Source organism: Onychomys torridus, chromosome 11 (assembly GCF_903995425.1).
Source record: "Onychomys torridus chromosome 11, mOncTor1.1, whole genome shotgun sequence".
Lineage (NCBI taxonomy): Eukaryota > Metazoa > Chordata > Mammalia > Rodentia > Cricetidae > Onychomys > Onychomys torridus.
Genome location: NC_050453.1, coordinates 16,487,986 through 16,710,459, shown reverse-complemented (window position 1 = coordinate 16,710,459; position 222,474 = coordinate 16,487,986). Strand labels below are relative to the sequence as shown.

General features: G+C 45.7%; 1 protein-coding gene across 1 annotated transcript; it reads right to left on the bottom strand.

Moving 5' to 3' along the window:
- Nucleotides 1–11,174: 11,174 nt before the first annotated feature.
- On the bottom strand, nt 11,175–149,423 carry LOC118593387 (histone-lysine N-methyltransferase SMYD3). The gene is made up of 7 exons (XM_036202815.1): nt 149,353–149,423; nt 147,796–147,898; nt 140,477–140,587; nt 102,938–103,025; nt 97,265–97,439; nt 26,114–26,222; nt 11,175–11,625 (listed from the first exon to the last, which is right to left on the bottom strand). Exons 1-7 carry the CDS (start codon nt 149,382–149,384, stop codon nt 11,524–11,526), a joined length of 720 nt encoding a protein of 239 aa, XP_036058708.1. The 5' UTR covers nt 149,385–149,423; the 3' UTR covers nt 11,175–11,523.
- Between the last annotated feature and the right edge of the window lie 73,051 nt (nt 149,424–222,474).

Sequence of the window (222,474 nt, the reverse complement as noted above, 5' to 3'; positions counted from 1 at the left end):
CCAGAAAACCAAAGAGCTGGTATTATTTCATCTTTAAGGTTAATTAAAAAGTCATGCCCTGCATGGAGGAAATGAATCCACAGCGAAGTCTCATGACTGTGCGCATGTAATGCATTTTTTTTTTTTTTTTGTTAGTCTTCTTTGCTTTTACTTTGCTTTTTCCCCTTTCTTTTCTGTTTCTCTGTTTGCTTTGGGAGGCTTCTAGTTTATTTTGTCCTGCTTGCTGGGCGTGCTGAGTCAGTGTTCCTCAAACTACCCTAAGAACCCAGCCATCCCATGGTATAGAATATAATAAAGTGCAGGCCCCCAAACCCAGGCTTATGATGAGCGGAGCATAGTAGGGCAACTCTCAGGTCTCTCATCCCATCCATAGTTCCCGGAGATGGAATTCAGGACAGGCTTAAGTGGCAAGCAACTCCACCCAGCGAGCCATCTCTCTAGCCCAGACTCTAACATTAGTGTCTTGGGTATGTTGCCCTGCACAGGACCATTCAAATCCTGACATCTCTTAGGGGAGTTTTTGCTGGGCAGACTTGCTATGTTCACAGGTTTTACGTAGGCAACACCCAGCCAGGCTCCCCCTCCCACCTCACCCCCTACGCCAGGGCTGGAGGCACTGGCTCCTATGTTGACAAAGTAAACCGCCCAGGACCGCCTAGAGCATAAACAAAGCGATCAGAGTGGTTGATCCTTAGGAAAAGTCATTCCAATTCACTGGTGGTGGGTCATGCTTCTTAACTCAGCCACAGGGAAATCCCAATTCAAGCAAAAATAATTCTGTCTTCATTATTCTGTAATCCGGTGGGTGTCTATGGTAATGCGAACATCCCTCTTTGAAAGGAGAAGACGTTGCACACGTCTTAATAACACATTCCTGTCTGTTTCTTCCTGAAATGCTACATTAGCAACTGCATTTCATTGCACTGGAACCCGGCTCAGGCCCCCTGCTGATGCTCTTACGGCCCATTATTAATGCGGATCCCTTTGGGGGTTGTACTTTGGGACTCAATTTGCCATAAAAATTGTCCTAAGTGTCACCTTCGTAATCGGAGATCATGTGACCCATGAAACACATTGAACTGAAAGATGGAAACGCATGTCAAATAGTTCCCCACTGTAAAAAGGCACTAGCCATCATGTACGATGTGGGTTTCACTGTGTCCTTAGAGATGGTGAGGGGTGAAGATGTCTCCTTCTCACATCCATGAGCGGCAGCTGTGGGGCTTCAGAGCTCAAGAGCTCAGCCTTCCCAGTGAATATAAGAACAGCCAGCAGGACGGTAGCTCAGCAATCATCCCCCACTGGATTTTTGTTTTTTTGAAACCCAGTCTCTCTCTCTTGTCCAGGCTGGCTTTAAAGTCCTAGACTCAAGCAATCCTTATAGCTCAGACTTCTGTAGCTGGACTACAGGCACATGTGCCCCTATTGGTTTTTGATGGTTCTTATCTTTTGAAACAAAAATTCCTAAGTATCCTAGAAAAATATTTTATGCTAACTCCAGATTTTTTAAAAAAAGGTTAGATGTCAAGTATAGCTAATCATTATGGAAATCAAATTCACGATAAATTCTATTTTACATCCATTAGGGTGGTTACGATTGAATAAACACAAGAAAACAAGATCCTGGAAAACAATAAGCCCTGTGTGGTAGGTGGCATATATCTACAATCTTAACTTGGGAAGTGGGGGAGGCATAGTTATGTGGTGATATTGTGTTCCCCAAAATATTGTGCTCCCTAATAAATTTATCTGGGGTCAGAGAACAGACAGCCACTAGATACAGAGCCAGAAATGGTGGCTAGAAAATGGGTCAGAGCAAGCCATAGCAGAAGCTGGGCGGTGGTGGTGCACACCTTTAATCCCAGCACTTGGGAGGCAGAGCCAGGCAGACTCTGTGAGTTCAAGGCCACATTGGAAACAGCCAGGCATGGTGACACACGCCTTTAATCCCAGGGAGTGGGGGCAGAAAGAGAAAGGTATATAAGGTGTGAAGACCAGAAACTAGAAGCATTTGGCTGGTTAAGCTTTTAGGCTTCGGAGCAGCACAGTTCAGCTGAGATTCATTTGGATGAGGACTCAGAAGCTTGCAGTCTGAGGAAACAAGACCAGCTGAGGAACTGGTGAGGTGAGGAAGCTATGGTTTGTTCTGTCTCTTTGATCTTCCAGTATTCACCCCAATAACTGGCCTCGGGTTTGATTTTGTTAATAAGACTCTATGATTCCTGCTACATAGTTAGACCCCTGCTTCAGCAAAGCAAAGGAAACAGCAAGTATTGGCAACGCTGTGGAGAAGTGGGAACTCTTGTACCTTGCTGGAACACATCTAAAATGGTTCAACTGCTGTCCAAAGCAGCTTGGAGATTCATCCAAAAATTAAACATGGCTTGACCACACAACCCAGCCATTCTAGCTCTGAGCATGCAAGCAAAAGAACTTGCAGAATGCTTGGAAGTGTACAGGAAGCAGAGACTTTCCTGGGATACCTGCTTATGTGCTCTTCATAACAGTCCAAAGTCAGAGGCAGCTCCAAAGTCCACTGACAGGTGAATGGACTTGGGAAATGTGACGGGTACATACACGTGATATTCAGTCCACAAATGAAACTCTGCCATGTGATACAGCATGGCTGAACCCCAAAGACATGTGCTAAGTGAAAATAGGGCAAACACGGGAAGATGAGTTTCCCATGGCTCCACTTTGTATGAAATACAGAGTCCTTAGTACACGAAGAAACAGAAAGTGCCGTCATGGATACTTTGGTTCAGCATGGTGGACATTTACTGTCTATCAGGCTCACCCTGGAAAGACGAAAGTATGTTGCTAACATGGATGGGAACAACGTAAATCATCTATTTAGGAGTACTTTCTGTCTATGCTTTGAAAGTTTCACACACACGTGCAAGTTAATTATATCCCCCAACTTTCCCCTCCACATTCTCTCACTGTTCCAACACATCTCCCTCCCAACGTTAGGCCCCTATTATTATTATTATTATTATTATTATTATTATTATTATTATTAACCTGCGGAGTCCAATTAGTGCTGCCTACACGCACAGGGCCATAGGATTATCCATTGGGGGAATGAGTCACTTGCCAGTAGACACACCCCAAAGAAAGAGACCCTCCCTCCCTCCCCCAGCAGCTACCAACTACCAGTAGCCCCTCAATTGGGGATGGGGCCTCCATAACCCCTTCCCCATTCACACTGGAATTTTAAATTCCCTATGCTAAAGTACATTCTGGAAAACAGCAGGGGCACCGAACACTAGGAGAGTAGAAAGACCAAGAAGTCAACCCAGGGCTGCAGAGATGGTTCAGTGGTTAAGTGCTTGCTTTTATGGAGGACCTGAGTTCAGTTCCCAGCAGCCATACCAGGCAGCTCACAACCACCTATAACTCCAGCTCAAAATATTCTAATGTATTCTCCTGACCTCCGTGGCACTCGCATGCATATGGTGCACATACAGACAAGCACACACATACATATAAATAAAAATAATCTCTTAACTGGAAAATAATCCACAATTTAGCAACAACAGAAAGAATCATTTGTAGAAACCGGAGCCACCAAGGTCAGGAGCCTCTGCATGGCTTGGAGTGCCAGCGCTGGTTGCCTTCTTCTGCGTGTCCTCTTACAATACCGAGCTCTCATCCATGGTTCCTTTCTTTCCCACCAGGTGATGGTGTGCACTTTTGGGTGGTATGTACTGCGTGGTGAGGATGAAGCCTCCCCATGCTAGGGGAGCCCTCTACCACTGAGCTACATTCCCAGGCCTGGCACACCTCCCTCCCCAGGTTATGGTCTGTGACTCATAACTCCTCTTGAGTTTGTGTTCTATGCGCTCATTCTCCTGCAATTCCTGAAAGACAGTTTTGTTGGGTATCATATTCCAGGAACCAGTTCTTCTTCATTATCTAAAAACACTGCTCCTTTTGACAGATGGAGGTTAATCTATGAACCACTGCCTGGCAACACTTGAAAGTGAACTGTCCTTTTTTCTTCTTAAAAATCTTTAAGATTTTCTGTTTTTTTCTAGCTTTTGTCTAAATCATAATGATGTTTCTGTTGTGATTTTTTTCTCTGTTTTGCTAATTGTGCTCTGAATTTGATCTTAATGCTCCTATTAGAGGAATTCATGACCTTGTGTGCTCAGGTTAGAGGAATTCATGATTTTGTGTGCTCAGGTTGGAGGAATTCATGATTTTGTGTGCTCAGGTTAGAGGAATTCATGATTTTGTGTGCTCAGGTTAGAGGAATTCATGATTTTGTGTGCTCAGGTTAGAGGAATTCATGATTTTGTGTGCTCAGGTTAGAGGAATTCATGATTTTGTGTGCTCAGGTTAGAGGAATTCATGACCTTGTGTGCTCAGGTTAGAGGAATTCATGATTTTGTGTGCTCAGGTTGGAGGAATTCATGACCTTGTGTGCTCAGGTTGGAGGAATTCATGACCTTGTGTGCTCAGGTTGGCCCCTGTATCTCGCTCTTCCTTCTTCGTGGTTCTTCCATCCAGATACGGTGGATCTTGTCTGTCTAACTCCCACATCGGGTGTCTCCTAGACTTCCCATGTGTTCCTCCCTCTGAACCGCGTAAGGGACAACTTCTAAACGTCTCCCAGCCCACACGTGCTTCCTTTTCTTTCCACTGTGACCCATCTTCTGACAAGGACATCCATTGCCACTTTGATTTCAGAAACTAGTTTCCACCTCTAGGCTCTGTGTGGTTCTGTTCAAATATAGAACGCCACTTTAAAAATGTCAATTTTATTAATTCTTTGAGAGTTCCATGCGTGCACATGATGCATTGATCATATTCACATACCCCACTTCTCTGCTTAACTCCCCACACACCCACCTGTGCCGCCTCCCCATTTGTCCCTACATTAAGCCTCCTTCCCACTGAGTCTAATTTGTGCTGCCCATATACTTGGGTGTGGCACCATCTGGGGCACGGTAGACCTAACTGGAACCATGTCCTTAAAGAACACCAGCTCTCTCCCCCTGCCCAGCGGACATTAATTGTCAATAGTTCATCAACTGGGTGGGTGCTCATGAACCCCCCCTCTCCCCACTTTTATGATATGAAGTTGGTCTCTAGTTTCTCTGGGTTCTAATTCAAGTTGCTTTGGATCTCAAGTTGCTGATTACCATGGGCAAGGTCATTTGCTGACCTTGAATGATGACTTCGGGGCTTCCTGAGGCCTGGGTGGTGTTGGGCTTGTTCCTGAGGCTGTCTATGGATTTCTCCCAGAGCCCTGGGAAGCCTGCTGCTTGGAGACAGCTTGGAATCAGTTTGAAGTGAGATGTCTCCTGCTCAACCCGGCTCTGCCTGCCTAGACTGATGCTTATACAGGTGCTGGTGGTACAGGAGGCCTTTGCCACCCCCTCCTTCCGTTTATCATGCATGCACACATCACAGCATGGCTGTTTCTCCTTACAGTAACTGCTCAGCCCACATGGCAGCCATGTGGGGTCTCAGTGCAATGCGGACAGGCTCTCCTCTATGTCTGCCCAGCTCAGGGAGGTTAGGAACCATAGCTACTGACCCTTTCCCAGGAAAGCTTCTGATGTCCGAGTCTATGGCACTGACAAACACCTTTGGGGACTCTGCCATCTACCTATCCCTTCATCTCCTTATCGGCCTAGGCTCTCCTCCACTGCCTTTAGATTTCTCCAATGTTTCAAAAAGTACCTGCTCCCTTTCCACTGTTTTGATGGAAAGCTTTGCCGCAGGACCTCCTTGCCACACAATCGCCTCCTTGGGAGTACTCATAGGAGTGAAGATTACTTACAGTTTTTAGTCTACATTTACTTTAAAAGGAAAAAATTTTTTTTTATTATTTTATACGTGTAAGCATTTGTTTGCATGTATGTCTATGTATCACATGTGTGCCTGGTACCTTGAAGGTCAGAAAAGGGCAACATATCTCTTGGAATTGGAGTTACAGATGGTTGTGAACTGCCATTGTAAGTGCTGGGAATCGAACTCGGGTCCTCTGAAAGAGCAGCTAGTGCTCTTAACTGCTGAGCCATCTCTCCGGCCCTATATTTGCTACTTAAAAATTGTCTACAACTAGCATGAAATATATGCAGGTTTCATTGTGGCATTTTCATGCTTAGGCTCATACATGTGCGGGTGGACCCTTCTCTGCTGTATCTCTGCCCTTTTCACTTTCCTACCGTATATATTCTATTACCCTCTCCTTACAGTCCCTCCAACTTCCATTTCCTCCCTCACACGGTCTCCTACAGTGATACTCTTACGCACTTGTACACACACACACACACACACACACACACACACACACACACACACGCGTGGTCCTGAGGCTGGAACACTAGTCCATCTGGAGTGGAACATTAGATTCATGCAGGACTCCAGAAGGACAGGAAATTGTAGCTCAAGGGCCAGAAGGCTAGATGCAGGGTAGCTAGCAATGGAGATCCACTCTAAGATTCTGAGCAGAGGAGTTTCAAGAGAGCATGATGAAGCAAGCATCTGAGAGGCCCCTCTGCAGCTCTGAGGGGGGAGGACAGGGAGGACAGCACGGGAGAGGAATGAGGTATCTTTCCAGCTGCTGAGGGATGCTGCTGGAGCCTGTGAAGTTTCTGGGAATGGATATGAGATCTCAAAGGTACTTCAGGGGATGGATAGGACGTATTATTCCCTTGGTAGAGGAGAAGGGAGAGTCAGCAACTGAGTGATGGAGTCCTCAGGTGACCTCAGAGAGAGAGAGGCTCCCACTGCTTTGGATTAGTAGTGAACATGCTGGGAGCAGCGTCACCCTGATGGTTAGAGCTCCAAATGTTAAGGGGGTGTTCTAGTTTGGTGGTGTTGCTTGTTTTTCCATCAGCTTGATCTCTTCTAGACCTCAGAGGAAAGGAGGGATCCAATGTCATCCAGAAGCGTCCTTCAGGAGGATTTCATGGTGTCCCACAGACAATGTCCAGAACCCTCTCCCTGCAGAATCCCAGTGGGCTCTCCTGTGGGAGCCCAACATCCACTCCTGACTAGGCTCACAAGAAAATTTCAAGACATCTGGTCCTGCATGGAACTCCCCTCCCTCCCTGCAACTAGTCTAACTGGGGGCCTGTGGTCTGCAGCTGTCTGGCTGCGCCTCAGAGAAGTGAGGTCTGAGTAGCCACCACGAGTGGGTTCCCAAGCAGCTTCCTCCCCACACTCTCGGCATTCATGTGGCACGGCTATAAATTATGCCCGGCGTGTTCATTTTCAGTTTGAATGTGTTCTCATCCCAGAGGAGCGACTAATGGCGTCAAGTTACTGATGTGAAAAAAGCCTGCTGCTACAATGACTGTGGATTAATGAAACAGTCTCATGGAGGCTGGGGCCGCAATCAATCCTCAGCCACTGGTAACATGGATTTTAAATTGTGTTCTCTGACCATTTCCCTCTTTGCCAAAATTATTTTGCTATAATTTTATTGGGTAAATGTTTACCTCTGCTTAAATGTTTGCTTTTTATTAAAACTTGGTGTACGCAGGGCGCTTTCATCCTCACACACCGCAAGCTGGCAGAGAGGGATTTCAAAGCCCATCAGACTTTCTCTAGGAGGCGTGAAGACAAATCTCTTAATCCAGGATCATCAGTGACTGATAAATTTCATTCAGGAAGTTGGCGAGCACAACAGCATCCTATCCGTGAACTCTGCCTATGGGCCACGTAAGTTGTTCCCCCGACTTTCTCCTGTGGCCTTTGCATTCCCTAGTGCATTAAAGGGGAACAAACAATGCAACCCTCTCCTGGTTTTCTTTTTTCTCAAATGCAGGAAGTTTATTTTTATTTTTATTGTTATTTTTTTTATTTCATGGAAATGACGAAGAGTCCACCAATGGGCTCTGGGGCATTCTAAAAATCTGGATCCTAACACCAAGTTATTCTGGTCTGTTTCTGGAAGTACAGAGTGTAGATTTCGTCATATTTGTTAAGTGTTCAGTAACATAAAGATAGTTTCAGGGCTGCTATGGTGAATGCCATAGATGGTACCATCCCCCCACCTCCATGTCTGTGTCTTGCAATGGGACTGTAGCTGTTTCTACAACAAAGGGAACATGTATCCATGCCTTGATTTGAAGTTGACCTTGAGGTTGGCCTTGACCTATGGGACTAAAGCCAATGCGATGAAAGCAGGCTTGAAAAGCACTGGTCGATTGGGAGTTGAAAGACTGTTCTTGGAACTCTCCTGGAATGGGACACAGTTGGCTAGCCAACCTAAGGGGCTACATCACTTAGCCACTCCGATTCTCCAAGTGACCTACCAATTAACTATATTCCTAGGACAAATAAGAAATTTCCAGCTCAAATTGCTGATCTATGGCAGTATGAGCTAAACAAAATTATGTTGAGCCTCTAAGTTCTGGGATTGTTTGTTACACAGTAAAAGCTAACTGATACAAATTCTCCTGGACAGTGTACATTTTGAGGTCACACAAGTTTTATTTGGCCTTTGTGTTCTCTTTTCCTGGAAACATCAGAATCATTTAAAAATATTTGTTGACTTGGGTATAACTGGCCCTTCCAAAAGGGCTGAGGTCAAGGTCTTCTCAGAGCTACTTAGTGAATCTGGGGGTTCCAGTGCATCTGACTTCAGGCTTATTTCCTCACTCATGAAGCGGTCTTCGGGTACCCACCTAGTACGCTACTGTGGTTAGCAGAGAGAGTGTGTGTCTTAGGGATGTGCTGGCTACAATTGTGGCTGGGGCATGAGCAGAAGCACCCTTAGGAAAAGGCCTTGGAGCTCGTGGGTGTGCATAAGACATCCTGCACACTTCATTGTTTCCATGGCCAGCAGATGTTTGGCAGGGGGACCCCCAGCTTCCGGTTGTCAGCTCTCGTTGCCACAAAGTAAGGCCTGTTCCTTCAGGCTCAGTTAGACATCTGTGTGTCATTCTGAGTGTTGGCCTGCTCCCTTCCTCTGAGGGTCGCTATTCTGGGTTCTGCATTCACCTCCTGCATCTGTATCCCTGCAACGTAAGTGTAGATGGAGGCCTACTATTTAAGGGCCATTTCATCTGCAGCAACCCACCGACCTGCTTTACTACCTGAATCTCACTGAAACATGAAGGACCTCGCCACTTCCAGGACCAGTGAACCATTCAAGGTTCAACTTTTTTTGGACAAGGAAAATATTTTTGTTATTGACCCAAAGCAGAAAGAGACACAGGTCAAAGGGTTGGGAAATAGAAAAGATAACAAAAGCGAGGAAGCCAGTCAATTTGAATAGGGTGAGAACAGTTTACTGGAGGACAAGAGAGCTTTCTGCTCTGCTCAGTAACACACCGAACCGCAGATTCAAGCAATTACAGAAAAAATGAAGTTTAAGAAAATAATCACATACACCAAGAATTATAAAATGCTCACAAGATTTACACAAAGAGCTGGGTTCAGTATCTTTTTCTTTTTGTGTGAGACTTAACATCCTTTTCTAGTAATGTCTGAAATGACCTAGTCCTAGGCTTTGAGATAAGGATTCCTGTGTTGGAGAGGTATTCAGAAAGAAAAAAAAAGTATTTAGTTATTGATCACAGAGGAGTAAAGACAACGTCTCAAAAATTCTGCTTCTTCACCAAAGACGCAGAACAGATAAAACAACCTTCTGCAAAAAGAATGAGGCTGGAGGCATCGTGGGCCCTCATTTCAAGACGTACTACAGAGCCACAATGGCAGAAGCAGTATGGTCATAGAGTAACAAAAGACAAACGGACCGGTGAGGCAGAACAGAGAGCCCAGAGGTTGGCACGCACACCCAGGACCAGCTCATTCTTGACAAAGGCGCCCAAACTGTGCAGGCTGTATGGCTGGCCTCTTCAACAAGGTGTGCAGGAAAAGAAGACACCCACATGCAAGAGATGGAAACTGAACTTTTATCTTTCATTCTGGACAAATACTCAGCTCATGGTGGATCAAAGACCAAATGCAAGATCTGAACTGGAAACATGCATGGAGACATGTCAGCAAAGGTATCGGTTATCATAGATGCTGGACCAGGTGATTATTTTTTATTATAAAAGCAGAGGAAGCAAACCCAGACACAGACAAACAATGACAGTGAAGTTCTATACAGCACACAAACAATGAGGAAAAGACAAGCTATAGAACGAGAGAACTGTTTGCCAACTATCCTCCCAATGAAGGAAGGTTCATATCCATACTACATACCATATTTACAATATGTAAGGGATAAAAAAACAAGATTCTGATTACAAAATGAGCAACTGCGTTGAACAGTCACAAATACGTGGGGCATGATCAATATCATCAGTCATCAGGGAAACTGAAACTACAATGAAAGATCATGTATGCAGTTAAAATGCTGTTAAAGTCAACAGTGGGCCAAGTACACCCCCAGGTGACAAATGCTGGCGTGAACATGGAGGAAAGGGACTATTATACACTGTCAGTGGGAACCTAAGTCAGAATGCTAGAATGGAGGGCCATCTAAGGAGTGAAAATTGGGCCACCGTGGGATCCGGCCATCCCACTTCCTGGTATATGTCAAAAGGAAATTCAATCTGTAAACCGCAGACATGGTAAGCTATTCATAACAGATGAGGCTGTAATCACCTTAGGTCCTCACCAACATGCACAAAGAAAAATGAAGCATGAATAAACAGCAGAATATTACTCAGCCATAAAGATGAGAGAAATCCTGTTATCTGTAGCAGAATGGATGGAACTAGAGAAAATGATACAGAGTGAAATAAGCCAGGGACAGAGACAAGTGTGACACTTTGTCCCTCATATGTGAAAGTTAGGATGGGTGACTGTGAGAAATGGCAACTGCAGAGGCAGGAAATAAAAGGGAGGCCAGATTTGTCCTTTGACAGATATATGCTGGACACGTGTACTCAAACACTGAAATATCGTAGCTAACCACATTATTAAGTACATATTAAGTCAATAAAAATAAAAGAACAACAACCAAAAATCTGCTTCTTGATAAAGTGGACGGACACTTAGTTTAGAGTATATGTGAAAATGATAACTTTAATCCATTACCTGTATATACATCCAAAAAGGAAGCTTTAATTTATTCTATCCTATTTTTGATTTCTTTTGTTTTTGAGACAGGGTCTCTCTACATAGCCCTGGCTGTCCTAGAATTCACTATGTAGACCCAACTGGCCTTGAACTCACAGAGATCCACCTGCCTCTGCCTCTCAAGTGCTGGGATTAAAGGCATGCACCACCACCACCTGGCTTTCCATCCTATGTTTGGTAAGTTCCTCTTTCCAATGCTGATATCTTAACTATCCAATCACCTATGAGTAGGCAAAGCCAAGCTGCCAGATGGCATTTTCAACTCATCTTTCGTATTTATTGTAATGGTTCAGCTCTACCACAAATAGGTTTTCTCAGGACACACCACAGCAACACATTTCCCCACACAAACACAGAATGGCATTTTCTACAGGAGGTTCACATAGCAGATATCACAGAGTGTGTGACCTCAGTAAGGCCTTCGATGAGGGTGCGCCATCTCCCCTGTCCCTCTGGCTGTCCTTAGGAGGCTCTTATGTTGGCATCACATTCTTCCAGGAGAAGAATTAAATCTTCAATCAGGCTGTGCTCTCGGCCATGGGTCACTTTCATAATGTCGAAGGCCTAAGGACAAAGGAAAGGTGACAGATGAGAATCTCAAAGCAGACAAGCCCTTTCCTGGCTTCTCAATATTTCCCAATGATCCAGAGGCCCCGTGGCCCACAGGGGAACAAGCAGTCTCGGAGAGCTGGCAGCACCATGGCATGGGTGCTTAGAAGGTGGGCTCTGCACTGGTCACCCTGGGGCCGACATGATCTTCAGAGACTATACTAATGCACAGGTTTAGGTGGATAGTGTAGGGGTTCAGTAATTCTCACCAAGACCGGAGAGTCACACAAAAGAAGAACTGGTATGTTGCTTTCCCTAACAACAGGTTTTAAAACTTTATTTATTTAGTGTTGTGTTGTGTGTGTGTTGTGTGTGTGTGTGTGTGTGTGTGTGTGTGTGTAGAGGGGGTACTATGTATATGCCATGGTGTGCTTGTAGGGGTCAGAGGACAATGTGAGAGAGCTAGTTCTCTCCTACCCTGTGGGTCCCAGGGATCGAACTCAGGCTGCCAGGATTGGTGGCAAGCTCTTCCACCTACTGTGCTATAATGCTGTCCCATGATATATATTTTAATCTTGGTCCCTATGTACTGTGCACATGCATTTGACAGCAGTCTCTTCCTGGAGTGTGCTAGTACAGTGGTGGCATGCTGATGGCCCCTTCTTTAGTCTCCATGTCCAGTCTGTCACTAAATCTTGAAATTCAACCTTGAGAGTACTTTGAAAGTTGGGCTGAGCCTGTGGCTTCTCCAGCATGAGAGCACAACAGGAATAAAGCTGGCAACTTAAAGTCAAGAAGTCTCTGCCGCGGTCTCCAGCATTTGCTCCTGGGACACCCGCCTCAAAGCTGTGACAAAGCCAGTGTCGTGTGCAGCGGCCACATGTAACGGCTCTAGGTGATGACCAGAAGAGCCAAGCCACCAGATATGCGCCCAGTGAGGCTTTGGATGACTCCAGCATCCAGGCAGAAGCCAGTCAGGCACCGTGGCAAGGCTGGAGACCATTCCCACCATGCTCAGTTCCAATTCCTCACCCGGAACTGTGAACATCTTATTGTTCTTGGCTCTGCTGAGTCTTTGGATGGTTCGCTAGGGAGCAATGAACAGCCCAAACAGCAGCAGTACGGTGTCCAATGGGAGGCAGGGCAGGAGCAGGGCAGGGAATCCGAAGCTACCATATCCGGTGTGAATGTGTTCTAAAGACCCTTTAAGATGTGGTGCTGGCGGCTGGGAAGCACCAGGCAATGGGCTCCAGGACAACCTAAACTCCCCCTCCGCACCCCACTGTAGCTCCCAGCAACCCTAGCCACTCCCCACCACTCTGTGCTAAGGTCAGCATGACTGCCGCTTTCCAGGTGGGCACAACTCCCCCACGGTTAGCTGACAGACATTATTTCATAAACTCCTCTTGAAAATTTAGGTCGCTTCCGGGAGCTTTTGATTATGATATAACGCAGAGCTTCCAGCTATGGGTTTCCTGTTGTTGTTGTTATTGTGTGTGTGTACGTGTTTTCCTTTGCTTTTGTTCTTTGCTGAGATAACTCCCAAGGAGTGGAATTCTTGGCTTCCCACACCGTAAAGCCATAGAGATTTGGAGCTGGAAAGAACTGAGTGCAATCGCTCTGTCCTCAGGACACCTGTCAAATTGACACCCTCGCCTCTACAGAGGGACAGACTCAGGGCAACAAAGCTTTGTGCCTGCCGGCTGGCTGCCACAGCCTGAGCTCCTGGCTTCTCTTTGTGTTTCTGTAAAGGTGTTCCCTTTAGGTTTAAACAACAGAAAACAAGTAGGCGCTCTCTCTCATACACACACACACACACACACACACATATATACATGTATATGTATATATATATACATATGTGTGTGTATATATACATATATACATGTGTATATATATACATATATACATGTGTGTGTGTATATATACATATATACATGTGTATATATATATATACATATATATATATATATATATATATATATATCACTCCCTTTCTGTCTCTATTATATCTGTGTGTATGTGTGTGTGTCTGTGTGTCTGTGTGTTGGAGGGGCAGGGGATGGGGTGACATTTAGATGTTAGGAGATAAAAAGGCAAATTGAAAGAAAGCCCTGTTGGCTCTGGGCTTACAGTGGCAGTCAGGTCCACAGGAGGGGACAGGACAGATGCAGGGAACTTGTTTCTTGTTAATCTACACAGGTCTGTCCTGCCGCACAGTTACTGCACATATATCCCCAGGCAGGGCTTGTTGGAGGGGAGGGGAGAAGCAGGCGCTGCCCCACCTTGCAGGCAGCCAAGCTCTGGGAGATTAAAAGCCAACATCTGGTGCCTCATGTTTTATTCTCTTTTTCCTGCACCGCCCTGAGCTTTCTGCTGTGCTGGACATGCTGGGGTCTGAGGCAGAGACCTGTAGGATGGTGTCATTACAGAGGCTTCCGGATCAGACCCTTCTTGGCAAACTCTTGAAAGCCACTGTGGCTGTCCTGTCCCCATCTACTTACCAGGGCTGGCTATGCTTGTGATGTGCAGGGGAGGGTGAATGTGCTCTGGGAGAGCCCTCTGGAAACAGGATCTTCCCTGCATCCATCCACCCTGAGAAAGGGCTCACTGGCACAGTGCCCTCTGCTGGTGTGTTCTCACAGCTCCTAAGTGGACCAGAGGCCTTGCCTCATGGTTGTTTCTGCAGGTTCTCCACTTGGGGAAGGACCTGGGCCTCTCTGTGACTTGACTGACAGCCAAAAGACAATGCCATCTTCTCGTCACCATGAGAGTGGAGGCTGATCTGTGTTTTCCCAAGCATCTTTCTGGTTCCAGACTTCCTTCCTCACTACCCTCCTGCAGTTCCAGTCCTAACCAGGATTTTCCTGTCCACTGAAGGGGCAGAGCTGCCATCTGATAGCAGAGCAGGTGCCCAAGCTCCCACTGGAGACTTGGGACCTATGGCCACACTGGGGCTGCAGGACCCAGCAAATGGGGAAGCTGCCACCATGTGGGCTCACAGCCACACTGTCCAGACTGCTTCCCAAAAGCAGGGCAAAAATGTCTAGCCAGACACTTTGATCAGAAGAAATTGCTCTAACTCACCTGGCCTGAGAGGGGGCAGAGCGGGATGCCTAGCTCTCAGGACCCACCCCAGTGTCCATTCCACCTGCCTGGTACAGCCTCCAGCTGGGGACAGTGCAGTGACCATGGAGAAGGGGCAGTGTCTCCTGGATATAGCTTCTTAGACAGCCTGAGGACCCTGGGGTGGCCCAGGTCAAATGATGCTGCCCATGCTCTGTGTCCTCTCGTTTGCTGGTGACCTCAACACTAGGGTCATATGGGAATAGGGAGCTAGTGTCCCAGGATTCTGTGTACCACGATGGTTAGAAGCAGAGGACAGGAGCATAGGGAGGGGGCAGAGGACGAACGTGAAGACAGGAATTGGGGCTGGGGGTGGGGTGGGGTAAAGACCAAAAGCACATCACTTGTGTAGAGACCAGAGCTTAGATATAGTTAATAAATATGATTTCCTCTGAGTGATAGTCATATACAGAAGAGAGATAGAGAGAAAGAAGAAAAGAATGGCAAGTCTGCCAGCAACTTTCATGCATTTGCAGGTACTGACAATGTGACATGTCGAGCAGGGCAGAGCTGATGATGGAGGACAACATCTGGTTCTTGTGTCTACCATGGATGCCACTTGTGTCTACCATGGTCCTGGGGCAAATACCTGCCTGGGACAGAAGAGAGCCCTGCGAGCTCAGGACGCCTCTTCAGCTTAGCTGGAAGAAGAAGAAGGCTTCCTCTTGCCTCACCCCCCAAAATGAATTTGCAGTAAATCTTGGACAAGCCAGAGCAACTGTTGCCGGGAGCTCCAAGTCTCCCTGCTCTCAGCACCCCCCCCCCCCAATGCTACACATGTGCATGTCAGAGAGAACAATTCCAGTTTAATTTCCTGTAGTGGCCTATAAAACAGATTAAGGAAATATAAAATTGGAGCAGGCTCGGTTTGGGGAAAGCTTCTCTCTTTCCATTAAATTTTATTTTTTAATGGTAGCATTTAGAAGGAGCCTGCATACAATCATGCACGGAGGATTCATTGGAAGCCGCCAGTGGGATGTGCTGCACCCACGTACAGATTCTAAATGTCACACCGGAAATGGCAATGTAGATTGTCTGCCACATGAGAGGCACAGGGCTCTTTGAGAAAGAAAAGGCCCCCAGACCTGATTTCCATCTCATCTTATCTTTTTTTTAAGGTAATTTTAGAATTGTGGCCATGTATTAAATAAAATGAATGAGATCAAATTATGATTTAAAGTTGGAAACAATATGGCTTTCTTATTAATTTTTAATATAAATATATTAAGTTTATCAAGGATCTCATATGCTTTCTACTGTGAGCCTGGGGAATGCAATAAATGACTTCCCCGAGCATAATTTAAATATGGATATAAAAATCAGAAGAAAAGAAATACATGAAAGATAACAGTCTCTAGATCAGGTCCCCACAGGGGGACACTGAAGTGAGTTTTCCTTTTCTGTCCATCCCAAGATGAAAGCAGTGTGTGTGCTGGGGGAGATGGCCCGGGCATTCAGTAGGGGACACAGAGTGGAGCTTCACCCCCAAGCAGCCCCAGAGCCACTGAACCCCTTTGCAATAGGCAGCAGGAAACTCCAAAGCCTCCGAGGACCCATGTGAGCCCAGAAGCTTCCCTGCAGACCCCACTCCACTCCACACCTTCAAAGCCTCACTGTGTCAATTCCCTTTGAGGGGAATGTGCTTAGGGGAGGCATGCTATCCTTGAGAGACCACCTGACTACTCACCTGAACTGTCAGCCTGCTCCAGTGAGCAAGCCTGGGCCCTTACCGTGGAAGGGGCTCTGGCCCTGTTAGACAGTCTGGACCTAGGAGATCATCACAGTGAAGGCAAGAGAGCTGGGAGGCCCACAGGAAAGAGAGTTATAGATGTGGCGAGCTCAGGGCTGCCTGTCAGTGGCAGAAACAATGCCAGGAAGAGCTGCTGTTGCTGGGGCTGGAGTGATGGTTCAGTGGTTAAGAACACTGAATGACGTATTACTCTTGCAGAGGACCTGAATTTGGTTCCCAACACCCATAAATCAGCTCACAATGTCTGTAACTCCAGTTTCAGGAGATCTAATGTCTTTTTTTGGCCTCCACTGGGACTGCATGGATATGATGCCTACATATACATTCAGGCAACACACACACACACACACACACACACACACACACACACACACACACACACAGTTGCTTCTGTATTACTATCTTTAATCTGTCAATATAATGATGTCAAAAGAGTTACTTATTTTTATTTTATGTGTTGAGTGCTTTGCCTACATGTATGTATGTATACTGAATGCTCATTTACTCCTCTCAGAAGCCAGGAGAAGGCAATGGATCCCCTGGAGCTGGAGTTACTGCTGATGTAAGAAACCGTGTGCATGCTGGGAACTGAACTGGGATCCTCTGCAAGCACAGTAACCATTCTTAGCTTTGAATCTTTCCAGAACTAAGGCAGTAAGTATTAACATAGTCCCTGAGGGACTCTGAAAGAGTCACACATATTCCTGGGACGTTAGTGTCATCATGGACACTAAAGGTCATCCTGGGCTGCAGTGTGCTGTGGGACACACTACAGTAGACAGAGGGGAAGGCGGAACTTTGGTTTTGTTTCCAAGTACTGGTTTGATTTCTACTTTGACTCTTCTTTGTCTGACTCTATGAACCTATGAACTGTTTACATTAGTTGGTGCTTGTTTAACGGCCCAGCATGTGTCATGTGTTCTACTGTGACATGCATTCTTTACATACTTGGAAAGAACATCTATTCTGCCTTTGTTGAGGAGGACATTTTATAAACATCACCAAGGCCCGACTGACCAGTGGTGGTACTAAATTTTCTCTGTCAGTTTTCTGCCTGTTTTTTTCTCAACTGTAGTTGGAGAGGCTTCATGTTGCTGCCTCTCCTTGCTGTTCTCCGTTTTCTTTCAGATCCAGAGGTTTGGTTTGGTTGGGTTTTGAGACAGTCCTGCTGTGCTACCCAGACTGGCCTTGAACTTGCTAGGGTCTCCAGGCTGGCCTCCAACTAAGAATCCTCCTGCCTCAGGCTCCACAGCAGAGTTCTACCAGGTTTTGTTTCCACTGTTTGAAACTATGTGATTTGCTGCAGGCATGTTTGGTGTGATTTCAGCTTTTGAGTAGATGGCTACATTTCCATTCTAGGATGTCCTTGGTCTCTAGGAAAGCTTTCTTTGCCTTGAAGTCTACTCATATGATACTAACAAAGCCACTCCAGATATCTTTTGATGATGTTTTCATGATGTGTTTTCTATCTTTTTATTCTCAGTCTGTCCATATCATTATATTTAAAGAGTTTCTTTTAGACAGTACAAACTTGGGTTACTTTCAAATACATCTATTCTACCAATCTTTGCCTTTCAGAGTATTTAGACAATTTATATAGACTACATCATTCACAATGTAATTATTACTACATTAGAGTTTAAATATACAACTTTATTTTTGTTTGTTCTTTCTACCTTTTTGTGTCTCTTTTTCAAAGACCCCTGTGTTCCTCTATCTATCTTTTAACATATCATTTAAAGATTTATTTACTTATGTAGGGACTAGTCTTCATGTAGTCTAGGCTGGCCTTGAACTTGCTGTGTAGGTAAGAATGGCTTTGAATGTCTCATCCTCCTGCCTCTACCTCCCTGGTGCTGAGATTATGTGAGTGCACCACCACACTCCAGTAATGAGATGCCAGCAATCGAAGCCCCGGCCTCCTGCATGCTAGGCAAGCTCTCTACCAACTGAACTATGATGCAATCTATCTTGGGGTGTCTTTGAGTACATTCCTTTACACAGCTTTTTAAGAAGTGTTTGCCTTAAGCCCCACCCCTCCACTCTCATTATAGTATATTGGTGTCTTCATTTTTAGCAGTTGGAATCAGGTACAGAGACTTCCCTTCTTCTCTCTCTCTCTCTCTCTCTCTCTCTCTCTCTCTCTCTCTCTCTCTTCCCTCTTGGAACATAACTATCCAGCTGTTCACCACATACTTCTAGAACCCCTCAGACGGCGTTAGAATTTTTGCTTCAACTGTCAACACAGACAACTGAAGGGGAGAAGAAAAACCCACTTATTCACATTTTTGCTTATTGTAGTCTTTCTTGCTGATGCTTCAAGATTTCTTCTTCTACTGTTTTTCTTTTATTTTAGAGACTTTGGGCAGCAATTCATTCAAGAGAGATTGGATGGTGATGAGTTCTTTTAATTTTCCTGTGACTGTGACTAGCTTGATTTCCTTTTCAATGCTTAACAGATGCTTTTGCTGAATTCAGGGTGGAGGTTACCAGTTCTTTTTTCCCAATTCACATGAAAATGGTGTGCTGTTTTGTAGGATTTCTGGCGATCCACTCTGATTCAGACTGCTCTTCCCTGTCGGCAAGGACTCATTTTATACTCACTACTCTGAGGATTAGTTTGGGATTTAAGTTCTATTCAAGTAATGAATCTGTGTGAGAATGTCTTTATGTTTAATTTGGGGGGGGTTATTTAGCTTTATATCTTTTGCTAAATTCAGGTAGTTTTCCCATCACTTAAGAAAACTAGTAGTAAAATATATAAGTAATATCCCAAACTTTACCATGTTAGCTGGCTAGTCAGCTGTGCCAACTTGATAACAAGTTAGGGTCATTTGAGAAGAAGGAACCTGGAGTGAGAAAATGCTTCCACCAGATTGGCCTGTAGGCAAGCCCGTGGGGCATCTTCTTCATTGATGATTGATGTGTGAGGGCCACTGTGGGCTGTGCCAATCCTCAGTGGGTGATCCTGAGTTGTATAAGAAAGCAAACTGAGCAGGCCAGAAAGAGCAAGTCAGTAAGCAGCACTCTTCCATGGCTTCTGCTCCAGTTCCTGCCTCCAGATTCCCGCCCTAAATTCCTGCCCTGACTTCTCTCGGTGGACTTACAAGCTCTAAGGTGAAATAAACTCTTACTTCGCCAAGTTGCTTTTGATTATGGTGTTTAATCACAGCAAGAGAAACCCTAACTAAGACACCATGTTGGCTATCTTTAGGTGGCTAGTGGCACAGGCACATTCACACTATCGGGCAACCATGCCTGCCATTCACATGCAGAACATCTGCACCATGCCATGCTGAGGGTATGTCTGTTATACAGCAAGCTGTAGTGGGCAGCCATCCCAGCACTGGCCTGGAAGTTCCAACCCCCATTGAGGCTTCGGTAATGGTCACGCCCACAAGGCGGGGCTGAGAAGGAAGCAGAAGATCCAGGATGGAGAGGAGGTCTCTCTCTTGGTTCTGAGATGCTGGACGCAGGAGGTACACCAAGCAGAGTTCTCCAGAGAACACTGCCAGACTGTGCCATACCTTTGCCAGACCCTACAACCTATCCCTTCATTTGTAAGTTACCCCACAAAATAAACCTCCCTTTTAACTACATGGAGTGGCCTTAATAATTTCACCAATAGCAAGCGTCTACCCTGTGTGTTTGCCCTAGGCCCTGGGAACTACTGCTTTGCTTTCTGCTGTGAGCTGTTATTCTAGGTGTCTCACAAATGTGGAATCATGTAGCACATGTGTGTCATATGTAATTAGTGTAATACCTTCAGAGTTCATCATGGCATAACACTTGTGAGAGTTTCACTATTTTTAGGGCCGAATATGCTTTTGTGTGTCTACAGTTACATTTCCACTCCATTGATGGATTGCCTTTTGATGCACAGCACTTATAATTTTGATAATGTTCACTTTGTTGACCATTAGGTCTTCAATTGCCCAGGCTTTTGTTATAGTCAAGCAATCATTGCTAAATCCAATGTCTTACGGTGTTTCCTTTGGTTTTAATCTGTTTATAGTTTTAGCTATTATGTTGAGGATTTTCATCCATTTGAGTTACTTTCTCTATGTGGTGAGGTGAGTCTTGACTGATGTCTTTACATGTGGACATGAATTTCTCTAACACCATTTTCTGAAGTGACTGTCCTTTCTTACTGAGTGGTGCTGTTGAAAATTACTTTTCCATATGTGGGAGAGTCTAGTTCTGCATTTTGTATTGTGTACACAATGGTCTACGTGTCCATCTTTATACCAGTAACATCCTGTTTTGATAACTATAGTAAAGTGTTGAAATCAGGAATTGGCATTCTCCAACTTGGTTCTTTTTAAAGATTTGTTTTGGCTATTTTGTTGGGGATGAGGGTGTCTCTTGAGTTTCCATGTGAATTTTAAGATTGATTTTTCTATTTTGATGAGAATGTGTATATCATTCTGAGCAATGTTGGCATCTTCAGTTTTCAAATCCAAATGCATGGGATGTCACTGTTTATATTTTAATGTCTTTCCTTTATCATTTTGGTTAATTTCTAAGTGTTTCATGGTATTACAAATAGAAATGTTCAATTTATTTTTTTGTTAGTTTATAGAATGACAGATGACTTATGAATGTTGACTTTAGATTATACTAATTTGCAACTAATTTATTAGTTATAGTGTGTGTGTGTGTGTGTGTGTGTGTGTGTGTGTGTATGTGTTTTCAACATATTAAATTTTGTCATCTGTGGACAGAGATAAAACTTACTTTTTCTTTTCTAGATTGGATGCCTCTACTATTGTTTCAAGTACCTTTTTGGTTTTGTTTGTTTGTTTGTTTTGTTTTGTTTTGTTTTGGTTTGGTTTTGGTTTTTCAAGACAGGGTTTCTCTGTGTAGCTTTACGCCTTTCCTGGAACTTGCTTTGGAGACCAGGTTGGCCTCGAACTCACAGAGATCCACCTGCCTCTCTCCCGAGTGCTAGGATTAAAGGCATGCGCCACCACCGCCTGGCACTCAAGTACCTTTTATATTTACCCTTTTCCTCTTCTTCTGGGAGTGTGATATCAAATGCCTAACATTACTAGTCACTGGTCCCCAGGTCCTCAAGGCCTTGTTCAATTTCACTTTTATTACACTTTTTCCCTGTGTGATTGATTTTCAGTGCGGACAGTTCCCACCATTCTGTCTTTGAGTTTCCCAGACCACGCTGAGACCACTTTTCCTGAGTTCCTCTCTATTTGTTCCTTCACACCTTCTCTCTCTTCACCAAGACTCTCTGTTTTTTTGTTTGTTTGGATAGTATTTGTAATTGCTCACTGAAGCATCTTGATAATGGCTGTTGTAAAATCACTGTCAAATGATTCTAATGCATCTGCTATCTCAAAGCTGGCGTCTGCGGATTGCTATTAAAGATCAGGACTGGTTCTTTGTATGGTAAGTGATTTTCAACTGAAATACAGGCCTTTTGAGAATCCGAATTTTATGCAAACCTTGTTCCATCCGGCTGTCCCTGGCATCACTCGGGAAGGGGGTTTGAGGATTACACTTCATTGGTGCCAGCCAGAGGCACAAGTCCAGGTTTCCTACCCAGCTCCTTGCCACTACTGAGTTTAGGATTGCTAAGAGGGAAATTTATGCTTATTTTCTTTAAGATGGTTTAATCACAATGCTTGCATTTCATCCATTATTTTTTGTTTTCCTCTTTTATAAAATTTGGTTTAAAAAAATGTGTGTGTGAGTGAGTGTGTGTGTGTGTGTCTGTGTCTGTGTGTTTGTGTCTGTGCGTGCGCACATGAGCACACACCCCCATGGACATGTGTACTGGTGCCCACAGAAGTCAGAACAGGGTGTTGGATTCTTTAAAGCTGGAGATACAGGAGGTTGTGAGCCTTCTCAAGTGGGTGTTGGGAAGTAAACTCATGTTTTCTGCAGCAAGCACTTTTAAACACTGAGCCATCTCAGCTGCATCTCCTCTCTTTCTTGTTTAAAAACACACACCTGATGTTATTATTTCCTATTGGAATTTAGTAGGTGACGTTCATAAGTATCAGAGCCAGGCGCTTTGATGGCATCCGTGGCATTTATGGCCTGCTCCCATGTCCTTTTCCCTTTTGTCTTCTTTTCTTCCCTCCCACTGATTCACATGCCAAGTTGTGACCCTGCATGTGCAGAGGGGCCAAACATGCATAAAGAGTCTTAGAAAGGCCTTGAGGACTTCCATATAAGACTGTGGATCTGTTCACTTTCCTCTGGCGATGCAGGGGCTCTGATCAGATTCCTAAATGTGAACATGAGCACAGAGATTAAAAACTACTGTAGAGAGTTGAGAAACAGGAAGAGGAAAATTGCACGATTTGATTGTTGTGAAGGGCTGGAAAGCAGGGAGTGGAGACCCGCGAGGTTGTGCTGTGGCATCCGCCTAGATGAGAGGGGTGTAGCTGACAAGTGCGCATGAGTGAAAGGAGCAACTTCCGGGACCTGAAGCCTGTACTTCCTGTTTAGGACCAGAATAACCAAACAGATCCCCAAAAGAAGAGGAGAAGAAACACAGTGAACCTGGGTTGCAAAAGGTATCCAGGAAAAGGAAGGGTGACTGTAACTTGATTTGGGGCTAGCAAAATACCACAAGCAAAGGAACCAGGCTGGGAGCCAGGGCATGGAGTCGGCAGCAAGCAAATCCACAGAAAGACATCTGCCCACTGACACAGAAGTCAGATCAGTAAGAAAAGCCTTCCAAGAAACATCTGGGAAGAAATGAGAAGAAATGGGTGAGAGAGGAGAAACGCAGAGGAGCGCTGTGCAGGGACGGCAGGGCTGCTGTGTGGCCATCCTGAGAAGTGAACTTCAGCTGAGAAACGAGGAGACAAGAAAATACATCAGAGCTGGCCGAGCGGGTCCTCCTCCAGGAGGCTGGATCCCAGCTGCATCCGTGAGGCATTCCCGTTCCTGTTTCTGAAGATGCTCTCAGATCTGCTTCGTGCTCGGGCTTTGAAAACCGTGTGGAAGCTGTTTCATGTCATTATTCTCAGGGTTTACCGGGGGCGTCCATCTAAAGAGGGTAGCTGTTACAAGGCTGAAGCAGATGGCTCCCTTCCTGCTTTCCAGGTTGCCTGAATGCTGAGGAAACCCAGGAGAAAGGCTTTCTGCTGGAGGCTCCTGACCTGCACCTTCACTCACAGGCCACATATGTTCTCACAGGCCACTGTGGGTTTGAGTCATCTGCTAAGAAATGCTCAGAAACGTTCATGAGAAGGTCTGCTACAGATACAACTCAAAGAGCAGAGCCCTGCTGGGGCTCCTGTTCAATAAGAAATCCATCCACTCCAGCGTGAATTTGTTTGGGGGGGATGACACAAGTGTCTGTGTTTGGTGCCATCAGGGGACACATAGGAAACATCAGTTCCTTGAGGAAGTCCCACTCTCCTTGGGGTAACACTCCAATATGAAGGTTATAGTTGTTCAAGAGGAAGACCATGTTGTAACCCCAAACTGTAAACACAATAAAGGTCCGAAATGCTTGAGACTGGCAAGCGTACCCTCAATGCTGCCCAACCACTTCCACAAACAACTCTACAGACGAGTTATTATCTTCATCTAAAAAAGAAAATCATAATTGGAGAGACTAAGTGTCTTGCTTTGAGCTACAAAGCTACATGGTCGGACTAGAATTTGAGCCCATGACTCTAAAGCTGGCACCCTTGATGCTTCACCAAGGTTGCCAGGGAACATATTTGTTCTTGGGGTACTCATAAGAACATACCGGAAGCTTGGAGACTTGTCTTAAGGCCAACAGTGTTTGGAATAAGCCTGGGACTGCCTCGAGTCTAACAGGTTGTCCTGGGTGAGACCATGTTTTAAAGTCAGAGGCATGGCAGATGACCCTATGTCACTCCCAGAACACCCTTCACTTGGCCTTGCCCGGCACTCACACGTGGGCTTATTTCTGGTGCCAAGAGCAGGGAATGGCAGCAGATTTCCAAGAGATGCTTCTGGATGGGGCGTGGCAACCTCACAAGAAGGGGACAGGTATGACAGGGGGTAGACTGAGAGCAAGAGGTGTCACATGCTGTTCTGGAGGGTCACCAGAGGGTTCTGGCCATGGCCTGCATCCTCTGCACAAGCCACATCACCCGTAAGCCCACACTGAGATATCTGTGTGGACTGCCTTAGGTTGTCTTTGCAGCTGAGGAGGGTGTTTAACGCCCTCAGCTGAAGTGCTACGATGATGACAAGGTTTCAACCCCCAGTGAAGAACGGAAGAGAGCCAGACATACTCTCATGCCTCCCCCGCCTTGCCTCCAAAATGGCATCAGGGATTCAGCTAGGCTTGAAGGCATTTTTGTATACTTAATGTTTCCAGAGAGCATCATCCACTTAAATGGGACAGTTGAGAGAAGGGAGGAGCCCTGCATTCTAGTGTGGATTTTAAAACATTCTCACATGACTGTCTCCTCCATTAAACTGTGGGGATGATAATGGGTCTCATTCAGAATAGCAGCGTTATTTAATCAACAACTCACGTTGAATTAAACAGAATATGCAGAACTGGCTGTGCCTCAGAGAGATTTAGGTGGGCTTTCACACATCTTCAACTTAGTGTTTCATTTTCCAAGCATGAACAGAAACACCTGTCTTGCCTTACAACTGACATCTGTCACAAGGAACCAAGTACAACCATGTATGTGTGAGCCCCACATAAACAGAAGGGCCAATGTGACCACGTATGAAATACCTACAAGCATGGCAACCCTGGGTTGGGTACATGATATATGTGGGGAGCTTTCACCACATTATTGTTTTCTATGGGAACCTTCACTCAGGGGACCAAAGGAAGTGTGAAGACCTAAGAGTTGGTAAATCAGTATTGACTGACAAAGGGCCACAGCCTGTTCTGGCAGCAGGGAGAAGAAAGGGGAGATGCAGATGCTACAGACTGATGGCCAGTTCTTGCCTATGATAAGAAGAGACATAATGTGTTCAGAGCATGTGGAGAAGGGTGATTTGTAGGACAGAGCACATGTGTAGTGGTGTTCTGAGACTCACCCCAGTTTGTAAGAGTGACTGTTAAAATCATCATGATTAGGGAGATAGTTCAGTAGGTTAAGTGTTTCTCATGCAAGCATGAGGACCCAAGCTTGAGCCCTAGGACCCATGTTAGAAGCTGGATGTAGATGAACGGCCTTAAAATCCTCAATGCTGGGGAAATGGAGACAGTCAAATCCCTGGTACTCTGGCCAATCAGTCTAGTCCAATTAGTGGGCTCCAAGCTGGAAAGAGCCCATGTTGCCCCCAAATAAGGTGGATGGCTCTTGAGGAATGACACCTGGTTGGCCTCTGGTTTCCACGTGCATGCACACACACTTATACACACACATGCACACATAATACACGAAGAGGCGGATTCTACACTGACAGTGTAAAATGAATTACATTTGGGTACATTTTATACCACAGAAATTGGCAAGTGTTACAAATGTTTTGAGAGATGGTTGTTAAACATTTACCAGCACACTTGGGCGTGTGTGCGAGTGTGTGTGTGTGTGTGTGTGTGTGTGTGTGTGTGTGTGTGTGAAACAGAGCTTAGCAATCACCAAATAGAGGCCTGGCAACAGCCAGAGGAAGGTACCCCAGGCAGAACCCAAGTCTTGGCACACTCACCAGCCTCAGATTCTTCATGGCTTGAGGAAACATGCCTTGATGGAGCTGCAGCTTGCCAACTTTCATCACTTGCACACCTCTGACGGGATGGCTTCCAGGGAAAAAGATCCTGGAAGAGATCAAAAGGGCAAACAGTGTTAGTAGCTCTCACTAACGAATACCTTTGCAGACAGCATTTCATCTGAAGACTGGGAAACAGGGGAATAGCTGGCTGTGAATGTTAATGAGCTCCTGAAGTGAAATTAGTTTGTGATCCAGAAGCCAGTACCGAGAGGAACTGATATATAGTAACTTCTCTTCAGAGCCCTAGAATACCTTCTGCACTGGGAGTAGGGTGGGGTTATGTAACGGGATGGCTGTATGGTTAACACTAGAAAAGAGAAAATCTGTCTGGACCTCTGCAATTACATCTAGAGGATGCCACACTGTATTCTGGAATATGAACCTGAGCCAGGTCCTCTTCCACAAAACTCCAACACTAACCCAGCTTCATCAACATCTATTTGTGGAATAAACAGATCTGCTGCTACACTGGAGCATTTAACCACAGGCTGCCTGGGCTCACAGGCGAGAAGCAGCTGAGGCAGGGAGGGCCCAGGGCCAGCGCTAGCTAGAAGATGGCTCCAAAGATGGCCACGTGACCGTCCAGGCAGGTGCCTCCTTCCTCTGGAGAAGCAGCACTGTGGGAGGGGAGAGGGTGTGTGTGTGTGTGTGTTCCCGCATGCCTACAATACGTATTTGTTGACTAAATGAGTGGGCATTTCTCCGATTCCAAACAGACACTGCCACACCTCCTCTGCGAAGCCCTTTGACTGAGTCTTGGTTGTAGCGCCCATCAGGGTCCACCGTTCTACAGCAGCTATGTGCTTAGTCTCTCTCACCACTGGTTAAGGTGCCCCAGTCTATATGTGTTCTCACAACAGCCAACATATAACTCAACTCATACGTGAGGCCTTTTGTGTTGTCTTAGTCTCTTCTCCTGTTTCTGTAGCAAAATTCCATGACAAAAGTAACTTAAAGGAGAAAGGGTTCACTGACCGACAGTTCCAGGCTACAGCCCAACATGGCAGGGAGTTCAGTGTCAGGGAATCCACAGAGACAGTTGGTAATATTATGTCCAACCACAGTCAGAAGAGGATAGCAATAGACTTATGCATGCTGATGTTCAGCTTGCCCTCTCCATTCTACATAGCATGGGATCTCTAGCCCCAGGGATGGTCCTACCCATAATTAAGATGGTCTTCTTCCTATATCAACACAATCAAGACAATTCCCTATGGACCTTCTAGAGGCTAACCTTTAGACAACCTCACACAAGTGAGCCCAGAGGCATGTATCCTAGCTGTCAAGTTAGCAATTAGTACTGACTATCATAGGCATAGAGTACAGCATAGGATGGGTGTGGTGGTAGATCAAGAGTGTGTCTTATCATATTGGACCCTACAGTACTGTCTATTCTGCCTCCAACAGGATCTCTAGGCCAGTGGTTCTCAACCTTCCTAATGCTGCGACCCTTTCATACAGTTCCTCATGTTGTGGTCACCTCCCACTATACCATTATTTCCATTGCTACTTCATAACTGTGATTTTGCTGCTGTTATGAACCATAATGTAAATGATTTTTAGAGACAGAGGTTCGCCAAAGGCATTGTGACCCACAGGCTGAGAACATCTGCTCTAAGTGAACGCCGGGTTTCTGATGTCTATGCAGGATCACATTGAGGCTCAAGGGGAAATACCACACTGGACAGGCACGAGTGTTTTCCTCAAGGCCCAGTGGTCCCACTAGACACAGACAGACAGTCATGCATGAGTTAAAATAACATTACAAGAAGGAGAGTGAATTCGTGCTCATATCCTGCGAATCATATATTCAGTTCCATGAGTGGAGGGAGAAGATGATACAGTGGTTAATTAGAGAATTGACTGGTGGCTGGTGGGTTGGAGAAGGACACATGGGCTAAGCTGGCTCCCAAGAACTTGGAATGACTGTAGAGGATGGGCATTTAGACAATCAGGAGGACAAGCAGGACACACTCCCAATGTGGACATGGAGGCACCTGCCTCTATAGCCCATGGCCACACAGACAGTCCAGGAGCTGATGTTGACAGTGGTATGGCCCTGTATGGCTCTGCTGCCCTTCACCTACGAGCCCAATGAACCCACAGCTAAGCTCCCCCGTGTAACAGATCTTCCACACTTCGTTCCCTTGACTCAGCTCCTCGCCATGAAATTTGATATAGAAACCTATCTATTCATGCTCTTTCAAAGGTAGATTGCTAACCTGGGGGCAAGCACTGCGCCTCAGAAGGCGGACCATGCCTCTTTACAGACCCAGAAGAGGAGGAGAGGGGAGAACAAAGCCAACACCTGGGTCCCCGATCTCCTTCACCTCCGGTGTATGCCACGAGGTCAACCATTTCCACCTCCCGTCCCTTCCAGAATGAACATCATTATGGAGTCGTATGAAAATGATTTCAAGATCCTCAGACAAAAGGCTTAAGTGCAGGACGCCATTATCAGAAGGTAATTGCCCCAGACACGTTCCCTGAAAAGCACACCTGGATTTGGGGTTTTATTTTATTGCTGTGAATGTGGTATAGTTAAATTTAAAGGCCAAAAAGTAATTTTATACTAATAATCTCTCCACTAAGTGGGTGTCTGTCATGTCAGTGAGCAGAAGGGAAGAAAATCTTCGGTTCTGCGATGGCAGAGAAAGTGGGGCATAATTACACCGTGACAGGTACCCGCCTCGGTCACCGGAAGATTAAAAACTGAGTGGAGTTTCTTAAGGGAGGGTGAGCAGGAGGCTCCTGTGGGGGGTGGGGAGGGCACCCACACAAAAATTCAGTGAGCCGGCTCTCAGTCAGGGGCTGCCAGGGACTTTGGTTCCTGGAGGCCTCCCAGCTGACATATGGAATCAGAGTCATGCTTATCGGTTAGAGCAGCACCCCAGGGAGCTCTGGCGGGGGCAGGGGCGGGGGTGGGGGGTGAGGCTCCCTCTTACAGGGTGGTCCACTTAGGGTGTGGGCTTTCCATGAACCTCCCACATAGGAAAGTGATGAGAGAGTGGAAGGGTCTACTGGTCTTCACCTCCAGGGCTAACAGATGTCAATCGAGGCTGCACAGAGAGCCTGAACATCTGTTGGGGTGCACCGGTAATTAGGGTGTGAAAGCGAGGGGGAAGCATGGCTGTGAGATGCCCAGAGGTCCAGTACTTTCAGGCCTCTGCAAGAGAACAAGATGTCTTCTTACCCCCGGTGGACACAGAGCTAGGCTGGAGGACTAAGGATTGAGTCACAACTTAGACAGGAACAGGAGCATCCATCCATCCCTCTGCTCCCTGCCGACACAGCACAGACACCGGTGCTTGGGGAGCAGCGAGTACCACAAAGACTTGGGGAGCAGCAAGAGGGAGCTGGTTCAGACTGAGGAGAAGATGGGATGTTGGGCTCAGCCTGTGGGGTTGGGAAGGGGCAGTAGGGAGGAGGCTGGATGCAGAGCTGGAGGGGAGGCGCCCAGAGGCCAGGCTGTTCACTGCAGACAGATCTGGCTCCCAGCTTCCCATCAATGGCACTCTCTTGAGCGGGGGAAGAATGCTTCACCAGATAGGAATCACCGAGAACTGGAAAAGAACCCTTGTGTCCGAGACACCTGGGTTAAGACTGTGGCCACAAAGAAGGAGGACCTGAGTCAAACAAAGCCATGGAGTTGATTCAGTGGGACCTTTGAGAAGTGAAAGGGCATGGAGAAAAGAAGCCCCGCGCAGGACCTTTGCGGCACGCTCAGCTTTCTCCCACGTGAAACAGCAACACTCACTTTGCTTCAGTAGTGGCTGAGCGTGGCATTTACAGGGAGGGAAGCATTTATTGCTCAGGCCTGTTTTTAAAGCCTGAACCTAAAGCATTTGCTGGTCCTAAAATGAGAGCTTATTTAGCCTGCCTGTTGAATCTACATGAATATGTAGATCTAGCTGTATGGGTTTTAGCTGAGAAATGTGGAATGGTGATGGAGCTTGAAAAACCAGTTTGCAACTCCTGAAAATCTGGTCCACGGGAGAAATGTGTCGCTAGATAAAGCTACTAGATGAAAGGATGCTGGGGAATCTTCCAGTGGTGGGGGTTGCAATCTGAACCCACCATTCAGTCACTGACATGGGACAGCCAGACACTGAGTGCTGTCTGATGGGACACGGTTGAAATTATTTGGCATTACCTATACAGCTCCCTTGCCAAACCAAACAGAAACCAACAAACCAAAACAGAATCTAATGGATCCCATAAAATTAAATTCCATTTTATGGGAAACACAAGTGATAAAGAAGAGGGTAGAAGCAGCTGGCTGAAAGCTGAGGCTGTGGGAATCCACAGGACCTCAACGCAGGGTCCTTAACAGGTCATGGAAGGAGAAGGAAGAGATGACAAGGAAGAACAGTTGAGATTTCACAAGACTGGAGAGACATAACAGGCACATGCAATACGTTGGCCTGGTGTATTCTGAGCCCAACAGAGCAGTGGTAAAAAGGCCTTTCTCAGATAACGAAGGAAACCTGAGCATGCGATGGCATTTGAGCTTTAAGGAAATGTCCACCTGTTTTATGTTAAATGATGTAATGTCTGAGACATGATTTAAATATCTTCAGCAGAATCCCTTTTCCTAGCAATGGTGGATTAGCTCGCTTCAGACCAACGCCTGCTATGAACAAGAAAAAATGGTTAAAATATTTTAAAAACCTTGTTTGAAGGTAGGCCAGACCATGGAAGCAGCAGGGTCCTAATGACTGACATTTGTGGAAAAGACTGAAAGCTTAGGGAGGTGAGCCGAATGAGCAGAACTACTTTTCCTTATGATGCTCTGAAAAGAGAGCCAGGCTCAGGAAAACCAACCAGTTGAGCAATGGCTCTGAAGGCCTCACTGACAGGGGCACACACAGTAGCCTACACGGAGGACTCAACAGAAGGAGGCATATGAGTCAACACCAGGCTTTTATCAGCAGCTCCCAAAGGACTGCAACCTAGGAATAGTATGGTAGACCAGACATAGACCAGCCACTACCCAAAATGAATCACTTCATCCAAACCTTGCCTGAATTCAGGTGATATGTTTTTACTTTGATTGCTAGCAGAAAAATTTACTTCTGTGAATGATATATCATCATCCAAGTCTCAAACTATCTGTTTGATTTCTCTGTACAACATTTTTCAGTCAGCAAAACTATACGTGCACAAGAAGGTAACTATCAGAAGACTAACAGACACCATGGATTAGACCTTTGTACTAAAATATTTAGTTTCTGAGAGAGACTTTAAAAGAACTATAATAAGTCTGATGTGGTGGTGCATACCTTTAATCTGAGTGTTGACTCCCGGAGGTGGAGGCAGTTGGATCTCTGTGAGTATGAGTTCCAGGACAGCCAGGACTATGTTGAGAGACCCTGTCTAAACAAACAATAATAAGTATATTTGAAAATTTAAGAAATAAGAAGGATATTGGCAAAGATCAGAATTATGTAAAAATTCACAACAGAAAATCTCCAAGTGATAACTCAATAATTTAAGATCAGTTTCGTCCTGGCTCTGGATCTGCAAACTGGAATGCAGGACGAATGAATGTATTTATCATGATTCACAGGAGGGAAATGCACATTAGCTGGAATCTCAAAGGCAAGAAGGGGAGAAGTGAGGCAGAACAAGGTCTGAAGCATTAAGCCTGATAAATTTCACAAATAATACAAGACAGCTAGACACAGATCCAAAACTACGGCTTTGTGAAGACAGTTCACCAATGGGAAAGAGTTGAGAAAGGTAAAAGACAACATGGTGGCCATTGTGGAAGCCAGGCACTGGGTATGAAGACTCATCCTATTACTGCACTTTTGTGAATGGCTGGCAATTTCAATTGAACCAAACCAAACCCAAACTACCCGGGTCATTGGGTTTTACTTCTCTCCCTTTAGAGATGCTGAAGCCTTCTCTTTCCAGAGCCTCCACAGGAGTCACAGAGGTTCACTGCTCACAGGCTACAGGAAACCTTGGGTTGACTCTATTGACAGGGCTTGACTGCAGCCTTTGGAGCGGTAGTACCCTGATGAAGTATTGAGTGTCTTCTAGGTAAAAATGAGCTTTTAGACAATACCACCCCAGGAGAAATTGTCCAATTATTTGTAAGCTTGGTGCCCAAAGCAGATATTAAACTCTACCTTTTAGGGAGAAGGAAGGGAGGGACAGAGGGAGGAAAGAAGGAAGGGATGGAGAAAGAGAGGAAGGGAGAGAGAGAGGAGAGAGGGAGGAGAGAGGGATGGGAAAGAGGAAGAGAGGGAGAGAGGGATAAACAAATTCCTATAAGCACAAGTCTCCGAAGGTGCTGGAGTTTTATCATATTGGGAACCTTAAACCGAAATAACACACACACAGTGAGTTGGGTGCAGTGCTCCCCCATTCTGTTCCAGACACTGACCTGACAGAAAAAGGGCAGGAGCAGCAGCCTGCACTCAGTACTGAGAGACATGGCTTCAGGACTCCAATCACTGGAAGGAATCAGCATCAGGCACCATGTGTAAGTGGGACAAGGCTATGTGAGCAGCCCCAGAATCCTATGCGCCCCAGGCTCTGTTTAATTTAAAGCAGCTGCTGTATGGAACTTATTTATGTCTTTGTGACAGGGAAGCTTTGATTTGTAACAAATAAGTTTTTGGTTGTTTCCTTCTCTTACCCCCTCTGACCCTCTCTAACAGGGAACAAAGCCAGAGAGGAGAGACAGACCACACTGCCCAAGAAACCCTCATGCGGCCTCACTTAACCCACACTTCTAGTCAGGAATCCCAAGTGGATGGACCACCGCAGTGTCCCACCTCCATCCCAGTGTCCCACCTCCAACCCAGTGTCCCACCTCCATCCCAGTGTCCCACCTCCATCCCAGTGTCCCACCTCCATCCCCCCCTCCATCCCCCCACCTCCATCCCCAGTGTCCACCTCCATTCCCTCACCTCCATCCCAGTGTCCCACCTCCATCCCAGTGTCCCACCTCCATCCCAGTGTCCATCCCCAGTGTCCCACCTCCATCCCCAGCTCCAACAGCATTGAGGACGATCAGCTGTGCTTCTCACTTGTGCCTCAAATCCTCAACTCCCACTGTGCCCCTGACATGTGGGACCAGTGTCCCACACCACTGGGAAGGTCAGGTGTGTCTCTGCCACCTCTGCGCATATTACTTAGTGTGAGAAGAACGTTCACAGAGCCACACTGTAACAGCACCTGACAACATTACAATGAGGTCTTTCTTGGGTTTCTTTTACTCCACAAAATTACAAAGTGGGACCATTTCTGCACACAAAATAATACATCTCACATTTCACTTTTCTCACTTTTCCAAGTAGGCCCTTTGCCCAAAAGGTGGGGCTTTCTTATTCTCACAAATCTGATGCTCATGAGTCATTCGGGTATGATCCGCTGTGGAGATGAATCTCTAATTAGACATTAAGAATCTGAAAAAGCTTTTTGTTTAGTCTAAACGTCCATATAATCCAGGCTCAGGAGTAGAGACTGGGCTGCAAAGCAGCAAATTAGAATGAAGGAGACAGAGATGTGGGCTGCAGCATCATCAAGATCATGTCATGTCACCGTTGCCCAGGTCCAGAAAAGTGACAGGCCAGTGTCGTATGTACTGGGAATGCACACAACCATATTCAAACACAAACTCTTATATTCGCCAGGGCTGGTAAATATTTGGCAATTAGTTGCAAGACATGGAAATCACTTGACATTATTAGTGGACTGAGCAAGAAGAGAGCTGGTAACAGCCAGAGATTGTGGCTCTCCAGGAGAGGAGCAGGATTGCTGTGTCCTGAGGGGGAGACCATCCCCCATCACACCAGGTATAACCTCACTTTCCCGAAGAGTCAGGATACCCTTCCTTTCTGAAGCAGTTCCAGGCCTGACTCTCCCAAGAAGTCAGAAAACTTTCCTTTAAATTCAAAGGAAAAAGGATAGACAAATGATCATTGTGGAAGAAGGGGCAGAAAGATGGTAGGAACCAGAGGTAGGTGACATCTGCATCAAAACAGTACTTGCCAGGCACTGCAGGACCGTGGCACACGTGGACTGTGACTACACATTCCAGACCCGTGTAAAAGCAAATCAGCCAATATCCTGGCCTGAGGGAGAAGGGCCCCCAAAGTCCCACGGCTTGCCCAGGAACTACTGGCAGCTGATGGCTGCTGGCGGAACAAGAGTCAGTTTTCCTCAGGGATGTGATCCTGGAGAGGCTGCCCATGCTCCAGAAGACAGTCCCACACCTGTTCCTATAGAAGCCTATAAAGTGGGTTACTTTCCAAGAACCAAAAGGATTACTTTTTACGTTTGCCCATTCTTTTTAAATTCAGGGTGAGAAAGCCTGGCTGAGGCTGGAACAGCCAGGTTGCTTCTATATACTGTCTGATAAGAGGTACAAGCAGATAGGTGAACCAATTCTGAGCCACGATATCTGGATTTTGATGTGTCTTTAAAGGAAATGAACTGAGAACCGAGTGCCCATTGCTTATATCTCTAACTTTCAGATTGTTTCTGTATTTGTACGTGGTCATACCGCCCTGAATGTGCTCCCTACCTCACCAAATGATTCACCGAAGGCTGGATTTCTGTAGTGGTTTCCTCTCTCTCTGCCAAACCTGTTCCTCCTGCCAGCCCCTCCCCAACACACACTGACACTATGATACAAAGTAGGAAAACTGTCCCACAAACTGGACAGAATGCCCGGGGCCAGACAGGACTACTTCATGTTAGTGGCTTTCTTTTTAAGTTTAATTTAACTAATGGTGATAGGATTGTCCTTTGCCTCTTTAGCCCGTTTGGTGTCTTGCAGAAATGTTTTAAGGTATGAAATATCTGATGATGTTTTTAAGTGCTTTAGAAAGGCCAACCACGATAATGACTATACATTAATTACTAAGTCCTGGAGAAAACATGGGGACGTGATTTTTACCAGGATATTTTCATTAGTCCTTTTCAGCTTATTCTTCCTTACTATACAGGCCATGAGAGCCAGCTCTGAGGCTGAGCGTGACCGCTGAAGCCTCTCGGAAGCTGAACGCTGACATGACTGTGCCATCCCGACATTACTGTATTGAGAAGAGCTTGTAAGTGGAGTTTGAACATTTATTTTTCTAAGATTTTAAAAATATTTATTTGAAAATTTTCAAATTTTTGAAACTTTGTTTCCATTCTGTTTCAAATATGGTAGCAGGCTAGGGACCATTCTTTTTCTTTCTTTCTTTCTTTCTTTCTTTCTTTCTTTCTTTCTTTCTTTCTTTCTTTCTTTCCTTCCTTCCTTCCTTCCTTCCTTCCTTCCCTTTCCTTCCCTCCCTCCCTCCCTCTCTCTCTCTTTCTAATTTTATAATTAATTTAGTTTTACATATCAGCCATGGATTCCCCTGTTCTCCCTCCTCCCCCCCCCCCAACCCACCCCCCATTCCTACCTCCTCCAAGGCAAGGACCCCCCTGGGGATTCAGCCCAGCCTGATAGATTCAGCTGAGGCAGGTCCAGTCCCCTCCTCCCTTTACCTAGGCTGAGCAAAGTGTCCCTTCATAGGCCCCAGGTTCCAGAAAGCCAGCTCATGCACTAAGGACAGGTCCCGGTCCCACTGACTGGGGGCCTCCTAAATAGTTCAAGCTCATCAACTGTCTCACTTATCCAGAGGGCCTGGTCCAGTTCCATGGGGGCTCCTCAGCTATTGGTTCACAATAATGTAAAATGTTAAAGTCTGTTAAAAATTCAGTAAGTGCTGTGGGGTAGTAAGAGCTCGAAGGACCCCTAAGAAGCAAATAGGATGGCACAATGATCGTGGGGCTGGCAGGATGGAAGAGCAAGCCTGGTGTCTACCAAACCGACGGGGTCTAAGGGGAACTCCTCCCTGGTCAGCCGTGGACAGGAATGGAGAGATGGTATGTCATACCCCTTCCCCAACTCCTCTCAGTCCTCCCTACCACCCTCCCTACCCAACTTCATGTTTTTTCCCTCTCTCTCTCAAAAAATAAAACAAACTAAAAACAACAACAACAATAATAAAAGAAATCTAGTAAGACAAAAAAAATAACAAAATGTGCACAAAAACCATGGAGTCTATTAAATCAAAAGGAGAGGAAATGGAACTGGGCTTCCTGTCTGTAAGCTCAGGCACCATGCTATGGCTCCATTTGTCTAATATAAGATGGCGGCGTAGGAGGGAGGCCCCGAGCAAACGCGATGCCGCAGTGGTCAGCAAGTTACCCTGGGTTTGATTAGTGCTTTACAACTACGCGGTCTGCTGAGGATCAGAATGCGGCTCTATTAAATCCATCTCATAGGAGAAGGTAGAGCAGTGCTCATCAGAAAGGGAGGAGCGAGATAAATTAGGAAAATTGGTATCAGCACACAGTAAGAAAGGAGTAACTAGCTCTTGTTTTCTGAAATACAGTCCATAGCATTCATGATCTTTTCCAGGACAGCCAGAAGACGCTGATGGTTCCCAATACATAGATGCTAAATGTTGGAGTGTGGTGATATTTCATTTGTGCTGAAATGTGGTGATACTGTATTTGTGCTTTAATAAATAAAGCTTGCCTGGAGATCAGAGGAAAAAGCCAGCCACAACACAGAAGTCATGCAGTGTTAACACATGCCTTTAATCCTATCACTTGGCAGGCAGGATCTCTGTGAGTTCAAGACCACAGTGGGAACGGAGCTAGGCATGGTGGCATATGCCTTAAATTCCAAAACTAGTTAACCATGGAGTTCTGGAGGTCTGTACAGACAGACAGGAAGTGATGTAGCTAGACAAAGAGAAAATCAGAGGGCAGAACAGCAAGGCATGTAGGCATGGGTAGACAGGAAGTAACTCGCATTTGGAAGCTGCAGAGTTGATGAGGGAAGGTTAGCTGTGGCTTTCACTATTTCCCTGATCTCTCTTAGGCTTTCACCCCTATATTTGGCTCCGTGTTTTTTATTTAATAAGACCATTTAGAAATTAAATAAAAAACAATTAAACAAAAAAGTTAAAAGGCACGTGCTTACTAATGATCTCCCCAGGGTTCCACTGCGTCTAGAAAGAAAATGCATCTTCTCAATGCTTGAGTCTTCAGGGCTTTCTCTGCTCATGGACTGTCCTCTGACAAGCCAGTCAGGGAGACACAGCAGGCTAACCCTGCCCTTCTCTGGAGCCCAGATATACAAGCCTCCCTTTAGACCACTGCACACGCTTTGTTACAGAACCGAATCCCTCCGTAGAGGTCAAATCACTCAGTACCTTTCATGTTTCCAGAGAAGTCTTTGCAGTGATGAGTGATCGCCTTCACACTTTCAACTGGCAAGATTTTAACAGTTTTCAATAATGCAGACATCTAGCCAGTATGTGTGTGTGTGTGTGACATGTGTACAGGATCATGTGTTACAGTGCATGTGTGGTCAGTGAAAAACTCTGCAGAGTCAGTGTTTTTCTTCACCTTTAGGGGAGTGGTCCTCAACCTTCCTAACACTATGACTCTTTAATACAGTGCTTCATGTTGTAGTGATTCCCCAACCATAAAATTATTTTGTTAATACTTCCTAACCATAATTTTGCTACTGTTATGAATCGTTCTGTGAATATCTAATATGCAGGACATCTGATATGTGATCCCCTGGGAAAGGGTAGTTCGACCCCATGTGAGCCTTTGTGGGGATTGAGAACCACTGCTTTGGGACCTCGTTGCTACTGCTGCACTGCATACTCCAGGCTAGCTGGCCTAGGAGCTCCGTCCTCCTCCTGTCTTGGGCTCCTATCCCGCCAAGGGAATGCTGGGATTACTGACGGACACCACCACACCTGGCTTTCCCCATGGGCTTCCGTGACCAAATGTGTCATTGGGCTTGTATGGCAGGTGCTTTCACTCACTGAATCATTTCCTCAGCCTGCACGCAGCATGTTTTGTAGAGGGCAGAATAAAGGAGAGCTGAGAAAGAAGAATGAATGTCCCTGAGGAGAGGGGTGCCCTCTGTTGGAAGCCCTGTGCATTTTGCCATTGTCAAGAGGGAAATGAGTCAAGAATTTACACATTTCACAGAAGAAGCAAACAACTGAGTTTATTTTATTGTGTTATTTTTGAGTGTGTATTGTGATGGTGGTGGTGGTGGTGGTGGTGGTGGTGGTGGTGTGTGTGTGTGTGTGTGTGTGTGTGTGTGTGTGTAATGTACGCATGTGCACATTTATGTGGAGGCATGAAGCTGAGGTATAGGGTGTCTTCCTCGGTTGCTCTCCATTTTTATTTTCTAAGTCAGGTCTCTCACTGAATGGAGAGCTCACTGATTTGGCCAGTCTTAGCTGGCCAGCTTACCTGGTAACTACCTCTTCTGCCTCCAGAGCACTGGGATTTAATGGGGCTGCCATGACCGCCTAGATTTTCATGCGGGTTCTGTGGATCCCAATCCCAGTCTTCCGCTTGCATGGAAAATGCCTTATCCCCTGGGCCCGTCCCCCTAGTCCAAAGACAGAGCAAAATTTGAAGGCTCTGAGAAACCTCTAGCAATGTTTTCTTTTTTTCCCTCAAGTGTAATTAATGAACTGTTTGCTATTGGGCATTTTACTCACTTATTTGGTGGTGCTGGGGACTGAACTTGGGTCCTCATAACACTAGGCAAATACTCTACACTGAGCCACACTCTCAGTCCTATTTTAATGATTTAGAGCAGGGAGTTATGACTAGCCACATGTGATGAAGTTAGTAATCATTCAGGATATCAGTATACCCATAGTTACAATGGAACCTGACAGGTTAACTCCATTACAAAACTCCCAATTAGCTATTAAAATATCCACTAAGTTATTAATAACAGACTTTGAATAGTTAAAAAAAATTTCTAAGTGAAAATTAGAGCTCAGACCACCAATGCCAGCCAGGGAGAGAGATGCTGCCTGATGCTTAAGTCCAGGATGTCTCCTGAGCTATGACATTGCTGTGTGCAATGCACAGAGACACAGATGTGAAGAAATCTGCCTGCCTGAGAGCTGGGAAAGACCCCTCCCACCCTCTGACTCATGGACCAGAAATGCAAGTCTAGACCAAGAGGGAAGCCACACAACTGAGTGCCATGGTGGGAACGGTTTCTGCAAAGGCCCTGCAGAAACCTAGCTCACTCTCTCCTCAGCCAACTTGGACCCTGACTCTAGGGACAGACTGTAACTCGGGAAATATCAAGGCAGAGAGGGGCAGGAAGTGGCAAGACTGGAAGGCTGGTGCATCAGCCTGAAAACGGATATAAACACTGAGACAAAGAATGTGATAAGAGAAGGCTAAGAAAAAAGAACCTTGGCAGAAGTGCATTCTGGGTGCTTGTTTTTTCAATATACATGCTTCATGTGTCAGAGACGCATGGCAGAAGATGCCATTTCAGTGGATGAGTTCCAAATAGACAAAAATACACATGATTATGAGAACTAGCTACACATTGAGCATATCCATCCTTTGTCCACTTACAGATCTGATGCGGAAATTGGAAGAGCACTGGGCAAAGGGTAGTTGGCATAGGATGTCACTGGCAATCACAAAGTCTGAATTCTTTTTTTCTCTGACACTGATGCTGACCCCGGGGTGTCCACTGTCCCCATTCCACTCTATCTAACTCAGTGCAGAAGTGTCACCGGGGCAGTAAGGTGGGGCACAGAGGGGACATGATATACCTGAGAAAGGAAGACACTGTCTCTATAGGCTACATGATTGAAAACAGGCATTTTTAAAAAATCATCGCAAGAAGCCAGGCTCGGTGTCATAGACCTGAAATCCTGATACATGAGAGCCTGTGCCAGGGAGACCATAAGTTTAAGGCTGGGATATGGACTGGTTCAAGGCCAGCCTGGGCAACTTCATAAGCCTCAAAATAAAAAGTGCAAAGAAGGATAGGGATGTAGTTTAGTGGTGGCATATGGGAGACCCTGGATTTGGTCTTTGATTTAATAAAACAAAACAGAATGTTCCTGAAGCCAACGACTGAATTCAGTATAGCCAGAAGATAAAAATTCAATATGCACAAATTAAATTGCATATTTATTTTCTACAACAAATACATGAAAACCCAAATCAAAGAGCAGTTAAATTATATATATATAATATATTATATATATTTATATATATATATAATATATTATATATATCAGTTAAAAAATCCAGGTAAGGTATGTATATGCTGAAAATTACAGAATGCAGGTAAAATACATCAAAGATCTAAATAAAATGGAAAGCCATACTGAGTTTGTGTGCTGAAAGTTAGAGAACTCTCTCCATGAAGATCCACCAGGTCAAACGATTCTTACCAAAGTCCCAACAAGAGTTCCTGCATATATAATCCACAGAATTCTAAAACTTGTGTGGAGAGGAAAAAGACCCAGAGTAAACAACACAACCTTAAAATGAAGAACAAAATCTAGGGAACCAGACTATCTGGTTCCAAATTTCAGAAGTACAGTCACCAAAACAGAGGAAGAGCCTGTGCTCTCCTATAAGTCCTGGGCACATGTCTATTCATGGCCCTTTGTCTCCAGGTTTCCACTGCTCCTAAGGAAACCCAGTGTGGCAGTGATGCCTACAGGGAGCCCCTGCCATCTTCAACTAAATCATATTTGCTCCAATTACTCACTGCTGTGCAAGAAACCACTCCTAGATGCACTCCTAGATAGAAAACAATGGGCTCCTCCCTCCACTTACGCACCTTCCCTATCTGAATTTCGGAGAGTGTAGCGTAGCTAGCTATCTGCTCTGTGATGTCTGAAGGCTCGGCTAGATGACCCGCTGGTCCGGGAGTGTCTCAGAACAGCTAATGGGCCTTCCATCACCCATCAAATGATTCTACTGGCCCATACAATTTTTTCTAGCATGCTCTAGTGCGCCTCTTCCTGGGGTGGGGATCAAAAGGATAATTTAGAGAGCATTTGGTACCCATTCCCCAATTTCTACCTTTGGTTTTGTCATTTCCCGTTGTAGGGATTTGCCCTACTGCCTGAGCTCCCGCATTCCTCACAGGGCCTTTTAGAATGCTCATATTTCACAATTATATTCATTTCAACTAACAGGAAGTTTCCCTTTTTATTACATTTACTAATAATGTACTTATTAATGTGGGAGGAACGTGTGTGCCAAGGCATATGTGTGGAGGTCAGAGGACAATCTGTAGGAGTTCTACCTTCTACCATGAGAGTCTCGGGGATTGAACTCAGGTCAGCAGACCTGGCAGCAAGTGTCTTTACCAACGAAGTCAGGTCGCCAGCCCAAGTTTCTTTCTTAAGAACTCTTGGAGGTGCTAGACAGTACATTGCTACTTAAGCTTGAGACTGACAGTTGAGGGCAAAGCTCTGTAAAAATAAGCACTGAGTTGAAATTGGTGGTAGTCTTGGGGCCAGTGAAGGTAATGGGACATTAAGAAGGTAAAGAGGGTTACACAAAGTTGGTTTGGGTGCCAGGGACAAAAGACCACGTTATGACAGTGGGCTTAAGTGTATGCTTTTCATGTACTTTGGGGCAATTTCACAGCCACTCATTTCGCTGACCACTAGTAGAAACTGCAACTGATAGCCATGATTATACAGAGGTGGAGCCCGAGACCCCAGGAGGCTATGTGATCTGCCCGAAGCACCTCGAGGTCTCATTACTCCATCCATCAGTTTTGTCTTAGGCAGTTCTGTGCACTGGGTTAACATCTAACAGTGCACAATAACATTTCCAATCAGTTTCAATAGCCCCAAATATGCCCTGAATCCCCAAAGCACAGGCGTCCCCATAGCCCAGCATTACCCAACCACCTGGAGTCCATAGGCGGAACTGAATTAATCACTTAACAGAGAAAAAGAAGCATGTTGGATAAACGTGGAGCCAATGAATCTGCCAGCATGGTTGTTTCCCACAGACAACTCGGAATCTAGCATCCAAGCAAATAGCAGACACTTCTCTGCCAGCTGTGCTTCCATTTATAACACCATTTGCGGAAAATATTTATGACAGTCTTCTACTTTCTCTGCACAAAATCAGAGAAAATTGAGAAATGCCAAATTATATTGTCTTCAAAAATCCTGTCATGGAGTAACTCAGCTTTCACAAGCTATTCTCTGAAGACCTGACTGATCTCTAGCAGGCTGATGGAGTAATAGAATTTGCTGGAAGGGTGGTGGTGGTGCAGACAGACAGTGTTCATTAGGGCAGCGTCTTTACAATGCCTATTCCGTGCTCATTGCTTCTCAAGATCACACATCATCTCCCGGGCCGAGCCGCTGCCTTGCTAGGGCTATTTCAGGAACGTTACGGTCGGAAGTAGATTTTTAACACTGGTGCAGATTACTGCTATTCTTGCTTTAAAAGGCTCACTTGTGCGGGCAGGGAAAGCCACTCCGTCTCCTTCTCTCCAGAGTACTCTGTGGCTGCTGTTCACATATAGTTCCCATTACTTTTGACTCCCATATTTCCACAGTAGCGATGCCCTCTACAATCACTTTGTCAAGTCCAGCCCTGATGCCTGGCTGGCACATATCAACATTTTGAAATAAGTACCGTTTGTCTTCACCTCACTCCACCCCTTGGTTCCTGACAACCTTTATTTTTCACACTGCTGTAAGACTTCATGGTGGCTTTCTTTCTTTTCTTTTTGTTTTTTTGGTTTTATATTTTTGCTTGTTTGTTTTTGGAGACAGGGTTTTTCTCAAACAGCTCTGGCTGTCCTGGATCTCACTCTGTAGACCAGGCTGGCCTCAAACTCACAGAGATCTGTCTCTGGCTCCCAAGTGCTGGGATTAAAGGCGTGCACCACCACCGCCCAGCCACAATGGCTTTCTTACTTATGTCTCCTTCCCTTGGTGAACATCTCCCAGCTTCCTTTAGAGAATTCTGAGATCACAAAGGAATTGGAAAAGATTCACTTGTTAGGTGAACTTCATTTCTCCACAGTTGGTTTTTCAAAATCCTGTGGAGCACCTGAAAGGTTCTAACAAGGCTGGGGAAGGCTTCTAGCAGGCAGACCTACTGTAACCCATAGGGACCTTCCAGGAGGCAGACCTACTGTAACCCATAAAGACTTCCAGGAGGCAGACCTACTCTAACCCATAGGGACCCTCCCAGAAGAGAGATTTTTGTTTGGGACAGGTTGATAGATGAATCAAAATTAGACTGACTGAGAATGTTCTGGGCAGTGGAAACAAGAGATACAAAATCCTGCTTCTCAAACAACACAAAGAACTCAAAAAGTAGATTTAAAAGGAAAGTTACAGAGTGTCCTGAGTATAGAGCATGGTTGTAGAAATACCACTATTACGCTTGCCATGTGACTCACACACCACTCTGGGTGATACACTAGCCGAATCAATGAGTGGGGTTCACTGTGATCTACCTGCTTTGGCACTGTGAGATCCAGGAGTGTTCAGCCAGAGTCAAGGTCAACAAAGTTCTTCAAGGATGGAATTGGGTCCTGCAAGTAACTTTACTACCCATGTCTTGCTCCAAACCGAGCCCCACTGACCATTCAGGGATGTGAATGCTTTCAGAAAAGCCAGAGCAAACTATACAAAGAGAGAGTTTCTAGCATAGGCCAGACTAAGTTTAGACGTGGGCAGAGCAGGAGTTTCTGGCTTTGCCTGAGTCATTGAATGAATGGTGCCCATTTTGTTAAGATGGTTGAGCATCTTCCTGACTCACAAAATTGCTGAGATAAAGCTTGGGGCCCAATCAGAATCTAGAACTGGATTGTAGTCTGTTTTACCTAATCAGCATGTCTATTAGTTTCCACTGTGAGGAATATTTCTTGCTTAATTCACTCTATATTTCTGGACAAATCAATTTTGGGGGAAATCAAAGGTGGTGATGCAAACATGGATCCGGCTGCTGGTAGACGGCAGGAAACGCAGGAGCTGGGGCTGTAATGGGGTTCCGCAACCTGTCTGTGCACATTCAATAGGCTGCACCGTGAGGAAGCTGAGACCACACCAGGAGGAAGCCAAGTCCACAGCAGATGCAGCTCCTCCTAGATACCCCAGAATGCAGACACTTCCTCATTCTGGCCACTTTCCTCCCTACCCACAGTGCATACCTTTACTAAATTGCTCCAGGCATTTGATGGGAAGTGAAGTCAGTTGGGAAAAGGAAAGTGGCATTTCACCTAGGAAGAGAGGTCTAGCCAGCGCAGGATGAGTCCTTCCAAATCCCCGATGGGGCCCCAAAGTGCTGCCTGTAATGCTTGCTAATGCAATGGGCTGGTTTATTTTGTGAACGCCGGGACACTGCAAAATAGCATATGGAAACGGCAGGAGTCCAACGTCAGGGCAGAGTGGCACTGTGTCTCAGTAGGTAACCAAGGTTTATATGTTCACTGTCTGTGTTTTTCTTGAGTGGGGCTGTGGAGCAGGGCTCTGCCCGGCGGATTATCATTTTCTGAAGGTAATGAGTTTATCTATGTCTTAGAAAAGAAAGAGAGAGAGAGAGAGGTTGAGAGGAGGGGGGGGAGGCTTGTGTGTACTCCCACGAGCATCGGGAGGCACTGGTTCTGCAGAAACTCAGTTCCTTCACCTGCTCCTTCCCAGTGTCCCAGCCAGACCGTTTCCTAATGCCACTCACCCCGTGCTTTCGAAGCTACCAAAAAAGGCCCAGCAGAGCCCCTACATGGCCCTGCCAGCCCCATCCTGCTGCCTGGTCTCCATCTTTCCTCCTCTACCATGCTGACAATGCTTATGTCCCTCCAGAATTCCCGCCACTCCCCTTGCATCTGAGCCACCCCCTTCCACAGCCAGCTCTGCCTTCCTCCCTACGAGTTCTCACCGTCAGGCTCAGTGACAGGACCACTCGATCAGCCTGCTTCATAAAAAGTCTAATTTTAGACAGGTGTGGGGGTGTGTGACAGTGGGGGAGTGGGGAGGGTGTGCGGGGGGGGGGGGGGGGGGGGGGGGAGAGAATCCTACCCAAAGGCTGGCTTCTTATTTATACAGCTATGGCTACATCCTAGGAGCCTCCAAGTGGTTTCGACATTCATCCATTTCATTAAGAAATAGTTATTCATGGCCTGCAATTAGCCCAGTACTGTTACAGGGACTGCATAATGAATCCCCCAGCAGCATTACTGTGGACATTCTCATTTATAAGTGAGAAAATGAAAATTCACAAAAGTTGATGAATTGGCTTAAGTCACATAACACAGTATACTGCAAAATAGGTCTGTGCTAACATGGTTTTTTTTGGGGGGGGTGCTTAGAGCTGTTAGCAGCCAGGGATTCTTTCACAGTCAGATTTTGTAAGTTTTTATGCTTAATCTTCATGGCATCACAGACCCCCAAAGAGGTCTGTTGGTGATAACAGGCACCAAGCAATCTCATCACAAAAGCTAAGAGGACATATTTCCGTCTGTTAACCCCTCAGGAAACATGGAGTTTTAACATTCTACTGGTTTGTCCTTTTCTGGGGGTACCAGACCAATGGGGCGTATAGTGAGTCTATCAAGACACCGCTAAGCCACGATTTATAAATAGGTCACATGGTCTGTAGCTAGCACATGGCTTTTAAAAAATTTTTATGAATGTGATCCTTGTAGCAGCAAAGGGGACAAGGGGAGCCACAGAGCAGGAGCTGGGGGGAGGCAGGCACCTGGGGCGGAGATCTCGTTCAAAGGCCCCTCAAGGCATCCCTTTGGCTCTCTTCCTTCATCTCGGCAGCTGCTGCCACCCAGGAGCACAGTGGTGATGAGACAGATCCCCTTATAGATCAGACACACACAGAGCGTCTCTCCCTGGCAAAGGCTTGCATTCCCGAGGAGGCGCAGGCAACATGTTCTCTGCACTTCTGGTCAGGAGCCTTGCTCACTGGCAGGAACGGAGCGGTGCCAACACCCTCTGCTCTCTAGGCCAGGCTCAGGCCGGGAGGGGACACGGTGGGCAGCGTTCTCATCGTGGGCGTCCCAGTCTCTGTTCAGGCTCTCAGAAGTCACACTGTCATCTGACCATGGGTGTACCAGGGCACATCTCATTTTAGCCCTCAGTTTGCCATTGCTCTTAAAACAAAAACAAAATCCCAGCCTTACTCTCACCCTTCACTTCTTTCTTTCCATCTCCCTGTCCTGCCTCAGGAAGAGCATCAAGAGCTCTTAACCACCAAGCCACCTCTCTAGGCCCTTAGCTATTTTTTTTAACTTTTGAAAGTATTTCTTTTTCTGGCCAAAGAAATCCCCCAGTTCTCTCTTTTAATTCAATACGTAAATTCATTGTTTACTTCACTGACTATAGTTCAGTTTTCTAATCGGCTCTGCTCAATTCTCCTGTTTTATTTGTTTGCCCACTCCAGAGGGTTCGGTTCCTCTTTAAGTGTCTACAATACATCGTAGACTTTTACTCCACTGTTTGGCTTCCATGCGGAATGAATTCACTGCTGTCAGAGGTCTTCACTGTCTTTCTTGGTGCCCTCTTTCCTCGTCATGAACGTGCTCTTCAGTGGTGGCTCAGGTTACCCTACTGTCAATGATAGGCATGGAGAGCTGTCGCTGAGGTGGAAGGTAGCTTGTCTCAGGCCTGGATCAGCCCACATCTGGATCCTCCCACATCTGCATTCTGTGCCTCAAGGACACACGGCCTTCCCAGGAGCCATCATTTCAGGGTCAGTAGTCACTGCCAGCACCTCCTGACGCAGGTGTGGGTCTCTCGCTCACACCCCGCTTCCTAGAGTACACAGACGGTAACCAGTACACGCCAGAAGCCAGGCTGCCAGCAGTTTCGCTGTGGCCGCCCAGAGCCAAGCGGCCAGGATGTCAGCCCCGGCCCCGCTTCATGTTTTTCTTCTCAGCCAGAGCGTTCCTCCTGCTTCCGGGTCTGGCTACACCCTTCCTCTTGCCATTGCTCTGCTCTGTCTCTGGTGGCTTAAATCGTGTTCTAAGTGTGCCGAGCCACCGAGAAGTCCCCAGACCACTCTAACTTTACCTCATCGTTTGGCCCATGTGTGCCAATCACCGGCATTACCGCTTCAGTTCTGTGGTCCACCCAGACTTCTTTGCCTCAGGCCCAGACCATGCATGGAGAAAGGACTCCCCAAATCCTCTTCTCAGCCACTCCCTTTCAGCTCAAATACCGTTGTCTCACACGCTCTTTTTCTGAACACTCTATCTTAGTGGTCCTACCTCTAAGTAGCTGATCCATTTTCTTCAGATCATATTACAAGCAATCATAATATCCCCCAAACAGCAGATACAGGGTACACTTCCATCCTATTAAAAAAACTTCATCAGGACATTAAAGTTAATGCATAAATATGAAGGTCAAGAGTATCCACAGAGTTGCGTGGCGGTGGCACACACCTCTAATCCCAGCACACGGGAGGCAGAGCCAGGCAGATCTCTGTGAGTTCGAGGCCAGCCTGGTCTACAAAGCAAGAGCCAGGACAGGCACCAAAACTACATGGAGAAACTCTGTCTCAACAAACCCCGCTCCCCCAAAAAAAGAGTGCCACAAGGAGAGGAAGCACAGTTCTTGGGAGATCTCTTTTTCAGGACTTACATGGAGGGATTATCTGGAACTTATATAATTATGTTCACTAATCAAAGATCCTGTCATCCCAACACTTTATTGAAAATGAAGTGCAATACAAATTTACAAAACAGGACTAAGTGGGATAGGGAATGGATGCCGATATGAAGCTCACACCCTGCTTCACAGAGCAACAGCTCACAGAACCACCAACCGGAAGCTCTGTGGGACAGCGCTCACACACAGAAGGGGCTGGCTATGATTAACTATGTTTATTTGGGATGGCATGCTGGAAAAGCAGCAGGAATGGGCTAGATTTCCTCTGCCATTTCCTACAAATTTATCACTTTCTTAGGAGATACATTTTTTTTTTTTCTCTCTCTACAAACCCTGGGAATGAGGGCATCAGTCCCAGCCTCCTCAAAGTTACCACAGATTCAAATTCAGTGAGTCCAGACTGACGAAGTGTGACCTGCACAGATGCTTAAGCATCTTGCTGGGAATGACTGTGAGTGTCCTGATGTGCCACTCACTTCTACCATGACCTCTGTATCTGTGGCTCACCCTTTGATCCCAGTGACACAGTGCACCCTGCCCAGCAAAGGTCTGCTGCCCTGAGACCTCTCTGATTAGCCAATCAGAATGGGAAGGCTGTGATTGAGGGTTCAAGGCCACTTAAATAGCAATGACTCCAGACTGTAACAGCTCCTACAGCCAGGGACCAGGTGCCAAAGGAAGCTGCTTCAGCAACAGTACCGATAGGTTTTAGAATGTGTGTGTGTGTGTGTGTGTGTGTGTGTGTGTGTGTGTGTGTTCGCATGCACGTGCGCGTGCATGTTTACACACGCATAGATTCAAGTATATGTGGGTACACATGTGTCTAGGTATGAAGGCACACATGTGCACATGTTGATAAAGTCAGATGATGACAACCTTAAGTATCATTCCTTAGGAATGCCATCGGCCTTTTTTAAAATTTGTTTTTGTTTTTTGAGACAGGGTCTCTCACTGGCATGGAACTTGCTGAGTAGGCTAGGCTGGGTGGCCAGTGAGCCCCAGGAATTCACTGATCTCTACATTACAAGTGCACCCCGCTATGCCCGGCTTTTTTATTTGGGTTCTGGAGATTCAACTTGTGTTCTCTTGATGGCGAGGCCAGCACTTTACTGACTGAGCTATCTCCCAGCCACGTAAAAGGGATTCAAACAGTTACTGCTCGGAGCTCCCCAGCCCAGTGCCTCAGACAACAGTGGAGCATGTGAGGCCCCACTCACTGGAAGTACAGGAAATGACCTGAGGGTTCAAGCTGGCTACAAATGTCCCCCCTTTCATGTTTCAAAGTCGGTCCAAGACAGGTCTTCTCCATTGCTTTGGGGTTCGGAAGAAGGGCTGATCAAGAGAATGCTGATGCTTCCCATTCAAGGACTGTTTCCTCTGTCTTCTAGAGAATTCCACCATCTTCAAAAGCCTAAGACTTCCCATGATATGGGTTCAAGGATGCTAAGCAGCTCGGATTTGCAGCTTGAGGCACAGAAACCTAATAAGCTTTGTTGACTACACATACATGCCAAATGTTCCTGGGGGAAATGAGTTAGTCTAGAAAGTGGACACACTCCCAGCTCTCATTGTCTGCTTCCTAATCCGGGAAACTCCAGGGGAATTCTTGGATCCAGCTGTCTGAAGGTGAATGTGGAAGCCCTGGTTCCCTTCCTTCCTTGACCCGGAGCTTGGGGTTAGTGTCTTTACCAAGCAGAGCCTGCAGCTCCCATTACAGTCTGCACGGAGGAGGAAGCCTCAGTCTAGAAGGCCCTCGCCTCCCCTTTCCAGTAAAATGGGCATCTGGCAGGGCTGAATGCAGAGCGTCTGGGAAGAGACTAAGTGAAGAGCGAGATTATGCAAACGAACACATTCTTCATCGGAACACTGATCTTGTGAGTCAACCGGCCATATACAGCACATTGTTCTTGTGTTTTGGCCTCTGATGCTGACAGGGGAGGCGCTGTCTGTCCTGTTCTAGACGAGTTTCTCCCTGATGTTTGCATAGGTCAGTGAGCCAGAGCACTGCTTGTGGGGTACCTGGAGATGTGTGCTGGAATTCCAGATGTGTGAGCAGCTGGCATCTCCCCACCCCTTTAAGGAGTTATAACAACCCCACCCCCACCGCCGGAGACTGTCTTGCAGCTTCACCTAAGATGTCACCTACCTGGCCAGCCTCATTCTGAACCACTTGTTCCAACCCTTTTCTTTACATGTCCTTTGTGCATGTCTTCAAGGAACATTCTCCCTCAGGCCACAGGCAGGAAGATGGATGCCCACCAACCAACACCATTTCCCTTCACTCTTATGGTGGTGCTCCCCATGAAGCTAACAGCCAGAGGATGAGTCCCAAAGAACAAAACCAACAGGGACTGGGCAGGCCCCCAAGGAGCAGCTCATGGGGAGAAAAAGTCAACACAAGAAAGATGCTCTACAGCCTTGGGAAATGACGGGCCAATGTGCTGGAAAGTCCGCCGACCACAGCAAACTGGGCAGGCGAGTCTGGCTTACGCACAAATGGCAGAGCAGGAGGGGGCACACGGAGCTGCTTGGGAGTCTGCTAATTCTCGGGTGCCCTTCTGTGCTTCTGCGCCATGAATTCCAAGGCCCTCTGCTTACAGGTGACAGTAGAAATCCTGCCACCCTGAGGCTTTCCCGGAATAAGACACCCTTCATTTTCATATTCTTCAGAAGGATGAACTCAGGCTGGTTATGGCAGGTCATGGTCACGGCAGCCCCTCCTATGGGCCTACTGTATGAAGATCTCATGACAGAGTGTCTTCCTTGCTTGATGTAATTTATAATTATGTGCTATATTCTGCAATCGTATCACTATTGCCTGCACCTCACATGACGTGATTAGCTATTTAGTGACAAGGTTCGTGTTTAGCTTTGGAAAGGTACAGTGCCGTATCTAGCAGTGTGTGGCACATGGGTCTGCCATGCAGATGTGCCTCAGTGAACAAACAAATCATGTCTGTAGACCAAACTGCTTGAGAAAGAGTACATCTGGAATAACAACTCATGAAAACTTTGTCTTGAAGAATGATCTGTATACATGCATAAGAAAAGAACAAAGCTTTCGCTCGATTAGTAATAGGGGCCAGACAGCAAGCCATGAACATTCCAGCACTACCACGAGGGAATGCGAGGTCCAGGCAGGCCCCAGGGAGTGGAAAAGAGTCAGACTGCCTGAAGACAGAGTGGTTTGCCTCAGCCACTCCCAGTGGGAGGAGACAGAACATGACAGGACATGCTTATGGCTTGGTGCCCACAGAATGCCATTAGCATATGGGGTGGAGTCATTCTCAGCAAATTCTTTGCTCCTCACAGAAGACCCTGAGTTGAAGAAACTCACTTAGAATTACTATGCAGAGACAAAACTGACTGGGTCTTGTTTGGCTTTTATAGGCAAGTGTCTGGAGGAGAAACCCAATAACAGTTCCATTTAGAGAACATGACCATAAAGGAGTTTACTTTTCCGGGCTGTGTTACATTATACCAGAACCAATTACAAATATTTAAAATAGCACAACTTTTAAAATGTGCCTGTTGCTTATTTATGTAGAAGAATTAAAAAAAAAATCCCCCCAAACAGTAATGAGGCCAATAAAGGGAGAATCAGATTTGACTGGGTGAATTACACCACAGGGGTTGAGTAACTTCCTTGAAGAGTGGGGTTGAGGGGACTTGACATGGCCAGTGTGGCCTGGAGCCATTCCACATCTTCAGCCATGGATGAAGATATTGAGGACGTGTAGTTAGATTTTTCCTGCCTGGCCCAGTCAGGACAAATCTCTCTTACCCGCCAGTCCCACAGTCTCATGGGTAAGAGAGATTTGTCCTGACTATGGGCCAGGCAGGAAAACTCTAACTACAAGGACGTGTTTGTCAAACCTGCCCAGCTGCAAGGCTCAGAAGGACTTACACTTGGTCCTGTGCTCAATAACTAACCCACTGGGAACTGCATTTCATCACCCAGGAAGTGGGGATAGGTCCATTCTCAGAGTCTCCCCAGATCATCACCAAAGGGCTGTAAAAGGAACCTTCCTTCACACAAAGAGTGTTAGAATCGGGAACTTTTAAACTCCCAATTTAGGTGACTGGAAGACTGAGCCATTATGGCAAGTTGAAAGAGAAATCAAGTCTACAGCTTCAAATAAATGACTCTGGTTTAGGATTCAACAAACAACAACAACATAACAACACATGAAGGAAACAAAGAGTCATAAAACCTAAAAGAAAACCAAAAACACCTGCACCACAGGCTAACTGTGAACCATAATGCCAGATCATGCTCTTCCAGACTACAACATCTTCTGCAGACCTTCATGAAAGTCCTGCTCTGCCTGTCAATCAATCCCTTTGGCTAACAGACGGCTGCATCCGGGCGAGCTGCCTGGGGGAGTATGTCAACATGGCTGTCAACCTCGCCCATGGTGATCCGGGTTTGTACCTGAGTTGCTTCGGGTGTGAGCCTTCATTAAGAAAAACGAACCACTGAAGAATGAGAGAGCCGTGACTCAGTAGTGCTTCCAAGGAGGAACTCGAGAAGTTCATAATGGTCACAAGGTCCTCAAAAGCCAACTGCTATTGGCTGAGTCTCCTGAGATTCTAGCATCAATCCTAACATTAGAGATTCCCCCTAAATCATAGGATGATTCTTTTTTAAAAATTTACAAAAAATAGGGGCTGGAGAGATGGCTCAGTGGTTAAGTGCACTGGTTGTTCTTCCAGAGGACCTGGGTTTGATACAAAGCACCTACATGATGGCTCACACCCATCTGTATTTCCAGTTCCAGGGGCTCTGACATGTCTGGCAGATGAAGGCACCAAGTGCACACATGGTAGGTACACAGACATATATGCAGGCAAAAACATCTGTACACACACAAATTGATTAATTTTAAAACAACATTAAAAATGTACAAAAGAGCTACTTGATATAAAGATCTTAACCATTTTACTGTATATACTTGGACAGACAGTTGTTATTTTTATAATATTGATAAACAAAATCACACATCCAAAGCGGAAGAACCAGAGACAGAAGTAGTCATGTTTCAGACGCCGCCAGTCAGGAGCTCTGGGCCGTAGCCCACAGCCTGGCCCTTGCCTCTGCCGACACCTGACTACTAACTAAGGTGGCTGCAGTTTCCAATACTCTCTCATGTGCCTCCATGAAAACAGCTACAAAGAGGGTGGGAAATGCATCTGATCATCCCCTCTGGAAGGCAGCAGGGCTCTGGGGGATGAGGGCTGGGGGAAGAAGATAGGTAAGCCAGGACCAGGAGCCTCAGGCTTCTTAACTAGTTCTGGCTGTGGGCAAATTCCTTGATGCACTGAATCATGGCAGTGTCATCTGAGAAGCAGGGGTCTGACTCCAGACTGTCCTTTCTAGCTCTGAAATTCCATCCTCTGTAACTGCCCTGGCATACACACAGAGCAGCTTCTCAGTAATGCCTGCACAGTCCTATCCTTCCTCACTACTAGAGTCACAGGAGCTAATTTAATGTGAAATTCCAGACTGGCATGCAGAACCTCCACCAGCGACATGAAAGATCGCCATCTTGGGCACAGGACCCAGTTATGAATGGCTTTCCATATGCTTCAACACTCTGTTATTTGTCTCCAGCTGCGTACATATCCCACCGAGGTTCAGGAGGAGGGCCAGGAACAAGTCACCAACAACAAAATGAGAAAAACCATCTCTGCAGAAATGAACGCAAGGCTTCCTATGCACAACACAATTACGGCTGCTGAGAAACCCTGCCACTCCAGACCTGCCAGTTAGGCTGAGCTGCATGAACTTGCCAATTCAGTCATCAGAAATGGTTATCTAGCGACAGCTTTATACAGTAAAAGCTACACAGAGTCCTGAAATGACCAGAGAAAGCAGAGTCCTGCAGGTCTCCATGGGAATGGAAGGACAGCAGAAAAGGTGAGCGACAGTCCAAACGCAGAGCCTGGCCACAACGGGATAATGAGGGAATTTCTTCTGGTAAGTTCTAGAACTGAAGGTCCTTAAGAAGAACAAATTATTCCCAGAGACAGTGGAAATTAGGAGAAAAATGACAAACCTGTACATCATCAGTTTAGAAGAATCCCGAAGTCCACTGTGCCTGACTATGGCGCCAACTCCAGAAGAAGCAGAGATCTAGATGGAGAATGCCCTGGCATGTTTTTAGAGTTCTGGGTGCAGCCACTCCCAAAGCAGACGTTCATGGACTTTCTTGTTATATGAGCTAACGGATTTCTTTTTAGCAGTGCACCCTCATACATATAAACACACAGAACAGCCACAGCACACAAAACCTTCTGATGCCACAAACTCTATTAAAATGTTCACCTGAACCACACAGCAGGCAGGACACATCTCATATTCAAAATAGAGTTTAGGACTCAATTCTAACTTCCAAATTCATGGTGTCAGGGCAAAGGTACTTAAAAACATGAGAAGATAGTTTTCCAAGATTCAGGGACCAAGGGAAAAACATATGGAGCCTGTCCAAACAGGAGGGATATACAGGGAACTTTCTTTAACTGGTGGATTCAACAAACACGTTATGATCTATGACAGAGAAGGCAAGAATCAGGTTATTCCAGTCTTTAGGATATAAGAAAGACAGGCTCAGTATGTCCTTATCATGGGCAAGAAGCTGGAGGATGGAAGAGCTATGCAAAACTGCACAAGGCATGAGGTAAACTTGGACCTGAATGAACAAATTGTTGTTTGTTATAGGATTAAATTTATTAGCATGTCCTTACAGATTTCTAATAAAACATTAGGAAAGGAGACAATGCTTCCCAGCCCTTTATATCTTTTCTGAACGGCATTAAGTATTTGCCATGCATGAAACAATAGCCAGCTGCTCAGTTGGGTCTCACATCTTTCTGCATAAATTCTGCTCTTCTAATTTATCTGTTTTGGGCAACTAATGAAGGTTGATTTCAGTTTACTGCCAAAATCCATGGCACCCACCAGAGAAGAGTTGGAGTCAACAAGTATTTGGCTTTTTACCATCTATTAGTCACTATTTCAAAAATCAATATTCAGTGTTCGTTGTTGCCATGGGTCCAGGCAATCAAAAGAACTAGATGCCATTCCACACCAATTGGCACTGTGCTGCTGCTGTTCTCCTGTGAGCTGGTGTGGCAGTCTGTGTCTCTTGTCCTTCCTGACAAACACAGCCAGGCCTGGGCACACTACTTCAAGAGTCCATAGCTTTAACATGAAATATATCCCCAAGTTCTTATTCCCACTCCAGGGCATAAACAACTGAACTGAGGCAGGATAGACTACACCATCATCTAACACATCTGGGGTATTACTTTCACCCCCACGGCCATCTACATACAGAGTGCCTACTGTGTGCCAGGGAACACATTATTAGCTCCTGGGGGACACTAAGAATTAGGAGTCTTTTGAGCCATTCAACTGATTTGCTACTCACAGAAGATAAATTCATTTAAAAAAAAAAAGAAAGAAAAAGAAGAAAAGGAAAGAAAGGAGAGGGACATTTTAGGCTAGAGTTCCTCAGTGGAGATGCAGGCATTAAAATCTGCTGGACAGACAACAGGTGCAGTACCATAAATCACGGCCTACTGTCTTCACTCACTAAACTCACACCCGGCCCATGTGAGACATGGTCTCTCTCTCTCTCTCTCTCTCCTCTCTACATGCCCCCCACCCCATGTGTGTGTGTGTGTGTGTGTGTGTGTGTGTGTGTGTGTGTGTGTGTGTGTGTGTGTGTGTGTGTGTTCTTGGGACCTGGACTAGGGTCCTAATGCTCCTGTCATAAGCATCTCCCCGGCCCTACATGAGATTTCCTTACAATGAATTTTCACAATAGATTTAAGAAATGGAGAGTCGTATCTTCTCCAGAGTTGGAGATGAGTCAGGCCTGAGGAGAGTACCCGACAATCACCACCAATCAGGATCGAGGATAGTATCTGAGGATGGCAATCACCACCATTCAGGAGTGGGATGAGCGGTTAGGCTGTGGTACCTCTGTTTTTCTAGAACCTGCTAACACAAACGGCAGTGCTGGACATGTGTGTCTTGTTGCCGCTGGGCTGCAGGAAGTGGCCCTTTCTTCTGTTTCTATCCCAACTGACCCCTGCTACTCTCCTTGGCACAAAGATCTGGTGAGGTCACAACTTCAGGAGAGCAGAATGTCTTTCAGAAGTGAAAACAAGATGAAAGCTACAATCCTGTTCTGCAAAATCATCTTTAACCAACAAAGGAAAAAAAATGTCCGTGAGTGAGAGGAAGAGAGGGGAGCCATGAGCACTTGGCCACGGCCACAGAGGTTCCAAGCAATTCTGTCTCCAAACTCCAGCCAAATGCTGATGCCTTGCTCACTGGTAACAACTCAGGAATGTCCCAAATTGCACAAAACTACTTGAGAGAAACTGGCCTGGCAGCAGGAAGGTAATTATTGGCTTGTAGTGGGGACAGTGGCCACTGCCAAGTCAAAACTACACTTGCAATGTCCTTTCCTTCATAGCCCACTAGTTATTTTCTGGTTTCTAAGAAACCAAATAAAATTTAAATTCACCATTAATAAGAGAACAACACTTCACCCCCACCCCCATTCCCTTTTAGAGACCCATCAGTGGCGGCATCGGATCAAAGTTGAATTATTAAATGTCTATAGCTTAATCCCATAATTCTCAAGGGCTCAGGGTTTGTAATTCCCCTGGGGGGGGGAAAAAAACCAGACACAATCTACACCGTGAAAAATTTAATTGCACTTTAATTACCAGTTAAGCTGAATAGCATGAGATATGGGTGCCTTCCATTTTTAATAGCCATTATGAGGTCCTAGAGAATTTTGAAAGGAAATAATTGAATCTCATGGGAATAGTCTCTTCTCCTGCTACTGCCAAAATCAAAGGAGAGCAGGAAAAAATATGTAAAGGGCAACTCAAATTCTTCCAGATCATAACCCAGGACAGCCCCCAGCAATAATAAACTGGCCATTCCCAGGCAGCTGCACTGCACATTTTCATGATATGCTAATACGGAGTTGGGTTTCCTGCCATTGAGTTCTGCTACATTAAACAGATAAAGGCTCTTGGCTGGGTTATCATACTCTCCCCTCCCCTCCCACCGAGATAAACCCAGGCATGCCATACTTTCATACTTACTTCTTTGGTTCCTCAGAACTCAACACTGACATGGCCATACAGGCGCCTTCACACACTAACAAGCCCTCAGTGTGCACACACACAAACCCATGTCCCCCACCTGTACTGGAGGAAAAGGAAGACGGTAGCATGACCACCAAAATCTAACAGAATCAGAAATGAGCAGGGCTTGATGATGATTTCAAAGGACACAACTTTAGCCTTCAGACACTGTCACTGTGTACGTGTGTGTGTGTGTGGGGGGGGGGGAAGGGTGTTAGGCTAAGCATGCTCTCCCTCCTTGAGTGTATGGTAGCCTTCTAACTTTGCTAAGGTTCTTGACCTTTGGGGTGTGTGTGTGTGTGTGTGTGTGTGTGTGTGTGTGTGTGTATGCATGCACATTTAGTTATGTCCAGTCTCTCCTTGGGGATACTATCCTACCCCATTTCATAACTTGTATATAGAAACTAGTTAATTTATTATTTTAGAAGTCAGTCTGGATACAAATTAAAGCTTTTCCTGTGGTTTTCAAGTAACTTGGGACACTGGACTGCCCCTGGTGCCGGCTGTTCACTACTCTCAAACATACCCAAGTGTGGATGTTGTTACTAGTGATCATGTGGTAATTGGATTTCAAGTTCATCTGCCTGGAAAACAAGAGGAGAAGATAACAACTCTGTGTAGGACCATCTGCCACTTTCCCCAAATGTGCATGCTGTTCCTTTCTCCTGGCCTCCACACTGACACACATGCTGTGTCTTTGTTAGGTTCCTATGGCTGTGAGAAAGGCACTGTGACCAAGAAAGGTGTTTGTTTAGCTTATGCGTCCCATCACAGTCCACCATCAAGGGAGGTCAGGGCAGAAACTCAAGGCAGGAAGCTAAAGCAGGAACTGAGAGCATGGAGGAGTGCTGCTTACTGGCATGCTCCTCCAGTCTGCTCATTCATATACAATCCAGGACAACCTGCCTGGGGTGGTACTGCCCACAGTGGGATTGCCGCCCCCCCCACTGATCATTAATGAAGAAAATGCCCCCACAGGATGGCCTATATGCAAATCTGATGGAGGATTTTCTCAATTGAAATTTCCTCTTCTCAGGTAAGTCTCGTTGTGTCTACCAAGCTTTTGGAGAGCTACATCTGTCTGCTTCAGGGACCAACGATTTCTACCCCAGCTTGAGGGCCCAACCTATAAAAGGGAAGCACAGGCCCTTTCTTCATCATAGGTCCACAAGGTAGAAGGGAAGAGGGCCAACTTTATATGGAGGGTGTCCTTCTAAGGTACCTGCTGCTGACTTCAGGGGATGGGTGGCTAGTTCCATAGACCCTCCCCCCACAAAAGGCATAGGTAAGGAAAAAAGGGAGCAGTGCCAAGAAATACCAGGGAAAGAACCCAAGCTTGTGGTAGCAGTGAGACAGGAAAGCACAGAGGACACATTAGCCACCTGCTAAGCTTTTCGTTTAGGCTATCAACATCCCCCTCTCCAACCCAGGACCACTTCCTGCAGGCTGTACATGTACCCACTTTAAACAATGGAAACACAGTAGCTCCTCTTAGCAAACACATCCTGGAACACAATCTGCAAACTACGGGTAATGAGCCAATCCAGCCTAGATTGATTTGAAGTGCTTGCTCAATAGACAAACTGTGTCCTCTGAGCGACCTTTTAGAGGGACTCCTCCATTAGCCACCTCATGCCTATGCATAGCTGGGTGTACCTACGATTAAAATCAGATGCACTAAGGAAAGGTAAGCAAAGATTCCATAATCCACTCTTGTCAATCAAAATAAAAGAACCACCCTCACTAAACCCTTGGCAAACAAACTTCTCCTTCTGTTGAACCCCATAAAAGAAGGGCCCAAACAACCATCAGGGCTCTTAGTGTTTTCAGTCACGTGGTCCACTGTCACTCTTGACGGTGTGCATCTTTCCGATTTGGATTATTGCACTGTTTTTAATAAGGTATCCGTGTGCTTTGCAATCTGGGCTAGAGGTGGGAGTGGCTCTGGAACCAGTCTCTCTCAGGAATGAGCAGCTGCTAGCTCTCTGCTTTTAAGTGATGGGCCTGAGATGTAGGTTTCAGTGTGAGGAATTGGAAAAGGGAAAGTCCCTGACAGTGTGCATGTCCCGGCTATATAAGGCCTGGGTCAGCATTAAAACGCTGTGCCCTGAACATCAGGAGTGATCTAGGAGATGTGGGAAAAGGATCGGCTTTGAAAACACTCCTCAAGGGAAAACTGAAATTGGCTGGTACCGCCATACTGCATAGGAATGAGGTTGATCAAGCCAGGGTGGCCCCAGAGACCAGGAAGTACATGCTAAGGTGAGGGAGGGGAAAACAGAAGAGAAAGGGGAAGAAGAAGGAGGAAGAGGAGGAGGAAGAAGAACAACAACAAACAATAAAAAATTATGGGAGCTCCCCTTGTATATGCACACATGTGTATGTATGCGTGTGTGTATGGGTGTGTGTGTGTGTGTGTGTGTGTGTGTCTGTGTATGTGTATGGGCGTGTGTGTCTCTGTGTGTGTGTGGGTGTCTGGGGATGTGTCTGAGTATGTGGGTGTCTGAGTGAGTGTGCATGCATATGGATGTGTGTGAGTGTGTGTATGTGTGCATGTGTGTGTGTGTGTGTGTGTGTGTGTGTGTGTGTGTGTGTGTGTGCGCGCACAGGTGGAGGCCAGAGGCTGGCATCAATTGTCTTCCTCAATTGCTGTCCACTTTGCTTTTGAAGACAGGGTCTCTCACTGAACTTGGAACTAGCCAATTTGGCTAGACCGGATGGCCAATGAACTCCAGGGATTCTCTGCCTCTCCCTCCCCTGGGCTGGCCTTACAGGCACAGGCCACTGTGTATAGTTCGTACAGTTTTTGTTGGTTCTGTGGGCTGAGCTCATGTTTTCAGGCTTGCATGGCAAAGCACTTTATCTGCTATGTCTCCAGCCCCTAGGGAAGATCTTCTTCAATGGCTATTGGGGCTAATAGACGTTGTGGGACAACTCCCTACTGCTTATTACCCTTCCATATGATCTCCTCACCTCTCTTCAGGCCCACTGGCTCACCTCCCAGTCCAACACAGACTTTCTTCTCAAAAAGAAGAATGGGTTCTTCCCAGAATGCAGAAGGGGGGAAGCATCATCTCAGCTGCCACATTCTGGGTACCACTGATGCACACGCCTCTGGCCTTTCCAGTTCCTGGTGTGTTGCAAATGAACACTGCAGCAGGTAAACAGAGCCCCGCAGTGCAAAGCACAACTCTTATTTATAGATCAAACACCTGCCATCAATTTAAACAGTAGTTATCTAACTTGAAAGTTTGGCGAGATACTGAATGCCCCCTTGAAGCAAGCAATTTCCAAGTAGCAGTTTGCGTATACAGATGTGTTTAAAGCCTACTTCAGAATGCTGTAATTATCATCAAAAAGACAGATTCCATTAAATATCTGTTATGCTTTTAGTATCTGCACTCCCAGACAGATTTGAAATGCCGGAAGTCTTGGGCTTCTTAACACTATACTTTTAATGTTGTTTATTTAAAGGAGCTGGGGGTTTCAGAATGTGGAAGGCATCTTATCAGAAATTTTCTGGGCAGTTAATGATACAATGTGGCTGTTGCCTTTTCAAACCTGGTTGACATTTCCAGCCTCTCTCTCTATCAGGCACACAATAAACCTTACATTTGGAGAAAGCTTTTTCCAAACAGAAATCAGTGAAGAGTGTGCACATTTCTCAGCACTGGAAATAACCCCGCCTCCTGAACATTAACTATTCAGTGATGTGCTATCCAGGGCTCCAAGGTGCTGTCCATCAGTTTTACTGATGAACTCCTAAGGGTGATGTCATTGTCTCCTTCATTTTACAAATGTTAGAAATTGACCTTCTTAGAGGTTATGTACACTGCCTGAGATCATTCAGCTGGGAAGCAGCAGGCTGAACATGGGTCTGTTTTCCTACAAAGCCCCCTTGGAATAGGCTGCTGCCTCTTTGCTTGGCTTCTTTCAAAATGGGCCTACCATTGACAGGATATCAAATGTCACTGTGGAAGTGAGTGATAATTATTTTCAGTGGCTTGAGCTGGGCTTGACCTCTGACATGAGTCAGCCCACTGGTGCAATCTGGCAGCAGGCCACACAGATCAGTTACATGTGATCAAGACGCTTTAGCTCTGTAGACCTTTCTTCCCACCCAGAAAATCCTAAGAACATATTAGAAGCTTTGTACAGCTTTTTCATCCCACAGTTCCGTGGCTCTGAGTCTATGTACCACTTCTACCCATGGAAGTAATAGCAGGCTTGTGGTCACAGGGGCCAGGAATACTATGGGGCCACCCTCTTCACCAGGAACCAACCCCCTAACAGCCCCCTCCCTGCAACACCAACCCAGAACACAGCACTCCTTAGTGGGAGGAGCAGTATTTCAGGGTCTAGAGGCATGGGGCTGTTGTTCAACTCTAGGCCTGCTAAGCCTGATGCTAACACATTTCAGAACAGAGAGACTGACACACAGCAGCAACACTCAGCTGGGCCACTGTAAGAGCCACACGTGGGCAAGCCAAGTTACTACTGATGTCCTCCTCTCTGTGCAGAAAGGCCTCACCCGGGAGCTCAGCTCTTGTCACTCCTGCCACTGTGGCTGTGCAGCCTTCTTTGCGTCATGGGGCCACTCTGCAGCTGAGGACAGGGACTCCCCAAACATCTGTGGTGATCCCATTGACCACTGTCTCCTGTGGGTCCAGCCCCGCCCTCCATTTGGCTCACTTTGTGCTTGGCACTCTCAGCTTCTCTTAACGCTACAACCAAAGACATCACTACCCATGCAGGATAGCACTTCCTGTCAAAACCACTCCTCAAAGCTACCAGTGCAAGGCCAAGTCCAGGTGAGCATTAACAGAACTAGGGATGGGGAGACACTCTGCTGCTCCTTCTCCAACAGCACAGGAAGGCAAAGCATGTAGACACTGTCAGTGAAGGGCTCCCAGCCTCTGCCTCCCTGATTATTACACTTTCTGTCTGCCATCACACAGGCTCACGAGCTGACCAGACAGCTCGGCTCTTTGTTGTGAAATACAACTGACTGAGGCCTCTGGCTTCAGAGGAACAGGGCTGGACAGAGATGTACAAAGGGGAACACAATCAGGAAAACCACAGTAAAGGGTCCGGCTCACATTCTCTTGCTCTCGGCTAGAGTGTGAGTATGTCTGCCGGACATCCATGTGTTAGAATCTGCAGCAAGATGCGGAGGGAAAATGGAGCCCTCCAAACGGGTCCTTGCCGCTCTTGCAGGATTGGATTAGTCATCTCCCAATGAGTGGATGCAAGGGGAGGCTGCGTGCAGGGTTCTGCTTCTTCCTAGGGCTCCTGATAAAGCAGCAGGAAGCCTTGATGGGCCATGCTCGTGGGGTTTTCAGCATAGAACCACAAGGCCAAAGACACTCTTTCCTTTTACAAATCACCTAGTCTTGAGTATTTTGTTGCAGCAAACAGAAAACAGACTGCAATACTCTTCCGTCGTTGTTTAGGACTATTTCAAAATCAGTTTCTCTTTCTCATCTGCTCTTGTCTTAAATTTTCTCACTTTCTCTCCATCTGACACACACACACACACACACACACACACACACACACACACACACACACACTTGTTTTCTGAAGGCTCCAGGCATCTAAGCCTGAAGAAACACACAGCTGAAAGAAGAGAAATGAGGAAAGAAGAACGTGTGCCCTTTAAAGCCCCTGAGATCTCAGCCCAGGCCAACTGTTTTGTCCCGGCAAAGCTCCATCCTTGTGAGCCATCCCAGCAGGACTTATCAAGTTCAGCCATATGGATGGTTTTCATAGATACTCATTCCGGAAGCTCTCACAAGTCAACGTCTACCTTTTGGATTCACCTCCTTACTCCCACCCCCATCATGCCACTCACTGAAGTTTCTGCGTGACCTTCAGGGCAGCCTGTGAGACGGTGGTTTCTGCTCTCTCTTCTGATGGGAGGACAGGCAGAATGGCAAGGAAGCCAAGTGGAGAAAGAAAATTGGAGAGATTTCTCTGGGTTGGTACCAAATTTGCCCCAGGATAAAACTGCACTGTATCCGAAGTCCTGGCAGGCCACCAGGTACTGTGGAGTGGCAGGACTCCCAGATTCCACTTCCTCAAGCTGACTATATAAGGGAGAGCAGGGTACTGCCAGAAAAAAAAAAATCACAATATGAGGGCACAGTGTGGACAAGGTGACAGGAGACCTCAGCTCTTCACATTCAGGGATCCAAAACGCCAGGGCCGCTTTCTGGTTTTGAACGGAATGTCAGCTTCCTCCTCCACTCAGGGTTTGGGGACTGGTAGACTCTGCCCCTTTTAATCACTGCCAGCTCATGAGCAGTGTCCGGGAGCTGCAGGGTCCATACCTTCTAGCAATGCATGCCACAGTAAGTGAAGGCAGATGTGGGTGTTCTGCACAGGCTTGGCATGGAGACATTTCCTTGAAATCACCTGGCATCCCACAGTTGGCAGGTGATCACAGTAAGTCACCATTTATCCTCCCAGTAAATGTTGGGTATATCGATGGACAGAAGAAAAGACAATCGTAATGACGGCATTGCTCTCCTCAAAAAGTCCAGCCTAACTGAGTAGTCTGGGAAAATGAAGACGGTACAGGGGCTTAGCAGGAATCTAGATGGCCACCCTGGGAAGGCCCCACAAAACCACCTAGATAGATATGCTTTCAAAAGAGAGCCTACCTCTTATTCTGGTAGCCTAGGCTGGCATCTGCTAGCCAGCCCTCCTGGGGTGTGATCCACTCCCCATTTCTCCCATACTTGGAATCTGACGGGAGCTGCCAACAAGCTGCCCCAGTGTCTCCACAGCTGGAAGGAAGTGGCTCCTTCTGTCCTTCCTGCCTCTTGGATCTAGGAGATGCTGACAACTGGCAGGTCAGTAGGACGAGGTCGCTGGGCGACTTCTTTGTCCTGCTTCTCTGTCTGCAGATAGGAAAGGGCCATCCAGGCAGACTCAGGCCAGACTCCTCCCGCCTACACATACACACACACATATCCCACCCCTCTTACAGTCCACTTTTCCTATGGCTTATGATGTTTGTTGTAGCTATATCTTTTCCTTACCTCTTCTGTGAGATTACAAACCCCTTTGAGAGAGGACTTGATGGTAAAGGCAAGAAGAACATTACTGAGTGTGTTAGGCTAGGCTAACCTTCACCGTCGTCAACCAAACTGGATTTGGAGTTACTTAGGAGACACTCCTTGGGCGTGTCGATGAAAGTGTTTCTCGAGAGGTTTAACTGAGGAGAGAGGACCACAATGAATGCTGGCAGTTGTCATAGACTGGAGTCCTGGACTGAACAGAAAGGTTAAAGAGGGGAGCCAGCTGGGTGCCAACAACTCTCTCTTCCTATTATCCACACACTGTGACCAGCTGCCTTATGCTCCTGCTGCTATGCCCTCCAAGACGTACTGGATCCATGAGCCAGGAGAGGCGCCTCCACCCTTAAGTTGTCTCTTGCCAGGCATCTGGTCACAGTGGGAAGAAAACTAGCCAGTGCAGTAGTTATCTGCCCACCACTCAAAGCTCACTCTCCTTTCATTCCCACAGCAAACTGAGGGACTACATCTATAGAAGCTGCAGTTTAAGTGCCCAGAAGCTTGTCCTAGGCCACTGCCACAGCGACGGTGCACTTGTGTCTCTCTAGAAGAACTCTGCTAATTCTCAACTCCCTGGAAGCAGGGGCCACCTCTGCCCTTGTCATCTTTGTATCTTTGGTCCCAATTTCACACCTTGCACAACACCTTATGTATTGTGTTAACATTAATATTTGTTACATAAAAATGAGAGAATACACACTGTGCCCACTCTACCAGTTTTAAACGCTCAGTCTCTAAGAGATTTCCTGCTGTGAGACGGGTGTCCTGAAAGTCTCCATCTTGCAAAACTGACGCTCAGTGGGGAACAGTTCTCCACTCTCCTCCCAGCTCCCCATAGCCTCCTGCCCTTTCTATACCTCAAGCTTGACTGCTCAAAGGCAGGAAATCACATAGCATTCATCCCTATGTGACTGGCTAACTCAACTCCATGCAGTGTCTTCAAGGTCCACCTGCTGTCATGCTATGTGACAGGCTCTCCTTCTTTTCCAGGCTGGACAGTGCTCCCCTGGGATTTCCAGATTCTAGATCTCATGAAGCAGCTTCCGTGGAGCCACCCACTCTGCTCAGCTTCATTCCAGAATAGCTTTCATGCTGTGAGAGCCACAGAACCACTGTTAGCCTCACACTGTCCTGAGCCTCTCTCTAGGTCTTCACAGCAACCCTTCAAGGTCATCTCTGTCATCCACCAACGAAAGAAACCAAGTCCCATGGAAATTGTACAGCATGTTCAAGCCACAGAGCCTCGAAGTTCAGCAAGCTGGACCTCGATGACTCTGCAAGCCTTTCCAAAGGCCTTCGCCACCTTTCGGTGAGCCCCTAGGAATGAATGACTGACCTACAGAGAAGAACACTGAGGCAGGAACAAGAGATGTGATATGACATCTGTGCTGCCTGTTAGCTGCAGTTCTGGCTAGTGCTCTGAATTCACAACTCTTAGCCCTGGGCTCTCCACCTTCTTCTTTCTAAGTAGCATGTGCACGTGACCTCCTACCCATCAAAATGCCAGGCTTTCTATGGGCTCAGCTCCATGTTGAGTTTTTCCAGATGTGTCTGAGCCTCTCACAGACATTCCCAAATTCAGCCTCTCCTTTGTTTTGTGCAGCCAAGTGCAGCTAGACACATAAGCTCTCAGGTGGTACCATGCACCATGCCTGTAATTCTCCAGGGAGGGGGTTGTGCTAGCCTATATACCACATGCCTTAACAGCATCTGGAAACATGACAGTCACTTGACAAACTCTGTGACTGGATATGCCACAGGGCTGTACAATTTAAGAGCTGGACAGGCCCAAAGAGTTCAATACACACATTCCCAGCTCAGACTGTTCATATCCAAAGATATGAAGGAACTTGTCTGGTTACAGAACTAATTAATGAAGAACGGAGTTGAAGAACCCAGGTGTTTGCCACTGGTTGGTTCTCTCTTGCTGGTAAAGGACCTACCCAGGATTCCTCAGGATTTGTCAGCATCAGAGTTGGGATGGAAAGCCGACACAATAAAGAAAGGCTAAAGTCGATATTTGTTCATTTTAAGGCGGTATGAAAAAACCGACGCTTTACTCCTATGGGAGGAAAAGATGACAAGGAATATTGAACAGAAAGACATGATTAGAGGGTGGAGCAAATTCCTACTCCTTGCCCCGATATTAAACTTCTGCAAGGCACGCTGCCTCTCTGTGTCTCTTGCTTCCCTGCCTTGGCCCCAGTATAGCTGCTCCTAAGAAGGGTCATGGAGAAGACTGTTCTCTCCCCAGGAAAGTGTGAAAACCTGGAGAGGGGGCATTAACTTTTTATGACCTTAACATTCTTTAATAAATTAACTGTATTAAAGGATCGCTGGTTCTTTAGGATCCTGAAAATGAAATCACACCTCCCAGAGACTACATATTCACCTCATTTGCAGATTTTCTGTCTTGTTACATCAATCCACATCTCCCCTAAAAACAAAGGAAGTTATTACTGCAGTATTTTGTAGTTTATTAGAAAATGCTTGAATATATGGATGTTTGGCGTAGCTCAGGCTAACCTCAAACTCCTGATCCTCCAGACTCCACCTCATCAGTATGGGTCACCACAACTGTCTGGATATATTGCTTTAAAAATGTTTATCCTTATTGTTAGACTTAAGTAGTGGAAGGATTATCTATTTAACCAATCAACAAATATTTACCGAGAGCTTCTTGTGTATTGAGCACTATTCTAGGCCCTGTGGGTGTAGGATTAAACAAGGCCAGGGGCATTCTTGCTCTGCTAAAGTTTGCATTGTAAGGATGAGGCAACTGGCTCAGAGGCAAGGCAAGTTAGGGAATATTAAGAGAATAATGACAATTGTCGTTTATGGAATACCTGCTAGGCTTCAGGCTCCAACACTGTGCGTGCCATTTATGATATCCCATTTACTCCTCAATGACCTTGCAAAGCATTTGTCATTAAGACGAGAAGACCCAGGGAAGCTAAGCACTCCCCTCAGGTTACTATGCTAGTAAATGGGGAGGGTGCTGTCAGACTCCCACATTCTCAACAGCAGATCAGCCTGTGAATGCTCAGTTGTGCTGAAGGATGGGCAGCATTCAGTGCTCAAAGGGAGCTGGGAGAGTGGAACATACCCACTAGGCTGGCTTCAGAGATGGATGTGACAATAACCTCTGTGCTCTCATGATACCCTGTTCCAGCTACAGAAGGCAGCTGTGTGGGAAGGTGAGCTCCTGTTAACCAGAATGACTGTAAAACAGAGGGGCCTGCCTTTCCCTCTTCAAAAAGGAGATGCATAACAACTTAGTATCCACATGGAATGGGGCTGGCCCATCCACATTTTATCCACATGGATTAACACAATATGAGTCAAACACCCAAATGTTGGAGCAAGAGCAAGAGTGGATCTTGATGTCTGTGAGCCGATGGTTTCTTAGATATGATGCCAAAAAGCACAAGCAGCAATAGTAACAGCAAAACCCCCATGAATTTGACATCATTGAAATTAAAAAGTATACACCCGAAAAGGCAAAACTAATATCCTGGAGAATGGAGGGAAATACTTGCAAGTTATATACATGGTAAAAGACTTGTCTTCAAAATACATTTTAAAAAATTACTAAACCAACCATGTGATGCACATCTGTAATTCCAGCATTCAGAAAGCCAAGGCAGCAAGATTGCCAGTCTGGGCTACAAAGTGAAACCGTGCCTCAAAAATCAATAAGTCAATAAAATAAAGTAAGAACCATTACAACTCAATAATGTAAAGACAAACAATACAATTACAATATGGGCCAAGGATCAGAACAGATATTTCTTTAAAGAACAAATACAAGTGGCCACTGAGCACATGAATAACTGTTGGTAGCATCCCCCAACAGGAAAATGCAGATGAGAATCACAATGTGATACTGCCACATTCCCAGAGGGATGGTTAGAATCAAGACAGACAGGGACAGGCTCTGGGTAAGAGGACCTAAGGTCAGATCCCTGCACTCAGGCATGGTGGTGTCACCTGTCAAGTGGGGTTGAGGGGGTCGGGCAATCTGAGCTTGCTATATACAGCTAGCCTAATCAATCAGTGAGCTCCAAGTTCAGTAAGAGACTCTGCCTCAAAAAATAAGGTGGTGAGTGATAGAGGAAGACTCATGCGATGGACCTCAGACTTCCATACACACAGCCACAGGTGAGCACAACTGCACACATATGTGCACACATGCAGACAATACCCTGACAAAAACAGTAAGTGGAAGTGAGGGTATACAGCAATTATAAACTTCACATATTATTGAGAAAAATATAACATTACACACACATTTTCCAAACAGCTTGGCAGTTCTTTAAAATGTTAAACAAAAGTGATCAAGTAGTTTACTCCCAAATACACATCCAAGAACAATCAAGCATACTCTCTCCAAGAACTTACGCACAAATTTCATAGCAACAGTATTCTTTGCCCAAAAGGGAAAAGAATCCAAATGATAATCATTTGCTATATGGATAAATAAAATGTGATCTACCTATAAAATGGAATATACTTTGGCAATACAGAGTACTGATGTATGACACAGTATGGATGAACTTTAAAAATACACTGCATCAAAGAGTTTAGTGCAAAGGTTACATAGCGTATTAGTCAATTTACATAAAATGTCTGCAAGAGAAAAATCTAGAGAAACAGCAAGTGGATCATAGATTATCAAGGGACTGGTGAACTGGGGAGACTGGGGTGTAGCTAATGAGTACAGGTTGTTTAGAAGTGATGAAAATGTTCTAAAACTGTAGAGATGCTTTCAGAACTCTGCAAACATATCATAACCCATTGAGTTGCGTGATGAAAGTGAGTAAATTGTATGGTGCATGAATTCCCTCTCAATAAAACTGTCAAAATGTATAGTCTACTATGAAAACATGCTGAGAACTAGAGAAAGATGTCCTCCACAGCAATGAGCATGCAAAGCAAAGGCCACAACTTCCACCAATCTATATAGAAGGCTTCTCTGGGGAACATCCTGGAAGAGATGATTTGTCACAAGGAATGATCAACAAACACTGCCTGGACTATCATACAAAGTAGGAAGCTTGGAGACACCAGATCTTTTTCCCAAAATAACACTTAGCCACCAATAATACAATAATTCAACCGAGTGGCAAGAGCTACCTACGGATTCAATAACATCTCATTTGATAACCAGAATACTTCCTCTAAACCAGAAGAGACAGTGTCCAACACTGTGAGAAAACACCTGAGGCGACCAGCTCACCAAGAGGAAAAGTTTACTCTAGTTCTCAGTTTTGGAGGTCTCGGTCCATAGTCTCATTAACACAAATGACTTCACTTCCCCCACTAGACCCACCTGTTAAATGCACCATAGCCTCCCAACACAGCTCCAGGCTGGTGGAGTGGGGAGGGCATTCAAGATCCAAAAGGGTAGCAGACAGGTGTTTCTTTCTTCTTTCTCTCTAGCAATGCCTCTACTGCACTTCAGAAGTTGCCTATAGAACCAGTCATACACGCTTGGCTTGGTGGGTAGCCAGTCTCTCAGGCCCAGCCTGGCTTCTCAGATTACAAACTTTCTCTTTCTCTCATCACACATAACAGTATCAACAACCTCATCCCTTCCACAGGCCTTTTAACCAAACTTGAGCTTATCCCAAGTAAACATCACTTGAACAGTAGAAGCCTGGCTCCATACCATACATTCTGTGAATGACACACTCCATTAACATTAATCCTTAGTTACTGTTTTCCGACAATGACAGGTCACTGCCTTACATATGATTTGGCAATACAAAGTACTGATATGTGTTGCAACATGGATGAACTTTGAAAATACGCTGCATGGAAGAGTGCCAGGGATAATATATGATTGCCCTTCACAATGGAAATACACCAAGGGCCCCAAAGGACGCATTCGTTAAGATGTACCTTTTCTGTTCATGGTGATGGAAGGCTAGCCATGACGTGTGTACAGTAAAAAATTAAGTGGCTTCCCTCATCTGCACCTGTGGGAAGGAGCTAGCCTTTGACCAAGAAGTCTGGTCAGTGCGATGGGTCTTCCCGAACCCTATGACCCTGGTTATTTTAGGTACATGCTTGAGGAATAACTCCCTCATTAGTTACTCCGCTACGATAGGAGCCAGTTCTGCCCTCACAGCTGTGTCCCAGAAGAGCCATTAACAGCCTGGAGTTTCCATCAGCTAGAAATGTACCTGCCAGGCAGCCCACTTTCTTGTATCACTCATCCAAAGGTGGCAACGTTTAGGCTGAGTTTTCAGCAGAGTATTTTTCATTTAGTTGAAGTTGTTTTCAATATTTTCTTCTTGCCGAGTGATTGAAGGTCAAGTCTGGAGCAGGGGATGGCATTAATAAATTCTCTGTGAGGGCAACTGCCGAAATGACAGTTTAACTCATCACTGGCCAGGGGACAGGAGCCACCAACCAAGCCACTGTGGGCCATCATCATCCAACCTGCTGTGACTAAGATGGCACTAATCCTGCAGAGGGCCACAGGAGGCAGGCACAGGCATGAGGTGGGTCGTGGCTTACAACCAAGGAGCTCTGAACTGGAATCTTTGCTAGGACTTATCAAGCCAATGTACAAAGAGGGGTTTGATTCTTCTGTTGGTGATGGGTACCAGGTTCTTGGAGAGATACTTCATGGAGGAGGGAGGCTTCTGCCCGTCACACCCACTTTTCAGTTTTACCTTCTAATGGATGGGCAAATCTGGGGATCCTTTCCACATGTGGTCTTAACAGGACCTGTCTCATCTAACCTGGTCTCTGGTTCAGGGATCACTTGAAGGCTCTTAGGTCACACTCTGGAGGGCTCCTGGACAGAGGAACAATTGCATACTCAAAAACCCCACATAAAACAGTTGTGCAACACACTCCTTCCCAGACCCAACAGATGAACTCTTGGAAGCATTGAGACTGAAGAGCCATACACTAGCAAACAGAATGGGATGTGATGCCCTTCCCCAAAGTGTGTTCTGTGGAACCCTAGGTGTCCACGGAAAGTTAACAATAGTAAAATGGGCTCCATTTCTGTCTCATCTCTAGGATTCTAAGAAATCTCAACTATAAGCTCTTTGTGTTTGTAATAACAATGACTTTTTTTTTTGGTTGGGGGTGGCAGGGTTGAGCAACTGGTTACAAGAACACAGTTTTATTTTTTAATTATGTGTCTATATTGGGGTGTGTTGTGTTGCTATTTTCTCTGAGAGAAAACCCTTCATCGCAGAGGGAAGCTCCTGATTAAGACACAGGACATTCTAAAGAAAGGTAAAACATTCCTTCGTAAAACACTGCTGCAGGCAAGCTCATTAAGCTCAGAAAGTACACAACACAAAGTCTTCAGGAAGTCCCTGAGACTGAGCAGATTCACTAGGCCCCCTCCCTCTACAAATACATCTAACCAATAAGGACTGCTAAGAGTCATTCTTAGATAAGCTAAGCTACCCAAAGAGCCTCAGATCCACATAAGCTGACCGGAAGAGACACCCCTTGTACCAATGCAGATTGTGCAGTGTGCCCCAGGCCCAGCTTTTATGAGCCATCACCATGCTGCAGTGGACTTCTGGTGATACAGCTGTCTTCAACTGTTCAAGTAGTTTCTACTCCTGTAACCTCTCACCTATACTTATATAGGCAACTGAAGTAAAACTCACTTACCAGTTGAACTTTGGTGAGAGAATAATAAGTGTTCTGAATTTTGGATATTTTCAGATTTTGGAATAGTTGCATATACATAATGAGTGATCTTAATTAAAACTAAAGTCTAACAAATATATACCTGTAACACAGTCTGAACATCACTTTATAGATGCCCTAAATAATTTTATATGTGAAAGCAAGTTTCACAGCATGACATTTTGTACATGGTTGCATCATTATCTGAACTCTATTAGAAACTTTGGTTTTTAGAGTGTTCTGTATGAGGGATGTTCAAGGTATATTGACTTTGTTTAAGTGTTAGCTGGGAGTTCCTCTTGGAGATGGAGTGCTATAGTGTCAACCATCAGGTCACCCTAAGCTTATCTGTTAACAGCATGGTCACCAGCCTATGGCACTGTTGAGATGTGGTGAACTTTTAGGACATTGGGCCTAGTGGACAGAAGTTGGGTCACTAGGGATATGCCTGTGAAAGAAATATTGCCTTCTTTTCTCATATTTTGCTTTTCAATGGTCACAAAGTAAAAAGGCCTCCTTTACCACATGATCGTGTGACATACTATGTTGCCCTAGCAACTGGGTCACATAACCATTCACTGAAACCCCCAAAGATGCTAGTTACAACAAGCCTTTCCTCCACGTTAGCTGACAGTCTTAGGTGTTCTGTCCTAGTGATGGGAAGTTGAATAAGAAAACAGAGCACTTCACAAGGAGCAGCCAAGTTTCCCAAACCCTCACACCAACTGTCAGACACACCGGAGCTTCTGGTTCTTAGAGACCTGGTGACCTCCATTGCCTTCAACCACTTCCTGCATATGACAGAAAACTAACCTTCATTATCTCTGACACATGACTTTTTAAAGATAGGCATTTTGTTTTGTAATGATTATAGATCAACAGACTATAATGAAGGTGGCACCAAGTGCCCATAGTTCTCTTCCTCACGTTCCTGTCATTAATGTCTCACACTACCGAGCAGCAATTGCCCAAACTAAGAAACTAATGTCAGAATAGCATTGTCGACTCTAAGTGGCTCTTGCTAGTGTCCCACTGGTGCAATCTTCCTGTGCTGGAGTCTACATTACCCAGTCTGTCTCCCCAGCTCCCACTGGCCGTCGGCATTTCCCAGTCTTTCTCCGACAGCTTGTTAGAGCAGTGGTCAAGTGCTCTACACAACAGCTCCTGACCTGGCTTCATCTCTTGCTTTTACTCAAGGCGAACTCATGTTCCTCTCCTTGCCTCTGATCGGAGGGAACACGTTCCCTCCTCACAACACTGACAAAGCCAGCCCCATCCTGTGGGCAAGGTGGGGCTTGTTGACTTCCTCTGCTGTTTCTCTTTCTTTTTTGATAATGTTCTAAAGGATATTTTAGCAGACAGTGAAAGGCTCACTTTAACTTACAGTTCACACTGGTGGGTTCATTGGGATCAGAGCCGGTGAATGGGGGGATGGCAGGGTACTGGAAACAATCACTCCTAGGATCCTGCCATCTGGACCTCACTCCCCATGCCCACCCTATTCCCACACTGTGTCTGCCGTCTAGTCGAAACACTAGTCCACAAGTTAAATTTGTCACACAGCCCTTCTCTTCACTGAAACTCATTAACCCCACCTAGGGAACTGAGAATTGAGGAGAAGTTACTGAGCCAAGGCGTCTTGTCTCCTAGTGACCGGTCTGTTTGCCCAAAGCCACTCTTCAGGGCCTCGGCAGCTTCAGCCACTGTCTGATGCATTTCAATGGATTTGTTTGGTCTTTTATATATGTGAGCTGTGGATGGATGGACTTTCTCAAGGTTATGGAGTAGTTAGTTGTTCCTTGGAAACATGTTGAGAAGTAACTGGTCTAGATGGACAGCCAGGTCCTGAAACAATGACCCCTTTCCTGCCCAAGGTCACATGAGAACTGCTCAAAAATAGCACTGTGAATAGGGATAGGCTACAATTGCCCCTCACCAGCTTCCCTAAGTTATAAGCGGCAAGACCCATCTGGCCCCTTGAAGAGTAGACTTCAGCATCTTTGGCCTCCTCTGAGGAATGCTGCACTTGGCAGCTAGAAACCAAATTATGACAGACATCCTGGGCAGCCTCAGTTCACAGTCCTGGGTAGCCCTGATGGGACAAATGTCCTCTTCAGACCACAGCAGTAACCCTTAGTAATCTTCACTCTAGCCTATGAGCATGAGACCAAGGAGGAAACCCAATGTTGTTCAGACCCAGGCTCTGCCTCAGCTACTGACAAGGTCTTTTAGGACACGGGATTATGTGTTTCCTGGTAAATGACAACATTAGACATGCAACATGTACACACAGGTGTGCAGAGCCATCCATCAAATAAACAACTCACACAGGGGGTCTCTGAGGGAAACTCCCCATTATAGGAATGCAGGCCTTTTCAATTATAAGATAAGGTGGGCGGAAATTAATGAGGACAGCTATTCACCCGTCCTCTTTTATCAAATCAAGTCTGGCATGGGTATTCCCCACTTCCACACCCTGCTGGGAATGGAAAACCCCAGGACTTCCTGTATGCCAGACAAGGGCTGCTGAGCTCTACCACTGGGCATAGACCCAGCCCTGCACAGTAGAAAAACCAAACAAATAAAACATGACAACAAAATGTATGAGAACGAATTTTAAATAGACTAGAGTTCCAGTAGACAGGATAGGGGTGGGAAGCCAAGCCTCCTTTTCTAATCTCTGAAAGGACCTGAGGGTCAGGACAGTCAGAACCCAGGAGAGTTTAAGCCTGAGCAGGCAGATGGCTACAGAGGTCTTTCCTTCTAGGCACCAGCAGATTACTGCATGGCTAGAGCATGGCCAACAGACTTGGACAGTCAGAGCTTCCACATTTTGGCCTCAAGAACCACCCACTTTTTTTTAATTAAGAAATTTTTCTATTCATTTTACATACCAACCACAGATTCCCCTGTCCTCCCTCCTCCTGCCCCCCAACCTTCCTCCCCAACTCCCCCTTCCCACCTCCTCCAAGGCAAGGTCTCCCATGGGGAGTCAGCAGAACCTCACATATTCAGTTGAGGCAGGTCCAAACCCCTCCTCCCTGCACCAAGGCTGCACAAGGTATCCCACCATAGGCACTGGGCTCCAAAAAGCTGGCTCATACACCACGGATGGATCCCCATCCCATTGCCCTAAACAGTTCAAACTACACAACTGTCTCGCCTATCCAGAGGGCCTAGTCTAGTACCATGGGGGCTCCACAGCTATTGAAGAACCATCCAGTCTTACAACACAGATGTCACTAACAGGCATGCTGAAGACAGCAGTCAGAAGAACCAGTAGAACACATGGACCCCCGAGAGTGTGCTTTAGAAAGATCCCCAGGGAGAGAAGAACAAGGCTTACTCTTTCAGTAGCCAGAGGAATAGAAACATGGGAGGGAAGAAATGCAGACAGAAAAGACAGAAAAAGGTGATGGTGTCTCTAACCAAGTTCATTCCAGACTTGCCAAGCACCAGAGCCAGTGAACTCAGGTTACCAACTAATCTTGGGGACAGTGACGGACCTGTATTCTTCATGCTGCTGCTTCTGCCTTGTTGCCTGTCCACAGCCACAGGCGGGCCCAGAGTAGCCTGGGAAAGCCTCTGTCAATGGTTAGGCGATCCTTCCAGATGATGGATCAGGTTTCCTTCCAGATACAGGGGTCCTAACTCCTAGTGAACATTAGCCATTCCGCAGGGTGTCACTTCCTAGGAGTCTCTCCCAAACCACTGGTTTTACTAAGTTAAAAAGAGACCTATACATCTTGGCTACTTTTATATACTTCTGTGGCCATACTAGGCAGATGATTCTGTTAGGACTAGATACAGAGGCAGTATATTAAGAAGGATAAGATAGAGGCAAGCTCCAATTGAGTTCAAGACAGCCTGACTGAAAAAAACTGAGGAGACAATGACTTCAAATAAAGTTGGACTCTGAGGTCCTGATACACCCCGCCCACAGTCCTGTGCTCCTGGACTAGCCATGGTCACACTACAGAGTTTGGGACCCCTGTGCAGATCATTCTTTCTGTACAACATCTTTCTGAGAGGAGTCTGTTCAGGAAGGTTGATTTCAGGCTTAGCTAACAGCTATCTAAAGCAGACATGTGTTGTCATGGTCTCATGTTTCGTATGCTGCCGGATACTTCACGAGGACCTGTTTCTGTTCAGCACACTGTCCTAAACCTTCCATGCTGCTGACCGATGGTTGCTGCTGTGTGTAGGAATAGATCCTCGAGTCTCACACAGTGAAGAAGAGGAACCTCCCTCGCAGCCAGGACTGATACCGTCTCCGCAATGATGTGCTAATGTGGACTCCAGATGGCTCCAGCTCCCCCCTTAGTCCGTGTCTTCTGATATCGCCAGTGATGAAAACCCTCGACCAATCAAAGGTGTTCAATAACTTCTGCTTTTGATCAGCCAAGGACCCAGGATGTCAGAATGGAGCCCCCTGTCCATCCCACTGGTCCAAGCAGTCACAGTTCATCAGTGATGGCAGTGATTTTTCAAATGACATAAAATTTAATTACTATTTTAATAATCATGTATTGAATACGCCATAGCTCAGTGGTGCAGGGTACACATGAGGCCCTGGGTTCTGTTCCTAGCACAATACATGTGCATGAATACACATATGCCCACATGGGAAGGTTTATTCAGCAGGGCATTTAGAGAATAGTCATGGTCAATTAGAGGAGCAGTGGACATGAAGTCTCCTGTAGTAAAAGCAGACTGCTGACTTGGTGCTTGGATTGTGGGAAAGTCCTATGTGGCTGTGCAGAGGGGTGGGGCCCATGACTGCTCACCGAGTGGGAAGCGAATATTATAATGCTGTAGTGAGCTGTGGTCCTCACCAGAACTTCTGGCGGATCTCAGTCTTGGGAAGGGTGGCAATAAAAGATCTGCAGGAGGAGAGGGGATGGGATGTAGCTCCAGCAACCTCTGCATTAAATTGCGTTTAAATTCTTTTCTCTCTCCAAAGGAGTTTGCTGGATAGCACAGGCTGACCAGGAATTTTCAGTCCTCCTTGCTCCGCCTCCCTCCTGGGTGCTGGGACTCCAGATGTGTGCCATCACACCTGAGCAACCTCTGAATCCATCACTACTACCAGCCTGGAGTGACAACATCAGAGAAAGGGTTTCGGTGGGTGTAGAACCCCCTGGAGCCCATTTCTCCACCAGTGCAGGAGCAAAACAGCCTGGAGATGCCTGTCAGTGCTGGATAATTCAGCCTGGCCTTCTAACAGACAGAAACCAGCTCCTCAGGCACCACCAGCTCAGATTTCCACTCAAAACACATACAGTGTGTCTGAAGAAAGGCAAGCATGAAATATCCTGCACTGAAGAGTTGAAAAGCATGGAGGGTCAGTTAATTTTCCGAGAAGAAAGATTCTGCGGCTTCACACAATGGCACGCACGATTCACCTCTGCGAAGCAGACATTGATTTTCCCACCTGGGAGCTGCTCTGAATTAGCTGGCGGTTGGAAGTCTGATCTCCAACTTTTTTCAGTCCCCACAGATCTTACATTTTATTTTTAAAGTCTATGAAACAACACGAGATGGAGAGTCTCATCGAGACACCAAAGTGGAGAGGATGCGGTATTTCCGTCGCTCAGAGAAAATAATTTCAAAGGTATTTCATAACTGAAATTGAGATGTGTGAGGCCGGGGAGGGCACACAGATTTCCTGGCTCAGTCCCTCTTGAGCAAAGAGGCAGGCTCCCTCCACCTACAGCAATACCAGGGTTGCCTCAAAGAAAGCCCTGTTTCCTATGCTAGGTCCATGGGCACAGGTGTCACCTTGAAGCTGCCTGTCATCTTGAAGGACAGGTAGTAGGAAGAATGCTTCAAGTGTGAAATATTCTGCCCTTTACTGGGCATGTGGCCTTGGGTAAGGCTTTTAGCTGTAAATGGAGACAAATCATATCTGTTGTATGCAGAAGGATGAATCTAGGTTTAATATGGGAGGCTGCTCAGTTAAAAAGGTGTCAAAAATTTCTTTGAATGATTGGCTGACGTATTTGTCAAAAGATGGCTTCCTGGAAAGGAGCTGATGATGCCAGATATCCCTTGGCTTAGTGTTGATGAAGGGATTTTTAAGGCTCAGGGAAGTTGCAATGTTAGAGTGAGTACACTGTGTAAAACCTAATCCTCCTAGGTTGGGGATTTAGCTCAGTGGTAGAGCATTTGCCTAGCAAGCCTAAGGCCCTGGGTTTGATCCTCAGCTCCACAAAAAACAAAACAAAACAAAACAAAAAACCAAAACCAAACCAAACCAAAACAAAACAAAACCCTAATCCTCCACAATGGGAAGGCCCAGAAGACGTGCCCTTCACCAGTCCTATCAGACACAAGATGGTGAGAGGGGCACCAGCACATTTGAAGAGCTTTGTCGTAGCCCCTGTCCCTTGTGCCAGCCCTTAGGCTGCAGATGCTGCTGCTCAGTTGGATGAATTAAATGCAATGTCTTCCATTGTGTCCCAAAGTCGCAGGGGCTAGGTGGCAGCACTGAATCTCCAAAGTAAAGGTGATCCTAGCTACTGCCATGGGCAACACAGACAAAGCAGTGTCCGTGAAGGCCCCACCCATTGTGGACAGCACAGGCAAAGTGAATTCTATGGTGGTGTGACCTGCATGGACCTTTGGTACTGGCTAATCAATCATGATGTTTCCAGAAGGGAAATGGATTAAAAAGAGAAAAAGCCTATTGTATTTTTGTTTGATCTGTATGAGCAGAGAAATTCTCAAACAAATGAAAGAAAGGCTGCATTGGATCATGGCCAATGGGAATCTTGGTGTGTGAACGTATTTCCAAACGTGAGCCAGTTTGCAGACCCAGACAGAACTCCTTGAAGGAAGGCATGGCCCAGTCCTCCTGAGGAAAGACCTTGATAAAATGCCTAGAAGATGTACTGTTAGCCTTTCTCAGTCCTTTCCCAAAAGGACCTATGGCTTTGGATACTGGATCTGAGTTGATACTGACTCTGGGGGACACCAAGAAACATGTGGCCCTTGAGTTAGAGTAGGGGCTTATGAAGGCCAGTTGATTAATGGAGTTTTGGCTGAGGTATGACTTACAGTAGGTCTAGTGGATGCCCAAACTTATACTATAGTTATTTCTCCAGTTCTGGTATGTGTAATTGGGGCAGATATACTTGGAAGTTGGCAGAATGCCCACATTGGTTTCCTGACGTGTGAAGTGAGGGGTATTATGGTTGGAAAGGCCAAATGGAGGCCACTGGAGTTGCCTCTTGAAGATAGCATTGCATCCCAGGAGGAATTGCAGAAATTAGTGCCACCATCAAGGACTTGAAAGATGCAGAGGTGATGGTTCCCACCACATTCCCTTTTAACTCTCCTATCTGGCCAGTGCAGAAGACAAATGGATCATGGAGAGTGATAATTGACTACTGAAAACTTAATCAAGTAGTGACTTCAATTGTAGCTGCCATACCAGATGTGGTATAGCATCTCCTGGTACATGATCTGCAGCTATTGATCTGGCATATGTCTTTTTGTTGGTACTGAAGCAATTTGCTTTCAGTTGGCAAGGCCAGCAGTAAAGCTTTACAGTTTTACCTCAAGGATATATTAAGTCCCCTGCCCTGTGTCATAACTTAGCTCAAAGGGTTTATGACCATCTGTCTCTTCCACAAAATATCACATTGGTCCACTAAATTGATGACGCTATGCTGATTGGAATAAGTGAGCAGGAGGTAGCTATCACTATGGACTTGTTGGTAACACGTATGCACATCACAGGGTGATAAATAAATCCGAACCAAAGTCAAGGACCTTCTGCATCAGTGAAATTCTTAGGAGTCCAGTGGTGTGGGGCCTGTAGAGATATTCCTTTTGAAGTGAAGGATAAGCTATTGCACCTGGCCCCTCCCCCCACCAAGAAAGCAGCACAACATTCAGTGGGCCTACTTGGATTCTGGAGACAGCACATTCCTCACTTGGGTGTGTTACTCTGGTCCATATACCAGGTGACTCAGAATGCTGCTAGCTTTGTGTGGGGCCTGGAACAGGAGAAGGTTCTTCAACAGGTCAAGCTGCTGTGTAGGCTGCTCTATACCATACGATCCAGCAGACCTGGTGGTACTTGAGGTGTCGGTAATGGATAGGGATGCTGTTTGCAGCCTTTGGCAGGCCCCTATAGGTGAATCACAGAAGAGACCTTTGATATCCTGGAGCAAGGCTCTGCCATCATCTGCAGACAACTACATTCCCTTAAACGGACAATTATTGGCCTGCTATTGGGCCTTAGTGAAGACTGAACATTTGACCATGGGCCACTAAGTAACCATATGACCCAAGTTACCCAACATGAGCTGGGTATTATCTGACTCACCAAGCCATAAAATAGAACATGTGCAGCAGTAATCCATCATCAAATGGCAGTGGTATAAACATGATTGGGCCTGAGCAGGCACAAGCAAGTTACATGAAGAAGCTGCCTATGATTTCTACTCCCATTACAGCATCATCTGCTGCCAAACATGCACGTGTAGCCTCATGAGTTATGTCCTATGGTTGGTTGGCTGAGGAAGAGAAGACCAGGGCCTGGTTTACAGATGGTTCTGCACAGTATGCAGGCACCACCCAGAAAATAGACAGCTGTAGTATTACCACCCTTTTCTAGGACAACCCCAGAAGACACTGGCAAAGGGAAATTTCACAGTGGACAGAACTTCAGGCAGTATACATGGTCATACAGTGTGTTTGGAAGGAAAAATGGCCAAATATTCAAGTGTTCACTGATTCATGAGGTGTAGCCAATAGATTGGCTGGATGGTCAGAAACTTGGAAAGAGCATGATTGGAAAATTGGTGAGAAAGACATCTGATCTTCAAAGAAGTATATGGATAGATCTCCCCCAAATGGGTGAAGGGTGTGAAGGCACTTGTGTCCCATGTAAATGCTCATCAAAAGGCGACTTCAGCAGAGGGGGAGTTCAATAATCAAGTAGACAGGATGACCCATTTTGAATCAGCCTCTTTCCCCAGCCATCCCATCATTGTACAATGGGCCCACGAACAAAGCGACCATGGTGACAGAGATGGCAGTTATGAATGGACTCAGCAACATGGACTGCCACTCAACAAGGTTGATAGGGCTAGAGCTGCTGCTGAGTGTCAGATCTGCCAAGAGCAGAAACCAACAACTGAGCCCCAGATATGACACCATTCACCAGGGTGACTAGCCAGCAACCTGGTGGCAGGTTGACTCCATTGGACCACTTTCTCTGTGAGAAGGCAATGCTTTGTTCTTACTGGAGGAGACACTCATTCTGGTTATGGATTTGCCTTTCCTGCATATAATGCTTCTGCCAAAACTACTATGGGCATACTTACAGAACACCTAATTTGTCATCATGGTATTCCACACAGTATTGTTTCTGACAAAGAAACTCACTTCGCAGCCAGAGAAGTGTGCCAGTGAGGCCACGATCACGGAATCCATTGGCCCTACTATATTCCTCACCATCCTCAAGCAGCTGGCCTACAGAAAGATGGAATAGTCTTTTGAAGATACAATGACAGTGCCAATTAGGTGGCAGCAGCCTGGAAGGCAGGGCCAGGGATCTCCAGAAGGAGGCATATGCTTCGATTCAGTGTTCAATAATATGCTATGGTTTCTCCTAAAGCCAGGGTCCACAGGTCCAGGAATCAAGGTGTGGAAAAAGGAACAGTTCTAGTCACTATCATGCCTAGTGACCCACTAGGAAAAGTTTTGCTTCCTGTTCCTTCTACCTTAAATTCTGCTGGCCTAGATGTTTTGGTTTAAGAAGAGAGATCACTTCTGCCAGGAGCCACAACAACCATTCCATTGAACTGGGACACAGACTCCTCCCTGGCCACTTGGGGTTTCTGATGTCCTTAAGCCAACAGGCCATGAAAGGAATAACAGTGTTAGAAGGGGCGATTGATCCAGATTATCAAGGAGAAATTGGACTCCTTCTCCACAATGGAGCTAAGAAAGATTATGTCTAGAGTGCATGAGACCCTTTAGGGCATCTCTTGTTGCCACCATGTCCTATGATTAAAGTCAATGGAAACTAACAACAGCCTAATCCAGGCAGGATGACAAAGGGCACAGACCCTTCAGGAATGGAGGTATGGGTCACTCCTCCAGGAAAAGAGCCAAGACCTGCTGAGGTGCTCAGTGAGGGTGGAGGAAATACAGGATGGGTAAAAGAGGAAGGCAGTTATAAATACCAGCTAAGGTCACATGACCAGTTGCAGAAATAAGGATTATAATTGACATGTTTCCAGAATATTTCGTTAAGAATGTGGTTTGCACAAATTTGTGTGTTTCCTTTCCTTGATTTTATTATCATGTAATGTAACATGAATTAAGAGAAAATCAGTTGTTATCATATTTAAGTTTGGAGATAACCAAAAGAATATCCCTCAAGGGACATTGCCACCGATTCTAAATTTATAATGTGTTTGTGGTTGTATGATGGATAGTATTTTAGGTGGAATAATGACCTTGTTGAATATATAATGTTTGTGATTATTACATGGGATAGTTATATCATGCTGGACATGAATATGACATGGGTTATTGCTTTTATTTGGAAATTAAGCGTGATATAGGAGATATGATGGCATGTCAAGTTAACAAGGGATGGACTTGTGATGGCTATTCTTGGTTGACTATATATGGAATTAACTAAAACCCAAGTGGCTGAGTTCACCTGTAAGAGATTTTTTTTTTTCTTAATTAAATCATCTGAAGTGGGAAGACCCACTTCTAATCCAGATCTTTGAGGTGGGAAGATCCACATTTAATTTGGACCACACTTTCAGCTGGCAGCCTGTTAAAGGACTTGGAAGAAGAAAGCTTGCTTTCTTTGCCTGCTGGCCCTCACTCTGGATGGCAAGTCCACTCCTTCACTGGCATTAGAGCCTACTTCTTCAGGGTTCCAGTGTAGATCATAGACCAGCTGAGACATCCAGCCTCGAGGACTGAACAACTACTAGATTCTTGGACTTTCTGTCAGTAGACAGCCATTGTTGGACTAGCTGGACCAGAGCCTATAAGCCACTCTAATAAATCACACACACACACACACACACACACACACACACACACACACACACACACTCTCACTGTATTATTTCTGTTCCTCTAGCGAGCCCTGACTCATGTAGGAACCATCCTTCCTATACAGCATCACCATGGCCACTTCAAAGAAAGCCCTGTTTCCTGTGCTAGGTCCACGGGCACAGGTGTCACCCTGAAGCCCCCTGTCATCTTGAAGGACAGGTAGTAGGAAGAAGGTTTCAAGTGTGAAATATTTTGCCCTTTACTGGGTGCGTGGCCTTGGGTAAGGCATTCAGCTCTCTGAGCCACCGCTTTCAGCTCTAAGTGGAGACAAACATATCTATTGTACGCAGAAGGATGTTCTAGGTTCCGATCTTCTGGTGCCTTACACTGTAAAATGTAATTGCTGTGGGCCTTCTTTAGGAAAATCTGCTGATAGACAGTAGCAAAACCGCCTCATCCAAGTTTTCAAATACGATGAGATAAGCATGTGAGTACAGTGTACATATACAAAGCATCTAAGTGCCTGACACTGAACCTACCACTGCAAACCCACTGTGTACACTGAACCCGCCAATGCATAATACCTACTCTGTGCACTGAATCTACCAATGCCTAATACCTGTGTGCTTGGTCACTTGTGCAGGAGACAGCTGCACACAGGACAGATTCTATTCCACCACATCATCTGCAATGGGATGTTCTCTAACCTTGGACACCAAGTGATCCAGCTCACCACAGAGCAGGAAAGCCCATCTGTTGCTATAGTTCCTCTCTGAACTCTCTATGATCCTGATCCCCACCTCTAGTTTTTCTTCCTTCCCTACCACTGGTTTCCATTCTGAAAGCCCAGAGGCGTAAGCCAGGTTTTCTAACTCTTTATTTCAAATATGAAGGAATTGCCTAGGGTAGGGATGGCAGCATCTTGTGTTTGAGAGGACTGGAGAGAGACCCCTAAGGAGCATGAGCTTTTCTTGGGGCAAGATAATAAAACTGCAGTGATGGGTATACTCCCCTGTGAGGAAATCAAAGCCGTTGACTATTTTTTACATGGAGGGACTATATCAGTAGGCGATTTTATCAATAAAGCTGTTTCAAAATATAAGCAACCAAGAACTATCCAAAATTCAAGAAAACTTAAGAAAAAAAGAGAAAATGCTAAGCTTGAAGAAAACTAAGATCATCTAGAAAATGGAAGATAATTTTTAAAAAGACTTAGGTTTCCAAGATGAAGAATCCGTAAGAGTGAGAAAAGGGAGCTATCTATCCATCAAAGATCAAGATTGTACTCTTGTAAATTAAAAAATAAATTTGATGAAATACAAAAACCAATTAGTGACTTGGAAGATAAAGTCCAAGATAGCTTCTAGAACACAAAGCAAGAAACATAAGACATAGAAACATAGCTTAACATGTGACCAGAGTATCTTCAGAAAAACAGAAAAAATAGGCAAATTTCCAGAGATAATAGGAAGATGAGAGTCCATAAAATGAAATGGCTTTGCATGAATGAAAGAAAAAAAATGCCTAAACACATCAAAGAGCCATGCCGGAATGCTTACAGTGGGGCGATGTGGAGAGATCAAAGGAATCAAATCCAACAGACTCTTGAGACAATGGCTCTCAGGAGCCGGCAACAGGTCTCTGTGTCTGTCATTGAAAATGACTGTGGGTTGAGAATTCTATATTCAAGGTCTCTATAGTGAATGAGAGAAAGCCTCCATCTTCCACAGCCAGAAGTAAGGGAAGCTAGCTATAGCTCCGAGAACAAGAAAGAATTTGCAGCATGTTGTTGGATGTTTCGAGGCAGCCAATGAAAGGATGACTTAATTTTAATGTAAAGCACAATGAGAGTTAGAGAAAATACAATACAATTAGTTTTTGGGCTTCTTTATTTATTTATTTGGCAGAGTCTCACATATCAAAGGCTAGTTTTGAACCTGCAATGTAGACAAGACTGACCTTGAGTTCCTGACAACTCCCTCTTCCCAGTGCTGGAATTACAGGCATGCACCACCACACCTGGCTTATTTTTAGTCTTATTTTTTGTAGCTGAAAATCATTTCATTAGTAGATAAAGTTGGAGAATATTATTTAGGGGGACAAAACAGAAATAGAAATGACGATAAGAATTCAAAGGAAGTAGGGAAGGCAAGACAACAGCAGATGAAGCAGGGCAGGGCAGTCCAGCTGATAGTCAGAGAAGCAGCCTTTGATGTTAGTAATCCAGACTGAACATTTCTGATGAAGAACCCAAGTGATGGCTGGCAAATTTACACACTTGGAAACAATATACGGTAATCCAGGTTCAGATGGGTTGGGTCTTGGTACCAGCAAGCTGACTGGAACCACTTTTAGCTAGACCACTAATTTCACAAGGTCAGCGGAACATTATCTCCATGGAACTTACTTTGGAAAGCACTATTTAACCAGGAACAAAGGAAGGAACCTGTGCTTGGGACTCTGGGGACAGATGGCTGATAGATGATGAGTATCAGGTCACATGGACTAAATATGAAAAGACTCCTTGATGTAGATGTCGTGTTTCCATACACCTGGATAGACTACATTTTATTATCACAGCTCAATAGGGAGAAGTGCCAGTTCTTTAGTTATTTTTTAGATTAAAATCATCTTTCCATTGAAAATTCATGAGTGGGGGAGGTACTTGCTTTCTTTCTGTTTTCTGGGTCTTTGATGGCCTGGGCAGAGGCTTCTCAGCTTTCCCTTGCCCACTCACTGGCCACTGTGAAAAGGACCACACAGTGCTGGCAGGCAAAGCTTACAAGCCCATGGTGGTCAATGGATCTGGATGAACGGGGCCAGCCAGGTAGAGGGAGGGTGCTTTGCAAACTGACAGATAAATGCCAGCTTTAAAAAGACAGCACCTACCCAGAACTCTGCTTTGGGTTTTGGCAGTCCCCTAATGGACCTCCCAATTCCCCACCAGTTAGAAGTCTAGATGCTTTTAAGACCTAAAATCTAGCCTCTAATGGTTAGAAACTATTTTAATTTAAAAATGTATGTCATACAGTTAATCAGAATGCTTCATATATATTAATATAGACATGTATATATCTATATAGAAACAGATGCCATTTTTATTATCTTACTGCCAGTTACAAAGCTCCAAATGTAGACTTTTGCTATAACCACGCTCACTTTTGGTACTGACCAAATGTTTCTGATTAAAATGATGGCTTGATTTAGTCCCCTAATGTATTATTTATTCTTCCCAGCTTTGAATCCCTTGAAAAATATGATAAACATAAATTCTATTTATTCATCTTATTCACTCAGATAAAAATGTTGACTTAGACCATTTTTTAAAAGGCCACTTAGAGGCATATCCCTATTCATTTCCCCCGAAGAGTCCATCAATCTTCTAATAACTAGGGAACAGAACTACTTCAAAGGTGCAACTAAATCTCACTAGTCTGTATTTTTCTACCTATCAGAGACGGTCCAGAGATGCTTGCAGATATTTTACTGATATGCAGACGCATTCTCCTGGCAGAGTCTTCAACATGAATAGAGCCCTCTACAGCCAGCGATGGGTAATGCACATGGGGTCTAAGAACCTTCATAGACCCTTGGCAGACCCTTCCCACACTGATTGGTCACGACAGGTCTGTTCTGTCCCACAGACGTGACCTTGCCTGCCTGCCTCCCACATTTATTTAAATTAAGTCTTCCTTCCAAGCAGCCAGCTTGGCACAAGAGAGTCTTATTGCTAGGCCAGGCAGGCGGTGGTGTACAGAGTGAGTTCCAGGACAGGCACCAAAACTACACAGAGAAGCCCTGTCTCGAAAAACCAATAATAATGAGAGAGAGAGAGAGAGAGAGAGAGAGAGAGAGAGAGAGAGAGAGAGAGAGAGAGAGAGAACGAGAACACCTTGTTGCTGCTTTTGAGATTCTAGGAATTGACTCTTAGAGAACTCTGACAGAATGGCATTGCTGCTGTCCTCTCTGTGTCTGTCCTGCCTTTGGACCTCTTTCCTCCCACTGAATTCTCTTCTGTAAGACACTATACTAGGCTATTTCTGAGAAAAGCATCATGGACATTGCTCCTCTAGTTGGCTTAGTATCCACTTACCCTCCAAGCTCCTGGACGATAGATGTCCCATGCCAAACCTGCTCTCTGTAGACCAGGCTGGCCTCGAACTCAGAGATCCACCAGCCTCTGCCTCCTGAGTGCTGGGATTAAGGGTGCGCGCCGCCGCCGCCACCGCCACCACCACCACCAGGCTCCAGAGCTGGCATTCCTGATGGAGCTTTTAGCACATGTCTCTTTTAGTCCAGGAAGACTCAAAATGGTCTTTCCAAAATGCACACTCTTAATTAAATGTGGTTCTGGGGAGCAGAGAACTCATCTCTGTTGGGGGGCGAGAAGGGTGTGAACTGGGGGCTGCTGGAAGCTGTCTCCCAGTGTGCACTGGGAAAGAGAAAGAAGGACAGTGTGTGGCATAGCCTGTACCCTTTTACTGGACTCCAACACGTCTTACCTCTGCCTGGCCGTGCAGCTGAGTGGGCAGCGAGTGCCCTTCTGTGTACGCACATCCCAGCTGGATTTCTGTCACTTGGAATGAAAAGGACCATGATGGACTGGCACAGTGGGAAGGCAGGATGGCAAAGAGGGAGGTCCTCCACAGCTCTCTGCTTTCTAGTCAAGCAAATCTGGTGTGACAGACAGCTTCTCCCTCCCTGACACAAAATACTGACACCTCTCGCCCGCCCGCCTGCCCGCCCATCAAGCTTGACGGAGCAAGGGCTTGTTTTAGGGCCAGGGTTTCGGAGGCTCTAGTCCACGGGTGGCTCTTTCGGTTGCTTTTGGGCCTAAGATTAGGTGCAATATCACAAGCAAGGCCCTCACCCCCACGGAAGTGAGGAAGGCAAGAGAGGAAGGGAGGAAAGAACAGAGTTGGGGAGGCTAGGGACAAGTCATACCCTTCAAAGGTACGATTAATCTCATCTTCTAATAATCATTCAGCTATGAATTCATTAACAGATCAATCCACTGATGAAGTCAGAGCCACCATGATCCAATCAACTTTAACTACTGTAGGACCAAACCTTCAACACATGAGCCTTTGGGGACCATTGTATCCAAACCAGAACTCAAGTTCACTCTGACTGAAATGCTTTCCTAAAAGAAATAAAAGGTACCTGAGTGTTGAGCTTGAAGCCATGGCTCAACCATTGCAGAGGAAGGGATGGGAGTGTGAGCCTCATCTACAGAAGGTGGGGCAGGCTAAGCTCCTCCTCACTGGGGCTGTGAGGGTTACAAGGATGGGCAAGCTGCTTGGACCACAGCAGCCTCTTAATAAACCTCAGCAGTCACCTTTTGGTTTAAGGATGCTGGGAGGGGGGAGGAGGGCTCTTCAGGTCCTTCACCCCTTCCTCTATAGTGCTGATGCTAACAAATAGCCAGCAGATGCTTTTACAATTGGTGTGCTCGATTTATCTCACTTTGGGAGGACATTACAGCGATACTTCCCATTACACGTGAGAGCGGCTTGTTTCCTCTTTAATTCTGAAGGGCAGTGTTAGTATGATTGGTGTCCTTTGTGTAGAAAGAGCAATTTCTACCATCCATTCCACTCTCTGCAGAGCAGGGAGCTGTATCCACTCCCCCACCACAGCAGTGTCTGCCCCTGTTCTGGGGCTGGGGCTCTGGTTGCCCACTGTCTTTCTTAGAAGCGGCTAGACCACTTCCCTTGACCACACTGAACAATAAGAATATTAACCATTTAACAAGCTCAAGGGCTTTATATTAACTAGTTCAGAGGGTGTTTTTCTTGCTCAAAATAGCTTGGCTATCTCCAAAACTGGAACTACAATTTCGAAGAACATCCACTTCCTACCTCTCTTTTCTGTCAAGGACCTCTTACTGTTCTTGACAAATGTTATGGCCGCTCTCTGTAACTGAGCAAATTGATGAGGCTTGAGAAATCTGTTTCATTTGTGCAATTTAATTGACAGTGCATTCATCTATCCTTGGAGAATTTCTAAAAACTTAATATGGATTTCATTCAAAAAAGACACAAATAAATGGCATAGAAGAATATTGACCAATTTTTTAATAATCATAAAGCATGTGCTTTATATGTGATTAAAATTAGTGTTGAACATCTTTTTTAAGTTTTAGGTCTTCCAAAGTCACAACTACCATGGCCCGATTCTCAGGCCTGGCTGATTTCATGTTGCTCCCTCCTGAGGAAAATGGAATTTTTCTGTCTTTTATTTTTCTGCCTACTTTCTCTTCCAAGAGATGAGAAAAGGAAGAGGAATGGCAGCTTTGTACTGTCAGGGCAACTGCCCCAGATTGGTGCAACGGGAGGAAGGCCATGCATGGCCGAAGATCCCCGGGGGTCTGCTCTCCGCCCAAGGCTTACACTACGATTTGTTGTACTCAGAAAGTGAGGGTTTTCTGTTGAGAAAGTCAAAGAGCTTCTGTAAAACCTTGGGAAAGTGGAGGAGAAGAAGTGAATGGGGATGGGCAATGTGTTAATTCTAGGAAGGCTTCAGTAAGCAGGAAACCCAGAAACAACTTCTCAGCACACACACTGCTCATAGACATGGCTGACCATGACACAGTACAGGTTTTCTGTGACCCAGCCCGGAGCGGGGAGAACGGCTTTTTTCTTGGACATTCATCCACAGTGGCAGGATTTGAAGGTAAGTATCCTTGACCCAGCATAGAAAAGAGAATGCCAGTGTGAAAGATTGCCCACCATACAAGCCAGACAGGAAAACAACAGGGTTCTCTAGTCAGCCCCACAAGCCGGCGCAGGATCCAGCAGAACTCGGCAATAAGTCACTGTCCTGGAGCATGGATAGTGAACGAGCAGTAGCTGGTTTCCTTCCCTGGCCAGCTAATGTCTACATGGCTGGTTAGGAAGGGAGTCTCCACGGTCAACCCAGTTGTTCCTACACATGCTGGCGGGGGTTGCTGCATACCTTTGGAGCTTCCAAACTCAAGCAGAAGCCTTACAAGCAAAAGGGTTATTTTTTCAAGGATCCTAGGTGACATCTACTGGACCCACACTCATGAAAAGAACAAATGCAGAGGAACCGATCCCTGAGATGGTCATTTTTAGACATGGGGAGAAGGCAGTGGTTAAACTGGATGCAGATTGCCAAGAACATGGGCCAAATTCTAATCCTCCTATAATCCCTTGTAAATGACCTCCAAATGAGACAGCATTTGGAGATAGGATCTTTAAAGAGGTAATTGGGTTAAAATGAAGCCTTTGGGGGGGGTGGGTCTTAATCCAATTTGCAGCTTTATAAAAAGAGATTGAGACAGATAGAGAAACCTCTGGGGCACCCCTGTACAGAGGGGTACCATGTGGGGACACGATAAAACCCGCCATCTACAGACTAAGGGGATAGGCTTCAGACAAAACCCCAAACTACCGGCACCTTAACCTTGACTTCTAAAGCTGTGAAAAGACAAATTTCTGGTGTCTGAGCCACCTAGATGCTGGTATTTTGTTAAGGCATCCTGAGTGAAATGATTTAGTGGGTTGGATCAGCATATATAGAGTGAGGCTGAAAGGGCATTTAGGGCCAGCGATGCTTGCCATAGGACAGGCTTTAGCTACGGACAGCACCCTGTCTACATCAGGCTTGAAGGAGAAAGAACAATGAACGAAATGTTAAGATCAGTCAATGAATCCAAGGAAACAAAAGGACTTGATCCAAGGAGGAAATCTCATCTGTCACTGGTCAGGCCTGGTTTGGTCCTTGCATTTCTTCCCAGGCTTTCGGCTATCTGTTCTCTTGGAAAAACCCCAAAGTGATAAACATCTGGCTGCTGACCATTATTTCTAAACCCCACCGGGACGAGTACTCTGCTTTGCCTGTTTATTTACCACTTTATCACCATGCATGTAATAAATATCAATAAATGTTTTTGATGAGGAAATTGTTATGCATATGAAGCGGGAGACGGGCATGCTCCCATCAAGCATCCAGAAGGCAGACAGCAAGAGTAAGCAGGAGATGGGTCAGCATTTGTTGGCACAAATAATACCTTAGCTCACCTCCCAGTGGCCAAAGGGTCCCTAACACTCCAGCTTAGATAGAGGCAAGGCTGAGGGTACTACAGGCATCTGATTTCCTGAAGATACATGTCCCCTGCCACTGACATGGGAGCTCACACACAGACCTGGACGGGAAGACAATTGTGCCGTGCAGCCATAACAGGCCGGGGAAGAGCAAGAAGTGGCTGTGGATGAGCAGGGATCCGGTGCTCCAGCCACAGGGGTAACCAGCGGATAATCATCACTGCTGATCTTGCGGTCCTACCCAGTGAGGCGGAAAGCGGCTCCTCTGAAGGACCGTCAGGCAGCTGTTCTCGGTGGTCAGGAGTGACAGCTGCACATGGACAGGTGTGGAAACACAGACTTTGTTCATGTTTAGCACACTAGGGGACACTGCAATCACCTCATGGGGGCTATGCAAGCACCAGCAGCGCTCAGTCGTCCTGTCATTTTTGTCTCGCCGTTAAGTCAGGTGAGACACAGCCAACACAGACTACAGTGGTCTGCTACGCTGTCAGATGACCTGGGCCTGTCTTTTGTCACCCGAGCTCTGTGTGGATGTGCAGCACTCACTTACGAGCATGAGGCCTGGAGCGGCAGGGATGGGCTGGGAGACTGTGTCACTAGCCCTGTGTCCCTCAAACAGGCAAGCCCACGGTGACCCGCCTTTCAGTTTTATTTTTCCCAGAGGGGCCAGGGGGAACACATGCTGAAGCCTTGGATAAATCTGTGCAAAAAAAAAAAAAAATGCTCTCAATTTCTCCTCTAGAATGAAAGCTACAGAGTTGAGCCACAGTTTAAGCTGTGACTAATTCAGGATTCGAATCCTCCGGTACAGCCAGGTCAACACTGCAGCCTACACAAATGGCTAGGTGGTGTCTTAAGCAAATGGACAGGGCTAAAGGAAGCCAGGGTCCCTGTGTGAGGAGAGAACCATTGAAGAGCCATTTTCCCTTTCTCCAAGTCCCCAAGAAAAGTGTAGCCAGAGAACTTGCGAGGAAACATATGCTCATCATTCCAGCCCTTTCCCCAACACTCCTGTTAGCTCCAGACTTTCCCACCAGGAAAGCGCAAGTGACAAGGTCTGAGCTGGAGTCAGTGTTTCAGTACCACACGTGTCACTGAACCAGGAACACGGCTGTCACCTCTTCCCCTCCTCTTCCTCTGTCATTTCCCACCATTTCCTCCTCCACTGTGACCCTTAATGTTTTCTTTCTAGATTCTGAATTAGGAACCTCTCATTCTTTGGAATTCAGTGAAAAGGCTTTGTATTAAAGACAAAAGTCAGCTGGGCGGTGGCGGTGCACGCCTTTAATCCCAGCCCTCGGGAGGCAGAGCCAGGTGGGTCTCCGTGAGTTTGAGGCCAGCCTGGGCTACAGAGCGAGTTCCAGGAAAGGTGCAAAGCTACACAGAGAAACCCTGTCTTGAAAAAAACCAAAAAAACAAAACAAAACAAAACAAAGACAAAAGTCAAATTGTTTGAGTCTTGCTGAGTCCCTGCCCCACTGCTAAGCAGTCAGTCACTGAGCCAGTGTTAAGACAAGGGCCGTGGCTGGTAGCTGGTCTTACTGAACTGACAGTTAACTGAAAATACAACTGATTAAATCACACACACACACACACACACACACACACACACACACACACACACACACACAGAGACAGAGACAGAGACAGAAACAGACAGACAGAGACAGAGACAGAGAGACAGAGAGAGCAAGCTCAAAATCAGTGCAGAGATCCTGCCAAAGACAGTATCATGTGGGAAAAAGTGATTGCACAGATAAAGGACAGACACCTATATCAGTAAGTGGAGAATAAATGGATGAGCTGACTCTCTAAAGTGTACCATAAAAGCTAAACAGTGAGTGCAACAAGAGAGCCAAATGCCCGCCCGGTGACCCTCGAGCACCATTTATTTCCCCTTCCCTGGAGAGATCTGGCTTGATGATTCTCTACATCCCACCTGTGAGTCCAGATTAGCAGTTCTAAACTGGGTACAGCATCCAAGAACCTCAACATCTAAGCGCCCTGAAAATGAGCTTCAGTGACAACAGACCCTGACATGAGCATCCTCAGATACTGACCTAAACACACCTGTGCTACATGAGAAGCTCGCAGGGCTTAGGCGTGTGTGTGTGTGTGTGTGTGTGTGTGTGTGTGTGTGTGTGTGTGAGAGAGAGAGAGAGAGAGAGAGAGAGAGAGAGAGAGAGAGAGAGAGACTGCCTCTGTCACCTACCCAGGTCTCCCTGTTTCAATGTGCAGCGGGCACATTCTTCTGGCTTCTCGCCCATAGTCCTGTTAATTGAGGGCAAACGCCACAAAAGAGCAATTGCCAGCCTCCGGAAGAGAAGCAGCTGGAAAGCAATGGTGGGAGGTGCTGGTGGGGTAACAACCTTACATTTTACCAACTTCTCAACTTTCCAAAAGCTTCCAAATTAAAAGTCACAAAAATGGCTAGCGAAATGGGAAGCTGTGCCACAGCTGTGTGGTTCTGGCAACCCCTGAGTTACAAACACCTGACTTACCACATGTCCTGGCTGCCACCACCCCCTCCAACCCCCCCCCCCCCGGCCGAATTTCACCTCTCCTCCTGCCAATGCCATTTTGACTGACAGGAAAGTACAGACACCTATCTGAGCTGGAATCTTGCCTTCTTTCCCTGGGCAGACATCCCTTCTCCCAGCTTCCTATGACACAGGTTTGTGTACATCTGCATGCAGAACTCGAGCATCCTTTTAATTGATCCTTCTCTGCATTTCCCCCAGGTAACTCACACAGTGTTGTTTCCAGTGCCACAAAAGGACCACTTATGAACAAAATGATTATCAACAAATCTTAGCTCCCAGGCTTTGATTAAGGGGATGGAGAAGGTCTGGATAGATTCTGAAATGAATTTAGATCAGGACTAATATAATTATAATAAATGAACAGATTCATCCTTTCTCATATTCCCTTAAGGATAAAGTGACATTGTGGTGGGTAGGGCACAATTTGGTGACAGCTATCCAAATTTAAAAGGAGTATAGTTTATGGTAGAGCAGGTGAGCACTTAGGAATTGAACAGCTATGCCATGTGGATCTGACCACATCGGCTCACAAAGGGAATCGAGTCGCTTGATGTGACTCATAGCATTGTTTGACACAGTGGATAGAATGGAAACAGAATTATGGCGCAATTCTGAGATGACCCAGTGTGTATCTGTTAAAAGAACGAGGCACATATACTTGGGAGCTGATCTAGACACTTCGTTATATTTCTAACTTGCCTTGTGGAAGATTTAATAAAAAGGCCGGTATTAAATTACATCATAAAGTTAAGTAAAATCTATTGAGTAAAAATAAATGAGTAGCAAAACAGGGGTTGAAAGCAGTGGGTTGGATGAAAATGGATCTGGACTCTGTCCTCCAAGGTCAACGGCCAAAGCTTAGCTGAGGTAAAAAAAAATGACAAAATGCTCCCAACTACAGACTTGACCTCAATCCAGGCACAGCAAATAGCAGACTGATATTGTCAAATTATTCCTGCAGATGGCAATCCAGGCACCTCTCGGTAACCCAGACCTAGCTAACTGTCCATGTCCTTGGCTAAATGGGAACAAGAGCCCACCCAGAGCAGTCACAGGCCACTGTGCAGGTGACTGATGGCACATGAAAACCATTGCCACCATCCCATTCCCTTCTTGTCCCAAGACTGTCATGTGGCCTACTGTCCTTATTTTCTCTTCTGAGCTAAAGGGAAAAGGACAACGTGTGTTCCTGTTTCTCTTCATTGTGTTGGTTCTAGACTGTTCCTAGCCTTTGGTTCTACAGGGTCTCTGCTGGCAAATGTCACAAGTCCTACTCACTGGAGGTGGAGCAGCACAGTGCACAGCACACTGCAAAGAAATCCCTCTTCAAGCCCTAGGAGAAACTGAAGCAGGTTTGGAAACTTGCCACTGTGCACAGGACAGAACACACACTCTGAGAGAGAGCATGACTGGCCGACACCACAAAAAATATAACCAGAAGTTTCTCAAATACAAGTATGGTGATGTATTGTGTTCCCCAATATACTGTGTCTCCCAATAAAATAAAGCTTGTCTGGAGATCAGAGGGAAAAGCTAGTCACTCTATAGAAGTCAGGCAATGGTAGCACACGCCTTTAATCCTATCACTTGGCAGACAGGGATCTATCTGGATCTCTGTGAGTTCAACGCCACACTGGGAACAGGGCTAGGCGTGTTGGTGCATGCCTTAAATTCCAACACCAGTTAACCATGGAGGTCTGTACAGACAGGAAGTGACAGAGTTGGGCAGGAAGAGGAAGTGATGTAGCTGGGCTCAGAGAGCAAATGAGAGAACAGGACAGGCATATAGGTATGGGTAGACAGGAAGTAGCTTACTTACGAAGCTGCAGAGTTGTGAGGTGAGGTTAGCTGTGGCTTTTCATATCCCTCTCATCTCAGGTTTTAACCCCAATTTCTGGCTCTGAGGTTTTGTTTTGTTTTTATTAATAAGACCATTTAGCAATTGGTCTACACACAAGGGAGTACACTGTGGAGGACTTGGCTTCACCTGTGTGGAAAGCTATCTGACTCAAGGGTTGGTCAATCAAACTGCCAGCTAATTGGGGCTAGGTCAGTGCTATGCAGAGGTCTCTGTAAGTGTTGACAAAAGATTCAAAATGAATTCAGAACTGTTAGGGACTTCTGGAAGGACAATTTAGATGACTGTTTCAGGCTGGCCTTGGCAGGGCAGCCTGGATGACGAAGAAAAGGGAACCATGGGCAAGAAGAATCTTCTACAAAGACCAGCCCCCCCTTCTGGGGGGTGCAGTACTGCCACAGGGCCTTGGAGGAAGGTGGAATTTCTCAGTCTGCAGCTCCTGGCAGGGGTCCATCCATTTACTGTGCTGCCTGTGTCCTGAGCTGCCGAAGCCAGGCCTCAGCCTTCAGAGATTGTGCCAACCATCTCAGTCCGCCTGCCGTGTCAACACCCAGTAAGGCTCTGAGAAAGCAGTCTTATCTCTCTGTGTTCGATTCAGACTTTCAGAAAACCCACAAGATTCCTCACCCTGAACAGACATTCCACTGCTCATGGGAAAGTCTCCGGTCTCAGCCCTCCAGGCAGTCAGATTAAGGCTGACTCACAGGCAGCTCCAAAGCTGTTCACCACAAGGGAACAAAAGCAGCCACCTGCCAAAGCCTGGGAACACCCTTGGGTCTGGTGCCACTGGCTGGCTTGTGGGTCTTTGACATCTACTTGGTAGTGGGACCTTGGTTATCTTCAGGCTCTTCTCGGCCCACATCTAGGTCTGACCCAGATCTGACTGTTGACCTCAGGTCACACAGGCTTGCTATCTCTTTCCCTGATGACAGTCTAATCCTGCTTCTGTTCTTGACATGCAGAGCCTGGTAACTTCCCTCCCGGCTGTCTGTCACCTGGGGCTTCCCTCCAGTGGGGACGGGCTGGGCCCCACCTGCCTCACTTTGAATCACTCCTTGTACCTGCTGTCCAATGTCCCAGAGGTCTAGACCTGGATCCTCCCTATGCTTTGCCATCTTTGGCTAGATTGCGTTGGCATCATCTGCAGAATGGGGAGGTTTACATCTTCCAGGAATGGTGCCTTGCTTTGCAGACACTGTCCCCTTTATGTCCCATGTATCCAGATGTCTCCTCCATGGCAACCTTGTCCTGTGCTGGGCACTGGGCAACCCTGATCTCAGACTATTCATCTGCCCCACGTTCTCCCACTGGCTTGCTCCCAGGCTCAACTTCTGTTCTTAGCCCAGAGAAAACTGGAGCCCCATAGCCAGGAGTGTCCAACTTCCAGAACTTGAGTTCAACCTCCTCTTCCCCTCAAAACTCCTCCAGATTACAAGACCACCTAGCAGCAAACACCCACCCACCTGGAGGAACTGAGCAAGGGCAAGAAGCAGTCAATCTCCACCAGGCATGATGGCACATTCCTCAAATCCCAATACTGGAAAGGGGTCTGAGGCAGGAGGATCACAAGTCAGAGGCTAGCCTGGGCCACAGAGTTAGATCTTTAGATCTTGTCTACACACACACACACACACACACACACACACACACACACACACACACTGATGAATTACCCATCATTCACCAACAGTTTCTTCTCTGACGCAGTGACCCACTGGAGAAAAGTAGTTACAAAGTGGTTATAAAGGTGGACAATCTGTATTCAAGCACTCTGACAAACATCAATTCTGGACCCACCACCACTGTAAACCAATCAAAGAGCAGCACATCCGCCTCCCTCACCTGGACCAGTGGTCCAAAGACAGGACTGAGTCACGTGTTCCTCTCTGCCACCCTCCCTGCTGGGCATCATTAGCATCACCCATTGCACACAGAGACAGTGCAGACATTTCTGAATTCATTTCTGAACAAGCACAGTGCCAGGAACCTGGAAGCAGCTTTGCCAACTGATGAATGTGTGAAGTAACAGAGGAATGAACAAAACAAGGTTTGGTTTCACGCGCTGAAAGCCAATGGGACACTGGATATGAGACAGGAGAGTCAGAGTTTCAACAGTGGCCATCCCATCCCGTGCGGAACAGTGAAGACCGCTGTGTGTCAGCCCTGCCTTGCACTCACCGGTAGGGCTCCATGGTGCGCATGGCGTAAAACAGGGCCTCCTCCAGCATTCCCAGGTTGATGCAGGCATCCATGGCACAGTCGAGCACCTTCAGCTGGTAGATGTTGATGTCGGGAAGCCGTTCAGAGTTGCTGCTTAAGATCGCCTGGCACAGGGCCAGAACCTGCTCCCACTCTGTTATTAACTTAGTTAAGGATTCATTGTCTTCATCAAGGAAACACAGAAGTAAGTGGAGATGTCTGAAACGCTGAAGGGCTCCCAGGCATGGGAGGGAGGAGGCACCCGTGATTCTGCACAGATGAGCTGCCTGGAAACATACTTGAGGGACAAAAACACATTCAAGTGGCATCTTAGGGAAGTAAACTCTATTTACATCAACAAACCATCCTCTAACCCAGTCTGTACTTTAGGAGAATTAAAATTCCCAAAGAAATATTCCTTTTCACACGGCTACATGTTCTCTCCTTCAACTTAGTTGAGAAATGAATGAAGGTGTTTAGTAAACTGGACCAAAGCTTTGGTTCAGCTTCCGATTATTTACTGTGGAGTTATTTCTGTTTAGGAGAGAGCATCCCTTCGGAGAAAGAAGCTTCTGACTCATCTGAGTCCTGGCCATGCATGGAGCCCAGCCCACACCAGTACACAGGCCTGCAGCAGATGCAGCCATCTGTGGGAATGCACTTTCAGTGGGTCTTATATTTAGTGTTTATTAGAAAACAAAGGTGACCCCAACCTATAGTTAACTGAAACAAAGGTATGCTTACTTTAAACCCAAACACTGGAAGAAAATATTAAAAGTTGTGCATGGTGGTGCACACTTTTAATCCCAGCACTTGGTAAGCAGAGGCAGGTGGATCTCTGTGAGTTCAAGGCCAGCCTGGTCTACACAGCAAGTTCGAGGACAGCCAGGAATACATAGAGAGATACCACTTCAAAAAACAACAAAAAGAGAGAAATAAAATATTAACAGTTTATATATGTGCACCATGAGCAAAGGAAAATGGTATCTTAAAAAGAGCAACAAGATCCACTGCTTTCTGATTAACCACATGTCAATTAGGTCAGTAATTAATTTCATGGAGCCTCCAGGTGATATTCCACTCCCCATGAGTTGTACCTTGCTTCTCAGGGTGGCCTCAAACTGGCTACAGTAACCAGTCTACCTCGGTCTCTACAGTAGCTGGGCCTACAGTAGGTGTGTGGTTCTTGGTTCAGCTGCTAACCTTTCCTCTGCAGACTGATACCCACCCTCTTACAGAGGCAGCTGGAGGCCTGGAGACAAGGGATCTCCTCCGTGGTCCAGCTGAAGGTGCATGTGCGGGACCCAAGTGGGGTCACCACCCAGCTCCTCTGATCCCTGTTGTATTGAGACTGGGCATCTCCTTGTCCCCCGCCCCCCACTTCCTACCACTGTAGCTCTCTATTCTTCTGCTTTGATGTTAGAATTCCACTTGGGGAAAAACATTTGAAAATTCAAACTACGGAAGAAACAGTGTAGATCTTCATCATCAATAGAACTTGGTTCAAACCTAAGCTGCTTCTACCATTTGTCAGATTTGGAGCTTTGGGAAAGTCAAACGCTTTGAGGTAGGCTGGAAATAAAACACCTGCCTTGGTTAAAAAAAAAAAAATCAAACCTAAAAATGGGGGGAAATCTTTCTGTGCCCTCTCATGAGCTAGGCAGAGTTCTGTGTGTCCTGGTCATTGTTGGGAAGTGTACTGGGGTATGCGAAGCATATGGCAGAGAGATGAAAGTCTTTCAACTTGCCTTCCTGTCACAGCCCTGAGCCTGACAGAGTGAAGGGAAAGAGGATGGAGAATGGAAGAGCATGGGGGATGGAGCCACCCTCCCCCTGGCTCTTCACAACTCCATGTCCCACGCACTTCCCCTAAACGTTGACTCCAGCCCTCTTCACCAGTGTCCTGACGCAGCAAGCCTTGCCCTGAACAGACAGCCCGTGTGTGCAAAGCTCCTCTATATTCTCCCCACAAAACCCACTTTCCACTGCTGGTGCCTGTACAGCCCTACTTCCAAAACATCAGGGAGTCTTTTTACCAACAAGCCACACCTGGGAATGGGGAGTACTAACTGCATGAAGCTGCCAGAAGAGATGTTTCCTCTCTGCTGAGGCACACCACCTTACTCCAGCCCACCATTTCCTTGGGAAGGATTTCAAGCTGAGGGCCTGTATGTCATCTCTTAGGGCCGAGTCCTGGCTCCGATCCTGGAAGGGGTGCATGTACTGAAGACAGTGATGTGAAGTTATTGACAGTTGGTGATTTTCTTTTGTGTTCATGTGACATGGATGCTTCGAGTTTGCTGAACGGATCCTCCAGAGGTTGGGGGAAGCGGTGTCTTAGGCAATGCACTGATTTTGAAACAGATTGCCATGCTAACCTCCGTGGCTTTTCATTCCAGGATTAGATGTTTGACAAACTGTCAGGAGGAATGGCTGTCTCTTACACAATGCCAGACATTTCTGTGGCAAGGCTTGGGCCTTATTGTAACATCGTTTGCTGGATCCCCATTGTCTCTTGTCTACTCATTTCCATAATGTACTCCACCTCAAGAAACTGAGGTGAGACGCCTTGCGAGTGGAAACCAGATGTGCTATTCTGTACCCACACACAGCAATACATCCATACACCCTTTGCCAAGCAGGAAAGGACTTCTTGCCAAGCTCCCTCCACAATACTGGCAACTACCTCCTGGCAAATAAGGTAAAACTTTTCATGTACACTGCTCCAGGGAAGTGGGAGGGAGGAACAATTTTAAGTACAAGATCCTTGCCAAGTTAATGCAGACATGTATCTGCTCAGAGATTTATCTGTACCACCTGTGGTGTCTACTATAACCACTGTTCCAGTGAGGCTGAACACTATACCAAAATGGACCCCAAAAGCACAATGGGGGCTTTCTTTCAAATGCTCCTAATGACTATAGGAGGGTGGGGACAGACAAGGGAGTGAAGACACTTGGGAATTAGTCTTTTTTTTTGGAGCTGAGGATCAAGCCCAGGGCCTTGCGCTTGCTAGGTGAGCGCTCTACCACTGAGCTAAATCCCCAACCCCGGGAATTAGTCATCTTCTTAAGACAGGCTGCCAGAGCAGGGTCTGTGCCCATCTAGCCATGCTACCCTGCTTAACATCATTCTGGTTCCCTTTGCATAAAAACTAATCCTGTGCCCATTTCCAGCAGGTTCTTTCCTTATGTGTGGCACACTGACCAGAACCAGGAGCACACCATGTCATCTTCTGTGTATTAGCACGTTTCTTCCCACTGAGATACTCTCCTCCATGGCTGGCCTGAAGTCCAAATCATTAATCTCTCTCAATCTCAATCTCTCTCTCTCTCTCTCTCTCTCTCTCTCTCTCTCTCTCTCTCTCTCTCTGTGTGGTGTGTGTGTGTGTGTGCGTGCGCGTGTGTGCATATATATACCTTCACTAAACTATGTATTGTATTATTCTGCTTTGTACCATTATAATGAAATATCAGATGCAAAATACCTTATTTTGCATACCAATAATAGGCTTATGAGTTCCAGAGGTTCCAGAACAAGTTCAGATGGCCCCACTGGTGTGGCCTCCAGTGAGGGCACCATACAGCCAAGGTGGGAGTGGGTGTCAGAATAAACATTTACATTTCAAGCCAGGAAGCAGAGTGAGGCTGATAGACCAGGACCTGACGGTCCCTTTGAAGGCCTTCTTCCCAATCAATGTCTTCCCAGTAGGCCCCACTCTTTACATGTCTGTCATACCTCCCACTAGAGGCACCCTGGGGGCCAGATTTTGACCTATGGACCTTTGAGAAATACTCCTCTGAACCACAGCTCAGAGTGATTTGCATAATTACTACCCTACTATGTGAGAGTTGCAGATGCTGGACTGTGTCTTGTAAGTTTGGCCTGAATCACAAGGTGGATTAGGATGAGCAAATACCTGACTAGCCAAATACCTGGCAGAGTCGGTTTCCACGTAAGCCTCATCCAGGTGAGACTGAGATGCTCCGTGGTCCGCTAAGGCCTGATTCCTGCTGCATAGGACCACAGAGAACAAGACTTCTCAGCAGTGGAGCAACTCTACATCTATGAGCGTCAACCCAGAGCTGGCTGTTTCCAGTACCTTCCATCACATTGACAGGTGGGGTTTCAAACTCCTCCTCCGTTCTCTGCCATTCCTCATAATGAATTTAATTCCTCTATAGCCCTATTAATATTCTATACCCCAGACTGAATCTGAGATTCTAGATCGGATCAGCCCAATGTCACCTCCTTTCTCATTTTAGAGTCTGTATTTCTCTGACTGCAGCCCAAGATCACAGTCATCTTTGGGGAGTTATAACATGCTTGTACACTTTATTAAATTTTACTATTTACCAGAGCCGTACAATCCGCTCGTGTGTTCTGCTGCCAAGCTTTATGCAGATTTACATGCTTCAACTTCTTGCCCCAGACAGAAGACTTCATATACACTCTTGTCTGAAGTTCAGTCACCATTCAGACTGCCAAGGATCCTCCTGATTCTGCTGTTCCTCCTCCTCTGCTGTCCTTCCCATCTCCACATGTGTGGAGAGTCTCTTCATCCAGGTCCAGAATCAAAGGCGGAAGAGACAGAGCACCCCAGAGCGAGGCTGGTGTCATTTGCTAACGGAGTAAGATGCCTGGATCTGCTAGGACACAGCGCAAATGTCTTGACAACTTCTTTTCAAAGTCTCTAATGGAATCTAGATGCAAACTTTACTTAAAAAAAAAAAATCTCTGACTCTGCATGGATTTGTTCTTAGTAAACTTCTCTTTTTTACTAACCAACTGTAGGTTCATTAGTAAGACTTAACAAGCCCACTGAGCTAATGATTTCTGTAATTACATACCTCACTATTAAAAGGAGAACCTACCTATCTTCCCACCCTTCACAGTTCTCTAACAGCATAATAAATTGGAAACCTTATTTGCAGATTTTGTTGGTGCCTGGGATATGTTCAGCCCAAAGCATCTGATGACCTTTTAGTGACCGTCTCACATTCTATAGTCTGGCTTGCCTGTAGGTCTCCCATCACATTTGCGTCTGAGTGGAGTCCTCTACAGACAGTGACCCCTGTTGTAGCTTCTGCCCATCCAAGTCCTGACCCTGATCTGGGAGCCCTTTTACACAGTAAAGCACCAAGGGTTGTCCCAGATGATCCATCACATGCTGTCTTCCTCTGCTCTGAACTCTGACCTGTTCACATCCCTTTTCATTCACACCAAGGGAAAACATCATGGAGAACCCATTGCTGCTGTTTTGTGACTGGTTTGTAGGTTTGAGGGTCACTGGTATTAATTTATAAGGATTCGAACATTCCTTTCCAGAGACTAAAGTGGTTGCAGGAGGAAGGGGGTCGAATGACTTTTACCTTTTGCACAGAAAAGGAGGAGGAGGAAGAAGAGGAGGAAGAGAAAACAAAACAAAACGCCAACGACTTTCCTTCCCACGATGACTGGGCCGTACTATTAACTGCTGGTAAGGTACTTTTAAGGTTCTGTGCTGATCTTACTGCAGTCCTCCTGGGTGGTTCCCCACACTGCTAGCTGGGCCAGCGCAGCACTTAGAGCTTTCAGACCTGGCCCTGGCTCCAGTGGCTCCCAGGAAAGCAGCAACCAACAGCCCGGCTGGGTCTGCAGGTGGAAGGATACTCCAGTGTGCCTTCAGCTCTTCAATTTTCTTCAGTGATTCTTGAACCTCCTTCCATATTTGCTCATCACCCGTTAGCATATCAGCATCCTGTTCGGGCCAAATGGGAAGACAGGCAAAGATGACAAATAACCCAATTAAAACCCGGGCAAAGGATTTGGACAGACATTTCTCCAAGAAAGACAAACAAATGGCCTACAAGCACATGAAAACATACTCGGCGTCATCAATCATTAGGGAAATTCAATTCAGAACCACAGTGAGATGCTCCCTCCTGCCCGGCAACATAGCTCTGACTTGCTATAGAAAGACAAGGAACAGGAGGTATCATTAGGGCTGCCGTGGAGCTGAGGGGCTGAGGCTCCACGGGCGGGTATGTACCGTGAGTGGCATGGCTTGGAGAGGTGGGCTTTTCTGCCCCTCGACACCCATCGACCTATTTGTGCTCCTTACTGTCTATGCCAAGATAATGTGGAATGGAGCACCACACTGCTGCTGTATGGCTGGCTTGCTAGGGAGCTTCTAGCAAACACAGAAACATCATGTTACCGGACAGTGTTAGCATCTCATCAGTCCTACTCCTGGGCAGGCAAGCCTGAGAAATGAGAACATGTTCAACCCGAAATGTGTGCACAAACATCTGTAGTCTAAAAGTATCCCCAAACGATGCAACTCGAATGTCTATCATCTGATGATGGACAGATAAATTAAAAACTCATCACACAACAGGCTATTACTCATAATAAACTATATGTTCTAAAATGGATGAACCCTGAACACATTATTTTGAGTGAAAAAAGCCAGTCATTTTGTGTTGGTGAGATGGTTCAGTGGGTAAAGGTGGCTGCTGCCACATGGGATGGCCTGAGTTCAAGCCCTGGGACCCATGTGGTGGAGGAGAGAACTAACTCTTAGAAGTTATCTTCTGATGACATATGTCCCATAGCATGCACATGCCCTCCCCCAATAAAATGAAATAAAAATATAACAAAAGACTCTTAAATGACTATACGTTATATGATTCTATTTATATAAAATGCCCAGACAGGGAAATCCACAGAAACAGAAGGTAAATTGGTGGTTGATTAGGGCTAGAGAAATTAGAAGGAACTGGGGAGAGACTGCTAATGGGAAGGATTCCTTCAGGGATAATAAAAGTGTTCTAAAATTGACCATGATGTTGGTTGTATAACACTATAGAGATTAAAAACCACTGATTTATATGTTGTAAACCGAGTGAACAGAACACTATGTGAATTATACCTCAATAAGCCTGTTTTGAGAAAGTATAAGAAAAAGAGATTTTTATAAAGCTGTTATTTGGGGCTGGAGCTCGGTGGTTAAGAACACTTGCTGCTCATCTAAAGGACGTGAGCTTAGTTCCCAGCACCTATGCTGGATGGCTCACAACCACCTGTAACTCCAGCTCCAGGGGAGTCAGTGCCCTCTTCTGGACTCCAGGAGACCCCACACTCATGTATGTACACAACCACACAGTCACATACACACAGAATTTAACACACACACACACACACACACACACACACACACACACACACACAATCTTTCCTCTAAGACCCATTCTTTTTTAGGAAACAGTATAGTGGCTGAGCATGGCTTATCAACACAGCCAGGATAAAGGAGGGCAAGTCCTCTACATTCATGTGGACCAATCCCAACGTCCACAAAAATCTGGGAGAAAACAAATATCTTAACTATAAAAAGTCTCATATTTTAATGATTTAAAGTGTGAAAAAAAAGCCATCGAGATGGTAGGCTATTGTTTATTAAGGCCTTCTACCTTTCCTGTTTGCTAATGAGCCCTCAGCATGCAGCCGAGTGCTGGGTACAGGGTAGGTGTGTGGTGTGGTGCCGGCTGTGTTGTCGATATTGTCCCACTTCATCTCCACACAGCTCTCATATGGGTAAGGCCATCCCTGGTGTATTCATAGGTGGGGATTGGGTGCAGGCCACCGTGGGCCAGACAGTGAGGCCCCCTGGTCTTCAGAATACTGGAAAGCAATGAGCAAATCAACAGTAGAAAGTGTGATTTCAATTCCAAGTAAAATACTTGTCCCTTCAGGTCACATGGTATCTGCCACTCCCACCCCCAATCCCTGCATGCCCAGTATTCCATGAATAAAGCTTTGAGTCTGAAACTGGATTCAGAAAGATTATAAGATTTGCCCCTCCTAACCTCCCAAATCACAAAATCACAGAAGCAAAGCTTAAACCTAGTCTGAGTCCCCAAGTCTGTGTTCTTGTCACATACTCTCCTTCCCCAAACTCTGCTGTGGCCTCTGCATGCTCAGCAAGTTGTTACTTCCTTACAGTGTCCAACACATTAGGTACCTGTCACTTGTGATGATTACAACCTAAGTTGGTTAAAACTACATAAAGTAAAAAGCCCAGATCCTCAGCTGTCCTAGCCACATTTCAGGAGCTTGTGGCCACACACTGGACAGCACATTGGGCAGTGCTGTACCCACAGGATGCAGAAGCTGATCTTAGGATGGAGGAACACGGCAGACACCACTCGATCTATCATTCAGTATCACATTGCTCTGCATGGTGTCCAGGAGGAGCTATCCAGGAAGCTAAGTCCTGGCAAGGATGGGGATGGTCAAGGTGAAGGACAGGCATCTTCCTGGAGACTCTCAATGTGTCTCCCCAGGAACACAGCAATCCCTGTGAGAACCACTGTCAGAATAAGTCTGTGGTACCAGATGTGTTAACATTATCCTGATGTTCAAGTCAAGAAAACAGAAAAAAAAAAAAAGGTATGAAAAACATGATTCCAAGTGCAGCTGAGGTAGACGGTGTGCATAAGACGTGAGGGATGTGTGTCTGTGAACTGGGGCTTCACCATTCTCTGTCTGTGCTATGTGTATGTGCAATGTATATGTGCAATAGAAGTCAGTTTTGGGAAAAGACTCCGCACATGCATTCTCCTTTTAGGAGATCCTACAGGCAAATCCATCTTTGTGTCCACAGAAGAGGTGGGGGTAGGGTGTCTGTGGAGAGGTGCACACCAGTCTCCCTCTGTTCTTCTCCAAGATCATGGTCATCACCTAAAGTCTCAGTTTGAGCATCTCATCCTCCTGCTTCAGCCCGTCACACTCATCCATCTTTAAATGTGCCCATCTTGCTTGTTAGTCCCTACAGTGGACAAAAGATCCCAAAGGTACCATGTCCTGATTCCCCAGAACCTGTGCTGCTAGGTCACCTGGCAGAGGGGACTGCATTGTAGATGGGATTACGAGTTCTTTACAGATGATTATAAAACAAGGATTATCCAATACAATTAAAAGTAGGGGAGGGAAGCTGAAGAGGAAGTCTGTGTGTGTGTGTGTGTGTGTGTGTGTGTGTGTGTGTGTGTGAGAGAGAGAGAGAGAGAGAGAGAGAGAGAGAGAGAGAGAGAGAGAGAGAGCGCGAGAGCGCCAAGGAGAAAACCAGCACACACATCTTCTGGACTTCTGGCTACTGGGGCTGCACACAGCCCTCCCTGATCCTGAAATTAATTAATTTGATCAGTCATTAACTCTATTAACATGTAATGAGTGCCTACTAGGAACTGCTGTAAGCACTGGGGTGGAGCAGAAAAAAAAAGTCAGCCAATCATGATGTTTACACAGAAGAGATGAGATGGAAGAGGGCTGGGGGTCTGGGAGAGTTTCAGAGAAAGTGTCCAGGGAAGGGCTTGCTGAATGTTGTTTGAGTACAGGCAGCTGAGGTAAAGGAGCAGCAGATAGGAGCCATAGAGAGAAGGACAGCAAATTGTAACACACTGAGGCAGGGGCAGGCCTAAAGGCGTGGAGGTCACTGTGGCCCAGAGCTTGTGGGCTGCAGTTTACGTGGATGTGGTATCTGCCACAGTTATGGGTCAGTTTCCTAAAGCTAAACACGGGTCTTCAGTTTTCTAAATCTCACTTCTTCTCTGTCCTTTTCTTTCCCCAACACATTTATCAGACTGTGATTACTCCAAACCACAGAGGAGGCACACACACACACAAAAATCTTAAGGGAACCATGCCTAACAGTGACTTTGAAATCTTCAAAAGGATGATGGGACTCCACAATGATGATGCCACATGGACTATGGTAAAGCCATTAACACCATGGAAATATCGACTCTGGACTACAAACTGCTCAGGACAATTTTGAGATGACTGGCTGAGATGATCCAGCCTGACAGACTACTTGAACAAGGACTTGAAACAAACCCTGCACTTTATCATTATGCAGCGACTGAACAAATGATACAGGACTTGACAATTTAACCCAAAAATAGAGTTGAGGTTTTAAAAAAAAAAAAAGAAAGAAAGAAAGAAAGAAAGAAAGAAAGGAGGAAGGAAGGAAGGAAGGAAGGAAGGAAGGAAGGAAGGAAGGAAGGAAAAAAAAGGAGAATATAGATATGAGGTAGATCACTGAATCTACCCTGAGATAAAAGATAAAGAAATAATAGGATAAATGGGTAGATCATTGAATCTACTCTAAAAAGAGAAAGAGAAAGATGACAAAAGGTAGATTACTGAATCTATTATGAAAAGAGAGAATATGGATATGATAAGATAAAAAGGGAGATTATGGAATCTACTTTTAAAAAGGAACTATTTGTTTTAAATAGCATAAGTAATGAAAATTTTTTGTCTGAGTTTATCAAATGTTAATGGACTAGACATTGTTAATGTAATTCTTGACTATATTTGTATATACTTATTGGATAGTGTTTCTTGTATTAGTTATAACCTTTCTTTAAATTTTAGACAAAAACAGGGGAAATGTGGTGGGTATTGTGTTCCCTGAAATATTGTGTGTTCCCCAAAATAAACATATCTGGGGTCAGAGAACAGACAGCCACTAGAACAAAGCCAAAAATGGTGGCTAGAAAATGGGAAGAGTAAGCCATAACAGAAGTTGGGTGGTAGTGGTACACGCCTTTAATCCCAGCACTTGGGAGGCAGAGCTAGCCTGATCTCTGAGTTCAATGCCACTTTAGAAACAGCTAAGCATGGTGACCCATGCCTTTAATCCCAGAAACCCAACCTTTAATCCCAGCGAGTGAGGGCAGAAAGAGAAAGGTATATAAGGCGTGAGGACCAGGAACAAAAAAGAAAAAGCGTGTAGTTAGTTAAGCGTTTGGTTGGTTAAGTGTTCAGGCTTTGGAGCAACACAGTTCAGCTGAGATTCTTTTGGATGAGGACTCAGAAGCTTGCAGTCTGAGGAAACAAGACCAGCTGAATAAATGGTGAGGTGAGGAAACTGTGGCTTGTTCTGCTTCTCTGATCTTCCAGCATTCACCCCAATAACCTTCCTCAGGTTTGATTTCATTAATAAGAACTTTTAAGATTCATGTTACAACAGAGCCTTGCATGGTACACAGCTCAGCTGAATGACCTAAGAGTGGATCTGGAATAGGAGATGTCTACTTGGAAATTTCGAGATGCCTCTTTCGTGTGTCTCAATCCTCCCATCTCACTTGTAGGACATCTGTGCCCGGACAGTCACGAAGGCTGAGGAACACACACACACACACACACGGCTTCTACCCGATTGCCAAGGCTGGATTGGAGGCTGCTGGTCTGGCTCCGAGCCCAACCTCCTTCCTCTAGACCATCTTCAATCTGAATTTGCCTTTCTCCTGGGCTTGCTTCAAGGGTGAAATTTATCTGTGAGTTAAGAATCCGAAGTATCTTCAACCATGGTCCACTACTTGCATTGGGAAAAACAGTAAAGATCCTAATGTGGACTGCAAACAAATCTGGCGTGTGGGTGTAAGATGAGTGAGACCATGGACCCAAAAGAACGCAATTTTATATGGGAATTACAGCTAAACGTGCCACCAGGAACACAGTGTGATGGGCTGTTCCTGGAGGATGACCCTAAGCCTTTATTTACTTAACAAACACAGGGTCTCTGAGAGCGCTCTCAAGCATTTGATGACAATGGTGGCCCAGGGGGCTTAGTGTTGGAGCTGGAGGAGGCCATGCTCAGGGCTCAGAGCTGAAGCTAACACCTGCTGGAATGTTCTGCACTGCTAGTCCCTAACTCTCTTCGCTCCTATAGGCTTCTCACATCTGTGCCCACAGCGGGGTCTGCCTCACCTCTCCCAGCACCAGGCTAGAGGACCACACTCAGTTGTGTATGCACACATACAGAATTTGTGAATATCAGCAGAAAGGGAAGCAGGGCTTCAGCCTTCCATTCTTTTCAGTGCACAAATATGAGAGAAAACGAATGTGTTCATCTCCCTGATCCTGAAGTGTGAAACCAGTGAACATAATCTTTGTTTCTATTTTTATTTTTCTTATCCAAAGACACCAACAATACTTGCTATCAGTCAGGACAACTTATCTAGGAAAAAGAAAATCCTCTTCAAATTTTAGCTTTACTAATTATAGGGCTTAAATAGGTGGCCCTCCTATCTGCCTTTAGAAGATGGGATAAAACGTTCATTTCATGTGTATCTATCTCTAAAGTATCAAATGCATTACTATGGGCTGGAGGCACAGCTCAATGGCAGAGTTTGCCTAGCACATGCCCAGCCCCGGGTTCCATCCCTAACGTTACAAATCAATGTAATGCAAAGCAAGGCAAGACAATCAAACAAAACAAAGATCAAGTTTTCTACAAATGATAAAAGATAATTCAAAACATAAGCTGAAGGATTCCTAAACTCCCAACACAGTCTCAATGAGAGGTTGTCTACATTGAGTTGGCTTATGGGCATCTGTAGGGGGGAATCATCTTAACTACTTTGACTGATGTGGGAAGAGTCACCCGAAATATGGGTGGCATTTTCTCACAGAAGCCAAGATAAGAAACAGGAAAGGAAAAAGGTTTTCTTTCTTTCTTCCTTTTTTTTTTTTTTGAAGTTTTTCTTTCCTTGCTGTGCCTTTAACTCTTGCTAGTGAGGTCATCTACTCTGATGTTGCTGCTGCTGCTGCTTATTCGTCCACTGATGCTAGTATGCTAGAATGATGCTCGTATTCTTTGGTTTCCAAAGTGAACTGAAGACCTTTGGCTGACCCAAGGGATGTCCTCCAAAGCCTTCTTTTCTGTGACTCAGTTTCCTTACCTGGTGACCATCCCCCACTGGACCAATCAGAGACTGAGGCTGCACAGAGCCAGCTGAGTCCCACTCCTGGTGGCCACACTCTCCCACAGACCTTGGGAAGTCCTTCAGCAGCCAGTCTTCATGCCAACAGTAAAAGTGTGGAAATAGCTAAGTGGAGGCCGAACTAACAGCTGCCCTCAGGTAAATCTGAGTACCCTTTCCTCCTGACCATCCAAGTTCTTCATACTCCTCCCCCCCCCCCCCCCCCGCCCCGCCCAGTCCATCAGCCACCCTTCGCCATCACCTACGTGCCCTGCACACCCACGTGGCCCGCCTTTGTTTGGCACCTATTTTTCAGACAGAGGACGGCGTCACCGATGCTCCCTCAGCCTCCACCCCTCACTGTGTCGGTTGTTCCCATTGTCCCTTTAGTCCTCAGCCCTCACTGCCCTGCACCAGGGCACCTCTGCCCTGTGAGTCAGCCTGACCATGGAGCCCGGAAGCCAGTCTGCACGGTTCCTATGGCAATGTGACGTCAGTTATTATCTAGTCAGACTGTCTCTGAACTAGCCCAGGACTCTCTGAGGGAGCCTGACCTACTCAGATCCGACACCCAGGGCCACTTGGTAAGACACTCAGTGAGTGCGTGGTGACATAATGGATGAGTAAGGAGAGTGAACTAGCTATCATGACTATATTGGAGAAGGACATGTTTCCACTACAGTGTGGTATTTACTAAACACCCAGATACTGGCCATAATTTAGAATCTAAAATGTGGCCAGCCAGCACAAGAAATCCCACACTGGCTCAGGATCCATACTTTCAAACAACAGCAGCAAAGTCTGGCTGGAGAGCGGGCTCAGTGAACTTCTCTGGCTTCTACCAAAACATCATTCTAAGCCACTTCAAGCTCTCTTGACCAAACTTCCCTGACACCCTCTCCCTGGATGGATTGAGGTCATACACACCCCTGCTACGCAGATGTTAAACTGATAGCCCAGAGTTGGTTTCCTGAATGTAAAAGCAGATGATTCCACAAAAATCTCACCACCACATAAAAGATGCCAATCAACACAGCTGGATTCAACCAGCCAGATGTACACACCAGGACTCCCAGGGGCCAGTGGTCACCATGAACGAGAGAGCCAGGTTTCCTCCATAGGGTGGGGTCCTGGCACAGGTGGTGGAACACATCCTTGGGGAAGCAGCCTCTGGCGACATCAGATGAAGCACTGGGGCATCAACGCAGGTCTGTCTTGCAGCGGGAAGCCACAGACAGCTGTGCTTGCTGTTGGAACTCTTGTGCTAGCTTCATTTCAGATGGTTCTTATTAAAAGGAAAAGGAGAAGGAGAAAGGCAGGCTGCCTCCCTGTATTTCCTGTTAGCCAATCCCCATGTAAACTCTAATTAGATTGATTGGAGAGAGGAGACTAGTATAGGAAGGAAAATTAACAAACGTTTATAAACTTTCCTAGTAATGCTGTAATTCTAGAGTGTTAAAGGGAAGGAAGCAAGTGCTTTTACTTTTAAAAAAGCAGCAGAAGGTTCAAGTAGCATGCCTGTTCTCTGCAGAGAAGCTGAGAGTCCCAAAATAAAACCCAGGATGGAAACATCTAATCTTTAGTATCCTTGACTGTAGAACTTAGGTTCATGGATAACATACTGGGACTAATAGATTAACATACAGGCTCACTAAAAAAACCTTTATGATTAACAGGAAATAGCTCAACTGGAACCAATTTCCACTTCCTTTGGCAGAAATAACTGAAAGCAGTTCAGATTTAACTTAGGGGGAAAATGGTTCTTTCATAACATGGAAAAAAGGCTAAAACTAGAGCATTCACTATTGTATCAACCCCAGAGCAGCCAATGGGCATAGAAGTCATGAAGGGAAGTGGAGGAAGAGGAAAGAATGTTCTCAACTTGAGATAGAATCAATCACTGTGTGTTCTAGTCATTTGCGAGCAAATGTACCTTTGCTTTTCACTCTGGCAGAAACTGGTTCTATGCAACTCCACAGTTCTACAAGGCAACACATTCCACCCAATCTCGGTTCAGAATGATTCTCCAGCTACAGAGAACTTCCAGGAGGAAAGTGGGGGTCAAGTTATGGCAGAGCTCCGAGAGTCGAGAGTCGCCACATCCTTTTACACCTGCAACCCCCACATCTCCGTCTCAGAGAAAGGGCACAGACTTCTACAAAACCAGGTCTACATGCATTGAAAAAGGAGTATCTGCAGGGTTAGGGCTGTTTGAGAGCCGAGCCTCACCAGTGGGGCCTGCTGAAGACTGACTGGCTTTTCCATGTAGCATTTTGCAGGACACGGGTGGGCATGGCAGACCAACATGCAAAGGCAGTTAAACATTACGTGAGGATATTTAAGGAGGCACCTCCATGCACCCTCCCTCCTACTGGAAAGATATGCTCCTGAGAATGCACGATGGGCCCCTGGCTTGGCTTCCAAGAGCACGAATTCCAACACATTCTTTTCACATTTGTGGAGAAACTCTCAAATGGATGACTCCAGCAGAGTCCTGCCAGTCTCCTTCTGTAAACACGAGGTGGGAGGTTTGAGTCTCTGGGAAAAATGCAGAGATTTTTACAGGAAAATTGTCCTAATGTAGGCAGCCATTAAGATAAAGTACACCCCCAAGTTTCAGGACGGATTTTGTTTTAATGGAGACTGAAACCACGGCCTCGGCTCCTTAATCTTTTTTATGTCCCTCTCCAGGGGCAGCTGCTTTCACTCACCTCCACGAACAGACAGGAAATTGCTTTAAACTGCTACAGAACGGATTTGAGTTAGCTTTAAGGGGCGACATCCTGGTGGCGGAGGGTAGGATGGGCTATAGGCAGTTGCTCCAAAGACACTGAAAAATCGGACGAGGGGTGGCTATGTGCTAGAGTGCTTGCCTAGCTGTGAGGCCCTTGGTTTGACCCTCAGCTCTGAAATAAAATAGGCGGACAATAGCAAGTCCTGTGCATGAGGCGTTGTGTGGCAGGAGCCACAAAAGCAGCATGGAGGAACTAAACTCAACTCCCAGCTCTGCCGAGGGCCAGCTGCAAGACCCAGAGCTAGCAGTCAGTGCCTGAAGATTCAGCTTCCCCAGGTGAGAACCTGATTGCGGTTACCATGGAAATGGAAACTAATCATTCCAGTTCACTGGTCACTTACTTAGGTGTCTGCTGTGCCTGAGGAGAGTCCTTAAATTCTGAGAGTAGAGACTTTGGGCATCCGTGGTTGTGTAAATTGTTGCAAGCCCCTTTCTTTTCTTTTCCCCCTTCATTCTATTGTTGAGCTGATTTTTCTCCCACACCACCATAGCCAGAGCACAGAGAGCGCGTGGTACAGGACAAAGATTGTACTCAACATGGCGCTACATGCTGCCAACCCAAGACTTTGACTATGGTTGTTTAATTCATGTGTTTCCTCTAACATCCATGTACATAATAATCAGTAGGGACAATATCCCAAGCCCAGGCCATTTATGGTATTGGCTTATCTCCTTGAAACAAGCACATCAGATTACTTAACCTGTGGTCCTCAAACAAGTGGGGGGTTTAGCTGGGGTCCACACTAGCCATTTCAGATCACGAGTCCTGGGACACAAGTTGAGAGACACTTTCAAAGAAGGTCATTGCGGGATAACCAAAGGCAATTATCTCATTAGGGATCAGAAGCCATGCCTTAGTATCAGTGCAGCTGCCAGAAGCCTACTAATCTTTTTTTTTTTTTTTTTTTTTCCTTTTTTCAGAGCCGGGTTGCACAAATCCACCAGAACTTAGGTATGTTTAATAGGGCAGCACCAAAAATCTCAGACCATATGTCAAGAGAGCAACAAGTTCCAGAAGATTATGTCACGGTTTGAGGAAAATAACATCAAAACTTTGCCTAAAAGTAGAGGGGATCCATTTTGTCTTCTTCCAGTGACAGCAATTAATTCCTGCAGAGGCCTGCTTTCTGGAGCCTGGATGCTCCTGGTGGTGCGGGTGGGGGGCGGTCACTGCAGTCACTCCCAGGCTCTCTGGCTGGCAGGGACCACCTCTGTCTGGGCTAGGGAGGCCAGGAGGCCAGGGCATGGCATAGCTCTTCTTTGTCCTACCTCATAGCCACCAGTGACCCTGCTCTGAACCACCAAGACTAGGATGCTCTTCCTAGCAACTGTGCATCCCATGGAAGGGACGTGCTGTCTGGCTGTGTGGCGCCCAGTCACCAGAAAGCACATGTCTGCATTTTATATTCCCGTAAACTCCAGTCTGGCCCTCGGCCAGGGACCTCTTTGTAATGTCAAAGATAAAAGCTCTGGCAGTGTTTGGCACCCTGCCCCCACCTCCATTTTCTTGTAACCATCTTATAAACCAAGCATGCATGACTGTTAGCAGGGCCTTTCAGACAGAGGGCTGATGGAGTTCCATAAACATCCCCAAAGGGTGAATGGAGGTATCCTCATGACACCAGAAAAGAAAGGCTGGAGAGTGGCAACTGATCTCACACAGGACCTGCTGGGAATTATGGGGAAATCTGGAAGTACAGACTTCAAATGTATCCTCAGAACATTCTAGTCCTCAAAGAGTGCTCACTGAGCCAGAGTCCTGGGCACCTTTCATTAGAATCTGGCATGCTGACAAAGTCAAATCTTTTTGTCCCCAAACAGTATAGATACAAAGTATACTGATGTAATGTAAGGTCCTTATCAAATTTTGGACATTCTAAAATGGCACTTAGGGTATACAAGATGGTATTTTTCTCTTCTCATCTCAAGGTGCCCAGTGCTAGGGGTACTGTCTGTGGTCACCCAAGAAGACTTGGGAAAGCATTATTTTCTGAATGATTTTTATTTTCTTTTTGGGTCATGCTCTTTGTGTATCCAGATTACAGGGCCCAGGCCATTGCCATTTTACTATCCATTTAACATTCCAGATGACTTTGAAAATAAAAACTTAATGTTAGTAAATGTTCATAAGCCGAAATGTGTAAGGGTTTCTTTTTTGGAAGTAAGCTAATATAAAAATCGCTTTCTCAGTGCAAGAACATGGGTAGACAGGACCCAGGAGAGCTCTCTAAGTGAAGGCTTCAGTTACCTGTCAAGGACAGGGGCTGGAATGTTCTGCATCTGCTTGTCTTTCTACATCAGAGGCTTTGGTTCACTCTGGGGGGCTTCAGCAGACTTCCTCTCCACTCTGCTGGTAATGCACAGGCAGACAGTCACACCCACACTCTGCACAGGCAGACAGTCACACCCACACTCTGCACAGGCAGACAGTCACACCCACACTCTGCACAGGCAGACAGTCACACCCACACTCTGCACAGGCAGACAGTCACACCCACACTGCACAGGCAGACATTCACACCCACACCGCACAGGCAGACATTCACACCCACACTCTGCACAGGCAGACAGTCACACCCACACTCTGCACAGGCAGACATTCACACCCACACTCTGCACAGGCAGACAGTCATTCACACCCACACTCTGCACAGGCAGACAGTCATTCACACCCACACTCTGCACAGGCAGACATTCACACCCACACTCTGCACAGGCAGACAGTCACACCCACACTCTGCACAGGCAGACATTCACACCCACACTCTGCATAGGCAGACATTCACACCCACACTCTGTACAGGCAGACATTCACACCCACACTCTGTACAGGCAGACATTCACACCCACACTCTGCACAGGCAGACAGTCACACCCACACTCTGCACAGGCAGACATTCACACCCACACTCTGCACAGGCAGACATTCACACCCACACTCTGCACAGGCAGACAGTCACACCCACACTCTGCACAGGCAGACATTCACACCCACACTCTGCACAGGCAGACAGTCATTCACACCCACACTCTGCACAGGCAGACATTCACACCCACACTCTGCACAGGCAGACAGTCACACCCACACTCTGTACAGGCAGACATTCACACCCACACTCTGCACAGGCAGACAGTCACACATAAATTCCCTCTCCACATCCCAGGAAGGCCACGCAGGGTTCCGAAGGGCTCCAACTGTCCCCTCAGGAAAACTGTATTTGTCCCTGTAGGCTGGCCCTTCTCAAGGTCTCACAGTAGTGGGTGTGTGATTCCCTGCAAGAGCTCCCAAGAACTCGGGCCTGGGTCACTTTGGCAAATGAAGGACAGACAGATGTTATAGTGGCTCTCTTGTGCAGTCAAGCCTGGAGACCACCTGGTCTTTGATTTTTTTTTTTAATAAAAGATTTGTTTTTATTGATGTGGTGGTGGAGGGTTCCAGAGGAGGCCCTCGGGCTCAGACGCCCCCCCCCCCCCAACTAGAGTTATAGGTGGTTGTGAGCTGCTTGACCCAGGTGCTGAGACCAGAAACTGCGTCCTCCAGAAGAGCACCAAGCATCCTCAACAGCTGAGTCGTTTTTCTAGGCCCTCAGCCTTTGGCTTCAATCTTTGGGACAGAACTGCCACACTTCAGGAAACACCACTAAGAGTTGTTGCAAGCACCTTATGACTTCAGATTCTTTGTCTGCTTAATTTATAATTGTTCTTCCATGTCCTCTGCCTTTACACAAATTAGTCTATTTACAACAGATACAAGAAGTGATCAATACACCTCACCGTGATGAATGCCGTGCGCTGGTCTCTAGCTCAACCTGCTGTACATGAAGGCCAGGCATTGAAACTACAGACCTAGATGGCAAGTGGCCTCGGCATGGCAGGGTTTACAGTCATGTGCCTACAGTGCTACGTGTCTCATACGTGGTCACCAGGAGACAAGCTCTGGGACAAGGGGAGTTCGGGGACAGAGGCCCTTGCTGCCTGGGATTTGGAGTGAAGGCTTATTGGGGAAGACTGTGGAAGCATCACCCTAGAGCACAGAAGCAGAGATGGTGGTTGGCCCACAGAGAACACCCAGAGAGAGCAAAGGGCTCAGGAGTAAGCTGTTAGGTGTCCCTGCCCGCTGTGCAGGTGTCAGAGAGGGATGACACTGTCGTCTTTGCTCCCTGGTAAGTCTGCAGGCATTTGCTGCTGGCCTGGTCCTTCCTTCCCCTTCACCTAGAGATGACTTCTGAACGAGACACAGGTCTGGGAGCACCAGGCTGGGTTGGCAGCTTGTGTGGAGAGGAAGGAAGAAGGCAAAGGTTTGGAGACAGGAGGAAAAGGGTACCAGGGAGATGCTAACAGGGTGGATTTGAACTTGGATGAGAAATAGAGACATGGGAAGATTTTAAGTATAATCAGTTTGTTTGTTTGTTTGAATCTATGTGAAATAGAGTGACAGATGAAGAAACCAAAGGCGTGGGGACCAGTTAGGCTGCTGGTATATCTCCCTAGGAAGAAAGGAAGAGAACAATCCGAGAGCCCAGGAAGGTGGTAACTGGGGAGCAAGATGTCTGTGGAGAGTAGGGTTACAGCACCTGGCTTCAGTGGCCGCCTCATGATCATTTGGATCACTGTAGACAGAGACAGAACTGTCCTGGGGGCCAGGGTGCAATGTGACTATGGACCAGAAGGTTAGACAGATCATATATGTAGAACCTGAAGATAGCAGAGCAGAGGAGACCAATCACTTGAGGAAAATATCAGTGTTCAAGGGGGCAGTGGGGAGAAGTGAAGCAAGCGGTGGAACATGGGGGGGTATTCCTAGGAGGAGGGGTGGAGTGGTGCTGTACAGTGCAACAGAGGAGTCTGTAGGGAGACTCTGGAAGGCCACTGCCTGGGAATCAGAGGCTCCATCACGACATCAGCAGCCAACAGTTTCAGGGGGTGATGATGGGAAGGCAGGAGGGAACCAGGGCTACCCAGACTGAAGAGGAAGTTAGGGCTACAAGCCAAAGCTGGGTTGGAAAAAAGGTTTGTTATCTTGTGGGAAAGTTGTGATCGTGTTTAAGCCACTGAGCAGGAAGCAATGGACATCGGGAGGCAGACTAGATGAAGGAACGGGACGGAAGGGCCAGACCAAGGAGGTGCACAGGCCATGAAAAGGGATGGTGAGGACTTGGCTTTGGCAAGGTAACCCCACTTCGCAGAGGAGGAGGGAGAATGAGAGGATGGGAGCAGATCCAGCGGCACCCAGAAGAGGCTGGGGTGCGAAGGTGAAGCCTCTTGTGTCTGAGGGACATTATTACTGATCTAGCGACATCAGGAGAGCAAGGACTTAGAAAGTAGAGCAGGAGAGGGGACCTGGGAGGCTATGGAGGAGGAGGGCCAAATGAGGACATACAGGATGACTTGGCAAGGCAGGAGCCCAGCAGAAGGAAGGGCTGGAACAGCCACGGTGTCTACCAGCAGCACCCGGGGCTTTTCATCAGTAGTCTTGGCATCTCAGGTGCCAGAGCAGCAGGAACTCACTGCTGATGTCATCCACAGCTGAGAGAGAAGGCAGTGGGTGGCAGAAGAGCATGTCTGGGGTTGTGATGGAAGTGAACTTGAGGCTGGGAGAAAGAGACAAAGCCAAACAGGGAGAATCGAGATTTGTCACAGAAGCAAATGACCTTCCCTTTCTGCAGCTATGGCTGGCTGGACAAGGCCAGTTTGTGACTGCTTGCCGACCCGCTAACCTTGGGAAGAATGGTGGTGCTCCCACACTGCATCTGAGAACCGCATGCCTATCTCTCTCCTGGGACTTCTGTGTTTTGTTTTGTAAGGAAGAAGCCGCGGATTTGCTAATAAGGGCATGGTTAAGTTTATAAAAATGCCGGATAGCCACTTCAAGAGCCTATTGGCTTTGCTCATCTGTAGCCTGTGCAAACATACTGGGTCACCATTTACAGAAAAACCCCAGAATGCTGACGGAAACCAGCTCCAAGCTGCTTCCTGGAAGGAATGGGACTAGAGGACCCAGTTCTCAGGGCTCCTGGACTAAGGCAGAGCCATAGACTCATAGGAAGTGCTCAGTGAGTGAGCAAGGCAATTCCAGAGGAGACACAGTGGATAACAGAAAGACCTGTGTGCTGGCTAGGGAGAGGGGATGGGGAAGCAGAGAGGGCAAGGAGTGGGTTGACCCAAATTAGGACTGTATGAAAACATCTATGGAAGCCTACTACTTAGCAAACTATTAAAAATGAGATTTCTTTTAAAAGGAGTTTGAACTGAGGTACCCTGAGTGAATGGACAATGCTTTCCCAAGATGACAGGTTATTTCAGAAAATCTCGGTACCAGGCATGGGACATTTCCCTAGGAGTTATTGGTCAGGGAGGCCCAAAGAGGCCCTCTAACAACACAGGCTATTGCCAGGGCTCCTGGTTGGCCACCCTAACTAGACAGCAAGACCTTACTGCTGAAGACACAATGCATTTTGGCTGCAGGACATAGAGAAATTAAACTGGAATTATAATGGAAACTACCTTCACACAAGCTAGCTTTCCTAATACCAGAAGGTGCTATCCAGGCCACTGGGGGAGAAAGGTATTCAGTGGACTTCCCCAATGGCAGACCCTGATATTACAATACCAACCATCCAGTTAAGATCTGTCCAATGGCACAGTAGTGGCAAGACTAATGGGGGGTCACCAACTGCTTTCTGACTGGATCTGAGACCTGTTCCACAGGATGGAGTTCATACTTGTACTCTAAACCTGAGCAGAAGTCCACGACTCTGGAAGTCATAGGCCGTAAGAAAGAAACTACTTTGTTGTTTTGCTAAATGGACACGGTGTCAAACTGCAGTCTACATATTTATGTTTATACCCATAGATTCGTGCTGCTCTCAGCCCTGGTCAAAGAAGCCTCTCCGTGTACTGGGCAGCCGTCAGGACAGAAGTGCTGAAAGCTGGTGAGTGTGGGGTGCTCAGTGCTGCATGGGACAGCTAAATCAGCTCTACCCAAGATTCAGAGAATACAGTGGAAGATGAGATGGAAAGAGAGTGAGAGCCAGAGGAGGGAAGGAGTGCTCTGAGATGCGGCTGTCTTCTGGACATGGCGTGGACATTGTCCTCATGACCTCACAGCATTATGGTTCCCTGTGTAAGACCTACAGAAGATGACCAAACCAGGCAACGTTCCAAAGTGGATGGGGAGGGGCTCATGAGGCCCCACCCCTGGCTGAGGAGCTATGGCAACTGGTACCTGCTGGGGGAAAGAGAGTCTTTTTTCCTTCTGGGCCTCTGGGTAGTTATCCATTTGGGGGATGGCCTCATACCGGTGTGTATGCAGGTAGTCCTTCCTAATGGCGGTTCAATGTGTTATGAAGGAGGAAGAAGAGTAGGAAGAGGAGGAGGAGGAGGAAGAGGAGGAGAAGGAGGAAGAGGAGGAGGGGGAGAGACTATAAATATGGGAGAGAATATGCTGGGGAATGGAGGAAGTGAGAGGGGAGAGTCGAGTGGATATGATCAACTGCCCTGTAAACCTGCCCAGGATTGCTAAAGAATAAATAAAAATGTTCTTTAAAAGGAAGATGACCAGGTAGACTGACAGCCTTAGCATGTGGAAAAACATTTGACTTAGTTTTGTTTTTTCTTTTTCCTAAGAGAAATGGTTCGCAAAGAGAAAACATAAATAAATGAACAAACAACAAAAGAGCAGAATACCACATTTCTTTAAAAGTTGACAGCATTAACTCTAAAGGAACCATAGTCTGGGATACCGAAAGGACTCTGGGAATATGGTCACGAAATTCCTACAGTTCCTCTCAAAGAACCGAGAGGCCGTGACAGCAGCAGAGCATCATTCGCAAATACCGTTTGCTGATGAAAGCTCTGTGGCATACGCCTCATTGTCTACCACTGACTGATACCTAACCAAGATCTGAATAAAGTGTTGTTCCTTAGAAAACACCACCAGCAAGGCCTGCCAGTCCGAACCCAGTGTGTCAAAGATCTTGAATCTATATTCCTAAGACACAATCATCCGATTTCAACATGAGAGTTTTTCATGATATTCTATAAGACAATGCTAAGAGATGCATACATTTCTGCTTGGTTGAACCATCTCTCATATTTCAGGACTGACTGCTGTCAACATTGAGTCAAACCTTGGTGGGAACCATTTTCCATGTTCTACAGAAGAGCCTAAGTTTCAAAGAGCCGACTAGCTGCAGATCCAATGGTAATAGTAACTTGACATCGTTTATTGAGATTTACTGTGATAATTATTGTAAATGCTTTCTTTTAGTCATGTCAGTAAAGTGAAAAACCAGTTTACTCCCTAATGTACAGACGACAAGCCTGTAGCTGAGATAGCTTAAGTGGCTACAAAAAGGTGGAGATGGACTGGAGTCCCTGCTATGTAGTTCAGAAGCCTGGCTTCTGCCAGGTGCTCTGCCAAGGTGCTCCCAGGATTTGCCTACTTGACGGTAGGAGGGATAAGGCCTATTTACTCATTCTTTGCAGCTTCATGGGACAGAATAGGAGCCTGATGAAATCAGCTGAGGCAGCTTCCAATTGATGAGAGTAATTACCTCTCATTATCACAGAAGCCCAACAGTAGAATGATCTGCTCAAAGACAGTGTGCTGAGACCTCCACGAGAGGTCATTCTTAGGGAGCCTGACGCTTGCTCAAATGGGATGCTGCGGAGGAATCTTGACATCAGTGGGTGGACCTCCACTGTCCCCTCCCATTCTAGGCTTACGAGCATTCATGAAATGTCTCTCTTTTACTTTGTGTCTTAGTTGGGGTTTCTATTGCTGTGAGGAGACATCATGACCACGGCAACTCTCATAGAGGAAAACATGTAATTGAGGTGGCTTGCTTACAGTTTCAGAGATTCAGTCCATTATCATCATGGTAGGGAGCATGGGAGCATGCAGGCAGATGTGGTGCTGGGAGAGTTCTACATCTTGTAGGCAACAGGAAATGGTCTCTGACACTGGGAGTAGCTTGAGCATAGGAAACCTCAAAGGCCACTCCCACCGAGACACACTTCCTCCAACAAGGACACCCTACTCCAACAAAGCCATACCTCCTAATAGTGGCACTCCCTTTGGGGGCCATTTTCTTTCATATCACCATACTTGTTAACTATAAAACTGTACGGATCTCAGCTAGGCATGGCAGCACAGTCTCAACCACACAGTAAATTTGAGGCCAACCTGAGATAAGGAGACCCCCATCTCCTAACACCAAAGCAAACAAGAAAATCAACAAAACTACACAAATCTTCATTGGGTGATATTTATGTTCTTCAATAGTTTAGAAGACTCATATGTCTGCGCATACCATTGGCCCAGGTCTGTTACTGCAGCTTGAGTTCCCAAGAAGATGTGTACCTTCTAGGATGCATAGCACCACCACGGTGTAAAGTGCTTGGAGGAAGGGCCTCTATCAAAACGAGATTGGAGAAAACTTTGTTCTGGCTTACAAGCAGGTGATATATATGTATGGTTAAGTCTTGGTATGGGGAAGTGGGATCGGGCATGTTCAACTGTTCCACTGGAGGACGAAGAATAAGAATATCCCTTCCTGATCAGCCATCATTTAAACTGTCATCAAATTGTTCTATGCACAAAAGTCATCATGAAGAATTCAGGAATAGAGATGATTGGAACACAGAGCTTAGCTCATTGCTGGTCTGGTAACAATACTAATGCATTGATTCTTGTGTGGAATCCAAGTTTATTAGATAGCATGCTGGACATCAATGGCACACCAGAGAACCAGACTGATGAGGTCATTCTGACATCCTCAACAAGGAAACAGGTAGGCATCAAATACAAGTGATACAGAATGCTGTGCTAAGGGAATAAAGATGTAACCTAAAAGAATGGTTTAGAGGCAAGTGATTCTCATGGTGAGCTCGGGAGGTGGGGCTAAAGCTGAGGGTCACAGCATGGTAAAGAGCCAGGCAGATACGAAGCTTCAGGAAGCCTGATTCAGGCCATGGGAGCTGAGTGTAAAGTAACTGGGGCAGGCAAGAACCTGGCATGTTACAGCCACGAGCTTGGGCTAATCCTGAAAGTGCACAGAAGCTAAACTACATATGATCTGCTGCCCTTCGGAGGTCGGGGACTCTTGCTGGTGTGTGGGAACTGCTGAAGAAGCCCTTAACAGAAGACAGTCTGAGGGTTCCATGCAAAATATAAGTCCAGAAGGGTTTAGTTGAAGCAGGCCTTTATAAGGCAGCTTTGTGGAGTGTAAGCAAGAGAGGGTGGTCCTAGAGAAAATGCTCAAGAAACTACAGTTTTTACTGGAGTAGCAAGAAGACACCAAGAGGCAAAGATGGCCTGCCATCAGTCGGGGTCGATTTATTTAACGTCTTCCTGGCGTTCGTGCAGGAAATGCTGCTTTTTACTACTTGCATTAATCAAACCTGCTGCCCCCACACAGCTGCTTCTAAGTCTTCTCCGGGTCTTCCACAACCAAGTCCTATGTGTGCTAGACATCCTCCACACCCCAGTCGTCAACCCTTCCTTCCACAGGAACAGCGGGCCAGTCCATCTATGGCTTGACATGACTACAATGACCCAGAGCCGAACAGATAACTTGGAGGGATGACTCTAAACCCATTTTTAATGATAGGTGGTGAGAGGGTAGATTTGGGGTATATGTGTTGAGATGAAAAAGAATAGCACTTAAGAAACTTTCAATGAGGTCTCCAAGTCAACTATCTAATGACTGAAAAATAAATAAATAAATATATATAGATGAATAAATAAAGTCCTGAATGTGCCCCTGGGTCCCAATACTCATTCAGTCACACATCTGTTCTGCAGTAGAACGAGAGGGTTAATTACTTTTCCACGACACATATGTATTTTGTGAGATACCACACTGCACCAGTAAATGAAGATCTACTTATGTTGACATAAAATGCTTAAATTAATAAAAATACAAATGATACATCTCATAGCACAGCATACTTAATTGAAAGGCTGGATGGCAGCAGTACTAATTTTCCTGGGTGAAAATCACTGGGATAAGCGTATGCAGCATGAACAGTTCAATCAATAAAGGTACTTCCACAGGCAGGCTGCTACAGAGCCCTGCACACTTTCTAGAGAGGGTGGGTGGTGCTCTTCACTCCTTAATGTGGAAGGGTTGAGACCGCTATGGAAATTGAAACTAATAACCAGTAGTTGCCTTAAGTAGACAATATTAGTGACTTTTTCCCAATTATAGACTTTGAATATTGAGCAGACAGGTTGAAGAGAATGGGTGTAAGTAAGCCCTGAGCTTTGTCTTTCTTATTAAAAGCCCTTCTGCCCTTTGCTGGACAAACTCCTGTAACTAGTTGTCAAACCAAAGGCATGGCAAGCTTCATTTTCCAAGCTGCTGCACGGATTTCCTTGGTGGGCAGAAATCTGAGGTAACATATAAAGTAGGTCCTGGCACTAAGATGAGGTGGTTGTTCCAATCAACTTGACAGTAGTGTCTTGCTGAAGGCCTGAACTCAGCCAAAAGTGAAGTCTGAAATCCCAGTTACTCAGTCATTTGTGTCACTTTTTAACTTACTAGTACATACATTTTTTTTTTCCATCCCATTTGTACTGTTCCTCTTGAGAAACCTGGCTAACACAATTTAGTAACAGAGAATGGGCTCTTGCTGTGACAGATCTGACTATGTTGATTTGGGGACGATTGTATAAGTATCTGGAACTGTGGTCTGACAAAGCCATTGAGTGCTCAAAGCTTAATGGGCTGTTGTGTAGGAACTTGGAAGGTGAGCATGTTGAGAGCAAGCCGTAAGCAGCATTCTTTCACTGATTCTGCTTCAGTTCCTGCCTCTGGGTTCCTGCTTCCTGCAGGTTCCTGTCCTGACTTCCCTCAGTGGTGAACTGTAACCTGTAAGGTGATAAAGCCTTTCCTTCCCAAGCTGCTGTTGGTCATGGTGTTTATCACGGCAACAGAAAGCCAGCTAAGGCAGGTGTATGGGCCTGACTCTGTTTGGATGTGGACACAGACCCGCAGCAGTAATCCTCCTTGCTACCGTAGCTTGCTTTTAAGGAGGCCTTAGGTGAAAGGCTCTTCTTGGAGGTCTTGAAGAACACAGAGGAGGTTCAGAAAGCTCTTGCTGACTGTGTGCCATAAAAAGTGACAGATAAAGGTGAAATTTCCTAAACCCAGAATAGGTAATCTAAATAAGAAAAAAAAAATGATTTTATACAATCATTTTTTATATAATGTCATGGTTTGTTTGTTTGGTTGGTTTTTGGTAGGTTCAAAACATCTATTTCTCCCTGGACTCATCCAGCAAGACCAATAGATGGTGAAACTTGGAAACAGGGAAACATTTAGGGGATTCAGAGGTCAAATGGTTGGGAAAGGCTTTTCCTACAAGACGATCACAGAAGAAATGGCAGCCTATCCTGCTGGGCAGCAAGAGTGATCCAACCGCCTGTGGTTTCAGCCTCTTCCCACCGCTCAGGGAGACATGATGCAGGGAGGGCCCTGGGTAAGACTCCTGGAGAGTTGGGACAGTCCCGTTTCCCGAGTCTGTCCCCACTTTCACTTCAGTGGGGCTTCTCTGATGAAGGCGGGTTTCTCTGACCCTTCCCAAGCTACAGAGGACCGGCTACACCTCTACAAGACAAAGCTTGTGGAGAACGCAACGCTGGATCTTTTTGTGGAGCTCAGAGACGATGACATGAAATTAGACAAGCTGGTACTCACCATTTGTACAATGATTTTCATTGACCTTCCTAAATGAAGCTGCTTTGAAAACAAGATGATACTCAGTTCCAGGGTGTAAAGTTTGGGCGATTCTCATCTTCTGTAGCAGTTGTTATACACTGGAGCCCTCTACTGTGTCGAAGGCAGCCTAATTGTTTAGAAGTAATTAATGTGCTTTTGTTTCGGTTGTGGGAAGCATAATTTATTAATTGGCTGCTATTTTATGAGTTCCAGATTAAAGGGCACAATAAATTAAGAAATTATCATTAAGAAGGCATTGAGGGAATGCCCAGATTAACTAAATTCTGAGAGAAACAAGATGCCATCAAGTTAAGGGTGAGGGTATTTATTGCCTGGAGGGGTTCAATGACAAGTTTGCGGACAACTGTTTAAGGGCCTTGAGTGGCAGCTTCCCATTCTAACAATCTAGATAGGAGCGCACGCTCATTGGCTGAAGTGATTCCAGACCCCTAGTTTACATTGTGAACAAGAGACAGAGAGAAGCTTCCTTATTAACCATCAGAATCCTTGGGATCTGAGCATGCACTGGCAATGAAGGTGCAAACGAAGCAGAAAGCAGGCTGGTACTGGCCGTAAAGGCTGATCAGCCTCTGGACTAAAGGGAGGTACAGCTGCATGGACACCTGTGACAGCAGCCAGCCGCAGGGGACATGGGTCAGTGCCCTAAACTATACAGAAGCCCCCAGAGGCAGCCTGGAAGCAGGTGAGTATGCAAAACACACCATGTGCCAAATTCCTGGCTGGTAGTCAGACCCAATCACATGGCGTTCCTTGTTTAAGGACAGCCGCCATCATGGATATGTAAGGAGAGCTCTCCCAAGCCCTTTGGGAGCCATGCTGTGAGATCACTGTAGTCCAATTTCTTCTTTCACCTTTCACCTTTGACTCCACACCCAAGTGCAGCACCCTGCCTGATTGGGAGTTCTGTGGCGTTATCAGGATGGCTGGACTAGCTGAACCTGATTGTCCAGTCACTCAGTTACACACGGCACTCCTCATGTCTTCTCTCTACAGGGAAGGCTCTGAACTAGACGCCTCCTATCTCCTGCAGCTGTTCCCAGGGAACCAACCCTGATACAACTTATCCCGTCTCCTCTGCTTATGAACCTAAGTGAACAGAATGCTCTATGCCTGGGATCTTCAGTATGTAGCAGAAGCCTCTTCTGACCATCATCCCATCAGTGGATTGGGAGAGAAGATGCTGTATTTGCCATATGGGTGGAGCCTCGGAGCTACTGTTCAGGCAGGGGTCTGGGAAGACGGGGCACACACCTGGTAAGCCACATCCTTGACTCATGCAGTGGCGCTACGGATCCTCCTGGGGGGTAGTGAATGCCACCTGCCTCAGCTCCATCCTCCAAAAGAGGCAAGGTCTTCACAGGAGCTGCTTATGTCTAGGCAAACAGGGAGCTCCAAGCAGTTAGGAGATTCACTCTCTTGCCACGGCCCATATTCCAACAGAGAGATACCAGTGGAAGGCAGTGTGGCTGGAAGTACAACGTTCTATGATACTAAGCATGCTATGTGTACTTTAAGGGCATTGACAAGAATGGCAGACTGAAAGGGTCAGGGTTCAAGTTCACTGCTGAGTTCAGTACACAGGTAAGGGAGGAAATACACTAAACAAAATAAAAGTAATTTTGAATCACTGCATTTCTATAAAGAGTAAGATGACAAAAGGGGTTAGAATACATCTTCTGCTGGTGCACGCCTTCAATCACAGCATTTAGGAGGCAGAGGCAGGTGGATCTCAGTGAGTTCGAGGCCAGCCTGATATATAGAAACTGAGACATCCTTCTCATTGTCAACAGAGTGGCCATGTATAGGTTTCAGAGCCCTCTGCTGCTCACTGCTGCTGCAGAGTGGTGCTACAGCCATGGCGATATACACATATGCATGTGATTTTTCAAGAGCTGTGCAGACAATTCAGCCAGTAAAGTGTTTGCCATGAAAATGTGAGGACCTGCTGGACGGTGGTGGCGCACGCCTTTAATCCCAGCACTCTGGAGGCAGAGGCAGGTGGATCTCTGTGAGGGGTCCAGCCTGGCCTACAGAGTGAGTTCCAGGACAGGCACCAAAGCTACAGAGAGAAACCCTGTCTTGAAAAACAAAAACAAAAAAAAAGAAAGAAATAAAGAGTGAGGCCCAGAGTTGAGAAAAAAAAAGAAAAAGAAAAAGAAAAAGAAAGAAAGGAAGAAAGAAAGAAAAGCAGAGAAAAGAAAGAAAGAGTGAGGTTCTGAGTTGAGATGCCCAGAGTGAAAGAAAACAGATGAAGCAGAGAGTGTCTGTAGTCCCAGCACTTGGATGGCCAGGGTCCAGACAAGGGACTATTCCCAGAAGCTCAAAGACTAGCTGGCTTGGCTGAGAACAAGAGACCTTGCTTCATATAAGGTAAAAGGTAAGGACTGACATTCAAGGTAATCGGTCCTCTGACCTCCACACATGTGCCATGGCACACACATGCCCACATTCACACATGTGCACAGACACAGGCATTTTGGAAGAAGAATTGAAGGAAACACAGTCTGTTTCAGGCTTAGGACCTCCAGAATGGGGGCTCTCCATCTTCCTGAACTATAATGAATAAGGAATAAAAAGCAGGGAGGCTCGTCCCATGCTGTCACACTTCTGTTTTATTCTGAACAAAAGGCTCCACGTGTGGCCAACCCAGCAGGGCAAAGAGTTTTCACACTTCCTTTTTTATGTTTTAGATCAGGGTCTCATGTGGCCTGAAGCTCACCTTGGAGTGAGGTTGGCCTTGAACTTCAGATGTCCCTGCTTCCACCTCCTGATGGTGTGATCACAGGGGGGCTCTCACCACTTGGCTGAGGAAAACAATTCTTACACAGAAAGAAGCACAGGTCTCAGATGGAGGAGAACTGGAGAACAGCCAAAGTACAGATGGTATCTACCTAGTTCCTTTCAGAGCTCCAAGTATATGTGCAGCCCACCCTGCCCTATGCCAGGATCTGCAGGGGAACAGGGTGAAGTGACATTGATGGAAGGTGGTGATGTGTCATTGATCATGACCGTGGTCAGCTCCAGTGTGCTTCTTGGGAGTAAGAGCTGGGCACAAGGGGAATACACCAAGAGGAATATGGATGAAGAGTACCAGGTACCCAACACAGGGACCCTGGGAACCACACAGATGCCAAATGGAAGGAGGAAGAGGTTACTAATGACTAAAGCAGGAAGACTTTAAAAGCTGCCAAGAAGCCGAGGCGGCAATTCGGATTCCGATTAGCAAGTAACAGGAACTGGGGACGCTGTAGTTCTTGGAACTTCTAAATGGATCATTTGAGAAGGATAATGGCCACCACTACTGAGCATCTTCCATTTCCCAAGCTCCACACACATCATCTAATTGAAAGCAAAACAGCTTGGCCAAGTATCCATAAGTCTCCTATTACAAAGAGAAGGGGAACCGAGAGAGGAAAACATTGCCAATGCCAGGTGGCTGGAATGCAGCAGGACCCAGAGCCATCAGCCCCCACACATTTATTCTTCCACTTCCAGTTAGCCATTGTGCTTCCAACTTCCACCCCAACTAATTCCAGCCTCTTTTCTGTGTTACCCAGGGCTTCAAAAAGAGACAGTGAGGGTCTGGGGAGGTGACTCTCTGGGTGAAGGCACTTGCTGAGCAAGCCTTATCTCTTGAACCCATGCTAAGGTCAAAGGAGCCAATCAGCTCCTACAAAATGTCTTCTGATCCCCCACCGCCCCACCCACACATGCATTCCATGGAATGTACATCCCCACACATCATACACATGCAATAAAGTAATTTAAAAATAAGTGAAACTAAATAATACGTTGCTTCAATAAACATTACTAGAAGAGCAAGATATACAGATGCAAAAAAATGAAACCTTGCATATGACATAAGTATATTCCCAAATAGAAACTGTAAATAGAAAACACAGGAAAAACACTTTGTTCTCTTGGGTCAGGCCAAGACTTCTTGCATAAAACACCAAAGCCTCCTCCACACTAGGAAAATGCTGACAGGGAGACTGTATCCAAATCTAAAGTTCTACACCTTAAAGACCGACGACAGGTTGAGAGGACCAGGCTCAGGTGGAGGAGAACAGATTATGTGATGTGTGTTTGGTAAAAGATCGGTATACAGAAGAAAAGACTCTCGCAGTTCGTCAAGTAAACTCCCAAGTTTTTTCAAATGGTAAAAGATTTGAACAAACCTGTCTTCAAACAAGACAAGCCCGTGAAACACGCTCATGGTATACAATGGTAGGTTTGAAGGAGGAATCATTAGTTATTAATGATTACAAATTAATACAAGTTCAGACCACAGTGCAGTGCTGTCACACATCTGACAGGACAATTGAAAATAAAGACAAGGGGACACCCTGGCAATCAAGGGCTGTCTTGGGGTTCTAATGCTGTGAAGAGACACCATGACCATGGCAACTCTCATAAAGGAAAAACATTTCATTGGGTGGCTTCTATGTGAGGGCCCACAGAGACCCCAGCTTATGGCTTGTTTTCATCTTGTTGACTCAACAAGCTTGTTTTCCCCTGCAAGGCTGCATAATAGGATGTTTTGGCCAAAGGCATGGTTACCAGGCGTCTTATACTTCAAGGCCTATTACAGGATACTGTGCCATTAGCCATGGTCACCAGATGTCTTGAGTACTAAGGAGGTGTTTACACTTGATTGTACATTGTGCTTTAAAGTGTGATGTCCGTGAAAGGTGGAGGTCTTTTTGCCCCCTTGCTTTGGGTATACAAAGGCTGTGAGTAATAAAACCTGTGTCTGTGGTATTGACCTAGAGCCCTCCCAAAGCTATCCTGTGTCTCTGTATTTCATAGCTATCATTTCCAAATTCCACATTCCTTGCTTCAGAACCATTAAACAGGTCAAGCAGGACTTGACACTTACATTTTCAGAGGTTCAGTCCATTATCATCATGGTTTGGGTGGGGGTTCCAACTCAACCCTTGGCACCCTGGCATTCATATACCCAAAGAGTCTGGAATGTTCTGGTGGAAGATCTACCTCAACTCCCCTTCCCCATCTCTTTCCCCAAACCCGCCCCTTCAAAGCCCCCCAAACATAGCTCCTCCCCCAGAGAGTCTCAAGACAACTCCCACAGGGTGTTTAAGCTGCATCCCAGAAAACAGACACATGCTTATTCAGTTTCTCATCTCTGTCTCCTCTCTGAGGGGCTGGAGAATCACCTGGGAATGTTTTACCCATTAAACCAGGGCTTTTTCTAATTCGGTCTGATTTGGATTGCTGCATCAGCATAGAAGCCTCCTGGGGTGCAAAACTTATCAGTCATGGCAAGGAGCATGACAACATGCAGGCAGACATGGTGCTGGCTACATCTCGATATTTGGGCAACAGGAAGTAGACTATCTCACTGGGAGCAGCTTGAGCATAGGAGACCTCAAAGCCTACTCCCAGAGTGACACTCTTCCTCCAACGAGGCCACACCTTCTAATAGTGCCACTCCCTTGGTGGCCATTTTCTTTCAAAGCACTGCAAGGACAAGATTGAGTCACAACTGGAATTCTCAGTCACAGTTGGTGGGAATTCAAACTGCTACTGTCACTCAGGAAAACAACCCAGCAAGATTAAGTTAAACATGGATTTGCCAGACAGCTCAGCAATCCCAATCCTAAATATTTATCTGCATGATATGAAAATTTATATTCATCTTTTGCAGTTTGGGTAGAAATGTAAGTCAGTATAACCACTATGGAAAGCATTATGGAGTCTCTCAAAAACAAGTAGAATTATTTTATGACCTATGGATCCTACTCTTAGCTATACCTCCAAGGGAACGAGATTGGTACACAACAGTGATATAATTCTGTCCTGTGTTCACTGCAGCACTGTTCTCAGCAGCTGAGAATGAAATCAACCAGTGTCTATCAGCTGGTGGAATGCCTAAAGAAAGTGAGCTATATACATGGATGTGTGTATACTTATATGCCACGAAATACTAGGTGGTCATACTTTAAAAAAAAAAAAGAGTTCCTGTCTTTGTCGTGAACATGCATGAGACTGGAAAATCAATGTAGTAAGGAACATAAGCCAGTCAAGGGCTACATGAGCTCATTTTTTATGCAGAATCTAAAAAGGTTGACTTCATAGACATTAAAAATAGCTGGGGATATTGCTCAGTGGTAGAGCACTTGCCTAGACAGGTGTTGATGAGGTCCAAGTTTAATTCCTAGTACTGGGGGGTGGGAGCTGAAAGCAGAATGATGGCAGCCAGGGACAATAGGGAAGGAACCATGAGGAGAGGCTGACAAGCTAAGTCAGGGCTGGAAGATCTGGTAGGGTGACTGTAGGCAGGAAATGGCTTCTGAATATCTCAGAAATAAAGAAGAAAGGATCTTAAGTGTTTTGCCATAAAATATTGATAACTGTTTGTCATTGTTATTTTCTGTCAACTAGACACACTGTGGAGAGGAAATCTCAAGTGAACCGCCTCCATCAGAACAGCCTGTGGATATGCATGTCTATGGGGTATTTTCCTACTTGCTGATTGATGAAGGAAGGCCAAGCCTTCTCTGGGTACCAACCCCAGGCAGGTGGGCCTGGGCTACATAAGAAAAGTAGCTGAGCAAGCCATCAGGGGCAAGCCAGTAACCCGTGTTCCTCCACGGCCTCTGCTTCAGTTCCTGTCTCTAGGTTCCTGCCTTGGGTTCCTGTCCTGACTTCCCTCAGTGATGGAGTGTGACCTGGGAGTTGTAAGATGAAATGAAACCCCTCTTCCCTGTGTGGGTTTTGGCTAGTGTTTTTATCACAACAACAGAAAGCAGGAGATAAATACACTTCACCGGATTACACAGAGCATGCATGCATTAAAATGTCACATGGTACCCAGCCGGAATCAAGCATGAATATGAGCAATCGAGCCAAATGAGGGAGTTTTGAGGAGTGTATAGTGGAGGCACACCCTTAAAGGGTGGTGGTACTAACTTCATGCATATGTCAGAACTGAAACAACTGGACAGTCAAAGGGGGTGACTTCACTAAACACTAACTATATTCTTAAAAAAACACATGGGTGGTATATCTGTTACAGATCTATAGAAACAGCACAATAGACTGGAAAAGGCCATATACACTCTTGAGAGCCCCATTAACCTCATCTACGGAATGGGACTAGAGTAGCCACAGCTTACATGAGCTGTGGAAATTAAATAAGACGTGGCATTTAAGGACCTCAGTGAACCACTTCGAAGAAGGTCGTGGGTGCTACCAGAACTTCAGCAGCTGTTCTAATTCATCATGCTCTCTGGAGAGGGTGTTCTTTACAATGTTTCTCATATACAGCTGTGGGCGGTGTACTGGGCTAACTAAGTATAATGACTGGTTCATAGAAAACAAAGTCTCTGTATCCCATTAGCTGTGGTTGCTGAATGCTGGACTGAGGTAAAGTCCAAGACAGCTCTTGTCCAGTGTGGTCCAGAGAAGCCAGAGAGTGGACATCCTTGGAGTAGATTGAAACCCAGTAGATATATGCAGAAACTGGGAAGGTTATAAGATGGTATTTGTGTCACCACAAATTAAAGGCAAGGTGCATTCTGGGACCCAGCTGAACTGCAAGAACATCTATGGGTCTGCGTAGAGAAAGCAACACTGAAGCATCGAACACTGTGAGGCAGGGGCAGCCTATTCTACAACAAATGCAAAGGTCACACCAATGACTTCCCAGGCAAGGCCCATGGTGTCACCCATGCTTAGATGTCACCCAGTGCTTCATGGCACCATGGCAGACAGGAGTTAGGGTTACAAAGTCAATAACCATTTTCCTTGTTTTAACATGAACACCAGCCATCCCTGCATCCACTCCTGAGAAGCCCATCCTTCTGCTTATTTAGAAAAACAAGAGGAGGCCGGCAGGATGGGTCAGTGGATAAAGGTGTGTGTCGCCAAGATTGGGGACCTGAGTTTGATCCCCAGAGCCCACATGGTGGAAGAAGAGAACTGATTTCCTCAAGTTATCCTCTGGCCCTCCACATATGTGACCCCCAAATAAATAAAAATGTGCTCTGAAAGTCAGAGAAGCAGGAGGTAGGCTTTTCACTTCCTAAAGAACTCATCCAATGGAAACATGCGCACACGCGCGCGCACACACACACACACACACACACACACACACACACACACACACTCTTCTCTCTTCTGATACATCTCTCAAATCTTCCTGAAGATAACATACCTTGCCTATGATGAAAACTTTAGAAACAGGAAACACATTCTGCTTAGATTGTTAAAACTTGAAAAGTAAAACAACTCATAACTGTTTGGCCTGACCATTTTGCCACGAGGCAGTTCTGCTCATAATTAACTTAGCAAAACAGGGGAAGGCAACAGGAAAAAAAAATCTTGGTTTACTAATGACTTTTAAGTAATTGCTCGCATGTCACGTGGACTTGGGTTACTAGAATAACATTCCTGGGCAGAAACATCTGCTTCCCTTTGAATACAACATCTTAAACCTAATACTGCTTTCTCTCCTGAACAAGCATGGCTTCATCCTGCTGCTCCTGCCCAGATGCCCCAGTCAGGAGGCACAGCCAGCACATTCAGGAAGTGAGGCTGGCCATCCTGTGTGGCACCAGCACATCCTTGGCACAACATGGGGTGAGGAAATGGAATACAAGCTGCTGAAGGGCCCAGCTTCGGTGCCAGCCCAAGGGGCCCTAATTTACCAACTGTGCAACTTACCGTTTGATTTTTCAAAATGCACACAATTCTCACTTAGTAAGTGTGAAAAGTGCAAGACCTTAGTTGCAAGAAGCAGTGCTAGGGACAAATTGCCTGAAGCATTTGCAGCTCTGGTTTTGTTCTGGGAAGATAAAGTGTCTCAGATCACATCATTGCTTATTTCCAGAAGATAGATTTTAAGTTATGTCAGTCCGTTACATTGAGGAATATTATAAAAAAACAGGTATTTCAGTGGCCATGGAGTGTGACAAGAATTCTGCCTCAGTGCGAAGATAACTGTGACTTTGTAGGTGGAGTTTCTCTCCAGCTCCCGCCAAACTCCGGCAGTCCCATAGTTCATTTATAAAATAAACACACAGACTCTTATATTACTTAAACTGTTTGGCCTAATGGCTCTGGCTTCTTGCTAACTGTTCTTATATCTTAAATCAACCCATTTCTATTAATCTATAAGTTGCCACGTGGCTTGTGGCTTACCCGGTACCTTACATCTTGCTTGTCATGGCGGCAGCTGGCAGTGTCTCTCTGCCTCAGCCTTCCACTTCCCAGAATTCTCTTCTCTCCTTGTCCCACCTATACTTCCTAACTGGCTACTGGCCAATCAGCATTTTATTTATACAGAGCAATATCCACAGCAGTGACTTGGCTGAGGAACATGTGTGTGCTCAATCCTATGGCTTCTATGAATTCTGAAACTGCTGTTAGCTTTTTGTACTGAGTCTGAGATTTACCAAAGCCATTATGCAAGAGATCTTGGGCATGTGTTCTGGGGACTGGCTTGCTTTATCTTTTGTCTTGTCTCATTTACCTCTCAAATAAACACAAAAACATATGGCTGTTGCATGGCATATGCAGATATTCACACACATGTACATGGACACAACTTCAGAGTCTTTTGGGTGGAGAAAGGTACAGTTAGATAAAAGAAGTTGGTATCTGAAAAGAAAGAAATGAAGTAAATCTCTGGCTCTTGTGGCCATGACATTGGACAACACCAAATACTGAGCTACACATGGAAGTTTATCCTGGACACTAACCCTGAGCAAAGTAAAGCAAAGCAAACAGGGGTGTATGAGAAAACATTCTCTAGAAACAGTGTGTGGTAGATGAAAGAAAGCACCAGGAGAACACTCAGGGGGTTCTTCATAATCTGGTATGAAATAAGAGCTTTGAGTAGACTGATAGACATGCAGCTTATTTTAATTTTCATAAATTATATTTTGGTATGTGTATAGTATGTGTGTGGTGTATATAGTGTTTATAGCATGTGGTGTGTGTGTGTGGTGTGTATATGGTGTGCATATGTTGTATATTTGTGTATATGGTATGTGTGTAATGTGTGTATGTGGTGTACATATGGTGTGATGTGTGTGTAGTATGTCTGTGTGTTGTATGCATGTGTAATGTATCTGTGTTGTGTGTGATAGATATGTCTTTGCATATGTGGTATATGTCTGTGCAATGTATGTATATATGTGTATGTGGTACATGGTGTGGTGTGTGATGTATATATGATGTAGGTGTGTTAGTGTGTCTGTGTGTAGATGGTATGTGTGTGTATGTGTGTATACGGTATGTGTGTGTATGGTGTGTGTGTGTATGTGTGTATATGATGTGTGTATATGGTGTGTGTATATGTGTATGTGTGTATGTGTGTGTGTGTGTTTGTGTGTGTGTGTGTGTAAGATGTATCTGTGTGGTAGCTAGGGCTGAAGCACAACTAATTTTGACTATCCTGGGATTCTGAATTTATAACCTTTAGAGAATGCACTAAGGAGTGAATTTGCCTATGGATATTTTTCCCTCCTGGGCAAATTAATACCATGGAGACTTGAGAACGGGCACATGTGTCACTGTGCAGAGCTAAACTCCCAGATAAATGGGTATTTGAAAATATAACAAAATTTATGCATCTACCTAAGTACATATTCTTTTTTTTTTTTTTTTTTTTTCAAGACAGGGTTTTTCTGGGTAGCTTTGTGTCTTTCCTGGAACTCACTCTGTAGCCCAGGCTGGCCTCCAACTCACAGAGATACGTCTGCCTCTGCCTCCTAAGTGCTAGGATTAATGGTGTGTACCACTACCACCCTGCGTACATATTCTACTTATCTCTACATGGAAACATTTCACAGAAACATGAAACAAGAGTTGGAAGGGGCCTTAGACCATGTAGTCCACATCCCTTATAATACAGACAGAATAAGCCCAGAGAGAGAAAATAGCTCTCCAAGCGCACTCAGCTTGTTACATACAGAATGGACTAGAATCCAGCAGCATAACCCAATCTCTAACATGATATTCATGACAGGTAATGTTTGTAACATGTCAACTTGACTGGCCACAAGATAACCAACAGTAACATTTTATCCATAGACTGAGTAGAGAGGAGTTCTCTGTGAATGGGCCTCACCCAAGCAGTGGAAGGCTTACACAGCCTGAAGAAGCCGACTGTCCCTGAACTGAAAGCGACTGCTCTCCACCTACAGCTTTAATTGGGACACTGTCATTCTTTTTTTTTTTTTTTTTTTTTGGAGCTGAGGATCGAACCCAAGGCCTTGCGTTTGCTAGGCAAGCGCTCTACCACTGAGCTAATCCCCAACCCTGACACTGTCATTCTTATCCTTGGCTTCAGACTGAAATATCAACTCTTGGTCTTGAGCCTACACACGTCTGGAATTCACTGCAGTGTCTCTCCTGGGTCTCCACCTGGCCCACTGTAGATCTTAGGGTTTGTTAACTTCCATATGATGAGAGCTGGTTACAATCAATTGATGGTACTATGAGCTCCATAATATTATAATGGAGCTGAGAAGGTCCTGTTGCATAGTGATGCCTTGGACACTGTAGCATTACTACACAATATAGTATCAGTGTAAAGACACCTACTGCAGTGGCAGCAGAATCAAGGTACAAATACAATCAAGTATAATGCACAATGGTTAATAAATGACTGTACTAGTTTGTTATGCTGTACCTTGTGATTTTAGAGTATATTGACAAAAATAAGCTAATACCACAGTGTCTTTGTTAGGGTCTCTAGACACCACGACCATGGCAACTCTTATAAAGGAAAACATTTAATTGGGGTTGCTCGCTTACAGTTAGTTCAGAGGTTTAGTCCATTATCATCACAGTGGGACATGGCAGCATGCAGACAGATATGATGCTAGAGAAGTAGCCGAGTGCCTACATCTTGGCTTGCAGACAACAGGAAGTGAACTGAGACACTGGGTATGATTTGAGCATATATGAGACCTCAAAGCCCACTCCCACAGTGATACACTTCTTCCAACAAGGCCACACCCACTCCAACAAAGCCACACCTCCTAAGAGTGCCACTCTCTTTGGGGGCCATTTTCTTTTAAACCACCACACACAGTAAGTATATTGTGTTCTTAAATACACAATGACAAAAATCACTTAATGACAAATTCCTCAGAATGTATCCCACTGTGTGAAGTGATATATGACAACTACACACACACAGACACACACACACACACACACACACACACACACACACACACACACACACACACACGTCTCTCTAATAAACTTTTAGTTCAACAAAATAAGAGAGGGAAATGGTCTGAATGAGATATAGGTATTATGGATTGGTCACCCAAAGCCATTCACGCTCCTCTCCTCCAAGAGTAAAAAGCTAAAATACAATGTTCCAGCCTCCTTTGCAGCTACAGGTGGCCGCGGGACACAGCTCTTGACAATGAAGTATAAATCCACATCCCTCCAAGGAGCCACCTTGCTTCTAGGTCTCTATAGTCCCTTCTTTTCCCTGTCTGGAGCTTGAACACACTGCGTAGGGGCCGGGGACAGCTGCCGTCTTGGGAACAGGAGGACAAAAGCCACATGCTAGGAATTGCTACAGAAGAAGAAATGCCTTGGGAACTATATTAGTTACTGCTCCCTTGCTGTGCTGAAACACCATGGCCAAGGCAAATTATAAAAGGAAGCATTTAGTTGGCAGTGTCAGAGGATTAGGTCATGAACATCACGGTGAAGAGCATGGTGGCAAGCAGGCAGGCGGGCACAGCACTGGAGCAGTAGATGAGAGCTCATATCTGATGTGTCAGTTGTGGACAGAAAGCAAGCCACTGGGTCTAGTGTGTGCTTTTGAAACCTTTAAGGCCACCTAGTGCAACATAGCCCCTCCCACAGGGCCACACCTACTTCAACAAGATAACACCTCTTAATCCTTCCCAAACAGTTCCACTCAGTGGGCACCAAGTATTCAAATATTTGAGCCTACTGGGGCCATTCTCATTAAAATTACCACAAGAACTCAGTCTGATGGTGCAGGCCTATAATCACAGCAACTCAGAAAGTTGAGGCAGGAGGACCATGCTTTGGTAACTTTGTGAGATCCTGTGTCACAGTAAAAATGAAAATGAACAACTTAATAAACATTAAAAATGTAGCCGAGCATTTGTGTAGCATGTACAAAGCTCTGGGTTCAATGTCCCAAGACATAAAAAGAAAACAAACAAACAGATTTATGGCTTGGGGAGTAAGATCAATGAGTAACTCCTTGGATTACTTCTCCAGAATTACTTCTAACAGACCTCACCTATCAAAAACAGACTGCATTTGTGCTCTCCCCTGAGAATAAAAAAATTTTTTTTAAAGTTTTGTTTATCTGTATTTGTGGGTTAACCATTTCCTAAGCATTGTAGTTACAATATAGCAATTGGGAACACAAACTGATCTTAAATGAAACACTTCATTCATGCATTCATTCAAGGATTCTTTTCTTTTAGACATAGTTTTAAATTGTATTTACTTATTTACTGTGTGTGGATGGGTACATATGTGCCATAGAAGGCATGCAAAGGGCAGAGGACAGTTTGTATGTTTGTCCTCTCCTTTTACCATGTGGCTCTTGAGGACAAAACACAAATTGTCAGGCTTGGCTGCAGTCATCTTTACCTACTGAGACATTCGCTGGGCCTATTCAGGAAGATTTCGAAGAGGAATCAAGCCTTCTCATTGCCAACTAAGGGCTGTAGGGCAACCAGACTGGATCCACTCCAGAGCATAGTCTGCTAGAGGAGGGGCGTCTGATGGGGTTCCATATGACTCCGGCATGGCAGCGTTAATGTGGAATGGATCTTGGTGCTATCTATGCACCAGATCCAACTTTTCCTACTTAATGCTTTCTTCTTTCTTTTCTTTGAGACAGGGTCTCACTGTTTAGCTCTGGCTGACTTAGAACTCACTCTGTAGACCAGGCTGGCCTTGAACTCACAGAGGTCCACCTGCCTCTGCCTCCCGAGTTCTGGATTAAAATCATGTGCCACCTCTCCCAATTCTTAAAGTTCCTTTTAATGCAAACCCTCTTACATCTGCTGATTCCAGTACTCAAATGGGCTCATGGTCCTTTCTCAAGAAGGAAGAACAATCAATCACCTCTCCAACAGTGGTGACAGAAACCACAGGCGGCCCCAGGATAGTACAGGGATAACTTGGTTGAGCCAGCAGAGCTGGATGGGAGACCTGGGGCTGTCGCTTTTTCCTTATAACATCTCAGAGGCATAGCTCTGAACCTGAGTTTGGCTTCCCAATTTATTTAGAAGTATTGACATTAAATGAGATAATGATCACAAAATACATCTAACAATGTAAATACCCTACAGAAGTGAGATTGTAGCAGATAGCCTGATTGCGTGCAAACCAAAGTAAATAGGTTCAAAATAAGGACAATAGATGAGTAATTGGAGAGCAGTTTATATCTTCATGGCATTTATTTTGGCTCTTCTTCCTTCCTCAGAGAGTAAGAGTTTGGAGATAAGTGAGCCCCATCTGATAAAGTGCTGCAAAGGAGAGCCTTATGGAATGAATTTAAAAGAACTAAAGACAAAATACTCCTTGGTATGTTTATTGCTGAGCAATAACTGTTATCAATCATAACATAATTCAGCCTCTTACTATATGCTCTCACAGCCCTCTGACCTTTCATATCCTTTTAATTACATGTTTAGTGCCACATGTTTAACATCTACAGTCCCACGATACTCTAAGTCCCATAGTCGTAAGTCTCACCTTGGTGGGGACAAAGGTCCTGGGAAATAAAGATTGCAGCTTGCGCTCTGTTCTACTTCCTAATGCTCTTCGGAGTGGTGGGACCAGCAGCAGAGGTCCCTGAAAGACCGTGCAGAAACCACCATGGAATGTTGCAATCTGCCTTCACGCCACATACCTTGTCCTGGGTCTGGCATCGGATACAGTCACACTCAAAGCAGTACTGGTCCCTCAGCTGCTTCTGGCGTTCCTTGCTGGTCATCAACATGTCCAGGTAGCAGATGGTGAGCTGTGGGGAGGACAGACAGGGAAAGGCTCACGTGGCTGGTGTGCTCATTTTCTTCTACAGTTATTACCGCTGTTAATTCTCAGAGTAAGACATCAACAAGGTGCAGGAGAGAAGGCATCATCGACAGCCTCTTCCCCAAGTGAATGTAACACGTTTTCTTCTTGTCTGGCTCAGTGTAAGCATACAGACATTATTACATATCTAGTTTAAAGAATTTGGTTTATAACCTCAACACAGTTTTATATTTTATCTTTGATTTTCCCCCTTCCATTAAATAGTAAAACATCAGGAGTTATTTCATGTTTGGGATCACTAAGGTTTGGCCATAAATTCAATGACCACTGATAATCTGAGAAGGCAAATTCACTCTGGTGAACCAGTGACCGGCAGATGACACAGCCAGAAATACTGGTTGGTTGTAGAGCTGTTTCCTGAAATTTAGGGCATCTATATTTGACAGTTTTGAAATAAGGAGATATTCTGTCACTTGCTGCTTAGTTTTTCTTTTTAAAAAAGTGAACAGGCATTTCCACTTGACTGAATCCCCAACACAGAGAAATCAAATCCACAATATCAGAACTCCTATTCTCTCTCTCTCTCTCTCTCTCTCTCTCTCTCTCTCTCTCTCTCACACACACACACACACACACACACACACACACACACACACACACACACCAGCTCCCTGCAGAGCCTCCCTATTTGGGGAAGGGCAGGCAGGCAGGCAGTAGCTCCTATTTCATGCTGTCCAGACTGAACCCTTGGTGTCTCCCTTGACTCTACCATCCAAAACCACTGGGAAGTTCTGTTAGATCTCCATTAAAAATACATCCAGAACCAACCACTTTTAATCATTCCCAATGTCACATCTGGACCTGGGCCGCCACCATGTCAGATGGTTCCCTCTTCTCTCGTGATTAGGAATCTCCCTGCATTCTACCTTCTAGCCTGCACAGAAATTGAAGTCCATCTGAAATACTGCAGCAGCGCCCCTTTTTGTCTGAGGAGAGCCAAGACCTCACAGTGCAACCTAAATGTGGTCCCTGGACCCCGCTGGCTCTAGTCTATGGCAAAATGGGGAAGAAAACACAAAGTCCTTGTTTAGAAACTTGTTTACTACTTTGCTAAGATTTTGTGTGTGTGTGTGTGTGTGTGTGTGTGTGTGTGTGTGTGTGTGTGATTCTAATGATAAAAATCGGTGGTGGCGGTGGTGGTGGTGTTTTACTGTCTTTAAATGTTCATTTTTCTAATTTTGTAACAATATTAGTCTGTGATGGCCTAGTAAAATCAGAGTTGTTCATCACCGTGGATAGAGAGGCAACAGCTTTGCCCATGCTGTTCTATGCCCTCCCTAAATGCATGGCCTCTCCTCCCATGCTCCCCTCCCCTTTCCCTGGGTTCTTGCTGCCCTAGCTAGTCTGGCCTTTTTGCTGTGCCTTCATATTCCCACTTCAGGCCTGAGTTCTCCCAGATCCACCAAGGTAGCCTCCCTGGTCCTCCTAGGTTTCAATCCAATCCGGTTTTCTCAAGAAGCCTAACCCGCAGCCTATTGAAAACAACAACTTATTTCCCACCACACCCAATGCTCCCCCCCTGCCCCCCGCTGTCTGGGTTTGTTTTCTTCTTGTAATGTGTATCAATCAGCTCATACTGTATTTATCTGCTCTCAAATGCAGGAGGTAATTGTGAGGGTCTGGGTGGTGGGGGGAAAGGGGAACCCTGTAGGAGAGGAAGGCGGGATTATCTGCTGGAGGACCTGACAACCCTGCCTGGAGCAAACACTCCATGTGGTTTTCCTTCTACTGAAAACAAAGTATTGCATGTCTACTGACGTGATTTTACTTGTTTGAAGTCCTGGTAGGGCACTGAAGACCTCTGATGGAAAACCACTCCAAGGCGGCCCTCTGAAAGCTCCATGAGGAGGAGGAAGCCTGGTCAGCCATATCTGTCAACCCCAGGCTGTCACCAGAGAGACAGGAGACACAGGCTGGGCTGATTCGCTGGCTCATTTTAGGGTCTTTGCATGTTAAAAAGCTGCAGTGAGCTGCCTTCCACAAGAGAAGGAGTGGCCGCCCCACGGAACAGACCTGCTCTTGCTGAACATCTGGGAGTGTGGCGCTCCTGCAAGTGTGTGAGGCACCGAAAACCAGAAAAGGGCTGACTCAAGCCTGAGGCTCCTTCACGTGGACAGTGGCACCCTTCTGGGGTGGCAGCGGAGCCGAACACCAGAAGGAGCCACCACAGCCCCCACCGGTGGACCTACAGAGTACAAGAGGTGAGGAGAAGGCAGCAACTGGGCTCCTTCAAGCCAAGGCGATGGCCACTTTTCCATTTCCTCCACCTTTCTCCTGCATTTTGATCTAAAGGCAGGGGCATCTCAGAGGTGACAGGGCCATGGTATCAGGCAAGTTCCCATGATTCCCGGAGAATACCATGCTCCACAGTTCAAGCAACCGGTCTCTAAGCACATATCCCGGAACATCTTATTGGGAAGTTTGGGAACATACACTCATCCTGTATCCAGGCTCTCTGGTCCTGGCTTGTTATACAGGTGAGGGGGTAAAGTAGCTGATGGCATGCTCTCTCCAGAATTCATTCTAGAACCCTGTTTCTCACTCCAGTCCAACCCTGAGTCACTAGCCTCGCTACCAGGTCAGGCAAATGACAGAACTTCTTGGGTAATCACAAGCTACTGTGAAGTCACCACCTCCACAGTGTCTGACTACCAAACAGCACTATAAGGGTTAAAACTCAGGAGTGATCATGCTAGACAGTGAGTGGACAACGGGAGACCCGTTGATTCATTTAACCCCAATAAACAGATTCTCGAAGCTTTTCTGGGCAGCCTGCAAGTGCCTGAGGCCAACCTCAGCAATGGTTTTCTAACTGGCCCTCCACTGGCTTCTCTACCTTTTACCTTCTAAACTGCTGAGAGAGACAGAGAGAGAGAGAGAGAGAGAGAGAGAGAGAGAGAGAGAGAGAGAGAGAGAGAGAGAACACAAGAACTCCCTAACACATCAGATTGTATCATTCCTCTACGTGAAGACTTTAGACCGCTTCTTACAGCCTACAGGATGGAGCCACCCAGGCTTTTTCCCCTATACTAATTGTAGGTCTACTTCCTAGCCTCGATGTCTTCTCCTGTGCCCCACAGCCTGCCTGTCTTGACTGAAGAGCTCTGTCTCTGAAATGTAGGACACCACCGTGAGTCTGTGCCCTGCTGCCTACATCAATGCCTTTTCCTCACCCTCGCCCTTCATGATTGGCTTAAAAGTGCCTCCTAGATGGGGACTCACTGTCCCCTTTGTGCCTCTTGCCACCGAAGTCTGCAAACTATACTGTGTACCAAAGCTGAGGGGCTGCTCAGTGGCAAAAACATTCCAGAAGCACACAGCCAGATTGAAATAGCAACTCAATCATTTTATCAGCCACAGATAAAAACCTTTATTAAGGGGCTCACAGATTCTCAAGTTTAAATGGAGTCACTGCTCACTCCATGTAGGGCTCATCTAGTGGGCACATACATACAAATCTTGGCCATTGATCAACTGAGGCTGCAGTGGCATAGAACAAAACCACATTAAAATACTAATGCTTTGACCACTGCTCTGCCACGTAAGTGGAACTCTCATGGAAAAATGCATAAATCGTTTCTAGCTTTAGAGTAATATCACAGAAGTTTCTGGAACTTGACGATGGTGCCTCTGCTCAAATCACAAGGCAGAGAAAACCCTTTTCTCTGAAACTATCTTTTCCCATCCACAGCCGAGTGCAGAATAAAACCAAATCTTGTCATCATTTCTGCAATATATTGTCACAGTTACACATTTTTCCAATATTGGCTCTGAACTGAAAAAAAAAGACCAAAAAAATTCACTTCTTTTTAAAGTCAAACCTCGATATCACTTCTGTCCCTTCTCTTTGTCATATTAGATTCTATTAATTTTAAATTAATTGATCTACTAATTAATTAATATTTCTATTAATTTGGGCTTCTAAATATTGTATTATTCTTCACATCCTCTATTCCAAGCCACCACCCGGCCTCCTCCTGAATTCAGACTGTCACTGTCAACTCTTACCTGGAGGAATGGCCTGACCCTCATTTTCTCAATCTTGTCTACACATAAAATCTCATCACACCATCCTTCTCCTAAACGTCAAGGATGGCCCACTGCCTGGCCCTCTCCCGTCTGGAGATATTTACTAATAGCCTCCCACAAGCAGACAATGTTAGAAAATCCACGGTTAAACGGCATTCTGTAAAAGAGCCCCGGATATTGGTCTAGCCCCTACATATTCTCCATTCCTGGTTGCAATGGACTCTTCAGTCTATTGCTATGAATCACTCTTGCTCACCAAACTCTCCACTCAGCCCCTGGGTTCTGTTTCCTTGTCTAGAACACTGGTTCCTGCCTCACCTAACTTTATCTTTATAGATCCTTTCAGATCTAGAGGTCACTTCTGTAGACGCCTTCCCCCAAGCCTGGCACCTTAATCTGGCCCGGTGCTCTGTTCTGAGTGTCCACAAAGCCCTGTGTGCATGTTTCTGCCACCACACTTCTCATCCTGTTTCTGCCGTCTGTTCTGTGTGCCCTTCCTCCCTGTGACAAGGCCATTCTGGTACAGGTATTCCTCAGAGTTTCTAGAACGGCCACCCAGATTACTGAATGAAGAACCAGACCTCCCTAATCCCCAAACACTTAAGACAAAAATGGACCTTCGGGATAGTGATATGTTCAGTTCATGCAAATCACAACTCTCCCAGGCGACGAGGTCCCAGAAGACTCGGAACCAATGTGTTTGTTACTACAGCTCCAAGTTCTTTCAACCAGGACTTCACATGAGGGTGCCTGGCTGACTGGCTGATCCATGGTCTGGAAGACCAGCAGATTACTGAGGGCTCCAGAGCCTGAGCATTTCTGAAGGGCAGACTTCAGCAGTCCAGCACGCACACACGTCATGACAGGTGAGCAGGGGGATGTGGGGCCGATCACAAACACGCAGGAAGTAGCTGGGGGAGAACCTTAAACTGCTGGAACCAAAAGGAAGGTCTCGAAGACTCCCATGACCTCCAACATCCTCCCATTGCAAAGGGCTGGAAATGGCAGGAGTTTGAAGTGCTAGGGTCCAAAGGTGACCCTCAGGGTGGTTTTATGCATGAGAGGAACACAAGGTAGGTTGTTTCCAAGGTAAAGTCTGTTACTGTGAAAGTTTCCACCGTTTTCCAGCTCTCCTGTGGGCTGGAAAATGCTCCCACCCTGAGGTTTCTTCCTGGAGCCATGTGACGGACCTAAAGATGTCTGGCAGCTGAAAAATGGCTCCACAGCACCACATGCCCTCATTTTACCTTTAGAAACCTCGTTGAGTAAACATAAACACAGCTATGAGGTAGCTTAATGACAGAGTGCTCCCCAGCAAGCGCAAGGACCTGAGTTTGATCCCTGGCACTACAGAAACAGAAAACAAACAAACAAACAACAACAATGTACACACACACACACACACACACACACACACACACACAATTAAGAATCTTCTTGTCAGGTGGTGGTAGCACATGCCTTTAATCCCAACACAGGAGGCAGAGGCAGCAGGATCTCTGTGAGTTCGAGGCCAGCCTGGGCTACAGAATGAGTTCCAGGAAAGGCGAAAAGCTACACAGAGAAACTGTCTCAAAAATAAAAAAACAAAAAAAGCAAAAAATAAAATAAACAACAACAAATCCCAAAAACTTCTGTTTTAGGCACTTTCTAGTCTTTCCTCCTTGGGCTTATATCCTGATACTCATATCCCACCTGGTCCACATTAAAACCGAAGGAGCCTAGTGAGCAACAAAGCCAAAATGCAAACTTGATGCTCCAGAACCAACCAACTTTGAATTACTCTTGTTATCATCTTAGCTAAAGCTCCCATGTGACAATAAGTAGGAATTAGGCCTCTTAGCCATAGCCTCAAAATGTCTTCTGTACCCCCACCCTCCATATGCCTCTGGTCCATGGGGTCAGTTTTAAAGGTTTAGGACACATTTTGATTGGTCACAGCCACACAGCATTAACTGAGCAGGGCCTAGAGACAGTCTTCTTGGCGATCCATAGCCCCACAGAATGATGAGCTAGTCCACCCGATGCCCTGGAGAGAAGAGCTGCTGGTCTCAGTCAGCTCAACCAACAGAATCAATTCAAGGGTATCAGATACTTCCCAGATGTGAAGCAAGCCCCGGGAAACAGCAAAGAGGCAAGATCTAATCACTGTCCCCAGAGCATTGGCAGATATCCCGGTGCACACTGGTCCTAGGCTGGAAATTCAGCAAAAGGTACTGTGTAAGAGGCAGCGCACTCGATTGGAAATCTGTTTGGAGGGAGTCTTGTCAGGACCAAATCCGTCTCTATAAAATATGGTACCTCTACGTGAGGGCTTTATTTGGAGGAGGGATGCATAAATGCCATAAACACTTATGGCCCTCCATTTTCCTTGCAGTAAAGATCCACTTTAGCAAATTGGAAGGCAGGAGGAAATGGAGTTCTGGAAAACATGACTATAATCAGAGCTCTGCATGGGTGGTAGCTGTAAGAACTCCACACAGACTCCGTGTGGCCAACAGCAGCCTATTTGTACTTACCTGTGAGATCTCAGGCTTCTGGAAAGGTCCCTCACCTAAGAAGCTGGCTTGGCCATCTACACAAAGCCACACAAGCAAGGCCTGTTTGACCCTGTATCTTTGCTGAAACAATCACCCAGAAATGCTGAGGGGTTTACAAAAGCCCAATGGCAAAGGCCTGAAGGAATAAACCATGTCTATTTTCTTAATACAGAATTCCAAATATCTTCAAAATGTGCTTAGTGGCTTTGGTGGTAAGTCCTGGGGACACTACTGACAAGCTGGGTTGCTTCTCTACTCATGGAAGAATGGCTGTCCGTTGTCAATGAGATTTAATGACTCCCATGCATGTGCATAAACACACAGGCTCTGTCACAAAAGAACATCTCTCAAATACATGTCAGAGGATTATCATGCAGAAAACCCAGTGACCAAGACCAAAAGCTATGCATAGATTCATCTATAGCTTTGTTGGTAACTGTTTCAAGTATCTTCTTGGTGGCAGGACAGCAAGGAGCTAGCTGTAGCTGGTTGTAGGAGGGGGCCATACTGAGAAGGGCACTGATGAGCAGGGAGGGCAGGCAGTGGGAGGCATGGGTTTCCTTACCTCCTCTCCTGCCTCGATTTCCCGCACGGCACGCAGTAAGAGGTGGGGCCCATTGAACACAATTGAGCAGTTGGGGTCACAGCTGTGATTCAGCAAAGACATACTAAAGGAAAGAGAAAAGGGGGATCATCAACGCTTGGAGTTCAGCAGCTACATAAAATGGGAACAACAGTCAAACATCATTTTAGAGGGGTGGGAGTGGGGTCCAAGATGGGTCTGATGGAGAGGAAAGGGGATTGGGCTCTGGGAGCATTCACAGGCATGCCCCATAACCTGCTTCATATGAAGTCGAATGCTTCTAATAATACAGGCTAATTAGAGAAGCCTGATAACAGAATCATGGTTTGGTCCTTTGGGGGGATGGGTCACATTAGATATCATGTGGTAAGGGAACCCAAATGAAGGTGGTACTGACAAGGTAACCTGTAAAGAGATCCTATCCGAGCTAACAGCAATCACAGCAGTCACCCAAGGTGCCACTGACCCTCAGAGGGGCTCACTGCTGAGCTCTGGTAGGGGAGGGCTTTGCCTCTGCTAGATGCTCATGCTCAAGAGTAATCAGGGCTACATGCTCTCAGTAGGTCCTGATGCATTCTGGGAAGGAGCCTTGTCACTTCATTTTCCTGGAGGTTTCATGTGAGAAATGCAGTGACTTCACACTATGAACTGACAGTGATTAGGACGCACAAGTACTGTGTTGGAAGTACTTGCTCAGTACTGGAGCAGGGTGACTGAATTCGGCTACCACAATGACCTTGTGAGGATCACTTACAGATGAAGAGACCAAGGCCTAAGAATGAAATGGCTTATCCAAGGATGTGCAAATGAACTGTGACTGAACTGGAACCAGGCATCCTGAGCTCAGAGCCCATGCTCTGAAGCCCCCTACATTGTTGATTGTGATACCTGTGCTATGAACAGACCTGACCTGTAACCAATGACACGTGTGGGTGTGAGTGAGGAGGCTGAGTCTCAGATGCACTGCTTAGAGGAAACACTATACTTGAACCCTTGAAGCATAGAGACAGGATGAAAGTCAGGGTGGTTCTAGTACCGGGCTACACACCATCTAGTAGCTCGGGGACAAAGGCTGCATAGTGAGGGCTAAGGAACACTACAGCAGGCTACCCCTGAAGGCTCCTGAGCCTCTTGTAGCGGTGAGTGGAAAGCACACCGCCGCCGCCACTGCTGCCGCCAAAGTCAAAGTTGGTCTATTGGTACCACGCTGCCAGTCTGGTGGGATAACTGTGCTTCAACACAGGAGGCTACGGACAAAGCTCAGGGCAGTTCTGTAAGGATAACTGAATTCCAGGGCCTGCAAGCATCAGCCTATCCCAAAGTCTGCCTGAGAACAAGTGGTTAAACAGGAAGTCTACCTCGTCTTAATAGCATAACATATAACGTGGGTTATAAGACTTAACATTTTTACAGCCTCTTGTAATTTACTAAGTTTTGAGTTTGGCAATGGAGCTAGCTGCTACAAAACCCTTCTTCTAACGACCTCCAAAAGGCTGGAGAGCTGGATGGGAGTTAGTTGGTTTGGGATGTCTGCCATACCTGGGGTACAGGCCAACGCCAACCTCCTGCATCTCCGCATTGCAGATGGTGAATGAGTTGCAGATCACCTGTGGAAACAAGAGGGGCCCTTGTTAGACGTCCACTTGAGGAATCTCACAGGCACTCACAAAGGCTTGTTTTTTTTTTTTTGTTTTTTGTTTTTTTTCCCTTAAGGGACTGCTCAGAAGGGTCTCCCCAAGCATGGATGCTGTGCGACTTTAAAAGAACTTTTCAGGTACACATGCCCCAACCCAGGGGACACTCACAGCTTCAGGGAGCAAGGAAACCATTAACTGCTGTCTAACCCCCCCCCCCCCAACACACACACACATCCATGTTCTTCCATTCCATGAAATGTTCGAAATTCAAAATACAAGTAAGCTACTCATTAAAAGACTAGGCTCCTGTGGCACTGACATTTTTTCAGGCTGCCTGCCTGGTCCAAGGCCCCTTTATCTAAGGAATACAGCAGCGTGTTTGTTTTTATTCCTGTGGAGTGAAGTGCACCCTGAGGGCATTTGTGATCCAAGCTGCCCACAGACCATAAGGAGGACAGGAAGTTGCTCCGCGAGGCCACAGCATGTACTGGACACACAGAGTCCCTCGCCCGCCAGGCCTGTGGCGTGTACCTGTGCCCTTTGGTGAAGATAAGGAAAGAAAGAAAGAAAAACATCACACACAAGGAGCATTCAAACCTTGTTTGTGCAGGAGGTAAGACCAGGAGGAATGTGCAAGGAACTTTGGGGCTTGAATCACTAGTCTAAGACCCTGACACGAGACAATACCCACACAGACTTTAGGAAGGAAAATCAAGGTCCCTGCTCTCACAGAACTTAAGCGCTACACAATAAGAAGAAATCTCCAATATGGAGACGTTATCACTGTGGGGAAGGTGCCAAGGAGAGAATGTACAGTGAACAGATGTGAAGAATTCCCGAAGAAGTGAGTCTGCAAAGGCAGATCGGCTGACTACTACAACTTCAGTGATGTGGAGAGGTTGGAATGCTGCAGGTCCAGAGCCCAAGCACAATTTTACTCAGGCGATGCCTAGCCCCCTAAAGAGGCACTCCTGGCCCACCTTGCTGTCACATCTAACATGCTAATAAACAGATAAAACCTCTGGAATGGACCAACCTAGCAAAACCCCATTCTCCACCAATCAAAGGGCTAAGAATGCTACCAGACAGCATCCGAGGTCCATACCTGTGATTTCTCCACCATGGCAGTAATCTCCTCTCTAGTGTTCCCACCTATCTATTTTTAAATTTCTTGATTTATTACTTTGTTCTGTTACTATAAAAGCTGCATGGAACTGTTTCAACATTGGGACACGGGATTTGGGGTAACTTAAATCTGCCATGGCTGCTCATACTCAACTCCAGAATAAACAATCTCAGATTCCCTTTGAGGTGAGAGCTGTGTTTTTGAGACATGGACATGAGAGAAAGCTGTGAAGAAGTAGAATGAGGTGGCGTGTACACAGGGAGTGGCAGGGACCATGGGAAGGAGCCTGGGCTTCACTGGCGATCAACGTGTTGCAGGTGCCCATCTGAGTTCGGAGGGCGCTGATTCCAGGCTCTAGTGTTCCAGAACAAAGGGCTGCTCTAGGGACCCACGGTTAGAAAGAAAAGTAGGGACAGTTTATTAAGAGAGGAAATGCCCTCTTGAGTACAGGAGTGAGCCGGTGGGCTGAGAAGAAAGCGCAAGGCTATGGGGCATGAGGCAAATGGCCCTTCACAGTGTATTTCTATAACCTCCATTTATACAGCAGGATTTTCTTGAGCATGCTCTGTCCCTTATATGAAGCCCAGGAGAGGAAGGGCTTCCAATTTTCTTTGCCAGCGGGCTTCCTTTATACGTTCATCTTGATGTGGCTTTCTCTTCCCAGTCTGTACTCTCCATATACGAAAGTGTATGTCACCAAACAAACAAACAAACAAAAAGTGTGGAAGCCTTTGAGGTAAGAGTGTTTATGCGGACACAGCAGGAATGCTATGGAGCCCAAGAAAGCAGTTAAGACGGGAGGGAGCAGCAAAGAAGGTAGCTAGATCATACAGGGATTTACAGCTATGCTGGGAATTTTCTTTTCGGCCAGACTCCAAGCCAAGGAGTAAATGGGTCTGATTCTGCTCGCAAAGGATGGTTCTGACAGCTGTGCACAGAGCAGGCTGTACAGAGGTGAGCGTGCATGTGTAGCGCATGGGTCAGAGGCACTGCCCTACCGTAGGCAACGCCTTGGCCACTGGTAACAGAGGTGGGAGGAGTTGGCCACACTGCCACAGGCTTCGCTGGAACACTGCTGATGGGGAACGGAGTCAGAGAGTAACCCGGGGTTTGGCCTGGGAGAGGCTGATCATGGCTGTCACTTACTAAGAGGAGAAAGAATGCAAGAAGAACAAGCCTGGTACTAAGTTGGGGGGGGGGGTACGCTTTGTTTTGTTACGGTGAGTGTCAAATGGCCCAGGACCACCTCCAAGCCCAGAGGAGGAATGAACAAATGGAGTTTGGGGAGCAGACAGGGACAGAGATATACATTTAGGGTGATATACAGAAAGCCCATCAAAAAGGAAGAAGACATGAGCATGGTTGAGATAGACCATGACTACTAATGAACACCGGCTGTTAGAGTGTCTGTACAGAAAAGGCTGAGACAGCAAACTTCCATGTCAGATTTACAGGGAGGAACAGAGAGTAGGAAAAGGGAACTCAGTCCTCGGAGGTGTCTCCACTGCTGCAAACAGACATGAAAGCTAAGTAATGCGTCATTATCTGGCTTCCTTCCACCTCCCCTAAAAGTCTGATAAAACCGCAGCTCCAAATCAGGAAGTAAACTGGTGAACAGACACATTTTAAACAAATTCTGGTTAAATTGCTTTACAGGCATCTGTTTTGTATTAAGCTGCAAGGGTGTGCGGCCTGTATATGCCCATATACACAGTGGACGATAAGAATACAAGGCTAAGGGTTCTGTGGTTGTTTCTTGAAATTTTAAACATTCTTAAACAGCTACGAATTTGAGCGATGAGATTCCAGATTTTAAATTTTAAAACGTATCTTATAGTATATTCAGAACAGCAGGGAAAGCAATCCACCAACAAAAAGTCAGACCAAGTAAATCAAATTTGCTAATATTATAATGAAATTTTAAAAATTTTTTCTGAATTATGAAGCAAATTAAAGGTTCTTCCAAAGTATTTTTTGTTCCGATGGACTCTCTAAGGATGAAAGTCATGAACCGCACTCCCTCCAAACAAAACAAACAAAAAATATTATTAGTTTGGTGTTTCTCCTCAGACGTATTTCCTCACTTCTGGACTCTGGTGATGGTCTCCATTCCTTCAGCAGCATTTACCACACTGGAGCACTGCCCACTGGTACCCTGCCCTACACTGCCCACTGGTACCCTGCCCTACACTGCCCACTGGTACCCTGCCCTACACTGCCCATTGGTACCCTGCCCTACATTGCCCATTGATACCCTGCCCTACACTGCCCATTGATACCCTGTTCTACATTGCCCATTGATACCCTGTCCTACACTGCCCATTGATACCCTGCCCTACACTGTCCACTGGTACCCTGCCCTACATTGCCCACTGGTACCCTGCCCTACACTGTCCACTGGTACCCTGCCCTACACTGTCCACTGGTACCCTGCCCTACACTGTCCACTGGTACCCTGCCCTACACTACCCATTGGTACCCTGCCCTACACTGCCCATTGGTACCCTGCCCTACACTGTCCACTGGTACCCTGCCCTACACTGTCCACTGGTACCCTGCCCTACACTGCCCATTGGTACCCTGCCCTACATTGCCCATTGGTACCCTGCCCTACATTGCCCATTGATACCCTGCCCTATGTTGCCCATTGGTACTCTGCCCTAAGTTGCTCAGAATGCTTAAAACACTTGTTTTTTCAGATGGTGCCTTGCCCCCAAAGACTCCATTTTACAAGCAGCTGTCAAGTCCATCTTGGGGATGGAGAATGACCCTGTCCCTGGGTGGACACACAGATGGCACTAAACATGACAAGTACTGATAAATGACTTATTACTGAGAATACAAGGGGTATGATACACTCTATAAATTTATTGAAGTGAACTGGGAGTACAGGAGTACCTGAGGATATTAAAATCATATCACAAAAATCAGGCCCAAGAACTTACCGAACACACCAGACCAAGGAAAGGACACACCTTCCCCACTTGGATCACATAGAGAGCTGGGCACTGAGAGGGTGATGGCCCCAACAATCTATAACCTGACCATCCAGCGCATGCGGCAAGGGATGGGCAGGCACGAGAACTCCTGCTTCAGCTTAGCTCCAGTTCCTACTGCTTACATGGCCTATTCAAACTGCCATCCTCCTGTCCACCTGTGCACCACCCGGAACTGCTGTCCATCTATCGACGTGGACCCAGATCGGCCCTGCACTTCACCCGGTCCCTGAAGCTCAATTCCGACATTGCATCTTGACTCAAGAGCCAGCAACCAGCATCCTCAGATCCTTCTGGACCCAGACTTCGTGCACTCCCTCACCTCCACTGAGTCCACTCTACATTTCTATCAGATTCCAGCTCTGCCCTCTCAGGTGTCTTAAGTAATTCAATAACCCACACACACAGTTATTTATGTCCATACTGTGTATGTGTTTACTGTGTGATGTCTGATCTAAAAGTTAATATTAGTCATTGAGGCTATCAAGGAAAGCAAAGTAGTTGGCAAATTGTTGTCAATGATACCGCTGTGACTTGTGAATTTGTTATCTAATAAAATCTGACATCATGGAGAAACACAATCACATTTGTCTATGTTTCCAATATAGGGAACTCACAACACCCATTTACTTGGTATGTAGAACCAGGCACGGGGAGTGGTAATGTTTCATTCATTGTATTCTCATGCCTAGCTCAGCACAATGCCTGCCACATAGAAGCCAGTACTAGACACATTCAGACAGACAGATTGCTTCACTGATGTGGTCCTCAGCATTCCCAGGGCATCACTAGAACAGGGTCAGGGAAAACTCAAAAAAAAAAAAAAATCATAGGTACTCTCCAGATGTGGAGGAGAGGTGAAGTCTGGTCCATGGACAAAAGCAGGTGGGGGTTACTCTTCCATCTTCCCAATCTCTGTGTGTCCCTGCTGACAGCTTTCCTTATCTCCAGGCTAACTCAGCTTTTGCTTCCTTCTCTTTTCTTCTAGCCCAGGGGGATAAAGATACAACCATATCCAAGAGATGAGAGCAAAGGCTTGTCTGATACTCCACTTAACAGCAAGGAAACAGTGGGAGAGGGCTGACCAGGGTACAGTCAGGTGGGAGAGGGCTGACCAAGGTACAGCCAGGAGGCAGTGTGTGAGGTCTGACTTCCATCCCCAATACTACAAAGGAAAGGGGTAATGTTCTGGGCACAAAACAAACACCTGCTAAATGAATGGACAAGTGGGTTGCTTTCCTCTCTGCAAGAATCTCTTACACCTTCTCCTTTTTTACTCTTTTTCCTTCTTGCCTTTCTTCCTATTTTTCACGGTTATCAATCTGGCACACTCAACTGCTAGACACTACAATATAAGTAGGCACACACTATAATATAAGTAGGGTGTTTTCAAATGTTGCTTAACAAATTCCAGCCTTCTATAAGGAATTCTGTTCCTTTTCGGCGTTATTTTGATAGCTATGTACTAGTCTTTTTGGGAATAAAATAAAATGTAGTCATTTGTCAACTCCCACCTTTATTAAAAATGCTGGGTCCTGGGCCAGCGAGATAGTTTAGAGGTTAAAGTTCTATGCTACAAGCCTGACAGCGTGAGTTTGAAGAGGAGAGCAATTCCTGAAAGCTACATGGAGTGGAAAGATGGAGCCAACCACCAAAAGTTGTTCCTCTGACCCTGAAAATGCATCACAGAATACACATGTGCCAGTAGCTACCCACATACATCCATCATACACATCCACACAAAATGATGATAATGGTGATGATGAGGAGGAGGAGGAGGAGGAGAAGAAGGAGGAGAAGAAGGAGGGTGAGGATGATAGAATGCTGAATCCATTTAGTGTCACACTGATTAAGAAGAACAGAACCGGAAATACTTTTTGCAGAGGTCACAACAGCCACCATGGCTAGATGCTCCTCTCAGGTTCCGCTTCCTGTTGAAAGAACAGGTGGATTAAACAGATACCCACATATGCTCAGCCCATAATTTGAAAGTAACTGCTCTTTCTATTAAGGAATGAAAGAATGAAAAATCATGTCCAAGAATATATTTTATACATTTAAAAAGCATTAGCTATGCATAAAGTTTTCTTTAAAAAGTCTTGCATGGTAAGATATTAATGAATGACTATTTCATGCAAGAGGCACATTTAGAAATGCGTATCAACAGGATTATTCCAATAAAAAATGCTAAAAGAATTTCTCTTAATAACCAAGTATGGGCATTGCTTCAAAAATATTTTCTATGGCATGAAACTAGAAAATATATTTTATTATTATTGAATATGAAATTATGATTGAGTTTCATATTTTTCCTTTAAAATAACCAAGAGTCTATATCATGTAACTCTTTGTTAGATGCCAAAAATCTAGTGAGAAGGCACAAGTTGGTCACTGAACTACATTTTATGAAAACCTTCAGAGTGAAATTTGAAAATACACTACAACCAAGTTTTTGTGTCATCTGGTGTATGTTCTAGGTTTATAACCTCACATTCATGTTCTGAGGCGAAACATTCTCCCGTAGAATAGACACTGACATCAACTGATGCCAGAATACAACCTGGACACCCCAGAGACATTAACTTATTTTAGATACTACGTGTTCAAATTCCACATCCGTCCTCGAATTTTTAGAACTCTGTGTTATCTACTGTGGTAGCTAATGAAGAGTAGAATTGGAGACGGGAGGCAGAGTTATCCTTGTACCATCACCTTGGAACAGCAAGGCTGAGCATCTGCCTACAAGACAATGGACAACTGGACCAGAGCACAGGAATTCTGGAGCAGAGGAATTCTGCAGCAGAACCAAGGACCAGCCACTTCTCAGCACACATCCTGCGGTTACCAAGGGCTCCACAGCCCACTTCAAACAATAACAGTTCTTCAAATAACATAATGAAATTTAAAACATTAAATAGGCGGAAACTCGGTCTCTCAACATAAACATAAAGTGGTTCCTCAAAGACCGTCTGCACCGCTTTATAGTATCTCTATCTAATGCCCGAGTAGAAGGTTTGGCACACAGGACTTCAACACACAGACTGCTAATTAGTGGCACTCAAGGTGAACTTTCAAACGAGCTTACCGCAGTTGATTTTATTGAGTTTTCTGAGTGAAAAAAAAAATGGAGCTAGAAAGAACTGGCAGATTATAAAAGCAAAATGCAGAAGTTTTCATAAAAAATAACTGTCCTACCCCCACCCCACTGCTATAACTAGTATTTCTCTAGCCTTGAAAGCACAGTACGTACATTAGTCAGGGCATATTTTTCTCTTTCAGCTGTGTATGACATTTTATTAAATACAGATTGGGTTTTTAAAAAATACTCTTCTGTTAGCCCCAAGGGTGTGCAATCTCCAACGGGAATGGCAAGAGTGTTTAACTGGGTTCCTGGAAAGGTCCGTGAGAGGGGGAAAGGCAACATTTCTCTAATGAGGGCACAAAACCCAGGGGTAACTGTCTCTAGAATGTTTCCAGGAGAAGGATATTTACGGCAACCTTTTCAGTACCGATGTTGAAGAAGTAGTAACTAAAACAATGATTGTTCCTTCATTAGGAAGGTACAGGACAGCCTTCACGGAGGGTCAGCGGGCATGTCTAATCAGCTTTATTTAATCGTTCCATAGTGAATATTGGTATAAAAAAGAATCACATTGTTCTCCATAAACACATGCAATTAGTACTTGCCAATTAAACATTTAAAGATTCAACACAGGAAGCAAGGATGCTAGAAAACAAGTGATGCAAAAAATGACTATTTTATAAATTTGTCTCAGGATATTTTCATGATATCTTTAATCTGGCTGAAATTCTTTCAAAGTAGCTGAAGATGTTAAAAATGTTAGAAAGAGTATTCTAGTTGTATTTTTAAAGGCTCTTTACATATATAGTATACATATATGTGTATATATGAGCATTCTGTGGCAAACCTGTGTCTGCTGTCAGGCGTTGGCTCTCTCCTTCCACCATGTGGGTCTCAGGGATTGAACTCAGGCTGTCAGGCTTGGCTGCAATCACCTTTAACCACTGAGCCATATCTCTGGCCCATGTAATTCTACTGTTAACACCGGAAAGAAGAGAGCAAAGCTTCCAGTATGTCCACAGGAATGTGCTTGTATTTAACTTCTAAAACCTCTCTGTTATCCCAAGGTTCATGCAAGAAACACAACAACTACAAAATGTAACCTTGTGGTTGCCTTCTTAATTTTTAAGTCAAGGTCTCAGTACACAGTTCAAGCTGGCCTCAAACTTGTGATTCTCCTGCCTCAGCCTCCTAAGCTATGGGGTTATAGGCATCTGTCCTGTGCCCTGGCCTCACTAGTTTCCTCTTTTTTGTTTTTGTTTTTGTTTTTTTGGTTTTCTGACAGGGTTTCCCTGTGTAGCTTTGCACCTTTCCTGGAACTCACTCTGTAGACCAGGCTGGCCTCGAACTCACAGAGATTCGCCTGCCTCTGCCTCCCAAGTGCTGGGATTAAAGGCGTGCGCCACCACTGCCAGGCACCTAGATTCTTAAGGAAAAAATTCTAAGAAGGTTGAGCATCAAATTCCTGAGTACAAGATACTATTAAGACCTAATGCGACAAAAGTCTGTGTTAGTCATGTGGGTTTTTTTAAAATACAAAGTTAATTTAAAGTAATTCAAACTATTTGTATATCATTTATTAAATAGAAAATTCTTACATGTTATGAATTTTATTAAATATCTTTGAAATTACCTTTACAATGCAAATCAAATAGAATGCAACATAAAATAATCTTAAGATTTCACTATCTCATCTATATAGCAATATACTTGGACAGGTATACACTCCACTGATTGGCCAACTGCAAAGTGTTGGTCACACTTCAAGCTCTGACTATATAGCTGAGCATGCTATGCTTGAAGGATGCATAAGCAACAATGCTTGGCCAAGGCTAAAATCGGCGTCAAGGCCACATCCTAAATGAGGAGGCAGTAGCCATTAAGACTGGTTTGGTACTTCCCCTCCCTCCCAAGGCCACATCACCAAGTGCAAGTGCGTGAAGCCGCTTTGGACACCACACTGGCTTGGTGAGAGCTATCGACATTCTCATTTCCTAAGGGCATTCCTCACTACATCAAACAAGCGTCTTTGATGACAGAAAGCAAAACAGGAGTGATATCCTCCAGGCCCTACATGAATCTTCCTGGGATGCTATTACCCGGCATCTCATCTCATTAAGGCCATCTGATGGGAAAGCACTCGCTAGAGATGTCGGTCAAACACGTGTAAAAGCCGGAAGCTCTGCGAGGCCATTTCTATCATGCGATCTCCCTGCCATACCCCCAGGCTCACAGCTGATAGGATACTCTTAAATAACTTACTGCCAGACATTGTCGCAGGTTGCTATAGCTCTACCATAGAGTGTGGTGTCACAAGTTTCACTGAGCTGTATCCCTACTCAAAAGCCAATCACAATAAACTCAGCTTCCTCCCCCTGGAGCCTACTTACAAATTCTTTTGTTTAGCTTCAATTTAAAACAGTTCCCTTCCATGATAATCTAGTTTCATGTTTTCTTTTCAAGTAACAGGCATAGAAAACCACCCCAGGCAGGGTCTGTGTTCTTCACTGTAATCTGTCTTAGCTCTAGTTCTGAGTTCCTAAATGAAGTGTGCTGGGTGGTTTACATCAGCCGAATGAGATTGGATTGAACATAGCAGAGTGTGGCTCAAACCATCTGTGTTTTTCCATCCAGCTAATGGAGAAAATTACAGAAAAATGTTCCATGAGAAAGTTAAGACTGAGCACTAACTAGCTGCTTAGTGGAGTTCCCCAAACGTAAGTTAAATCCTGGTGCGTGCTGAGGTCACTGTCAGATTGCAGGGGGGAAGGTGAGAACTCCCCCAAAGGATTTCTGACAGCAAGGGTTTCTCATATTGGTCAGGTCTGACGTGCTAGGGTGTGACACCCAGAAGCATACATCACAGCGCATGAAGTGTGCATGACTCCGGTTCCAGTGTGGTTCCGTAGGAAGGTGTTCTGTGAACTTGTATTCAAGAATGTTTCAGAATGGAATAATGTCTTAGTTAAGGTTTCTATTACCGTGAAGAGACACCATGACTAGAGCAACTCTTATAAAGGAGAACATTTAATTGAGTGGCTTAGAGTTTCAGAGGTTTAATCCACTATCATCACGGTGGGACGTGGTGGCATGTAGGCAGACATGGTGCTGGAGAAGGAGCTGAGAGTGGAGAAGGATCTACATCTTGATCCTTAAGGCAATAGGAAGTGGTCTGAGACACTGGGTGTGGCTTGAGCAAACATGAGACCTCAGCACCTGCCTCCACAGTGACATGCTGGCTTCCTCCAACAAAGCCAAACTTCCTAATAGTGCCACTTATTCTCTGAGGCTAGTCCCTCTCATGGTCTCTCAAAGTATGTTCTATTATCTTTAAAAGACATACAAACCTAGGCCACGGAAAGATACACACAGCAGGCCATGGCTGCTGAGTATACAAGAGGTTCTCACCCATTCTTCCAGTCTCTATGCTCAAGCAGACTGCTTTCTCACGCTGTCCCTGGGTTTTCTACTCATGTCTTCCGGTCCCCACAGAGCTGGCAGGTCCCTTTAAATAGGGCAGTCCTTTCCCTTCTTCATCCCTGAACTACCACTGATCTTCTGGATGCCAATCAAGTTCCTTCTTGGGAGAAGACCTCAGATCTGCCCAACTGGAAGAGGGCAATCTCTTGGCTTATGAAGCAGAGCACTTGGTCACACATCTACCTCAGCATTTGGCACACTAAACAGAGAGCTCAAAAAATGCTCTGTGAGTGAAAGCAAGCTGAGCACATTTAATCTCAGTGACTGTTGCCTGTAACGGCTTCATACAGACTGCCTACGTTTGGGAGGCTGAAACAGGAGGATAGTGATTTTGAAGACAGTTTAGGCCACAAAGCAAGTTTGAGGACCATCTTGGTGATCAACAAGACCCTGTACAAAAGTTAAAAATAACAGAAAGGGATAGGGGTGTCACTCAAAGGTGGAGCCCTTGCTTGGATTGCATGAGGCCCTGGGTTCAAGCCTTAAGGAACAGACAAGTTCTTATTGCCCTCTCCTTCTCTATTTTATTTTATCCTATATTTCTTCCTATAATAAACACTCATTTAGCAACCTACATAGACAAGATTCTGAGCTACTCAAAGGTATAAGAAAAAAATCCCACACCAACTGCACTGGTGCCCAATGGTCCAGGTCATCAGAGTGGTTGGGGCAGGTTGGAGAAAGCTCACTAGAGAAGGGACACCAAGGGAGAGGCCCAGAAGCTGCAGTTGTGAACACAACAGAGACCTTTTATTCCTCATGGGGAGCAATGAATATTGCCATAAATGCAATACCTAGACAGACAACTTTGACTTTCCAACCTTCAAGGTCATGACATCTGAAAACACCAGAAATGATCATTTAAAAGTAGAAGAAACGAGGACAAGGTTCTGCCCCAGCAAGTAAGTGAGATGCCCCACTACTTCTCCTTGGTTAAAAAAGATGCATAAAGCTCTGCGCTGTGTCCGTCCACATGTCACTGAAGTGGCAAGGGAAATGTATGGTCATGATTACTGTTTTTCACAGAAAGGGCTGAGCACAGGGAACAGTGATCTGAAGAGGAGAGCAGGGGACAGCCTTGGGGACATCAGGCACCTCCTTGTCCTTAGTGTGCTCCTCCGTGACTTGCCAACTTGAAATCCATGCCATTGACCCACTGGAACAAAAGGGTCCCTAAAACTTAACCATACTGTTCGAGAGAGGAACACCTGTCATTTCTCTGTCACTAACATTATGGAATGTGTCACATTCAGATTTCTCCTGACCACAAGGAGGTGGCAGGAAGGATCTCCACAAACACGAGGCCAAGAACTCAGCACTTTCCTGAGGCTGCTGCTCACGTGCTGTCATGCACCAGCTGAGAAAACTCATTTCTGCAGAACTCCTAAGGAGAGGCCCGGGCAAGGCAAGGTCTAGGCCTGGGACCATTTGCAACAGAGACTTGCTTATTCACTAATTAAAGAACTATGATGTGCCCGAAGCAGTCACAGGCACAAGGAAGGAGAGAAAATTACCGCTTTCAGCATTTTGCTTTATTTCATTCTCGAAGTATGTCCAGTAAGGTTAAAAAACGTGTTACATTTCTCTCCAGTTTTGACAAATTTTATAGCCTTCCTTGGCCAAAGAGGATTTTCCTACTATCAGCCATATTTCTTTGTGAGTGACTCTGTCATAATACAAATTGTAATAATGTCGGATGACATTCTAATCTGTCAGATCAATTTAGAAACACAAGAGTCTACTGCTCTCCAGCGACCCTGGGAGGCACTCGGCCTGCACTCTCTCTGGTCGTCCATGTACAGGCTGTCCATGTGCAGCCTTGCTGGGGATTATGAATGCCAGCTGGGAGGCAGGAGTGAAATACAAAGCTTTTGATGCTCCACTCTCTTGCGGCCTAACTGCAGCAGGCCACCATTCCTAAATTAGTACCACAAAAAGAAGGATATTCTCTCCTGGAGAGGGCAGGGATGATTAATCAGCTGCAAAAAGAACACGTGACTAAAGGAAGGAAGAGAAAATGAAGCCTGACACTTGGTTTTGTGAGTGTCTCGGGGTCTGTGGCCACAGGGACCCATCAGAGACAGAGAAAGAAAAAAGCACCTTCCTCCCAGCCCACCCTCCTCCCAGCTCCCCTCTGACAAACCCTACCACTCTCTCTTGTTTCACAAATATGTCTTCTGCCCTCTATCACATCACATTTAAAATCATGGGGGAATAAGGCTTTTTATGTGGGGAGAAGTGTGCTAAATTGCTCACGTGCCTGCATTTATAAGCCACTGGCCGATTCATCTTGAATAGGAAAGGCCCAGAAATAAAAGGCCAGAGTTGAGCAGAGAGCTGCAAACCAGAGGTGTTGTGAGGATTAATTGAGAAGATAAAAGGAGGCCTTGGAATGAGTCCTGGCACACAGGAAGCATAGTAAATGGTAGCAACTAGAAGAATAGTCCATCAATTCTAAGACACCCTTAGCTAGAAAAGCATATTACACTAAGAAAAATCGTCAACAACAGAACCCTGTCAGGCCACCAGTTGTAAGACAGATTCCAATGCCCAAAATCTTGTGTTACTGAAATACTACACACACACACACACACACACACACACACACACACACACACACACACACTATAGAGCCCTCGAGGCTTCTGGAAGAAAGCAAGTTGAAATCTATATGGACATGTCCGTCACTACCGCCATTTGAGACTGAGTTTCTAACCATCTCCCTGTCTCCTGGAATCTCCCCACTGAAAGGCTGGGCAGTTCTGGCTCTCTCCCTGAACTTTTAACACCATTCAGAGGCATTCGGCTCCACACTAGGTCAGCCATAATGGAATAGACTACCAGAAGTCATTCAAAACCCAAACTATGTCCCTGGTATGAAGTCACAGGGCTTGTGCCAAGCCAGCGGGACTTGCCAAATGCGGCTGCGCTCTGTGGTAACTTAATGAACGTGAGCTCCCAGCACCCTCCTTCCATATTGAGTAGAGTGGTGCCCATTTCCCTTGGAATCAAATTGAGTTACTTTAAAACCCAAGTTCACATTGCTTTTCTACCATTACATAGCTCTCTCTAGATAATCGAATGAACGCATTTTGGAGGGTAGAGTGGGCAGAGATGCTGAGGATGGATTTCACAGTCATTCATCATTAGCCTGACACATGGAAGAGCTAGGTAAAGACCTTTCTGGAATTAGGTGGCTATTTGGTATGGAGAGTGCTGGCCATCAAGGTCACAGGACATGTAAGAGAACCAAAGAAGGAGATATAAGGCATCCACTGGAACCTGGGTGGTGCTCCTCGCCCAACACTTGTCTAGCATGTGCAAGGCCCCATATTTAACACCTAGCCTTCCAAAAGGGCAACAACAATAAAAGGTATTTATGAAAACTTTATGGAAATAGAGGCACACCTTAGTAAATAGAGGCACATTGTTATCTGTTTCGTTCTAGTAATTTAGGGGTCATTAAAACACCAGCCAGTCCTTGATATCCAGGGCCTGTTGCACTTGTTGGCTGTATAAAGGCCTCAGTGGATTATCTAGCCCATGCTCACTTTCCTCTGACACAGGCATTTAGGAAATGTTTTACAAGTCTTTACAATTCTTAGCCATGAGCCTGGAAGTCCTGCCTGTGGTCTGACCATCCACTCCCTGCTTTTCCTTCGTTCTCTCCTATTTAATTATTCTCACTGTTGCCTCCACTGAGGAGTCTGAACTTCCTACATAAACCAGCCACCGGACTGTTCAGTGTCACAGAGACAAAAAGCTAAGTTTTCCTTGTCTTGAGCTAAATTCACTTCATCATTTTTAACAAAAACATTCTGAATGATCCTCTCTTTCCCTCCAGCTTTATTTGACACACGCCTTCTCCTAACCCCCCCCCCACACACACACACATCTAGACAAAACAGAACATGCTCACAGAAACAATTAGGGTTGGTAATTAGGGCAAAAAGAAATAAATTTACAGATGCGAGGCTTCTGACTTTGACGCCAAAGACAACACGGCTGCGCAAAGGTCCAAATGAAATCCATACTGCTTCTGAGAAAAAGGTCCCAATGATAGGAAAAGAGAGGTTGGCTCACAAAAATAAAACAGAAGTAAGTAAAGATCACATTTGTATAACTTGAATTTTAATAGGGCTAGAGGGGGAAGTCACTGGAAAGCCCAGGTGCAGGGAAAAGGAAGACAAAGCATTATCATTAAAAGGCAAGTCTTGAAATGCAAACGTGGGGCCCAACAGGGATGTGGGCAAAGAATGGGAGTGGACTGGGCATGGAAAGAAGAGGATCCAGGGAATAAATGAGCTGCAGGAGGAAATGTTATGAAGACCAGAAGCGAAGAAAATCCCTGTCAGCGCACATCTGTATCGTTACAAAGAGAAAAGATGGACAGGGATAGGAAACTATGTAATAAATACAATCATGGCCACGGCTGCCAGATGATGGTGCAGCTCACTGTCATCTTAACTGGGGTAAACGGAAGAGCCGGCTGTCACAGCAAATGAATGCAGAGCCTGCCAATGAGCAAACACGGAGAGCAATGACTGACAGGGCCCATTATCACTACTGTTCTAATCGAAGTGACTTGAGAGGGTCATGATGGAGGAGGCTACCCAAATCTCTTGTTAATGACCAATGAAAGGCATATCCCCTGTTCTCAGCATTGCCTGCATTCTGAGCAAATGGAACACTGGCACCAACATGCACTAAGCAGATTTTATGGGGCTTTTATCTAAGCAGAAGGTAAATACACCAGAGGTCTGCACTGCTGCAGAAAACTGTCAAAACTCTTCCTAAAAAGATGAGTCCAAACTCGCAAATGACCTCAAGTGCTTATGAGGAGTTCCAGCACAAGCCGATGAACTGTGCAGCTCCCCGCCCTCAAGGACCGCATGGTCCACCACCACATGCTGCATGGCTGTATCCCGGAGGGACTTCCTATCCTCGCTTATAGTAAGATACTGATGCCATGTGGAAAGCAGCCATCAGAGGAGGAGCGGGAGACTCAACGCAGCATCGAAGTCTTAGATTCTAAGACAAAGGAACTTGACAAGCATGCAATCACGAAAACCTACAAACATCCCAGAAAATAGCAAAAATAAACCAAAAACAAAACCAAGCACGTTTGGGCAAAGTGTTGCTATTTCTCACAAAGGTTAATTCAAGGTAAGTTAAGAGTTCTTTGGTTATAATACTGTTTGGGTGGGAGTTCCACCTCAACCCCTGGCACCCTAGCATCCTTATACCCAAAAAGTCTAGAATGTTCTGGTGGAAGCTCCACCTCAACTTCCCTCCCCCATCTCTTTCCCCAAACCCTCCCCTTCAAAGCCCACCAAACACAGCTCCTCCCCCAGAAAGGCTAAGACCACAGGGTATATAAACCAGACGCGTGGTTCATGGTTTTTCTGGTCTTGCCTCCTCTCTGCAGGGGGTGGGAGGGTGGGGGGGAATCGCCTGGGACCATTAAACTGGGCCTTTACCTAATTTGGTCTGATTTGGATTGTCGGCGTAGAGACCTTCAAGGTGCAAAAGACTTATCAAATACAAATGACTACCAAGTATATCAGGGAACAGAATTGTTTCATACCTTCCATATTTAAAATTCTCCATGTTGGGAAATTTGACTATATACTGATACAATCCAACCATACGAAACCCTTTAATTAACAAAAAGTTTTTTTTAGTACTTAACTCTGAAGATGCAGGGGTAGGGATTGGCACTCTTTAAAATATTTATTTATTCATTTATTTTTTGTTTTGTTTTGTTTGTTCAGGACAAGGTTTCTCTGTGTAGCTGTCCTGGTACTTGCTCTGTAGACCAGGCTGGCCACAGACTCAGACATCTGCTTGCCTCTGCCTCCCAAGTGCTGGGATTAAAGGTGTGCACCACCATGGCAGGTTAGGAAAGTCATTTTTTTAGAAAACGAGCTGACAGAGGAAAGCAGCAACAATGGAAGGCCCACACAAACCTTCCCAGTTCCACTCTGTGAGGAGAAGCCATTTCCATTGTTCACCACAGTGTTAACCTCACAAGAGAAGCCTCGAGATCAACAGTGAGGGTTACTAACGCATGCTTAGCAAACTGTACAGAGAAACAGCAGAACTCTGAACATTTCTCATCATTCTTATTGAACATGCCGGGCAGTGGTGATGCACGCCTTTAATCTCAGCACTCGGGAGGCAGAGGCAGGCGGATCTCTGTGAGTTTGAGGCCAGCCTGGACTACAGAGTGAGTTCCAGGAAAGGTGCCAAAGCTATACAAAGAAACCTTGTCTCAAAAAACAAAACAAAACTTTCTTTTTGTGTGTATGGTGTGTGTACTCTCAACTCCCTGTATGTGGTATGGTGTGTGGTTTTATTGTATTTGAGTGTGTGTGTGTGTGTGTGTGTGTGTGTGTGTGTGTGTGAGTGAGAATAGTCAAGTGCTTCTCAGCTTTCCCAAGTGGTCATTTACCAATACTAGCTAATTGCAAGTGCATGTCCATGACACTTCAGTGGATCAAGGACACAGTCCAGGAGAAGATGGAGGAGGCAGTGAGAACAGCCACAGGAAAAGGTAAGAAATCACTTAAGACTCTCTCCTGCCAAACTGCCACCGCCCCCTGTCACTCCCACAGCATCCCTGTTACTTGTCATCATCTCTAGCTTGCAGTTTTACATCTCTCTAGCTCCGTTCTGCCCAACCTAGTCTTGAAATTGCCACCAGATAAATATTTCTTAAGAATGGATTGAATTTTTCAAAGAGAAATATGATATCTGCCCAGTGCTGTAGCATAAAGACAAAGCATCTTGGTGTGATAGGAAAGTGCCCCCGCCCCCCCAGAACCTGCTCCCAGCCCAGCTTCCCACTGAATCCAACACTCACTCGATCTTTCTGTGAAGTGGCTTCTCTGCCAGTCTTCAGGCATGACCCATCTTCATGCGGTGTTATAGCTTTGTTCACAGAGTTTCCCCTTTAAATGATACCTTTGAAAAAGATTTACTTTATGTGAATGAGTGTTTGCCTGCACAGTAGCTCCTGTGCACCAAATGAGTACTTGCTGCCCATGGAGGCCAGTGGTGGGTGTCGGAGCCTTTGGAGTTACCATAGTTTTGAGCTGCCATGTGGATGCTGGGACCCAAACTTGGGTTTTCTATTAGAGTGGTCAGTGCTGTTAACCATGGAGCTGTCTCTTCAGGCCCCAACTATGTGTTTTACAAACTATCTAATCATTGTATTTGTCCTTCATGATCAAATGTAAATGCCATCTCTTTCAGGAAATGCTCCTGCATTCCACGGACTTGTTATGCACCTTCCTAATGTTTTGTTCACACATTAACTGCAGCCTTTCCAATTCTCTCCTTTGAAGTGAAGCTAATTATGAAAAGCCAATCTCTATCACTGAACACTAAGTGGCTGAGACATGACCCCCTCTGTCTTGTGAACACTTTGTGGCTCTTATCTGTGCAACTGTCCTTTCAGATTCAAAAGTTCTAAGTTCTGTGAGGTTGTGATCCTTATTTACCTTGAAAAAATGCTTTCAGAGAAAAAAATAAATATGTATTTAATATATATTTGCTATGAGCATACTGTGATACAGTATACATTGTGATACTTGTATTATGTCAAGGTTGCATTTACCTATACCACCCACTGAAAGAGAAATTCTCCTCTCCACAGTCATTGAAACAACCATACAATATCCTTTGTGCTCCATCCAAGGCCATTTTTCCACATTCTAGAAGTCATCACTATTCTTATTTTTGAGGTTTTGAATCTCTTCATTGCTATAACAATCTTATCCCACAGCACATGTCCTTCTAGGAATATTATATGTTTAGCATGAAGTGCCTTGACTTCTTGTAAGTTAAGTCCTATCATACCTGTCATTTTACACACTTTTTAATAAACTAATTGTTCCTAGGATTCATAAATGATGGTGCATATAGTTATAGTTCAGTTGCTGAGGGAACTTTTGACAAAAGTATTCTAGAAAGCACTTAAGGAAAGGAATATCCAAATTAATATTTTTTGGTAAATACTGAAATTCAAGACCAAAAACAAAACCTTAAAAAACACCCAATATTTCCATAAGAAGGATATATAAATAAATTGTGGTATTTTAAAAGCTCTCTCACACTAATGTTTCTGGCATATCATATGGTACATTGCCACACTTATTTAAACAGGAAAATGATAAACTGATTTGAAGAAAAGCATATCTCATTGTGGCTACCTACTCCTTAGAGCCTGTTTGTGATCAGCTGCTCAGTAACCATCTGAAACATCCACAAAATCATGGAAGACCCCAGGGCAGACAGACTTGTTTATCTCTGCTGAGACAGATAAGGAAACCAAACAGGAACCATGAAGTACCAGCGTCATCTACTCAGCTCTAAGCAGGCAGAGGATTATTTTTATGGGGCTAATTCTGTCTGCTTGCTTACAAGGTCTATCAACCACTAAGATGCACAAGCATGACTTTCTTCCCTGATATTGTCATTCTCTCTAACCCTAACCTGACTTTGTCTTCCTCCACAGTGCCCCTCATTGGGTGTGACCCGGCTGTGACCAGCTGTCAGCCAGCTGTGGTGCCCTGAGGAGGATGCAGGGATAGTCCTGCCTTTTTGAGTCCATCCTGTGATAATGCAGGTTGCCTGAAGTGACTTGTCTCTCACTATGCCATCCTGGGGCCAACCACTGCATACCTACTGCAAGGCACTGGAGGTACCTCTATGTATCTTTACGGCAGGTTGTATGCAAATTCCTTGGCAGAACCAAACCTCAGAAAAATAATCACCACCCTGGCATGTTATTAGTCTAAAGTCCTCTAAAGTTTACTGAACTGGAAACTAATCCTTAGGCTAACACACTCGGTAAAGATGAAGGGAGAGACAAATTATACCAAACCCAATGACATGTGTCCATCGGTGGCACCTGCCAATTCCTCCTTCCCAAAGAACTGGCACAGAAAACTATGGAATGGATTTAAAGCCAAAGGTAAACACGAGACTATCAACTAGAGACCAGTTTTCTATGAAATGAAGTATTATTCACAGAGGTTCATCTCGCTCTAACTACACCATTTCCCCATGACTATTAGACTTGCCTATTTAGCAAAAGGGGTGGGGGTGAGTGGGCATTACTTTGATACACGGTACAAATAAAGCCTAGATATGAGCATTCCCCTTTCCTTGCCCCTATTGCAAGAACTTAATTTCCTCCTTTCTCTTTTCCCATCGGTCCCCTGAACTCACCACCCTACCTCCCACATTTCCCTTTCGTGTCTCTCTGTTAACAGGCCTGGAGGGAATTAGAGTGGTTTGTCTTCACTCTCCAGCCCCACCTTCTCTCAGGGTATGGCTCCCTCTTTCTAATTTGAGCCTCTGTGTCATTACCAACAGCCTTCTTTTGCCCCCTGGATCTTTCACCGCTGGATTTCTCCTATCTGCTTTGACAAATGCATTTCCTCCGCCACAGATATATTGCTTCTATACTTGAGGAGGCTCAAACCCTTCTTCAAACATAAGCTACCTGTCACCATATCACTGTCTCCTCCATACATGTCAATCAAGTCCGATACCCTCCCTCACCCGACTTTTCTGTCTACTTTCCTTCTTTCCCATCAATCCCATCATCTGACTGTCTCCACTGTCTGCTAGACATCCTCCATCATCTGGAAAAGGTGTAACTTCCATCATCCCCTCTCAAGCCTTAGGAAATGCTCAAGACAAGTTTTACCCTGGACTTAATTTCATTGCAGAATGCAGAGTTGTACAGTCACATTAAAAAATGGAAGGACATTTGTAAGACCACCTCAGTCTAATATCAGAGCTAACATTAGAGGTCACAACAGCCAAGGTAGGGATTTTGGATGGAACGTTGGAGAAACAAATGTGTTATAGGATCAACCCAGAGCCAAGCACTCGGTCAGCTGCTGTGCATACTCCCTTATCATTGCAGAAGTCCAGAAGAGTTAGCAACATCCTTTCACAGACAAGCACTTTTAGGTTCAAAGTGGCTTCACAAAGGCATCAGAAATTGCAGCTTAATCTGTCGGATACTTACATTCCAAAAGTAAGACAAGTTTAATGTGAAGGCATCTTAAGAAGGCTGAAGCCTTCAAACTAATATTCTGATGATGGGGAGTATTATTTTAAGGTGTGTTACTTTTGTTTATGTTGCATTTGTTTAACTCTGTGAAGCTGTGTTACTGTGCCTGTCTAAAGCACCTGATGGTCTAATAAAGAACTGAATGGTCAATGAAGAAGCATGATAAAGGATGGCTGGAGCTGGCAGGCAGAAAATCTTGAAGGAGTCATATACACTTTTTTTTTTCTTATGCTTTCTCAGGAACCATGGAAAATTGAGCCCCACAATGGGTGCCAAAATGTTGTTGTTTGTTTTGGGTCTTTTTGGTTCTTTTGGCTCTTTTGGGGAGCCCACCATTCAGCTCCCAAATAAATCACACATGTAAGCTTATTCTTAATTATAAATGCTTGGCCTTAGCTTGTCCTGTTGCTTGCCAGCTTTCCTTAACTTTAAATCATCCCGTCTACCTTTTCCCTGTGGGCTTTTCCTTTTTTCTTACTTCTGTAAATCTTACTCCGTGGCTGGCTGAGTAGCTGGGTGGCTGGCCCCTGGAGTCCTCCTCCTTCTCTCTTTTTCCTTGATCTTTCCCCCTTCTATTTATCCTCTCTGCCTGCCAGCCCCGCCTATCCTTTCTCCTGCCTTGCTATTGGCCGTTCAGCTCTTTATTAGACCATCAGGTGTTTTAGACAGGCACAGTAACACAGCTTCACAGAGTTAAACAAATGCAACATGAACAAAAGGAACACACCTAAAATAATATTCCCAACATTCTGACAATACCATCAAACATGATTCAGACTGCTAATCAACTAAAGCCATTTACAGCCCAGCACCCATGTGCTTCTGCTACCTTACCTCCCATGGCCTCGGTAAGTTCCCCTAGGCTAGTCCTACAAAACAGCACTCTCTAAAGAGCCCTTGGATAGACAATGCTCTCCCTTCCCATTGGCTTTTATTCTCATTTCTGTGAGGTACCCTTTGCCTTCATCTCCTCATCTCATAGCCCCCAGTTCAGCTCAGAGGTAACATTTGTCAGGAGGCTGCTCTTTGCCTGCCAGTCTGATTTGGGCCCTGTAGCAATTGGCTCTCAAGGTCACAACGGCTGACTTGTCTGTTTCCCCTACTACCTCTACGCCCAGAAACCACATTTGATTTGTTTTGTTTCCCTTGCGTATGGTACAGTGGCTGATGCCTCGTGGGTATTCCATGGCTCCAAAAGGATGAGAAAAGAACAGAAATCTCACACACACACACACACACTGTATAAAAGATCTTTTTTGAAAAAATTAGTAAAAACTAATACTAGCAAAATCTGAGAATAACAGGAAACTGGTATAGACCCTCAAAATTTAACCAACTGGCCAGGAGCACCCACTTAGCATTCATACATTAGCCTGGCATACGTGATTCTGTTTCCCACTGAAGGTCCATGATAATGTCATCACTTGCTATTTTATTGAGAGAACATTTAAATTCTCCTTGTTGTCAAGTTCAACACATAGGAAACAAGTGCATTAGTTAATGACTGATTCACATGGCCCTGCCCTTCTTTGCTCGGGTATGAAAGCAGAAACTTAGCTAAAGTGACAAAAATCTTTTCTGCCTGAAAATGATGCCAATGTGGAACTGGCTGAGTTCACAGAGCCGGAGGATCTACTCAATGTTCCCCGCCATATTTGTATTTTTCAGGGAGAAAGAAAGGGAGGCTGACAAAGGCACTTTCCGTTTGCAAATCTGCCCCTGTCTGGGGGCACACTGTACATGCACGCAGGAGGTCTGCTGTGTCGTATACTCTTAAAATGGCAACAGCTTACGTCTCATTACCTCCAAGATCAACTCCAGTTGATGAAACTCTTCCAGTGTCTCTGAGAATTTCAGAGGGAGACGGAGTTAGCCGTGGGAAGGGTTTGTGAAAGGGAAGGGAATGGCAGGGAAGCTCTCTGGGTGGAGCTCTTGGTTTGAGCCCCAGAAATAATGCTCTCCATCTCTCTGTCTCTGTATCTCTGTCTCTGTCTCTGTCTGTCTCTGTCTGTCTCTCTCTCTCTCTCACACACACACACTGTACCAGCAAACAGAGATTCCCCACCTTCCTTCATTCTCACATACTACAGCAAAGGCATTTCCCTTGCTCCCTCTCAGCAGGGCTGATCTGACAGAGTTAAACCTGACTCTCGGGAACATCGTTTTCAGGCCACGGCTTTCTCAACTTTCCTGCTTTCCTCACGTCAGCCTGCTCAGAGAAGGCATCCAGGTCGTAACTTCAATTTTGGGAGAATGAATGTTTGGAGCATGCACTCTATCTTGTCAGCACATCGGATCCCAATTTCCTTCTCATCCTGTCACCCCTAAATGTGAGTGTTCATAGGCAGCAAGGAGAGACACACAGCTGTGGGGGTTCCAAGATGGCTAAGGAAGAAACAGCAGACAGACCCTTAATGAGCTCACCAAGCTAGATCCAGAGCACCGGAACTGTCTTCTCTCGACTCCTTTGGGGTAGTCATGGAAAATGTAAACTCTCCCATATTACCTCTTCTTCTTGTACTCTGACTAATATTAAGTTCCGTGGTTCAGTGCAGTGCTTTTTCATGCTGCTTTTCAGAGCCAGAGAAAAGCAGTCTGCATAGAAGTTCGGAAGCACGTGTTACTGTATCAATATGCACTATGAGAGTGCAGACTCCCTGAAAGCTGAGATGTTTTGTTCTCTGCCATAACCATGTGCTCAAAGCAAAGCCTAGAATTTATGAAGTTGCTTCATAAACATAAATAAATAAATAAAAATACTAGTGAACAAGTGAATGAACCATGTTTACTATATGGCGACTCCAGTTGGTCTCCATGGTAACACTGCAAAGTAGTGTATGCTTTTTGTTACAAATTACCTAACCCAAGATAATTATGAGGAAAAGGTTTGTTTAGTTGAATTTTGAAGTTTGAGAGTCCAAATGGCATGAAGCAGGCAGACTCTGGCTCTGGTTGGGGTTCCATGGCAGGCAGCATGTGTGTGTGTGTAGTGTGTGTGTGTGTGTGTGTGTGTGTGTGTGTGTGTGTGTGTGTGTGTGTGTATACAGAAGAAGGATCAAAACTGGGAGGCAGTAAGAGGTAGGTGGGGTCAAACTCAGCCTTCTGTAACAACCCCTTTTAAGGTTTAGTTTGATGATTTTTGTCTTTTTGTTTTATTTTCTTGGTTTTTAGTTTTGTTGTTTTGAAAGACAGAGAAAGAAAATGAAGCTGGGTAGATTGGGAGGTAGGGAGGACTTAAGGAAGGCAAAGGAGAAAGAATATGATCAAAATATAATGTATGAACTATTAAATAAAAATGAATTAACAAAATTAATTTTAAAAAACCTTTAATAGAATCCTCAAAGAACTACTTTCAGGGACAGTCACTCAATGAACTAAGAACAGGTCATCAGGCCACACCTCTTGCCTATTAGGCCACACCCCCACCCAGCAGGCCACACCCCCACCCAGCAGGCCACACCCCCAAACTGTCCTAGCCTGTCCTCACAGAGTCACTTTGTTTCCCCCAGAATTCTAGCATGTTAAGCAAGTGGCTAAAGTTCTCACTACCTCAGGCTCCTTGCATACGTTAACACTTGTCTTGCAAGCAGGATCACCGTGTTTGAAAGAATTAGGGAATTCCAATGTGATCCAAAGTATAGTTGGGCTAGCGTTGAATCCAGGAGTAGGAAACGGGGGCGAGGTCTGGGTAGCTGCTGAGTGCCTCAAGCCTGGTGTCTGCCCAGTGCTGTCCACATGATGACTTTAAACCTACACATTTCCCCACCACTGGACAAGCCCATATGGCTTTGGTTTCAGTTACAAGCAGCCCGGCCAAGCTCCTATCAACACAGCAGCCAGATGAGCTGGGGGGGGGGGGAAACAGAACCTGTACGTTCGTCATGTGGAACGGCAAAAGAAAACAGAGCCGCAAAAATGGGAGCCAAGGTCTGACCTCAGTAGCTGCAAAACCAATCATCTCTGGGTCTCCCTGAACTTCTGAAAATAGAGGAAAACAACCATAAGAGCCTGATAATGCCTCTCCTGGGCATGATATGATATTGCAAATAGATGACCAAAAAAAAAAAAACAAAAAAACAATAGTTCATCTTGCCACAAACTGATTTCATATGAACCACGAGAGTAAAGAAAGACGCTTTAGCAGCTGAAACAAGAGGACAAACTACTGGATTGTCACATGGTCCCGGATGCTAACATTGTGTTAGGGACAATAAAAGCAGTCAAAGTTGTATTTCAAAAACCAGGGTGAAACTGCTGCTTTCGGCCTGAGTGTCTGAGGAACTTAGAAGTTACTTTATCCTAAAAGCGCATAGAACAGAACAGAATGAAAATCCAGGAACTCTTAGATCTGTTAGAGACAAACTGTGGTTCTCATACAGGAGAGATGGAGAACTGGGTACACAGAACCCCAAGATTCCAGAGCAGCGATCACCACAGGACAGTACCACGGTAGAAAGACCAGCGTAAATGAGAGATTGCTGGAGTACCAAGTGCAGCCAAGTGTCTGAGTCGGAAGAATTGGGGACCGGGTCACAGAAGCAGAGGGACATGCTTCATGAGTTTCCTTTCCAAGAATTCTACCAGGTTCTCACGAAACAACAGAGAAAAATCTCTTGAGTTCTTGAGTTTACAGGGAAAAACAAGTCATTTGGAAAACACCAGAGAACTGTGTTCTTAACAATGCCTGCCTTGACACACAGCTTCCTTCATCTGCCATGGTTTCACAAGTGCCACAGGCTGTTCCAGAGGACGAGGAATATTCAGCCGTCTTCTCTCCTAAAGCAAACTCTGAGATCCACAATGAAGTTTGAGGCTAGGAGTTGGGGGTGGGGTGGGGTGAGGGAGGGTCGGAGGGAGAGGCTCACTGAAAAACCATCATGGAATCACAGCACTAAATGAACTTCCCCTCACTGTAATGTGGCCAACATGGCGCCAGAGGCGCCACAGTTATACGTAATGTTCCGTCTACCCAGCACACCATGATGCTCACTCTGCAACAATAAAAACAACACAAATTTCAAAGCATGCTGAAAGGAGAAGGTATAGTTTGAAGCATCAAAACCAGAGTCAGATATGGCAGGAGTGCTTAACTATCAGACTAGGATTTATTTTTAGTGTGTGTGTGTGTGTGTGTGTATGTGTGTGTGTGTGTGTGTGTGTGTAAGCAAACATGGAGGTCAGAGAACAACCTGAGGGAGTTGATTCTCTTTTTCTACCATTGCAGGTATTGAACCCAGGGCCTCAGGCTTGGCAGCAAGCCACTTTATTCTCTTAACCATCTCACAGGCCCCAGAGTAGGAATGTTCGGAAAACCAATTACTGTGCTGAAGAACAGATGGAATGAAATCAGAAAGGGGCATTTTAAGATAGAACCAAGCAAATGCTAGAGATCCAAAACATTGTAACAGGTGAAAAATATTGTTTATGAGCAGGGTTGACTGGAGGGAGGCAGGGAGAGAATCTCTGAGCTTGCCCTTGATACCAGGATCTTCCAAAGTGGAGCATCAGAGAAGAAAGACAGGAATAAACCTGGGACGGTATCTACCAGCTGTAGGACATCACAGAAGACATGGGCCGTGGGGAAACCACGACAGCAAAGGGAAGAACACGTGATACGGCAGTGACAAGAACTTCCCCAGAACTGAATTAAGACACAAACACAGATTCACCAAGCAGGATCAAGAACAACTACACATAGACAGTGCATATCTAAAATTCAAAAATGTGGAGGTAAATGAAAGTGCCATTAAAAAATCTAGACAAAGGAAAACAAAACAAAACAACAACAGTGTCTGAAGGTTGACAATGACACCCATCAGTCATAAGCACACTGGCCTGCAAGGGAGTGTGGGGCTGTCCCTAAAAATCCTGTGTAGTATGAAGTGAGTCTGAGAAGGAAGGCTAGCCTGTGAACATGTGGAGTCATTATATGCCCTGGTATGTGTTGGGTCACTCAGCCAACAGGCTTGCTGTGTAGTGTGTACCTCCAGCAGCCCTTAGATCATGGGTAGGACAGGCGTGACCCAAGAATTTCTTCTTAATAGAAATAGAAGAAATCAAAACAAGAACTTCGGTGTGATAGCAGAACATTAAGTCCAAAGTGAAGACGTCATTTCCAGAAATAGTTTCCTTTGTAGCTTATTTACCCAAACAGCCACCAAAGTCAGGCTTCTTCAGGGGAAAGGTTGGCCTAGGGCAGCAGGCAGGAGAATGACGTGAACTGTGGTCTTCACGGCTCACTCACCATTTCCAGTGACAGAGGTGTCCTTACCTTCCCCAGACCCTGCATCCTCCACCATACAGTCTACCTTCAACACTGACCACTGCGTTCCCAGCACTTGGTTCACACGGATTAAAACCTACACTTCTCCACCCCTTGGAGCTTCTATGAACAATGCTACCCTCCTCCTTCCGTCCATTTCTGCTCCTGTCTACACACTGTTGTGGGGCAGCTTTCAACCACGGCTCTGAACACTTTGACCTTCCTCTGGGAGCAACCACCTCCCGCTGTCTGTCTAGGCTGAATCTTCCACCTGAAACACCTTAGCCAGACTACCAACATGACAGTATCCTTCAAGCTCAAACTTCCCCCTTTTAATAGAAAGAATGATTAGAACATTTTATTACTTTTTAATATCAAGAATTGACACTACACTAGAAAGGATATCATCCAAAGCAGGAAGGGAGTGTAAGCTGAAATAAATGGTATTACCTAAAGGAACTGGTCAGACTCGGAAGCCTGACACACATGGGTGAGCTATATCTCTGACACTTTTAGTTTTACAACCTTGGATAAACTACCCAACCCTGCTGAAGCTGGGTTCTCTCCTCTATGGAGTAAATCTAATACCTACATCCCAAGTGGAGACAAAACATATACTTCATGTATTCTGTTTAGTAATTCCAGGCTGTCCACAGCTTTCTCCAGTTGTAAATCTGGGGTCTGGTTCTTTTTCTCCTGAGAGTCACCAATAGGAGTCTAGTATTAGTCCAAGCTGGTTCCACCAACCACCCCCACCCCACCCCCGTCCCCTAACCTGTACCAAATATATTCTGCTTCATAAGACAGTGAGACTTCCAGACACTAGCGTCTGCTACCCTGTCCCGAGAAAGAGTTCTAGGCCTGAAACCTGCAATTGTGATCCATTTTCAAGTTCATGTAGTGAGCTGGCAATGCTGCTTATATTGCCATGGAAGAACTTGTGGCCTCCCTTAAAGCCAGAGGGAGGCAGATACAAACAAATGCTAGATTTCTCAATCTAAGAAACACAGAGCCTGTACTGATGAAAACTGACAAGAGGTTTTTGTGTGAATTACCTGCAATAACTAATGTTCAGTGGAGAAAACATGGCCCAAAAAACCAGCCACAGTATGAACAGGACTGTCACAAAGGAGAGTCACATGGCTCCCAGGAACAACAATAAGGAAGGTGGTGCTCTCCAGGCCTCGGGGGCACATGCTTTACAGGCTCCTCTCCTAGGCCTTTGTCTGACTCCCTGTTCAGTACTGTTTCTATACCGAAGTTGTGTTCCTTTGGAAATCACTCTGTACAAGCTCAGGACTGGACTCTGTTCACTTCCTTAACCACATACAGCTCTTGCAAGGGCAAAGGAAATCCCAACTAACCTAGGAGGAGAGAAGACACCAGGAGTCTGCGTTCCCTAGCTAAAGATAAATGGTATCTATTAAATGTGCACACAAATCCCTGAATAAATACCCAGAGCATTCCTTTGTGCTGTTGAGAAACTCAGAGTACATGAGGAGAGCAAGGCGGCCACTCTGTCACACCACTGTCTTCACCCTGTCGGAATGCTATTAGCATTAACGGGAGGTTTTATTACCTCTCAGAGCGTGTGTAAAAAACCAAGTGTCTCTAAAAAGTATTATTTGGTTGACATTTATCATAAGGACTATTAAAACAACAAATAAAAATGTCAGTGTTTCATTTGAATACCTTGTGGCACCCGAACTGTCTCTGTACAATTCCAGTTTACACAAGCTATTCGGAGGAAACACACCTTGGTCTAATGAGACTACATTATTCTGAGAACACCTGAGCACAGGCTGTTATTCAGAACTGTCCCCGAGGCAGGCACATGGTGGTTTTTTCCATCTCTGAGTCCTAGTGCCTACACGGGGGCCCAGCACATACCAGGTTCTCAAAGCACAAGCACGTTTGCCGAGGTGGTTGTTGTCTTTTAGTGACAGGTTTCATCTAACTAAGCGCTGTCCTGTGGTGGGCCTGTTGCTTACCTGAGCGAGACTGCTTGAAACAACCTTGGGAAGCAGGGCTTAATAAGCACCATTTTGCAAACAGAACTCTCGGGAAGACAGAATCTTAGCCAAGGTCACACACCTGGTGAGTAACTAAAAGAGATTTGGATTCCCAGCCCCCTGAAGCAGCGCTGAACACCATGCTCTGTCCAGGAGTGGCCACTGACAATGACTTGCAAACCCCCCCACCCCCATCCTCCGTAACGGCTCACCTTGCAATGCCTTGGCTCCCACTGACCTCTGTTTATAACTGTAACAAGTGTGCAGGTGTAGGAACCTGCATGTATCTGACCCTATGCCACGTGTGGTATGTTTTCACGACTCCCAAAGCCGGATTGGCTTCTCTTGTCCTCAGCACTGGCTACTGAGATCAGCAGGAAGGAACTGGAACTTGCCCCATTAGGATGTACTCTGCTCATTCCCACATTCGGAAGGGAAGGTCCTCAGTGGGCTAAGGTGAAGACGTGCTGTTTCTGAAGCCACAAGCAAGATGATGCACATGAAGCCCCACTGGAAGCCCCACAAGGCTCTCATGAGAGCAGCACAGTGCTCCGTGGCACCATGAACTACTGAATCTGCAAATGAACACCTGCAAAATGTGCGAAACCACATCTCCATCTCCAGTGCAGGATTTAGTGGATGGAGACTGTAAGCTGCCCGCCAGCATCCACATTCTTCTCTTCCAGGCTCAAACCTTATGTCCAAGGAGCTCCTGTGTGCAATCAGACTATTGCCACATCTACTGTGCACAGCACCTGATGTCCCACGCAGACTAAACAGCCATGTGGCCACAGCGCACTGGACTTCGAAAGGAAAATTAATAAAGGAAGGCTAGCTCTGGAGAAAACAACACCAGCTACGGCAGGAATGGCTTAAAGCACACATCCTACCCAAGGATGCAGCACTGGGTAAGGTGGCCACAGTTTTGTGGCCTTTGCTGGGTGTGCTTGCGAAGTAATTTCTAGAAAGATTGCAGCTGCAGCTCCAGAAGGAAACTGGGAAGTTGTATATAACCAGGGGTGTCTGTGCTGTACGCAGGATAGTCAATGTGCAGCTATTCACTAAACATCAACTAAGAACCAGGTGTCTTGTCGACTAGCAGCTATATAGCTGAAGATTTCCCTCTGTTTTATAGCTGGGAAATCAACTGGGCTAAAATAAATAGTTTATTGTGAATGTGTGGGTGGGGAAAAGGGATGGCAATAACTATCCACTTTGTGAGGACAGACAGACAGACAGACAGACAGACACACACACACACACACACACACACACACACCCCTTTCCAGTGAAAAGACTTACTGTCCACCAGTCAGCTGCTCACTTATCCAGACATTATCCCATGATATGGGATAGCCCCAATGCAATCAATGATAACTGTTCCAATTAGCCATGGCTGAGGAATCCATCTCTTAGTGACATCCTTGATCCACAGAGGGAACCACACATAAATTAGCCACCCCTCCTTTGTTTCTGGTTCACAGAACTGGCCACAGAGCCATTTCTTGCCACATGATCCCAAAAGGCAATGTCTAGAAAAATAAGGTTTAAATCCCACTGGAGTGTTCTGAATGTCAAATTAATTCCATTTCAGAATATCTTCTCAGTTGAGAGTCACCATAGAACAGTCCCTGACATCTTAACCGTGTTGACATCCTTAATTCCCGGCTTACAGGTCTACACAGCTACAGTCAAGCCCCACGCCCCACCCCCAGACACTGTGGCTCTGGAACGCTCTGCTAGCTGAGGCGCCTTCCTCTCCTCCAGGTCTCTCCAAGCCACCTCTCCCATGGCGAGTGTCCAAGTTACGATGCTATCTAAGACTGTCTTTCAGTGAACGTGTGTCTTGTTAGTGACATTTTTCATCTAACAATTAAGTTCCACCCCCAAAGCTGATCTTCCCTCCTCCATCCCCAGGGAACCAACTCAAATTCTCAGGAAAGAAACCAGCGAAAATTCCAGAAGCCATGCCACCCCACGCCCCTTTACTCTAACCCATGGTATCCAGTCATGACAGCTGTAACAACTGTCTCTGAGAATGTATCTTGAACATATTCAGTTTTTTTCTTTCAGTGACTGAGTCTCACTAGGTTAGGCTAACCTTAAATTCCTAGGCTCAAGTAATCCTCCTGCCTCAGCTCCCTGGAAGAGCTGGAAATACAGGTTCAATTAAATCTATTTAATTATTTCTATCTCTCAGGCCACACCCTTTAGCAAAAGCCGATTTGGATTCCTCTTCTCAACACACTTTTCTGCAAAAACAACTTAGATCTAGTTACACCCGCATTTACTGCCCTTTGATGGACTCCTAATGTTTTGCAATAAAATGTAAACTTCTTCCTGTAGGCTCTGTTTGACCCTGCCTGTCTGCCATCCAACAACCAACTCACCAACAACCAACTCATACTTCCTCCTCTTCTCCATGCTAGCTGCCTCAAGGCACAATTCAGATGGCATTTCTGAAGGAAACTCAGCCCTGGACAGGACACCTAAGACTTTTTCTCCCTTATGCCCTATCTTGTATTTGCATTCACTCACCACAATCTTAGACACTTCCCTGTTTCCCTGTTGAAATGCTGATATCCCTGAAGCTAAGCTCCTGGAAGGCAGTAAACATACTACTCTCACAATGCTCTTGGCAGATGAGCACTCACGCGTGCATGCTTTCTCAGTCTCTGAGTTCAAGCCAATGGCAGTGATCGACATTATCCCCGTTAGAACTGTGGTGAGAAGTGCCTAGAGTGAAGCGCCTCCCTCAGGTCACATGGCAAGGGAGGTGCAGAGCCAGGCGCAGGCCTGAGCAGCCCTGTCTGGAGCTGTCCTTGCTCCTTCATCACACTCTCTAGAGTCTACGCAGCAGCGGGGCATTTGGCTCCCTGCAGGAACTCAAAGAACATTTGACTGGATGAGGAGCTAAGGAGGAAGGCAGGGCGTTCGTTCAGAGACAGCTCGTGACGTTCCCATCCACTCTTGTCGCGTGTCAACCATCTTCGCTCCTCTGATTTAGAAGCTCCTCTCAATCAAGAATCACGGCCCACCCATCTTCATGTCTGCTGCGGGACCCATCACCAAAGAAGGCACTCCAAACAGTTGCCATGAGGCGTGCAGACAACTAACCATGTGTAGAAACCGCCTACAATCACAACCAACCGAAATTTAAATTTGTTCCTACCAAAAATAGTCACTTATAAACTGTTTAGCTTCTAGATGTAGTCTCTGAGTTTCTAGGGTTAAAAGTGGGCAGACTTCGGCATTGTTTCATAAAATAAAGTGAAAGGAGGGATAGAGGGGGAGAGAGGGAGGCAGGGAGAGCAGAACTACTTCAAGAGTATTTTCTCTGTCCTCAATCCTCGGGAGTGAGCGTAAGCCCAGCAGTTTGGAACCTGGTTGGTCCAGCGGTATCTCTTGTGATAAGAGACAAAGAGCTCCCTCCCAGCATCCTTCATATTCCTTCCAGCCTTGCCCCCATGCTGCCCCCTCCCCTTGCTTCTTGCCCCTCTCCCTCTTCTCCCATCTGCACTCAGGACCCCTTCCTCCCTCTACCAATGCTGGAAGAGATGAGGAGGATGGATGCTCAATGCTCAACATCCTTTTCACCTTATTACAAAACTTCCTTTCCTAAGAAAGGGACCAAGGAGTCGAGACAAGGTAGCCTAATGTGAGGCAGCTGTCTACTTTCGATGGGTGTGTTTTATAGAGCATGCAGTTGTGTAATAAACGAGTGAACCCTTCTATAGGCACACGCCATGGTCATGGCTACTATCTTCACTGAATACATGTGCTGGGTAGTCAAACAGAGCTGGGGAGCCAGAGCAGGAATCTACTTCAACTACCGACTCCACTGATCATGAGATCTGTGAGGGTAGGGCCCGGTGTCACTGGCTGTGCCCATCAGGTAGGGACCACACAGAGAAAATGGAAGTCTTCCTGTGAAGGAGGAAGTCAAGAAGTGCATGTCTCCTTCTCCCGGACCAGCTCAAGATCTGGGTCTGCACCAGGAGGCAGTAGAGTATGCCTTTAATCCCAGCACTCGGGAGGCAGAGCCAGGCGGATCTCTGTGAGTTTGAGGCCAGCCTGGTCTACAGAGTGAGATCCAGGACAGGCACCAAAACAACACAGAGAAACCCTGTCTCAAAAAACAAACAAACAAACAAAGATCTGGGTCTGCCTGTTTCTTTCTGCTTCTCACAGACATGTGACACAGAGAACAAATGAGGGTGCCACTCCATTGCTCAGACTGTGAAGAAATCTAATAAACCCAAAGAGGAGAAAACAATTTGAGAAGATAACAAATAAGGCAGTCAATAATTCTGCGACAGCATCGGATGCTCAGAAGCGCACTTCCTCTCCTCCTTGGCTGCCCCATGCCAACTGGAGGGATACTTTACAGTCTGAAAACCATTCCCAAGTCTACACTGGGCTACTTGTACAATGCCCCCATGAGACTGGCATTACCTGGACCACTGGTGAAAAAAAACCATAGCCTGGGGTACAGCAGCTCCCTGCTCTTGTAAACAGAGTTTCACTGTTCCTCTGCTTCCTATGAGGTTACATCTAGTCTGAAGCGATTCTTGTGTGACAAGGTCAGAACAGAGTGACTGTAACAGAGTCTGTAAGGCTCAGAAAGCCTAAATGTTGACTCTCTGGCCCTTCCATAGGCTGCTCAGACCTTCTCATTTGGGCCTTCCCACTGTAATCACAAAAATTTAAGCTGAAGAATACAAAGCACTGTCTATCTGGCTCAGACCACTGCAGCCTACAGAATGCCTGTTGTTTAGCTGATGGTCACTAAAGCCTGAAGTAAAGTGTGGAGATGTAGCCAAAGAAGTCCTCAGATTCTGACAGGAGAGCCGGCAGCACACAGTGGAGGCAGGGGCCTTGCTGAGCTGGACCCATGTCCTGAAGCTCTGCCTCAAACACAGGGCATTGTATGTGGGTGTCTCTTGGCTAACTAACTACCTGGGAGCTCTTTGTAGAAACCAGGCTGGACAAACAGCCAATTATGATCACTATAAGAATCTGGAAATATGCAGCTGTCAGGACAGATTGGACTTAAGGGAGAAGAAGTATTCAAGGTCTTTCCTTGATATCCATTTACCCTGGAAATGCTGTAGGAAGGTAAACACTTGGGAAGCAGTTCACATTAACCTTTTCCCCACACGGCTCAACCCCAAACAACTGTCAAAAACCAAACATTTATAAACACAAACACTCAAGGTACTGAGTGAAAAAAATTTGCTTTAAAGATTTCCAGATTTGAAAGAAAAATGCTCTAACCAAGGAGAGTGGGAAACTGAGGAGTCTCTGAGAAGGAGCCTCTGGCGTCTGTATGGAAAGCATGAACAAGTTCTGGCACCAATAAAGCTGTTTATGGTTAGACTCCAAGGAGGACTGGTCCTTTAACTTGGAAAATGATCACGTAGAACTTTCTGCATAAAGAAAGAATTTGATACTTTTTGTCTGTCTCCTATTTTTGACTTGCACCCGAAGAACTATTGTTTCCATGTGGTGTCCTCAGCTGGGCTTGGTCAGCAGAGACCTCTCCAGCCCTCCAGCCCTCCAGCCCTCCAGTCCGATTCCATGAACAGTCCACTGTGATGTCTTCTTGAGGAGGTTTTATGGAGCTGTTTGTTTGTTTTTAATTACAAAATCCTGGCATGGTCTCTCTTATAGTTTTTTAGATAATAAGGAATTGCAGCTTTAACAGCAGCGTAAGTTTAATTTTGCTGTTGTATCAGTCTACTTAGAATTATAACAGTGGCAGATTTTCTTCATTTCTGATCAAATAGGAGACAGCCAAAATGTCTGAGAACTGATCACATGTAACAATCAAGGATGATTTGTAAGTTAAATGCTATATCAAAGAAACTAATATCAAAATATTAGCAGGGAATTTTGGTTTGGTGCTTTCTAAAATTAATCCGCTTGCAAGCCTACCTAATTCATATGCAATCCATGTCCTTAACAAATTCCAGGTCCTATGGGGAAATGCACACGGCTCACTAACTGTTCTCAGTAATGCGCACATTACATAGGATGAGCACTAATTCAGCACTCTGAGGAGTGGTAGTCTGTTCAGAAGCAGGCTGCCTTTACTAGCTGGACCCTGGGAAACCCAGCTAGCTGATCACTCCCAGCATGAATATTAATAACGGCGGCCCTGCAAGAAGGCAAGTGACCTGCAATATCTGTGACCTTTGCCCTGAGCCTCCAGAGAAGAGAAGGGCTTGACACCAAAGGTTCCTCAGAAGACAGGATGGCTTCTCTCCCTTATCTCGGCTTCCTCCACTTTGGCTTTCAGAGCACGACCATTTTTGCAGTCCTTCACTCTGGAGGGCTGTGTGTGCCCGTTTCCAATACATGATGCAAATGCAATTTGTCAATGAGAATCAAGACAGAAAAAGAAAATGAATGACTAATGACCAGGCTGACCATTTTCCATAGGGGCCAGCCTGGTCAGAGCGCTGTACGCAGGAGACCACCTTCTCATGGCCAGCCAAGAAACACATCTAAGGAGATAGGAAGTCCAGCACTGAGACCTGCGACCAGATGCCCACAGGAGTTTTTTTTTTAATTGTTTGACTTTTGTCTTAAAAACTGCATAGTATTTTGTTTCCTCTCTCCTGACACCTTCTGTGTAGGAGCGTTAATGGTATCTCACATCTGAGCCTCCTGTGTGGCTGGACTGACGCTTGGCAGGTGCCCTTGCTTATTAGGGCTCTGAATGATGCCATCTCAGCCACCTTCTGAAGGTAGCCAATGGGATGGCAAAGAAGTCACAAATGAAAGGAAAAAAAAAAAAAAAAGGAACCCAGCTGGGTGGCTGCAGCACACACCATTAATCCCAGCACTCTAGAAGCAAAGGCAGGTGGATCTCTTGTGAGAGTTCAAAGCCAGCCTGGTCTACAGAGTGAGTTCCAGGATAGCCAGGGCAGAGAAAACCTACCTTGAAGAAACAAGACAAAAAAACAAAAACAAAAAGAAAAAAACAAACAAACAAACTCCTAATGACTGACTGTCCAGACATGTGGTACAACGGGAACATCTTGGCGCAAATGAATCAAGCGTCAACAAGTACAGTTTACTCCTGGTGAGAAAGGACCAGGACAAGAATGGAAAGAAGGGGAAAAGAGATGAATGTTTCAACCTGAAACTGACCATTTTCGTCCAGCCAGGAGCCTAGACAGTGGTATTGCTAAGCCTAGAATGGATATGATGTCTAAACAGATTCAATGCAGCCCTTATCCCCAGGCCAGCAGTAGACAGGGCTCCTTTCTTATCGTAGGGACAAAGCTTAGAGAGTGAACTTCAACCTCCAGCTGTCTGCCATGGACCTGTCTGAAATGGCTCCCACAGAGAAGGGCCTTGCTGGCCCCAGTGCAGTGTATACTTGGGTCCCCAACCCTGAGCGCCTCTGAATCTGCAGCCCTCCATCTTGAGTTATAACAGGATCTGCTGAGCCCAGATCCCAGGGACTCTGCTGGGTATGTCTGAAGTAAAGTCAGATCATTTACTGTCCTAACAGATTCCCAGGGTTGCAGAGACAGCCGGCCCCAGAGCAGACTTTGGGATTCACTGATCTAGGGCTGTCTACCCTAGTTATCCTTTTCTCTCTCCACACTCTTGAGTCTCTCCCCCTGCATTCCTCCTTTCTCTGAACACACACACAGGTGTGGATGTCTAGCGTCTTAAACACTAACAAAACTCGCCATCGTCTTCTTGGGAATGGATGCGGCCTGTTTCTCTGTCTTTCTGGACACACCTGCCTTCTTATAGGAATGCTCTCCACACACCTCTTCTGTCCTTGCAATGCACCCCCTTCCTCAAGGGGCTGCACCAGCATAGTCTATGATCCTGAGGACTAGCAGTTTCCAGGCCCATGGATACTCCTGAAGACCCTATTTCTCATTTGTCTGCAGTGGCTGGCATTGGTCTCCTGCTCACACATTGCTCCCCTCCCTTGGGCTTTGCATCTTCTCTTTATCCTGGGTGCTCCTCCTGCCTCCCTCAATATCCCCCTTTGAGTCTTTGTTTTTGAGGGATGTGTGACGTCCACTCTCCTCCTAAGCGTTGGCAGGCCCTATCCTTGTCCCTGTTGCCAGGCTGTGCATTTGTCTGAGATTCTCATGCATACCTGGTATGCCTCTCAAAACCAGACTTCCCTCCAAGTCCAAAGGCATGTAACAGTCCCAATTAGACAATGCCTTTGTCTAGCAGACACGTCAAACTTACCCAGAGTGAACTCATGAACCTCTCCCTCCCTTACGTCTCCTCCCTTTATTTTCTAACGAAAAGGTTCCTCATCTCTCCTGTCCATCCCAAGTCCCCCCAAAATCTACCTAAAATTTGTTCCTCTGTGGTCTCTGACCACCGCTCCAGTGCAAACCAATGACATCAACTCATCTGGACCAGTGCAACGTCCATGCAATGTGATGCCTACATCTTCACTCTAGGCTCCACCTACTTCATCTCTACACTGCAGAGTCTCCTTGCAACTTCAAATGATAATTCCCTGGAAAAATTCTAAAATGCCTCGCCACTGTTACTGAACTAAGTCTTCCACTCTAGTGCATTATTTCCTCTTCCTTCTCATATTCTGAGCTCTAATAAAACAACTGACTGAATTACAGATTTGATCATATTATGGTCTTTCCTCGCTGAAAATGTATAGTGTATTCCATGTCCCTGGAAAATTATTCATTATTAAAGCCTCTCGCCAGCATTCTGGTGTTGTTGTTGTTGTTGTTGTTGTTGTTGTTTTTAATCTTTCCTAAGACTATTGGATTCAGGCCCCTTTCTGGGTTCTGCTTGAATCTACCTCAATTAAAGCAATGTTCTTCTAAGCTCGTCATTGTACTATTCAAAGGCAAAACCTTGAGTCCCTGGTGCTGAGACTCGTCTACATCAAAATACAAGTACTTTTAAGTAACATACATCACACAAGAGCGCATCTCCCTGGCAGGGTGGAGGAGGTAACATCACATTTTAGAATCATTTTTTATGTTTACTACATTTCTACTAGTTTTTAGACAACCAACAGCACATGTTTATTTCAGGATGTGTTTAGTCTCCAGATCATTCCTTCAGCAAACTCAGGAAGGAGACACTGAAATTGTACGTGGTGGTGGTTAGGACTGCCATTTGTCTGTGCTAACAGTGTCTCCAGCATTCGAGGGAAGGACACTAAGGGACACTGGTGTTAGCACATTGTCCCTTTTCTAAAAGGACATGCACTTGTTTTCTGACACTTTGATCAAAACAGCAGCCTGGAGATATATTTCTGCCACATACAACTGTGCAGCATTCCTGTAGCTGGTCCAAGTCTCACAGATTGCTTTCACAGCCCCTTCTGAGCCAGCTGCTTTTATATACTACTATAACATCATAAACAAAGTTATGCAAAATTTTAAGGCCGGTAGTAAACGTCTTCATTGGCTGGCTGAAGCATGGAGTGTTGGGGTATTTTCATGGTTCTCAGAAAGGGCTTTATAACCCAAGAACCTATACACTGACTAAGACAGAAACTTCCATTTTCCCATTCTTGCTTCCCCCTGGGTGAAGGTGACCTGGTAATCCCCACAGCTCGGCTGGCAGTGATGTGTCAGCACTGAGACAGTATGCTGAGTGCCTCCAAACAGGCTATGTGTGACCCTCAGCAAGCTGACCCCAGGCCTCATCTTGCCTTCCAGATATCTGACAGAGAACTGGCTTGGGTGAGCAGAGCAAAGGAAAGTGCTGAGTCTAGAGACAAAAATGAGCACATCTGCACTTTACGTAAATGTCAGCGCCCATGTTGTGGGGCAGGCTGGCTCTCTGTGGAAGAGCAGACCTCCTTCCAAGTCACTTGTCACCAAACAAGAAAACGCTGACAGGTCTACATCAGAGAAGGTGAATCATGGCAGTGTGGGAAACAGCCCAGTTTTTATGATGAAACCAACTTGTACTCATACCTCTAAGCACAGTATAGAGGCCGATGCCCCCCAAACTGGGAGAATCCAGATGTTCCTGTGAGCTTCCACTGAAAACCTCTCAGAAAAAAAAAAAAAATTAAAACAACACAGGGCATCCCAAGGTGGTGAGTGTCTGTCTTCTCTGTGTACAGAGAAGCTCACCCTCAGAGCACAGGATGTGATACTCCCGAGGGTGCCTGAGGTGAGCAGAGACATCTAGGGTTTTGTTTGGCTATCTATACCCTTTTAGAAAGTGGGCAAGAATCATGTTTGCAAAGAAAAATTAGCAAATACCAAAAGTGAGACCTTGAGATACAGTTCAGTGGTAAAGTGCCTGCCCAGCAAACAATTAACATTGGAGGTGAGAGGCAGGAGAGTCATGTGGGCTTCCTGGGTCTTCTAAGCCTACCAACCCAAGAACTAACAATAAGGCTGTCTTGGAGTCGTTTCCCTATGACCAAGCATGGCCAAGACTGACAAGAATTTGAGTAATTCTGAGTCCTCTGAATGGGGGAGGTGAAATGTGTCCCTTAGGTAACTCCCAACTTTGATTCCAGGCTTCTGAGACTGTATTTAGAATGCATTCCTGTCTTAACATACACAGCACATATGATGACCATTTCCTCGGGCAAAACCAACCGGCTTCTCCCTCCTTACTTCTAAGAGCTAGTCTGAAAGCCTCTCTGCTGCACGGTGCTCCCTCTGTACCCTCATCCCCAGTACCTTACTGTTCCTCCTGCCATCCCTAATCTCAACGTGCATTTTCTTCATGGCTGTCCCTGCCTGCACTAGACTATGAGTCCTCTGAAAATGCTTGCCACAGCCCTTGGCTCTATTATTTACAGGTAAACTGTGACAAAGTAGCTTGCTATGTAGGGCCAGTGTCTAATGTGGAACCAGACATGAAGTGGGCTTACAATAAACAGTCACTGGTTCAGGGAACACGTGTGAGTGATAAGTTAGAGACACAGTAAGAAACACACACACACACACACACACACACACACACACACACACACACACACACACACGGCCTCTGCCTTAGCAAGCGTCTACCTTGTACCACTGCTGATTCCAAGTGGTACAAGTGGGGGCGTTTCCTTTTCTTTTTCTCCAAGAGACTGACAGCTCACCTGAGGTGTGGAGGGGGTCTGCGGGGCTCAAGGTGGTTTACAGGTTTCTCTAGTCTCCCTAAATGTCTTCAGAACTTACTGTAGAAACAGCAAAGAGAGAACATGAAAGTCCTACCAGAGTCCGCTGTAAGGTATCAAATCTCAATGAGAACATACGTCCACTATGACATCCGTGACTTCCCTGTCTTCCCACTCTAGATTCCAACATCATCCTGGGTTACTGTGGTGCTTCTCCTACATTTGTTGTGTTTGTTTGTTTAGAAGTTTTTAGTGAGGAAAACGTGAGAGAGACATCCTCCCCGGGCCTACCTTAGTATGGGAGACTGGCTGTCAGCGCAATGTTCTGAAGTGACTCACTTACTGACAGCAGTAATTAAAAAGGAAATCTGCAACCCAAGCCACAGCTGAGTGCTTTGTTATCTGCCTTCCAATGGTCAACTTTATTGTCTGGGAGAGGATAGGCCTGCAGTCCAGGGTCCTGGCTAAGATGAACTGCCTTGCTCTGGAGTAAAGGGCTCTGAGCTGAGGAACTGCAAGGGCTTCTAGAAGCTGGTAAGGGCCACGGAGCACACTTCCCCTGGAACCTGCCGCTGACACCTTGAGTTGTAGTCCCATGGAGCAGAGGTTGGCTTTCCGATTCACTGAACGGGGAAGAGGAGAAATTTATCGGTTTCAAAAGGCACAGAGTTTGGAGAAACTTAGTCTGGCAATATCCACAAACCTGTTCACTTCTTCCCACACAGTGACACTGACTCTGGCATTTATAACAATCCTGATCCAGACTAGGTAATGCTACTTGAAAGAAACTGTTAGGTTTATCCGACATGAAGATAAACAGTGAGGCATGGCCATATGTTACAGTTACATTAGGAGAACAAAAAAACATAAAAATTTACCAAAAATCCAACGAGGGAAACGCAGCTAATTGCTCCAACAGGACTACCAAATACTCATTCAGAAAACTACCAAACACTCATTCAGAAAACTACTAAACACTCATTCAGAAAACCGACTAAACAGAGGCTTCAGCCACGATGGCTTCTTTTCTATTTGGGGATAAAGCGCACTGACTCATTAATGAAAAGTATAACTTACAGATTCCTTCGAGGTTGCAGGTACCACGAAGAGCCCTGAGCACAGCTTGCCTTCCCGATGCTCATACCTGTGTAAGCACTGGCACATTGGCACACGGGTCTGAGATCACCAGTTCATCATCGTTAGGACAGGAACAAGAGAAGGCAGAATCACAGCTCGAAAGCACCCTCATCACAGAGAGATGCAGAAAGACAAGTCAGGGATATTCGCTAGCAATTACTACTTCACACTATCAACAGAAGCCATGGTCAACTCAACCGTGGACAAATGCTGTGGGATCTGTGATCACTCGGGTGGTTGCTGGCACGTCTTCACGCACAGCTGTTTCAGGTAACTGCCACATGGTTCTCTCCATAAGGCTGCTGCAGGAAGGCAGGTGGCTTCTCTTCACACCAAAGCAGAAACCACTGTTTTGCCAACGTAATCTCGAAGAGGTCCGCCATCATGCCTGCCGCATGCATGGCCCTCCTGACTCCACCTACTCAGCATGTCCTACCTGCACGCACCACCACGGCTGCCTTGTCTGTGGTAGCCTGGTGGTCGCACAGGCCAATTCGTGGTGTGAGTATCTGGAAGCAGAATTGCTGGAGCCATGCTCGGGGCAGTTGGCACCGTGACCTCTAAAACATTTCAGGGAGGGAACCACGGTCTATCAAGCGCAGTGTGAAAGGTGGCTGCGAGGTCCTGTGAACTCACAGGGCTGCTGCCCCCTAACACAGATGACCTGTCACAGCCTCCGTTGTCCCCAGTTGTAGAATGAGAATGGAGAGCTAATTATCAACAACATTAGGGATGGGAACAGGTAACATGAAGTGTTTATCAAATGTCAGGCACTGTATAAGCACTGGAGTCTAATCAACTTGTTTATTTCTTCCTGAAGTCTCCAGGATGGGGAGCAACCTTCTTCACACTGTGGCTGCTGAGATGGATGGGGGACAGAGAGGCTCATCCATTGCTATAAAGATGAGCTGCAGTCAAGCTTTGTACTTGTACAGTTCAGCACCTAATTCTGTGCTCTGGACCACTGCTCCCTACCAGGACGGGACTCACAAGAAACCAGATTTTAAAAGAGGAATTTCAATTTTTGGTTCAAAAGCAGCATGATTCCACTTACAAATGGCAACTAGAAAGTCAATAATGATGACTAGCAGTCACCTAAATAAAGATAACTTATGGGGGAAAAAAGAAAGGACCCGTCTTTCTGGTTAGTGCTCTTTTCCTCACAAAAATAGATGTAACGTCGGAAGTGTTCCCTTGACTCAGCTCTCTACCAAGTTATCTAAGCAGTGGTGAATGCTGTAGGCCACTCAGGAGAATACAACCCATGCTCAGCATTCTGTGGCACGTCCTTCAGGAGACCCTACACTTTGGTGGCCCATGCCAGATCTATCTGGAAGTACCAAGAATCAGAGATTGGCTCATCACCCAGCAAGACAGGTGAACTGGGGCTCCAGGGCAAAGGCACTCAGCAGTGAATGGGCACTGGGCAGCCGGGTTTCTGATGAGGCTACAACATGAGAGGGTACGCGGGAGGTCAGCTCTTCCCGGGGCGCATGCTTTTCCCAGCCTCATCTTCTGCAGTGGGCATTTTCTCCTGATGTTTCGGAGCCAAGTGCTCGGGGCTTCTTCCTCGTCACATGGTCACCTCCCACATTCAGGGTTACAAACTTCCACAGGCAGTTCAGGGCTTGTTTCAAAGACAGGGAAGAGCCTGGGCAGCAAGTGAAGTTTGCATGTTGGGATAAGGACGAGGAAGACTTAGTTCACCTGCCCCCTCTCCTTATACCAGGCAGGTTAAAATAATAGGAGGCCGGTAAGATTGAGAAGAAAACAGACGAAGCAACCTCAAAAACTGGGCAAGTGCATGCACTTAGAAAGCTGAGGCAGGAGGACTGCCATGAGTGTAAGGCTATCATGGGCAACGTAGTGAGTTTCAGGCCAGCTTGAAACTATAGAATGAGATCCCATCTCAAACAAAACAAAATACTTTGCGTGTGTGTGTGTGTGTGTGTGTGTGTGTGTGTGTGTATGTGTGTATGTGTGTGTGTATGTATGTGTGTGTGTATGTGTGTGTGTGTGTATGTGTGTGTGTATGTGTGTGTGTGTGTGTGTATATGTGTATGTGTGTGTGTGTGTATGTGTGTGTGTGTGTGTGTGTGTGTATTAAAGAAACACAGGTAAAAATGTGACCCTGAAAATTGTTAGAAAACATGAATAGGTTGAACAAAAGACAGCATTTATCTAAATGTTGCTAATAGTCATTCATCAAACGCTCATGCTTGGTAGCAACACCACATCACAGAAGACCCGCTCCCTCTTTGAGAAGCTTCTATGAAGATCACTGACATTAACCATCTTTTTTGGGGCTGGCACTGCACTTTCACCTTATGTAATCTCTGCTCATCTTATGTAATCACTGTTCATCTTAACTGTGAATCAATAGCAGGAGGGACCATTTTTCCCGACAAAAAACAAGATGCACACTGAGGTGGGGTGAGGTGGGAGGCCTGCGGTCAGGTGCTTCCTCCAGGCTACTCAGCCATGCACACAGTGTGTGTGAGCGACCCCTTCCCCAGGGCAGCACCTCCAGCACCAGGAAAAAAAGCAAAGACTCAAGTGTCAGCGTGGAGACACAGGCTGAAGCCCTAGGGAAGGCCTAAGAACTGAGGCCCCGCCCATGGAGGAGTGATCAGGATTGCCAGAAGGGGCCAGCCACACCCACATGTGCCTGCAAGCCCCCCCGGCACCCTGCCGAGCTCCCAGCCTTCTCTGGCAGGCACTCCACCAAGGGGTCACGCACAGGCACTGGCTGGCAATGCCTGGCACACCTAATGCTCCGAGTCTGTGTTTAAGGTCTGACAACAACAGAGTCTGCAGACAAGAAAATCCACGGTGTGGCATTCCTCCAGGGAAAATGTTATGCTGGGCTAGGGCCAGGCCTGCAAAACCTGTGAGCAAGAGGATTCCTGAAGGAAACGTCATGGGCTGCCTCCTCTAAGACTTGCCTTACTGTGTCCCATCAAAAGAAAGGAAGATAAGGAGATATCTTCCTGCTAACAGTCCGCGCTTAAGTGACATCCATCCATCTCTCGTCTGCCTTTGGAAAGGCAAGAAGACCACTAACCATGTACAACGCGACCAACATGGCTCTTACAAGGACACAGTCCTTGTATGTGACCCAGAGACTATGACACACAGCCACAAGGACATATCCCCACACAATCTCTAGGTGGCTATTATTTAAAGATGAAAAATCAATTTGGTGAGGACGTGGAGAAATGTGAAGCCCCGTGTAATGCCAAGGATCACTTACAATGGTGTGGCTGCTGTAGAAAACAGCCTGGAAGTTACCAAAAAGCTAAACACAGAATTAACTGGATACTCGGGACTGCTCTCCCTAGGTACATGTAAAACAGGAAACTGAAAGACCAATCACATGTCAATGCTCACAGAAGCATAGTGATGGACAAACAGCCAGAGGAAAGAGCCCAAGGACCTACCAACAGATGAAGGATTAAAAAATATGCATTACACAGACAGACAGACAGACACACACACACACACACACACACACACACACACACACACACACAGAGGATTCAATCACAAGGAGTAAGTTCTGACATACCCTACAGTGTGGATCACCCTTGAAGACATCACGCTACATAAAGACAAACCCAGAGCCCCAAACACTGCATGATTCCACTTCTACCGAGTCATCAGATATATGACGGGACAGAGGTTGGCTGGTTTTGTCGGGCAATGAAGAAGTTTTACCAACGTTGGTAATGGCTGCACAAGCTTGCAAACACAACTAATGGCAAAGAATCACATCTTAGAAATGTTAAAAAGGGAGGCTGTGGATGGGATCTGGTGGCCAGGCACAGGCCTAGCATGAGCCAGCCCCTGCATTCAATCCCCAGCCCCAAGCCAACACAAAATAAACAGAAAAGGCCCCAGGAGGTTAAAGCTATACATTTTATGTTATATATTTTAGCACATACATGCATGCCAAATCCCCACAAAATGAAACAGAAAACCTAAATGAACAAACATAAAATTAAAACATAAGGAAGAGAATCACATTCAAGTTACAAGGACAGTGAGATTACTCAAGACCACAACAAGGGAGTCTAAGACAGGGGCATTACTTCCTTGGTATATGGAGGTGTCACTCAGTGCACAGCACTTGCTTCACCACAGGAGGCTCTGGGTTACAATCCTGCACCTCTTTCAAAAAGAAAGGAAAAAAGAACTATACAGGGTAGGGGCTGGACAGTGGTTCTGTGGTAAAGTATACTGTCTGCTCTTCCAGAGGACCCGGGTTCAATTCCCAGCACCCACATGCAGCTCACAACTGTCTGTAAGTCCAGTCCCAGGGATCTGATACTTCCATGTGTACCAAGCATGTATGTGGAACAAATATATACATGCAGACAAAGCACCCATATACATAAAAGGTAAAAGATGGAATCCATACCTGGTACTATTGATGAAGCCAAGAACCTCAAGCCAGATAAATTATGGGCCCTAAGGGAAAAGCCACTACTATTACCTTGCTAAATGAATATAACAAAATGAATAAAACAAAAATAAAAATAAAACAGCCCTAATGACATATTGCTATACCCACAGACCAGAGCATCACTCGACCCTCATTGGAGAAGCTTCTTCTCAAAGTAGATAACAACTAACTCAGGATCCCACAGCTGGTCAACTGAATGAGAGACTTTGGAGTGCTCAGCTCTAATTGGAATGTCTTATCATACCCCTCCTCTCAAGGCTCAAGGTTCTGTGGAAGAGGGGGACAGAAAAAATTAAGAGCCAGTAGTAGTGGGTGTCAAAGAAACAGTAGTTTCTAGTCCCAAGAGGGCAGATACACACCCTAGGAACTCACAGAGACTGTGGCAGCATGCACAAGATCTGCACAAGCTCAAGCCTGACGAAAATGCCAACCCAGAGGAGGAAAGGGAAGTGGGCATGACATTGCACCCATGACCAGGAAGGTATCTTGCAACTGATAGCTACCAGGAGAGGGAAAATCAGTTTTCTTCAATGAAGTGATACTGGCTATATCAGCCACATCTGAAGGAAGGCCCCGAGCTTGGGAGGAGTTGGCCAGCACAAACTGGACTCCATGAGTTTTGTAGCAGTTTGTTTTTCTAAGAGAAAAAGAACTTTAACTTGAGCCAGTAGGGAAGTTGGGGAGGACCTGAGAAGAGCTGGGGGAAGAGAAAAAATGAAATCAAAATATATTGTATGAATATAATTTGTCCTAAACTCTCAAAGAATAAATAAATAATTGTCTTAGTTAGGGTTACTATTACTGTGATGAAACCCCGTGGCCAAAAGCAAATTGGAGAGGAAAGGGTTTATTTGGCTTATACTTCCATATCACCGTTCATCTTTGGAGGAAGTCAGGACAGCAGCTCAAACAAGGTAGGAATCTGGAGGCAGAGGCTGATGTGGAAGCCATGGAGGGGTGCTGCTTACTGGCTTGTTCAGCCTACTTTGTTACAGAACCCAGGACCACCAGCCCAGGGATGGCACCACCCACAATGGGCTGGGCCCTCCCCCGTCGATCACTACTTAAGAAAATGCCTTACAGCCAGATCTTACAGAGGCATTTTCTCAGTTGAGGCCCCCTCCTCTCTGATGACCATATCTTGCGTCAGGTTGACATAAAACTAGCCAGCACAATAACATTATTTTTTAAAGACCTATTTTAAGTACATATTTACTGGGATACGTTTCACAAACACCTCTTGTGATAGGTGGCACTATTACCCTCATTTTAAGGTCAGTGATCCCGAGATACACAGTGGTTAAGTCATTTGTCCAAGGTCACATGGCTAGGAAGTCCCAAATCCTGGATTTATACCCAGGAAGCTGGGATTCCAGAGGTGCCATATTTAACAACGAAGCTGTGGCCAGTGGAAACATAGGGGGAGGGCTAAGGCGAGAGATGTGTGAGCAATCACAGGCTAAAGAAAAAAGAGCGATCAATGAAGCCAGTATGTTCTTACTTCCAAGTCAAACACAAACTGTTGAAGGAACAGTACAGAACATGACTGATCTTTTAGGCTCGCCCAAAGCTCTTCTAGGGAAGCAGTAAGGGGGAGAGTGCCAGGTCTGAGGCTCGAAGATCTGACTTTAAATCTTGACTTGATTACTTCTTTTGCTTATTTCTTCATTCCCAGGCATCTATGAACTCTGCAAGGCACCTGGCAATGTGCCGTGGGTTGTCTTAAAGATCTAAATCCCGGTTCCTCTGCTCTAAGATGGAAATCACACACCTACCTCATGAGGTTGGTATGACAGTCACAGACACAAGGTGTGACTGCTCCTGACTTCTAGCTGGCACTTCATAATCGCTGACTGAAGACAGGCTCTTGCTTAATTCCTCGGAACAAGAACTCTTGATAATGATTAAGATACATAAATCTTGGGGCTTGCCTTGTCAATGGCGGCATTGTGAGCAGCAGGCTGCAGACAGGCAGACACAAACGGCTGCTTAGTTCCTCGTGCCCCACCCTGGCTCCTACCCTCAAGCCAGGCAGATGGGACACCAAGACGTCAATTCTGTTCTATTCTTCCCAGAAGAGGAGGAGACAGAAAAGAGAATGAAGAAAGAGGAGAGAGAGGATAAAAAAATAAAAAATTTTTTTAAAAAAAAGGAAAAATGGAAACAGGATGTGAAGACAGAGATTGAAAGTTATTCTTGCTATCTCTTCCCCAGTGTCTCTGTCTCTGGAAGGGGGGTGCTCACAGGGTTCCCACCTTCCATTTTTCACTACTATGTCCCAGAGTGTCCCAACCAAACATGACATGAACATTCCCAAACCCTAAACACCTTCCTTGGGAAACAAAAAGGCGTGCCCTCCTTAAACAATGGACCTTTTATTTTACAACACAGCCAAAAAAATGTAATTAAGGAATTTCATTTCTAGGCTCTTCACTAACCAAGATAACAGAGATCTCAACCCCAAGCCTGAGAGTTTTATGTTGATTGTTGATAACTCACTAAGTTCATCTTGACTAGGAAGTCAATGAACATATTCAGTATTGCCCACCAGCAATGAGTACTTATTAAGTCCTTCCATTGAGTTTGGAATATATAGAGAACGAGAGTAGGAAATGAGACAATCACATGCTATATCCTGCATGGACTGAGAGCCTAGGCCACTGCTTTACTTCATCCAAGAAAGTAGAAGTTAATTTTCTAAGTCCTGTGGTAGCAAGAACAGGTCCACTACTCAGCAACATAACTAGGAGCCAAGCCCCAGGAAAGAAGGGTCTGGTGTCCCACTTGTCTGACAGAGGGGACAGAGATGACACCATGTACTCCTAAGGTCCCTACAGAACCAATTTTTAGGGCCAGATCAGTTCCAAACACTGCATTCCAACTTATTCACCTGAACATTTCTGAACTTGACAGTGTGAATTAACCGACACCCCAGAAAGTGCTGCTGGTGAGGAAGCTTTCTGTCAATAGATGAATTGCACCAAGAAAAAAATTATGCCGAGCAAGTCCCAACATGCCTGTCTACCCACAACTTTGGTTCCCATAAGCACCTTCTCTTCCTGCCAACCCATCTTCAGCCATCCAAGCTGTTGGGTGTTTTGTGAATTTCTCCCAGCTCTAGGAGTTATGGGAGAGACAGAGTCAAGTGTTGGAACCAAGGGACATGAGGAACTGATCCCATTTTGGAGCTAGGGAGTTTTTAATATTAGTCGCCATTCCCCAAATCAAAGAAGCATGCCTCTTTTGTATCATGATCCTGGCTCTGCAAGCTGTGGTTTGAAGATAGGAACAAGAATAATTCTACACAGTGATGACTAACACATTAGGAGGAAGACTGAAAGCATCTTCAGTGTTTCCCATGATCCTGCTTTTGCTACAAATGAGAGTCAGGCGGAGGTCATGTCTGAGATTGGCAATCTTCAGGACTGAAGACCCTTCAGTAACTAATATTCCCAGATCGTTCCTGCCTTAGTATGGCTGACTCTCTGGGGAGCTGGCAGCTCCTTGGCACAGAATATGACCATGCAGGGAAGAGAGACCTGGGATCCTCTGGACCCTCTCTCCTCACTTTAAAATAAAAGATTTAGACAGTCTCTGGCAGCTCCCTCCTGCCATGGTTGTAGAAGGTCCTGGGAAGACACCATGGGAGCTTGGTGAAACACCATCTTCAACACCTCCCAAATCCAGCCACCTCCTTGCAGAGTCTCTAGCCTTTCAAAGACTGTATTTCTAGACCCAAACCTATTGTTGCAAGGACAGCACCAAGTTCTCTACAACATTAAGCAGGAAAGTGAGCTTGTTTGGCCAGATGAAAGACTCCCATCTACTGGACAGGAAGACCACTTCCTTGAAGCCTCCTTCACGGGTCCCCACTGCAGGGCACACACAGAGATCTCAGCGTTACACTGTGCAATGTAAGTGTGCCAAGGCCTCAACATAGAAAAACGAGGTGTGAAGGGAAGCAGCAGTTCATTGGCAGAGGGTTGGTGAGTGGGCCTTACAAGGAGACAGTAAGGGCAAAGTAATCTCAAGTGAAGATGTGCAGACACACAGAAGTGTGGAAATAGAACAGGAAAACACACCAGGGCGCCACAGGTTTCCAGTTCCCACCATTAAGGCTTGGAGTATCCCAACACAAAGTTCTTACCTGCTCTCAAAAGCCCTGGTGGGGCATCAAGTGTATCTATGCGACCACAGCGCCACCTAGTGGAGTGGTGGAATTTTTTTTTTTTTTTTAATGACCTAGTCAGAATCATTCAGGATCAACTCTATATTGAAAAGATTCCAGGCAATAAATCCAGGTGATAGAGTGTGCTACGATTAAACACGTTCAGCCTACGTTCACAGGTTTTTATGTCTTATGGGTTACTTCTTCTCAAAACAAGGGAGACATAACTACAGTCTGAATTCAACATGATTTCCTCCTCACCCCCTTTGCAACGGCTCAGCTATCATTAAGACTTTCCGTTAAAAAAAAGTCCTGCTTATTATACATGTGAGATACACATTCCTCCAATATAGTCATTAAGTCCTAATGCTCATTTTTTGCTGCTTTTTAAAAAACACCCACAATTTCCCCCATGAAACTCCTCAACAACAAATATAAGAGTGTAAATTTCTCTAACAATAGGACATGGGAGCCAACCGGTGCCATCAACTTTTCTGTGTCGTCTGGCACAAGTTCTGGGGAGCCAAGTATGGCAGGGGTAAAAGTGCATGCTATGTTTGGCCTAAGTCTGAACTGGAATCTCGAACCACGGACTTGGCATTTAATCTCTGCCTCGTCTCGTTTCCACATGTAAAATGGGAGTGGTGTCACTGACGTCACAGGGCTGCTGCGGGGATTACATGAGAACAGGTATACCGACAGCTGGGAGATGCTACATGTTAATTCTTTTTCTGCTGCCCTCTGAGTAAATCTAGGAGAGAGGTAACAATTCTCTATTTCAGTCAGGCTATCCTAGTAAGACTCGTCGCTTCTAAATGAGAAAGCGGAAAAGCCTTCTGAACTCCTGATTCTCAACCACCCATCCCACACCCAGTTTCTACTTGAAAGTCAACCAATTAATGAGCGAAGGGTGAAGATGGAATTCTGCAGCCATGGTACCCGGAGAGTTCATGACACATTTGACTTTCATTCATGTGTACCGTAATCCTGTGGGTTAAAGGACTGTAAACGTTCTGCTTTTCCTTATACTTCAAAGGAAGCAATTTAATGGCCATGAGTTACAATCCTTCCATCACAGTGTAACTAAGAAACACAACTGTTTCTGGTATGGTTTCCAACCTGGCTCCTTCACCAAGAGAAAGAACTTCAAGGCAAAAATTTTAAACAAAATAACTTCTCCGGGTTCTTGGGCTTCATGCAGGAGGAGACGCTGTCACAGCTGAAAGGTTACATAAAGGTCGAGGCCTGGTTGAGCTGGGGTTGGAGCAACCCATAAAACATGGGGGCCACCCATAAGGTGCAGGGCAAGTAAACACCGTTTCCCTGGGAGGTCCATGCAATACAGACAGTACCAGAGACAAAACAATGGGTAGTAACATTAATAAATAATATCCTCAGTGATGTGAAGGATAGGCATGATGGGGTACACTGCAACCCCCATACTCAGGAGGCAGAGACAAGAGAATTCAGAGTTTGAGGCTAGTCGGGGCCATATAGCAATATTTTGTTATACAAATACAGACTCTTCCTAATTTTTTTTTCATTTGTTAGTCCAACAGGAAAACCCTAAAATATTCTCATGCCCCCAGAACCAAGATATAAAATACAGCTTTTCTTCACAGTACCCAAGCAGCCCTGGAGCTGAGAAGCAATCAGCATATGGTGGAGCGATTCCCTTATCAAGACCTGGACTTGATTTGCGAGCCTAATTTCTCAGCTCACTACTTGTCAAGTTTTAGACAACTTCCTTAAGCTCTGGTTTGCTCATCTATGTGGGGAGAGCACTCTATCTCCACACGGGGCTGCCACGAAGCAAAGACCAGACATTGTGTGCATGGGGATGAATTATGCGCATGGGGATGAATGCGGCCTTGGGGAGTCCCAGTCCTCGGGCATGCTGAAAGCAACCAGTCACCAGGCCAAGCTGGAGGACACGAGGAGGCGGAGCCAAAGTGATATTACAAGGAAACAAAAGACCCTACTGATCTGTTGACTACTCAGTCTTCTCAAACAGACTCTGGTGAAAACCCGCACAGGAGAAAGGACATGCCACGGCCAAGCTCTTCACACCTCCAGCCAGATGTCATTTGTTAGCACTGGATAAAGATGATACAGAGTGTGTGTGTGTGTGTGTGTGTGTGTGTGTGTGTGTGTGTGTGTGTATGTGTGTGTGTGTGTTTTCTGTGTGTTCAGGCAGGATACTGGAGAAGCTGTTAAGTGGTGAGAATCAGCTCAATAACGGGCCCACTGTGTATCTGTTCCCATCAAGGGGCAGCGAGGGCCGCCTCTGTTTTCCCAGATAGAGATCTTGGCTGAATGGGAAGAGCCCTGCCTTTTCCCATGAATTTAGAAAATACGTGCAGAAATCGGACTGTTATCAGAAGCCATGAAACTATGTGTAATTATGATTACTCTCCAGGTTGTGGGTACAATCCAGTGGCAGAGTGTGTGTGGCACACGTGGAAGGCCCAGGGTTCCATCCCCAGGACAGGAAAAACACAACAGCCCAAAAGGAAACTGGATTCAGCCGGGCACATGAATCAATCGAGCCACACTTAAACCGTCAGCAGGTGTCGAACCCCGACCTGTGGCACAGCAGAACCTGTCTTGAGGCCCACTGGGCACACAGGTGGTACAGACAGCAGAGGCGCCACATCTCAGTAGCCCTTGGCACAGGCCACAGAACTGCACTAGCTTTGCCAACATCGCCAACACAATGCGCGCGCATGGCAGAGCCACCAGTGACCGAACAATGGACAAGATGAAGGAATGAGGAGCCTCTGGGACACAGAAGCAGGAACGCTGCGAAGTGCCAAGGCAGAGAGCGCAGCAAGTGGAGTAGGTCAGGGGTCACAGACCAGATTCCTCCTGATCTCTCTCTCCCCTTCCTGCTTTTTTTCATAGTTACGCTCTGCTGAGAGCGGCACTGTCCTCTAGGTTCCAGCACTGAGGAGCAAAGATGGGATAGCCCCCCATATACTAAAGAGAGCCTTAGAGCAGCTCCCAGCAGTGCAGGCCAGGCCCCCCAACACCTCCTACTCCTCCCTCCACCCCACAGGCTAGCTGAGCAGAAGGCAGCTGCCATTTCCCAAGACCACATCTGTCCCGCTTGATCCATAAACAGAAAGAGCTCAAAGGGGCCAGGCTTGTTTCTGACTTGTGGAGAGTTTCCAGAAGTTCAAGGTGGGAAGAAAAGGTCAGGCCATGGTGGCAGGCCTGGAATCCCAGCTCCCTGGGAGACTAAAGAGGAGGATCATTACTTAAGGCCCGGCTGGGCTACAGACCGATGTTAAGACCAGCCTGGGTAATATAGGGAGAACATGTCTCAACATTTAAAACATGGTCAGCTATCTTCTTGAGTGGCCACCAGCCTTCTGATTCTCTACCTGAGTAGGGAATGAGGATTGAGAGCTGGACAGGGCAGCTGGGGTCTGGGCTGAAAGCCACTCAGGTCTGTCACAAACGTACATGCATACCAGAGAAGGTTGCCTAGAACCCAGGGTTTCTAAGTCACTGGAGCCAAAGTCAACACCCCCATGTCCTGCCAATGTACAATGGAGGGGTAGCAGGAGGCAGAGAGGGGAATAAGGGCCCCCCAAATAACGCATATGTGCATGCTCTGAGACAGTGTGTTGTGCACCCCAGGGAGGGTGTTTAAAGCACCACGGCCAACCATCACCTGCCTCGGGAAGAAACATGGCTTTGACCTGGATGGCATTTCTTCCAGACACACCACAGCACAGGTTCTAGAACCTAGGATAAACTAGCACTCTGGAGAAGAAGAGGCAGACCCTAGATCTTCCTCTACAAACCTCCTCGGAGTCTACAGGACCTGAATGAGACACAAGACAGGAAGTTTAAACTAAATTAGGCTAATTTTAATAGCCAGACTACAGTGGGAAAATCAGGTAGTTGACCCAAAATCTCAACAAGATTCAAAAGAGGGGCAGTGAACACAGGCAGGGAGCAATAAAGATCCTCCTGCCTCCAAAATAGTCCAAGATGGCGGCAGCATCTCAATAAACCAGCTTATTCATCTAGCGCTCTGGGTTTCACATAAAAGGACAAGAGTTAGAGAAAGAAAGGCAGGTGAACATGGACAAAGCATGAGGGTGAAAAATACCAGGTAATCTTCTAACCCCAAAGAATCAGATGAAAATAGATTGGCATCACAGTAGTTGGTGAATGACCTATACAGGGAGTTGATTTTATTTAAAAATAAATGGAGCTGAGCCGGGCGGTGGTGGTGCACGCCTTTAATCCCAGCACTCGAGAGGCAGAGCCAGGTGGATCTCTGGGAGTTCGAGGTCAGCCTGGGCTACCAAGTGAGTTCCAGGAAAAGGCACAAAGCTACACAGAGAAACCCTGTCTCGAAAAAACAAAACAAAATAAAAATAAAAATAAATGGAGCTAAGCCAGCCCCAGCCCGTCAGATGGACAAGTAATGCCACAGCAAGATCACCTTCGAGGACAACAGCTCTCAAGAGGGGCTGTCAGGGAGGAGTCCAGCTGTGTGGTACGAGTGTGGTCCCTTCATTTCCTGCTGCCTCTTAGGGCAAAAGAGGAAGGACCAATTCATCAGAAGTCACAAACCTCAATGACAAAGAAGCCTGAACCACGCTTGGTAGCCCTTAAGCCCTTGAAGGCTTTGTCCCTACCCACATGACCTAAGCACAGGAGCAGAGGAAGTGGCTATTGCCACCCCCGCCATGGCTGAAGGCTACGGTCCTTCCTGTACCCACACAGGAGTAAGACATACAGGCCAGCCACGAGAGCCAGGGTCACCGGAGCGGGGACCGGCTTAGCGTGGGTTTCTGGAAGGCACTGCCTCTCCAGCCTGTTCAGGTAATTTTCTCAGTGATTTCCTGAGCCTTGCAGAGAGTGCCTCATGAATGCCAACATTCGTGAATGCCAACACTGATTTAATACATGTTCAGGGTGAATACTAGAGGTGTAGCAATTCAGGGTTGGGGGAGCAGTCGCCTCTGCAGCTTTCCCTTTCTCAGCCAGCACCTCACAGCCTCAGGCAGAAGCAGAGAAAGAGCCCTGCTCACACAGCCTGTGCTGGTGGCTGGTTCTCTGGGTTTCACACGGTGTGAATGCCAATCATTTGTTTGCCGATCAAGCACCTCTCTTTTGTCCCACCCCCTGAGAAAATTATAAACCACGAGGTTAATTCTGTTTAGGTCTGCAGAGGGCAAATCTCCAAGACTCCACAGCACCTTCCCAGATGCCACATTTGGCACTAGACTAAGAATCTGGTCCAGTCCCTGAGTCACAGAGACTCAGGCTGCTAGCAGTGTGACTTTGGACAGGTCATTAAGTCTCCTGGTTTCCTATCTCTGGCTGAAAACCAAGGAAAACAGAGTTGCTGAGAAATCCTGGCCCCATGCAGTCTACACACAGTGGATGTTGACTGTAACTAATGTGGTAAAACTCACAGACAATCCACAGGAGTGAATAACCTTGAGCTGTGCGAGCAGACCACGTTCAAAGGGCTTTCACACGGTGTCCTTGGCGATGAGCACACTGCTCTGGGCGAAGTTATAAATACCCATGGGCTCCCATAATGGCGCAAACACTAGCAGGTAAAGGCTTACTAGTTTGTCTATGTTGCTTTTGATGCAGAACAGGCTGAAACTAGAGATCATAATTATTCTAGAGTTAAAGTGCACTTTGCATTTCTGAGGGGAGTCTATGATCCCAACTTTAATGCATTTTAAAATAAACTATGAGATTTCACTTTTCTTGAAGTCATGGAAATATTTATGAGTGCATGGTTTTAATTGACACTCTAGCTTTGCTGAAACGTGTTTATATATACATATATAACGTGTCTATAAATACATATACAGATATATACACACATGGGGATAATAAAGCAACAAATAATACTTGTTTTCATATAAAGTGGAAAGAATTTTAGATTTTAAGTTAGACTGCCCACTTCCAAAACTGAAGGTGCCATGTGTCTCAGGTCTCATTCTCTCAGAGCAGATCTTAATAATACTTTGTGCATAAAACATCTTCCAAATCATACATGCTGTGAGTTTGCTACAAGGCTCTCGTGAAAACAGTGGTAAGCATATGGTGAGGGAGATTAAAATTTAAGGAAGAGCAGTGGAAATGTGTGTGGTAGTCCTGAGATGTTTCGGTCCTTTGTCTCTTTTCCTGAGAATCAGAGCACAGAATCAACTTTCCGGTCCACTGAGGCAGAGATCTGCCGGCATGAGGGTAAGAATGGACTTTTAAAGCATGATCTCTGTTCTTGCTCCCATCTCCCTTCCCCAGCTCACTAGTGCTGCATAGCAGAAGTGTCTCCGTTCAGAGAGGGATCTCTCAGATCTAGTGTGCTGAAAAGAGCAGAAGATGGCTTTTGTCCCTGGGCAAAAACATCTGCCAGAGCCAGCAGCCAGATCAACATGTCCCCAAGAGCTCAGTGCTGCAAGGCAGAGAGACTAAAATAAAGTCCATAAACCGCCTCTCCTCTTCATTTACTGTTATACGGATTTACTTAAAATAAGTGCTTGCAAGAGAAATCTGAGTGCATTTTTGGCAAGGAGTTAACTGAATTATCTTTGCCTATTCATAGGATAAAGAAGAATGATGGAGAAAATCCAAACAGGGAAGAGAAAAGAGGCATGGGGGAACGCTCAGGTCTCATCTTAAAATATTTCTTGGATTTAAAGACATGGAGACACACTCAAGGTTTAGAAGGTTAAAAATAACTAGTCTGAGCTGTAGCGGTTAAGACAGCATCTGACAGTAACTATGCCATGTCCTTGGTGGATATTTGTGTCATGTGCACAGACATGATGTGAAGATTAGACACTGTAGGGTCCAGAGGCTTACGGGATAGTGATGATCCCCCAAGAAGAGCTTGTCTGTCCTAGTTTACCTGTGAGTCCGAAATAAAGAGTCTCTCAGTTGAAGGGCATGTACCATGCAGCTATGGTTGGGATGTGGCTTGTTCCCTAAAGGCTCATGCCCTGATGTCATGGCATCTGAAAGGTGTGGGACCTTTAACAGGCAGGCATGAGAGGTAAATGGCTATCGCTGACTGTCTGAAAGGATCCACATGGTTAGGTCTGGCAGTCGAGGATCAGATCTTTTCTAAATGAGTGAGCCTGGCCCTTGCCTGTCCTTTCTTACTTTTTCTCCCTCACGATCCCTTCCATACATCTATGCCAGGTGAGCTTACCTGCCAAGGGCCAAACTAGAAGCCAGGCAAAGAAGACTATCCTAACTTAGCCTTTCAGCCTCCAAAACTCAGAGTAAGTTCCCAGCCTCAAGTACTTTGCTGTCACAGAAGTTAAACAGACTAAAGCACTTGCTTCTAGAATCTCGGGCACCGAAGAGGACTAGGAAGTCACCCTTATCATCATCCACTAGCCAGCCACGTGTAGTCTAGAGACAGCAAAGTTAATTCCTGCATCTGGGATGGCAGTCTGCCCTGTAACTATCACGACAGGCTTACACAGAATCCTAAGTTTATGCACACAGTGCAGCAAAGGAGTGGTCACATTTTTTGATCCCACTTGCCCTGGGCCCGCTCTCCTTTTCCGATGCAGCAATGAAGTTTAGGGACCTGCCAGAGGCTGGGTACAAGCATCTTCTCCCTTTGGACTGTAAATCTGCACTAATTCCATCCACATTTTCTCTCACTGTTCTGCCTAAGCCTCGCAGAGATTACAAGTACCACCAGGGAAATCTGCAGGTAGTGCTAATCAGTACAGTGAAATCTGGCAGTGGGCTAGCCAGGTCTGACCATGAACTTTAATGGCTGAGGGGACTCGAAGGCTTGCAATGCCAGGATATGAAGCTGAGTTCAGATCTCCACTACTGAGGTGAAAAGCCAGGTGTGAAGGTGTGCGCCTTTAATGCCAGCACTGGAGAGACAGGGCCCCTGGGACACTTTGACTAGCCAGTTGAGTTGAATTGGTGAGCTCCAGGTCCAGTGAGAAACCACATCTCCAAAACTACAACAGACAGCGGGTGAAGAAGCCACCAGGCTTGAACTTCTGGTTTTATGTACATGAACAAATGTATGAGTCCACACGACCACAATGCAGTGGACACAATGCAGTGGACACAATGCAGTGGACACAATGCAGTGGACATATACAGAGAAAGAGAATGAGCTGTCGAACCAGCCCACATGTGTGAAATTTAGAAAGCAACGTAAGGAAGGGGAAGAATTCAAAGGACAGGCAGGCCACTGTCCACCAGGGTGGCAGAGGCGCAGGGTGTGTGTGTGTGTGTGTGGGTGTGTGTGTGTGTGTGTGTGAGGGTGGGAGGGGGCTAACTCACCAAGGCCTAACACAGCCTCTGAGCATTGTAATGCTGAGATATGCTCTAAAAACAGCCACAGGGTCAGAGCTTGAACTCCAATGACGCTCGGTGCTTCCCACAGTCTTGTGTTGTCTCCCACCCAGCTACACGGTTTCTTATTATACATGGTTGGTTGTTCATGGAGAGGCAACACAGCTAGCATGGGGCATAGCAATCAAGCTAGTTTAACACCTCAGAAGAGTCACTCGCTTGTTATCTGTTAGCATTTCTTAGTGCATCTTTGTCTCCTCTACACACTCAACACCAAACCGGAGGCCCCAGAGCCACCTCTGGCTCCTTTTAGAAGTCCTGCGCGCCCTGTAACACCACGAGTGACTCCTGATGCTGCACAGATCCCAACTACAAGCAGCAATTAAAATGGCTGCTCCTGGCTATCAGTTGCTTGCTGGATGACGGACCTAAGCCATTAACCCTACTCCCAAACACTTCCCTACGTTTTCATCTGCAATCATCAGCTAAAAGACAGTTCTAGTTTGTTTCTGGAGAGAAAAGGCAAGCAATATGGAGAGGCATAAGCACCACACACAATGTTAACAGGGGCCCAGTGTATGTCTTCAATAGATTTGCTTTCTGGACACTGTGAAAACCCACACTTGATAACCCATTTATACTAAATTACAAAATGATACACAGAGTTAGAATTCCTTAGTAAAGATATTGACTCCCAGGGTTTGTCCCAGGGTTTGTATAATCGAACTTGAAGCAATTAATTATCTGATTTAAACAACAGGTGGTGCTGTAAATTCCACATCTGTCCACTCACCTCACTTCCCTCCCCCATCCTCTCTACCTAGGCAAGAAACCTCTGAAGTTTGTGACCTCGCTTCCTGGGGACATTAAGAGTCCATGTAGCCACCTGGGTCAGCAGCACGCGCCTGTGTCCCTGTGTCCCTGTGTCGAGATAAACGCAAATGCAAACAGGGATGTTCCGTTTGTGTCACTGCAGTCCTGCCAACGGCCACCCTCTTGGTCCCCACGGCCCTCCTCACACAGTCATCTACACCCAGGCAAGAGCTACTTCCCCCGAAGGACCCACCACAGCAGGCAAATCGGGGAAGGACAACAGAGCACGGAAAAAGCCACATTTCTTTCTTCGGTAATCACATTTCTGTCTGTCACCCTCCCTCCCCTGATGGGCACGCAAGAGGAAGTGCGTGGCCAGCACAACACCCTGGGGCACCTGTCAGATAAATGGCACACCAAGATCCGGAAAAGATATTGCATTTTAAATTCACATTTCAAAAAAAGAAGAAGAAGAAGAAGGAAGGCGGGGCTGGAGAGATGGTTCAGTGGTTAGGAGTGCCGGCTGCTCTTCCAGAGGACTGAGTTTGAGTTCCAGTACCCACACGGGGGCATAACCATCTGGAATTCTAGTTCCAGGGAAGCCAATGCCCTCTTCTGTCCCCCACAGGCACCAGGCACACATATGGAGCACATACATTCATGTAGGCAAAACATCCATACACATAAAAGTTAAAAAAAAAATTCAACTGTCTATTTTTTGAGGTACACATTATTTTCACTCTTTTCTAACAAAATAGCATGCCTAATATCTGAAAGGAATGAATGGGTAAGGAATTACATTTCCATAAGGAAAACACAGAATCCAAGACCGTTTTTCAAATGTGCCAAGAAGACAGATTACATTTCACAGGCTTTGTGTGTGCGCTTTAAGCACCACAAGCTTGCCATGTTAAGTATCTCCCATTTAAGACTTACAGCTCATTTTTTTATTCACACACATAATTTTATTATGTAGCAGCAGGTACTGTATGATTTCTAGGCTGTAATGTAACAGTTATTGGTTTGATAGACTACATTTATTTAATTTTGAATTTGTGGGCCTTTAAAAAAAATTAGGGCAATTTAACAATATAAGCCTGGCCAACACAGCAAGGATGAGATCAAACCAGCTGATGGGCAAACCACAAGCCGAAAGGGATACTCCAGGTATGTGTGGCACACGCATCTGGAGAGGGACTCTCCTCTGCACTCATACAATAGCAGATGAGTAGGACAAGGAAAATTACCTGCAAATCCCAGGCCGCACCACAGAGTGACTATGTGCTTTTCCCTACACGGCCTGTGTCCCCGTTATAACAGCAAATGACCATCTTCTTTGCTCTCCGAGAAAGACCCTTATTAACACATTTTTAATAAACGGGCGATAAAGAGAAAATGCAGAGAGAAAAATCAAAATTTTCCCCCGGCATTCCAAGGCAGGGGAGAAACTGTTTGTTATCAGGTTTGTGCCATGAAAGTAATTTATTTAGTCTAAGCAAAGAACAGTGGTGTATGAACCAAGGACACCCTGGTGAGCAGGGTGTTGGCCATCCTGGTGAACAGGCTGTCTGCCATTGTGCTTTCTGGAGGAAATGGGTTTGGATGAAGGAGTATGAACTCTCAACTAAGAGTCATCCTGACCCCACTACATGCTAACATTTTAGCTCCACTCATCATATCAACCTCTTAACCCCTAGTTTCCAATGGGATGGAGGACAAGAACCTGGAGTATCCCTTTAGGCTTGTGGTTTGCCCATCAGCTGGTTTGATCTCATCCTTGCTGTGTTGGCCAGGCTTATACTGTCCTCTGTAAAGCTATCATGCACACATGTAAAAAGGATTATGTCCATAGTAGATGTAATAAATGTCGGCTGCATAGATTTCTTTTCATGTCCCATTAGAGTAATCATGAAGGCATAGAATCTGGCCACAGTGCTGCCAGCTCAAGAGAATACCCAGTTCCAGCAACCTAAGGGAAACCCCTTTAAGTCCAGCACTGATGAGAGAGTGTCCCCTCGAACAACTGAGTAGCAGTCCTTATTCTCAAATTTAATTGTAATTGAATACATACCATAAAAATAAACATGCCAACCATTCTAAGAGGACATCAAATACATTCACAGTGCCCTTCAGTCACCACCCATGCAGCTCTACAAACATCTCATCTTGTAAAAGTGAAACGCTGCCTTAGACCTGGTAAGCTGGCACTCAACCTTTCTGTATCTACAAGCTTGACTATTCTAGGCATCTCTCATTTACCTGCCCTTGATGGCCGGCTTATTTCATTCAGTATGACCTCTTCAGGTTCACCCATGCTGTTGTATGCATCTGAATTTCCCTGCTGAAGGCTGAATTCCATTTTATGTATTTACTGTATTACCTGTTGGAAGGTGAAGGACGTACAGCCTGCTTCTACCATTTGCCTAGTTGTGACCAATTCTGCTATGGGCATAGGTGAATGAATATGTTTGAACCTGCTTTTCAAGACTTTTGGGCATGTCCCCAGATATAGAACTGCTGGATCATGCAGGCCTATTTTCAGTTTTTCAGGAACTGGACTGCACTTTGAAGTTAAGATCTGGAGCCCTGAGGAACCATTTCTGTTGACATGACAGCTGGAGCCATGAGCTGGCCATGCCAGGCAGATCCTATCTGTCTGTTGCAGAAACAGAAAGACATTAACATGCTGCCTATAAACAATCAGCATGGTTCCAGGGAAGAAAACACTATGCTGTAGTCACGGAAAAACAATTGCAACACACATCTGAAAATGTTTCAGCACGGGAACTAGAAGCAACCCTGTCCACAGAAAGATAAAAGAAGCCAGAGTTTCTATAAAAAATGGGTCAGAGATGCCCAGATGAAGGCAGACTGAGGAGAACAGTAAGACCGGTAAGGGGAGGCAAAGAAGGATGAGCAAAAGGAAGAAAAGGAAAGCAGAATCACTTTAATAGAAGAAGAAAACACTAAGAGAAACGATGGGAAATAATTTAGGGACTATGTGGACAGTCAGAGCACCCTTGTCTTGATGGCCTCACACTAAGAGCAATGGGTGGGGTATCTAATATTTGTACATAACTAAGAATCCATGGCATGTACAGTTAATAATTCAATTTTAACATAAGAGTGTTTCTGCTCACTTAGATCAGAATAACAGAAGCCATCTTATGCACATCCAAGGCTGTTGGCATGTGTTAACATGTCCCACACAGGATACTAATAAGATACAACATAGTGATGCCACCACCCAGGCTTTTTTTTTTTTATTATTTTAAATTTTGAAAGAATCTTAAACTTAAAGAAAAGTTATAACATTTTTCTGGACCACTTGAAAATTAGTTATGAATACCATAGCCTACAATCTGTCTGTCTGTCTCTCTCTCCTCTCTGTCTGTGTCTGTCTTTATCTCTGTCTGTCTCTGTCTCTGTCTCTGTCTCTCTGTGTGTGTGTGTGTGTGTGTTCACTTGGATTGCACCCAGGGCCTTGTTATGCTAGACAGGCGCTACACCACTGGCCTATACTCTTGTCCTCCAAACAACATTTCTCTACACAATAGTAGAGTCCTACAATACAACCATAAAACAGGAGTTAACAATTATGTATTGCTACAACCTGATGTTTAGCCACCATTCAAGGTTCACCAACCATTCCCCAGTGACTCTTTTTGGTTTTTGTTTTGTTTCTTCCCCAGAGCAAAAGGCTCTAGGTCAGAATCAAAGCTCTGACTTTCAGGGATGATGACGGGAAAGTAGAAGCCAGTTGTTGAGCATGCTTCTCCCCCTGGGGTTTGCCTCACCTTGGCTCATGCTTGCTCTCAGGTGATAGATGCATTAGAAGCTCCCACTCATGTTACCCTCTCAGGCAGTACAGGATACTAACCGTGCCGGCCACTGAGGTTGTTACCTTTGACCTTTTGGTTTGGGCAGAACTGTGAAGCTCCTCATTTTCCCTTTGTAAGTAATACACACTTGGGGTCCAGAAATTACCCTGAGATGATGCAAATATCTCGTTTCCCATCAAACACAGACTAAGGACTCGTTGATTTAGATCAGCACGGATTCACCAGTTCCTGTTTCACTCAGCGCTGTCATTGTTTTTGATACTCCAATCATCCCAGAGTTGGAAGTGAAGCCCCTTTAAGCTGGCTCCCAGGTCCTTTGGAAAGCCTAGCTTTCTTTTTCTTTACATATTCCATTACTTTATGGTACACTACATCCCAGGCTCAACATCTGCTTTTAACTATTTCAACCAAGAATCAGATTCCACAAGAAGCATTTTCTGTGGAGAATGGTACTTAGATGCCAAGGATCAGAGGAGGGGCACACTAGGTCTTCATTGACCAGACTCCTTAAGAATCAGAGAAAGGAAACACATGTGTGCACATAAAGAGCACAATCAGGTTCTTCCCTACACACCCTGAGTCCACAGCAACATCTCTAGTGAGCAGGGTTCATTCTGCTACTTCTTCCAAGACAACACTGCAATCCATGGCTATGCTCATCTTCTATCAAGCTCTGGGGTGAACACAGGAATAGCCTCACTTTCAGATTGTCAGTTTTGACCATCAGTTCTGGGCCATGATGGTACCCCTCCCCCCAAGAGCTCTCCTCCAGACTCCCCCAGACTCCCAACGCAAACCCCTAATTGCTCTGCCTCATGCAGTGATTTGTAGACTGTAGATGTGTGCATTGTAGAGACATTAAGAACAGCCCAAGGTGGTGGTGACACCTGCATCCAAGCACTTGGGAAGCTGAGGCATGAGGAATGTAATTTCCAGACCAGCTTGGGCTACATAGGGTATAGATCCTGTCCCCAAAGCACAGAAGCAACCAAACAAATATCTCAGATACCCCCAAACTAAAAAAGAAAAACAGAAAGAAAAGAGGCATTCTCAGTGCGATGTATGAACTTGAACATTTTCTATGATTTTCACTGTGTGCTTTCCCCACTAACAGCCATTTCTTACTGACTAGCTTGCACTCTCTATGTAGTGAAAGCACCAATTCTTTGTCATAAGTGTTTCAAGTAACCTCTTGACATCTTTGGTTGTTATGCTTTTTAATACGAAACTCTTATTTTATTGATATAGAGCCCCTGAGCCCTGCAGCTCATCCACAGCCTTCAAGGCCCATTGTCCCCCACCCCCAGCTTCATTCTCTATTACCCTCTATGGGATCTCTCCATTTAGGATGAGCTTGGTTTTGGTATTTATTATTCATCATGTGCGTGTGTGCGTGTGCGTGTGTGATTTGTGTGCTATACTGATGGCGTACATGTACAGGTCAAATGACAACTTGTGGGAACTGATTTCTCCTTCTACCACTGAACTCAGGTCGTCAGGCTTGGCAGCAAGCATCTTTACCAGCCTCATGGGGATGATTTTATACACCCCAACTATCAACATTTGACAGTGTCTGAGGGTGTTTCTTACTGTAGTGACAGAGTGGGGCTGGGTGATTTGCCAGCAGAAGCCAGGGACACTACTGAATGTCTGCATGGCACAGTCCAGTCCCAATGCTAACAGTGCCAGGGCTTCTCTAGACTCTGCAGCCGCTTGGCGGTCATTCTTTCACTTCTCCCAAAACAAGAGGCTGGAGAAAAACAGGCTAAAAAGAGAAATGTCTTTGAGGGAACCGCAGCTTTCTCTTTGAAATCTGAGGTTTGGTTTGTGAATATTGGCAACAATAAATGCATAGTCAAAAAGACAAATGAAAAATACTGCCACCATCATTTCCACAATGAACTCGCTTGGCTGAGTTCTCAATCAAGTGTGTCCTCTGATCTACCTATGTCTGTCAGGTTGTCAAGGACGGAGCCAGCTGATCTGGGAACACAGTTAAAGGCAAGTGAGGAAGGAAGTCAATGAAGAATTCTATCCAATTCTTCCCAGGACCATACCAGAGTAAATAAAATATTAAATATGCACAAGTATACATAAATAAAATAAATGTTTTAAGATAATAACAGGCAGTATTGCAAATAAAAGCTCTGCTTTCTTGGAAGTGAGGTCTTAGGAAGAAATATGAAGAAGTACCATGAAGAAATTTAACAAGCTGCCCCCGATATATTGAAAGAAAGGGGATTTCAAAAACATTTTCTCTTGACACACAGCATGTATCTCAGTGCTTTAAGATTGTTATTGGCCTGTCAGAAGAGTTTACTATCATCTTCATAAATACTCCATTCTTAAAACCAAGGGGTTTGGGGATCTCATCTACCCAACCAGAGCGTTATCTCATGAGATCGTTGTCTTAGCTCCATCTCAACATAATCCTGCCCTTCGGACAGGTGTGCCATCTGCTCTGACCACTGCCACACAGGCCTGCAACCAAGTACAGAATTCCTCCAGTAGGATGGGCCTACAGGCTGATGGCAAAGCAGCTTCCCTTCTGCACAATGACCAGGGGCAAAACAACATTCTCAGGACCTTGGTTTTCAGTGAGAAGCTGTGAAGCCCACTTGGGAGAGCTCTGGTGGTACCTGTCTCCTAATGAGCTATGGAGATTTACATGAGGACCTGGAGTCCTCCCGTTCTGGAGCTTCAAAAGTCAACATGTTCTAGCCGGGCGGTGGTGGCCCACACCTTTAATCCCAGCACTCAGGAGGCAGAGCCAGGTGGATCTCTGTGAGTTCCAGGCCAGCCTGGTCTCCAAAGGGAGTTCCAGGGAAGGCACAAAGCTACACAGAGAAACCTTGTCTCGAAAAACTAACAAACTAAGGAACAAACAAAGTCAATGTGTTCTGTGAATTCCATTTCATTTTCTGTAAGCACTAACCCTGGTTTGGTGTTTACAATGTTAAACCCTCCATTTCAAATGCTTCTGTCTCCTTCCCTCATTATAAGACAGGAATCTGCTAGAAAAATAAAATGCTAATGATTTGCAGCTCTAGTCAAAACAGCAGCTAATATTTATCGAGGGCTTCACATGTACCAGATGGCATTTGAACTACTTCACATGCTAAGTCATGTGATCTGATGTCAACCTGTGACACGGAGGCTCTTCTGATTGGTCCTACTTTATAGATTAGCAAACGAATCAGACAACTGATTATAAAACCCACAGTCCTAACCATTGCCCTGCCTCTCTGATCCCCACCCTTTAAAAAACATTATGCCATGGGTTACGCTTTATGCTTAAAGAACTGTTATTTTTGTCTCTTTGTGTGTGTGTGTGTGTGTGTGTGTGTGTGTGTGTGTGTGTGTGTGTTTAAAGACAGGGTCTCCTGTAGCCTGGGTTAGCCTTAAATTTGTTGTATAGCCAAGGTTGGCCTTGAACTCCTGACTCCTGGCCTCTGCTTCCCAAATGCCAGGATTCCCAAATGTGGGATTATGAATATGGACTATCATGCCCAGTTGCTGCTTTGGGCTTTCTTTTTGCTTTTGGAGTTTTTTAAATTTTTATTTGTATTTTAGTTTGCTTCTTTGTTTTACTGGGAATAGAACCCTGGACCTTGCCTCACGGGAGAGTGTGTTACCACTGAGCTACAAACTCAGCACTTAAGAACTGATGTCTTTGATGGGGAAGGAAACAAAAGCTTCTGTCCACCTTGACAAGGCTTGATAGACTCTCAGACTCCCACAGCCCTTCTCCTGAAGGCTCAGAGCATGTCCTAGACAGCATTTACAGGGTGTCCTCAGCACAGATCTTTGTAGGTTTAAGAAACTTAATACCAATTTAAATGCAAAATAAGAGCTAAAGAGAGTATCATTTACTTGTGAATATACCCTGTAGCAACTCTCAATGCCAACCCGAGGAACCTACACAAAGCTTACCAAGGCCAGGTGGAAGCTCCTGCTACCACACCTCCATCCACCTCAGGCCAAGGTCAAAAGGTCACTTCTTTAACCCCCTGCTGCCACCTTCAGATTCAGGAAACATTAAAAATTTTAATTAAAAGTTAAAAATCCTAAGGGTTAGGGATTTAGCTCAGTGGTAGAGCGCTTGCCTAGCAAGCACAGGGCCCTGGGTTCAATCTTCAGCTAAAAAAAATAAATAAATAAAAATAAAAAAAAATTAAAAATCCTTAGGCTTGGGAGCATAGGTCAGCAGTAGGGCACGAGCTTCGCATGTGTGACCCCAAGCAAGCACAGGAACTAAGCAAGCATCCAGTCAATCTTCCTGTGCAGAGGACACAGTCTCAACCCTGGTCCCTCACTGTTTCACGGAGACCATCTCAAGGCAGGCCCTGGGTAAGCAATGGAAGATTGAACTCTACTCAGAAAAGGACTTCAGTTCATGGGCTTGGATTCCTATATCCAGAAAAATACCTATCAGTCAACAAAGCCCTCAATCTGCTGCACAGGCCTATCATGCAGCTTTGAGGAAAGCTCAAGCAGAGCCTACTGGGAGATGCTTAGGGGAGGCAGGAAACTCATTTACCTATCACTGTATTATTGATCACCATCTACACATTCTGATGTAGTAATTAATCACTCCACTGATGAAAAGCCACCCTGATCTTACAACATTATTGCTTTCTAAGCAATATAGGCAAATATTCCACAGATCAAAGTTTTGTTTGTGTATTTTTTTTACTTTTCAGCACATCAAAACCTACTGAAATGGAAAATAGAAAAATGAAATTGTCATTTCACTGTGATACCGAGAATGAGGAGGTATCAGCCTTCTTGGTGAAGGTCGTCTTTTGTGGCCACTTCGCAGACTTGACTCCTGAGAGGTACCCCAAATTATTAAACTATCAGGGTTTCCTCTTCTTGGTCTTAAAGGCCACTGGGAGTTAAAACATGGATTCCAGCAGTAAAATCAACTGAGAACACAGATTCTGGATCTTTTAAAAGCAAGCACAAGCCTAACTACTCAACAGGATAACTGAAACCCAATGCCATTTTCAAGATGGTAGCTGCTGGGTGCCCAGCACCGGTTCCTACACAGAAAGACAGACCTCTCGACCTCTTTGCACAGGTCATTGTGAGCTAAAAACATCGTTAAATCAGGTTGGCTCTTGAGCATTAAAATGCACGCATCACAGACATCTTTTAATAAGTATCTGTGGACAAAGGGGTTCATTCTAGGAATATTTGTTACTGTGAAAATCGAGGAGTATGCCTCTCTGTGGGGAACTAGTCACATGAATCAGTGCACAGTGAAAGGGTCAGAATATGGGTTCAGGAGCCCTACATCTTGGGGTTTACATTGCCAATTGTGACACATACCAATGGTGCCACCTTGAACGGTGACGTGTCCTTGAACCTTAGTCTTGTTATCTGTATATAAAGTACAATGCCTGGCAATTATGAGTTCAGTAAATTAGCAATTATTGTCAAACCACATAACACATATGCTATGCATGTGAACATTTTTAAAAACAGAGAGATGTATCTATTAGCATGCAGATATGACCTTGAATCTTTTTTGTAAGATAGATTCTCCTGTAGGCTGAGCTGATACTGAATTTATATAGCAGAACATGTCCGTGAACGTCTGATCCTTTGTCCTCCACTTTCTGAGCGCTGTGACTACAAGCATGACCACTATGCCCAGTTGATACACCCCTGGGTAGCAAACGCAGGGCTATGCTAGGCAAACATTGGAGCAACCAAGTCTTAAATCATTTTGGAATCAAAAATTTAAGTTGTAAATCATAAAGGATATAAAAACTCTCCATGTATGAGTGGAGGTGGACAGGGATATGTCTTAAATTACTACAGTAGACCCTGAAAAAAAGGAACAGTGGAAAACCAGAAGGCTCTCACGGTTAACCCTTCCATAATGCCCTTACAATAGGAAAACAGCCGCACTAGCAATCTGAGCTCTAAATTTTCTCATCTAAATGTTAATTCTGAGAAAAAAACTGTCTACTTCCCTTTCTCCTAAGGACAGTAGAATAAAATCTAGGAAGAATGAGCCAGTCTGAAGCATACTGCTCTATTTCTCCACTGATACTCTCTCAGCTCCTCAACCAGGTCCCTCTCCATCGGGACACAGGAAGGCCTTGCTCCTGGCTGGCTTCAGGCTCCATGGAGAAAGAACAGTTGAGAGGTTATAGTGCTGGAAATGAAAGAAGCATGAGCCAAGGGCCTTGGTGGGGAGCTTTGTGCATCTCTGCAGGACTAGAGCCATCTCAACTTAGCAACTGGACAACAGAACATTAGCAGAGCAAGCTCTAGGCAGCGAATCAGTCTTGTCGCTACATTAAAAATGCAAAGCTCTGAGAGAGAACACTGAAGGTCTGGAAATGACCAGTGGAACTGCCTGAATCACCCTGGCTTCCCTCCACAGTTGCACTAGAAATATGTCACTCTGTCATTTTCCAGAGTCATTACTACTTTAGGACTGCCAAGGAACAAAGCTGTACATTTGGTTCTCTTCTGTGCATCATTCTTAAAGATGATGCTGAGGAGGAATTGTCCAACTTTGGGGGCTAGATTCCTTTAGAAAACGAAGCCATGCCTTTCAACTCTGATACAAAGAGAAAGGCGGATAGCAGGATTTAAAAAAAAAAAAAAACAAAAAAAAACACTAAGGAGGAAAGGCATGCCTCTCTGCTTTCTAGCTCTTAATGTTGCATAAATTACTTAACTTCAGACCCTCTCCCCAGATTACTCTAAGGATAATCTGAACACATAAAACATTGCCGGTGCTTAGCATACACCTGGTACCTGCTAGCTCGTGTTTCAGAGGCACCTGTGTATGGCAGATATTGGCCACTCAGTAAAAATAAAGGAACTAATGATGCACTTACTACTTTGAAAATACTGTCCCTATCAGGCGAGAGGGGAGAAAATAAGGAAATAGAGTTCATCAAACTTGTACCAACTGTCTTAGCCAGCTGATCTTGGGGTTAACTTGAGGTTTCATAAACCATTGGCCAATATTCTTCAGCCATATTATACAAGAGTCTGCTTTCTGATATGACGTAAATAGAGGAATGATTCTAGAATACTGTCAGAGAGAACAATGTGACTTCAACTTTTTCCAGAAAAGAGAAAACTCAGTATAATCTCGACGGGAAGGCAGGGAGGCTTTTTGCAGACAACATCTGGAAAGGAACTGCCGAAGAGGCTGACCGGGGGCCAGTACAAAAGAAACAGATCACCCTGAACGTGGAAGCGCTGTTTGAAAGGCTCTGTTCTTTGCTGCTTACAGGTGTGTTAAATATAGAGATGCATAACATCTCCCTGCAAATGAAAAAGACCAGGGATGGCAAGGGACCTGGTCTCCCAAAATTAACTGACTGAATCACGGCCAGAATCATATTAGGTCAAAGAGCTTGTGACTCAGGAAATGCTAGCTATGTGTCTGAACATTAATGCTACCACGGAAGTCACTCAATGCATCCTGAGATGGGGGTACGGGCCTTGAACTCAGCAACACACTGTCTTAACAATGGTGGTGAGCAGAATCTCTCCCTTGTCATCTGAGTGGATCTGAGAGAGACATAGCGATGTCACTGACAGGAAGCTGTGAATTTGTAATAACTTCAGGAGCTGTCTGCAGATATCTCAGGGGCTCTTCAGGGAGCCATCCCTTAAAGGAGATTACTTGTTTTGCCAAAAAAATGAAGTAAAATAAAAATCATAGTCCTTTCTCTGCCCCCCACACTCCCACCCCACTCTGGAGTCCCCACAGAAGAGTCATAAAGAACTCCTAGACTGTCACTGGAATCATGTCTCATAACTGTACGAGTTCTACCCTATAGGAAACACACTTTGGCCACAGAACTCCGAAACTACAATCAAACAAAATTACAGTTTTCCTTCTTTTCTTGGGTAGATGACAGGCTAGGTTTTATTTTACCTTTTTAGATCAGCATGCAGACTCAAGCGGCTGCTCAGTTCTCTACCTTCAGGTTCATGGTGGCCAATCACTTCTGAAATCTGAAAAGAGTCTCATAGAGCCACGTCTACAAGGCTCCACTGTCACCAAGCCTGCTGCATGGGCTACAAATTCATATGCACACAGAGATTATCATTTATTTACCATGTATCATTAATGATGGGATCTTAAAAATCCTTACCAGGCATCTTGACTACAGTTTTCAAGAGCAGAAAGGTTCCATCAAATACTGTTACATAACCTGACAATGTGCAGTCCCCAGACAGAAAGGAGACACCGTAAAAGAAGCAAGATGGGCTGGCGCGTGTGTTGTTAAGCAGTCCAGTGCTGCACAGGGCACTGGGCGGCATCCTCCGAATAGTATTTGAAAATCACTGATACCTTCTAAGTTTCTTCCTCCCAGACAAAGCTAAATGTGGGACTGCCTATTGTACAAGGAACTTGCTGTTACATAAGGAGAGACTGAGACTAGAATTTCTTCTCTGTGCTTCTAGCAATGGCCGGTGGCTCTATAATACACAGTCCCCACAGGAAATCACAGGGCATGGCCATCCTTACAAGAGAACACAGTAAACAACCTTATCGCTAATAGTTATCTATCAACCAAAAAGAAAAGTACAAGCTGAGGCAGAGCAACTTCTGGAATCTTCTTTATGTGTTCATTAAATATTGAGATCAGAAATGGAATTAAATGTTAATGGGGAAAAATCCATTACTACAATACAAACAACACTGACCTTTGGAAGGGAACATTACTTCAGGTTAGTTACATTGCAGAGGAAGTTGGCTTCAAGTCTTTGCAGCCGTAAACACAGAATCAGGTTCTTTACACTCTAGCTTCATTTCAGTCTGTAGGGGCTAAACTGAAATCAGCCATTTTAATTCAGAAACAATATTTAGGCTGCACAAAGCTGAGTGGTAACCATCTACCTTGATTAAAAATCTCTGGAACAGAGGGGCCATTTCCTGCAGGAGCATAAATTACACAGCCTCTAAAGTTCCATTGAGTCTTGCCACCATCGTGTGAAATTTGTTGGCTGTAATTTTCTCAAACTGCTAAACAAGAATCTTTCCCTTTTACTGGGGAAAAGAGAGGTAAACACAAAGCTAGTGGTTCCATATAAATGTCCAGGCAGATTCAAATGACCAGACATGAAGTATTAATGAGGAAATGGCGGTCAGACAGAGAATGCGCCCTTTTCTCCCACGGGACACCTTCCTGTCAAGATGTCACCCAGAAGTGGCCCTCTAGATTACAGGCAGAGGCTGTAACACACCGCATCTCACAAACACAAACACCCGCAGCTCTGCACTGTGGCAGCTCCTGATCAGATCATCTGCTCTTCCCTCTCCACCACATGTCCATCCCTCCCCAGCAGTGACTGATAGCATCTGCCTTCCAGAGAGCTGCCAGTCACTAGGCTGCATGCACCAACAGCGGTCCCTGCAGAAAGAAGGGCAGCTGGGCATAAAAAGATGCAGAGTTAGATTCAGACCCTAGATTCCTTGAGCAGACACTTCCTGCCACTCAACCTCTCACAAAGACAAGATCATAAGGCTCTTCGCTTTGCCTATCATTAAAATGTTAAGAAGCTTATGACCATGGAGTATGGCATCTCTTCACTGGCTTTCAACTCCTGAGTGAAAATTCAACACAAAACACATGTCCACAAATTCACCTCCTCATTTTTTACTGATTTAAGGTCAGGTGAAAACAGAACCATCACTTTCTGTTCCAAACACCATTGTATGTGAAAAGTCACATGTTATATAGCACAGTCCTCTACTGGAAGAAGTACAGAGTGAGAGGGTCAGACAGATCTCAGGTCAAGTCTTAAGTCATGCAACTGACTTGCTAGCTCACCTTGAACAAGGTGACTACTGTGGGCTTGTTTTCTCACAATTCAGAATTAAAAAGGCAATAACATACTTCTTGGGGTCAATGCAAGCTGCATAGCATCAGTTTGTTTTGTGTTATCACAAGGAAATAGCTGAAGCAAAGCCAACTACAAAGAAAAGTGCATTATTTAGCTCACAGCAAAGCACAGGCTGTCATGAGGGATGCCCTGGCTGTATCATCTCATGGTGGATATCAATGTCTGGAATGGTGTAGGAAAAAGAAGTCACAGGGTATCACAAAAAGTACAGAAGCTGGGACCTTACCATCC

Coding starts and splice junctions, on each gene's coding strand:
- LOC118593387 (XM_036202815.1), bottom strand. CDS start 149,384: ATGCAGGAGGTTGGCGTTGGCCTGTACCCCAG. Junction 140,588..147,795: donor AAATCGAGGCAGGAGAGGAG/GTAAGGAAACCC, acceptor TCCTCCCCACAG/CTCACCATCTGCTACCTGGA. Junction 97,440..102,937: donor AGAGCTGAAGGCACACTGGA/GTATCCTTCCAC, acceptor AGTTAATAACAG/AGTGGGAGCAGGTTCTGGCC.